Genomic DNA, 281,230 nt, shown 5'->3' on the forward strand with positions numbered 1-281,230 from the left:
CTCGCCTCGCTTCGCAGAGCCCAACCAAGCCGAACCGCGCCGCTCCCCTTCAGCAGAAGAGGGCCGAGCTGGGCGGCGGAGCGGCCGCCCGCTGCCGCGGGAGGTGGGCGGTGCGCGGGGTGGGGGGGCGGCGGTTTCGGGGCCCCGGCATGGTCCGGGGGCGGGAGCGCCGCCGCCGCCCGGCCCCCTGAAGAGGAGCGGTGGGGCTGGCGACCGGCCCGGCTCCGCGGGAGAGGGGTCTGGCTTTCCTCCGGGCGCCCCGGGGCGAGGGGTGGGCGGCCATGTCCGGAGCCGTGAAGTTCAACGGGTACCTGAAGGTGCGGATCGGGGAGGCGGTGGGCCTGCAGCCCACCCGCTGGTCCCTCCGGCACTCGCTCTTCCGCAAGGGCTACCAGCTCCTGGACCCTTATGTCACCGTCAGCGTGGACCAGGTACGGGTTGGGCAGACCAGCACCAAGCAGAAGACCAACAAACCCACCTACAACGAGGAGTTCTCCACCACGGTTACCGACGGCCACCAGATTGAGCTGTCCGTCTTCCACGACACCCCCATCGGCTACGATGACTTCGTGGCCAACTGCACCCTACACTTCCAGGACCTCTTGCGCTCCGCCGGCCCCAGCGACAGCTTCGAGGGCTGGGTAAGTAGCCATCTCGAGGAGAAGCTGGAACCCTGCTCCTCTCCGAATGAATGAAGGCGCTGGAAGGGTGCTTTGCAGAACCAGGGCTTGTCCTTGCACGCCTGCGCCGCGGATGCGCGCGGCCTGGCCCCTGTGTTGGCGTGTACACAGGTGTACCTTCGTGCGTCTGCTTGTGCTCTGTGCTTTAAATTTGCTTAGAATTCTACTCAGGCTGCTTCCTCAGCTGATGCATTTTGGGACCCTGAGAACAAAAAGTCTCAGCTGTCATAGCTTGGGGGTTGAGACCCTGGAGCTGAGGGCTGTGAAGTCTCTCGTAGCGGAGAAAAGAATTGGAATACATAACCAGGAGAGTACACCTGCAGGCTCACACCGTCATGTGCCTTCCCTCTTCTTAACGCACAGAGACCTGCTTGGAAATGTGGGTCCCCGGGGTGGGATGTGTTTCTGCTCAGATTACACAATTGTTTGATGTGTGCATGTGAATTTCTTAGACTTTTTAACCGAATGGCAGGACTAGTCTTGCGTCTGTTATATACACCACTGAGCTAGTTGAACACAGTTTCACTCACAGCTAATTTTAGGTTATTTCCATGTAGATGTTGCTTGCATCCGGCCCAGAGAACCTCATTTATGTTTTAGTCCTAATGGTAAGTGAAAGGAATAGTACAGGCTCTACAGTTGTGCCTTTGCTTCCAGTACTGTGAAGGAGGAGGAAGTGACTGCATTGATCCAGACAGTAGTTTGCTTGTAAATGTTAGGTTAAAAAAGAAAAAAAGCAACAAAAAAGAAAAAGAAGGCATTTCCTCTGGGTAGAGAAGGTGCAGAAGAGCTTAGAATTTCCGAGGTTAAGATAGGCATTAGCTTTTTGAGGCCAGGAAGTTCAGCACGCGTGGTCAGGTAACCACCACAATAAACCCAGGCGTGGAGGAAAGAGAGCTGACACTGTAGAGAACAGATAGGCATCTCGATCGTATCGCTGGGGAGAACGCTGGTGCTTTCTGTTCTCAGCTGGTGTCTGTGACAGAGGTGTGATGCTGCATCTCCGGGGTGATTGCAGGGAAAGACCAGTTGAAGGATTGATTAATAGGTGTATAGTGGTACTTTTTTTTTTTTTTTGTTCTTCTTATGGTGCACTTGAGTACCTTATGGATAGGCTTGAGTTTCATGCACTAAAGGTAATCTGTCTCAGGTAGTCACTGATGTGATTTTGTGTCTGGCAGAGGGATCCAAGCTTGCCTTGAACGGCTTAGCTCAGGTATTGCTCCTGACAGCACGGCCAGAGCTGAGTTCATGGGGGTTTGCTCGGTGGGCGCGTACCCAGCTTCCCAGACTGGTTGTGCTGCTGGAGAGAAACTGCTCCTGGCGCTTGTGCTAAACCAGTTTTAAATACAGAACAGACCCCTGTGTGCCAGGGCAAAGGAGTGAGCTCAGGATAGAGAGCTTTGGGTTTGAGGATTTTCTTCACATTTCATTTGCTGGGAGTGTTTCCTCTTTGCTGCTGAGAGAGGCCCTGGTCAGGACTGCTCTGCTGCAGAGGTGGTGGCCTTATTTACATTACCAAAATATCTGTAATAATACTCCCTCCGGTGTGGATGTGTGCATGTCCAGGGTTCCTTTCATTTCATCCATCTTGCAGTGCTGATTTTTAGGACAGGTGCAGTCTGTGGCCTGAAATGCTTGTTTGGTCTTTGGTGAGGGAAGTTTTTAATCCCTGCTGGGTAGGCACGTGTTTTATGAACTCCTGTACCTGTGAGGTGATGGGGGCAATGGGGTGGGAAATCAGTGAGTTTTTTAACAACACTGATGTAAACTGGACATGTAGACAGAGGCTAAAAGCTGCTGCTCTCCTTTTCAGTTGATGTCTAAAAATGACAACTGGGGTGGATTTAGTGGGGAGTGAGCAAGCGTTTGTCTTCTGTTCCCTTTCTCCTCTCTGCTTCCTTTTGACTTGCTTCGTTAGCCTCTCACATAGCGTGCAGCCAGGATCACATGATGACAGGGAACAGCATCTTGCCCTGATAATTTAATATGTCTTGATAAATCCAGCAAGGCTGTCACGGGGTTTTCTGTAATGAGAAGGATAGGAAATGCTGGTTTGTACTAACCCAAGGTCCGTGAACTGCTGGCACGATACAAGACACTACACAGGATTTGTAGATGATTTGCAACACCTCCACTCTGAAATCCTTCATAGGGCCCTTTTTCCATCCCCGAAGCAAGACCATACGTAGGCAAAGAAGGAGTGAATGGAGTTAGGGGAAAATTGGTGAATCCTCAGAGTTTAATCTGGTTTACACTTACTTGGCTGTGCACAATTTTTCATTTTGATTTGAAATAGAATTTTTACTTTTGCTTTTACTCTTGCTTTTCAGAGACAAGGACAAGAATGTATTGATTAACTCCAAATGCTCCTTGGGTTGGTTAGAGCCAAGCAGGGCATGGCAGCTGGCTGCCTCTGCTCCCCGAGCTCCCCTCCGGAGAGCCGAGCTGCTGGGGTTACCCGGGACAGTCCCTTCACGCTGCCCTGAAAGTTTCAGTGGGAGCTCTCAGGCTCATGCTGCTCTGTTTATAAATGTGGATTTTCTCCTGCTGAAAAAAAAAAGAGAAGAAAAGTGATTAGTTGTAACATTGATCGCCACTTAGTGTGAGAACTGTAGGAAGTGCCCGCAAGAGGCAAGTAGGAGCAGCTGGTGTGTAAGCATTGGTGCTTCCCAGATGACTTGCAGGAACATCGCTGCAATTATGACCCCGAACACTTATGCAGATGATTAAGTGTATGGACATGAACTGTCTCATCAGTAATGCTTGTACACCTGAGTCATCCCACTGGCTACTGGGACAGAGTTCTCTGTTCGCGGTTTACCTTAAAATCCATGTTCCAGAGACTCTTCCAAACTGACCCTTTTTCTTCTAACCATTTTCATTGTTTTCTGAAGTCTTTCTAGTAAACACATTAGCATGACCTGGATATTTTTTAATTTGCCTATTAGTTGTTAAACACATTTGACTAATTTTACACAAATCAAATCTGTAAGAGCTGAACTTCAGGATCCTTCTCTCTGTTTCCCATTTCTTATATTTACCTGTCAAGCTGCAGAGCAGTCGTTTTTATTAATATTGTCAATTAAATGCCATCTTGCCTTCAGCATGCTTGAATGTCATTAAAACCAGGAGCAATCTCTCTGGTACGGTGTTCTTTCTGGTAGGCATTTCCCTGTGTGGGTGTGAAATTGTGCAAACCTGAATGGTAGCATTTTACACAGGTGCGCATGACCCTGCCAGGTGCAACGCAGCAGAGAGTTAAGCCGTCTGCTGTCCGAAAGCCGTTCTGTTCTGATTTACATCAGGGTTGAAACTTGTTTTTTAAAGCATTTAGTTTTGCATCAGCGTGCGCTAAGATCTTTTTACTCGGCATATGCATCTTTAAAAGGTGGTGTCTCCTCTGTAACTGCCTCTGAGTGCAGTATCAAAAGCAGTCGTGTGTCAGCGAAACAACACAAATAATTTGGAGTACTGAGTTGTAACTTAAAGGGGAGATGTTTGCAATACACAGGATTATTCCTCTGAGTTTTATGTAGTAGCTGAAGTAATTTTTAGGCTTGGGGAAACACTATTTACAGATACTGAGTTGCATCATTACTAGGGGATTATTTAATTATGATTGTAAAAATTGTTCGTCCCTGGGTAGAGAAGTTGTAGTTTCTAGGACTTTAACAAGGAGTTAAAATTCAACCTTGATCTTGGAGTAGCAAGTTATCGGAGTATACTGAAGGAAATAAGATAACAGATGGACTATAAGATTAATGAGCCAATCGCAGCTTCCTGATGAGTTTGTTACCATTTGCTCATGTGTGCAGGAAGAGATTAAGACAAATAATTCTCATGCATTCCTTAACTTGAGCTCTTTTGCCTGTATCCTTTCGTATGATTTTTTTTTTCTTTCTTAAGGCAAAGAGGATTGTGTTTTACCCATGTTCATGTGCAATTGTGTTTGTTGAACGTTGAAATGAAGAGTTAAAGGAGAATGCAACCCTTCCCCAGTGCATCGTGACCTTGGCAGAGAGCCAGGGTGCTGCAGGTCCAACACGGTGCGGTTGCTTCTTGTTTTGGCTCCCGCTTCGCTGCAGAGCGTTCTCCAGGTGGGCAAAGCTTGCGTCGGGAAGCCCAAAATACCTCAGAGCTGTTGACAAAGGGTTTTTGCGATGCAGTATTCTATGTCTGCATCAGCCTGTGTCCACCTGTACAGATGGACCGCAGCTTGTAGAGCAGGAATAAATGATGTCTCCTTCCAGAGCAGGCTGAGATGAGGAGCAATAACCATCTGTCCCTACGATTTCTGTTTCCATGCATGTGACAACCATGTATGTAGTGCAGATCTCTGATCTGTGTGAAAGTCATGCTGCACATTAAATGCACACTGGGCTTGAGTAAACTAAGCTCCTTCCCTCTTTCTTGCTAAGTTTTAAGTTGTTTCTGGAAGTATTATTACTGATATGCAGTTATTACATTGAATGGGAATAGTGGAGAGAAACACGCATTGCAGAAGGTAGGATGGTTTTTGAAAGCTACCAGAATTTTGGCTTCTGTTTCTTTCCTTTAGCATACAATTGTCCATTGGCCCTCCAAACAAACCCTTCAAAATGCCAGGAGAGTCCTGTGCATCAGGGCTACCCAAGAGTGCCCTGCTGCCTAAAACAAAGGCTGTAATAAATAAAAGAAAAAATGTTGCTATTTGTCAAGTATTAAATAATCCCGAGGTGCGTGATTCTAATAGCAGCTTTACTGATCAAGGCAGGTGAGAAAGCCTAGAGCTGATGGTGTCACAAACAGCTGCACACCTCCTGCCCTGGTTCAGCACCAGAAGTTGAGCTAGTTGGGAGTCTTATTTCTTGCTCGTCCACAAGCTCCTCCCCAGTAAACAGCCTGTCTGGCAACTGTGAACATCCTTGCAGAACATAGGCATTTTGCTTGAGAGTGTCCTAGGCTGGAAAGGTTTGGTCAAAGCATGAGAAGAGCCAGCTTCCAGCAGTCAGAGCCGCTGGGATGCCAGCACGGTACTGCAGGACTGGAGTTTGTGCCTTGGCTTCGAACTGGGTACAGCGGGATATGAGTTTAGCTGTCCTTTACGCAGCTGAATGCCTGGTCCTGCTGCAGTACCGGCTTTCTAGTGTGTTCCTTAGTCTGTATTTCCACAGCTGTGTCTTGAGAACTGTTGCTTTGATGCTGTTGGAGTTGGGAAGGGCTCTGGGAATGCCAGAGAGGTGTGCAGGAGGGGAACATGCTTTCCCACCCCATGCAGTTTGGCTGGCATGGGCTGTGCAAGTATCACCATGTTGCTTTCCCTGGCTGAGGTGAAAACCTGAGGTGAAAATTCAACCCAACCCCCCCTGAGAAGTACCCAGACCCTCTGGCTCCATGGTGTGGTGGGCATGTAGGTTTCCAGCTGGAGTCTGGATCGCTCCCTGTGCAGTTGGCTTGTGAGCCCAGGCTCCCTTTGCCTGCCAGCCCACGCACCGGTGCTTCGGCTCTCTGGCTTGGTAGCAATTTCTCGACGTCGGGTGGAGCGGGAGGCTGGGAGAGGCCCCGGCTCAAAGAGTCACACAAGATTTTCTGGAGTTGTTTGTGGAAGCCCTTGCTAATGTGGTTGCTGAGGTGCGGGGTTGGCTTTGGGTTAGATTTCTGTTTCTGCCGCTGCTGGTTGCTCAGCGGGTGGTGTTGCTGCTGAATTGTCTGCAAGCCCCAGTGAGAGGGAGCGGGCCAGGGGCTCATGCCCCTGTCTCCCTCAGCAGCGTTCGTCATGGCAGAAGCATCTCCTGAGGGTGTTTGCAGACCTGTGCGACCAGCCCTGGGGTTGCACTTTTCAGAGGGGCTGTGTGTGGAGGAGGAGGAGGGGCAGCGGGGTGACAGCAGCGCGGGTGAGCCCAGCGCCCCAGGAAGCTCCATCCCCAGCCCTGCTCTCTGCACGGCCTCGCCTTGCTCTCTTCACATCTTAAATTTAGCTTTTCCCACAAGTTTTTCTGTAAAAATGCGTTTCAGCCAGGCTCTCCGAGGCTTTCCGTTTGGAGTATTTTCTGAGTAATGATTTGCTTTCTGGCCATTTTGGGCTTATAGGCAATAAACCCCGCAGAAAAGATTGTCTAGGGGGCTGTTTCAGCTATGGAAATGCCATTAGAAAGTCTGCTGATTTACAGTGTAATTTGATATGAAAGCATATCCCTTACTGAAGGGAATAAGACTCCTACCCTTTCTTTGCAAACTATTAAAGCTCCTTTGATCTTTAAGGCTTGATTGTAGCTATTGTGCTTCGCTAATACAATCAAGAAATCCGGGACCTTTTGTGTAACCATGGAGAAAAAGACGAACAGAAGAGCTGTCAAGTGAAATGAGCGCTGGCAGCTTTTCTAAAGGATTCTGGATCAGGCATCGCGCCTGCTTGCCTCCCAAATCTCAGCCGATTTCGGCACGCCGTTAATACACGTCAAACCACGCTGCAGACTTAATTTCTTCTGGAGACAGCGAGCAATCTTTGTTCTGATTGCTTATTCCACCCCAACATTTTTTGTAGGGCCATGGAGTGAACCAGGCTGGAGTCCTAGATAACCAACCTGGCCGTTATGTCCCGGCGGAGCTCACATGGCGGTTGTTCCTCTCCCGAGCCGTGCCCTCGGTTCTGCTGGTACAAGAAGCCCTGGCTGGTTGCAGGGGAAAAGTTCTCTTTATAATTATATCAAAGATAGCAAATGTATGTCTGAAAACTAAGCGCATCCTGAAGCGTCCAATTAATGTTGCTAAGCCAGACAAACTACTTACATTTCTGCAATGCCAATGACATTTTTTTTTTATTCTTTGACATCATGAGATGTTCTTGTTGCTCGGGCAAGTCAATCACTGAGGAAGCCATCCTGCTTTATTTTGAAAGCCAGCACCATGAACAGATGCAAGCTGAATTTTGTTGTGTTAGCGCGATGCTGTGCGAGAGCAAGCGTTCCTCAGCAATTCTGGCACTGCCGATATTCAGCACTAAAATCTTGGTGTCTGTGCTGAGGTGATGGAAAAAATTGCTTTTTCACTGCCTGTGCGAGGCCTTGTGTGCCCTTGTGCCCTTGTTATGCTAGACCAGAGGCATCTAATCGATGACCAGATCTATCCTACGGGCCTGACAGAGCAGTTTTACCAGCTCCCGGCTTTGGTCTTTCCTGAGGCTCCTCAGATGTGGGGCAGGGGGCAAGCTGCAGGCAGAAGAGTCACTCTGGTGTCCGCCAGCTTGTTTTCGGTCGCTCTTTTCCTTGTGGGACCCACTGCATCTCCAGAAAGCCGCGTGCTCTTTAGCCCAGGGGTGATCCATGTCCTGATGGAGGGATGCAGCTGTCAAGACAAGAGGTGCATCAGCGACACACAGGGGATGCCTGCGTCTTGTCTGTGTGAGAGATGGATGTTGGATCCAGGGCTGTCTCCTCTGAGTGCCACCTCACAAACCAGTGACCCCAACCTGGGAAGGCTGGTGGCCCTGGCACTGTGGGACTTCAGGTCTGGGACATGATTTCAGCTTGTCCACTGGCCCTCCTTGGCACGGGATGGGAATTTCTGCGCTCCATGATGGAGCGTAGACCTGTCCTTTGGGTCGACCGCTCCTGAGAGCATGCCGCTCTGACTATAGTTACACACAAGCTTTGCCAATACAAAAAAATGTTGGCAGGGGAGGAGGGAGAGGAGTGTGAACCTGTAGATGACATTGTTAAAGACTTTTTCTTGGTGTTCACCTGCCAAGTTGTGTAAGTATTGAATTTTGTGAGTAAGTTGATTGTATTTGTGTCAGTGATAGAGTGGCAGCTCTCCAGGCTCCTTCCAGGAGAGGTCTTCTTGCTGCTGAACAGACAGGAGGTGAAGTACTGGAGCAGAAACAAAAGTTGGGCAGCTTTGGTAGCTGACTTTGGCTTGTGAGATGGGAGACAGGTTTTTTTTGTTGTTTTTGTTTGTTTGTTTGTTTTGGTTTTTTGTTTTTGTTTTGTTTTGTTTTTGTTTGGTTTTTTTTAACTTTTTATTTCCATACAGATATTTCTGTCAAAAGGAGGAGAGGCAGAAAATATATCAATGCACGGCATATTTCTAAATGTGTGATTTTGTATGTGAGTATTGCATGTCTGCAGTGCGTTTTAAAAAAAATAAATTGATAAAATCATTTGCAGCATGAAATCACTTGACAGATCAGCAGCACCCTGTAACCTCTCAGATGGAGGCAAGTGAGGGAGAGGATGTGAGAAGCAGACTGCGTATCTGTGCTGTCCCAGGACATGTCACCTAATAGTAAGAATTACACTGACAGATCAGTCTGACAACGTGCATCTAGGGGCTGAGGAGAGGTTTGAGATGGTGGTTCCACATCTGAATGCTGAGGTGTTTTTCCTGCCTGCATCTCACATGTTTAGTGTCAGCCATCCTCAGAGGCAGGATTTTTGACTTGTCGGCTGGTCTGGTTTGGTCTGAAAGAGCAGCTCATACTTTCCTACAGCACTTCTGGTTTCCAGCCCTCTCTCTGGCCTGCACTGTGGTTTCTGTTTTTCCTTTCCTTGTTTCTTTTTTTTTTTTTTTTGTAGGTCTTCATCATTAGTCTCCATTTTAGCATAGTACCATGTTTTGTGTTTTGTTTTGTTTTTTTTTTTTCTCTTGAGTAAATTTAAATTTGCTCTGTTATGTAAGCAAGACATCACTTGTAAATAAAAGTCTTCATATACATCTCCACTTGCTTTTGTATCTTAAACCTCCTGTGGTAGCAATGGGGTCTGAGTTTGGGAATCCTTTTATTGCTTTTGGGTAGAAAATATTTGCTGTCATTCACAGTTTTATGGATGCTGTGGCAGGTTCAAGCAGGGACCAGTCATAACTGCGCTGAGCGCTGTAGGTTATGAGTCAGAGAGAGACGTGCGCTGTCAGAAAGATCACTTAGGGTTGTGTCAGTTCGCTGGAGCTGGCTGGCTCTACGGTCTGGGTAGGAGAGAGGGTGACAGTTTTACTATGACAGTAAAAACCATCATGGGATGTCTGTACTCCTAAGTGCTTTTGTCTGATAAAGTAGTTGTAAATAAACGCTGTCTCTGCTAGCGCTGGAGCTGGCTTGTCTACGTGTGAGTTTGTTTCTCAAAGAGAGAGTGATTCTCTCCTCCTAGACTGGTCAGCGTGCTCACCCTGTACCAAATGTATTCAATTCTGGGCTACCTTCCTTCAGTGTAATGAAGGTTGTCTAGATCAAGACCAACTAATGAAAGACTAGCTTTTGCTGTTTGAATTCCTACTTTGTCCTGCATTTATTTTCCTTTGTAAACAAGGCCATATAGCTTGTTGTTTTTTTTTTTTTTTTTTGTCAGGATTGAAGAGCAGAGGAGAAATACGTTGCTCTAAGTGGTGAAATCTGGGGACTGATTTACTGAATGTTTTCTTCTATCTTGTGTCCTTTAATTATTTTTAAATTTAAATTCTTTCAGTCTGAAGAAGAGAGGGAGAAACCTTTCATGCAGGGTAACCTTCCATCACGTATAAGTTCCGGCACACTCCATGAGAAGCTGCTCTCCGTACCTTTCTGGCATCTATTTTTAATGACATCGATGTGAAAGTTTTCTTCCTTCTTTTTTACCTGTTTTAAAATGTCACTCTATAAAAAGTTTGCCTGTGTCTTCTGTGAGATTGGAGCAGAATAGGAGCCCAGTGCTTGCCTCTGCTCCTCCTTGCCAGGTTTATGTCGGTGGAGTCCCAGTGGCACCAAAGGAGATATGCTGCCAGCTTTGCACTGGTCTAATTCGGAGAAGGACTGGACACGTTTCTTTCCCCCTTCTTGCATGCAACAAGGGTTTATAATGATGGCTGGGTTGTACATTATTTATTGAGCACAGCGAGTGCTCATTGAGCTCTGAGAAAGGGGAAGGAATTGGCTTCCGTGCAATGGGTTTATTATCTAGGTCAGTCACAGTCTGAGGCATCTAACATTAATATATTCAATGAAAATTTATTCTGTAAGGCAGTTTGCTTCTGAGCCTGGAAGAGAATATAGCCACATGAAGAAAATATTCCTGTGCGGTCCAAATCCATGGTGGAATTTCTTGTCAAAGCTACTTGGTTGGAGCACACTATTTGATACAAAAGCTACAGTGGTGTCAAACGTGTAGGGTGATTCTCCGTCTCCTCATAGGGCTTCATGGGAGTATTTAATCCGTTTGCAAGATGGAGCCCCACATCTATCCCTTCATAATCTGTTTACTTAAGAACAGTAAAAAGTCCAGTGTAGAAGCTTTGGGTGCTCCCACAAGATTGGCTTGTGAGGGAGGGTGACTTTTTGGCAATTGTTGGAAATGACTTTGCAGTCAGTTTCCTTTCTTAGAAGTTTCAGCCTCTTGTTTCTGCAAGGAACTCATGATGTGGCAGCTTACAGACCTACGCTAAGAAAAAAATGCTGATTTATTAAGTCTTCCTTAACTTACTGGGTCGTAGTTGTGGTGGTTTAGTAGCTGCTATATGAGCAACTAAGCTGTTCTCAGTTTGGGGAGAGAACTGGGTAGAAACCCGGCTGTGCTAGAAAAAGCCATCTTTCTCTCAGAAATTAACCCCTATTGTAATAACCCCTTTGGTACTTCATGATAGTAACTTGTTTTGACCACATTTGGAAATAATTAGCTCAAGTAACATTTACCCTGTGTTGCTGATAAAGATGATGGACTTTTTCTCCATCTTCTTGATTCTAGGAAGGAACATGTTTCACTTCCTTTTGTAAAATCTTGCTGGATGGTTTTTGGCATGAGCCTAGGAGAGCATCAACTCCATTGTGCTCGTGTCCAAGACAGGAGCACATTCTAGAGCTGCAGTAGGGAGCCCAGACAGCAGGGCCTTATTCTTTCATTTTGAGGGACAAGAGGGATATGGTGCAGACAAAAGAAAAGGGCAGCAATGTTACAGAAGCATATATGGTTTCTATTGCATGTTCCAGATTTCCATAGGTTGAGGCTGAAATTCCTAGCTCTAGCTGAAGGACAGCGGGACCCCCACGTTTACAGTTGTGGTGCTGTCTCTGCAGGACTCGCTGTATCCAAATCCTTAGGCCTTATCATAATCTTGGAGTGACAGTGTTGAAATGGAGAGCAAACTCTTGGACTTTGGAGTGTCTGGCAGGCTCAAGAATAAAGCATGGAAAGTTCAGGCTACACTGCACATCCTCACAGAATGGTTTGCAGCCCCCTGTAGGCAAAATACGTTCACGTGCTGATATGGATGAAACCCTTATCATTTGGGTGAATGCTTACAAAGTCCTCTGGACTAGGAAATGGATTTTGAGTTTAACCATGGTGGAGCATGTTTTCAGCAAGCTTGTGACTTGTGAGCTCTGGTAGTCTGTACAGGGCATATCTAGGAGGACACCCGGCAGGGTTTTGTCCTCCCCTGCCCCACGGGCCGTCACTGTGCAGCGGGAGAGGTGGACCGCTTCCTGCTCACGTCTCTGCTTCTCACCTACCCCGTTTCACAGCCGAGCTTGCGAAATAAAACATCAGTCAAAGGCGAAATGAGTGAGCGCGGTGGGCTGTCAGCTGTGGTTTTGGAGCTGTGCGAAAGCAGCGTCCATTCCGCTGCTTTTGCGGAGGAGTGGTGACGGCCGGAAGAAAGCAGGGGGAAGCTTTGGGGGAGCTGGGGACAGCAATCTCCTTTTGATCAAAGCTTAATACTGAGATGGCTTTTCCCTTTGTTTCCCATCTACTTAAGAACTTATTTAATGATTTACCAGTTCATAATCATCCCTATGCTCTTCCCAGCAGTTACAACCATTGGACATGTACAAAACCCTGCTCTGATGGTACCTAAGCTCCACCAAAGGGATGTTGGAACCCATGTCTTTCAGCTTGCCTTGGGTGAGCAGTTGCTGCATGTGGCTGCACATCCACAGGAGCGCAGGATGTTACTGCCCACGGTGTAGGAATGCCTGTAAACGCGTGCGTGTCATGGGGCAGACGGGACACAACGCACACCCATTTCAGTTCTCGCGTAGCTCTTTGTGTAACGAGGAGAAATCTCTTTGACTGGTTGTGTTCCCTCTGGTTACCATTTTGTTGGGTAAAACCCTTAGAATTAAGAACTTCAGAACTCTAGAATTTTAGGAGAACTTTGGAGTGGAGAATTGAAGCTATATCCAAAATCATTGGGTGGTTCATTTTAGGATTACACTCTTCTGATTTTGTCAAAAGCCAAATTGTAGGGTCTGGCTGGATTTTGTCAAAAAGAAGCAATGATCATTTGAGTCGTCACATGTTTTGACTTATGTAGATGTGATCTCGGAAGGTTTCTGATGTGTCCTTGCAAGTTTGTCATTTCCCTTTGTCATAGAGAAAGGAGCGTTTGTGATTAACACGAGGTCAGTGGATTTATTTCTATATATGAATAAGCTTACTGCCGAGAGACTTGCCTCAGCAATGGATATGCAGTACTCATTGTTTTTAAGCAATACCACTTCTTATTTTAGCAACACTTTGGAAGCGCCTGTTCCTGTTTTGGACATGAACTTTAGATGAGAAAAGAGTAACTGTGGCTTACTGGTTTTGAAGAACCTTCGGTGCCCCTGTGCTTGCCTCCTGAAAGACTGTTCTGAAAAAATCTTCCTGACCTCGGAAAAGCTCATCAACATTTTCTCAGTGTAGGTTTTGTGGTTCATTTCTAGGTTAACTAAACAGTCTCCTCATGTTAATAGACCTGGGCATATGAAATTTTATTTGCAGAGAAATGTGGATTTGTTTTTTTTTTTAAATTACGTCAGCTGCACAAAACCACTCTTTATCTATGCCTGGTAATTTTTTTTCACTGTCAACGATGATGAGAACAGGATTTTTTTTTTTCTTTTACATATATATAATTTTTAGCCAGTAAATGGGTAGTTGCAAAATTCTGTACACCTATAGTATTTATTGTTACTCCATCTCTGACAACATTAAGCAACCGTTTCCAGAGGAACGATGCTCTTTACAATAGACAACTGTTGTGGCTTGCTCCAAAGCCACAGCCAGAACTTGTAGGTGTTCGAAGAGCACTAAATCTTTCCATTCCTCGCTGTGAATTTTCCAGTGGGTTATTACTTGTTCAGACTTTCTATCTCAGTATCCGAAACCACCCCAGTGGTTCGTATTACTGTGTGTGGTCATGTCCCAGGAGGCTTTCAAGTGCTGCTGGGCTGCAAGAGGTTTAGTGCAGCAGCGGTAAGGATCTAGTCGGCAGCTCCGGTGCAGCTAGTTTGGCATCTGACTTTTCTGTAATCGTATCTGGGGCTCTTTCCATATTATGTATAATAGGAGTTGAACAGCGTTGGGTGTTTTATTATCTCTCTTTGGGGACTGCGTTTGTCATGGTTCACATCACTGGACATACGACAGTTATTAGAGGGACTGTATCTCTTTCATTTTCTTCCCCCCAAGGTCGTTACTGAGCGTCCTGCTCGTACGGAGGAGCGGAACTGTTTGACTGGCTTCTCAGCTTTGTGTTACAGGGCTCGGTAAACCTTAAAGAAGGGAAGTTATTTGATTTTTATTTTTGAAAGAAGATAAATGCTGTCCGAGGGATTTCTGTCCTCAGCTGGTGAAAGCTGTCTGGTTTAGGTTATAAGACTAAAATTGATGTGACTTTTCCTGGAGTGAATAAAATTTTGCTTTGGGAATTAAGGTAGTGTGTCCCCCCTCAGCAAGGGCTGTTTGTCAACGGGAAGAGGAGCATAAGGTCCACATTAGCAGTGCCACCCAGGTAGGGAATTTATACTTTTAAAGATATTAGCTAGTGGGCTGGAGTGAAAAGCATATGTGTTTGTAATATAAAGCACATGCAACGCTGGCTATGGCACAGATAAAATGAGAGGCATTCCATTCACAAAGAAACTACATATTTATTAAAGAGGGAGCATGACAGCAGGTATCCTAAATGTGATGGCCTTGTAAAAGAGCCTGTCCTAGGATTGCCACGTGCTTGGACTTGCAGTCATCTCCAGCAAAAGCCGTATTTGAAGAGAAGAACGTTTATCTGTAGCTTTTCAGGTGAGGTTGAGCTTCGGATGGGAAATGTGGTCAGCATCAGGTTGTGTTCTTGATTGACGTGTGAGCAAAACCACCCCAACCACGTTCTGACCTTTTTCTCTACAGACCCTTTCTGGATTCTCCCCCTCTTTTTAATCCAAGGTACATTTTGGTCACATTGGTTGAGAAGTGCTTCCTCATCTTGAAACCACGCTTTGGAAGGGGAAAAATAAATATTAAAAAGGGGAAATACATGATGGCATGGTGTTGGTAGATGCCAGCAAGCCGCCTGTCAGCTTGCTGTTGCACGCAAACCCCAGGAGTGTCTCCTCCTTCAGAGGGAGGCAGATGGCTGGGTCATCTGAACAGCATATCCCAGTGACACGGCACCTCGTCACCCGTCCAGTGGCCTGGAGGAGGCTGGAGGCCGATGCTTTTCAGTTCCCTCCCGTCTCGGCTCAATTGCTGGAGTCACAGCTATGACTTTATGGTCACAAGCCTGTAGTGAGATCATCTCTCTCAAGAGGTAGATGAGGAAAACTGTAATCACAGACTTGGTGGGACTAAAAATTGCTTGGTCCTGGACGGTCTGTCTCGTATTGCAGTGCTTGGCTTAAGGGTTTCAGGACTTTTTTTTTTTTTTTCCCCCTAATCCTTTCTGTACTAATACACAACCCAAAGTCCTTCACTATGAAGAACCTCCCCTATGCACCCTTCTTTTAGCTGCTGTTTTACAGAAATATTTTTATTGTACTCTTTCCTCCTCCCTCCCACAAAAAAAAACCCCAAACTCCAAACAGAAAAACAAACCCACAAACAAAAACCGCTGTACAGATAGGATATGATCTAACTTGGCAAAGCAAATGTTGGCAATGGCATGTCCTTTCTGGGTGTTGTCAGCCGTGTACTAGATCCCAACCTACATTCTTTTTCCTGCATGAAGGCTTGACTGCGACTCCCAGGGCTGGACCTTGTGGGATTAGAGCGCAGACGTGAGCGGTAACATCTGGACACCAGGAGCAAGCATCATACCTTCAGGAATGCTGGGGAAGTGCATGCCTTGGCACTCCTTTTTTTGTACCTTTAGAAACATCTAATTTGCCATGCGACCAGAAACTGCTACTGCTTTTACATGATGTTCTGGGATGTGCGTACCAGGGATGTTAAACAATCCCATAAGCTGTTGGCAGGGAATGGGACAGGGGTTAGTGTGCGGGCTGAAGTACTTTTAAACTTCCTCTCCATCTTTCCCTGTGTCCCAAGCAAGTTCTCTCCTGTGCGACACCGCTCATGTTTCATAGTTTGCTTTCCATCCTTCCATCTCGAATAATTAGACAGATCATCTCGCAACATGGAGTGTGAGAGGAGAGGTTGTGGATTAATACTGGCTGGATAGGAATGTTGGTCCTTAATAGCTTCAGTGTTAAGAAACTGCCAGGTGAGGAAGTGAGAGGAGGAAGAAAGAAGTAGCTGTGATTTATTCAAGAGCTGGAAAGAATGGTCAGAGCAATAGGTGCTTAGGCTTCTCCATGGTGTTACAGCCCATGCCAGGATCTGAGTTTTGAAGGTTGCTGGAATTAATCCCTCCTTTTTGTATCCTCACTAAGGATGAGTGATGCAGTTAAGGCTTTAACTGGGGATATCCGTGACGGGAGCTGTAGTTCTAAAGACTGGCATGCCACTGAGACGTGTAATTTGAAATCTTACGTTTTGTTAGAAATATTGCTGATAACTTTGTTTTGCACATAAATTAATTTATTGTGATACTGACAGAGGTGGTGGTGGTGTGCACGCTGCCATACACGTAGTGCAAGGCTTTATGGTCACTGAGAAGAATGACGGGTTCTGCTGCAGTGCAGCGATTGACTCTTGCGACGCCTGGGCTGCTGTGCACGCATTGATTTCATGGGCTCTGGAGAGTCTTCCTTGCGGCCTTTCAAGGCTGTACGCCTGCTGTGCCGTGTGCTAGGTTGGGCTTTTGAAGACCACAGGCACTGTTCTAGCTCTGCTCATGCCGTCCCCATAGGTTGCTTTCCTTGTCTATAAAATTGATGGTGTAAGGTTTCCTCAGCACCCCAAGGGGCTTTGTGGTCTTTGGTTGAAAAGGTGGAGATGTCGATGATCTCATAGATGCAGCTCCTTTCCTACGTCACATTGCCTTCAGGAGAGATACAGCAACACCGCTGTAGGAATGCGATACCAGGGTTGCGACAAAGGGGTGGCAGCCTGTGTGGGAAGCTTCCCTGGGTGAAAGCAAGCACTGTGGGCCTACCTGGCGAGGAGGTTCCCTTAGCCCTACCATCCACATTTTGGGGTTCCAGCTATCCCAAGTGTAGTGCTTACAGCAGCTCTGGAAGCCGGTGTGAGATAGGTGATCGATGATCAGGACAGATAGCTGTTGGCCCCTCATGCAGCAAACAAAACATTTGCCAACCGAACAGCATAGCGTTGGGTACTGCAAGGCCCTCTGTGAAGTACAGATCTTTTTGACACTTGTGTTGAAGGGAAGAAGAGAGTAGGTGCCTGCAAGTCGAGTCCTCTGCAGAGTTTTTAGTTTACGCTTGAATCTCTGTATCACAGAACTCCAGGTTCCTGCTGTAAAGCTGCAGGCATCGAGATGCTTATTGCATCTCACTCCAGGATCCTTGTTTTTATCTTACAGCACCCTTAGTAGTGATCAAGCACCACAAATAGCTGGAGTCTTCCAGCAGATTGCCCTTTGCTATACCACCAGGGCTTAACTTTTTACCTGTTATTTAAAAAATGGGATTTGGCTCTTCAGAAGTGAGTCTCTGTCGGAAACGGTTGGAGTAGCAGCAAGTTGTGACCTTTCCCCTTTCTACCTGGGGTGGTGAGAAATTTGATGGATTATATCTGGAGGACTAATGGATTTTAACGGTTTGTGATCTCATCAGCTGTGGCCTGGTTTTAGAAAGAACAAAGAGCTATTGGACAAAAATGGAAAAGCAGCAGTAGACCAAATGAATTATGTGTATTAGGAAGATATTTTAGAAACAGCGACACACCTCATGGAGACTCGAATGAGAAGAATCTCACAGAAGTTTAAGATTATGCAGTAAAATCTATGAATAGCAAGAAAATATTTTCCAGCACTGAATGCTGGAGAGCGATGGAAGAATGTAAATGAGCAAGGTGCTGGGGAGACAACTGCAGAGGGGTTCTTTGCAGAGTATTGCAGCTGGTGTAGGGGTCCACAGTTCTTTGGGTTGGATGTTTAGCAGTCCACAATTCCTTAGGTTGGATCCCTGAACAGGGCATCGAGGGCCCTGTCTGGCCTTGTACAACCCAGTGAATTTCCCCAAATTACACAGCGCTCTCCTGCTGTAGCTGTGTGGTGAGGATCCTTGGGCGACCAGCACAGAACCTCAGACCATGATGTAGACTTTGCTGCTTAATGTAACGTCATGAATTATTCATAAGCCTGCCTAGATTTGTTAATAAGGTTAATTAAAACTGCAGGTGAATGCCATGCCTTGGAAGACTTCTCTTCAAGACCAAGAATATCGTTATTTTGTCTCTGCCCAAGCTTTTTGCTTATTCTCTATTTCCATCTGGTGCCTGTTCTGTTCCTCTCTGGGTGAAACCCAGGTCTCTGGTGTGCACTGGCTGGTGGGGGTGAGCTGCCCTGGGCTCGCTCCCTTGCTAGCCTTCACCTGCCCTTTCCTTCTTGGGGGACGTTGCATCACGGCTAAGCTCAGCTAGGTGTTTTACCTGGAGGAAGCTCCGCTCACCGACTCATTGCTGTGGCCCTTAGAGCGTTTCCAAGTGGGAAGTGCCACTGACTGCACTGCCTGGCACCCATCAGTGATTTCTTTCTTTATTACTGTAAACAGCAAAACTGGCACAGCTTCCTGGTTTTTCTGCCAAGTTATCTTGAGTTAATATATTGTGATGGAAAAGATATTTGTTGATCATCTCCAGAACCTGCAGCCAGAAAATGGCATTTCCTGCATTGTGTACTCGATGAGAGACCTGGAACGTGAGCTGTCAGCATCGTCCCTTCGCAACTCGTGTGTCCAGAGTGTAATAGCTACAGTGGTGTCCCAGGGCTCTACAGCTGTTGAAAGATTCTTGTTTTGTTGGTAATAACTAGTTGTTGAGGTTTGTTGACCTGTTTTACTGTTTGCTGAATGGAAATATAAGGTTTGTTTGTCAAAGCTCCTAAGTCCTCTCAAAAGCAGAAACCCTGTCCCACTTTCAGCTTCTCTTACCTGCAATTGCACATATAGGTGTTTGCAGGCAGATTTCCGTATGTTGCATATGCAAAGCCGATAGCCTGGTACCAGCTACCGAATGTGTGCACGGGCATCTTTGCTGCGGTCAAGTGTTCAGATAGCTGAAAATGAAGCCCTGCGTTTGCCATCCTTTAATTTAGCGGTTCTGCATTTATGTCAGTATCTGCCTGTTGGGAAATGAAGGTAGTCTGTGATTTTCCTGCCATCCCTTAAAAGAGGGGAAAAAAAAAAAAGCTGTAGGAGGAAGGCAAGAGGATTTGGGAGGAAAATCCGGTGATGGACTGGACATGGTGGTGTTTGGCATGGTGTTACAAAGCAACACGTATGTTTTATAATTTGTGTGTAGAGCTAAAGCTCTGCTTGTATGTGCATGTGGTAGGGAAAGGCAAATGCGCCCTGCCCACGCGACTTGGGTTTCACACGGGCTGTGGTCGTACAGGCTGTGGGAGGGAGTGGGGGAGGCAGCACGGAAGTGGTGTCCTGCCCCTGCTCTCTGCAGCCAGCTGGGTTGCAGAGGCTGTTTGGGGAGGCACAGAGCGGCCTTGGTGCTCTGCCTGACGTCTCCCCTGCCCGCCACGTGCAGTCACCAGAGCAAATGAAATGGTGCTGTTTGTCAGCCAGGTGGGAAAGCGGAGCAGAGTCTCTTGTGACTTAAAATCACGGAATGGTTTGGGTTAGAAGGGACCTTAAAGATCTAGTTCCACCCCCTGCCCTGGAGGTCTTCCACCAGACCAGGTGACTCAAAGCCCTGTCCAACCTGGCCTTGAACACTTCCAGGGATGGGGCATCCACCACCTTTCTGGGCAACCTGTTCCAGTGCCTCACTGCCCTCACAGTAAAGAATTTCCTCCTTATATCTAATCTGAATCTACCCTCTTCCAGTTTAAAGCCATTACCCCTTGTCCTGTCACTACATGCCCTTGTCAAAAGTCCCTCTCCAGTTTTCTTATCAGCCCCCTTCAGGTACTGGAAGGCCACTATAAGGTCTCCCCAGGGCCTTCTCTTCTCCAGGATGAGCAGCCCCAACTCTCTCAGCCTGTCCTTATAAGAGAGGTGCTCCAGCCCTCTGATCATCTTCGTGGACTCCTCTGGACTTGCTCGAATAGGTGCATGTCCTTCTTATATTGGGGGCCCCAGGTGCAGGTCTCACCAGAGCGGAGCAGAGGGGCAGAATCACTTCCCTCAACCTGCTGGCCACGCTCCTCTTGATGCAGCCCAGGATACGGTTGGCTTCTGGGCTGCAAGCGCACATTGTCAGCTCATGTTGAGCTTCTCATCCACCAGCACTCCCAAGTCCTTCTCGTCAGGGCTGCTCTCGATCCATTCCCCGCCCAGCCTGTATCTGTGCTTGGTATTGCCCCAGCCCATGTGCAGGACCTTGCACTTGGCCTGGTTGAACTTCATGAGGTTGGCACGGGCCCACCTCTCCAGCCTGTCAAGGTCCCTCTGGATGGCATCCCTCCCTTCCAGCATGTCGACGGCACCACACAGCTTGGTTTCATTGGCGAACTTGCTGAGGGTGCACTCTATCCCACTGTCCATGTCACCGACAAAGATGTTGAACAGGGCCGAGCCCAGCACGGACCCCTGAGGGACGCCACTCATCACCGGTCTCTTCTTGGACATTGAGCTGTTGACCCCCACTCTCTGAGTGCAGCCATCCAGCCAGTTCCTTACCCACCGCGTGGTCTGCCCATCAAACCCATGTCTCTCTAGTTTAGAGAGAAGGATGTCATGCGGGACAGTGTCAAATGCCATGCACAAGTCCAGGAGACTTGGTGTCTCCTGGCTATGAGGTTGGTTCAGAGCAGGCTTTTTGCCACCTTACTCCTCTCTGTTCCCCGAGGCTTTGCCCTAAAGGGGAGACTTTGGCCTTCCAGGGCTGTATGTCCCAGTAGTGTTGCTTCACCAGCATACCTCGTCTCGCTGCACGTTTGCTCTCCGGCAGTGGTGGCTCGCTGCAGGACAGTGAGCTGCACACCACAGCGTGACTGCGTCCCAGCGGTTGCAGAGCTGCCTGCGGTAAGCTCAGGCTGTGCACACCGCTTCGAGAGCTGCTGGCAGCAGTGTGTGAGACCTCCCTCCTGCCCTGACCCATGGGCCTGGCTGGGGAGGGTTGACAACAAACCGCCCTGCTGAATCGAGAGGGGAAGGCTTGTGGGAGGGAGTTTCAGCACCTGCTTTGCTCTTGTGGTCAGATTGGCTGAGCTGTCCCACGCTTGGCGTGTTCTGTGCCCTCAGAAATTGGACGCTCGCTGCTAGAGTCTGCTGATCTTTCATGTTTTCTTCTCGCCCTGTTTACCACCCTTGTCATTTCTAGCCCTGCACTTGTCTTGGGACAGCGAGTTGTCAATGTGCACTTGCAGCCCAGAAAGTTAACCACATCCTGGGCTACATCAAGAGGAGCGTAGCCAGCAGGTCAAGGGAGGGGATTCTGCCCCTCTGCCCTGGTGAGACCCCACCTGCAGCATTGCATCCACTTCTGGAGCCCCCACAGAAGAAGGACATGGACCAGTTGGAGCGAGTCCAGAGGAGGCCGTGAAGATGATCAGAGGGCTGGAGCACCTCTCCTATGAAGACAGGCTGAGAGCGTTGGGGCTGCTCATCCTGGAGAAGAGAAGGCTCCGGGGAGACCTTATAGTGGCCTTCCAGTACCTAACGGGGGTTTGTAAGAAAGATGAGAACAAACTTTTTAGCAGGGCCATTAGCAATAGGATAAGGGGCATTGGTTTTAAACGAAAAGAGGGTAGATTCAGACTGGACTTAGGAAAAAAAATTTTTACCCTGAGGCTGGTGGAACACTGGCACAGGTTGCCCAGAGAGGTGGTGGATGCCTCATCCCTGGAAACATTCCAGGCCAGGTTGGCCGGGGCTCTGAGCAACCTGATCTGGTTGGAGATGTCCCTGGTCCTTGCAGGGGGGCTGGACTGGATGCCCTTGGAAGATCCCTTCCAACCATTCTGTGATTCTCTGTGGCAGACTCCAGTGTGTGCATGCAACTGTTAGCCTCCCCTCATCCCTCATTTCATTTTGAGTTTGACTTACATTTTTGAAGGAACAGGTTGTTGCTCAGCAGTGGTACTGTTCAAGTCAGTGCCCAGTCTTTGAGAAACTTCCGTGCTGTGGGACAGATAGACAGGCAATTGAATTTCCTCCCACCTGCCACGTACCTCAGGGAAAAGAAAAACAGCTACTCCAAGAGAGTAGTTGTTTTTCTTTTAAAATTTAGGGAGAACAAAAATATAATAGTCCCCGAAGCAATTGTTTGTGTCTCTCTCTTTTTAACCTTATAACGCTACACTTTTTTTCAAATACGCTAAAGAGCAGCCACTGCAATTATTTCTCTTACATCATTTATTGTTTTAGAGGTGGGATTTCTCAAAAGCAATATAAGTTTGTGCAGCTCCAGTAGGAGAAGGCTTTGGTTCAGGCTTTTGAAAATTTTCTTTTTTTTTTAAGATTTGAGACTTCCTTTTCAATCTGTATTTTATTTGTAGCCCTTCAAGCAGGTTTTCTTGGCAGGAATTTTCACGGGATAGATAAATCTTGTCGCAGCCCTTGCGCTTCCTACATGAGCAAATCTCCTGTTGACGCGGGTGATCTCTTGGATGAAACCAGACTAAAATTGATTAAAGACTCCAGCATTGGCCAAGAGACATTACTTATACATGATTGTTCATGGCTGGTGCACAGCTTATAATTATGCAGCTTGACTGAAAACAAAAGTAATATTTTAAACAGCTGTCCTGGAACAAAAAATTAGAATGACAATATTACAGTAATAGCTGGAATAACTGGTTGTAGGAGTTGGGGGAGAGACTAATTTTCCACCCATTTGTGGGTTTACTTCCCAAGTGTTAAACACATAGCAGCAATAGCTGTTGGAAAGGTTTCTTTTTCCCCCTGAAACTCTGACAGTTACCGTCACTTGCAGGAGGCAGAAGTTTTGAGCCTTCGTCCCCTACCCAGGGATGGCCAGGCTGACCCCCAAGGGACCAGGTATCATCTCTGGGTCTAATTGTGTGTCTACTGCAGCTGGAATCAGTAAGCTGCAAGGGCTTCGATGCTTTGTGAATTCAGCTTGGTGCATGGACCTACCAACTAGAGGTGAGATAGGCACTCTGTCACCCTGTGCCCGCTCTTTGTTTTGAGACCTGGCATCAAAATTAAATCTTGGTGGCAGCAGATTCAAATCTTGAGTGGAACAAGAGCAGAGGTCACTGCTGTTCACCAGATGTCATCTCCTTGGGCCTCCCGTGCACAGAGCTTGCCATGGGTCATTGAGAAACTGTCCACATCTGACCGTGGCACCTGTGGTGGAAATTACTGCCCTAAGCACTTGCCAGCCCTTGCAGGAATGAGAAGGTGCTTGGCACCCCAGTTGGTTTTCTTTTTTTAGGCAAACTGACTTGAATCTTAAAGATTGCATGCTGTGCGTTTGTAGGAAAAGTACTTTAATCTGTTGGTCTGGAAATGCAAAATCCGCTTTCTACTAGAAAGCCCCAAGGATTTTTCCAAGGTGCTTGACGTGATAGACAGGTGTCTGTCAGCCTGGAAACGTACAGGAGGGACTGATGAATCCAGACGTTCTGTATTTGGCTGAGAAAGTTGCTACTTGACCAGTCCAACAAAGACATGCTCAGGTGGAGGTGCTACCTTATTAAAATACAGAAAGATCTGGCATTCCGTAAGCATGATCTGTTGGGAGCTTAAACAAGAAAAATTGAAAGAAATAACTAGAGGCATGTGAAACACCAGCTTTAGCCTAACCCAGACTTTCAGCTCTTTCGACTGAACGGAGCCTTGGGATTTGCCTCTGCAAATGACTGGTTATATATGCAGTTCTGTTAATTAAATTTAAAAATTGTGTAGGAAGTCAAAAGATATAGCTACTTGTTTAATTAAGATAATTAAGTCCCCAGGTAGCTTTTATATTTGCTTTATTTGCTGCAAGTGTCTGGCTTGTTCTGTTTTTGAAGCCACGTCAGCATTGCCATGGCTTAGAGAAGGGTTGTACTTCTAGGATGGTTGCTAATTGTGCCTGTAGGGAAGAAAGGACGGAGCAGCAATGGGAGAAAGGATGTTCTGGGCTCCAGGGTAAATGCAGTCGTCTTTTGTGTCTGATCCAAAGACAATAAAAAGATTCCCACTGATTTCAGTGTGCTTCAGATCAGTCTTCCCAGGCTGGGCTATCTGTTTTGGAGAAGGGAGGGAAAAAATATTCTGATCTCGTGTTGGCAAGAATTAGCGTTCGTGCCAGATGCAGCTTGGACGATATCTCTTCATCTTGGAGGTCCATCTTGTCCACCTTGTCTCCGTTTTGGAGAGCGAGCGACTCGCAGGCAGGCAGCCACCCACCCTTTGGATCTCCGTGGCGAGTTTTTCACAGAGGCACGGCAGGCTCTCGCAGAGACCGACTGACTATACCTGCTCTTCAAGTTCAGTGGATGCTTCAGCTGGGTGTTGATACGTTGCCTGAGAGATTACCCTCCTTCTGAATTTGTTTTCCAAACCTCTTCCATTGATGAATCATGCGCGACCAGTTTTTATTATACGTGTGAAGGTGTATGATTAAGGAGTCCTGTTTCAGTCTGCCCGCATCTGTTCGCTCTTGAACTGGGTGGTTTTTTTTTCCTGTTTTTTTATTTTATTTTTTTTTTTTTTTGTAATGCAGAAAAAGGGGAGTAAATAACACCTGCATAGTTGTTGGGAGCAACGTTAGTACAGTCCTTTTCTGAAGAAGGCGTGTGAGATGGTTGACTGGGGCCCCTCCTTGTGGGAAACCGATCCCTTGCAGCTCCCTTTGAAGTCACGCGGAGCTGCGCGATCTCAGCAAGTTCAGGCATGGGGCACCGTGTGAGTGGTTTGAATTAGGAGCGGAGTCCTCCTCGGTCCTGCGTTTAGCCTCGCTGCCAAAGTGTTGTGTCTCACAATGGAAGCGTAATGAAACCGCGGCTGAACTCATCAGTCCTTACCTGCTCGTTTCCAGCTTGCTTGCCAAAATCCTCCAGCGCTTGTTTTTTCTTGGGTACGTCTGTGAGGTTCAACAGAAGTTAAAGTGTCTACTTAGCTCTGGGCCAAAATCCTGTAGGGTTCTTACAGATACAGAGCGGGTTCCTGAGCTCCAATGGCTGATCTTACCCACCCTTCATGCTACGGAGGAATGTGCCGTCTTCCATTCCCTTGAACTTGAAGAGGGCGGCCATTAAAGGCTTTACTGCCCTGATAAGCACACTTCCTTCTCCTGGTTAGCTAAAACTTGGCCAAGTTACCTCTAGATCAGCCCAAGAGTCGATGTTTTTCCTCGTTGTTCTCTGGGGGACCAGGATAAGGATGAAAGCAATGGGAGAGGGCAGGGTGATTACAGTTTACGGATGCGTGCCAACGGTGTGATGCTGTGCCACGTGGGCTGTTCATCGCGCCGCATGCCACCAGTGTAGTGTGATTTATTTGGAGATCAGTAGCATTTGCAATATCGTGCGTGCATAAAAATTCAGACTTCTTTATTTCTCCCAGTACAGCAGGACTTTCCCATTGCAGTGTATCTCCTGCTCTGATACTAAACCTTGCAGGCAGTATTCTGCTCTTCCCTAAAAGAAGTTATCCTGTACCAAGTAGATCTTGGCATTAGGAAACTTTTCTCTGTACTTATTACTCTTTGAATATGGTCAAATGTGTACGGATGGTTACATTCCTTTATCACTTATCTCCTGTATCATGGTATAGGAGCTCCTCTGTAGGCATCCCCTTTAGCCTCCCCTGAAGGCATCTGCGCTGCCTTCAAGCTGTTGGGTTTCTCTGAGCTTCTCCTGCTTTCTTTGAAAAAGACCAGCATCAGCTGCATTGTTGACCCAAACTGATTGCATGGTTTACTTTGGACTTTAATAATTCTGTCAAGAATAGTACTGTGGCCCCTGCTTCTCTGTAAAATCATGGTTTTTTGCCTTTAAGCAGCCACGGTTAATGCTGGGAAGAAGAGAACTGAGAAGCAAAACTTGGCGCAAGCGTGGCACTTGTCTTACAGCCGCTGTGCTGTTGTAAGGCTGGATCCCAAGAGTGTTCGCTGATGCTGGGAGGTACCGACATCGCTGGCACCTTGCTGGCACGCAGTCAGGGCCTGGGCCACCAGCCAGCCGTCGCTAGATAGGGTTATCCCTTCCATGGCTGGAGGGCCAGTCCTTTGGCAGCTGCTTCCTTTTGAAGTGCTCAAATCTTATTAAATAACAGAGCGTAGTGAGAAGTCCTCTCAGTCTGTGAAAGTAGGTGGTAGTGATAGATATTCTTAACTACTGAAGAGATTGAACAAGGGCTGATATAGGAGTTCCTCCTTTTGGGTACCACACTCCTCATTTGTAGGCGTCTGGTTTTGGATGGTTATGGGCCTATTTCTACGTGCCCAGATGTGGCTGCAGTTGCTTGCTGGGTCGGTAAAGCCATCCTGGAGCATGTGTGATTTCTGTAGCTGCAATGCAGAGCATGCAGGCAGTCATGGTGGTGTAAAGCAGGGGTAGGAACATGGGGAACCGTGCTGCAAGGATGGCTGAGGTTGGCCTCGAGGCCCGAGCTTAGCCAGCTGCTTGCCGTGCAGCTTGTGAGCATCCGTCTGGCTGTGTGGGCACCATGGGCTGTGGTCCAGCAAGTACGAGGAGCTCACAGGAGTTCCCTCCACGTTGTGTAACCGTGGAATGGGAGGTCCATGCGATGGCGAAATGAAGCGCGTCCCGTCAGGTGGGTGTTGCTGTCTGAGAGCTGCTCGGTCGTCTGATCTCGGGCAGGCTCATGAGGGGGCAGGTGTGCGGTCAGATGCTTTCCTTTCAGTTTTCTAGGTCAGAGATGATTTTCTGTTTCAGGTACTTTCAGCATATCTGGGAGTAGATCTCAGATACTGCATTGGCTGCTACTTAGCTGGTCATATTTCATCTTGAAAGGAGATTATAGCAGGTCCAAAAGCTGGACTTTTATCAGTGCTCTATTAATTTGAATTACTTAGTTTCATTGTATCTTATCTTTTGTTGTTGTTTTTGCTGTCAATTTAAGACCAGAGAGACTATTAAGACTGGTTTAATCTCTTGTACAAGACAAGATTTCACCGTTGGTCCTGTATCCAGCGGCATGCCGATGTGTTGCTGCAGCTGCAGATGTTCTGGTTCTGCAGCTCCTGGCATGCTGGGCCTTCAGTCCTCATTTTGGAGTCTTTCAGCTGTAATACATCGTTAGATTGTATTGATGTGTGCCGTGGAAAGATCTTGAGGGTAGCTAGATCTTCTTCGGAGATGAGTGCAGCAGGTTAGCCAGTATAGGGTCTTTACTGGTTTGTAATCTGGTCTTTAATCTTTGAGTCTGGAGAAAAGAGAGATGGTTTCATAACTCTTGTAAATCTTCTATTACTTTCAAAATTATTTTGTTTCTGTTTTGTGAGACTGAGCTACCCTGGGCAGGGCAATCCCATTTGCAGTGATGTAGAGCAAGGTGCATCACGGAGTTCGGACCAATTTTTGTTTGTGCCCTGTGTGGAAGGTGGATGGTGCTTTTGTTGTGTCTCCTGGTCTCGTCTCAGCTGCCTGTGTCTTGACAAACCTTTGCTTTTAAGAATAAACAAGGAGTGCAGGATTTGCTCCATGTCCAACTGGAGACCATATGTGTTAGAGGAAGGGAGGAAAGGATCTTTGTGAAGGTGAAAGCAGGAATCTGATGTATGGCTGCCCATGGAGACTGGCAGAAAATGATATGAACTGAAGAATGATTTTGGAAGCCAAAGTAAGAAAGAATTTCCCCATAAAATCTGAAATATTGATATTCCATAAAACAATTTGTGTAATTGCATATGTGTATATATATTATAGGTATTATATATTTTGGAAGAACCATTTCTTACAAAGCTGTATGTCTCCCCAGTGAACTGAAGTTGGTGCACGGTGTCGCTGGAGCTGAAGTTTATTTGGAGAATGTCTTCTATATTAATGGAGACAGAGGGTTGTTCAAACACAACTTCCTAAAGCCACCGTAGAAAGCAGCCCAAGCAAACATGAAAATTAGTATTGAGTCTAAGCTAAATATTTAATTTAAATTTTCCCTGTGAGATTGGTGGGTTTTTTTTTTTTTAAGTGGAAAATATAGTGTCCATAAAATCAACATTTGATAGGATTTTCCCAAGTAGTTCTGGCTTCACTGTTTTGTATCCTGCCTTCCTCCCCTGCTTGCAGCTGTGCAGACACCTTCTGTCCATTTGTAGCGTGGCTGTTTGGCTCCTCCCTGAGATACATAGGGTTCAACTTTCTCTTTTACCTGTATCTTACTGTTATTCCCTTAAAAGGACCGGTTGGTGCCTGGCAGGGTACCAGGACACGCAGGCAAACGTTGTCTGGATTAGCGGTGGTCCCTACGCCACTGCGAAAGAGCCTGGGCTCGTCCTCCTTGCTTGCAGGACCGGGAAATATTTTCCTACTTGGCAGCGCGTGCTGAGGTGTGTTAAATTCCGGGCACCTCCGTGACGAAACTTGGCATTGCTGACGTAGAAGATTTGCTTCTGTTTCTGCCAGAAATGGTGGCTGTACGAGAGCAGAGAGGGTTTGAACGATCACGTTTTGTCATTCCTCCGGAGAGCTCTATTCTCAGAGTCTTTGTTCTGCACGGATTATCGATACCCATGAGGTGTGAAGCTCCTCTTTGCTAATTTTAACTTTGCAATTTTGGAGTGTATGGGGAGGGGTGCCTTTCTTTTTTTAAAGTGAGATTTCTGTGTGACAGCCTGACTTGAACTTCAAAAATCACAGCTAAGAATCGCTGCTAAAAACTAGCTGATGAGCAAAAAACCCAAAAGCAAGACCTTAATTAAAAATGTAACTAAAAATGAAAAAGCTACTAACCGAAAAATAAATACCTTATTTCAGGGACAGGTTGGTCTACACTGGGAGTGAATCCCTGATCCCTACAATTGTATTCTACATCTGTGTCTAATGTAGATTAAATGACAGCAGATCCTTAGGTAACAGTTTCCTATTTTCTATGTTTTAAGGCCAAAAGGTGATTTATGTAAGACATTAGAGTTTACCCCAGCACTGAATCTATTTTGAGAGACTGACACAATTTCAATGGGATAAGAAATAATAAGGAGAAAATATGCATATAATTCATCCAACAGATGCACATGGATCTTTTCAGAGATTTCTGCGTGTTTAATGTTGCTGTATTTTTATTTATTTATTTTTTTCCTCCCCCCTTGAATCTTTATTTCCTCTAGCAAGGTTGAGATTGTTCAACATTCAAGGCTCCATAAAAAATAAGGAACTTGATTCCTTCTTTTTCCTGGAAGTGCTGAACAATTTGAGCCATGGATACTTGATTTTTTTTTTTTTTTTTTATAACATCAAGGGTGTGCATGACAATATATATATATAGATCTTCAAATGTTGTCAAATGTTGGCAGCATTTATCATGCAAAATCCTGCCTTGAAAAACAATCTTCTAATGTTTCCTTTACTTTTTCAGGTGGATTTGGAGCCAGAAGGCAAAGTGTTTGTCGTCATAACTCTTACAGGCAACTTCACAGAAGGTAGGGGAATTATTTTGGCTTGTTTCCATTAAGGGCTGGACTCTGGTGTTTATTCTTGCCATCAGTTCCCAAGCAGTACATAAGGGAATGGTGTTATTCACGTGGCCACGTGCTGTTGCATGCCAGCGATTTCTGGAGCGATGGGGGAAATCTGGAAGGGGCCGTTCGTAACGGCTCACGCTGTGCGTGCCCTCTGCTCTGCTCCTGCTCTGATCCCAGACCCGCAGAGCCGATGCGTGCTTGATCTGGTTTATCAGTCTGATATTGTCCTTCAAACAGATTGTTTTTGTCACTTGTTCTTTTCACCTGGGTGCCTCTTGAAGGGCAAGCTGAGGAGGATGTAGAGCATGTTTAAAATAGAACATGTTTAAAACATCTGGGTGATTTTTTTTTCATAATGATTCCCTTTTACTTCACGTGCATTTCTGTTTCCCAAGTTTGCCTTGCACAGGGAACTTAGAAGTTTTTTAGTGGACAGCTGCCCTGAAAAAGTATGCAGGTGGATTTTTTTTTTTCTGTAACCATCTTCTGTAGTGTGATGTTTTTAATTTCCCTGTTGTTTACTGTGATACCAGCTGTAAGCATGGATGTCAGCTCTGCTAGAGGAACCCAGGAAATCTGGGATGGGGCTCAGGAAAAAGTTATTTTCTTCAGACATACACTATGGTTCATATTTGTTTTAGCTGTGGCCTCCAGCTGCATTTGTTGGGGGATGTTTTTTTGTACAGAAGCCAAGAATTGAGGCAAGATCTGCTCCACTGTCCGTTACCTGCAGCCTGGGGGAGCTGGATTTTTTTTTTTTTTTTTTTTTTTTTTTTTTACTGCTTTCTCTCATTCTGCCCCAGAAACTGATTGCTTGCCATGAAGGCTGTGGCTGTGGCACAGGCAGCTCACCCTGCTGTGCTCTGTCTTGGGCGCGGGGACGATGCAGGCTGGAGGGGTGCTTGCTTCAAGGGTTACAGGGAAACTCTGCTCTCCTGCCTAGCAGTTCCCCTAGCTCACACGCTGTGCTCGTTGCCCAGGCCAGTCAATACCCTGGCTTTGTTTTTCAAATACAGTTTTGAATACAAGCTTGTGCTTTACTTGGATGCTTTTGGGGAGCTGTCTTGCTCTTGCTGAGCCAGCAGCCTGATGTGTGCTGGGTCCCAGGCAGCTGCTCGATGGAGAGCTGCTCGTCAGAGGAGTTGGTGAAGCTTTTGGTTTCCTTTGGGTGATTTACAACCCAGGGCTGCTCTGCTGCTGGCAGGGTAGCTGTGGCCTTTTAAAGCGTTACAGCCCAATCCAGTGTGTAATCAGCTGAGCCACACCTGAGGGCCCAGCAAGGGATGGTAGGGAGATGATGTCCTCCTCCTCTGCAGCATCCCCAGCCCCATTGCGTGGAAGCAGTGGCACGGTTTGCAGACGTCCTTCCCTGTGTGCAGCTAGGAACCACGGGCAGGGTGTAATCCTGCTTGCAGGAGGTATGTTAGGAGGGAGACAGGAACAGAAAGCCTGGCTGGCTTTAACTCCTAAGGAAATGTATGTTCTTGGAGAGATGGAGAAGATGAGGAGTGTCAAGCCCTGGGACTGCAGCAGGGCAAACAGGACCAGAATTCACTTTTCTTGTGAAGTTCCCTTTTGCATGCAAAGCTGAGCAGGCCACATAGCGTCACTAAAACTTCCAGTTCTTTATCTGTCAAGTAAGAGTACATGTTTTTCTCTGCTCAGATGCCAACTTTGGGATCTGGGAAGTGCTTTTGTATTTATCTATGTGTAAAATGTTAACAGATCATTTTGCAAGTCCAGAGGTCATGGCTTTTAGGCAGCAATAAGAGTGAAAAGAACATTAGAAATTGACTTTAATTGACTATGGTACAGCTGATGATGGAGAGAATGTTGTATTGAGATCAAGAAACTAGAGGGCTGTTACTGACCAACGTGCCAGTTTGTATCCACAGGCAAGTGTGCCACGCTTGGCCGTTTGAGCAAGCTGGCTTAGTGGCAGGGGGTTGGAACTAGATAATCTTTAAGGTCCATTCCAACCCAAAGCATTCTATGATTCTTTAAGCGGGGTTGAGCAGGAATGGTGGGCTTGACCGTAAATCCAAAGCATTGTTCAGACTCATGCTGGTGGCTAAGCATTAAGCCATGCTGCTAACAAGGTCTCGAAGATGAGAGATGGAGAACTCAAATGTTTGTACCACTACTGCTTTCCGAGGAAAATGGGAAATGTTGGAAATAGTTTACTTCCCTTTCCTTTGTCGTTATTGAGGATGTGTGGACTTAGAGAACCAGAAGATCAAAGATGGCTCTTGGGGTTTTTCTTGACTGGTTAGTCCCATGTGTGATCACATTTAGAGTTTCCAAAAATAGATGCAATCCAGGGCAAGCCTGAGTGCAAATACTGACTTCTCCCAATGGCTGGATAGTGGAGGCATCGGTTAGGGAGGGGTTTCCTTCTGAAAATCGGTGAAGTCTCTTCTGTAACATCATGTTTTATTCTATTTTTCTCTCTCTTTTTTTTTTTTTTTTTTCTGGAAATGTGGAGACTCAGAATTGTAGTTGAAGTTTAAGATTTTAGAAAGAAGTCTGAGAATAAGTCAAAACTTGAAAGCACAAAAAGTGTTTGCCCTAATGTGAAGGGCAGCTGCTGCCACATCCTCCCTGCTAGTTATGGCTGACATGGCAGAGACTGCTCAAAGGCTCTGTGTGTCCATGGGTACACAGAAACCCAACTGTCCAGGTTAGTCGTTTGCATCAAACCCCATCAGGGTGGAGTTTCAAGCAAGATGATATTTAGGACTTTTGCTCATTTTCTTGTGACTTATAAATGGTTAAATGTGTAACTCTGGTGTGTTTCCTGTTCTGAAAAGGATCCAGCAACAGTGATGTGATGCTGCAAAAAAGGCTAGACTCCAGCAGGTAAAAAGAGCAATGTGGCAGTGTCTGTAGACTGATTATTTGAGACACCAACATGTTTTTTTAGCAGCTCTTGCATCACCGCTTTCGGTAGACCCTGGGGACAGGAGGATAACGTAATGGAGTCAGTCCAAACTGCGGGGAGCATCTTCCTTTGAAAAGCCTCTGAGAGCTCCACTGAGCAGAGGTTGGAGGGTCAGTGCCTACTGCTCGTCCTCATGCTGTCAACACGTGATTCATCTCAGAGCGGTTTTTGGCCAAGCTAGCTGTTTTGTTTATGGAAGTAGCCAAATTCACAGGGTCTCAGCCATCATTGTTTAACTCCTGTAAAGTGAAAGCCCAAAAAGCGGCTAAAGACCAGGGGGAAGGGAGGGGAGGGAAAAGGGAAATAAACCCCAAAACCCAAGCAAACAAATAAGCCTGAGATGTTAGGTTCACCTGAGACTGCATTATTGTGTTGTCCTAGAAAGCTTACCCAAAATAGTCAGTCCTGTGGTGTTGGCAGCGTGTACTTTCTTTAGCTTCAGTACTAATGGTTTTTTTTTGTTTGTTTGATCAAAAGTTCTTTTGACCAGAAGTTCAATTTGGTTCTTACCTGCGGTGCGGATGGGGGAGGAGGATGGCACTCCTGTGAGAGGCACAGCATGTCTGACAGAAGCATTTGTGGACCATCAGGATAAGGGCAGTATAGAAAACATGCAGCTGGAGAGAGGTTGGTCCTTTGTAGGTTCCTACATGGTTCTTCTGTCCATCAGTGTTAACCGGCTGTTTTGAGGCAGGGAGTTATGCCTGTTTCATGTGGTAAAAATAAATGTAATTTTTCAGGAAGAGAAAGGAATGGAGCAATAGGAAGCGAGGAAGGTCTAGCAAAATTATCCCTGCCTATCTTTATTTTCTCTGCTGGATGTATTTGTTGCTGTGCTAAGCTGTATCTGATTATATTAACTCCCCTCATTCAGCGGACATTTCCTGTGTAAAGCGACCGGTGCAAAATTAAAATGAAAATCTCCTTACCTCGGGAGATTACTGCCACAAGCATGATCAGGTCTCTGCTAGTGCCACTGGGTCCCAGCGGCCCCGGCACCCGGCTGGGGTGGAGGGAAGCACCCTCTCCTCCAGCTGTCTCCCTCACTGACCCAAGAGCTGTTTCACTCCAGGCTGGTTTATAGAGAAGGTGAGGTCTGACTTCTGCCTGACAGTCTTCAGGCATTGCTTGGGGATTGATTTTCCCCCACCACCTCCCTCTGTCAAAGGATATTATTTAGTCTTTCCTGGTTTTTGGTTTTTTTTTTTTTATTTAACCCCACCTGATAAGACTTGTTCAAAGGAAAATTTCTGCTTTATTGCTCTCTAAAATAGGTAGTGCTGCGTGGGGTGTAAAGTTCTCTAATGTTGTTCCTCTTCTTCTCCTGACCTTGGTCGTAACCATTTCCAGATAGGCGGCTTCTGAATAGGGTCTTGTTCCTCACCGCTCCTGGAAGACACCGTGGACTGGGGCTGTTGCGGTTCCCCAGTGCGATGTGCCCGAGTATCGTTTCTCTGTGCTCTGCCAGGGTGTCACCTGGGTCCCCTGGCTCTGGTTGAAGGTGACCTGGTGCCTCGGAGGAGGCTCTGTCTTTGGGGCTTGTGTTGTTCATAGCAAGTGACTCGGATGCTGTGGGGGTGCCCCATCGGGTGTTGCAGAGTTGGTGTCAACGGCACAGATTCAGACCTGCTCTCCACTGCTTGTCTCGCTCTGCTGCTGAGTACGGTTTCAGCTGTGAAAGGGCCATGGATTACTTTCTTCTTGGGCAGGGGGTGATTGATTTGAAATAAAAAGCCTGGCAGTGAGTGTGGGTGAACTACTGTTGTTGGTGCTCCTGGACACCTGTGAGGAGTTAGTGGAGCTCCTCAAGAGCAGGTGATGGTGCATGGGTCACAGTGTTTTGCTACCAAGAGGTGTGTGCCTGAAGGACGGCGTGAACCTCCCTCCATTGCAGCACTGGAATCCCAGAGCAGAGTCCCCTTGCAGCTTTGCCGGCAAGGTGTGTTGCTCTGCCCTCACTTTGTCGCCTCTCTTGTTATTAGCTCTTTTAATTTTGAGCAAAGCTGATGACATTAATAAAAATTAATTATTTGACTGAATTAATGAATGGAGCAAGCCCTGTAGAAAATAAAGTGCTTCTATTTTAGTGCCTCAACTCTTGGCTTTTTTTTTTTTCTTTTTTTACTTTGTCACTCAAAGTGATCATTCTGGTTTGAAGTTCAATTTTAATTTCATCGTTGTGAGGTAAGTAATGGTTGTTTCTTTTCTTTCAGTGTCAGGAAAGGCAAAGACAAATTTGAGTTCTGGGCAAGAAATAGAACAACGAGAATATTGAAAAGCCAAGTTACTTGGAAGAGCAGATATAGCACCCGTTACTAAATATTTAATGTTGGTAGGCTTTGCAGCAGCAAAGCCTGAACCTGCCTCTAGAGCAGGAAACGCTTCTTTAGTTTGCAGCTGTCACATCATGTATTTGGGATGGTTTGTCCTCGGGCACCTCTTAGGCTTTTGCTGTAATTTTTCTTATAACACCTTTTTCTAACATGAAGTGGTTTTTATCTGAAGAAGTAGCATTTCCTCAGATGGGCATCAGTAAAGATCTGCAGCCTTAATGTCTCAAATGGTATCTAGACATTCTGCTAAGCAGGTCCTGACTTTGTACTGTAATGCAGCTCCTCAGCCCCACAAAACCTCTGCTTACAGATACGTTTTTAGGCTCTTGCACAAGAGGGGGGAAAAAAGATGTTTACTGGTCCTCTGTAAACTGCAATAATGACTGTTTTCAGCCTGTTTTTTATACTTAAGGGAATAATTGTTGGAAACTAGGAACCAGGAATGAAAAATGCCCTGTTCTCATCCCCTGCCTAGTTGGGCCACTCTTCTGTTTTGGATTACTAGCCCAAGTGGAATTTTGAGGCATGTAGTAGACACCATCCAGAGAACCTCCTGATCTAAATAGGCAATATCAGTGCAGGATAAGATAATGTTTTACTGTCTTTGGTTCACAGTCTGAGAGATGGAAGTCTTTTAATGTCTAGACCAAAGTCTTATGTGGCAGAGGGCAGCAGGAGACATGTTTTTTTATACCTGTATTTTTTTTTTCCAGTGCCTGCACACTTATCACGTATGTGCATGCTGCAGGCAAGGGATTTCCAGATGGAAATAGGTCAGAACAATGTCAAGTCCCATGGGGGAGAAAATACACCTTAAGTGCATGCTGGAGAAGATTGAGCTCTTGCAGGGACCGGGAATGTCATCTACAGATGCTGTGCATCTCTGTGTGGGAGGCAGGTGAACTTCAGTGGATCCCCAGCCTTGCTGGAAGGTGCTAGTTGGACTGAAAAGTAAAGGCAATTCCAGAGGCTGATCTTGAAGTCCTGAGCAGGTATTCCTCTCCTGGAGGTCAGCTCTGCGAACCTGCACCCCAAGGGAGATGTGTCAGCCAAGCCAGTGGGAACAAGAGCAGCTCTATCCTTGTCATGAAGCCTCCGTGAGTTACGCACAAGGATGTCAAAGCTTCTCAGCAATGCTGAAGATCTCAGGAGAGAATTTCAAAGTCAGAGAGACTGTTAAGAATCTCTTGGAGGCCCTTTTCACAGGGAGGAGCCCTTGGGCGTTTTGAGAAATGTCCTTTGGGCTACGAGTTGCCATTAGGAGAAGGGGCTGTGCTGCATTTTTCTGAGCACTGCCTTTCCCTTGCCCTGCTCAAGCTGGGATGAGAAGGGGTCACTGTAATGAGAGACAGGCCAGCCTTGGAGGATAGACAAAGTGGGGGAACTTGAGGATAATGACTAATTATTACTATTTATGATGGGAGGATAGCGTTGGCAATTTTTTTAAAAAGTGAAGCCTTCAAAATTTACATTTTGCATTTCGCATTTGCACCCTGATGCTCTTGTATCTCGCATGTGACTCTCGTCCATTAAAAAAAAAAAAGAAAGAAAAGACAAGTTGGGTAAATTCTCACAGGAAAAAGGGATTTCAACAGGGGAAAACAAACAAACAAACAGAACTGTTTATTCCTGATTGCTGGAAGATCTAGGCCCTGGGAAATGAAGTGGTTTGCTCAGTGTTATGGTGGGACTCTAATGCAGGAGGACTCTCATGCAGCACCCCAGCCCACTGCGTATCCACAAGACCACCTTTATTTCTTGGAAAATGATCCGTTTGAGCTACACAGCTATTGCAGTATGCCTGATATTGAGAGGTTTTTGGCAGTAATTGGTGCCTTACCAAGATTTGCCAACTGCTTAGATATCCAGACGCCGTAAAAATGCAACAAACAGTAATATCAGGGTTAACTTTCCTTCCTCAGTGGGCTCTGTTTTGTCTGGGCTCTGAAACCTGGGTATAAATATGCAAGCTTGCAATCTGCTCTGGGATTTCAGTGTTCCTGGCTGTAATGAGGAACAGAGATTTTTGCATTATTTTAATGTGATTCCTGGAAGAAGTGACGGCGGTTCCCAGAGGAGCTTAAATCTATCTACTCGACCTTGGAGGACAGCGCTGCGCTGGAGTGAGTGTTTGTGCTACAGCAAAGCAGGATGGCAAATGGGGGCTGGAAGCAGAGCACGAAGCTGCTGGAGGTTGGGGCGGTGATCCTGGGGCCAGGGATGACGACAGCAGCCTTGTCCCCAGATGCTGCACCCTGTGCTGGAGGATGCTGTTTCATGGCCATCAGCTGAGGGCACCTGGATGATGCTGTGGACCAGGATGAAGGGGGGTGCCCCATGCACCAGCACACCTCATGACTGTGCCTAAATTTCCCTAGACCACAGTTTGCGAGATATCTGGCTGATGAAATTGGTGAATGGCTGTCCAAATCCCCAGTAGTTCACCTAGGGTCATCCTGTAAATCTGTAGCAGAAACTGGAGGAAAAAAAAACTACAATAAAATCACACTTTTTTTTCTTTTTTCTTTTCTTTTTTTCTTTTTTTTTTTTTTCTTTTTTTTTTTTTTTTTCTTTTAGCTTTACCTCCACTGACTACTAAATTAGGTTGTGGCCTGTTTAATGTCCAGGTCTGTCAACTCTGGCTGTCAGAGGAGACTCCTAATTTAGGTGATAGCACCACAGGTAAGGGTTTTCCTTGTGTCTGGGTGTCTGGCAGCCCAGTCTGTCAAGCATCCAGAAGTCCCTGTCACCTGGGCAGTGACAGTGACTCCCTGTATGAGGCAGTGCTGGACTCTGCGTGAGCAGATTTGCTGGGCCTGTCAGCATGAGAGGATGTGCAAGGTAAAAAGATGCTGTTGTGCCACAGTGCTTAATTACATCAATTTACCTGGTATTAGTGCATCCCTAGTGTTTGTGGGGGGCAAGGTTCCCTCTGGCCCTGCCGACGCAAGGAGGACCAGCAGCATCGATCTGCTGCGTGTTGTGGATGCCATGGCAGTTGATTCCTGCACCTCACTGGAGCAGGGCAAGATCTTGCTAACAGTCAAGTGGAATGGGGTCTTCAGGCTTAGGAGAGCTGGCGCGGAGCTGTAGGAAGCAGAGCTCATCTTCTAGGGGCACTTTCAGAGGCCAATTACTCATGCTCACAATTTATACACCCCTGTTTTGGGTTGTTCCTGAGTGTGCCTGGCATAAAATGCCAAGTTTCCTGCGCTTCAGTGCCAACTGAAAAAAATTGTTTTTATTTTCTGGAGTGCTTCAACTGAAATGATTTAGTTGTTTTCCAGAATTAGATGTAGAATCAAAATACAGCTTTGAGCAAAGAGATCCTGGTGTTTTGCCAGGATGACCTCAAGCTTGGCAGAGGAGAAGGTGGGAACGATGAGAACCTCTCCTGTCTCCATTTGCTTTCTGCTGTCTTTGGGAAGATCTACCCATTTATGATCTTCTGGGAGAAACTGCAAGATTGGCGTGGCTTTGAGAGCTGTGGACACCACCTGCGCTCAAGCAGGTTTCCACCTCAGTGGCTGTTCCTCCTGGCAGTGCCGACTCTCCTGGTAGTTGCAGGTTCGGGACTGAGGCGGTTTCATAGTTTGAGGGTGAATCTGCCTGTCTAAGAAGGATGCTCTTAGGTTTCCCTTGGGCTGGCCTCGTGCGGGGCCAGTTCTGCGCTGGCTGACTGGACTGGGAAGCTAAGCAAATCTGGAGCAGGAGTGTGGGTTGAGTTTGGGTCGGATCCATCTTCTGGTTTCACTCAGAGCTGGCCCAAGGTGCTGTGGGTGGGGCAGAAGGGGGATCCCCAGCGGTGGCACAGAGGAGGGATGTGTGCTGGGACATGGGGCAAGGACAGTGAATGGTGGAAACGCTGGGAAAAGTTACTTGTAAGAGGAACAGAGCTGTAAGAGTCTGGAAGAAGGACAGAGGAGAAGTATAAGGAGAGATGGAAGGAAGTAGGAGGCTGAGGCGTGGTGATGGGGGGGGTGTGGGCAGGAGCCGTAAGGAAGAAGCAGCTAAAGAAGCTCAAAGGGTTAAAGAAGGTGGGAAGGGGAGAATAGGGACAGATGGATGGTGGACGAGCTGCAGAGGATGAGGAAAGGCTGCAGCAGAAGAGTTCTGACCAGCAAAGCTCATTTCTTGCCTGGAATCTGGAACCGAGTTTTTAATCCCAAAATCTCAGCTCTTTTCTGCCGTCTAGCTGTCAAACTTGTGGAGCAAGTGCGTGTGTCTGTTGCTGGTACTGGATCTGTGCAGCAGAGCTCAGTCCTTTCTGTGAAGTGTGCCCCTGTCAGTGCTGTCCTCTCCCAGGAGCTGTGTGTTTGAGACCACAGCCATGCTGGTGAACCAGGACCGTGGAGGGGAAAGGCTGCTCCGGTTCCACTGGATGAACTTATTTCCAGTGCCAGTTTCTGTTTAGAAAACTTAGGAAATCCTCTTAGAAGCAAAAAAGTGAAGGATATCACTAATGTTAGAAAATGGAACTCTCAAAAGTCAGGAAATGCTGAATTTTTGTGTGTAAAATTTGTGCTTCCTATATGTTCATGATACAGACTTGCAGATCAGCAGGAACAACAGCAGAAAGAGGTTTCTTCTCCAGCCTGCCCAGCTGAGAGTACTTAAGTGGTGTGTGAGGAAACTGGGGCCTCAGTCTGGTCCTACGCACGTTTTCACTTGTATTGCATCTGATCCTGTATTTCACCTGTGAATGTGGGGTAAAGTGAGAAGAACAAATCCTTCAGAGAGAGGCTCCGGTGTTGCACCCAAGAGTGCTGATGGCAACTTGCCCATGAGAACCATCTCACATCTTGGCTGTAGAGGCATCCTATGGTCCTCCAGCGGGCATGGAGAGCCGAGTCCAGCAGCACGCATGGCTTCGGCGTGCAGACGGCACAGTGACGTCTGACTGATTTTTCCCCCAGGTTGCTTTCGTGCCCCACATCGTGCCAACACAATTTGTGGGGTGCATGGCAAACCAGACTTGGGAATGGATCCTGCTGGGAAATGACTGTGGAAAGGAGTGCTGGAAGGAAGGCAGGGTGCCATATGGGATGGAGAACTGCTTAAGTCTGTGTCAGGGCTGTTGTGACCATCAAGCTGCAAGCTGGCTTTCATCTCCTGTCATTTGAGCCTAAACAAATTCTCTCCCCATGTGTTCCTTCCCCATTGAGGGACTGGGAAAGAAGATGAGAGGAGGTGCAGATTTTAGGTGTCTCTCACAAGCTATTGGAGAAAGTGACTTTCTTCCCATTCACCCACCTCTGCTTGTTCGTTCATTGAGAGGAATGAGATGGAAAAGCCTGTGGGGAGGCAGAATCCATACTTATTACTGCTACTCTTACACCTAATGGAAAGTGCTGGTGGACGAGAAGCTCAACATGAGCTGGCAATGTGCACTTGCAGCCCAGAAAGCCAACCACATCCTGGGCTGCATCAAAAGGAGCGTGGCCAGCAGGTTGAGGGAGGGAATTCTGCCTCTCTACTCCGCTCTTGTGAGACCCCCCCTGCAGTACTGTGTTCAGCTCTGGAGCCCCCAACACAAGAAGGACATGGACCACCTGGAGAAGGTCCAGAGGAGGCCACGAAGATGATCAGAGGGCTGGAGCACCTCTCTTGTGAGGACAGGCTGAGAGATTTGGGGCTGTTTATCCTGGAGAAGAGAAGGCTCCGGGGAGACCTTATAGCCGCCTTCCAGTACCTAAAGGAGGCCTACAGGAAAGACGGGGAGAAACTATTTAGCAGGGTCTGTTGTGATAGGATGAGGGGTAATGGTTTTAAAATAGAGAGAGGCAGATTCAGATTTGGTATAAGGAAGAAATTTTTTACGCTGAGGGTGGTGGAACACTGGCACAGGTTGCCCAGAGAGGTGGTGGATGCCCCATCCCTGGAAACATTCCAGGCCAGGTTGGATGGAGCTCTGAGCAACCTGATCTGGTTGGAGATGTCCCTGCTCCTTGCAGGGCGGTTGGACTGGATGCCCTTTAAAGGTCCCTTCCCATCCAAACCATTCTATGATTCTATTCTATGATTTGTGAGAATAAAATTGGTTGGCAGCACTTGTGGCCATTACGGAGCTGGTGAAACTGCCAGGGTCCTTCCCTCTCTCTGCGTATAAAGAAGTCCTGAGCCAAGGCAAGCAACACCTTCTCCATGTGGCACCCAGCATTTTTAAAGCTGTATTTGTATGGATTTGGGCCATCTGCTTTTGAAATTTCAGAAATGGAGAAATATGTACTGCAGCGTGAAAACCCTGTTGGGGAGGAGATGGGAAGGGGGGTGGATCAGGTCTGGCTGTGTTAGCTGCATGGGAAGCTGTCGGGGACAGCTGTGGTTTCTGAACACGCCGCTCCTCCTGGCCTACAGCCCTTGGGAAATCCCTCTGGGAAGTAAGAATGATCTGCTGGCACTAGGAGGGGCGCGATGCGGAGCAGTAATGGTCCATGCCGTCTGCGTAAGCGCTTTAGGACAGGCTGTGCAGTGAAGCCAGGAGCGATTGCTAGCCGGAGCACCCAGTATTTCCTTGCCGTGTTACCAAGGTGGCGACTGTCTTGATGAGAAAAGGTGCTGCTTTTTGGCAGGTATCTTCATAGTAGCAATAGGCTTGGAATACAAGAGGCTGATTTTTTTTTTTTTTTTTTTCGGCAGATGCTTTGCTGCAGCAGTGTATTGCTCAGCTCATGGTGTGTGGGAATCTGCGTGGGAGAGTGACATGGTAAACAAGCTGCTTTTTAAGGCTGTTGCAATTAGAGAACTTATTAGCAAGCTGCCACTTGGAAATCTCAAGAGTGCTGGGAATTGGCTCTGTAGTCAGAGCTGAGTCTGCGGCCGGACTGTTCAGGTTGGGTCTGTGCAACTGTTGGGTGACCAGTCAACCAGGAGAATCCAGGTGGTGCAGGGAGGTGATTCAGGTGTTGGTCATCCTCCCAGGTGAACGCAAGGCTGGTGCACCTCCAGGGACTGGGGAAAGGCTGAGGCATCGCAGGACAGCAGTCGGAGGCAGCTGGAAAAGGGGAGTTGGTTAACTTGTCCTACTTTATTAGCTCTCCCAATTAATTTTTTTTCCTGACTAAATTCCAGTTGTGCTTTGGGTTGCAATTTGCTTTCCCACTGAGAGCTGCAGTGCCCCGGTGAGGAAGGCTTGAGGTTTCATCCTAGGGATGGCTGCTGTGCTGAGGAATGTGGTTGCCATTTGTGGAATTGCTGCTGTGTGTCCTTCTGGATACAAGCTGCTCGATAGTCCCATTTCAACCAGCTTTCTGTTAATCCTGGTTTCTTTGTGCGTTTTGTCTCGTGTTACATAAAGAATATTTTCCTGGTGCTCCTTCTTTGAGGCATGTTAAGCCCATGTCTCTGTGAAAGTTGCACTGCTTAAACGTGAAGGCATGAATTTTAAGCAGATTTAGCTGATCGTAAAACCTTGTGGGGACACTCTGGTTTTAATACCAAAGCGGACGATTTTAATTCTGAAGCTGGCCACATAGCCCCAAAGAATGATGTCCCCAAAACATCTACTTAAAAATAGCTTTAAACTGCATCTGGTTAAAAATAGGTTTAACTGGGAGCTCGTGCTTCCCTGTGTGGGTAGGGCCTCCTAATAGCACGTTGTGATGCCTCTACGGAGCCGCCTCCGAGCGTGTGAGTTGCTGGTGGTTACAACACGCGTGAGCCCCAGGGCGTCGGGAGCAGGGGAGGGTTCGAGATCTCCCTGCTGTTTGTCCAGCCTGCCAGTTCTGCTTTTCTCAAGGATTTTGCACAAGTCCTGGTAGCTTTGACGTATAAATGCTGTCAGTCCATTACTGCTACTTCTGCTCTGTGGCCGGCGTAGTTTGAAATTTTCTAAAACTTGCAGTGCGAAGGGCTTCTGGCGCATGAATTAATCATGGAAAAGATCAAAGTTGCTTTGTTAGTTTTATTTTCCTGTTTTTAATGAATAATGTATTTACATGGTTTCCTTCCCTAATAAATCACATCTCAACGTTTTTCTCTTGAGTTTAATAGGTGGGAAGGACTAACAGGAGGTTTTACAATGGAAATTCACTTGCTTAAGCACAAGGAAATAATAATGGTTGTAACTGGTGAGGGGAGGAGGGAGAGGAATCAGTTTGTTAAGGCTTTAGTAAGCAATACAGTAAGAAGTACGAGGTACTGGTATCACTTGCACATCTTACAGTAGGGAGGAAGATTGTCCCCATCTTATGATAAAATTGAGACTGCAAGCAGATGTGCCTTTCTGCCTGAAGCTGAGGAGGGGAGGCCGTTACTACTGCCAGTTTCTCACTGTTTGTGTGGGTCTACTTACATTTTTAATAATATGGGCTTTCTTTTTTTACTTTGTTGCCTGCTCATACCTTGGGTCAATATGACAGGATGGGGTTATGGAGTGGTTGCAGACGGAGTCGTGCTGGCAGATCTGAGACGGTAGGGAGGGGACTCCATCATGAGGAGGGAGCAGTGGGGCTGGAGTCTCTTTTGGACCTCTGCTGCTGCAGGAAGACTGTGTTAACTACAACCAGAGGGAAGCACGTATCTGTCATCTCACTGGATATGACCTGGCTCATTTATCTTGCTTTTCCGAACGTCATGGGTACTGTGTGCCTCCTGCTGGGTACAGGGACGGATATGAGCTGGCTTTCCAGTTACAGTGCCTGTCTGAGGCTCCGAAGGGCTCAGCTCAGTGCTCAGGTTTCTGGTGTCTCCCCCAAGTCCCTCCTCTGATTTAAAATGAAATCCTTCTCTCCTGGCATCTCCTCTGTGTGCAAGTTGAGACAGTTCTCCCCTATTATCACTCTAGCCTGGTGTCTCTCTCAAAACAGAAGTATCACGAGGTTACAGTCTCCAAGTTAATGCAAAAACTTGCAGAGATGGAATGATAAAATGGAGTGCAGGTAAAATTATTCTTGCCTTTGGCAGAGAAGCAAGTACAGGGTGAAAAATGAGGCTGTCCCCTTCCTCCTCTCTGTGGCTGTGAAGAGAAGGGAGAGGGAAGTGGCTGACCCCTTCAAACATGTCCCCCCTTGGCAGCCGGCAGCTTTTCTGCAGCCTGTGGCCTGGAAAGCACAAATGGGCTGGCACGCAAGGGTCTCTTTGAGAATCTGGTCTCTTACAGCAAGGGGTTGCTCACGTTCGCTGAAATCTTTTCTTACCCTCAGTATCCCCTTTGCTCGGTGCATTGTTACTCACTGCAGAAATGAATGGAAAGGCTTCTCCATTCATATTTTTCAGCCTTGCGCAACGTGCTACAGTGCCTTGCTGTCAGCATCCACAAGCAGACGTCTGAAAAAATTTTCCCAGAAATAGCTTGCAAAAGCAGATGTGGAGAATATTTTTTGAGCTGCCCTGTGCATGTCTGAAAACCTGTGTGGCAATCATGATTAAAAGTCTATGCAAAATAACTGTGTGGTATTCATAACTGGTCCGCAGACTTGGAGTGGCAGCGGAATACTTGTTTTAAGAGTTTCTCAAGGCGCCTTCTTCCTCCTCTCTCATGTTGTCACAGACCTTATGCAAACAGATAAAAAGCAGCTATTCCTCCATCAGCCCCAGCGCTGGGCTGTACCCTCTGCCTCGCAGCCCTCTCCCTTCCTGCGCCTGTGGGCGGCTCCCAGCAGCCAGCTACTGGTCACTCCAGCTCTGCGGAGCTGTCCTGTTGTCCTGGCATTGCTATATCCAAGTGCAAAAGACTGTGAGTGAAACAAACTGAACGCTCCCCAAAAAGGTCCTGGACGCTGGTTCTTCATTGGTGAGGTGAATGGTGAGGTTAGCGGTGATGGATGGAGCAGAGCTGCAGCCGGTAAGCAGGGGAAACGTGGAGATACATCCTCTCAGCTTTGCTGTCTCACCTACCGGTGCCACCAGAGCTTCGGTGTCACTGTGTAATTCTAGAAATAAGGCTGTGATGGGCTTTGGAGCAATAGCTTGGCACTGTCACGCACACTCGTATTGTTGTGTGAACTTCATTGATCCCGGTATCGCTGCTGCTGCACCAAAACATCATTGTTCAGCCTCAGTACTCAAATGCTGCTAATCACAGAGAGCGGAGGTGAATTTACGTCCTAGACCTGGCAGGAAAGCAAGGAAGATGGAGCTGTCCTACTTCAGCACTTGGATGAGAAACAGAGACCTTGCCTCGAGTGCGAAGTTCTGTGTGATTTCATGCAGGAATGATTACATGTTTTTGCATTTCCAAGGCTGCTTATAATGCTATTTCATACTCATGAGTGAGAACTTTTTTTTTTTTTGAGTCAGAGCATCCTTGTTCCTGTTCCATTGATGGGTTGGCATCTTAAAACCCATTAATGTGGGTTTTCTGTCAAGTCCTAGCAGAAGATGACCTAGTCCTGCCAGCACTAGCTAACTCTCTCTGTGGTCTTCAAACAAAACGTTACCCAGTTTCAGAGGGAAAAACAGCAACTGGATCAAATGTATGCCCCAGCCTGTGTTTGATGTGCCACATGTTTGCTTTGCAATGAGCCTCTCCTGGGATTTGAACCAATCTGGTTTTGTGCCAGCCTGGCAAAAGCAGGAGAAGGATAGAAACTTGGACGGTTGTGAAGTGGAGGAGAAAAGCCCCTGTGGTTAACACGGTCTCTGTGGATGTGGCTGTTTTCCAGCTGGCTGGTTCACGCGCCCAAGTAGCTTTTGAGTGGAACCGAAGAGAAAACTTTGCAGTAGTTAGGAAAGGAAAGGTTTTGACTCTTGAGCACTAATGCTAGGGAAGCAGAACGGTCAGCAATGGAAATACCTCTTTGTGTTATAGCCTTTAAATCCTTTTCCCTTTCCAGTCAGGCTCTCAGCCTCTTCTTCAACACGCTGTTGTGTTTGTCATGTTGTAATCAGTAATGCTTCCTGTGGTTTGGACCATCCACGGGATTATGATGGTAACACTCCTGGTTAGAAGATACCAAGCCTTGGTAAGGTATTTTTGTCATAAGATATGTGTTTTCTGGCTTGGAAAAGAAACATCTCGGTTCATTTTGGTTTAGCCTCTGTTTATATTGAGTAGATGTGAGGAAGCCCTCTGTTGGGTAAATATTGAGAGGACACCTCCATACCGATGGCTAGAAGGGGCGCGTGTGTGTGTGTGTGTATTCATTCCCCATCGTTTACTTGATTTGTTTTTTGTATTATTTTCCTAGAGCACCCGTTACAACTCACTGTAAGGCCATGGACTAGCTGAGAGTTAGGTTGATCTGAAATGGTTGTTCAGTGCTGCGGTGCTTGCGAGAGGTCTGTCAAGCCACTGTCTTGCTTTTTACAGCCTAATAAGTTCAGAGGCTGGTCTCTGTTCTGCGCTTGTGTGTGACTCAGGGCAACGGGATCTCGCGTGCAGTGCTCCCAGGGGAGCATAGGAAAATGTGTATACTGTTAATGCTGCTAATAAAAAAAGGCTTAATTAAGTTTTAATCTATTAGCATTGTTGCTTTAAGGCTTTTTACATTGCTTTTTTGAATACCTTTATTTCTTTAAAAAAAAATATCTCATCGACGTGTGTGGGAGTATAACACTAGAAATGGTCATGTATGGGGATGTACCAGAACAACCATTGCACTCAACGCTGTTGAGGTTACACCTTGAATACTGTGCTCAGTTTTGGGCCCCTCACTCCAAGAACGACATTGAGTTGCTGGAGCATTTCCAGAGAAGGGCAACAAAGCTGGTGAAGGGTCTGGAGCACAGGTCTTATAAGGAGTGGCTGAGGGAACTGGGGTTGTTTAGTGTGGAAAAGAGGAGGCTGAGAGGAGACCTTGTTGCTCTCTACAACTACCTGAAAGGAGGAGCTGATGAGGTGGGTGTTGGTCTCTTTTCCCAGGTAACAAGTGATAGGATGAAAGGAAACAGCCTCAAGTTGCACCAGGAGGGATTAGATCAGATATTAGGACAAATTTCTTCACTGGAGGGGTTATCAAGCATTGGAACAGGCCACCCAGGGAAGTGGTTGAGGCAGCATGCCTGGAGGTGTTTAAATGATGTGTAGACGTGGCGCTTAGGGACATGGTTGGAGTTGGCAGTGTTGGGTTTACAGTTGGACTGGTGAACTTAAGGGTCTTTGCAAACCTAAATGATTCTGTGGTTCTACAACCTTTGCCGTGCTGGTGTTGTAGCAGCAGTTGATAGCACAGCAGTGAGATTGATTTCCAATAGGTGAGACCTCACAGGCTTTGATTACTTGGGTCAAACAGTTACACACGCAACACTTTATCCTGCAGCTCTTCCTCGTCTCTTACTGCTGTAGTTATGCCAGCACTGTAAGGAATTAACTGCAATTACCCTCTGGAATAAAAAAATGAGGGGCTGGGAAGGGCAGGGCCAGGTAAGTTGAGGGTGCAAGGAGGGCAGCGTGCCGAGGCTGCTGAATGGGCGAGCGGTGTGCTGGTGCAGGCGATGTCCTGAGATGACTTGGTGGGTTATTTATTCTCCTCTCCCTCCACGTGCATAATTTTCATTGCCGTAAACATGTGTTAGGCATGAGTGGTGAGGAAGAAAGGAGAAGAGGCTTTTTAATATTTAACTTTGTAGTTACTTTTGCACATATTCTCTTAAACTGGTAAATGCGAGTGCGTGAACCTAAAGGGCGTCAGCTGATGGGCTTTTAATGGAGCAGCTGGTATGAAGCACGCTGGTAGCTGGATTGCTGCTTTAGGTGATTTACTTATGTGCTCACCACCCACTCACAAAGCCTGCTCTTCCCTTTCCGTGCCTTGGAAGTTTTCCTGTATGTGCTGAACATCAAGAGAAGTCACTTTGCCAGTTGAGGTTTTTGGGTCTGGTCCAGGAAAACACTTACTTGTATGCTTAAAACTAGATCAAGGAGATGTTCTCTTGAATTTAAAGATGGGCAAATTCTATAATACTACAAGGGTTTGTTTTTTTTTTTTCTTCTAATTCTCACGTGAAGCTGCATGAGGCTTGGGCTCAGTGAAGGAACTGGGTCTTGATCTTTCTCTTTCGGGGAAGAGGTATGAACTGGTTGACCTCTTCAAGTTATAGTAAGTAACAAAGCTGCTGAACTTGTGCAATGATGACTGAATGTTTGGAAGGGATATTAAACCTCTGCACATCAGCTCTCACTTCTGGAGATCAAAATGACATCTCGTGTGTGGGAAAGAGGGAAATTATCTCCCAGCTGCAGGGCTCCTCCATCATGTGTTTCTGGTTGCCCACTGACGCAGGCAGGATGCTGAGCTAGGTGGACCAATGTTCTGATTTAGTCTGGCAATTCCTGTGGTCCCTGGAGTTCTGTTGACTTCATAAGAATGAAACACGTGTTCCGGCTCTTCCCTGGAAAGGCAGGCTCTTCTGCACCAGTCTCTCTGCCCAGCTGCTCGAAGCTCTGCAGTGAGGAAAGCAGGTTTCTGTTAAGTACTTGGATCAGCCCTACCACATCCTTTTTTTGTGTTTTAATGGGAAAATCCTAATTTATAGCATACGCCTCCATTTTAAAAATAAATGTAAGCCGTCTTAAAATCAAGCCGTGCTCCGTGTCGCAGTTCCGCCATCGGATAGGAGATTTCCAGTAGTGCCTGTGGAGGGGGGACGCATGCACAAATGGCTGGGAGAACACAGCAGAAAAAAAAAAAAAAAAGCCCTTGAGCTTCATGGCTGGCTTTGCTTCTAAACCTGCGTGGCGAGAGTACAGAGAGGAATACGTCGTGCGGCTTGCGGCCTTTTGAAGTGGCTGGGTTCAGTACTGATGGCTTCCCTTATCTCAGCTCCTAAAAAGAGGACTGGGAAATACGCTTGTGATGTGGGACTCTTGCATTTCAAGCCTTGATCAGGTTGACAGCTTTTTCCTTTTTTTTTTTTTTTTTTCCCCCTCCCCAGTGGTTAATCAACAAAGCTAGTTGAAAGCAGGGAGATGCTCTTCCCTCTTTTTATGGGTAAATGAAGTGGTAGGGTAACAGCTGTGTTTGGGTGCTGCTGCTGATCCACTGCTCTGGGACAATCAGATGGGTGGGAAGTTTACAGACCTCCTGTCCCTTCCTGTGTCGTTATATCTGTGCAGAGGGGTTGGCAATAGCTGGTGTTCATCTTTCATCCAGTTCATGCTCAAAACAAGACTCCTGAGTCCATACGTTGGTGCACAATCACCTCTAGCAGACTCCAGTGTGCGTCCCCAAAATGTATGTGGTGGGGGGGCCTTTCCTTTGCAAAGCAACTAACTTAAAATTGCGAATTTCATTTCTTTCTTCTGAGGCGAGTGCGCCCCAGATGAGGCTTTGATCTGGGAAGTTCAGCTGAGCCTGACCTGGGCTGTGTGAGGATCCCACAGACCAGCTGGCTGTGATTTGCAAGTCAGATGGCTGGTGCTGTATGGGAAGGGCTTTCTTGATCTAGAGCTCAGTTCTGCCTTTTAAAAGTGACTTGTTTTGTGTAGATTGAGCTTTGTTAGGAAGTTGTTATATGGCTGAACTAAACCTGGTTTAAAAAAAAAAATAAGTGAAGTTTGGGGATAGTTCAGATCTGAATGCCAGCAGTTTGTGGGTCCTTGCTTAAAATATTATCTGTCCTTTGGAAAATGAGCCCTTTAAAGAAAGCTGAGAGTGGCGCATATCAGACAAGTAACACTCCTGGAAAAATTTGGCTGTGCCTTTTTATCCAGCACAGGAAGCAAAACCGCTACAGATGGCGATGCTGAGGTGTAGCATGAGAGGTGGATAAACGCCGTTCACTGAGCGGGCATCGCTTTGGCTTGGCATGTGGGACACTGCCCGGCGGGGCTGGTCAGTTGGTTGCAGACAGTCATGTTTTCGGGAGTTATTGCCCGAAAAAGCTGTAAGTTATAATAACTCGTCAGCCTTGAGCTTCTGGTCTGTTTACAGCTTGTGAATTAGTCGGTTAATGACATGTCTCAACACGGGAGAGGAGCGAGAGGAAGATGGGAAGAGGCAGTTATTGCTAGATGAAGAATGTAATTTTGAGCTAAAGGGGCTGTTGCAATGAACTTCCACTGTTGCCCATCCCAGATGCTTTCCTTGTTCTAGAGTGTGGTCCTCCAACATCTAAACCAGGGATGTCATCGTGGCCTTTGAAAGCATTTTGTGCTATAGCAAAACCAGCAATAATAACTGCATGGTCATTTAAATGTTGGGTTTTTTTCTTTTTTCCTCTGCACAGGGACCCTCCAGAGGGATCGAGTTTTTAAGAACCTCACTCGGAAACGCCAGCGGGCGATGCGAAGGAGAGTGCATCAGGTGAATGGGCACAAATTCATGGCTACCTACCTGCGACAGCCTACGTACTGCTCACACTGCAGGGAGTTCATCTGGTAAGAACGGCTTGAATGCAGTAGTGTGGAGCTTCCTATCCCTTTGCGTTTTGGGGACTGACATGCCACCCCCAATGCTGAATCAGTCACCCAGCACTTTATCAAGGGTCACCGATGTGACTCCCTCTGCCCATCACATTTAGCAGGCTGTATTTGTGCTGCAAACTGGAGTCTACTGCAGAGGGGCCAGAGGTGATGCGTATCTTGGATGCTGGAAGCAAACTGGGAGGGTGTGGGGATGAGGCGGTATTCTTCGCTTGCGAGCGTGGATGTTATTTCAAGGGGGGGAAAAAGTAACCCAAGCAATTTGAAGAAAGACCTCAGATATTAACTTGAGCGGAGCTTTGAGATTATGCCGAGAAAAAACAGTTGCTTGAAAGACTAGAGAAAATTCCTGAGAACAGAGGAGACGTCAGAGGTGCGAAGTGTGGGGTGAAATATGTGGGGGAGTAGGCAGAGCAGAGAAAAACTTAGATATGTCTCAAAAGAGCATGGAGTGGGAGAGATAATAACAGGGTGTGGGCTGCTGGGATCGGTCTAATAAGTGTGGTGTATGTTGTAATAAAGTGAAGTATTTCAGAAACTAGAGTGAGGGGGAATATGGGGAATAACATGCATGTTGACAGCCTGCCTATGGCTGCTGTGGAGCTTTGCTACGCTCTCACACCCGGCTGCTAAATTGCACCATTATTGCTGGGCAGTTTTGCCCTGGGGATCTGGTCATTAGGTATCCTCTTGCATTTTGGCGCTCTCTTCTGTAAATGATCTGCAAGAAGACTGGCTTTCTGATGTTAAATTATGTTCCTGTTTTGTTTTGAACAGGGGTGTGTTTGGGAAGCAGGGATACCAGTGCCAAGGTAAGGTGCTCTGTTCCTGCGTGGTGTGTGTTTAGGATGTGCTGGTTTGGGAGCGCTTTCCCGTGCTGCTGGGACATCCTGTGGTTACAAGCTTCTCTGAAGTCGCCACTCCTCTTCCTCCCCAGCCAGCCAGAACTGTGCATTTGAGCAACTGTTAAGCTGACGGCTTGCATGCATGCAGGAGCAACCACCTGCGTTCATGCAAACACCTAGGGGTCCAGTTGCTGTGTTTCACCCGCAGTTTTCCTCCTGTGTAGATCCACACAGTTGCTGAGTACATGCAACACCCAGCTAGGCTGGGGACATCCAGGGTCCCTTCAGGACAGCGTTCAGCTGGCACTGGGACACAAAGTACCCTACTGCAATGGCCACCCTCTTCCTTTCTCTCCCTATGAAGTTCAACAAAGTGAAATTCGGGATGTGACTTCAAAGGGCAGCCTTGTGGGCTGGCGCAGCGCTTTTGTCTGAACGTGTGTTTTTGGCTGAATGGTTGTATGTGGTGATTGTTTGTGCTTAATTATTGTCCTGCCTTTCCCCTTTTCTGTGGTAAGATGACAGAATTACTTGCTTCACAAGTGCATGGTCATTCAGTAGAGATTTCTAACGCAGCCTGTGTCTTGTGCAATGTGCTAGGGCACTGGTGTCCTCATATGAAAGGAAGCTGCATGTAAACAAAATTGATATCTTGCATAAAATTTCTGGGTGAAAGTGAATGTTATTGACAGCTCTTCGTGAGCGTGAGCTTAAGTCAGGAACAAAGAATAGCATGGGACTCAGCAACGTATCTGCAGCTTGCAGGTCCCATGACAAACATCTCCTTACGTACACAGCAGCTGCGGCCCTTGGTGGTGTCTGCAGTGCACGCTGGGTTATGGAGTGGAGGAATCCAAGGTCATTCCAGCCAAGCCAGCTTCAGACCTGGAGAGGACCCAACTCTGCCTTAAGGCTGATTAGCCCTCTTGATGGGGCATAGCTAATTAGCCCAGACACAGCACCGTTCTGCTGCAGTTATCCAGCTCTCCAAATCCTCATTGCACGGAGCCTCAGTGACAAACTGACCCGGGCAGGACTCACTTGGGTACCCAATGTGAGCAGCACTATGACACGGAGTTGTAGGGATGGCTTTTGATGTCTCAGACCTGTGTTCTTTAATATTGTTTATGTTGTGTGAAATGCTTTCCACCAAATAATTTCAACAGTAATTTTTCAGTTCATTTTTTAAGTTACACTGTTATTTCTGTGGGCATCACCTGTATTTTATATAAGCAGCTGGTTTTCAGGCCCTATGAAAGATCCAGTGCAGAATTTCCGTTGCGATGAGCTGGAGATACATCTCCAGATCTGTTACAAGATTTTGGAAATTCCAAGCCACCGATTATTTTTCACATCTTTACTGTGTCCTGATGATATAGCGGAGCCTTAAAGAACCTGACTGATGGGTTGATGCGTTCTGAGTCTTTCAACAGCTCTTTTCAGCGTGCCCTTCTTATTTCCTAGTATGCACCTGTGTTGTACACAAGCGCTGCCATCATCTAATTGTTACAGCTTGCACCTGCCAAAACAATACTAACAAGAACGATCTCAAGGTAAAGTCATGTTGATTATTTTGGGTCATCGTAATTTGTGAATCCTGAGGTTTTCTGGGTTGCTGGGAGTTGTCCTAAAATAGAATTTACTCTGTATTATCTTTGTTCATAGATTTTAAAGTAAGGAAGAGTGATAGGAGCATGCACAAAGGCTATGAAATATCATCTGGTTGTTCTTCTGTTAATTCCAGTAACTAATTGGTCTAGTACATAGTTTAGGAAGGCATGGTGTCTTCATCAGAAGACATCAAGAAATAGTGAATCTACTGTTTTTCTTGGTAATTTTCTTTCATGATTAACTGTGTTGTCATCAAAATTTGGTGCCCAGTTCTTAGTGTGGATTTCTCTGGCTTTGAAATCTAATCACTGGTCTTTGTTATGCCTCTTTTTTTTTTTTTTTTTTCCTCTGGTAATTTGAAGTGCCCGTTTAGTCATTGCTCCGCGCCTTTACTCTATGAAACATTATGTTGTAATGATGAACTTTTGCATAACTTGTGTTTCTGAAGGTTTTCTTTCTTGATGGTTTTGGCTGTATTTGACAGGAGTAACATCCCCACCTAAAACTGCCCTGCACATTGCCTATGTCATTTCTATAACTGGAAATTGTTTTGTAACTGTTTGAGGAAAATTATGCTGAAATATTTTTAACTGGGAGGTAGCTCTGTATTGTGTGCCGTGCACAAACCTTCCTTCCACTGCAGATAAGCAGTTGCCCTTGCTCATTATTTCTTGCCTCCAAACTACTGAGCTAGGCTTCTTCAAATGACCCCTTGCCAAACCAGATGAAAATAAGTTAAAATGCCTAAGGGTAAAGTGCAAGTTAAATGGTGAGTCTCCTCACCCCTCTTTTAGTATTATGAAGGGCTTATAACGCGTCTAAGTTACTTTAAAAGAAGACAAAGAAGCTGCTCACTTCAAACTCCTTGTTTCAGTCACTCCACTCACTTTTTTTTTTTTGTAAGTTATGGGCTACCGGTCCAGGATCCTCATGTTGAGACACAAAATGGGAATTAATGAAGAGGTTCAGTGGGGGTGGGTTTCTTCAGCTGATCTAACGTTTCCTGAGGTATCTTTGAGATCTGCATGATTCACAGTTGGAAAAGAACAAGGTTAAAAAGGGAATGAGAACAAGTGATAAAGCGAAATGTGGGCCTGAAATGAAAGATTGCTAATAACAAGGAGGGTGAGAGGACGAATGAGGATTTGAGGAGGAGCTGGGAAAACCATTGTGTATTAAATTTAATAAATCAACAGTTGGACCTAAAGTTACATGTTCGCACATAGTATGCAAGTTAATAGTTTGAAAAATGGTTAGTTACAGAATGCTGTAGCTAACACAATTTGTAGGTGGCACTTCAGTGTGATAGGTTTGTGATGAGGTAATCCACACTTCTAATTCTGACTTGATTTTAAGAATCTAAAATTGGCTAGGCAGCCTTTTTTTAAAAATCTGCTTTGTCAGGTAATCCAGCCTGACTGGCAAGGAAACCAGAGCAGGTGTGCAGCAGGTGAGGTTGGTCACCCAGTGTCCACATGTAGTAAACCTCAGTGAGGGGATGGACTGGGACATTTTCGGAGTTGGAATTACTTTCACAGTTTTGCACTTAAATGTGTGTATGTAAATGAACATCTGTTTATATATATAATGTATTTGAATTTTAAATCTGTGCTTTTCTTTTGGTGCCTCAGGTGACTGAACAGAGGTTTGGAATCAACATTCCTCATAAGTTCAATGTCCACAACTACAAAGTCCCGACCTTCTGTGACCACTGCGGTTCCTTGCTCTGGGGAATCATGCGACAGGGCCTACAGTGTAAAAGTGAGCAGCTTCTTACTGTGGCCTTTTCACAAAATACATGTATTTTTAGACTCTTGATGCACTGTGTAGGCTTGATTTGTGCAACCTTCAACAGAAAGCTGAGCAATGAATATTCATCTTTGCAAGAGTTAACAAAAACGCTGACCTACTTTTTAATGTCAGGCTTCCAGAAGGACTCTACTTTGCAGTTTCAGCACAGCTTTGTTTAACTGACATTGCTGAAAATATTCTTGAGTATCGCTGCTTTCTACATTCATTTTCGCATTTACCTGGAAGCTTTTCCTCAGCTGATGAGATCAGGCAATGAAAAGGCATCTGAGGGGGGGAAAAAAAAGGTCATTGCTTTAGGTTGACTGCCCTCTCTGTCACACTGTTAATTGATGACAAAGCGTGTCCTGGTGTTATGTTTTTGTTTCAGTGATCCAGACTCTAAAATCCTATGGGTAACATTGCCATTTGCCTTCCTCTCCCACAAGAGGGTGTGTGTGAGAGCAAGAAAGATTTTAGTTTCCTACTGAACAATACGTCTTTAAAATTAGACACCTGCAAATGCAGGGGAAGTTTGTTGTGAATTCGGTGGCATTATAAATCCTAATTTTACCTGCAGGCATAGCTGCAGTGGTATTTATATACCTGACAAACACGTGCTTATGAATAGCTTCAGGCAATGCAGCATCCTGCTTGGAGTGTTTAGTGTATATTCCTGATTTTTGAGAGTTTATTCTCTTGTGAGAGTCCTAATTTTGTTTCTACTGAAATCAGTGGCAAAAATCCCTTTAGTTTAAAACACAGGGTAGATCCAGATGGGTATATTACCTGAGGCAGAACTGTTAAATTATTTCTAAGCAATAAATCCCTCCAAGTTATTTTTATTATCCCTTTGTTTTTACTTTCCATCCCTATCATTATGCCTGTCAGTCTGTAAAATGAACGTCCACATCCGATGCCAAGGAAACGTTGCACCGAACTGTGGGGTGAACGCAGCAGAGCTCGCTAAAACCTTGGCCTGCATGGGTCTGCAACCAGGAAGCATTTCGCCAAATTCGGTGAGTCGTCTTCTTTTTTTTCTTTTCTTCCTCCTCTATTTAAAACATTTATAACTGAGTCTTTATATGGGTTCAGAAGAAATCAGAGACTTCAGTTATAGGGGATGGCGTTAGTAGTGGACTGCATGAGTTGACTGCTACTGTCTGTGGCTTTCGGCAAGGACTTCACCTGGAAAATGGATGTCTTATATCCAGGTTTACCCTGACAGAAGCTGTAGTCTATAAGGAGACTATAGGATTCGTTGTCTGCTTATGTTTCACAGTGCTGTGACTCCATTGACTCTTCTATCTTTGGCATGAATGAGAGGAGAGTAAGACCCCAAACTAATTAATGGTCAATATAATTCATGCCATAACTTTTTTTACCTTTCCCACAAGCACAAATGTACTGTCTGCATATGTGACTTGGAATAGAAGAGCTCGGCAAGAGGCCTAGATTCTCTTCCCCACTTTGTCACTGTTTTTCTGAGTGATTTCGGGGAAAGTGTTTCACACTTCACTATAGTTTCCCCAACTAAAATCTGTGGTCCTGTCAACACAACATCATCTCTGGTCTTTGCTGTCCAAGCCAGGGTCCTTGTGAGCTTGTTGTCAGGGTTGGGACATACATGTACGGTTTTTGCTTGCTAGTACTTCAGGCATCCTAAAAATCCAGCTGTTGTATATTTGAGTCTGTTCAGAGAGTCTAGAACACATTGTAAGAGCTTGAGTGAAAATGGAAATCAGAAATGTCATTTGATAACAAGCTTCCATCACATTTCCTTTGCTAGCGGTTTTGAAAAGTGAGTTTGCTTGAAACCACAATAACCCATAATAAAATGTTGGTCTATTTATTTTTATTTGACCAAAAAGAAAATATCAAAACCCAAAACATACTTATCAGACCTGGTAAATCATGTCATACAGTTAGTCAGCTATGTGAGTTGGCCACATGATACTCTATCAGCCCAGCCTGCTCATTAGGCTGTGCTGCCCCTTTCAATTTCAGTTGGTTTGTAGCGAATGAGGCTTTCTTACCTTCACTTTTCATGCTGTTATCCTGGGAGTTGCAGGGAAACTCAAGTCTTACACTCCCTTCTCAATTCTCTAAAAATTAGCAGTTGTTAGCACTCATTTTTTTGCATAATCTGCACATCAAAAGGAGATGAAACCAGGAAAATAAAAATCTGTGCTTGGTGTTTAACTATCTCTCCTTGTTATTTGTGAGCTAAAGGCTCTACACAAGTGTTGAGACTGTGCTGTGAGCTTAAATCTGTTGGGAGTTTTGCTGGGAGTTGTCCTGAATGCTCTTGGTTCTTTGCCCAAGGCTGGGGTTGCCATTTCTGAGGCAGCGAGACGTCTTCTGTGCAGGCAGAATTTTGCTTTACACCGAAGTAGTCACAAGGTGGAGCTCAAGAAATCTGTATGACTTTGTTCAGGCTAATAGTTAAACTGAGTAAAAGGACTCGTGCTTTGTATGTGTGCTCATACCTGGAGAGCTGTGAACAGGGGGCGCTGGAGGTTGACTTGATTTTCGTATACCGCAAAAACAGAAGCTCTAGAAATGTGTGCTAGTACTGGTACCATTCCTGAAAATGCAGACACCTCACTGCTGGTGTGGGAATGAACAGCCTTCCGTCACATTTACAGCAGTGGAGGAAGCCAGCAGCCCAGCTGTGGGAAAGAAAAATATTTTGAAGTTTGGGTCCCACTGAACTGGGCTTTGAGTAAGAGTCTTAAAATTGGGTAGAAACCTAAGAGATACAGGTGACATCTGCTCGGGTTGTAGATCTCACCAGCACTTTGCATATTGCAGAAATTATGCAGTTCTCCTCACTCTGATGTTAGATAGGAGACTTGAACTTCCACACTCACTGTCTTATTTTTTCTGGGGAGTGAGGATGAAGAGAGGCAAGCTTGTCTCTGGGATCTGCTGGGCAATGGGTTTACAACTGAAATTGTCCAGGTCAGGAAGCAGTGTTGATATCTCAGCACAGCTCTGCGCAGTGCTGAGGTTGGCTGGTCACCCCTAACAGCTATGGGGGGTGGTGGTACCAATGGGCCGTACAGTGCAGCTGAACAGGTCCTAAATGCCCGGGTTGGTAGGTTGACTGCCTGTGTACACCTCTGAGGGAAAAGTATGATTTCTATGCTAGCTGATACTTATTTACTTTCCTCCACAGAAACTGGTTTCAAGATCTACTTTGAGACATCAGGGAAAAGGCAGCCTGAAAGACAGCAACAACGTTAGTGAAAGTTCCGCTAGCAAACTTGGGATCAAAGACTTAACCTTCCTTCGTGTACTGGGAAAGGGCAGTTTTGGAAAGGTGAGGGTTATTCGTGGCTCTTTCAGGGAAAACCACATTCCTTATGTAGGAAGCTCCAAGGTAGATGAAGTTATTTCATAATGTGGCACAGAGGCTGTCCCAGTGCAGTATGCTTTGTGCAACAAGGTTGGTTACAGAGAGCAGGGAGAAAAGGGAAGAGAAAGCAAGCTGACAGCAAAGTGAAGAATTAGGTATCACAAAAAAAAAAAAATAAAAAAGCTCCCAACCAAAGGAACAGCTTGATGCCAGGGCCTAAACTAGAAGTTGCCAGTGTGTGCATTAGCTCTCATTTGGGCAGCATTTCTTGGAGCATCTAAAGACTTTTCCTTTAAAGGAAACAAGGCAGTAGTTTCAAATTCAGTTCAGTGGGGGTTTCATTTCTCTACTTTGCCACAAAGGCGATGTGAAATGGCACATTTGGATTTAATAAATGAGGATAGAAGTGGGATGGATGGCACTGCTCAGGGAGTTTGCCCTGGCATGGTGGATGAGCTTTGACCAGCTAAGCCCCCACCAGACATCGGAGCAATGTGTGTGGGCATTTCTAGCCAGAGAAGCCTGCTGCAGGCAGTAGCATGTGTGTCATCAGTTGCACACTGTTGCCCATACTAACAGGTTGACTCACTTGCATCCACAAGCCTGGTCATGAGATAACTGACCTTTCTAGTGTGAGAAGGTGCAAAAAGCTCTATGTTGCTCATAAAGACTAAGGGCCCAGCCCTTGCGATTCACCCTCCCCTTTGATTTAGGTGATGCTTGCCAAGATGAAAGAGAGTGGGCAGCTCTATGCAGTGAAGGTATTGAAGAAGGACGTCATTCTCCAAGATGACGATGTTGAATGCACCATGACCGAGAAACGCATCCTTTCCTTGGCAAGGAACCATCCATTCCTCACCAAGCTCTACTGTTGCTTCCAGACTCCTGTAAGTATAGCCCAGGCAGTGGACAGCCTTCCTCCTGACACTGGCTGGCATCTTCAGGGCAAAGAGACTCTCCTGTGTATTTGATCCCTGACCTGTTATAACTGTACACCTTAGGTCCAGGAGAAACCCCTCTGCTCAAGAGTGAACAGAACACTCCGCTATATTTCATCTCTAACATCTGCTAGGCATTTGGGCATTTGGCAAACACAATCCTGGCTTATTCTAGGCTCCCTAACAAAATGGTAATAACAGGGAAGACTTCCCTAGAAACACCTCTGTGCTTTGAATGTTTCCAAATGCATATGCACAGATGTCTACAGACCTGTAGTGTCCTCTGGTGGTTGTGGGATCTCTGTTGTTGGTAGCTCTGCTTTCTTGCTGCCCGAATTTTAACAGGACTCTATTTGCATTGAATTATCTGCAAATTGTACTTGGAAGCAGGTGTAGCCTCCTGTATCTACCAACCACTGTGTACTGCTCAGAACTGAATGAAAGATCCTTCTGGCGTTACTGGAAAGGATCTTACTGACATGGATGGACTCTGAATCAGATCCATATGCAGTTGATATTTCTTCTGGTGTAGATAAAACAAATGACAGTGTTGCTGCCACTTGTGGTATGTATACCTCAGTGGAGGACTGCACATGTGCTGCCTGGCCAGTTTAGAACCCCCTCTGGTGTGTGCATGTGGGTGGGAGCTCACTGGTGACATGGGTGGTGGAGTGAAGAAGGGCTGTGATGGAGGCGATGGCCACAGCCATGTCCCAGCAAGGTAAGTTTGGGAGTCCCTGAGCTAAGCTGTTATTATGACCAAAGCATTTTCTGCAGTGTAGTTCTTCCAAACTGCCTGGGCTCCTTTCCAGTTGCTTTTTGTCCATTGCTAAATGGTAATAGAGCTTATTTTCCTCTTAGAGGAGGCAGGAGAAACTTGCGCTTTTAATTGTGGCTTCACTCCTCCTACATAAACACAAAATACTTTTGGGAAAAAAAAAAAAAAGGAAAGGAAAAAAAAAGCAGACAAATGCATCCTGCCACCCACCTGTTTGTCTTCTCATTGGGGTGATGCAACAGGCAGCTATGGAGTTTGAGTTGTGTTCGTTTAGGGTGGAGCCCTTGGGTAGATTCATGTAATAGAAATGAGATGGTTTGGTTTTTTTATATATATATATACAGCTTCTGTGTTTCACAGAGCACTTGTGCTGTATAGCAGAAACAAAACCCCAAAACTTAAAGCTCACTATTGTCATGAATAACCAAGGAAACTCCTCTTTTATTTCATAATATGAAGGCACAGGACCCAAATTTGAATGGCTTTCCTGCAGTTCTTTTGTAAAATAGCAGAAATGTCAAGTAACAATGTGTGCTGTTTGAGGTCAGATGTGGGATAGCAGTGGCTTTTGCCACTCGTTGCTATGCTCTTTGCTTTGGCTTTGCTTACTGAATTGCAGTGTAGATGTGAAAACAGCAAGTGTGATCCTGGGCTGTGTGGAACATTTCCCATGAACTTAGGGAAGATTTAAGGTCGCTGTGCTCGTACCATCCATCATGTTAAAAAAAAAAAAAAAATGAATGCAACCTGCTATGGGTGCAGACAAGGTCTTCTGGGCTGATGAAGGAATTGCAGAGTCTTTTGCAAAGGGGAGAAAAAGGGTAGAACTCAGCCTGTTTAGACTAGCAAATTGAAAGCAAAAAGGGGACCTGATTGATGTCTGCAGATGTCGAACGCTGAGGAGGAAAACAAAGCTGTCAAGATGCTGGCTAAGATTAAATGAATCTAGACTGGCCATAGATACAGTTAGACTGGAAATGAAAAGGAGGTTGCTAAACAGTAGAGCAGCCTGCAACAGGAATTTCTGGACCAGCCTGTCGTCAGAGGAGCAGAGGGAAGAACCCCTCAGCCCTGGCTGCCCTGAATGCAGGGCTGGTCAGTCTCTGATAGGGCGCCAAGGGTGTGGTGCTTGTCATAGCAGGACCCTACTATTTCCAGTCTTTCCCAGATTCCTCTTTTCCTCAAATTCCACTTTGCTTCATTACCTGGGTTGTCAGTAACAGAAAACCACTTCCCTCCAATAACAAACAAAACCAAAAAGGGAAGCGTATACAAAAAGTAGCTTTTGGACTAACGTGGTTCATCGCGTCTTTTGCCCATGTTCTGTACTCAGTGACGCCCGCTTCAATCCAGAATAACCAGATTTAAATTGCTTATAAAAACATAATTAAATCCTTTTGCTATAGTAGAGAAATTATTACAACAGCAGGGTGTTAATTGGACAGAGTCCCTACAGGAGGGCTTAACCAGGCTGATACAGTGCTTAAGGTTTCTTCTTGTTCCTTTACATGGCATCAAGTTATCCCCTCCATTAACATGAACTTGGCAGGAAAGAATATATATATATATAAAAAGAGTAACCACTTATTCAAAATGTCGGCCTGCAGCCGTATTTTAAAATGTTGCTTGTGCTTGGAGTTGGGGGCAGGGTTACACAAAACAACACGTAGTTTCCCATGCAATTACATGAAAACCACATCACACATATCACACTTACAGCCCAAGCTCTGAAAATGTATTAACAGTTCGTGTTATAAAATACGAAGCATGACTCCAGTCTGCCACCAAGATCCTGAATAAATAATGACCTACTGGGCTTGCTTTTAAGAATTTTTCAGGAACTAGCCATTTTGAGGCTTCTTACCATTTCTCAAAGCAAAGTCAGAGCCTCATCCTATAAGATGCATCAAGACAGGCTGGGACTAACTGGTAGGGTAGCGGCCTAGCTGGAAGGTACCCGGGGCTTACGGTAGGTGCCAAGTTCAGTGTGAGCCAGGAGCGCAGTCTCATTGCACATAAGTTAAATTAGGTACTGGGCTGCTCCAGGAGCTCAGGGGAAGTCATTATCCCCTCCTCTTGGCACTGGTGAGGCTGCACCTAGAATAGGGATGTCCAGTTATGCCCTGCAGCTCCCAGTTCAAGAGAAAATTGTGGAAACTGGAAAGGAAGGACCTTGGAAGTGTCTGAAATGCTGCAGTAGTCTGAGAACAGAGTGCTCAAAGGGTTTGAGGGTTTGGCTGGATCTCGAGCCTTTTGAATTCTGACTCTCATATAATATTCAACCCAAACCAGCAAACTCTTCTCGTGACTTACGCAGCCTAGGGCTGACTTAAACAGCCTGGGACATGTCTGTGCTGCACAGTGTCATGTCATGGAGCGCTGGTAATCGAGCATTAGCTCAGCTGGCATAAGGACCAGAAACAGAAATGCATTGCCTGAGTTCATCTATTTTGCTGCTACTTTTGCTCATCTGTTTCAGAGCTAGCTGAGGTTTTTCTGCGCTTACGTTAGCCGCTGAATGGTTTTCAGAAAGGTTTTCTGTTCTCTTGTGCTCTGTATGGTCATAATTTAGTGTCTGAGGTGCAGCATGGGCGATACCTGCCAGCATGAGCTGCTGTATTTGCTCAGGGTGAGCTGAGGCTGCCTGACCTCCACACAGCCTCCTTGCTCCGTCACGGAGAAATACTGCAGCCACTAGATGGTAGGAGCTGCAAGGGTTGTCTCTGCCTGCTGCAGGTCACAGTTTTCAGAGCCTGAAGAGGAAATATTAGCTGCACAGCAGGCTGGCAGGGGCTGGACATGGCCCTCTGTGTGGCTGGCACTGGGCTGGGCAGTTTTAGACTTGTACCTCCAGATTCCTTTCCTGTGAAAGGCAAGGAAGGAGTCCTGCTGCTCCCTTGGAGGGGCAGCAGTTTAACTCCTGCTCCATCTGTGTGAAGTCTTCCTTGCTCACACATCTCTGTTTTTTTTATTTTATTTTTTTTAATTGGGAACTTTCCACCTCACCAAAGCCATTTACCTCTGCTTTTTCTAGGGCCTTAGATCATCCTTTAGTGTCAGCGAGGATTATGCTCATGCTGTGGTAATCTATGAGTTGCTGACAGGTGCTGGGGCTGACCTGTGGATCATTGTGGATCCTGCGTTAGGGGTCACAAGCACCAAAAAAATGCTCCTTTCCATTTACCTGCCGCTGGTGTCATCCAGCGCCTCAACCATACTGTCCTAGAATGAGTGAAAGAGGCTGTATGTGTAAATAGCTAGGTCAGTAATTTAATCCTGAGGAATGCGGATCCTGGAATGTTTTAATTAAAAAGAGTTTGCAGTAAGTAGGTCCTGTCTTCTCTGGGGCTTAGGAACCATCCTTCTTGCACAGGTGGTTTGCTTTTAAAGCCTTTTGTCTCCGCTCGTATGCATGAGAATGAAAAGGGCTGGGGGAGATCAGCTTCCCATGCAAATAGTGTCAAATAGCTTCAGGGTTTTATGTTTATTGCCCTTATCCCTTTTCTCCTGACCGCAGGGTGCTTCCAGGGGACTGTCCTCCAGGCGATGCTGTTTCCAGCACTGTCCCTGCTAGCCGGATCGTTATATGGATTTGCTCTCCGTGTGGCTCTGCTGACAGTTGCTGAGGCACAGAGCCTGCCCCTGTCATTCCAAAAATAGTGAGACACGAGAACTTGGCAGAGGAACGTGATTTTCTATAACGAGCGTCCTTCCAGGATAATAGCTAGCAGGGGTGCTATTGAAGCCGGTAGGGACTGGCCCGGGGACTCCAGGGCAGCTAATCATTGAACTGGTCCCATTTTACGAGGGCAGCCTGCTGTCCGGCACGCAGCTTTCCACCCCATTTACCAGCTGTGGGCTGATGTCATGCTCTTGACATGGAAGGGGGGGAAGGTTTCTCTGTGTCTCTGCTGGCTCTTGGGGCACTCAAGCAGTTCTCCCAGCGTCAGTGTAGGCATCATGTTGAGGATCACCCAGGTATTTAGAAAAACGAGCTTGTATTTCACCTCCTAGAAGTGTTAGAGCTAATCTGGAGCCTTTGACGGGGGCATAATCTTCAAGTGAGGACTCACCAGCCACGAGCAAAAGTGGTGGGACTGAGCAATGGCAGCTGGCTGGCTAGGTCTAGGCGCCCTTGTATGACCTTGGAGTCATGGTCCCTCCGGGGAAGCCCTTGGTCATGGTCCTTCCAGGAAATCTCTAGCATCAGCCTGGTCGTCCACCAGCCACCCCACTGTCACCAGATGGGTGTAGAGCGCAGAGCAGCCCTGGGGCAGAGCCCAGCACGGTGAAGATGAGGAAGGCTGGAAAGGCAGCAGTGCCTTCCCAGGGCTCTGGTTAGACGAACGAGCATCCTGACACAGGCCTTGGAGTGTGCTGGTGGGCGGTAAGGAAGTGGTGAGGCCTCTTTGATGTTCTCTTTGAAAGGTGCTGAGAGGGAGCCCTTTGGGAGCAGAGAGGACAGCTTTGATCATCTCCCAGACTCTAAACCCCCAGCCTTCCCTGTCTGGCATGTTGAGGAGGCACGACTCAATATATACACGCACCCGACAGCCAAGTGCACTTCTTGCACGCCTTTCTGCAAGCATTGAGCATTTTCCCCTTGTTTTTGAGCACTGAGACAGTTGCTAGCCCCAAGCCACTGTGCTGGAAAACCAGCGCATGCTTCAGTTTTGTTGCTGCCAGCCAAAATCAAGAGACGATGGTGACGGGGACATCCTGTTCATAGGCCTGATGTTTTCCAAAAGGCTTGGTAGAGCCTTGCATGCCTTGTGGCTGTGAACACAGGCAAGAAAGGGAGGCACTCCGCTGGGGCCTTGCTGTAGAGTCCTGCCAAAGTCAGGCTTGAAGGAGCTTGAGTTGTGCTTTACCAGGGGCTCTGGGGCAGCAAGATAGGTTTGGGGTTTTTTGGGTTTTTTTTGCGGGGGCTGTTGAACAGGGAGGTACAGGGGAATTTCCTCTCTCCACCTTTGCTCTCCAGTCTGGTGGGCATGTGTGCTATGATGCCCTCACGTTGGCTTTGTGACCATGGGAGAGGCAGTCAGTTCTGCCTTTCTCTGGCTCCTGTCCTGTCTAGCATCGAATAAAGGCAGACTGGTCAAAACTCTGTCTTTCTGAGGTTTTACAGTGTTCACATCCACCAAAAACCCATGACATCTTTGCTGGCATGCTGGCCCAAGTTGCTGGTAAACCAGATGTGTGAGGCCTCCAAAGCTCAGTCTGAAAGGCTCGGCTTTCTCTGACGTGCACAGTAACACATTGTGGTGGTCTCTTCAATGCAAGAACATACAAGGTTGGGTTGGTTTTTTTTTGTAGGCAGAGTGGTTTTGCTTGCAGAAGATGAAACAGTATCAGACCGACGCTTCTGGTTTTATCTGTGAACTAGGCTGCATGCTGAGCTGACGTGAGCTGAAGTGAAAATACAAACTGAAGGGTTAGCTGCCGCCATCCTGTTGTAGGCCCTGAGTGTAACTTTCCCACCTCTCGTTGTTGAGGGACTTTGGATGCTTGCATTTTTATGAAGCTGAGAAAATGCCAATCTCCATCTGCAGTAGCTGATGAGAGAGATTGTAACTGTTAGACAAAACTACCAGGCTTCATGCAAAGGCAGCTGAAGTTATGCTTGAAATTAAGCTGAAGCATGCTGTTGGTTATGGTTAGCCACAGTATTTGAAATTAGTCATTTTCTTTGGACCTAAAGTCGAGGAAGGTGTGGCATAAAAATGTGTCCAGGGGGAACCAAGTCACAAGCAGCCTGAGCGAGCAGGTGCCAGTCTGTATTGAGGAGGAGGGGAAAAAAAAAAAGGGCAATTGAATCTCAGAGAAGAGGTAACTAGCTGCGGTACGACCTAGTGGTGCTTTAGGTTTCAGACTCTTTGAATCCATATTGCTTTCCAGGCAATGTTTAAGGTGAGAGGATGGCTCCACAAAGCCCTGGTAGCAAGCTGTTTCCATGTGGCCTTCGGGTGTTTCAGCACTCTTAATTTTCCTGAAGACCTTTGGCCGAGCTTGTAGAGGTCTCTAGCCTTCCCCAGCACAGTCTGAGGCCAGCAGATATTGCAGAGTTCAGGATTTTTAAAAACAGGCCAGAGCTGTCTCAAGCTGGTCGCTCTAAACTGGAAACAGCAATTCCAGTAGCTTTTTTCCTGAGCTGAGGGCTGTAAAAAGAGTATGATCGTTACAGAGCTGCTCTCTTCTGAGACACAATGATAGCAGCAGCCAGCTGAGGGGTGCAGATGTCCTATAAATCTTTGATTAATGGGTGATGTCTATAGCTTGATACATTCTGGTTCCTTATTCTTCAATTTATTCCCCTCCAGGTTCAGCAAGCCTTTTGGTTTTTGATCTTTTAGGTGAAAAGGAGTGCTTATATAGTTTTCTATGCCATTTTAAAAGGTCCGGAGGGGAGGATTTAATTTTATTTCTTCTTTCAGTTTGTTTTGTATTTTTTTTGTTATTTTGTTTTAACGGTGGCCAAACAGGCTTCTTTTTTTTTTTTTTTTTTTTAATTGAGATTACACAGATATTTCTTGTGTATGATTTAATTGTTTGACCTGGTACCTGAGGTTTGAGGTTTGGTGGTTTTTTTGGTTTGTTTTTTTTTTTTTTTCCCTCCTGGTTGAGTTTTTTGTTTTGTTTCTAGTGGAACAGGTACAAATGAAAAAGAGTGATTAAAATCATCCTTTTGTGTGTGTATGTTGAGTGAAAATTTCTGGTCATAAGATGAGCTAATAATATCATCCTGCTCTGAATTAGACCACCTTGAGGGGAAGGGATGAGGAGGAAGGACGCGCGTATGGTTCACTCGCATATCCCAAAGGATGCGTTGTTCCAGAGAAATGACTGAATTTGTGTTTTACAATAACTGTCCAGCCCGTGGGCTTGAAATTTCAGCCATGCAGTTTAAAAAACAGGGACAGAAATTTGGAGGGTGTAGTTAGAGTCGTGATTTTTTTTTTTTTTTTTTTTTTTTTTTTTTTTCTTTCCCTGTGGGACAGGTGGGAACCCACAACTCTATCAGCTCGCCCTGGGTTGCGGTTGTCGTTGTTCAGCTCTTCTGGAATGAGCTCAGCATTAATACTGTGCTGTGCACACATGCGCGCAGGAGGCAGGCTTTACCCCAAGGGACCCTGCAGAGTTTATTCATGCAAATGCCAAGAGCCAATTTATTATTCTCTAGGCGATGTTTATGTGCCTTGCCGCCACGGCGTAGGAAAGCCCGCATTGTGCCCACTATCAGCAGCCTCAGACTGCTCGGTTGTAAGCGATAACTGGTGATAACTGCCCCGTTCCAGTATCTGTGACAGTGACGCTGGTGGCTCTTTGTTAAAGAAGCTAAAAATTAACCTGGTGAGAGGAAGTGACCTGCGCTTCTCAGAAGTGTGCTCACCAGCTGCCCAGCCTCGAGGAGACGCCACAGGCACCTTAGCCCCTTTCTGAGTTTGCGTAATTTTCACTGCACCTCCTTCTAGCAAAAAAAACAACCCGAAACCAAGCGGAAGAAAGAAACCTTCCCTTTCTCAGCCTTTCAGATGGGCACACTGTGATCTCACCGGTCTCTGTAGCCCCAGGGCTGCATGTGCTCTCTGGCCCGCTTCCATGGCTTGATTTCTTCTAGGCAGAAGTGGTTCCTGAGGCTGGCCTGTACTTCTGCTGTCGCTGGGGCAGAGAGGTAAAACGGCTAACAGAGCACCAAAAATCAGCCAGCAGATGGCTGGAAAACCTGCCACCTTTCTGCTGCCTCCTTGTTCATCTGGGATCTTGGGCCACGGTGGCCAACGGAGTGGCCACAGGTGCCATGGCAGTCACGGCCGCGGCCGTGTGTAAGAAGCGTCACTAATGTGTACAAATAATTCTGGCTGAGCAAGCATAGTGTGGAGTATTTATTTTCCTCTGCTTAATGTAGTTATTCTGATTTGAAATCAAAGGACCAAATCTTCACCTAGCATAAGTCATTGTCTTGCTCCCTCGCAGTCAGGTGAGTGTGGCTCTGACACTGTCCGGAAATTTGGGGCTGAGCTCGTTAAATCCGCTTCAGCTCTTGTGCGCATGTGTGTATGTGTGCAAAGGTTGTTTTGGCAATTCCCTCTTGGTGAGCCCATTCTTACGACACCTGTGATCCTCTCTGGTTTGGAAACGCTGCCATGATAACCCCTGTGAGCAGCTGGCCCTCCTGTAAACCTGGGAGCAGCAGGCAGCTTGCGAGGATGCGATGCTGCCCTGTCAAAGGGCCGGGCATGGAGGGGAGGCATTTCGGCCCAGAGCAGCGTGGTTCATGGTTGTGTTACCCCTATGAAGATAAATATTGAGAAACAAACCTGTTTATTATTCCTCCTCCGGGTCCTGTGCTTTGGCATGACTTGACCCAGATACGGACGGCTGCTCGCACTGCTGCGGGAGTTGGACATGTGGCTTTCCGAAGCCGGGTACGGAGACAGCACGGTTTATTTGCTCGCTCCCAGCAAGCCCTGAGGCAGATTGCTTTGTGTGGGTGTTGTGGACCACGAAGGGAGAACGGGAACATTGGGAGTGCTGAGGGAGCCTGCCAGCTCTTGTAATTATCTTGTAATAATTTGCTTGCAAGCTCTCTAAGCCCTGCTACTCTTTTTGGAAACAATAAACTTTCACTGGGAAGCGGTGACACAGCTGCCTCTGTATGGAGATAATTTTGAAAGCCTGCCTTCTGCTCTGCAAGCATAAACTGCCAAAAAAGTGGAAAAATGAGTGTTTTCTTGGGGAAACCCTTTGGCTTCCGTGAACTCAGATGGAGCCCAAAGCTGATTTTCTAAGGAGTTGTGCGCATGAGTTGTTTCCAGAAAGATGAAATGCAAACTTAGCAGCATTCCTGAGCCAGGCCGATTTTTTTAGGGGAAAAATTGGACCCTTGCTCTAAACTGTGTTTAGCCAGGTCTTCATGTCCTCCAGATTCTGCCTTATAGGGCAGCTGTCAGCTAAAGAGAAGGCTTCGGTGAAATTACTGCTGAGATGTGTCCTTGGTCGGGCATCTCAGCCCCTGGTCCTGCAGAGGAATCAGCGTGGGCAGGAGCAGCATCTAGGAGAGCTCTGCTGAGATGGGGATGTGCAGAGCTTGTCCAGGCCTGTTCCTGGTGGCTCTGGAGGCTGGAGAGGCCCCGTTGGCATTTTCCAGTGGGTCTTCTGAAACTCCACTAATGTCTCTCTCAAGAGAAGTCCCCTCTCGCATCCATGCTGCCCTTGGCACAGCAGCTCTTGCAGGCTGGCAGGCAGAGAAGGCAGCTTTGCTGTTATCTGCTTCCATATCTGCACATAGGAAACGCTTGTCTTTTCCCATCTACTCCCTCCACGCTGCCTGAACCGGGGCGGTGGTGCTGCCCTGTCCCATTTACTTAAGGTGAAAGCCTGTGATCGGAGGTGAGGCTCTCACCCTAGCTCTCACCCTAGCTCTCACCCTGTCTTCAGAGGTCTTTGGTCTTCTGTGGGTTGTATGTGGTCATCAGCTATGACTCTTATCTAGAAGGGGGTGGAAGTTAACTGCCTTCTCTGGGCATGGGGAGGGAAAGGATACTCTTTTAATGAAATCTGGATTTTTATTTTTTTTTCCCCCCTCTGGTGATGAAGGAGTTCAAAAGAGCTTTACTGTAGCCCTTTGTCCTCACCAGCTCTGAAGTGATGTTTGAGTTGGATTTCAGTGGGTGCCTGTGTTTGCAAGGGGCAGTAACCAGTATGTGAATTGTCCCACCCAGTGGCTTTTGCAGTCAGGGACTCTCTTCAAGCCCCACCTAAAGACAAAACCCCGCTAAGACAACAAACAAATAATGCAAGTGTATGTAATTTTTATCAAACCCTGTCCTGAGGACATAGTATGTGCTTCCAACAGCCTCTGCCCTCCTAACAGGTGAAGAAATAGGGATGGAAAACTGAAATTTAAACAAATAAGTTTTATAAACCCCAACAAACAGTTCTCTTGCACTGAAATTGGCAGGGCTAATCTCTAAATGTAGGCCAGCTTTGAAATGAGCCCACCTGATCTCACAGAGTTTATTTGTTTCCCACAAGTGTTTCTTTAATTTACAGTAACAATTGCTCTGTGGCTTTACTTTATTCATCTCGATCCCAGTCCAGAAATGCTGCAATGTGATTTCCTCATGTGGCTGCCGCTGCTGTGAAGGCTTTTGCGTCACCGTTTCCTGTTGACTCAAATGCTCTTTTCTTACTTTTGCCGACGTCAAATGGAGATAGCAGATCAGAGAAGACTTCTGAGCAATGCAAAATAGAGAAACAGGAATGCAAGGATTTCAGCATTAAGCCCTGTCAAGAAACACTCGGGCTTTCAGCTCCTCCCAGTTCTTGCTGGTAGTCCCCAACAAAGGAGGCACATAACTCTAAGTCAGGGAAAATTGGCAAGCATCTCAACTGTCTGCTGGTTTAAGATTTCCTTTTCCTGACCCCTTTTTCAGCTATTTATCCCTCTTATTCTGCCCGCTGCAAAGTGTCTTTTTTTTTTTTTTTTTTTTTGTAAGATACCACTATTTCTTTTACTTCTCAGTGATTCCTGGGAGAGTGGTTGGTCTTTGCAGTTTGGTAAGCTGATGGCCTTGCTTCAGAATAAAAGTGGAAGACCTTGCTTGGCTCTTAGATCCTGGTCCCCAAAGGGTGGTCATTAGTGCTGATCCTTCTGATAATTATTGCCAGGTCTGTAGCAGCTGATGCACAAATAAGTTGTAATGATGCACAAATAAGTTGTAATTACCCATCTTGCTCTTCTCTTCTGCAACACCATGGGATTTCAAAGTGTTAGGAAACTGGACAGATAATTAGCTGGACATCTTAAAAAAAAAAAAAAAAAAAAAAAGATAGTCCAAAGTTCTGTTAGGCCTAGATGGGAGAGGTTCAGTAATTAAATAATCCATATTTATGCTTGACCTGTGAAGTGAGACCATGGGGATGAGGCATTAGCTGTTACCCTTGTGAGCACCGTAGAACTCATGCAGTGACGCTTGCTCAGGTTTGCAGTTAGTCTGAACCAAGAGCAGTTTGTAACAAAAAGCTGCCAGTTCGATGACAGTAGTGATGTGGATTTTAAAACTGCTGTTTCTGTGCTCACCTGAGCATTTGAGAAAGAAGAGGTAGTATCTTCCTTCAAGCATCATAGTACAGACAGGTACATCCGGAAGTCTGAGATGGGCTGTAGAGTTTTGCACTGGAAAAGCAGGATGTGTATGTTTTAAGATGGGAAGAGTTAACTTTGTTTCCCTGAAGCTCACCTTTAAGGAAGGAGTATAAAATAGATGCGTGTTCACCTAACTGTATGCATGTTTATACAGGCATATCTATTACTTACATAAGTAAACACACACATAGCCCTCGTCAGGTTGCTGGTAAACTAAATTACTTCCTGTTGGAGATCTGGCAAGAGGGATTTCTTTTTTAAGCACAGACTTGAAGAGATGCCTGGACAAGCTTGACTAGATAAGCACGTGTCATGTGGAGAGATCAGTGAGGAAGGAGGCAGGAAAGAATAACAAGGTGATGTAAAAGCTGGCCTGGCTGGCAAGGCAAAGGCGATATCTACGCTGTAGCTGGAGGAAGGGCTGCTGAACAGGTAGGCACGGCATAGCCAGACTCAGCTTAACCAACTGGAGTGAAGATGTGGCATTAGAGGTCGAGGTCTGACTTGGGCTGAAGGTTGCTGGTGGGTTTGCACAGTTTGTGCTGCTCTGGCTTAGACCGCTGCTGTAGATGAGCCAGCTTGGGTGTTTTCAGCAGCCCTATAATAAAGGCAGAGTGGAACAATGAAGTATTGTTGTTTATATGGACTGGAGATAGCACTTAACACGTAGCCTTGGTGCTACATGCTGTAGTATTGTGAGATTGCTGGCAACACATCCATCTCAGCTTCTGGAAGGAGCTCAGAAGGAGCTGTTGAGCAGAGCCCAGGATGGTGATGAGAAGCAAGCTGTCCTCATCTGTCACGAGCCGGATGCTTTCCTGCTCATATCCAGAGAGAAATGAAAGGATTCCTGGTTGCTTTTCTTCTGCTGGGTGCATCTCAAGATGTTAATACCAGTAGTCATTTCCAGCTGGCTGGCTGCCAGAAAGTGGAGCATAACAATGCTTATCCTCTTAAACTTAGAGAGGTTTAAAACTAGCTTCTAGATAAATAATGTCGGACCTGGGAAGGGGTGGTGGGGAAAGAAGGTCAAATAGTACCATTTAAAGGCTGACCGGTCTCAACTGAATTGTATGCCTGCTTTCCAGTCTGCTTGTTCCTGATATTCAGAGTAAAACTGAAACAATCAGTACTGAATGCCCTGAAACAGTTGCTAGGGGAAATTTTTGAACCAGACTGCAGCAATTCTAGGGTTTAGTTTTGTGACAAATCACCGTGTGTCCCTTCCTCTCACAATTAAGCGAGCACCCCTTTTGCGTGCACTAAACCCTTATCCAGACTGTTGAGCATGCAGCTTAAGGAAGTGTGTCCCTGTCTGTAGACATCTGCAAAAGCCAGAACAAAGCCAAAAAGGAAACCTCAGAGACCAGCAGCTGTGGTTAAAGACCTGAACTTTATCAAACATGTTGCTTTTCTGCCCAACAGAAACCTTGGTCTGTATGTCACCTTTATCAGTTCCTTCATCAGCCAGAGGTCTCTACAGGTTAATCAGAGGAAAGCTCAAATCTGAGGGGCTGAAAAGCAGCTGCCATGCAAGCGCATGACAGGAAATCCCATTCTGGAAAACAATGCACATTCCCCAGAAATAGTGTTGAGATACCCTGGAGGCAACGTTGTCGTGGGCTGTCGTGGTGAAGCTGCGGTCTGTGAGCAGTCTGGTTATGCACATCATGTTATGGAGCATCTTCCCCCAGAGATCTGAGGTGTTCCCTAGGGAGCAAGTGACTTTTTACAGATTTCTCACTCAACTCAGAGCATGCTGTTAAAGGACTATCATCCTCTGCTGATTCAGGCTAAGGACAGGTCGGGAAACCCAACGGGAACTGGTTAGTGATGAGCACACACCTACTGATATGCCCAAGCCACATGTGAACAGGAATTCATTTCATGACTGGGGGCAAAATTTTTGGGAGGAGTGCAGGGCAAGGAGGTATTAATGGATCTTCCTGGTATTGACTTAATCTTTCTGAAAAAATCAGGTTTTTTTTTTTTTCCCCCGAATATCTCATGGGTACTCAATCTGTTTTTGTTTGGGAGATAATAGTTTTACTTAGAATTTGCTAAGCCTGTCAGAGGATATGATTAATGCTGTTCATATCTGTTGTGTTTGCGTGTGTGAAGGATCGTCTGTTCTTTGTGATGGAGTTCGTAAATGGCGGGGACTTGATGTTCCATATTCAGAAGTCGCGTCGCTTCGATGAAGATCGGGCCCGATTCTATGCTGCAGAAATTATTTCAGCCCTTATGTTTCTCCATGAAAGAGGCATCATTTATCGGTGAGCTCTGCATTCATTCCTTCTCTTTGTCTGAACCCTATGGCTGAGATGATAGCTTGAGTTTTCTGCTTGAATAAATAACTGTCACTTGCTGCCTACCAGGAACAAGTCAGCTGGGATAACAGTACCTCCACTTTCCCCCTGCACATTGTCTAAGGTGCTCCCACTTCCAGGAGGGAGTGAAATTTCTGGCTCCAGTATTGACTACAGGGAGGGTCGTCCTATGATGTGTGTGCAAGCATGTAGGAAAACAGGTTTTCCTTCTGAGGCACAAGGGCTGGAGTTTGCCTTGGTGTCAAGTCATGTAACTGGTTTATATCAGCCCCAGAACTGCCCCTGGTCTGCACCTCAGGTGCCTGCGTGGCTGCTGGGCGTTAGCTGCTGATTGACAGGAGCCTCCACAGTGCTGCTCTGGGCCTGTCTTGCCACTGTAGAGCACGTCAAACTGATGACAAAGGGAGAGGCATGAAGCGAAACCTTCCTAGATTTTCTAGGAGGTAAATACAAGGAGCAGTTGCTTTTGCCACTCTTTGCCTTGTTATTTAAAGGCTAATATGTGCTGGTTACACCCAAGCCTCTTTGTTTCCCTCTATTAGCTACGAGCCTGTGTTTAAACCCTATCTATTTGACAGACCTGTGCAGCGCCACTCAGCTCAGCCATTAAAAGTCTTTTTATTCCTGCCATGATCCCACTGCAGGTGCTTTTCCCTTCCTGTCCATGTCTGGCGTTTTTGTGTTTGCAACAGGATCGGAGCATCATTGCCTCCCAGCGTCAGCCTCCGCTCCCAGGTCTCAAGGCTGTTTTCAGGAAGCTGTTTCCCATGTGCAGTTTGGTTATATTTGTTCCCTTCTGTACTGCCAAAGGGCTCCACTGTCAGCTCAAGGATCAAGGCATGGACCAGTCAGCATGGGTCAAGCAGCCATTCTGCTTTGCAGAGGCCTCCCTGACCACGATGACCATTCAACAAGCATCTTCCCACGTGAGCCAGAGGCAGAGCAAGACCTCCCTAGGGTGGAACAAGACAGCCAGAGCAGGGAGATGTCAGCACTGAGACAGTCTGGTTATATAGAAAGGTTTCTTTCTGACATGCTTTACAGAACATTCTCTTGCCCAGAGCACTGGGAAAGAGGAACAGTCAGTGTTTTTCTTTGGATGCTGTTACCGGCAAAGCATACGTATTTGGGTATTGTCTGCTGTAGCCCTGCTCAGTCTCACTTGTGGCATGTCAGCACTGCAAGGAATAATGTCAGCTCTCTCTTTTTGCTGCTGGGTTACACTTGTACAGTTGGGACCCACACCTGAGTCCAGGATGGGACCGGTTTTACTCCCAGTCAGGCTCTGTTGTACCATTTCAGACTATGGGTTGGGCCAAGTGCCATTTGGTTAAACTTTGCATTGTTTCACCCAGGCAGTGCAGTCCTGTGTTCAGTAGTGTGTTGTCCCGTATCAGATAAACCCTGATTTGAACACACTAAAACCAGAATGGCTGAGGGTGAAAGTGGCCAGAGGGCCAGGGGCTGTGTGGGGAAAACTTTCCTATCTGATGGTGAGATGATAGGATAAAACAAGTAAAAGCAATGTCTCTTTTTCTTCCTAGCTTGAGCTCCAGTAACAAACAGATGGTCAGGTGAGGACAGAGAATATTAAATTATTTTTAAGTATGAAATCATATGATATATGTGGCAGAGTGAAATAGAGAAGGAGTGTTATTTTAATATTCTCCAGGTCCTGAGAGTATGAAAATTACTAGTGATATATATCGTATGTATTCAGCTTCTAAAGCACTGTGATTGTCTGCACGGAATAGCAAATCTACTTACTCTACAACTGGATTTCAGTCTAATTCTTCCCTTGTGAATAATGCCAGCCGCTGAAGAGAGACCCTGCCAGATAATTACGCAAATGACATTATCCTTAAAATAGTGACATCCAGTAGTTATTGTCAATCATTCAGCAGCAAAACTGTGTCTGTGCATAATGTAATGCCACTGTGCTTACAGCTTGTCGTGTCCCCCGGCCTGCTGCCTGTCACAGGGCAGGAGTAATCGATCCTTCTGCGTTTTGACACTCTTCAAGTGCTGCCGTAATTCATGATGGAAACTGGAAGAGTAATTGAAAAGCTCCTTGAACAGCTGCACAGGCTTTGATCTTGTTGAGAAACTGGTTGAGCTGTGGAGTCAGGTAGCTTCAGCTGCACGGGGCAGATTTGCAGGGGAATGACTTGTTTTTTTTAAAATTAGTCGAGGTGACTCCGTTCTGGAGGATGTAAGAGGAGAGAGCTGCTGGCTGTGGCTGTGCTGAGCTGAGGTTGCTTCTGTTGGGTCACGAACACCGGGCTCTAGGAGGGAGTCTGCAGGATGGAAGGAGATACTCAGAAGGGAATCACTGCACTTGTGTAAGACCGTTTGGAGATTTTACGATTAGAGTGTGAGTGCTTGCTTAGGAAGCTGGGAGTAAGGGGGAGAGATGCCAGGAAAAGCCTGACCAGAAAGTGTTTTGCCACAAGCTGTTCAGTGTGCTGCTTCCTTCTGGATTCCTAGGATCAATTGAGTAAGAGAGTGGCTGGCCTCAAATGCCCTGGGTTGATTGGTTTTCGTCTGGGCTAAACTAAAACATAATAATACTGCATTTTTCCTTGCCCCCTTCAAGATTAAGCAGTTCAGGAGAGAATCTGCATTTACCGACACAATGGGCATTCTTCTGGTAAGTCAAGTTGCTTTTGCCACAAGTGCTGCCAAAAGCTGGGTCTTCTCTCTTTGGAAATACCAGAGAGGCTTGAGAGCCACCACTGGAAGTTCTTTGAGAAACAGCTGAAATGTGTCACTTTGGTCTGGAGTGACAATGCTGGTAATGGCTAAAATCAAGTGTTTATTGATTCTTTTTCCGGCTGCGTATACATAATTTGAAATAGTCATAGTGCAGTATTTCTACAATCGCTGCTGTGAGTCCATGAGAATGGGGTTCCTGAGGCAGATGGTATATTTTGGTTATGTGTGACTTTCTGATATCAAAACCAGGCTTGCTGCTGGATTGGTGCTCTCACAGGATAGTTTTCATGACGCAACTGAAATTTTCAGTAAGTTTGCTTCTCACTTTGACGAAAGTCTGCTTTCTGTTACTAAGCCCTGGCCAGAACAGAAGTCACGTGAACGTACATGTGGGTATTTTAAAAGAGAGGTTTCAGTTTCACAGCTTTTTTTTTATTATTATTATTTATTTTTCATTTGCAACATTGCAAAGGGAGATACGGCTTTCTGGCCTTATCAAGGAAACATCTCTAACTTGCCTAAGCTGAGGTTTAGCTGTCAACTCAGCAGTGCCTATTTATAGTTGCTTCCTGAAAAAAATGCCGACAAGTACAGTGTGGTTCCTTATCCCATCATACAGAGAGTAGGACTAGAATGAATCCAGCCTTGAAAGCAAGCTTTTCAACATGTCACATCATAGTATATTGTGCACCCGCAGAGGAGTAGGACAAGGACATCTTTTGGATCAGCCCCCCCTGTATGTTGCCTTGAAAAAGTTAGGTGATAATCAAAGCTGTTGTAAATAAAAATCTTTGCTCAGAGGGCGGTATTCTTGCACTGCTACTTTCCTTAAGCTTTATAAGGGAAAATAGTGTGCTGGGTCTTGTTGCAGGCGGGTAGGTTGGTTTATGATTTTTGTCTAGAGCCTGTATGTGCTATTTTTCTTGAGGCAGCTCTTCCTGACTTTCACTTTCCAGTTCAGCAGTTCCCAGGAAAGGGGAAGCATGTTTTGGTTTCTGTGCATGCTGGGAACAAAACAAATCAGCATGCACATCTGAGCAGTATTGGATTGCACAGTGGCTTACTCAATGGATGTGAGCTAGTCCGCTTGTAGTCTTCTAAAAAGCAAAGAGGTAGTAGATGATTATATGGGTTTATTTTAAAAGTAGGACTTTTTCTTCCATGTAGCATTACTGTAAGAATGGCTGGTCTGCGCTGCTGCCCTCAAATTCAAACCTTTGCATAGGTGGATGTACAGCTTTGCTAGTGGTTGGGTCTACTTGCCAAGGTCACCTACATGGCATCCCTCAATAGAGACATTTATCTGCATAATGAAGTCAAATGCAAATTTTTTCTTAAACTTTGTTGTTGAGGGGGGCAGGGTGGCAGAGGAGGAGGTCTAGGGGTTTACTCTGCACACTTTTTATGTTTCAGAAGGATAACGGCCTTTTTACAGGCAACATGGAGCAATCAACCCAACCTAATGGCATGGTCTTGATTTTTATGACAAACCTTCTTTCTCTCCCCCTGCAAATGTGTCTCACTGGTAGGACGCGTGGGCTGAGATAGCCACTTTTCAGAACATGTCCCAGCTACCTGCAGAGGTGATATGGCATGCAGTACAGTGGCAGATAAATTGTTAAGGGCATAGGTAGTGTAGCATGTAGGTAATATAGCTGATTGAGAGCCAGGTGAGCTGAAAGACTGAGCTAGAGAGCTTGGGAGAAGGACTCGTTGGCTGGCCAAAGAACCTTGGTTTTATCCTGAGGGCTCATGCTAGTTAACTTGTTCCACTGCCTTTTGTGTCTGTATTGATTTTTCTAATGCAACTGGCCCTTTCAGAGATGCTCGGCGTCTGCTTGTGCTCCCTCTCACCTCTGAAAGTGGGACGGTGTGCACAAAGTCCCCGTGCTCTGATGTGGCACCAGCCACTGAGATAAAAGGTGGCAAACTATTAAGTAGGTCCCGTAACTTGACTGTATTTAAGAGGATGCGTGGTCCCTTTAGAAGGCAAAAGATAATTATGCAGGTATCCAGATGAGAACATGGCCTTACCTTGGGGCTGAACACTAGCTCTTGAGGAAAACATGATGGGCTTATTAACAGCAAGTGTTTACTTTTCTGCGTGTTATCTGAAGGCGTCACCTTTATGTGTGTGGTGCTCTTGTATGACAGGGAAAAGCTCTGCCTTCTCTGGGATCTGGAAAGATTGCTGGATACTGGCCAGGTCTCTGAAATCATCACCTTTCCTTAGGGTAGGAGACCCCTCAGGTCTGTGGCTGTGTGTCTCGGGACTGTTGGCTTTTATAGGGAATGAGTTTTTTGCAACAGGTTAATTCCCGACCAGTTCAAACAGTAAGTCTGTGACACGTGGAGGAAGGTTTACATAAACCTTTTACAGAGACCAGTTTTGCTGGAAAGAGTCTTACTAACTGAAACAACACTAAAGTTTCTTTCAGAAAAATCAATTAAAAATCACATGCTGAAAACAGAAGCTGAATGCCTTTCCTAATTACACTGAGCCACTGTTAACAGAGCAGCTCTTTTGCGTGTGCTGCTTGCCTTTTCCATGGGTCAGAACATGGTAGGCATGGGATCCCTCCTCTTCTCTCTCTGTTGGTTTTTTGGGGTTTGGTTTTTTTTTTTTTTTTTTTTTGGCAACTGGTGATTTTGTTTATTCTCATCTCATGCCCTTTTTCACATCTGAAACCAGATCTTGTTTCCCCTGAAGTCAAGGGGCTTTCCCCAGGGAGGTAAATTAGCAGTTGGGCTGGATCTGTGACTGATACCAGCAGTGCCCTGCCGGGCAAACTGGCTGGGGGGCTCTCCAGGGATTATCCTTGGTTTGCTTAGGTGCTATGCGTGGCTTTGTTTTCTTAGCAAATAAAGATAAGTCTTTTGTTTTAAAATAAGGTGGTTTTAAGCTTTTCTGAAAGTTCTTGCTTGACTGTGCTACAGCAGATGCATCTGTAGGTAGGCTTTGCTGGATTTGATGCCTCACGCTTCCCCCCCCCGCCCAGTTTGACTACATGCAGGCCGAGGCGTGGTGTTTGCATCCAAGAGGAAAGGGTGGGAAACAGCTCAGCCAGCACCAAAACGGGACTGAGTCTCTGCTCCATGGAGCACCATAACTTCAGCTGTGGGGTCTGGTCCCTATCGCTTCAACACCTCAGTTCAGGAGAGCTCCTAGACTTGGCGCTTTCCTGGATTGGCACCCTGAAGGCGAGAGTAAGCAGGACAAAATAAAGGACATGCTGTGTTCTGAGAAGAGCGGAAAGAATGATATATAAGCTGATTTTACGGTGAATAAGTGAAGCAAATCAGCTAAAAGCTGCAAATTGGCACAGAATAGCATACCAACAGCCCTGTCCCTACAACAACTGCTTAGTGCAGAAGAGAAATTTTCATGCTGGCGTCCCTGGAAGTGCTTCATTCAGCTTTAGAAAATATAAAGGAATGTCTCTCGGGGTCAGGAGTGTAGTAGTGTCTGTGGCTATCTTATCTGACAGTCAACAGCTCGTGTAGACTGATTTGTGCTTCTAGACAGTGCATCTTCCACATTGTTTTCCACTCAAATGCGGTTGTAGCACGCTTGCAAGCTGGGCTCTTTTACAGCCTCTGGCATGCAGTGTTTAAAGGGTTGTTTCTCTGCACTTGATCAAATGGAAAGTGCAGAGAAAAAAAACCCAGCCTCTCACGTTTCCATGTCATGTTTAATCAGTCACCGTGCAGGACAGTTTAGTCCTGATTTACAGTTATGCTTACGAAGAGCTGTCCTGTTTTGAGATCCACATATCAGATCTCTGTGCCCCATTGACTCCACTGTATATAGTCTGTGAACTTTAATGCAACTTTCCACATGACTAAGGACTACTGAATAGCCTACAGAAGTTATTGGCTCTGCTGCTGTCTACTTTTCCTTTATGGATATTTAAAGGGATTGGTTTGAAACCTGCAAACCCTGCACATAATGAGTCTGTATAAATCATTAAAAACCAAAGCTCGAAGGGGCCTCAAGAGTTTGTCTGGTCCATCCACCTGCCCCAAGGCTGGATAACCTCTACCTAAAGGCAGGTCCCTCCTACTTTCACTGTTCTCCTTTGGTGTAGTTGTTATATTTGCATATAATAATTTGTGTATTACGGTGTTACAGGCATGGACTCTCATTTACCGAACGTTTGAAATGAGAGCTTGGTGTTAGCTGGGAGTTCTGGCACTGGGGCGATAAAAATAAGCAGCACTGCTCACCCGTGGAGGGGATAAGTGATTAGACAGGACTTCTGTTCTGCCATTCTTTTGGTGACTGATACATCCTTATGGAGGTATTTCGCAATTAAAAAGCATGACAATGCAATTTAAGAAATAGCTACATCTGACAATTACAGCCAAGTTCTTAAAGAAAGGAGCCCAGAATTAGACTCAGTCTTTAAGTCTCAGAGTGCCTGGGAATATTTACATTAGAACTTCTGAAACTAAGAAACTTTTCTATAAAAAGACCGTTTTTTCTATGTTTCCTGCCCTCTTCATTCTTTTTTAAAGGTGTGAAGGTCATAAGAAGGAGAAAAAAATGAAAATTGAAATAATTTTTAAGATGTTATGTAAAATTTATTTTTAAAAACAGCCCCTAAGTATTTGTGCTACCTTGTTTGCCAGAACTGCTCATCTGGCTTTTAACATGTTCCCTGATATCAAGGGCATTCAGGCCTATGATTTTAAGGGCCAAATTTTGATAACTTTTGCTCTGAGATCTCCAGAATTGCCCAGCGTTAATCCAGTCATTTTGTTGATCTTTGTACCCACCTTGAATTGGGGAAGCTTTCAGTATTAATGTCAGAGAATATGAGCCCTCAGTTAGCATTAGGGAGGCTGATACCTATAGCCGAGGAAAAGGTCTCTGTCCACCTTAATAAATGTTTTGTACAATTTTTTAAGACAGAGATTATGCCAACAAAATGCTGTTGCATCTGCTCCCTCTGACTTGCTGAAACGGAAGATTTCTCGCAACGTGACGTGTTGCAGCGAGCGAAGCTGCTCTGTATGTAAGGGAGACGATGAGAAAGTCTGTGTTGTTGACATACTTGGCCTGCAGCAACTTCGGTAGCTATCCGGGGAGAATTTGACTTATTCTTCTCGCTGTAGCAAGATCAGCACCTGATGTTTCCTCTGTCAATAATCTCAATATTTAGAATTTGTTCTTTAAGCCAGTGAGTGTGTAGGTACTCCGGTTTCATGCAAACAGAGGGATTTTGTAAAGTCACCCAGCAACTCCTAACACCAATGATGCAGCTGAAACACCTCATCTTTAGATTCTGGTTCAAAGTAATCAGCTGCCTGTAACAATGAATAATCTAAATATAATAACAGTAATAAATAATAATAAAAAAATCTAAAGATAATAACACAGTAGAAAATTTCAACAATTACACGGTAACACTGCAGTAATACTTGTCTGGTTTACAATTCAAAATTTCTGTGGGAGAAAATTCCATGTTCTGCCGGCGGTACCTTGGGCAGGAGGGTGGGCACAGCTCTGCCCTTCGCGTGCCAGCCGAGCTGGTGCTGGGGCTTGCAGTGAGCCGCTGGTGCGAGCCAGGGTGCAGGTTGTGAAGCCGGTTCCCATGGAGCGAGGGGAAAGCGTTACTCATCATTTGGCCTCTGAGTCATAACACCTTTGCTGTTAATAGGATGGAGAACCTCCCCTTTTATGAGGCTGTGCCTAAAGGCACAATTTAGGCTCCGAATTGTATTACCCGATTATTATTCCACTAAAGCAGGTGGCGGTATTCCAGCTGACGACAATGGAAATGGGAGCAAGCCTTCAAGTCTCAACCATGTACAAGGTGTGATATATTCAAACCCACAGAGATCCTCCACAGCGCTGAGCTGATTTCTTCTGAATCAATTAAAGTTTCACAAGTGCAATTTATTATTAACAGCTAGAGCTGCTTTCACAAATCTCTTGGCAGCGTAGTAGAGAAGTGCTCATGAATCAGGAAAACTACTTCCAGCTAGGAGAGCTTATTTACTAACTAGACGTCTAATCCAGGCATACTGCTGTGGAAAAGTCCATCCAATGTTTTCATCTGAACCATTTCTGATCTATGCTGTTTTGGGGAAGGCAGCAGCGACATGGTGCCTTGTCAAAGTGGGTCATGGCTGCTTTGTTTATTGTGCTGGAAAAGGAAGGGGGCTGGAAGAGGGGACAGGGAGGGGGGGATATAAGGAAAAGCAGGGTTAGCTGCACAAGGTAATAGGGAGAAATTATTCCATGTGATTCCATGTGATTATTCCAAGTGATCCCTTCAAACTCTTCATGGGCTTTCAAATAAGCCTGCGTGTGCTCCTGTAGCGAGGCTGCAGCACGTTTCGGCACGCAGGCTCTGTGGCACCCACCCATGTTAGAGTCCGAGTTGGTGTGACATTTAGCATGCAGGCTTCGGGTTTTCTCTTCCCTTCTCTGGATCTGATTACGTTGCTTTTGACATTTACCTGGGTATAAAAATGTAGCAAGGTCCTGTGTCTGTGCTGACTTGTGGCTAAAAGCTGAATTAGTGTGCTTTGTATTTCTATTTGTCAGTATATCGTGACCATAAGTTGAGGAATTGTATACTTATCTATATTTTGGGGATTTTGACACAATCTTATAATCTTATTTAGCCTTTCCCATTGCCTGCACCATCTCTTTAATTTTTCCTCTTCCTTTATAACCGTTCTTCCTAGCTGAAGCTCCCCATTTCAGTACTTTTCATATCACTAGATCAAAACCCGGTGCCCAAATAGCAGCTTTACAGCCAGAATTTCTACCTTCAGCCACTGTTGAGCACAGAAGGGAGCAAAAATCTTGGCAGCTTGCTCCTGCTCCTTGCTTCTCTGCCCAGCCTTGATAAATGAGAAAGCCAAGGAGCTGCTCTGACTATTGCCAGCTGGCCAAGCTCCCAAACAGACAGCCCACCCACTGCGAAGGTCAGAGCACAGCACTGCCCAGCCACCGTACCCTTGCATCAGCACGGAGCATGAGCTGGTCCTGCTGGTCCTGCTCCGGCTGGGGTCTCTTTGGGGCCAGGGCCAACCCCTGTGGGTGGCTTACAGCTCTTGGTCTCCTTTGTGCTCCTTGGGATGCAGCAAGCCAGCAAAGCTTCAGCCAGTCCAACTGACGCCTTGAACTGCAGAGTTAATTTGGAAATTGTGATGTCCAATCGATGGAAGCAAGTCTGCTGGTGGTGGGTTTGAGATGGGACTAGTGTAACTCATTCCTGAAATCATGATTCTTTTTTGTCCCTACACAAAGAGGAAATGCCCAAATAAGCCTTTATTGCACTGTATCTGTTAGAGATAGCTTTTATCTGTGACTGAGCCACATGAAACATATTTTCTGTCTGCTTTCAGAAGGGCAATACTAACCTGTGCTTCTTGTTGGAAGTCATGATGTTTTGGAACGGAGTCAGAGAAAAGTGAGGCTGATTTTTGAACCTCTGAAGCCACAAGACGTCTGCAGCTCAAGTGGGCTGAAGTCTGATTAATGAGTGGAGAGTTACTGTGTTGCACGTCCCCCTATGCTCTTTTGATCTAGCAGAATTGCACTGCTCGCTCAAATTGGTGACTGCCCTGACGGGGATAGCCCCAGGGGGAAACACAGGTATTTTGTGTGATAAAACTAATGGAAAACTGTCTCGCAGCCTGCCCTGTTTACTGCACCTCATCATCTCCAGTCACAGCTGCCTTTGGGGTCCTTCAGGACTGATAGCTTTCCCCAAACTACAGAGCAGTCAGGAGAAGTGTCTGCCAGAGCTGTTGGATGCTGCTTCCCAGCATCAGCCAGTGGCATCTCTGGATCCCCACTGGCCTGGAGGCAAGATGGCAATTTCCAGCTATTGCCATGAACCAGTAAGCCAACATTGGACTTGTGAAACGTGTGAAAGGGAGGGAATGTTAAGTAATGATTTCTGGAGGCCTAGCTGTTACCCCTGCATGACTTAAATGTGGCATGGAGTATCAGATATCTCCATGTTCTGTCATGTTTAGGACAGGTTGATTGAAGTTATTGTTTGACTGACTGAAAGCCTTCTCTACTTTCTCTTCACTTTCTTACAACCAGACTTGTGCTGAAATTCTTCGCCTCTTCTCCAGGGGAGCTCCTAATATTTCCAAGTCTTTGCTCTACTTGAGTCTTCCTTGAGAGCTTGCTGTAGTTTGGGGTGGTTCAGGATGTTCTCCTGTTCGCTGAGGAATACATGCAGTTAGAAGATGGCTGTTCTTCAGTAGAGTTTTTTTATAAACGTGAGCACGTAATTCCCATAGGCTCCTCATCCCTAATTCCCTGAAGCCCACAGTGATGAGTACGTAAGGATGCCTGTAACCACTGGGTATAGGACAGGCACTGCTCGCTCGCAGGCTTTTCCTTAGCCTGTGTTGGCAGGGCCATTCACAACATTGGCCAAGTAAGCGGCTGCGTCCCAGGCACTGTTATGTAAGGGAGGATTTCAGCATTAATTACGTGTCTTGGCGTTAGGTTTCATCCTGTCTCTCTGGACACCAGAAGTAGTCTCAGAAGTTTCAACGTGGCTTCTGCAAGCAAAACAAACAAACTTTATTTTGCAGGCTTTGGGCTCTACTGCTTTCTCCTGGAGCATCCGCTCTTTTGGGACATTTTCCCTTTGTTCCCCTGCCACTGAGAAGGGACAGCGGTTTTTCTGGAGCCGCTGCCAAGCATAGCTAGGATGCTGAAGTATTTGAGCTGCGGGAAGGCTGGCACTTCCAGTCAGGCGGATTAAAAAGGAAAACTTAATGTTTCCCTTTGCTTTCAGCCACCTTCCTCATTCTGAAGGGACAGAGGAGGGAGATAGACGAATGGACCCGATGCCCTTTGCCAGCAGGGCTGTAGAGGTTGTCTGAGGCAGAAGCGTGTGCTGGGCAGGAGGTGTCTGTGTGGATCATGTTCTCACCCTAATGGCTTTCCTCCCCCCATCCTCCTGCAACTGAAGTCATTAATGCTCTTTAAGCCAGGATGGAAACAAACCCAAACAACAGTCTACAAAATAATTCGGTCACTCCAGACTGGGGTTTTTTTTTTCTCCAGCGAAGCAATTAGTCTCCTGTCATCCCATTTTTAGCCAGACTGGAAACAATCGGCCGGACAATAGCGATTCCTCTCCTGGCAGGGCAGTCACCGGATCCGCTCCGTGATGGGAAAGGTGAGGCGCCTTCCCTTGCCTGTCTCTGGGGGAAGAATCTCCCTAAGGAAATTCCTGTGGGCCTCGATGAAGGTCCTGGTTTTGTGAAGCCCCTCCCTGTGAGTCACAGCCTCTGGCTCCTCTGCCTGTCCTCTGTATGGGTTTAGTTTTCTCTCAGCCCGCTGCAGGGTTAACCCTTCTGTGGTTTCGCCCAGGCGCTCTCCTGCGTAGACGGCCTGTCCCACTCGCTGGCTGATGATGTAGGTTGTGGGTGCCAGAAAGTCATGAAGTCATCTGTGGTTTATACCAACAACAGGCCAGTGTAGGACTTACATGGGGTGGGCGGGAGAAGATTTTTCCAGTCATGCTCATCTGGGTGGTATTTGATCCTAGGAATGGCTCGGCCTGTGTAAGGGGACGGTGTGGCAGAGCAGGGGACTGCGTGGTGCGAGCAAATGGAGTTTGGGTGCTGTAGGGAGGATGAGGGCCAGCTGAAGTCCCGTGGTAGCACCGCAGAGAGCCATGATGCCGCTTGGCCGGTTACCTGGGAAATCTCTCAGTTCCTATAACTGCTCATGGCACGAGTAACGTAAAGTGCTGACCTCTGCCAAAGCGAAGGCTGCAGCTGTGCAATGTGTAGGACCTTCCTCTTGCTGCTCAGGCTGGTTGTAGCACGTGGGGAAGCACTGGGTTTCCCTGCTGTCACTGCATGTCCCTGCTGCCCCGAAAAGCACGGATGAGACAAGGCATGAACGAACAGGTTCAGGTAGGAATGCGGTGTGGCCGTGTTCCTGGAGGAGAAGGCTTAAATCACCAGAAAGAGAGGCCTTGCTCTCTTTAGCTTAAAAAAAGCAGCCCTGCTGGTACCTTAGTGGCTGGGTGGTGCTAAACCCAAATGTTTTCCTTTAAAGATGCAGGAGGAAGCTAAGCCTGAATCCACGTTCTGTCTCATTTCTGCGCACAAGGTGAAAGCCACAGGGTTGTTAGTCAGGTGCCGGAAAAAGCTCCAGCTGCCCAGGGCAACCAAGGACAAAGAGAAGCTCTGCTTGCTGGGCTGCTGGGTTTAGCAGCAAGTCACCGCACATTTGAGTAATGTGTCACCAGTGCCGGAGCTCTGACGTCTGTGGTATGAAGGTGCCATGTGGACACCAGAGCCATTGGGCTGTGGAGCACTTTGCCTTGAGATAGAAAGCTGGGATAGAGAAGCATTTGGCAAAGAAGTCTGCCATACAGGCTCATCTGGAAAGTGTTTCTGCCTGATTGTTGAAGCTTGGATTAGCTCTGGAGCAGAGCCTGCCTCATCCAAACATCAGAGGGACGTCAGCTGCACCCGCTCCGTGTCTGGGCAGAGCTGCTCTGGGAGCATGCTTTGGTTGCTGTGGGGGAATGAAAGGCTGTTGATAAGGATTGTCTTCCTGTTGGGTGTCTTCTGGTTTGAATCATTCCAGCCATGGTGAAGGTTGCTGGCGGTGCCAGGAGTGACAGCAAGTGCTTGATCTGGGAGCAGAGGACCATGCCTGAGGGTTGAGTTCCAGATAGCAGGGGTGGCTGTGGAGACACAGGCACGCACGGTGGAAATGCAGAGATTCAAAACCAGTAGCACAAAATTAAGGAATTGGCTGGAGAGGTAGCAAGCTGAGTTTCCATTCGTATCACTGTGGTGCTTCCCAAGTTACCACAGGGACAATGTGAGGTGGGAAGTGAAAGTAACCCTGTGTTTAAAAGTTGATTCCCAATGCACATGGACATAATCTTGATGTGAAAGTGGCCGCTGTCATGGTGTGATTGCTTTCCTGTTACAGTCTAGCAGAAAGTACGCTGCAGCACCATCTCCCGCGCAGTGTTCTCTGCTCTCACAACCCTACTGTGAAATCATTTGTCATGCAAAATCATGAAGAGGTTTGCAAACCATTTGTAAAGTAAAGCACTGTGGAGTCTGCTTGAGAGCAGAAATGGAGGACAGGTAAACCACACGTATATGGTGTCCCCAAAGTGCAGAGAGGACACCGGGCATCTATTGCTCCTTGTCTGCGTAGCCTATCTAGAACAGTTCCAGGAATTCATTAGCTTTAATGTATCTTTTGTGGGTGATGCATTTCAGCATGTTAAAATTAAAATAATTCACTTATTGTTCCTTTTTCTCAGGACAATAAAGATTTGTTCTGCTTCCCCTGAGCCACTATGGTCTTCCATTAGTCCTGAATCAATTATTTATTCATGGGGAGAGTGTCTGAAAACAGCAGTCCGGTCTAAGAGTAGTGGCACTTGACTGTGTAGATAAGTTTGAAGTACTTTTAGACTGAACCCACTGAACTTGTCAATAACATTAAGAACTGCTTTCCTGCCACAAAATAAAAATATAGCCTTGTAGGGGGGGTGTGCTAAACTTTGATGAGGACATCAGCTAAAAACCAATGCACTCTAGATGTCAACTGAGTGTACCTTTAGCAAGCAGAGACAAGGAGTGTTTCGAAAAACATCTTACTTTCATGTTGACTAATCTTTGTATTGTGATAGAAAATGTGTATTGTTGTGCAATTCTGGCCTGTGTAAACATGGGAGGTTTAGAAACAAAATCTTTAATTTTGAGTTTTGATCTGGTGTGGTGTCATCACACCTCTCAGCAAAAACTTCTGTCTGGTTTTCCTGTTGTTTCTTGTCTCCGTAGATTAGAAATAAGTTTCAGTGAGGGTTTGTGGTGTCTTTTTCCTGCAGAAAGGGATTTATAATTAAGAAAGTCAAGCCTATAGTCAAGGCCTGCATAAGTGAGAGGGACCTGACAGCTTCAGATCTTCTGCAGTTAAAACAGTAAATAAATCTGAGTCCTGTAGTCTGTGGTGTTGGACTGAAAAAGGGTGAGTTAAGAACAGTTGTTGGATGTACCTTCCAGTAAGCAAGGTGTCCTGGTCCTGGAAAGAAGAGTGAACACATGGAGTCACAGCATGAATTGACTCTGAATCAGCCGCCTGAAAGGCACATGCTACTCGTGGGTAACACCCTCAAATTTCCATCTTAGCTGGAGCTTGCCGCGTGCTGAAGTTAGTCGTTATTCCTGTTCCTATCCTGAAAATGCCCCTTGTGCTTCTCTTACACAAAGTTCCCAGTTCCCCCCTGGAGTTGATACTCTGTGTATTGGGTGATGAAAGGAAACAGGCACTGATTCCTCATGTTGCAAGGATGTGACTGTAGATGCCCATGGAAGGACTGGCTTGTTTACTGGGGGAAGGACTCTAATATTTGGGCTGGAAAGCAATCTTTTAGTGTGGTGCCAAAGAAAGCCAAGTCATGCCAGGAGGCATTTTCCCAGAGACGCAGACACATGGTACGGCTGGGTATCCTCTTCCATGGTCCCACGTTGCAGAGGCCAAAGTGTCCTGCTGCAGGCTGGGGAGATGCTAGTTGGGTTGCAGTGAATCTCAGGCAGGGACTTGACAGATCTGTGGGCTGAAAACTGAAGAGATGAGCAGTGTAAAGACAGACCTTCCTTATTCAGGTCCCATTTCTATACTTTTTCTAGATGGGGTCAGTTGAGAAAGGGCTTATTTTCATTTTCTGATTCATTTGTTTCATAGTTTACTGGAACAAGGGAGTCGGTAGCTTTTTGTGCGTGGTAGCCATGTCAGCTGAGCATTGATTGACTCCTGCTCTGAGTTACTTCTGCTTTGCTTGCCATCAGACAACCAGCTAAGGCACCTAATTTGGGAACTTTGGTAGCCTTGTTGGCTGATGAGTCAAAATTTAGGGGGGCTGGACTGCCTTGGGAAAGCACTTGTCTCCCTCTGCTAGCTGGAGAGGGAACTCTGACCAAAGCGACTTGTGTGTTAAGTAGCCAATGTGACATGGGGACAATACCAGCCAGCATTGCTCATGGGCAATTTGGGGTCTGTTTGCTCCCTCTGTAGCATTTGGGGTGGCACACAAGATCTAGTCTGTCCCTGTTAGCCTGGCACAAAGCTCAGTGTCACCAGTTCCTGCACGCAGGCAGCTTGGGAGAAGTCCCCAGAACTGGGAATGGGGTTGCAGAGAGCTCGGCATGCCCAACCAGGAAACTCACCTGGCTCTGCCCTGCTTATCCAGGATACCTGGGCTTCACACAGCCCTGGGTGAGTCACCTGCAATGAGTGAATAGCAACAGTAATCCACGTAAAATGAGAAACGAAATCTTGGGATAATGAACCCGTTTGCTAGGCTCCTACAAGACCTCTTCCATCACATTTCGCTGCTTCTCTTTAAGTGATTGTTGTGGCGAAAAGCAGGGAGATCAGAGCAGTCAGGAAAGTGCTTTGGTTGCCCACAGGTTTGCTGGAGTCTTAGAAAAAAATAAGAGAATCAATGACATCAGTGATGGTCTCAGTTTCTTAAGAAACAGCTCTCAAGGCAGCATCTCCTAGGAAATGTATTTAAAGTTTGTTCCAAGGAAAGCTAGGCTGTACCCGCTCCTGCACAGTACTGGGATGCCTGTTTCGTGCCCACACAGCACTGAGGCTGCTCTTTTGCTGTGTGCTTAAAAATCCAGCGCAGACGGTGAGATTTTCAAAAGCATCCGTGCTGCCCCAGTGCTACCTCTTCAAAAATTAATGGTGAATTTGGCAGTGGAAATCTACAGGCTAAGGCAAAGTGCTTTTAAAAATCCCATCTAAAAATGCAGAATACTTTTGCCTTCAGCTCTTTTCATTCCGGCGTAGAAAGGAGATTAGCGCCTAGAGCCTTAGCTGTATAAATCTAGATCTGTACGTCGGAGTCTTAATAAGGTTAAGTCATTTTTTTTTTTTATTCTGAGGGCCTAATCCAAAATCAGCTGAACTTGACGGGACTTTTTTCCACTGATTTCCTTGGATTCAGGATCAGGCTCAGAGTAAAGTGGGTCTTACCCAAATCAGATAAATGTGGGGAAGTCTGCCTGACTTGACATACAGGTTCAGTGCAGGGGTGTCTTCCTCCCCGCAAAGCCCTGCTGGCATTACCAGTGCTAGCACAGGTTTGTTTGCTGCCCAAGCCGTTGCCAGGGGCAGTCTGCACACCTGATCATGATGGATAGGGCCACCTTTATTTTATTTTATGTTTTCTTTGATATTTCCTGGAGTGAAACATTCCTCCTAGGACTCTGAGTGTGGGGAGGGTGGATTTCATGGCAGCTGTGATATTGGCAGGAAGAGTGCAGGAGGGTGGCTCTGGTGTGAGAGCCGCTGATTCCCCCAGGGCAGGCTTAGTGGCATGAAGTGGTGAAATGGGGACCTGTCATTCTGTGCTGGTGGAAAGAGGAGTCTTTTCAGCAACGCAGTACAACCCTGATCCTACCAGGGCAGCTTGGAGCTGGGACAGGGCCCTCGAGCAGCTCTGCGGTGGGCCATGGGCAGTTGGTGATGGTGAAGCTTGGGTAGCTTTCACTCCATCTTGAAGCATTGAGACCATGTGGTACTGCGGGCACAAGCCTGATTTTGTTTTAATTTCTGTATCAGGCTTCAAATCAATGTTGGTCTATTTTTGTCAAGGTGACATAACAGGCTTATGCTTTTTAACCTCTCTTGGCACGATCAGCCATAAGTCCATACCCGATTCCTGTTCGTGCATTTGGGTCTCAAATCTGTTGTATGCCTCCTCTGAAGACTACAGGCAAGGGGACTCACAGAAAGAAGCATTGTGGCTTGAGGTTTTTGGTTTTTTTTTCTTCTCTTTCCCTCTTTTTCTGGCAAGGGTAAAATAGGAGCTCTGTTGGGAGCAGTTCAGCCAGTGATGTTTCAGGGCCAGCAAATTCCAGTGTTGCTGCCCAGCGGGACCGAGGAGTCTATCACAGGACTAGGCTGGCGGCTCATCCGGAGAGGGAGCGCGTGGCCTGCATACCAAGAGCTGGACACGAAGCCTTTTTCTGTCCACCTCTCCCCTTCCCGGAGTAAATGGGAGGACCTTTGCTCTGGGATTCAGGGAAATACCTCAAGTGTAACTCCTTTTTCCTAACTAGACTCCCACATGAAAGTGCAGCAGATAATATATATATTATATGTACATATATATAAAAAAGTGTGGACATATAAATATATATGGATTGCGCCATCTTTGGGATTACTCCAACGTGGCAATCTCCAGCGCGTCTGTGTTTCAGCAGTAATGGCTCCGGCTCTCGGCTGCCCCATTTCACAAGAGTCTCTCTTTGCCCTTGTAAAGCTGCCTTTGGAAGCTATCATTAGCTCTCGTACAGCTGCCGCGCGTGTAGTGAAGGGGAAGCTTGTAGGTGTGCCTGACCCTGAAGGGACACGGAGGACCCATGGGGTCCCACTGGATCTGTACGACTCCAGTTCAGACCCACTGACATGGTGGAAGCTTTGTGATTATCTGTTGTGGTATGCCAAGGGTTTTTTTAGTCTGTGCCTGTGTACTTTAGCTACCACTCTAATTTAACTGGGGAATGAATCATGCTTGTTCATCTCAATAGCAATGAAATCATGTTGGTAATTGTGTTAGCTTCCACAGACGCTTTTCTGAAGTGCCCAGAGGGAGGGGAGGTGGGGTTGCTGGCGCTTCCAACCGTCAGAGAGGTCTTAGATCCTGGCTAATGCCAACTCCTTTGCCGTAAGAGAAGTCAATGCCTTGGGCACCACTTCATCTCCAGAGTGGCAGCCAGGAGAGCACCGGGAGGGGACCATTGCTCTGATGTGGTCTGGGGAACCAGCTTCCAGAGAGAGCCCGCCAGCAGGAAGGGGTCACGCAGATGGGGAGTTAGCAGCACCAGGTTCCAGCCCATCTCTGCCAAAAAACCCATAGTGCTGCCTTAACCTGGGCAATGGCTTGCAGAAACTTGTTCTTATGCTTGGAGGGCTGCTTGACTTTAAGATTAAAATGAAATAACAGAGTGCTTCTGGATACAACTGCTTGCCAATCAGGGTTTAGTCTGAAGCCCAAGCAGCAGAGCAAGAATGTGTTTTAAAGCTTTATCAGACGTATCCCTGCGAGTGCGTGAGACTGATACAAGTGCCTTGGGACACACTGAAGAGCACAGGTGCAGGTGGGTGTGAGGGCCTCCCTCTGTCTTGCACAAATTCAAACACCCACCTTGCCCTCCAGAGCGGTCCTTGGCCGTGTGCTCTGGTGTGAGTTTTCAGAGAAGCTGAGCCGTGCGTTCTGGCGTTGTGTCTGACCCCGGACACGAGTCCATATTGCATCACTCTATAACATCCTGGTATCTGCAAGAGAGGTGGAGCCTGCTTTGGAGGCTGCGTGGCCGTAATCCATCATGCCTTTATCCTAACACAGGGGTGTAGAACACTTCAAAAGGTTTGTGCTCTGCATGCCAGTGTGGGTGGGTTAGGTGAAGCAGAGAAGAGCTGTGAGGCTCTGTTATATTCTGCCACGTTCCCCCTCCGCAGCATTCTGTGGAGTCTGTAGGATGTGCTGTGGTGGGATGAGGCCATAAAATCCCCAAGAATGGTGCTGAACTCCTGGCTGGAGAACTGCTCAGGTACTGAGATACCTGCGGGATCAACGTTCTCCATGATCCTCCTCTTCCTCCTGTGGCCGCATAAAGCAGCGGGCAAGGACAGGTGGCTGTCTCCTGTTCTATGGCCTAGCAATGGGAGTTAATTTTCAGTGGAGTGTCACTCACACATGCCGCTTATCCTGGGTCTGAGTTGGATCCTTGAATCATGATGTCACATTTGTGCTTTTGCTTTGTTTCTGAGAAATGCAGAAGTTCAGTCTGGAGCCGTGCTGGCTGTATTTACAGTCTCTAAACACTTAAGCGTGGTCAGCTTTTGAAAACAACTTCTGGCTGTTAGGACAGTGGAGAAGGGCACCTTGCTATGTTTCATTCCTACTTTCTGGTAATTATAATTACAAATACCTGGGGAGATCATCCTTCATTTCTGTCCCATTACATTGCACTGCAGATTGCAGTACACCTGCTGCAGACATGCTGGGGGTCTGAACAGGTTTGCACCTCAGAAGTTGATTGGCAACTAGAAGGAACATTTTTCTTTACCCAAGAGAAGGTTTTTCAAGGAAAAGAAAGGAGTTGAAGTTATGTTTTGCAGTCATTGCACTGTATATTGATGTTACGTTATGCAGTGCCTGGAAAGGCAGAGCGCATGGACTAAGTCCCACAGGGTTTAGGGATTGCGCTGGGAAGCTGAGGGCGCATAAAGCAACACTTTCCACCTCAGCACATCAGCCCCAAGCGCTGGTGTAAGTCTGGTTACTACACGCTGGTTATACGCTGTGTAACAGCGCTGAGCCTTGCCTCTGGTTCTTTGCTCAGTTCTGTGCCCAGGAGGGTGCCCTCTGTAAGCTCCAGCTGTCCTCATTTTCCCCTTTTAAAGTACAGCAGGAGTTAGAGCAAGCCTCCAAAGCTGGAAGGGAACTACAGCTCGTCCTCTTATTTGGCAGCAAAACTCAGGATTTCAAACTCGTTTTCTCCAGCTCGGTGCAGCTTGAGATTTTTCTGCTCTCTGCTTTGTAGCTCCCTTTTTCAAAGGCCAGTAACCTGTTTTTTTCACTTGTGATTTCAATATTCCCTGCTACCATAAAGATGTGGTAGCAGCTCAGCCTGCGTTTTTGTGTCTGAGCTCTGGTAGAATGTATTGCAGGTGTCATCTTTAGCCTGTATTTACTGCTGCCTCCCGACACTCAGCTTTAGCGCTGCGTAGGAAATTTGCTTAACTCTTCCTTGATGCTGTGAGAATGTGAGTTCCTGGTTTTAAAACCTACCTTGACTATAAAAATAAATAGTGCTTGGTTGTTATTAGAAAAATGCGGGAGATGTGAACCATTTTCTGAGAAGGAATTTTTAAGGGAATTCTTTACAACCCAAGACACATGGGACTGGAAATAGCCCTAATTCCCCAAGTGGTGTGAAATCTTGGGAACAAAACATGGAGGTCCCTAATCCAAAGCCAGTGGGAATGGAATGGTGAAAATAATTATTTGGTTTGAGTCTCCAAAATTTGGTGTAGAAAGAAAGATAGAAAATGGTTTCAGATTTTGTGGACCCAAAGTATTTGTTAGAGCTTTTTAAAGCAACATTTTTTTTTCTTTTTGCAGCTCAAGAGAGTGTTGGTTTCAAGTAAAATAAAATATTTTGGTTTCAATGTTATTAATGTATGCAAAGGAAAATGGGAAAAACATTAGCTTCACATGAGTATTTAGGGCTTTACATAAAACCGAGACCTCCATCTGTTCTTCTCCTTATTTAATGAAAATATTGGTTTAAATCTGTTGTCCACTGGAGCAAGGCCTCCAATTTGAAAAATCCTACCTCTTTCATAAGTATCTTACCAACTGTGCTATTCTGCAGGTTGTGTGTCTTTTGTTCTCCTCTACTGAAGTTGCTTCATTTTGCAAAAAAAATAATTAAAATTTCACTAGAGCAGGAATTGAAAACATGTATTGCTTTGGTTACCAGAGCAGGCAATAGAAACACATTTTTCTCCATCATGATGGAGATTTCCATATTTCTGTGAAGTGAAATGACTTCAGCAGAAGAGGTGGAGAAAAATCAAAGTCTACTCCCTGCTTGCAAAGCAGGTTTGAGTGCACATTTGCTCACCCCAAGGTGTTTCCAAAAGAGTGTCTGAATGGCCTTGCGTGCTGAAGACTTAAAAAAGCAAAATTCTTCCCTTTCAGAAATGCCAGAGCTACTCCTGTAGCTAATTCCATGTTTGGGGATTTTATTTTTAATTGTGTATGTATTTTTTTGTTTGTTTTAACATTTGGCTGGAGTATTACAGTAGTCACATCTATGTTTATGGCTAACAAACGGCATGATTTGCATTGAGTTGGGAACAGCAGGCTTTTATGAGCTTTAAACTGGACTTTTGGAATTACCAAACCTGGGATAACCTCGAAACTGGAAGCTACTTTCTGTCCCCACTGCTCCTGCAAAGAAGATCCTTACTACGTGTGCAGCCCTTACAACACAGGGTGGTGAGAGCAAAAGAGGAAAAAAACCCCATACCTCATCCTTTCAAATATAGTTTCTGCGTCACAAGTGAGATGATCTGAGCAGAGTGAGCGGCAGGTACGTGTATAACACCTATGCACTGGCGAAACTCCCTGGTGCAGGGAAATAGCGCTTGAAAAATGCTTCAGAAAAGGACTGGATCATCTGCAGTTGTAATTTTGGAGGTTTTTTTACGAATGTTAAACTCAAGCGGCAGATGTATAAAGAACACCTCTTCCAGCAAGTGACGCTGAAGTAGCTCATCTTGTCATTTCTTCTGGGTCTAGACTAAACCAGGGCCGTTAAGCCGATGTGGTGTAGCTGCCTGCAAGGACAAAGGCTGCCTTTCTGAGTTGGGATGAATCCTGTTTTCCAGTGGATGTTTGCCAGTGAAAGGCAGAACCTCAGCAGGACCTTAGAAATGCAGCCCTCAGAAAACCTCTCTGCCGTTATTGCTTCATCGAACTGCTAAAAATATTGCATGGAAAATGCAAGTATTAAGGAAATGAGGTAGATTTGGGCTTTCTGAGCTGGATGACTTCCAGTTTCATCAGCTTCCCGGAATCCTTACTGCAAAAATGAAGAGCTCCTTGTAAATCTCAGAAACCTGTCAGTGTTTTTCCTCTCATGTGGCTGTGCTGGTTCACAAGGTACAACGCGCAGGGAGACCTGTCAGCATTGAGCAGCGAGCGTAGAGCTTACAACTGCTGGGCTCACTTGAGAGAAATGCTTAAACATGAGACCAAACCACAGCTTTCCCAAAGAATTATCTCACAAGGAAGCCAGAGAGAGCAGGCTCCGGAGGAGCCGCGTGGCTGACCCTGCCACTGTGCTGGCCTGTGAGACATGTTCCAAGAGGGACACATGGGGCCGTCTTCTGTGGCCTTGCTGAGTGAAGAGCTTTGAGAAGTCTTACTTGGTCATGGAAGGTTCTTCTCTAAAATGGTCTGCACGTAGCCAGAGTACCTGAGCAAACAAGAGCAGATTAATGTCATGTTACATGTTATGTGAAAATAGAAAATGCAAGTTTTGGATTTCACATTGCTGGAAAGAGGTCAGGAGAAGCTGGTGTCCCAGCTGCAGGAGGAGACAGCAGGCATTTAATGTGCAATGTAGAGAAGCCAAAGGGCTGGAGATTTGCCTTGTGTGGTTAAAACTGTACTCACTCAGCGAGAGGCAGACGGTTTAAATCTAATGGCAGTTACATATATAGAGGCTCTCTGGGAGGACGCAAGCACAGAGTGCTCTTGCACCTGCAGAAGGTCCTGCCATCTTGATGATGAGCATGGTGCATTGTACAGCTAGCAGAGATTTTGGGCTTTCTGCAGCATGCCTTGTGGGGCAGAGGCTGAGAAGAGGCAGAGTACCTGGAGATCTGGTCTGCAGAGCTGGTCCTGCCTTGTAGCTGCATCTTGCCTCTGCTCCTCAGGCTCTCCATGAGGGACTCTGAGCAGCCTCATCTGCTTGGAGGTGTCCCTGTTCCTTGCAGGGGGATTGGACTGGATGGCCATAAAAGGTCTCTTCCAGCCCTAATGATTCTGTGACTATTACTGACTCACTCAGTCAATGTATATGACTGCATTTCTGACGGCTCGAATATAAGGAAGGTGTATTTTGAGGTATTTCCAAAGCATGCCAGGACATGGCGGATGTTTTGGGGAATGAGGGGAGGTTTGGAAGGGGGATCTCCAAGCAGGTTCACCAAAATTCCCCTTCCAGTCGCACCTTTAGGGGAAGATCCCAACAGTCAGGCCTGCCCCGGACTGAAAAGGCGTTTGCTGCATTTAAAACTGAGCCAAGAATAAACTGCGCATTTCAACCACATCATTGCAGATTCCTGGAAACAAGGCCTGCCTTCATGCTTGGAGGGCTTCCCGGCTCTGCCAGGAACCACAGGGAAGAGCAACAGGAGCTTTGGCTGTAAACTGCTGCTGAAAGTGTACTGTCATGGGTGAGCACGTACAATACCTCTCACTGTGCTCGCCTAAAGTCTTTCCAGGACGAGCCTTTGCCCACATGTCTTAGCAGCCATTTTCGATTCTCAGAAGAGGAAAAATGAATGTCTTCTGCTGAGCATCCCACCTAGAGCAAACTGTGCAGCACAGGATAGGCATTGGCACTGTCCTTGGGATCCAAATTTCACTCACCACCAGATAGCTGGTGGGCCTGCTGGGAAGGGCAGCATCCTTACAGAGGCCTTTTTGCTGGCTTGTGTTGCCATGCTGTGTTAAGTTGAAGAGAGAGGATGTGTGATCTTGTGATTAAAATCTGGAGCTGGAATTCAGGAAGCTGGTTTTCAGTCTTGGCTCTGGGGTACATAAGCAAATTTCTTAGCATCTGCCCCTTGTGTTCCCATCTGTTCGAAAGAGGCTAATAATACTTTTTCTCATCTCCTTAGGACAGCATGTGGCTCTGATTGTCTAGCACAATGTGTCATTGATCTTTCCACTGCAAAGGTGAAGTTGAGGGAGAGCTGTCTCAAGCTGTGGAGGCTTTCAGTAGTGGTGTGGGCTGTGGAAATGCCAGTGCACAACAGAGCAATCGACCACCTGATTTTCACTTTAAGATTGCAGATGGAGGATGAACAGAATCAAGCTGGATTCAGATTTCAGCTCACCCATAGGTTTTCATATTGATATGGAGATGCCACCACCTATGTTGCCACCCTACCCATTGCTCCCCCTTCCCAGGGAAACAAATGTCCAACCAGAGGGCAAAATGGATCAAGTTCCAGCATGGATTTCATAAAGGGGCTCTGAGACCCTCTAGTGTATTTAGTTATTTGATCCTTATCTGGGCATCTGAATGACTTTGAAAGTGGCTTTGTCTAGGCCTACAAGGTGTCCTCCGTCTCAGTAAAATGGCGATGGTAACACTTCCCTGCCTCAGAGCTTGGCCCAATACCTGAGACGGTTCAAAAAATGAACTGTGACCTGCTTGTACTACATGGAGCTCCCATTGTAGCTCTTTTCCTCCATCTGTGGTGGTGCCTAGAGCTCATCTGGCAGCTGAAAAGCAGAGGTGCTACAAGCTGGTATGTATTTTTAGGAAGGCATTGCCTAAGTCTGCAGATGACCCTGTGCTTTCTGGCCATGTTCCTGATGGCAGTGCTGACTGTGGGCTATTCCCTGAGGCAATCTCAAGGTCAGGCAAGCTGATAAGCTTTGTTAGGGCTCTTATCCTTTTGGCAGCTCTGCTTTTGATGAGGAGCTCCCAGGCTGTTAGAGGTGACGTATTGGAAAATGTGCCTTTCTGCAACTTGTACGGTATGGCGTTTGGCTGCAGGTCTCTTGTGACAGTGACAAAGAGGTCCCCACCCCAATAAGCGCTATGGGGCTCATTCAGTTCTTTACATTAGCGCTGTCCTGCTGGGATCGACACACCTGGGAGGACTTTGAGACTTTGCCTTACAATGAAGACGCATTGCGCTGGCTGCTCACGTGGTGTGGTGTCGGCAGGGAGTTTCTTTTCTTCTCAGCTTGGCTAACGTTGCACGTGGGGTCTATCAGTCAGGTTGGCCTCGATACAGGGAAGTCTGCGACTTAACCCCCCACACCTCAAGAGAAGAGGGAATCTGCTCCCCCTCTGAAGAGGCCTCACACACCTCCCCGGCTTCAGCTGCCGGCTCCCGGAGCGGTGCTTTTCTGAATGAGAGCACATCCCGTGCGGTGTGTTTTGCTGCGTCGTAACATCGTTACGCAATTTGACAGCTCTGGCAACCTCTGCTCCAGTGAGTCCCAGAGCTAAATGAGCAGGAGCTCTGCCAGCCAGGCTTGTGGTGTGTTTGGAAAGCCATGTGGGCGAACTCCTACAGCACCTGCCTGTATTAAATGCAGTTCTGCAGAATGATGTTTGTTCCTTCCTCCCTTTTGTAAGAGATGAAGCAAAAGAAAACCCCTCCTACATGACTTCTGTTTATTTTTTTAGGATGATGAGGCTTGTCCAGTTTACAGGTTAAGCTTCTGAGGCCTGGGACGCTGCCTCCATTTGTGCTGAGGCTGCTCCAAGCACCTGGTGACTCGGTGAACATTTCTCATTGCAGGGACTTGAAGCTGGACAACGTGCTACTGGACTACGAGGGTCACTGCAAGCTGGCAGACTTTGGAATGTGCAAAGAGGGTATTCACGATGGCATTACCACAGCAACCTTCTGTGGTACACCAGACTACATCGCTCCGGAGGTATAAGAAACCTTTCTTTGGCCAGGAAAACTTGGTCACAATCTGAAAAGCGTAGGAGCAGCAAGCGTACTCTCCAGTGACTTTAGCTACACCTTATTTGTCTGCCAGGTGCAAGGTTTCCTCCTAGGTGCATGGTTGTATTATCAGTCCCTTGTGCAAGCAAGGCATGAGTAAATCTTCAGTCTGCTGTAGGCATCAAGATAAGCCTATATTTTTCATTAGCAAACATGAGGTGAAAAATGGAGGCAAAGCTGCAAAAGTCTTGGGAAGCACATACAGATACTGGTCCAGTTTGATTTGGAAGGAGATTGAATTCTGCCTCATCTCCCAGTTCCTTTTTATGCTCACTCTCCTTCCCTGTCATTCTCCAATCTCGCTACAAAATTAGTAAACACCTCTTTAAGGAACAGCTGCCCTCCAGGTGCTGACAGATGTTCTGACAGGGTTTCAGATCCATCTTCAACACAACCGAATTTTTGTCTGTGGTTGGTGTTTGTGCCCTTCTCGCACACTCATGCTCCTTCCCCTCTCCAGCTGAAAGCCTTGCCGTTGGGGCCGGGTAAGTGTTTCCTGCCCAGAGGCAAGGGAGAGGTGGTGTCATCCCACACACATGGCTGCTCTGCTGCTTCTGAGGCTCAGCCAGTTTTGCTGAAGTGCCCCTTCTCCTCTTGCTAAGCCTTAGCATCGTTTCTAAGGCCTTGTTTCCAGGAGACCGTGTGAGCAGCTAAGCTAGTTCAGCGCTTGCTGAGTGTATCTGATGTACCTTTGTTCTGATCTGGGGGGTTCCCAGCTTGAGATCTCCTATATGTTTCTGGTCATACAGTCAGCCTAGCAGAGAGCACTGTTAGGATATAGTGAGAACTTCTGCGTTAATGTTTCCACATCCTTTTTCCTCCCCAGCCCAGTTTAAGAAACTGGAGGGTTCATACTTCTCTCCCATCTCTTCTTCAGATCCTGCAGGAGATGCTGTATGGCCCTGATGTAGACTGGTGGGCCATGGGTGTGCTGCTGTATGAGATGCTGTGCGGCCACGCGCCCTTTGAGGCAGAGAACGAGGACGACCTCTTCGAGGCCATTCTGAATGACGAAGTTGTCTACCCAACGTGGCTCCAGCAGGACGCAGTGGCAATCCTCAAAGCAGTGAGTTCCTTCGGACGTTTGTGTGCTTTCTATCCTGGCTTTCTTCAGCCTAAGTCTAGCAAAAGAAAACAGAGCTGGGGTATGGGCGCTCAGAAATCGCGGTTACTCTGACCCTGATCCTTTTCTTATCTTGGATTGAAAGGTAAACAAAAAAAAAAATAATCCTGCCACACTTAGGTGTGTTTGCATAGTTATGTCCTTTATACGGTTCAGCAGCCAACTTGGCAAGCAAAGTGTGTGCCTGTCTGTATGTCTGGGCATTCCCCTGCTGACTTAATGATTTACAGCATATGGTCGTCTTCCAGAACAGAAGCTGCAGGTATGCACACTGTTTAATCAGTAGTGACCGTATGCTTTCCATGCAACTGGAGTGGCAAAGAAGTGAAGTCTCCATGATAATCCTTCCTTCTGACTGTTGGTAATATCCGCCTTCCCCCAGGGATTGCCGTCTATATACATACAATGACAGGTTTTTGAGTTTTGTGTGTTTGGGACAAAAAAAAAGTGGCTGTACAGCAAACAGTTTGAGGACAGCTGTTGCTGGGCACACTTAGCTGTTGTTCTTCCATGTGTTCCTGAATTTTCCCAGGAGCTGTCTTATCCATGTGCCTCGCATCTTTGCCTGTGACATGAGAATGAAGCTTTTTAAGATTTTGGGCTGTGCGTATACAAACAGTGCCCAGTGCACTGGAACTCTCTGGCTTTACTGTAATGAATCAGAAGATGATTAAATGACAAGGGTGTTAACCTAGGAATCAGGAGATGTAACTTGGCTCTTCTGCTACTGACTTCTTCCTGCCCCTGAGCAAATCACTTAACATCTCTAAGCACCCTTTGGAGAAAGGAGGATCAGAGTATTTCTTTTCCTTGCAAAAGGACTGTGAACAAAGATGCATTTAAGACTGGATACTACTAACTATTGGGTAATAGAGGGCCAAAGAAATAGTTGGATAAGATAGTAATTTATGATAACTTGTGGAGCACTGACTCAAAGAAATGGGTTCATGAATGATGGGACCATTTAAAGGAAAGAGGAGAGTTTGTTTTCATCAGATCTTTAGCAGCCAGAATCTGGAAGTTTTCTGCTGAAAGGTTTCTGTTGGATATGAACTGAGCAATTACTTTCTGTAGCTGAAAAGGCATCTCATAAATTCCACAGAAATCAACTAAGAATAAAACCCACTTCTTGAGGAGGCAAAGGGTTGTGCTTTGAAATCACAGGTTGTGCTCGGGAGGGATCATTTGTCGTGCTGAAGGCCCTTTTGGGTTTTGGAAATAACCTGCAGCGTATTTAAAATAAAAAATGTGAAGTTCAAACTTACTGCAGCTTCTGGAGCAGCATTCATGTTGTTGGGTTGGGACTCTTGAGTGCCTGAGCCAATTCCTCTTCTGCAGTGACAGGCAATGGCAGAGTGGATTTGTTGCGGGTATCTTGCGTAAGTATGAGATCGAGGTAAAATGTGGTCAGATAGATGCTCATCCTAACAGGAATTTCAGGGTGTAATAGAATATTATTTGTGTTTTAGCCTCTTGATGAAATGCTTATTTTCCTAATTCTGATAGGAACCTCGTAGAAACTGCAAGCTGCAGTCACACCAGGCTGCCCGTGTTCAGAGCCCAGCTTTTAACAGCAGGTGATTAACAGGCAAGCAGCGTGATGAGAAGCACTGGAGAAAGGGCCAGAATTGAGGAGGGAGATAAGAATTTAAATAGAGATCGACTGGCTGGTTACTTGCTTGAAAAAGGTCTCTTCTCCAGCCACTCTGCTTGTCTGCTCTATCATGTTACTGGTGATACCCAAATGAAAACAAAATTGCCTCTCTAAATGCACACGCTTTGCTCAAGAGAAGCATTACGCTGTCAAGAGATGTCTGTTTTGGGGAAAAGGCTGAAATTCAGGGCATTAATCAGGAGCCTTGTGATTAACTAGTGGGAAGTTGCCACTGAAATTTTTACTGGACCTTCAGTTCTTCAATGTTTCTGTTCCCTGGGTGGCTGCTACCTGGAGGTGACTTTTGCATTTTTACAGAACTGAAGATAGTTGGGTACAGCCTGAATTTCTGCAACCTCATAGCAGCTGCTTTTGAGTTCAAGAGTTGTTCACTAGAAAAACTCCTCATTTCCTCTTCCCTTTCATAGGCTGAGCTTTTAGAGGCATCAGAGCATGGTGGCTTTAACGGGAAGGAAACGTCCTGTCATGAGATTGTCTGGGGCTCTAGATTAAAATAGATAAACCCCACACACTTTGATTTCTTTTGAATGATAACAAATGTGGTCACTGCTGAGTTATATTTGCAGTGTACTGATAACGTTTAGTCGGTATTTTTAGTTGTCAGTATAACACAGAGTGGTGAACCTGGCTTTTTTGTTCCTTTGTGGCTATTTTATGAAGCCAGACAGTTGATTTTCTAGCTGCTAAACATGTAATTTTTTTTTTCCTCACAGACTTCTGATGCTAATGTTATTTCTCTCAGATAAAACATTATTACTACTGTGTTTATCTCCAATAAGTGAGCTTGAACTCACTGATTTACAGCTGTGACAGTGCCTTCTAACCCATGATATTAAGAGCTCTGAAAAATCAGAGCACTCTACTACTGCAGGGACATAAATGATTATAAGTAATTACATGGCATGGGAAGCCTATGGAAGACCAGGGAATTAAGCCAGGGGTCTCTTGTATTGCAGGATAAGGTCTTAATATGTATTGCAGGATAAGGTCTTAATAGCCTTAATAACTGGATTATCCCCTCACTAAAGTTCTGGCCTCTAACCTTGAACAGGACTAGTGAGAATTCGCTTAGTCTTGAGTGGTGCAAAGCTCTGAAAGGAGAATCAAATTCTTCTGCCAGGAAGATACAATTAGATCTAGGTGCTTAGAGATGCTCTACAAATGGATATATCTAGGTTTAGAAAGCACTTGATCCGTTTGTCTTCATGAAGAGCTTCATTATAAACAAGGATAATATGTTTTAGGACGCATTTCATGAATGCTGCTGTTTTGTTTTGCTTTCCTTTAACATAATTGTGCTTCACCAATTTCCCCCTATCAGAAACCATCTGATTTCTGAAGGTTACATCCTGTTTGTCTTTGCAGTTTCCTGATAATGATCAAAATACGTCCTTAGGACCTCATTTAGGTCACTGGGTGTTCCTGGCATGTTTTTGATACTAAGGAAAACAAAAAGCAATCTCAATGCCCTGAGACCTTGTTTAGAATTGAAAGCAGAAACATTTGTGCTCTTAAAAAATAACTTTTTATCTATTTCCCTTTTTAATGTGGTTTTTTTTTTTTTTTTGTCCTTGATATTTTCCCTCAAGAGCTGGGGAAAGAGTAAGACAGAGCTAACTCAGTGTAGATCAGCAGAATTTTGGTGGAGTGAATACCAGAGGAAGGAAGTAGAAAATCTCACTCGTGTACCGTGCCCTGTCTGAGCGTGTCACTGGGGAATTTAGGTATTGATGGTTCAGGTCAGGCGAAGAGGACTCAAACTGAGGTCTCCCCTGCTTGTGTGAGCAAGTCAAACCAGGCATGGATTTGCTTGTGGGAGTAAAAAAAATGCAGAAAAGGATGCTGCTGGATGGATTCAGACCGCTTCAGCTCATTCTAAATTTAAGTTTTGCTTTGATTTTGATTCCCCAAAAAAAGTTTTCTCCATAGCCCTACTTGAATGCAGTCATAAGGAGTTTATGCCAGAGGGGCTATGGAGTCTGTGTCTGTAAAAGAAATTCTTTCAAATACTCTTTGCTGTCAGCTGACAGAGTAGTCACCAGTGTCTGATGATGAAGAGACTCTGAAAGAGAAACTTTGTGAGCTTGCAGAGACTGCCGCACCATATCTTTTAAGGTGAGAGTGCAGCTGGAGTTTGCTTTGTTACAGCATGTTGATGTTCTGAATTTGTAGATTGTCACTAGCAAAAAGCGCTTGAGCAAAGAGAGTGGCTTTCCAGGCAGCCAGAGGCTTTTTGGAATTCAGCTGAGCGAACTGCAAAATGAAATACAATCCTCTTGTTTCCCATAAGCAGGGTGGTATTTTGGCAGCGCGTTTCACTCACTTCATGTATGGCTTTCTCAAATGCAATCCCATCACGCTGTCTTGCTGACAGTCAGGCTTAGTTGGAGGGGAGAACGAAGCGACACAGTGAAAATCAGGGCTCAAAAGTCTGTGGCGTAATGGGAAGCAAATTCAGAGGTAAAGCTGCAGGGATTTTCCTTTCCAAGTCTGGTTTCAGATGAGGAGAGAAGGACTAAACCTATTGAGTTGCTCGATGGACTGATGATCTGAAGTAGCAACAGCTGGCCCAAAGGCCTGGAAACTTGGATGAGCAATTGCAGCTCAGGTATTTTCACTCTCAGAGGTAGGTAACAGCAGGGGCTAGAAAGCAGTGTCTCCTCAGGGAGGTGTTGGCATTGCTCTGCCTGCTGCACCCCAGATTTCTGAACTCCTGTCACACAGGAGTGTGGAGCTGAGTCTGTGGAAGCTGATGGTGTCTCTTGGCATATTTGTGCCAACCTCCAAGCTTAATGTGAGCTTTAAAAATCTTCTGGCCCAGCTGAAATGCTCCTTCCAAAAGCAAGGCTTGGGCAGCCTTGCCTGTAGCTGTATATTTTGGGGATACAAGCGAGACTAAAGCCTGTTCTCCCTCCAAATGGTTAAAAACATGCATTTCGAAGAAAACACTACTGGAGTTAAGAGACTGGGCAAAAATGGTTATGTCCCCCTCCAAGTGGTTTTCGCGTGAAAAATAAACACCAGGCAAGAAAAGAGGAAGGTGCAGAGGAAATTGGCTGTGGTTTTAGCAGCTTGCACTCCCGCCCAGCACAGGTGGGACAGCACGGAGGAATCCAAATGCCGGCGGATTAGTGCAAAGAGTGAGAGGGATTGGAAGGTGAGGGAGTTCAGCTGAGAGCAAACATGACCCGTATCTCGGAGAAAAATGACGTCAGCAATACAGTGCCAAGGATGCAAAAGAAAAACTCAAAGTTAATCTGTTTTCCTAGAGAACAATAACTTGGAAGTGATGCTGACTCGAAAGGCAAATACTCTGGTTTAGTGAACTTTCTGCTGCTTCGTGTCACTGAGTTCCCTTCCCCCCTCCCTGGTGCTTTCTCCACCCCGACAACACCACTGAAGTCTAACACACACACCCCGCCACCTCCCCAACCTCCTTTAGACTTTGCTCTTGCAGACTTGCTTAAAATCCCCTTTGCTCTGCCACGTTAACATCAAGGGGCTATTGTGTCTGGGAATTAGTGCTTCAAACTCAGCCGCGGCAATAAATGATGCTCTGTGGGTCAGCAGGAGCCAGGTCCTGCTCTGGTGACCTGTGCTTCACGGACGGAGCGCAAGGTGAGGGAGTTGGGATTTCCTTCCCAGCTTCTGCGAGCGGGCAGCAGGGAGCTTGCCTGGCTCTTGGGAGCAGCGGGAGGAGGATTGATTAAATGTGCCACAGTTTAAATCCAACCCCTTTGCCTCCAGACAGCCCTGCAGCCTGATTAAGAAGTCAGAAAAGCCCTGATTTAGGAAGAAAAAGCCTCTTCTCTCATTCCTGTGAGCCCATGTCACAGACTAAAACCCAGAAACTAGGGATTTTCAGTTAGTTCCGTAGGTTTTTTGATTTTTTTTTTTTTTTTGTACACACACAGCAATATTCAATACTGAGGTCTCGTCAGCCGAGTAACTTACTCCTCTTTGCTGGGAGGCAGCACACACGGGTTTTTCTGGAGAGCAAGAAAAGGGCTCAGGAATGTCACAGTGCAGAGGGCAATCAGCCACTTTATCTTCAGCGGGAGAGAGGTATGAGGGCCCTTCCGCAACGCCTTGGCCAATTTTCATCTTGTTCATTAAAAAAGCCACTCCAAACTTTTTACAGAAGTTTGTCATTCCTTTGCTGCCCAGAAGAGCGAATATGAAGCCGCTGTAGGTCCCTCAGTCGCTCAGGTGACCATCAGGCACGAGAGGCTTCCCCATAAGGTACTGCAATGAGTAGTGTATTGCTCCACCAGCAATTTATCTTGTGTTGACGGGGGGAAGCCTGTGGATATTATCTCAAAATGTGGCCCCAGTTCAAACAAGAGGTTAAGTTAGAGGGCACCAAAGGTGAATTGTAGAAATGCTTTCTGTATCCATATGCATACATAGTGAATAATTTAGGTAGCATTTAGGAAAGTGTGTGTATGTTAGGGTTTTCTTCTTCCCTAAATTTGCAGGTGATACTAGATGAGGAAAAACTAAATTTGAAGTTTACTCTCCTCCACCCCTCCCTCTGGTGAAAAGAAGCAGCGTTTCCCATCATTTCTCAGGAATTCTAAGTGATGGCTGCTAATGAGAGATAAATTTGATTATTATGTTTGTTTGTGTGAGATAAAGCCAGGACCTGCTGGGGAGTACAGGGTTTGGGAGGTTATTTCTTGCCATTCCAAAGAAATTTTGAGGAACTTCTAATATCCTGCGTGGTCAGAGGACAAGGCAGTGCAGTCAGGCTGGATGTAGGATAACGTCCCCAGCAAAGCCCTTGGAGACTTGGGCTGAGAAGAAAGAAGATTGGAGAGATACAGAAAAGAAGTTTCCCTAGGGCGCTCCACCCAAGCCCAGCTGAAGGAGAAAAAGCAAAGTGAACACTGAGCTGTGCTGCAGGAGGAGTAAACTACCCATCCTAAAGGGATGCCACCACGATTGCTCAAACCCTTGGTGAGGACCCCTTTTGCATGTGCTGTGGCTTATTTTCAGAAAGGCTTTCTGGATGGTGAGCACTCCGTGCTGAACCAGACTGGCCCCGCCGCTGCGAGCAACTTGAAAATGCCATGAATGAGAGGAGGCAGAGGGCCAGAGTTTTCACAGCAGAAAGGCTTAGAGGCAGATTTTTTAAGATAATCAAAGCAAACAGTTTGTGGTGACAGAGGAGTGGAGGGGAGAGGCTGGTTTTGGACTATTGGCAAGGATGTCTAAGTTCAGGAGAGATGTGGATGGTCCAAGGGTGAGGTCTTCTGAACTGTTCTTTGGAGAAATTTATTCTTTTCATGTGCTGCACTTGTTCAGGGTTCAACATCCCTGGATACTGGGAGGTCAGAACTAACTCTCATCAGCTCTGGTACTGCAGTAGGTGTCTGCATCCTCCCTGCACGCTACAGCAAGCAACCCATGAGTCAAAATACCCAGGCTGTGCTTTGCTTGGCACATCCAAGTGCAATGTGTATGTGGCTCCTGCTGCCTTTGTGCCTTTTCCCTAAGTCCTGGGTGGTCAGTTTGGCTGCCATGTGAGCTGAACCAAACCCCCGTGTTTGTGCTCCCCGGTCCTCTCCTGAACGCTTACAAGGTGTGAAACAAGGATGCTGGTGGTGCAAGGTTGCCTACGTTTCCTTTACGTCACTCTGCCCAAGGCCCGTGTCTCTCCTTTGGACTTTCCTCTTATAGATCCAGGCCAGGTTCTTTCTTTCCAACAGACAGAAAAAGGCAGATAATCTGTTTCAGATGCAGGGCTGGAACAGCCAGAATGAGCTTGTTTCTGAATGAACCATATGCTGGGAGTATTTCTTAGACAAAGATTAAAAGGAAAAGGAACAACACAATGGTGGCCCACTGAAATCAAAGAGGGAACTAGATGAGCTCACTGCTTTATCCTCAGAGCTGAGGAGCCTAACAAAGGCAGATATTAAAAATGCCTTCAAATATGCCAATAAATTATTCTCCTTGGCATCTCCTCAGGCTTGGCAGGCTCCATAAATCCTCTTGCACAGTTTGATTAAGCTTTGGCTGTCAGAGTCAGGCCAATATTTGAATTTCTCTGTGAAACTCTATGCCGGATCTGTGTAAATGTTTTCTTTTTCTTTATTTTTTGTTTTAGAAATGCTTTCATCTTGCATTTCCTGGTTGGCTCCAGAGCCTCTGTGGCAAAAGCAGGACTTGGGAGCCTGTCTTTTCCCAAGTGAGAAGGAGTTCTGCAGTTTTAAATGATCTCTGATTTAGACCATTTTTGCCATAAACATCCACTGGGGTGAAGTGACAAGGCTGTGCTCCACCACAGATTGCCTTCTTACCTCTTTTGCCCGAGCTTGCATATCCTTCTCTGTAACATGCTGCCTCTTAGTCTTTGCCTCCTAATTCCCAAACAGCAAACAGCTTTCCCCAGTGATTTTAATCTCTTCTGTTGCTTGATCGCATCCCTTTCTGGAGCGCTCCTGTTACCCACAGTAAGAGTCCCATACTTCTGAATATTTCACTGTGAAAGAAGACTAAAGCCATGTCTATATTGCTTGCCAAGGCCAAATTAATCTTGAAGTAGTCATTAGGTCTTTTACCTTTCCCTTTCCAATAGGCTGAAATTAGCTTCTTGTTTAAGTCAGCAGTGTGCAGGCTCAGATTTGCTTTGCAACAAAAGCTCCTAACCCTGCCTATTGTAATCCCAGGTGTGACTCATCTTCCTCTTTCCTGCCAGAGATGGGGGAAAAAAAGTGAAGGAGCATTCATTGTGCTGACTCAGTCTTCCCCGTATTCTTTTTTCCTAGATGCTCGGGAAGAAGTGATTGCCGTGGCCAAGCCCCAAACTTGTGGCCTGGGCTCACTTCTCAGCTCTGCTGCAGATAAACAGCACCATTATAGATGCTCAAAGGCATTTTGGTGAAGTCCATTTAGATCTAATCTTGGGGAATGGTCCAAGGATTCCCTTGAGAACCTGGGTCCGACCTGGAGGTGGGAATGGTTGCTGAATGCTGGGACCAGCTCTTGCTGTGCAGCCCCCAGTGGAGTGGGCCAGTCCATCTAACTGGGAGGTGTCAGCACTGTCTGAGCTATTCAGGGCTGTAGGTCTTACTCGTCCTTCCAGCTTTGACCTTTCTGACCTGTTGTGTCTTTTCAGAAACTTTAAAATTAAAAGAATCGAAATATAACTGAGACCACAAAAAAAACCTCCTTTGAAGTATTTTCCTGTGATTTTTTTTTTTTTCTTAATTGGCCTTTACAGGTTTGTCTGGGGCACTTCAGTCCCCTTTGTACTTGACCCTATGTAAACAGGCCACCCAGGGTTGTGTAGTAGATTCCCAGGTCCTCCTGACAAGACTGTCAGCGAAGGATTAATTGTTTTCCTGTGCAACCCCAGGGAGATTTTACCATTGCTTAGAATGAGAGTGGGATCATGCACCCAGTCTGTTAATAAGTGTGATGCTCATTCTCCCTCCACGTTTGTGTTACTCTGATTGATGTATTGATTTAGCAATTGACCTGCATATGCCCGTGTTGATTCTATAGTCCAACTGGGGTAACTGAAAAACAGCAGCCAGAGGTTGATGCTGTCTGAGCAGCCCGTGCAGCCGATGACCCACGTGGGAAATGGAGTTGACTCATCAGTTTTGAAAACACAGACTTCTGGACTAAAACCTATGTTAAATATTCCATATATCTAATGACTAAAGTTAATTTCTGTTTATTGTTATTTATTACAGGACTAGCAAAGGCAGAAGTGTCAAAAAGGACTAGCTGTCATCAAGGTCAATACGCATTTGATAATTGTGGCTTTTTCATTCTGCATTAGTGTTGATGAGCTATTTCTTGATAAGTGGGGAGAGGCAGGGAAACAGGCAGATTTCAGCACAGCAAGGAAGTTTGTAGCTATTGGATGACATTTTAATTCCCATATTTTGGGCCAAGTGATAGTCAGCAAAGTTACATCAGTTTACACTGCCAGGAATTTGGAGCCACTTGTCCCACAAGTGAGTTGCTCCATCTACCTTGGTTTATTTTGCTGGTCTCTCTTGCTCAGCACTGTTTGCAATGCAGTTAATCCTTCTTCTTCTCTCGAGCTTTCATTGGGCAGCATTAAGCAGCCATTTCTGCACTGGGGGAAGTGAGATCAAATTTATCTGTTTAATGTCCCTGGCACTGATGTTTTGTCCTTCTTGCCTGCAGCTAGCACATTGGACATGTGACTGCTGTCGTGCTTAGTGTTACAGTCTTCTGGCTTTTAGGAGCAGGGCTGAAGACTGGGTTTTACCTCCCTTCCCATTCCTTTTCTATCTGGGAAAAGAAATAATTGAGATCTCCCACTCTCTCTTCCTCCCATCCTTCCTTAAAATGCTTTCAGGGCAGTCTTGTACTTGTGAGCCCTGGTGCTGTGCTCACTGGACCTTCTCTGGTCTGCAGGATTTCACCTGCCCACACTTTTGTGTAGCCAGAACCCCAGCATGGGGGTAGAATGGATGGGTCATCTTCTGGTTCAGCACCACAATGAGTTGTGCTGGTGTATGCATTGCGACTTCTAGCAATCGATCCTGCACTGGGTTTGGATTAGGAAGCCGAAATACCACATGGCCTCTAATGGATGCAGTCAAAGCAAATCCCCAGTGTAAAATGGAGGCAGCACTCGTGAGAGCCACAGTGACTCCAAGTCCTGTTCTCAGCAGCACAGTCTTCACTGAGGGTCAGCAGGACTCGGGCTTCTGAGTGCCTGGCTCTCATCTGCAGCCGAATTGCTGCCTTTTAAGTTGCCAGGCACCAGCTGAGCTGCCGTAAGTGCGAGGACTTCCATGGGAGAGCTCTCCGACCACCCTGCTCTCAGGGCTGTTGAGTCTTCACCTGAAAACTCTTCAATAGGGCCTGTTGTGCCAGGACAAGGGGTAATGATTTCAAAATAGAGGGAGGTAGATTTAGATTAGATATTAGAAAAAAATTTTTTACCGTGAGGGTAGTAGAACACTGGCACAGGTTGCCCAGAGAGGTGGTGGATGCCCCATCCCTGGAAACATTCAAGGCCAGGCTGGACGGGGCTCTGAGCAACCTGATCTGGTTGGAGATGTCCCTGCTCCTTGCAGGGGGGTTGGACTAGATGGGCTTTAAATGTCCCTTCCAACCCAAACCATTCTGTGATTCTATGAAATCAGGCTCCCTTGGTGCCTGTAACCCACTCGTGTGTCTGAGCCCTGGATCACTCTTGTATGGGGAAGCAAGGCACGCTTGCCAGCATCACCCCAGCAGGACTGTGGTGGAAGGTGATGGGAGCCTTGCCCAAGAGAGCAAAAGACAAGACTGGCTCAGAATGAGCAGCTTTTTTATTTAAAAAAAAAAAAAAAGGTAAGAAAGAAAAAAAAACCGTCTCTCTGCTATGCTAATGCCTCCTGGCTTCCCGTCATTAAAAATAATTCAGACATTAACAGACGGAGCCATAGAGCCATCTTTCTTCTCTTTGTTTAGGGGTGGATGAAGGCTAATGAAACCCAAACTGCCGGTTTGTTTGCCTTACGTAATGGGCGGCCAAACTGTTTCCAGCAACTGCAGCGTTCACTGGAGAGGTTCATGGAGGGAAGCCTTAATTAGAGTAATTGCTCTATTTATATAACGATTCCCTTTTGTCTGAGATCAAATAGATCTTTGAGAAATCTTATTTCCTTTTGAGTTAATTTCTGCCCTGTTAGTTTAGCTCATGAATCTTAATGAAGATGAGTGTGTTGAGTATCTCCCCATCTCCCCGCTCTCCCTCATTACTAGAAGGGAGACTGGGGGGCATTAATCTCCTGCTCTGCTGCTGCTTTTCACTTCGGTAGCAACATGAGAGAAACACGAACAGGCAGGAAACGTTAATACCGTGAACAGGGAAATCTTGCTTGCCTTCAATGGTTTGGGCTTGACTGTTGTATGGATGCAATCCTGAATCGGGGTCCTCTGAGGCATGTGGTGTGACAGAGAGGAGGTAGGACTGAGGGTCTGCCATCCGATCATGACATCAAGCCTTGGGCTCCTGGCAAAATAAAGGGATTAATTTCTCTGGGTCTCCGTTCCCCGCCTGTAAGATGGGGGAGAGCCTCCGTCTCTGCTGTGCACTTGCATTTGAAAGATGAGCTGCTCAGGGGCACAGGCTTTCTCTTCCAACGTAAATGTACCCTGCCCAGGCCAACAGAGTCCTGATGGGAGCTGGTGTGTTTGAAACTTTTTTTTAATATGAGAAATAATGATTCTTTCTCATCTAGATGGCTGTCAATGTGAAGGGAATGGTTGAGCAGAAAGTTATATTCCTCTTCCTGAAGTGCATTGCTTCTGTGAAGGGGTCTGGGCTTGTTTGTGTTTTCCTAGAATGTGATGCAATTTCACATAATTTAGTCACTGTGATATTACTCGCAAAATTAATTATCCTGATGCAGATAGCACATACACGAGTTATGTAAAAACCCATCAGGAATTTCAGCACTGAGAAAGGGAACTTCTAAATTCAAGGAAATTAATGCTTGGAAACATCTGTTTTGCGCACGCACCCCTTCACCGGCTTCCAGGCCGTTAGAGTGATTTGCAGACTCAGCCTCTTGAGACAGAAGTCGCAAGGCTGCCTGTGAGCAGCACCAGTACAGCCTTGCTCAGCAGGCTGGGCAACGTTGAGCCCTTCCCAGCGTGGTCCGAGCCGTGTCGTGGGTGAAGGGGAGGACCGGCATGGGTCCCCTGCGCTCCCTCACCTGCTTGCAGGCTGAGCTCTCAGGGCGGACACAGATTTTTCCCAGTGGTTGGCACTGCTACATCTGCATTTTTTCCTTGTAACTTCACGGGCCCTCTGTAGACTAATCTCCAGCTTTGAATTTCTTGTCATGGCTTGCTGCGTTTTCTTTCAGTAAATGTTTTCAAATGATTTTGTGAAGTCATGTTTTTGGCTCATTCCAGCTGCTGGTTTTGGCTGCGGTGCTGCTGAGAGGGTTAGCTGAGGTCAGCGAGAGCCTCGCCGGAGTTTGCTGCTCGGCAGACTGGTGTAGCCCAAAGAGACCCAGTCTGTGGGTGCTCCCAAGGGGCTCTTTACACTGGGAGTGGGATAATTCCCCATGGTTCAATGAGATCAAAGAGCAATGGCTTGATGGCTTGGTTCAAGTTTGATAGTCTTGCTGTTGGTTTTGCTGGGAGGGATCTTGGATTTGGGTGATTACATGTTTCTTTTTGCTCAGGAACATCTCTGGTTTGCCTTGTTACTGTTACTGGCAATCTTCTTTCTCTGTTTCTTTGCTGAGCTCTGTGTGCTAGAGGTTGAGATCCATGCTGGATGATGAATTATCATGCAAAATTAGAGACACTCAACAAACACTCAGAAATGACATTTTGCCATGAAAAACTTTCTGCTGAACATCTTCTCTCATCGCCTGCAAAAACATTGGAGGGTTGTACTCGGAAGGACACGCAGGGCTATCCAATCTGAGAGGCAAGAGTCCGACTCTGACCTTCCCATGGATGCCAGGAGCAGCCAGCGCTTTGTAAGACATTTTCCAGCTGTTTCTGAACGCAGCCAAAGGGATCAGGTGAAAGATGAGCTGCACTTCTGAAAACCTTTCCCCTGTGCAGCCTGCATGTGTGCAGAGGGCAGTGTCTGTGTGCTCTGGGCGTTCAGCTTTACCCCTCCCGCTGCAGAATTGCCTCTTATGTGGTCAGAGATACGGGTATGGGCTCAGAAATTCCAAGTTGTTTGTTTGGTTTGCTAGAAGTGCCGTCAGATAGCAGAGGCAGCATGAGACAAGCCATGAGATGCTACCCTGCGGCAGCAGAGAAATGTCAATGCTGCCTAAGGCAAAGAGAGAGAAAAAGAGAAGGGTTCATGGGCTTTTGAGCCTTTGAGAGGTCATTGTAGTCTTTTGGTTTTTTTCTCACGTACTAGACAACACAAACTGAAACTTCAACCATTTTGTTGTTAGTGCAGTAATTTCTGGTGAATTCAAATAGTGCTTCAGAGGGTCAGTTACTCATTTTAGTGGAAAATTTCTTCAGAAATTACATCCTTTAATTTTATATACCTCTTACAGTAAGGCAGGTAACTCTGTTCCAGTGCAAAGCATCAGTATTGTCTCTGTTGGAGTCACAGTTTGCACACCTGCTTTTCAGCCCAGTTGTGAAATAAAGACTGGAGCCACTTCCCAGCGAAAACACCCCACCTTCACCAGGCTGTGACAGACCAGATGTTTCCAAAATTCACCAGGAGATTTTACACAAGAGAAGAGCAGCAATGGCCAATCTCTCATTTTTCTGTCGTAGCCCGAAGGTGTGGAGACGTGTGTACTTCCACAGGGACGCTGCAGCTGCCCAGAATACAGGAACATATTTCATGTACTGCATGATTATGTCTAAAAAAAAAAAAAAAACATTTCAGTGCACAAATGTAATTGAGAGGTCTCAGCACAGCATACACTATGTTTATCAGGGATATAAGTTAACGATGCAAGACCTGTCCTTTGGAATGGTATCCCCCCTTTTGTTGGAGCAGGTCTGTATGAGTTTGCCATGAAAGGGAAGCCTCTTCACGCTGTGTTGATGTTCTTCTTAGAGTACGTGACTTACATTCACTTTCAAGATCCTGCTAGCCTGTGTTAGGAGTTTGCAGTATCTGGGAAACAAGCTTAGAGAAACCTGTCCAGGGTGGTTTACGGTGCTGGTGGAGCACTCCAGCCCTTGGTACCCTTGTCCTTCAAAGCTCTGTTTTTACAGAGCAAGAAGGCCACCAGCGCCTGACAGCTGGGCAAGGTGCTGTTTGATCGGGTGTCCCATGGGTCAGCTCACTCCTGTCAGAGGCAAGGATTAATTCAGAGGGGTTTTGTGGCAGCCTGCCATCCCTCTCAGAAGCCAGCTGGGGGGATGTGTTCCAGCAGTGGGTGAATTTGAAGCCTTTGGTCTCTTCCTGCCTCCTTTAGACACCAGACATGGGGTAGATGGTGCCTAGAGTTACCCAACTGATGTTTCTCAATCTGCAGTTCCAATGCACAAATCGGAGCTAGCCAGTTGAATTTGAACAGTCATTTTGCTTTGGATGTTATGGTTTGCTTTTTCAGAGCCCACAACAGCCCACCTCAAGGGATGTGCCATGGCTAATCCTCATTGTCCTACCAAAAAGGGTGGTTTAAGCAGCCAGGAATGCATTTACGTTGGCTCTCAGTTTGTTGCATCGGATGCCTTCACTTGGTGCAATGTTGGCATCATGTGGAATAAAGCAAGCAAATAGGAATGTAAACACACTTTTGTATCCCAGGGCTCTCAACTGGTCTGGGAATGGGCGGACCAGTTTAGCTTTTGGTCTTATATGGTTGAGCATGAATGGGAATCCAAGCAAAGCAAGTTACCAGCTCTTTTCAGACATTATTTGCTTTCGTGATTTTTTTATTTTTCCTCTCCACATTTAGCAGAAGCTTTGTGGTGTAGTGGAGGCGGCAGTAGGTCAGCAGCCAGAAGACATGGGACTTATTCCCAGCTCTTCTCTCCTCTTTGTCTTGTCTCTTTGGACTGTTTTGGTCTACGCTTCTCGTAGCACCAGTGAGCTCTGATCTTGTTTGAGCTTTCTAGGTGTTCCAGCAATGCAAATAAGAGCTAGTGAGGTGCAGATATCCACCTGAGGGGACAAAGGAGCTGGGCAGGGAGTTTCTAGAGAAAGACAGGGCTGCCAGGAGATTTCTGGCCTGTTTTGCTAACCAAAGAAGTTTAGTTCAAGGCTTGCAAAGGCTTGTCTGAACCAGGTCTCTGAGAGCTTTTGGCTTGACCCATTTCTGGTTTGGAAACCAAGCTGTTGTCTGAGGATCAGTATCCCACAGAAATTTTGGGGCAGAGTCTCTTGGGAAACAAATTGTGTTTGGGTTCTGCTTGTAGAAAGGGAGAAAAACAGGTTGAAAGGGTTGGGGAAACAAAGAAGTTGTGCATGACCCTGGAAATGTTGCATAACTGAGGGTTGAAGAGTCTGGAGAAGCATGGGAAGATCCCAGCTGCGGAAAGCCACCTTGGCTTTGCTCCTGTCCTGGTGACTGCTCTTAAAATCCGGATGCACTTAGCAGCTCTTTCTGCTGATGTTTTAGGGTGGGATGGTGGAAAACAGTTCTGTAGGGAATCCCATAGCAGCATATGTCCTCAAAGGGCTCAGGAGGTCAGGCTGGAGCTGAGGTTTTTGTGCTGATATCGGCGGAGTCTGGGGTCATGCAAGGTCTCTCCGCTGTAGATACCCCATCTACTTTGGCTCATAAGCCCTCTCATGGGTATTGGGGAGACTTCTAAAATAAATCTGGCAGTCATCTTTCTTCTCCCTGTCATGTCTCTAGGTAGGGAATGACTAGACCTTTTATCCACTTGTCCTAGGAGAATTTGTACCTTCTGAAAAGCTCCTACAGTGAGAATGAAGTTGGTCTCCTGCTGCACCTCCCCTTCTTTTCATTTCCCCATTGCCAAGATGCAGCAGACTTGGTCATTCCTGAAACAGTGACCGATTGTCTGGTTTGGCTGGTTCAGCTATTTGCTAAACATAATGCTCTTTCATCTTCGAGGAAATCGTCTGGACACCTCCACCAGAGTGGAGCTCGCTTTATGCTGCCGTTTCTATAGGCAAATAAAAGCAGCTATTTTCCCAGTTTAAACATAACCCGATTTCTCTATGAATTAGAAATATTTGAGGGCAGGGGAAAGATTGGTTTTTACTGAATTTTTAAGAACTATAGTCCTAAATTAACAAGCCAACTCACTCTTTTCCTGCCTGAGGAAAGGATTCCCCTCCTCCTTCAATATTTCCCTTCCCCCTAAGAAATAACGACAGTGCTCACACTTCATCATTCTTGTCGGGACCCGAAGGGCACCGCCAGGGCCCTCCCGTGCCGTTTGCGTGATGTACGGCTTTTTTTCATTGCTCCCTGGGAAATGAGGACACTTTGGCTGAAGTCTGAGATTTCTTTTCACTGGTAGCAGAGTAAAAATGTTACAAACAGAAATCCTCTTTCAGAGCTTCACCATCAAGAGAGGAGACAGTCATCTGTCCGCTTTCATCTGCTTAGGGTTTTGGGAGCTGTAAAAGCCAGTGCCTTGCTCATTTTACTGTGTTTCCTGAGATGACAGGAAGGAAAGCGTAGGCTTCTGGCTGCGCTTCAGCAGGCTGAGGTTCAGGAAAAAGACACAGCTCAGAACTGACTCCAGTCCAAAGCCCGGCTGGCTGGTGAGCAGCGTTTGAGAGCAAGCTTGTATTTCTGAGAAATTAATACAGAATAATCAGTAAATAATCACCAAAACCACTGTGCAACATTTATCATGTTGCAAATGATGCAATTCTTTCTATATTGTGATAGCTAAGGATTTGACCAAAAGAAAAGGGACCAAGGAGAAATACAGCCCAACTCCTTCCTCTAGAGAATGAGTCAAGTTCCTTGCATGCGGTTCCAGTACAATGAAATTGAGAAGTCTGGCCAGCAACTGAGTTCAGCAGGAAAGCTGAGGACAAACTTTTGTGCAACTGCTAATAGGTCCCCCTGCCGTGACCCTGCCGGATGGGAGGAAACAAACAGCCCTTTTTGTTTTGCAGTTCATGACGAAGAACCCCAACATGCGGCTGGGCAGCTCGGGGCTAGGCGGTGAAAGCGCAATTCTGCGGCACGCCTACTTCAAAGATCTGGACTGGGACCTGCTGAACCAGCGTCAGATGGAGCCACCGTTCAGGCCCCGAATTGTACGTGGGAAGAAGGGATGGGGGAAAGGGATCATGTTTTTTTTTCTCTTCTGGGCTCTATCAGCAGATTTATTCCCATGAGACAGGAAAGGAGGTGGAGAAAGGGCAACCTTGACACAAAAGCTCTGGCCTGAGAGCCAGGAGATGAGATCTTTGGTCTTGTCTTGGCTGCTGTTTGGCCACCTGGTGTGGTGCAGGTCGCTTTTTCCCTTCATGCTGGATTTTCAAACCCAACTCAGCCAAAAGAAGCAGGTTTGTAAAAGCAACTGCAGCAGATTAGTCACCTAACTACCCTTTGCCTCGCCCCAAATATAAAACAGGGTAAGTAATCCTCATTCTGACCACTCCACCTACCTTTTCAGGACTGGGCTGTCTTTCTTTTGTCTCTCTCTGTCTGTACAGCACCCAGCACAGGGTTCCCTGCTCAGGCGCTGTCAGGTCAGTGGTTCAAATGGCAGACAGGCTGCAGAGGACAAAGTGCTGCCCCTTTTCCCAGTGGTGCTACACAGCCCAAAGGATGCTCTCCATGGAGAGCCTTTCCAAGGCATCTCTACAGCTTCCTTGCTGTTAAAGTTATCACCTGGAGTGGCTTTGTCTGGTGCTGTGGTCACTCTGCAAACTCATAGTGGCAGTGGTCAACCCAGACCTGCTCCATGAAGCTCACTGAGTGTGGGATCAGGCACTCAGAGTCGCTGTGGCAGCTCAAGATCAGGGCCTTGAGTTGTTTCTCGACCAGAATCAAAGACCTCATAAGTCCACCATGAGCTGGACAGGATCTGGGAACATTAGACTTTAATGTCAATAAAACATCTTGTTCTGGATGTAGGAAAAGCACACGCCTTGTCAAAATGTGCCACAAACCCCGTTTGTGTGTGTGCATTGTAAACAGTCCCACTTTGTGGCACGCAGCGAGGAATCCAGCACCTGGAGGCAAGCCATTCGTCTTCCCACGGCCCAGTAATTCATTATTGTGCAAGTTTAATGGCTCGCACATAGAGGAGTGTACGCCCCCCCCCAAAACCCAGCAGAGACGCTCTGCAGATAAGGAGGGACTGTGTGGAGTCAGCTAATTGGAAACATGGCTGATAGCTGCTTCAAATGGCTGGGTCTGTGCTGACACTCGAGGAAAGGAACTGATTTATGTGCCCTGCCCTGCCACGTCTGAGGCAACCCCTCAGAGGTGGTGTCAAGTTAAATCAGAGAGGGGTTTGCCTGTCAGGAGCCTGCAGAGGCTCTGAAAGGCTTTGCAGTGTGAGAAGCTCTGTGGGGGCACTCACTCCAATCCCAGATAAAGCTTTCAGTAAGCTCAGCCCGGGTTACGGAGGGGATGGTTCATTGCACTGAAGACCAGGATAAAGATGCATAGCGAGGATGAAGCAGATGATACGTACTTTTGACATCTCTTTCCTTTGTCTTTTCCATTTGACAGAAATCCAAAGATGACGTGAGCAACTTTGATCCAGATTTCATAAAAGAGGAGCCCATTCTGACTCCCATTGAAGAAGGAATTCTTCCGATGATAAACCAAGATGAATTCAGAAACTTTTCATTCACAAGCCCAGAACTGCAGCAATAGCTACGGCTCTGGGGAAGGGCTGCTGAGAGGACTGGGGGGAAATTAAATTAAAACCAAGTTTACCAGAAATTTCATTCTCAAGGAGTAACAGTGCACTGACTTTACGTGATACAGCAGGACCACTGTCAACGTTACCTTAATGTGAAATCGAAACCTTCCTGTGTTTGTAGGATTTGTGCAGCTCTTGGATCAAATATTGACGGGGTGGAGCAGACACGATATTGTAAATAGCTGATGCAGACAGAGAATTGAATGCTGAGCTAGATGGCTCAGCCTGGATGTCACTGCTTGCAGTGGATTCGAGGAGTCGGCGTGAGCATGAAACAAGTGTCTTGCAGCTCTGAGCCAAACAGACTTGTTACAATTCTGATTGTTTGCAAGACTATTTTGAGGAGTCCCAACACGGTCCGGCGTTTTGGAGTTGTGATCCAGCATCCCATGGCCTGACTGAACCAGGTGTTCTACTGACTTTACCTGTTTCTGCAGTATTTATTTCTTTCCGAAGGACAAATGGCTCTCTTTGCCACTGTTTGGGTTTTCATGTGAAATATTTCATTGTGCTGACTGGCAGAAGGGGAAAAAAAAAAAACAAATTCCCGTGCCCCGCACAGATTCTTCCAAAGCAAAGGGAAGTCACGTGCTCGTAGTGTTTTACTGTTTGTGCGATATGAAAAGTTTTAGTGTTTGCATTCTGTGAAATGCCTTTTTACATCATGCATCTTCAATGCTCCTTTCTTTGCCTCCCAGCTGTTTTCAACTATAACGTAACTTGTAAAACCTTACTGTTTATTTAGGCCCATTCTATTTAATTATGCTATACAGAGCCCCTTTTGTGGGTTTAGTGCCTCATTAAAATTTTGATCCAAAGTGGTAGCGCTTAAATTATTTATAGCGTTATTGCGATGGGAGCCGCAGAGCTGGCAAATTGCTTGAAAGCAGGGTTGTTGACCAACAGGTAACACAAAAGGATGACTTTCTCCCATGAGAATGATAAACCTTATCTGAGAAACAAGGTGACTTGGTCTGGTTGGCATTTAAGGGCTTATTATTCACAGGGCACTTCTTATCAGTTGCAGCCTCAAGCCTCTGCCAGAGGCCGACAGACAATTTTTCAGTGCAGTTTTTAGAAACCAGACACTCTAGGAGATGGTTCTGTGCTGTCCCCGCTCTTCTGGAAGTTGCAGGATTTTTCTGTGGCCCCATGGCACACCGTTGCACTCCTTGCTGGGCTAGCCTTTTCCTTGGGCAGATGTGAATTACTGGGGAAGGTGAGGGATTTCAAACCTTGTGCAAAGCTGGTCATGTTTGTATAGTGTTGGTCACATGCTTTAACTTGAGAGAAGGATGAGGTATGGCAGAGAGGAACGCTTCTGCACAGACCTTGCACCACTGCAACAGTGAAGGTCATGTAGGGGAGCATAAGCTCCTTCGACAGGTGCAAGCCCTGTTGCAGCACAGGCCCACCAGTATGTATGTGCTCACCTGCTGAGAGACCGAGTTAGAAATAAGCAATCAAAGCTGAGATTTACATACCAGTGTTACCCTTTCCCACCCAAGCCCTCTCTACTTCACTGACTCCCTTTTACTTCTACCCCTAAATATCTGCTGAACTGTTTGACAGCAGTTCAGTTACTCTTGGACTCTTCTTGCCTTTGTGCGTGTGTATTATACCAGTTCTCCTTCTTCCTTTCTTTCCTCCATTTCCTCTTTCACATAAGCACAGCTTCATCCTCTGGTCTGCCTCCCTTCCATTGGCGTCTTCTGGCCACATCGCAGCCAGCCAGCCTCTCTTTTCTTTGCTGGTCTATAGATACTCAGTTTCTTCAAAGTGGGGCAAGAGAGGACGAAAGACAGGTTGAGTAATGTAAGTAGAAGAAGGAAGAGCAGATATCCAGAAAAATGATCCAAGAACCAGTCGTGCAGGCTGACTTGAATTGCTTTCCCATCTAGGAAGAAATGGTACAGGGATGATTGCATTTGCATGAGGGGGCCACTGTGCATCTTATTCACCTGTGAATTAAGCGTAGTGTTCACCTGTCTGGTGCAGGAGTGACCCTGGGCAACTCCTCACTCAGTTTCCCAGCGTTACGACTGCAGCCATGTTGACTTGGCAAGGGGTGAGTGCAGCTAAGCTGGACACCAGGAGGAGAGCACCGAAACTTCCTATGAATTTTGCGTTGACAGCTTTTTGACTCTCCCACTGTTGAGGATTATGAATGATCTCTCCTTCCTTGGAGATCAGTGCAGGAGAACAGTAAGTGATATACTTTTTTTTTTTGCCAGCATGTTTGTGTCATCCTAGGGTTTCATTGGTTGTGTTATTTCTTGGGCTCTGGAGACCTTCTGGACTGATTCCTGCTGGAGAAGGTTGTGCCATAGTGTTGCCTTCCCCATCTCATCTCCATGGCCCAGGATCCAAGCAGCTTTGCTTACACCACTGGCAGTATGAAGAATGTGGAATATTCACGTTTGGAGACTTTTATTGGTGCAGCAATACCCACCAATCTGTGTCCTGAAAGTTCGGGGAATGGAAACTAAGACATCTTTATAGGTGCTGTTAGAATTTTTGTGAACTGTGAATCAGAAAACTTGTAGATCACTGGAAGATGAAAAATGGTGTCAAAGGACACCCTGGGAAACAGGAAAAGCTCCTGCCTTGGCCAGCCAGTACCTGCTTTGCCCAGGGCTTGTTGGCTTGATGGGGCAGGGATCAAACAATAGACTCATAGAATACCAGGTTGGAAGGGACCTCAAGGATCATCTGGTCCAACCTTTCTTGGCAAAAGCACAGTCTAGACAAGATGGCCCAGCACCCTGTGTAGCTGAATCTTAAAAGTGTCCAGTGTTGGGGAATCAACCACTTCCCTGGGGAGATTATCCCAATGGCTGATTGTTCTCATTGTGAAAAATTTTCCTCTTGTGTCCAGTTGGAATGTCCCCAGGAGTATCTTGTACCCATTACTCCTAATCTTTTCCATGTGACTCCTTGTAAACAGAGAGTCTCCATCTTCTTTGTAGCTACTCTTTAAATAGTGGAACACAGTGATAAGGTCTCCCCTAAGCCTTCTTTTCTCAAGGCTGAACATACCCAGTTCTCTCAGCCTTTCCTCATGTGGCAGGCTTCCCAGTCCTTTGATCATCTTTGTGCCCCTTCTCTGGACCCTCTCCAGCCTGTCCATGTCTTTTTTGTATAACAGAGACCAAAACTGAACAGTGTTCCAGGTGTGGCCTGACAAGCGGTGAGTAGAATGGGATAATGACTTCTTTCGCTCTGCTGGTGATGCCCTTGTTGATGCAGCCCAGTATCCTGTTGGCTTTCTTTGCCACAGCAGCACACTGTTCACTCATATTGAGCTTGTGGTCCACCAGGACCCCCAGGTCCTTTCCCAGCCTGTGCTGCACTCCTGCATTATATTTTCCCAGGTGCAAGACCTTAACCTTGTCCTTGAACTTCATAAGGTTCTTGTTAGTCCACTCTTCCAGCATATACAAGACCTCCTGCAGGGTGGCTCTCCCTTGTGAAGTGTCCACTTCCCCGGTTGGTTTGGTATGATCAGCAAACTTCATCAGGGTACGCTTCATCCCATCATCCAGATCACTTATGAAAATATTAAACAGCATTGGGCCCCATATCGATCCCAACCTTGTGACAGGTTGCCAGGTTGAAAAGGAGCGATTGACCACCACCCTCTGGGTGCAGCCTGTCAGCCTGTTCCCCACCCACCACGCAGACCACTTGTCTAGACTGTAGCACATCAGTTTCTCTAGGAGGAGGCTGTTGGAAACCATAGCGAAAGCCTTGGAGAAATCCAGGTAGACCATGTCCACCAGTAGCCCGCCATCAACTGAGCAGGTTCCGTTGTCATAGAAGGTGATCAGGTTTGTCAAATATCAAAGGGAGGTTCTTCCCCAGCTTCACTTCTCCTTGATTTCAAGTGGCATCAGGGTCACTCTGCCCTACCATCACCCTTGCTGGAAAGTGCATGTGTAGACTCGTGCTTGGACTAGAAGCCTAATTTTCTGCTATAAAGCTATTTCCTTGATTTTCGTAATTTCACCTGGATCTTGCTTCATAATTTAGGGCAGCAGCTCTTCCCCTCCATTGCCTGCCTGGAACACACATTTCTACATAATGATTTCAGCCACTCGAGTCAGCAGATCCTGAGTCAGCGACATTTGGCCGAGGTCCCTGAACTCTACCATACTTTTTACAAGGCACTGCCATTTCGATTGTCTTCCCTCCAGACTCTGTTGGCAGCATGGATGAAGATCAGCTCATTTGCAAGTATCTATGCGATATGTTTGCTCTTGAAAAAGCTGAATTAGTGTTTACTCTGCCATTGAATATGTAAAGAAATATTGATCTTTTTTAAAAAAAAACAAAGCAGGGATACAAGAAAAGAAAGTGTTTTTCCATGAGCTAGCCTGCCAGCTCTTTTGGCTTCATTGCTTGCCTAAGTGGATGCAAGATGATTTTAGTCTATTAATTTAGTCCTGGCTTTAGGAGTATATTAAGCTGGCAGCCACAGGTTTGTAAAGTTTAAAGCATAAAATGCTTGTATTTGCTCCAGTGCGAAATCTGGCAATAGAGCAAATTATAATTAGTTCCCTTTGCACTGCTTTTAGTGCTTGCATGAAAAGGGAAGGTCCCTTTGATGTCTCTAAATTTGTGTTCTGTGCAATCCTTTCATTTTCAAAGAGGTTCATGAAATTTAGCTATAAAATTTAGTGGCCTACGTCTCATTCAAGGCCTTTGAAAGTTGAGGGTGAGAAGCAGATGGTGTAGAATGAATAGATGAAAATTATCTCGCATCTACTTGGGCTGGCTCTGCTGCCAGAAACATCATTTTTAATACCACTGCTTGATAGGCAATGGAAAAAAAATCTCACAGACTCCAAGTGCCTAAGGGATTTTAATGTAAAAAATGCAATTCTGACTGCTGGATGAAGAGGCTTTGAATGCATTCTCAAAGACTGGCACAGGTTCCTTACTCCTTGTGAAGTCCTAAATGGTTTGCAACAGTATTTTCCCTTGAAGCTGTGTGCTCCTCCTGCCGAAGTTGCTGTTTCTCCAGTTGGATATGAGAGAGGCTCCGGTGGCTGTGGTATGAGGACTTGATTAGCGATACCCAGAGCCAGGAGAAATGAAGAGGAAAACGTGTTTGGAATCATCTGCTCTGTCCCCTGGCCAGAAAGGAAAGAGCCGTTCGCTGCTGCCTGCTCTCTGTTGGTTTGCTCAGCTATTCGAGTGTGTGGTCAGGAGGTTTCTGCTCCTCTCCGGGGAGACCATTTCACAGCTTTTACAGCTCTTGCTGCTAAGTAAATTTCCTGATATTTGGAAATGACGTGAACGAGATGAAAATCTGTCTTATCATGCCGTTAGGATTCTCACTGGAAGCTGCAAGTCAGGATTTTGTATTACTAAATATGTACGGGGCTGCCAAACCGGAGCATTCAGAAATGATGACTCAGGTTGTCTGAAAATCATGGCTCACTCAGAAATCAAGAGCTTTCTGAAATAACGAATGTCAAAGTATTTTTCTTTTTTTTTTTTTTTTAACATCTGGATTATGAATACTTTGGATTCTGACTTGCACTTCTTCCCCACATCAATAGGAGCTGGAATGTTGTGTAATTATAATTTTTTTTTAGATGAAAGCTGGAGTCCATGAATTGATGTGAAGCCAGGCATTGGAGCTTGGAGGAAAATGCCAAACACCAAGATAAAACTGTGAGAACAGAGGGCATGAGTTTTATGTATTTTTCCATCTCTTCCTATTCTTTATGTGTAGTCCCCACAGTGTGGTCCATTGCCTCCCTGTCTCACAACCCACATAACAGGACATGCAGCGTACAGGAGGCACAGGAGTGAAGAACGAGAAGAGGAAGGCTGGGGAAGGCATTTACATGCTGTATAGTCGCTGTGCGTAGGGCCTGTTCAGCAGCATTTCTGAACTTGTGCATCAGTCCTTGCACAAGCCTATCACCTGTTGCCTTCTGCAGCCCGTTCCCCGCCTGCCCCGCTGCCTGTCCTGCCTTCCCTTGGGCACAGCGCTCTGCATCGCCCCTTGGGCCCTCATCGGATGGAAGCGTCCTGCTGATGGAGCCAAGCTTGTAGGAAGGTCAAAAAGTGTGGAAGAACAAGAAGTAGTGTTGGTGCTTGACTACCTGGGTGTCTTCTGGTCCTGAACAATGTGATGGGGACTTTGGTACAGCCAGGGTCCCACTGATGTCCATATATGACTGGCAGCTGTGGGAGAAGATCAGGCCAGGCTATCTCCCCTCTCACACCTTGTATTAGAAGCTAGAAAAGAGAGGGGACAGGAGGGTGTCCTTGAAGAAGTGGGGTCACAACTCTGGGTTGTGACCGAGAGGGTGGAGTATATTTTGTAAATGCCTCAGGACACTTGCAGGTGACTAGTGGAGACATGTGAGAAAGTTGCCCTTTCATCTCTGCTCCCGTCCACACCAGGGAAAGCAGATGCTTTTGCCTCGGTGAGAGCGGTTGGATTGAGGATACTTGGGGACCACAGGTCTCAGGGATAGTGGGAGTTAGAAGGTGCTGTGGCAAAAGGCTGCTGGGCAGAATTGCTGAGGAACATCCCCAAACCCTTTCATCCCAGGAAGGAAGCTTGAAACAAGCTTGGGTCAGACAGAGACAGAGGCTTGATCGCGTGGGCTCCCGCTGGTAACATGTCAGTGTGAAGGTTTCAGCCCTGACATGGTTTTAACTTGCCTGTGGTGTCAGCTCTCCTGCTCCAGCTCTGAGCTCCCACGGCTGCTGTTGGCAACAGGTCTTATAAAAGTGGGGTTGAGAGATTTTAGCAGTGAGTTCAGGATTGCTCAAAACTAGTGACTCAGTTCCTCCAGTGCTTCCTTCCCCCCTCCTTCAAATGAGAGGTTTATTCATCACCTGGTTTCTCATTTCCAAACGTTTAACAGGGACTGGGGTCAGAGCCTCAGTTTTTCTACAACAGTGAGAACTAAAACTGTGTTTCTTCTTAAATGAAACCTCTTTCACCTTCATCTCACTTGGTTCCAGGAACAAGATCTCAAGATCAACACCACCACTGTAGCCACTGCATATGCCAAGATAGACGAACATTGAAGAGCTGTCAATAAGCCCTTTTTGCAGATGAGCCAAGGTGTGCTGTGGTTGGGCTGGGAGTGAGAGGCAGTTTTATGTTATCTTCATCTTATCTGCCTCTAGACTCAGATGGGAAGCAGTTCCAGGCCTCCCAGTCATTACAGGCCTGTCTACTCACCAGAAATACCTTCTGCACAGGAGTCTTGCTTTCTTTTCCCAAATGCAGTCTAGAAGAAACAGGGTATTCAAAGCTTTTATTAACGGAGTTTGGTGCTAACCACAGATTTCTTTTGTTCTGAGACACAGGGTCTCAGTTCACCCCAAGATCTGGGTTGTTGGGTTTGCAAGTGCCAGTGGGACTCTGGCCGATGTCTCCAGTATCTTCTGGAATGTTGGCGTCTTCCAAACTTGGAATGAAGGCAGCACCGTCGATAGCGCAAACCTTCTGACTTAAAGCAGGAGGGCAGTGTTACGGGTGAGTAAGTATTTCACCTAGAGCTGAGTCACCATTATTTTTAAGCTCTGTGAACACACTCTGAGGCTTGAGCTCAAGTATTGTTATCTGATAGACATATCTCAACATGTTGCACTCCTTGGGGCAACCTTTCTGTTTGCCACTTCTCAGGCCCTTTGTTCTTGCACATCGCTAACCCCTTCTCCAAGGGGAAAGCTCGGTGGTGGTTTTGTTTGGCTGGGTGCTTCTGCCACTTCCCTGGACGGTGGAGAAAACCTGCCTCCAACTGCCTAGGGAGACTGGTCAAGTAAGCCGTATGTCACACTATAATGTTCCCTTTCGAATGCTCGTCTCAGTAGCTTAAAACTCAGTTTTAAGCAAGTGTGGCCTTTAAACCTGTTCAGCTAGGCCTGGACTTCAGCAAAATCCTTCCACTTGTGGGAACCTTCATCACCAAGTTTCACTGGGGCTCCCTGCAGACCCACGAAAATTGCCACGTAGAGCCTGCGTCTAAATTACACCCTAGCAACTGAAGGCTGTCTTTTGTTTTTGCTCCTAATGAGCAAGAATTTTCCGCTGCCAGCTTGGGATGCCTTCTCTAATCTGTTACCCTGACTCCTTTAATTTTCCTTGCACTGCAACAATTTAGCATGGCCCCGGGTCTCCTGCCCATGGCAGGCATTTCCCTCACGCTCGCAGAGGGGAGCTCTGCTGGTGCCGATCTGGTGAAGATGTTGTAATCCAAAATGGAGCTGTCTCTCAGCTCTTTTGGTGAAGCCCGGTAATTTGTCTGAGATGGAAAATCCCCAAACTGCAATCAGGGCTCGGGACACTTAAGTGGAAAATGACAAAATTGTAACATGGCTCATCTCCTCGTGGTGAGTTATGCTGTGTCTACATATAGACCTAACAGCATTGGTCTGGACCAGCCAGCGCGACCGTAAAGGTATCTGGGCCTTTGTTTCGGCTCTGTAGCCTCTATATTGGGTTAGACATAGAGGAAGCGAAGCACCCATGGCCATGCTGACAACAGAGGTTTGTCAGACATGAGTGATCCTCGGTTCCTCTGAAAGCGTCTTGGGCAAAAAGCCAGTGACCTCCTCTTCTCTCCCATTTAGCCAGGCCCAGGCAGAGGGGCTGGGAGGGATGGATGGATGCTCTGTCCTCCCACTGGGAAGGGACATGCCTCCCGGGTTAGAGGGAGGCCTCCACGGAGCCTGTTGGGGGTGGCCAAATTTTGAAGGTGACCTCATGTAGGTGTCTCTTGGTTTTGGTGGCGCATGAGTGTATCCCAGGGACTCCTAAACACTAACAAATGGCTTAGGAGGCCCCAGCAGCAACTGGAGTTCAACACTGGGCAGCTGGCCCACAGCATCCCGCTTTGGAGACTGCTTCCTAGGCAGAGACAAGGCGTGAGCAAGGAGATGCCTGCAGCTACCCAGACCTGGAGTGAAAGCCTAAATGTAGCAAGCGTATTAGTGCTTAGCTGGGCTAGAAGATGCACATGAGGTCACTCAGGGACTTTGCCTTAGTCCTCCACCCACCCGTGTCCTCAGGCTGGGGCCGTGGCGAGCAGCTCCTAGGGGAGCGGAGCCTGCCTGGTGTGCAGGACCTTGCAGCTGGGCATGCCGGCCGCAGGAGAAGGCACGCTGTACAGCTGGTCTCTGGAATCAGGAAACTTATTTTAGACGGCATCTAAATGAGCGTCCTCCTTGACAATCAGCCATTGAAGCCTGAGCTGCTCTTCGTGCCAAGACCCTCCCCTGCCGCTCGCTCCCGGCCTTTCCCGCTGGGCACTGGTGTCCATGAGCCAGTCGTTTACAGGGCAGTGACCACAAGCAGCAAGAGCCCCGCGCCGATGTAGGGTCATCAGGCAGAGATCGCACAGGCAACACCTACGTTTCTATATCTCGGTGTCCACGTGGAAGCAGGATTCTGCAGCTTATTTTTATTATCGTTGTGAAGTGAATCTGGCAGCTTTCTGAGATAGGATACGAGATAAGCCTGCAACAAACCCAAGCAGACAAGTAATTTTCTTTTAATTGCTGTTGTAGGGCAGTAGAAATGAAAAACCATGTGTCCAAGGGTATACACGCCCTCATCCCCTGATTAGATACATATAATGAGATGGAAAGCTAATCTATCATATTTAGAATCAGTCAATTAGAGGGTTAGGGCTAGAGATGCATTTAGCTTTAGCATTAGGGAGATATTTAAACCACATGCTGTACTTAGTCATTACCATGCTAAGTGATAGTAGATGCAGGTCACCCTATATATGGGCCATAGTAATCAGCTTGCAGTATTACTAATTAAGCCTTTTCACCTTTGGGCTCCCTTCCATGCCACCACGCATGAAATGGGCCATTGAGGTCTGTTTATTGTGGAGCGGAGAGCGATTTGGCTTCCTACCTCAGCCTCTGCCGTGCGGAGAGAGTTGTAAGCGATCAATCAGCTCTGTTTATTGGGTATTTTGCTCCTTGGTCACCAGCAAAATCAGCGGTGCCAGATGCCAGCCAGACACTGGTAGCCCTTCGCTCGCCCTGCTGCCTGGCGTTATTTGAAGCCCCACGGACCATTGGTGAATAAACCATGCCGAAGTGAGCACAGCTCCAGCATCTCCTTCCTGGCAATCATCGCTCTCGTTTTCGGAGGAAGTCAATGAAAGCTGCAGATGCTGTAGTTACTCTGGAAAGCGGCTTATGCGATTAAGTGGAAGGTCAAAAATAGAAAAGCCCTCAAAGGAAGGCCTAAAAAATTGTGGGTGTGATACAGCGATGCCCAACGATGGCTTGGATGCCTCCCTCCGCACCCCGTGAGATGCAGCTGGGCACCCTGAGGTCCTCAGCTGGCTCTGGTACCAGCCCGTTCACCACAAGAGTTCATGGACTCCCTCGGGGCAAAAGCTTTTGATTTTATTTTTTTATGAGCAAGGTTGGTGTCTGCTCTTAAAACTCTGCTGTGTCAGGCTGGGGGACACAGGCCACCCCACTGCAGGTGGCCAGGAGAACAGAGAGCTTTGCAATGCCTCCCAGCCCAGGAGAAAGGCAGCGGGTGGCCGTGGAGAAGGATGCTCTTCTGCCCAAGGGGAGCGACGTTTTTGGAGCAACTTCTTCTCTCTCACAGTATTGCCGAAGCATTCCCGGGCAGCACCCAAGCTCCACTTCGCTGAGAAACAACTGCCCTGCCCTTAAACCTTCACCTCTCCATCCTTTCCTCAGAGGCTAATTGCTCCACTTCTGCCTTCATTTCTGGTCTTCCAGGAATCTGGGCAAAATCATCTCACTTGCAATATGTAAAGTTGAATATGTGCCCGTAACAACCCTTTCCAGGAACTTGAAAACCCATCAGCCCCGTCCCTCTGGGCAAGTGTTTGCAAGCAGGCAGGAGCTGGCATGGAGGTCTTGGAGGAGGGTGCTCCCTCTCTGTCTCAGGAGAACACCAGGAACTGGTGCTCCTCATGAGGAACTGGGAAAGTTCTTGGCTTTGGCATGACCTGGGACCGGGAAACGATTCAAAACATTGAGTATTTTCAAGGGCATGGGGCAAGCATCACCCCAGCTGCTCTTGGCCATTTGGGGCTGGCTGGTGAAGTTTCCCCAGGGGAAGCTGCCAGGTTTGGGGCTGGTGAGGACCTGCCCCAGGGAGGTGCAGCGAGGATGATGCAATGGGCCGCGGCTGTTGCACTGCCAAGGAGCCCGGGCAGCCAGTTGGGGCTGGGATGTGGGCAGAGAAACTGGCTGTGGTGGCCAGAGCCGGCACTGGGCGGTCTTGGGGTGATGCGCAGTGCGGCAGCAGCTCTTCACCGGGCTCTGGGAGAGCTGTTGACTTTCTTGCAGGTCTCCGGTGTTTTGCTACCTGTCTTCCCATGGGCAAGGGACTCTATAGATGGAAGACAAACATTTTGTGTTTTCCCCATGTGCTGACCAGTGTGCTGGTTCAGGTTCCCAGACTTGCACCATGTCCCACTCACTGCCCTCCTCCTTCGCTGGCAAAGCCATTGAAGGTGGCTGAGGAGGTGCGGTGGGGTGGGAAGCGCGGTGCTGGAGCAGCAGTCATGAACACCATCTGCAAAACAGCGCCGTACATCACCAGCTGCAGGAATGCCGTTGGTGGTGGCTGCCGTAACCCAGATGATACTTGATTTGTGCTGACAGGGAAGCTCAAACGGTCAGGCAACAGCGAGGCCATGCATTTTTGTCCCATGAGCTGTTCTCTCCGTGGGGTTAAAATCCTTTGCTTGATCTTTTCCCTCTACTTCTTAGCCAGTGACCACAGGTCTTGGAGGGACTTTCCATCTCCCGCTAATCTGGGTAGCAGGTCGGGTCCAGCTGCACTCCCAGGTTGGTCAATCCCCAGACAAGTCTCTGCAAATCCACATTAAGTCATGCCAGCCCGTAGACATGCCTCGTCGGTACCTGCATGATCTTTGTATTGTCTCGTTTATCCTCCTCCCTCTCCTTTTGTGTTTTTGTCCATCTGCGATCCTCTGGTGTCACTTCACCTCCTGTTTGGGGAGGAGCACAGCTGTACCAAGGAGAAAGTATAAATGTGAGCTCTGGAAAGTTGATTTTATCACTCTTTGAGCCTGTGTTTTGTTTTGGAGGTGTTGTTTGTTGTTCATTTACGCAGCTTGCTGAGCTACCCCTGTGCTCAGTCGTGAAGCTGCTGGAAATAAGCACAGCTCTGGGTGGGGATGTGCCCACTGCGGGTCCATGTCGTGTGAGCAGGGTGTTGCCACGGTTTTGAAATGTCAGCTTTGGTGATGGCCTCTCTCAGCGCCATGGTGGGGCTGCAGATGCTGACCTTTTCCCATGAAAGGAGATCGATGCTCAGCACAGGGCGTTTTTCCCACTCCTCCCTGGGCTGCTCCGGCAGAGCAGCTTTCAGCCCCGTTGCAGGCACAGCCCAGCCCTGCCGCAGCACCTCTCCCTGAGCTCTGCCAGCCGTCCGCGCTGGCACAATGGCTGGGAAGGGTGCAGAACGCATGAAAAGACCTGTGCCGTCAAGGAGCCTCCTCCACCTTGTCATGGTGTGTGCATGCATATGACCCATCACCATTTTCTTGTGGTCATTTTGTCTCTTTTTTCTTCCCCCTGAACTTTACTGGTTTTCTGTAGGCACCAGAGGTGTCCCACCGGCCTTCCTCCAAGCCATGACCCACCTGCGATAGCCAAGAGCAGAGGAAAGTGTAGGAGTCCTGCACATCAGAGACCCCCAGACCACATCTGTCTCTGCTGGTAAAGATGGAGATTTCTTTGCCAGCTGGGTATTGTGAAACAACGGCCGTGCGGTGAGCGAGAGGGTGGAGCCAGCAGGAAGCATGTGTGTGTTTTATATATGGGGTTAGAGCCTGGATTTTCAGAAGTAAGCTTTGGGTCATGATTTCAGGAGGTGCTGGGGTTGGGTTGGCTTTTTCCCCTGTTTGCTTTTTTCCAGTGCAGCTCTAGGTCTCATTCAAGAGGTCTGAATTTCTGGAGGGGGGTACTTAGCTTGGGCTCCAAGCCTGTATTCCTGGTGATGGCGATGGAAAGCCCACCTGTGACCCAAAGCACTGTCAGCTTTTCAAAGCCTGAGCCTAGCAAAACCCTGTGTGGAGCATTATGTGACACCTCCCAGTGCCTCCCCAGGGAAGAGAGCAAGAGAGCCCTCACCTCGCTACCTCCTGCGGGGATTTGGGGGGAATAAAAAGGCAATAGCCATGCTAGGTACCAACCCCATCGCCAAGCCCCGAGCCGGCAGCAACGTGAGCATCATCATGGGGACCGCACCTCAGCGCTGTGAAATGAGGGCTAAAGGCAGCTCTGCCCCGTGTGAGCAAATAATGAGGGCTGTCAGCACATTTAGATGCCACTTGGCCATTCATCCCTGTTAGAAGGCTTGGCTAGGAGGGGATTGCATTTCTTGCAGCATCCCTAGGTGCAGTAACGTGGGTTGCCAGCGGTGTTTTTGTACCGGGACATGCGGCAAACAACCTGGCTGTTTGTCCTGGCCTCCTGTCTGCCGGCCGGTGCCAAGCACTTCCACCATCCCTGCGGGACAGAGGCCCGCGCTCTCCGCAGGAGGAGGCATCTTTTCAGCTGAAGGAAGCCAGGCCAGTTTTTGGGGGTCCCCACTGCAGGAGGTCAGCCGGTGCCGTGGCAATGGGGGGAGCTGCCTGCTCGCTGCGTTTGCTGCTTCGCTTCCTCCGAAGCTGTTGTGCCGTCGCAGCCAGCAAGGCAAACATTGCCAGAAGTATTCTGTACTCCTTCCTCAATCAGCTGCTGCTGAATCACTCAGTATTTGTTCTGATTACAGGGCCCTTCTTATCAGAGCTTTTTACTACTTCCCCCCTTTACTCCATTTCCCCCCTTCCCGGCACACCACCGCTCATCTCCTGACCCACTGGGCGTTTCCCAGCTCTGTTTGCGAACGGCCGGGGTTTCCGTCCCGGCCCTGATAGCCAGGCAGGTTCGGCATCCCTGCCACCTTCCCGAGGGATGTGTCAGAGCTGACCAAGGGCTCTGCCTCACCATCCCAGGGGGATTTAGCCACAGCACCCAGCCCCTGCTTTGCAGATCCAGATTACAAGTGCAAAACGCGACTTATCCCAACGGCATCACCTTGCCGATGGGGGAGGCTGGCAGCCAAGCGATGGCTGCCCACCGAGGAGCCGGTGCCTTCGGCAGCACGGTGGGCAGGCGGCGAGGCAGCGAGGGCTCGGGTGAAATCCGGCTTCCAGCATAAGTCACAGCCCTCTGCGCCCGCTGGGTCAGCCCGGCCTCTTCAACACCCCCGTCACCTTGGACCGGCAAATCAGTTCCTGCCGTTCTGGAACAACTAGAATTGCCCAAGAAGCCAAGGGTGGGTTCAGACAGGAGACCACAGAATACACAGTTTCTCCCCTGTTAAATTTCTCCTGGGACATCTGTGCCCTCCGCAGCGTCCCGGGTGCCCCCGCAGCATGCTCTGCTAACAAAACGTGCCTGGGGTGTGAGCTGAGAGCATCCCGGAGGCTCAGCCCACTCAGAAATGGGCCCAGACTTGCAATAGTGAACTAATTAAAGAAAATATTGAACAAGGAAAGGTGAACCCAGGCCAGCAACAGGGCATGAGCATCCCTCACATCTCAGGGCTTTTCTTCATTTTTATCTCGGTTTTATTTGGATTTTTCTTTTTTTTCCCCTCAGAAGTCAGCTGTCTGTGTGCCGTGCTGGCTTCCATCTGGATGAATCCGGCTTTTCTTACTGCTGTCCCACCTTCCTATCTCCTGGAGCTAGAGAGCGGTTGAGACATGGTATTCATGTGCATCTGCATGTCGTATACGGAGCCATTCTCTGTTCATCTCAAACACGCTTTGATCAGAAAAGTAATAACTTGCTGGCATGAATTCCTTTACAAATTTTGCTTTTGTGGAGGGAAGCTCCTTGGCTTGAACTTTTCCTTCCTGACAGAAACAAGTTATATCTGATGAACTAACCTTGCTGCATTTGCTCCCAAAGCAGTAATTGACTCTTCAAGCAGCAGCGTAACAACTTACCATCCCCACAGCGTCGTCAGCCGGGAGGATAACGCGGGGTGCGAGCGAGGGGGCTGCTATCTGCTCTGCACCGTCTGGCATGCCTTTCCTCTTCTCAGAATATTTTAGGGCACATAAACTAGTGGGGAAATGTTTTTCTTCGTGTGAGGAAATTCAAGTCACCACAGGACCAAATTTATCCCACGGAGTAGCTGCTAACAGCTCCCAGTAGATCCAGTGGAAAATAGTCGTAACCCAGCAAAATTCCACTTTGGCCCATACAGCTGCGGAGCTGGAAAACACTTGGATGTTTCCCTGCACAAAGCTCCTGTGAAGGCTTCCTGCAGCCTTGACTCCACGCCAGCCCAGCCTCCACGGCCGCCCGAGCCCAGCCAGCACTTCCCAAAGTAAATCCTGTCGAAACCTCCCCGGTTTCTCTGGTTTGTGTTTTGTGCGGCACTCTGGTGTGAAAATATTGATTCTGGACTTTAAAGCAGCTGCTTTGTGTATTCGACCAATTCAACAGTACCAAGGTTTGGCCTGAGCTCTCCTTGTCTGGTTCCTTTTTTATCTTTTTAATGCAGCCCTAAAAGCGCAACTCTTACTGACATTAGGAGGAGCCAAATGTAACAATGATGCAGCATAAATCCTATAGCCAGACAATATTGTCCGTCTCAGCTACAGGCCGCTTTTTTTTTTTTTTTTGCTTTAACCCTCTGGATTGTATTTAAAATGGAAAATTTTTAAAGGCCATTTCAGGAGAGTTTTAAGCATTTATGCGCAAACAGGGAAAAGTCAGGCTGAGGTGTTTGCTGATTGAAAAAAATACAAAAACCCCAGGAGCGTTTGCAGCACCATGGTGTTTCTATAGCCAAGCTGGGAGGTGCTGAGCTCCACTCAAAGCAGAGCCGATCACGCTCCCCGATGCTGAAGGAGCTGTGCCCCAGGCCGGGACCCTGCTGCGCCCCGGGTGTCGATGCACCGCTGCTGCGCCTGCAGCCAACGGCGAGGGATTTGGTACAGCGGCTTCAAATCCACACGGCTAAATTCTTGTTAGTGGGTGCGAATTTACAGGCTGTGAGCACCGGCATCTCTCTCTAGCGAGGCATAACTCATCTCGTGGCAGGGGTTGCAGCTCCAGCTCCAGCTCTTGCTTTGTTTTCTTCCAGGATCATTGCAAAGGGTACATCCAGGACTGAGGTATTTTTAATATTCTTATTACATCTGCTAATAACTTGAAGAAATGAAACTCAAAGCATGCTGGTCACTTGCAGTTTCTGCAAGAGCGAAGCTTTCCACGGGGCTGAAGCTACAATGGTTTGTTCCAAGGAGCTGAAGTGCATCCCTCACTCACCGTTCACTAGGCTTCAATTAAAACTCTTCCTTTCGGTTAACACTGGCTCAGCTCATGCCTGTGCCTGCTCCGACTGCGATTCGGGTGGGAGCAGCATTTGGAGGTGGTCTGGCCCCATCACCTGCACCCCCTACTCCTCACCCCAGCGCTGCCTCCTGCCAAGCAGCCCTGAAAGGGACTCTGGTGACGAAATGTTTCGGCAAAGCTTCAGATGGTCCACCTGCAGCTCCACAGCCCTGCAGCAAAGAGATATGTGCACCAAAAAGCACTTTACCCTCAATCAGTGGGGTGAGTGCCATGCTGAGCTAAAGATTTAGCCCTTGGATGAGGCTACATCAACAATACATTTCCTTTAACTTGGAAGTGGTTTGGCATCTCTGAATCAAAACCTTTCCAGAACTTTGTCCCACTTGAAACTGGGCACGTTGTGTAAATCTTCATAGCAACTGGGTGCCTCTGCTGAACCATGGGCATCTCCCACCATTGCATCTCCCACCGTTGCTCTGTACAGGTAAGGAAGACACATGGCACAAGGGCAGATGAAGACCCAGTGTATGTTATCTCTTCCAGCTCCCCATGTGCCATAATAGCATGTATCAACCCATAATTTTGCAGCCGGCCTGGAGGACAAGGCGTCCGCAGCGCCTGCCACGGGGGCCGGCTGCGGGCTGAACGTGACCTCTCCTCCGGGAGAGCAGGAAGGCAGCCTGACCTGCCCCGACAGCTCTGTGCCCGCGTGATGCTGGAGGAAAAAAGCATTGTCCCTTGCCACCTGCAGCCTGCTCTTATCTCCACTTGCCAGCATCCTGTCCCCTTTCGTGGTCCAAGTCTTTTTAAAAGGCCAGAAGGCAAAGCAGGAGGATGAAGGGTGGAGGATTTCCTCCTGGGCATGTCTTGGTGCTGCTGTATGTTGACCATCTGAGTGAGGCTGTTTTAGGGACAAAGCAGACAAAGCCAGCGGTAAAGGGATGACTCCTTTCGGTGACGTGGCCACGTATGCCTGGGCCCAGCAAGGGGCACTGGGGATGTTTCTGCTGCCATCGACGGGGTTCATGGGGATGTGCTGGAGCCAGGGCTGGTGCAGGGGCTGTGCCAGTTGCCCTCATCAGTTCTAAACTGGTGAAATCCAAAAACATAGAATCATAGAATGGTTTCGGTTGGAAGGGACCTTTAAAGCCCATCCAGTCCAACCCCCCTGCAAGGAGCGGGGGCATCTCCAACCAGATCAGGTTGCTCAGAGCCCCATCCAACCTGGCCTTGAATGTTTCTAGGGATGGGGCATCTACTACATTCTCAATAGCATCCCCATTTCCAGCTCTGCAGGACAGCAGGACCGAGGAGGAACGGAAGGCAGACAGCAGGCTTCCCACTGAGCCCAGCAGCAGCTTTATGGAGAAGCTGGTGGGTCTCATGAGGCTGCACTCCACATCTGCATTTGAGGCAGCAGGAGGGAAGAAGATCTGGCTTTCTCTTTCCAGCCTCCCGGGTCTCTCACAGAGCTGGAAAACACTGAGAAGAAAGCATAGGGAGAAGGAAGGAAAATCTTGTACAAGTGAGACACACGACATGGCCTCTGAAGCTGGGAGCTGTTGTCTCGGTCTGCTGGGAAGCTGCTGCCACAGTGGGACCAGGGCCAGTGCATGGCAGGCAGTGGTGTCCTCAGAAGCATCACAGGACAGACTGCTTACTCTCTCCAGCTCGTCTTAAAAGGTGAGGAGCTGATAGGAACCTGCCTAGCAGGGCTCTTCACAGGCAACAGGACGGTGTGCTGTGGGCCATTTGGGGTGGGTGTCACACCCCGTTCAGCTCACACAGGGGCCAGGGGGGAGAGCTGGAGTTCAGATAACGAGATAAGACCAAAGCAAGATCAGCTGAGAAAACTAGCCTGGCTTTCCACTGCTGCCAGTCCCAGCAAAAGCTGGAGACGGAGCAGTCCCGGCTCAGACAAAACGGCTCGCTGGGCTTTGTCGCCAGCCTTTGTCTGCCCGTGGGTGGTTTTCCGCAAGGCTGGTTCCCCGGCTCCCTGTAAAGCCGTGAAAAACTTTCATATCGCAGCAAACCACGAAGGGGTGAGCCAAGAACCAGAGCTCACAGGTCACCTGAACTCCACTTAAAGCAAAGGTGAGGGTTGTTCCTTTCATCGCGGGGGGATTTACCCTCCCAGGGGCCACATGAAATACCCTAAAGTGGTGAAGGGGAGAAAAATCTTCAAGTTTAAGAGCTTCTGGAGAAATCCCAGGGGCTCCAGGCTACTTGCTCAAGACAGAGGAGTAGGAGTGTTTGAAGCTGTTTGTGCCCTGTCTGTGTTCCTGCTGGGTGTCTTCCTTACGACATTTGGTGAAAGAAACTCAGAAGCTTGTTGAGGCTGCCAGTCTATCCCAGCAGTTTATTTTTATCGGAGGTAGCTTGTGACAGCGCAGTGGTGTTGCAACACCACAGTTCTTGTTTGTGCTTCCCTTGTACTTTGGTACTGGATTAAGTGAAGGCTCCTGACAGCGGCTCATTGTGCTAAAGAAACGCAGAGATGTTGCAAGAGACAGTTCCCTCCCAAGGAGGCAGCATCTAAGAGAAAGGACCTGCAAAAGCAGAAAGAAGAAGGTGGAGTTGGCCTCGTATGCAGCCTGCTGCAAAGTGATGCTGCCATGGACCCAGGTCCAGCCCCATAGACCCACGGTGGCACAAGACATCTGCCCCAACCCCACGTTCCCCAGCAGCACCACATGCTGCCCAAGCGACCTGCGGACCTTCTCCTTTGAGGGGATGGTGATGCGAGGCTCCCGCTGTGGGCTACGCCTCCTTCCAGCCTCCCTGTTTCTTGCAACCACTGAAGGCTTGCACAACTGCTGAGCGTGAACCACACCTCTGAAATAGTTCTTCTAACCCCAGTGATGTTGCTGCAACCGTACGAAGTGACGGCGAGGGCAGCCAACCCAGGACCAGAGAGGAGACAAAGATGACCTCTGAGGGCCAAAAGGACATCTAACCCGACAACTCCTCGCTGTAACTAAACCTGGCCGCAAAAAGCAGGCTCACAGTTCAACTTCTTACCTGGTGTAAGAGATGAAACATCAAAGGTGTAAGGATCTGGCCTCCTTGGTTACTCTGCCTTCACTTGCACGTACGTGCTTTGTGCCCATGTAAGTCCATTAAGTTCTGCCCAGGGTAATCCAGAGCAGAACGAGGTACCCGATCTGCCTCTTTTTAGGCAACACAACCTGAGATTATAGCTGTGCTAGCTCTGTACGCCCCGCTGTAAATCCCTGTGCCTGGGTTCCCTCTCTCCTCCTCAAGTTTTACAGGATGCCAACAGCTTTCTGCTTGTTTTATGATTCCGTGGCAGTTGCTTGACACATCGATACAAGAATTAATTAATCTTGGCTACAGGGCAGGCAGCAGCTCAGGCAGGCCAAGAGCAAGCAAGGTCAGGATTTCAGCAGCAGCCCATTTAGAGAACTTGCTGGGGCTCAAGCAGAGCAGCCTTGTCTCTCCAATTTTTTATTTGGATCGCTGCTCGCTTGCCTTCTTTGCAAGTTCTGTCCTGTTGAGAGGCCGATGTAAAGCCAAACGCAGAAGTCTATGGCAGATGACTCTGCTCCTTGCGGGGAGCGGGGATTAGGGCAGGGGCAGCGTTTGTCTCACAAACATACAGTCCCTACAAAACAATTATTGACTTAAAATTCCTTTGCTGATGTCCCAACTTTCATTTGATGATGGTAAAAGGTCAGAGGGAAAATTAGAGCTTTTTTGCCCTAATCCCTTTAAGTGCTAAATTCATGGAAAGCTATTGAACCAACAATTTAGATTAAGGCAGTAGCTTCAGATGATGGAGAACCTCTGATCCTCAAAGGATGCCTGAATGAAATGCAGCTTTTCAGAATGAGATTGGAATTGCCCCTGGCCTCCTGTTACAAAGATCCTCCCCATTGGCTCAGTAAGTGAGTAATCCCAGGCTACCATGCTCATTGCCGTGCTGGGCTCTGCGGCGTGCCCTTAAATCACAGCGCAAGACTCAGAGTGGTAACAATAAATACAGGGGAAAAGAAAGATCTATGTCAGACTGGCTCCAAATTAATCTGTTGCCCAAACAAATCATTGCTGCTACCAGTGAATGGCATTTATCAAGTCAGTGCTGCTCCTTTCAGTCCTTGGTAGGGCTGAAATATCCTTTTTTTTTTCTTTTTCTCCTCCCTGTCTAGCCTTTTTCCAACCTTTCTCTGGATCTTTAGGGTGCAGAGGGAGGATGCCCTGATGGAAAGGAGGGATGCGCTCCCTCCGCGGAGAGGAGCCCAGCGAGCATGGCTGGGTGACAGAGGCAAAGGCCATCCTAGGAGAGGGCTGGCGGGCGGCGCGGGTCCTTTCTCCCCTGGTCCCCGATCCCAGCCCCAGCTCCAGCTGGATGCCCTGGGCTCCAGCAGGCAACAGTCCAACAGACTGCGAGATGGCAGATAGGATCTTTTACAGTTTAGCTGGTTTTCAGCCAGCTCGTTTCCTTGGTGCCTCTGTTGATAGAAGGGCTTTTGCTGCACATACAGGCTTTAGCAAAGACAAAAATTGTCGCCCTTTTTTAATAGGAGAATTGACAGATATGACACCATCAGCAAAAATATATTTTCTGTGTATGGCTCCGGGTAGGAAAAGAGCCCATCCCTGGAGCTATGCTTGGTGAGCAAGGGGAGGTCCTGGGGACAGGAGCCTTGCCCCCGAGGGAGATGCCTGGCTGTACCCCTAAAAACAGAGCACCCCTAAAAGGGCTGAGCTGACACATCCCATTAGCTTTCCGGAGAGGAGCCTGTGCTGCTGGCCTGCAGGCAGGGCCACCTCTGCCCACCCGGCTGGAGCAGAAGGCACTGGGATGGAGAGGTGGCTTCTCCTCCAAAGCTCTGCTGAGGAATGGAGAGGAGCCCATGCAAAGAGAAAACTGTCCTGAACTTCCACACCGAGCCCGAGGGGCGATGACGAGGAGTGTGGGGTTTTCTACGGCAAAGCCCCCATAAACTGATGGTTTTACTGCTATTCCCATGTGAGATGGCCCTTTGTAATGTAAAGCACAACAGTTAGCTGTGCTGGTGCAGCAGAAAAATCCTCTTGCTAGCAGCAGCAACAGGTTAAATTCTCACGTACCGCTCTTGCATGGCAGTTTCAGCTCTATCCCGAGTCCCTTGGCTTCAATTTTCCTTTTTTTTTTTTTTAGTTTTACATTTTCCTAGGAAATTTCTTGCTCTGAGAACAGTTCTGAGAAACATGTTTTCCATGACTGGTTCCTTCAGAAATGTTATTACTGGCCTGGGATAATTCTTATACAATAAGATTAAGTTTCTCTTGCTGGAAAATTCAGACACTACACATTTTTAATATCAAAACCCAAACATGTAATAACAAGTAGTATCCTAAGAACTTACGCAATCTGTCATTGGTAGTCTTTCATGGGAAAATGCTTCGTTCCAGTGTGTGTGTGTCTATTTTTAAGGAAACTAATGGCAAATGGGGTGAAAGGAAAAGCACACAGGATAATTACAAACCCTCACTTATCAACCTGCTTCTAACCGTTCTTTGGAGTGGTAGGTAAACATGCAAAACACCGAACCGCTCTGTATTTTTATGCAGCTTTGAAGTGTGAGTTCCAAAGAAATTTTAACTCGCATCGCTTCAGCATTTTCATAACTTAGTAGTGCCGGTTCCTTTGAATGGCAGCCACCATTTGGCTTTCAGAAAGAAGTCCAAAACAGACAACCTAGATGGAGATACCATGTCCTTAACCAAGGGAAGAGATGGGTGAAGGAGGGAGCTGTCGAAGTCTTGACAGGCAAGTCCCACCTCAGTCTTCCTCATGCACTGCAGGATATTACCACCATGCAACCTCCGGTGATCCATGGTGGCATCTTCCAAGCACAAACACGTTCTGGGTTTGCAGAAGGAGCACCGAGGTCCTTGAGGTTTTTCAGAGGTGACTTTTCAGGGATGCTGTAGTTGGGGTGCTCTTCCTGCTTGAGCCAAGCGCGTGCATTTCACTCTCCTCCACTTTTTTTTGTGCCTGCAGCAGAGAATCTTGTATAAATCTCCAGAGCGGTGTGGCAATGAGAGGTGCTGGGTGTTGACACTGGGGAGCCTCTGCCATCGGCAGATGCAGGTGTTGGCAAGTGCAGGCGGGCTTCTAAAAATATCCCGCATGCTTTATTCTTGTTTCAAAGGCCATTAAGTATTTCTATGAGAGTCTTTTTCATCTTCAGCATGGAGAACTGCCTAATACTCCCACACATCCTTTATAATCCCCCAGATCTCTTCCAAATGGGAATATCTGGGCTGCAAATCTGTGCAACAAACCCTTCAGTGCTGCGCCAAGTACTACGGGCAACGAACCTGAATTTCTTCTCATTTCAGCTGTCCTTACAACTTTATAATTCTACCGAGCGCAGGCTGTGGGTTTACTTGATGTATCTGTAAGGAGCGCAATCAAATCCAATTACTTTTCACACAAGCATAATTCACGCACGCGACTTTTCAAAGCAGAATATTTAAGTCTGCTTCATAAACAGCACTGGAGTGTTGTGCCTCACCTGTAAACGTCTCACTAAACCCAACTTAGAACCACGCAAAGGCAGGAGAGACCAAGGGCCAGCCTTACATCCAACAGCACGGTGCTTTTCTCTTGCTCTGGATCTGCCACTGCGTTTCCAGCGTGTGCACTCCGCGATTCCTAGCAGGCCAGGTGTTTTAGTCATCCTAATGTGTTTGCTTAGGCACCGACATTAGTGTCAAAAGCACTTAATGCAAAGGAAACTTCCCAGGAGCGCGCCGGTCGCTGCCAGAGCAATCAGTCTTGTGCTGGGTGCGTATACGCTGTGCGGTGTTTACTACTGCGGGCTGGATAATGAACGGCCCACAAATTCTGAGTGTAACGCCGGGGTCTGCTGCTCACCAGGCCAGCTGTGAAAAAGCTGCTGTGCCCCACATCAGGTGCCCGTGGGTCCTCCCGCGCTCCCCTCAGCCTCTGACGACAACAGATCTGAGCCGGGGATAGAAATATTTATTCTTGGCTGATGTTATCTCGTTTTGAACTGATGATTCCAAGCGATACAGTGGCACTCCCCCATCCTGGACTCCGCTCATGACAACTCACGTTTCCCATCAGGCTAATTAGGGCCAGATCATTGTGGGTGAGCTCCTGGCGAGGTGTCTGACCCCTTTCCCAGCTCCTGGCCAACGCTCTGCCTGGCTGCCTGGGGGCTGGCCGGCCGTTCCTCCTATGCCACCAGCTCTTTTTCAGTGCAAGCAGCTTGCTTTGGAAGTATGGCTTTAAACCAGGCTCGGCTGAGCCGAGCTTTGGCTTTTGGGGCGGAGGATTCAGCCAAGAGCCTTCGCTTGTGACCCCATCTTTTAGCAAGCAACTGCAAAGCTCTGTCTGTGGGCTCTCCTACAGGCAAATGAAGAGAGAGCTGGCTCTCTCACTGCTTCATGATTTGTTTGCTGCTTTGATTATTATTTTTATTTCAAGTTTCTGTGTCTTTGATGTAAAGGAAACAGTTATGAGGAGTTTGAGCTGAGTTGTGGAGGTGAAGAAGTAATTGGAGATTACATTTAAATCTGCTGCCAGAGTTTTGAAGGCAACTCTTGGAGTGATTTTCGTTTTCTAGTCTCTTCTTTCCCCTTTGTAGCAGAAAATGAGCTTTCTGGGGATTCCCGGCCATCGCATCTTGCCGGAGATGGGTGAACCCTCTCTGTGTCCAGCCGGTACCTATGGGGAGGTGACGCTTCGCTGCCGTTCACCCTCCACAGATCGGCTCTGCCGACGGCGCCCGCAGCCTTCCTACTGTGCCTGCTCCCTTCCCCGGGGACAAATACTCATTAGCTGTAAAAAGGAAAACACAATAATCATAATAATAAAAAAAAAATCCTCCTTTGCTGTAGCTCAAGTGATTTTTTTTCTATGGATTCCAGTGCCAAACCCTTACACCTGGAAATATCCAGAGCTAATTCATCTCTACAGATGCCAGAGTCACCTTAATAGCAGCTGAATCAAAAATACGCTTCCCTTCCCCGCTTTGTACCTACAGGTGCTGCGTATGGGCCTTTCAGAGCCCGGCCATGACCGGCTCCGACTCGCAGGGCGCAGTCCCGGTTTCCCTGAAGACAGAAGGCAGAGGATCCCACGCCTGCGCGGGAGCTTTCCGGGAGCTTTCCGGAGGGAGCGGGGAAGCGGCGAGGCTGGTTTGCTCTTCCCACATGCCAATTTACTGTAACGCGAGGCAAGTCACCTCATAAGCTATCATCAAAGTGGTGGTGTTTATTCCAGGGGATTTTTGGAGTGGATTTGCCTACGGCTGGTGCCTGAGCTGGAGAGGCCATTAATTAGAGCAAACGATATTGACTTTCAGCCTCTTTTGAGAAACTGAGGAGTCTTTTTAAAAAGACAGATCGTCCAAGGGGCCTCGTGCCAGTCTCCTCGCCGTGCCAGGAGGGTCCGAGCCGGCCTCCTCATCCCATCCCGGGCTGCTCCTCCTCCGCTAACCAGGATTTAACATCCCCGCTACAAATCCATAGTTTCAGGACCGGGGGAACTGACTTTCATTCCACGTGTATATCCGGGAGAGAGGGGGAACATCACGTACAATTGCAATGTGAATATTGCAAATACCTTTTCAATCCCAAATCCTAGAATTCTTCATCCCATGGAGAAGGATGCCCGGGTTGTAGTCAGTGGTTTTACACCACCAAGGAGCAGAATTTGGAGTCTTTGGGTGCAGAGAAGGTTTCTGCAGCGGCCGCGTCCCTGTCACCGTGTGCTTCGGCAGCTGAAACGCGGAGCTCCTCCCAGGGCATGCCAGCAGCTTTCCTGGCACGGTGCAATTCCCTGGACCCTTGGCGTTTTGCAGCCCTTAGCAAAGGTTTCTTGCTCAGGGCTTTGTTAGCATTTGACGTTTTAAAAACACTAAGCAGACACTGCTCTCCTAATCTGCCAGCCTTGCAAAGAAGCAGACATGTAATCCTTCACGGGCATTAAATTTAATAGCAATAAAGTATGTTTAAGAATTACCCTGTCAAATGTCTGCCTAAGCACAGGAACATATTCTTAATTTAAACTTCTTCAGAAATCTATTTCCAGTTGTTACTGCCTGTGAAAGCCTCCACTGCATGTGTGGGAGTGAAGATGAGAAAAAGTCAACAACAGGCGGTCCCAGATCACTCTTTTCTGGACACCTGTGGGAGAAAGAATTCCCTGTAATATACAACTATGTGTGCATGTACTTCTGTACCACTGCTTTTTCATATGTAACAGCCAACGTAGATGTGTATTTGGGGGCACCCCTGCGCATCAGGAAAAGCCCCAAGGTGCACGATACATATTCAAGTCAGCTGGAGGAATTTTGGGGGGGTGGGAGGGAGGTGTGCTGGGGGCTGGGAGAGGGAGGAGGTGGGAGCCCTGCCACAGGCAGGATCAGCCAGCTCTGGGTGAGCATCCCTACGGAGGGGTGAATAAGGAATGGGGAGCACATCCCTGAGGAGGAGAGCGGCAAGGAGAAGTCCCCAAGCCTCTCATTTTGGATCTCTGAACGTGGGGGCAAGCAGCTTGGTTTCCCAGCTGAAAAGCAGGTTTCTCAGCTGAGTGAACAGTTGAGTTAACTACCTAATTTAACAATAATTTTAGCAAGTGATTAAAAGCTTTAACTCAGCCTCTACTATTGGCACAAAACGGATGAAAGGTCTTTTTCTGATACTCGGTCCCCCAGTGCCGTGGCTGGGAGCCGCGATGCGGGCAGGGGAGTGAGGTGGTGGTACCCAAGGTACAGCTCACGGCAGAGGAGGGTACTGCAAAAAAAAAAAAGTTTTTGTGGAACTTCAGGTAGAGAAAAAAAGAGGAAAAACCCAGCTACACTAGCCGTGAGCTATGTAGCAGGATGTGATGGGCAAAACGCAGAATGGTTGTTCAGATGCTGAGTGACTTTTCTCCGAGAAGCAATTCCCATCCTCCTCCCACCAGCTGTGACACAGGGCATGGGCAGTCAGGAGCGGAGAAGCGTTTCAGAGGTGAGAGCAGCTGAAATCCAGCTCACCTAGAGCCTGTCGCTTCCTGTCAGGACGTCACACAAACAAATCCTACCTGACACGACTGCCCTCTCTCCACCTCCGCTCGCCAGCCCGCCTTGCAGCCAGGCAAACACAGGGCTTTGCTGTGGTTTACATAAAAACTTTTTCCATCTCACAAAATGAACCCTGTGGTATCGCCCAGACCCATCTAGCAGTCAGCACAGGAACTGCCTCAGACCACAGGCTGATTAAGGAGCCTTTAAATAGTTTCCGCCAGCGATACGATAAAGCGCTGACTCTCAAGATGAAGAAACCTGGAGAAAGGTGACAGGGTTTGCCAGGCCAACACCCTCCCCTTTCCTCTCCTTCCACCAGCTATCAGCAGCTGCCTTCCCAGGAAAGCCGCTTAACGCCGAGGCAGCGCTGGAAGATGCTCCTTCCCTATCAAGTGTCCGGATCATCCCACCCACGGGCTCTGGATGCTGCAGAGGGGACCGCTGGCAGCGCAGGGCCGACCCGTTTGGGGTCAGAGGCACCTCAGCTGGGTTTGCTCAGCGCCACAGCCCAGCCCCTTCATCTCAACAGGGTTTATTGGCACCCAACCTGCGCCCAGCGAAGGAGGTGGGAAATCCTCCCCCCTGGGCTGAAGTAGTGGGGCCAGGCTCAGCACTGAAATGAGGTTTGGTTTGATCCTGCTCAGAAGAAGGCAGGAGGAGCCCGAGCCAGCGCAGCCCCCCTTGCTCGTAACCTCAGATGACCCTGTGTAAAAAGGCCAAGCACCAAAGCTCTGCCGGCCACAGGGATCTGTAGCTGCTGGCAGCGTTCCCCGAACCGACCCACATAAAATTCCTCCCCAAAGTGTCTGGGGTCCCAGCGAGGAGTTTTCACTCCCGAGGGCAGGGCACTGGATGTATACCGAGTCTTTTGCTATAAAGTGAGACTTTTTGGGGACAAATCTTTGTAGGATTTGCAGGTCTCTCGTCATCATTCAGGCATGTGCTGGAAAATCGTCACCTAGATAACGATGCTGGGTCCTTTTTAAACAACACAGGTATTGTATTGCATACATAACGTACATACTCCATGCGTTTAATCTATACAGTTTGACATCAGCTAAAACCTGTGAGATAAACATCTTTTGAATGGAGAATTTGAGCTGAATTCCACCATGGATAAGCAGACTGAAAAGTCCCCTAAACTTGTTTTTTACAGGGTTGGAAATGTGTGATAAAAGGCACACACTTCTGTGGCTGAGTCACCCCTTGCAAACAGAATGTCACATTAAAGTCTGCCTAGAAACATCGTCCCTCAGAGCAGCCAGCCTTGACCCTTTCAGACAGCATATGAAAATGTTTTATGTATATATATATATATATATGAAAATAGCAAACGAAAATAGCAAATTAAAATATATGTTTTAGTGGCTTTTCATACTGTCTGACCAGCTGCCAGAAGCTGCTTAGGAGCTGCCTTCCTCTTGAGGCAAGAACGCGAACAGGAATTTGAATTATGTCCTCAATTTCCTCTTAAAAGGCAAAATCGACTTTTTAAGAAATTAGAGAGGTCAGCTGATCAGGGACTATTTGTGATGGATGCTATGTATCTGCTGACTGACGAAGGCTGTAAATCTGCAGTTCACCGGATGGAGCGACGCTGATTTACGCGGACTGAGGATTGGGACCGTCAGGTTTAGGTTCTGCAGGGTCTGTTTCAAATGAGGTAATGGTTTCAAAATGGAGGTAGATTTAGATTAGATATTAGGAAAACATTTTTTACAACAAGGGTGGTGGAACACGGGCACAGGTTGCCCAGAGAGGTGGCGGAAGCTCTCATCCCTGGAAACATTCAAGGCCAGGCTGGCTGGGGCTCTGAGCAACCTGATCTGGTTGGAGATGTCCCTGCTCCTTGCAGGGCGGTTGGACTGGATGGCCTTTAAAGTCCCTTCCAACCCAAACCATTCTATGATTCTATGATTCTGTGTTAGACAGTGTGACTTTTGACTCCTAGTCATGTCCCAGAGAGTGGGGGAGAGGAAAAACTCACCCGAGCGAAGGTGGCTGCTCACCTCCATGTCTGCGGCAGCACAATATTGACCTCTTAATTTCCTACTGATTAAACTGTAGGAAAACAAAATCTGCTTTGCCTGGAGCAATTTGGCTTCTGTTCAAAAGCTTTCTCGTCAAAATGAAATATCATTTGCTGTGAAGCCATTAGCAGAAGGATAAATGTAGTTATAAAAGCAGCTATTTGTAAAACCCAAGTGGGTTTCATCAGGATTGTCTAGTTAGAGGGTTTGATCAGAGTTAGTGGGTTTGTTCAGCTGCTCATCCTGCAGATACAGAAGCGTTTTCTTTGCTACTATCTCTCTTGGCTTGTCTAAGGATGAGCTGCTTGGGGTGGGGCTGGCAGGACCCTCCAGTCTGACACCAGTGTCCCCGAGCCCAGAGGTGCGGTTGGTGGCATCTCGTTGGGAAGCACAAGAAATGGTGGTGAAGCCTCTCAAACACCCATGTGCCGTCAGCAGCAGGGCTTCAGGCTGGGTAACGAAGCACTAGCAAAAGCAGCAACCTATATAATCCCATATAATGCCCAGTAAACAGCAGGTTTAAGCCTGGGAAGTAGCCACAAGAGGGAGATGTCATTGGATGTACCAAATCTATGTCTTTAATAGGCAGAAATATCGAGGAATTGAATATTAATTCAGAGATCACCAGAAGCCCAGGAAGACATTTCACTGCAGGAGCCTGCAGTCTTGGAGTGACCAAGCCCTTGTGCTGAATTTAGGAATTATATTTACAATGCTAAAATATTCATGGTGATTTTTTTCCCTAAAATCTCTTTAGTCCTAATGAAAAAAATATATTTTCTTGAATACTGCCTAAATTATGTTAATAATTTGGAATGAAAGGAGGGAAAACGTCGACTCCCCCCAAAACCCGACAGAATGAGGAGTGCAATTTTCATTTCAAGTTGATTTAAAATAAAATTTTGATCAGTGAACCAAAAAAAAAAATATCCCTCATTCAGACAGCACAGCCATAATTATCTCACCCTTAAGGGCAGACTGACCGAGTGATGCTGAAGCATTTTGGAGCGTGTTACGGAGATGGCTTGAATCTGCTTTCCGCAGCCTGTGCTTTGGGTTTAAACAAAATGTTTCCTGAAAGCTCTCAGTCTATCACCTTTCCCCTGCCTGAGAGCCACGTCTACTAAAAATAAACCTTCTTATTTCTCCTCTCCCTCTTTTTCCCCCGTCCCCTACAAACTCAGACTGTAACATTGAGAGCTCTGTGGGGCTGAAGATTTCGGAAGCATAGCCAGCGCTATGGATGCTCCCTTTAAAATCACCTCTATGCCCTTTAAATCATCTGACTCTGGACTGGCATTGTAACAATGGGGACAAAACAGCCTTTTTTTTTTTTTTTTCTCCTCTTAGTGTTGCTTCTGTTACGTAACTGTTAATACAGTATCTGGCTCACCCGGCCTGTCGGTCTTTGGGGCTTTCAGACCTATTTACACACAAACAGACTAACATCCATCTGAAAGTCATCCTGGGCACGGAGAAGTGATCCTTTTGCCTCCCTAAAATAACAATCCTTTTTTTTTTTCTTTTGCAGGGCACTGAATAACTGTTTGGCAAAGCGAGTGCCAGGTTGGTGCTTAGGTTAATCTGCTTAGATCGACTAACACAGTTGTGCAAGAGTAGAAAATACCCAGTCAAGTAAATTACATCATCCAGGGAAAAGCTATTCTAAAGAAAGCACACTTTATAAGCCTGAGTAAAACCCTACTTGGTTAAACATTTATATTTACATATATTTACAAGCAGCAGTAGAAGCTAATTTCTTTCCTTGTTAAAAAAAAAAAAAAAAAAGAAAAGGGGCTCTTTGAAGTTTTGGCTAACAGAAAAGCATCTGACTAAATTAATCACTGGCCAAGATCCAGAATGAATTAAAAACCCATTATAATTTTTCTCACATTAGTAGTACCAAGTAGGTAAAGCCCTCAGTCCAGAAGAGAGGAGGCCAAGGTGTGGCATAGCATTGTGTATAAAAAATGGCAAGTCCCTGGCTAAAATTGGGTCTGTCTTTGAAATGTTGCACTGCTTCTACTTCAGATCATCTTTGTAACAACTTCCATCACTGATGATTCATTAAAATCTGTTATTCTCTCTGCAGTCTTAAATATGAGAGGAAAAATATTGAACTTTGAGGGGATGAGGGGATTTAGAGGCCATAACCATGTCTGGATTTAAACGCTTAACTCCTGCTGACTTATTTTTTACAGTTCCATTCAGAAATATTTTCAGTGGAAGATCTGTCGATGGGGAGACCTGAAAACAACTGACGGTGCAGCGCCTGGCTGTGAGCAGCTCTCAGGTTCAGTTTGCTGGGTTGGTCCCCTGAAAGCATTCACCAGAGGAACCATTCAGATTTTAGCAGGATGAAAGATGGGGCCGAAATGGAAGGTTTTGTCTTGCAACAGGGCCTGAGCTGTTGCTGTCATCCCCGGTCGCAGCGCAGAGGTGAGCTCTCAATCACAGCATCCCACTCAGGTGTGCCCTGGGGAATGACAACCCAGTGGCCATGTACAACAATGGCATTTTTTCCAAAAAAAAAAGAGGAAAAAAATGCCACCACGAATGTGTGGAAGGGTAGCAAGTGGGTGCTGGAGACAGCCCAGATGTCGGGGTCTCCGTTACGTTCGCTGGAGCAGAGCTCGTTCCAGCCCACACACACCCCTTGCTGGCAAACCCCAGCGTAAGAATGCAGCGCGCAGGAACGAAGCGGTGGCTGTGCAACCACAGCTCCACGCAACACACAGCCGGGTCCACGGGGGTCAAGCTCTGTGCACAGATCCCTGAACACAGCAGTGTCCCTCTGTTTTGGTTTTGCTTTTGTAGAAAGTACTGAGTCATACCAGGAGCTCTGCTTCGGGTTCCTGAGGTTTTCCTGAAAGCTCTCCTCTAGCAAAGCTCCCTGCCGCGGCTGGAGCCTTAGATTACACTTTGGGCCCAAATATGCAAGTGTGTCACATGGGGAATTCCCACAGAATGGAATAAAAGTATGTGATGTGGTTGCACTCAGATAATTTTTAAACTTGGTGGCTTTTTTTTAGCCTTGTTTGAACTTTGGCTTGATAGAAAATTAGATTTGCGTTCAAATTTTTCTTTCTTTCTTTTCTTCCTCCCAAATTCATCTAATCAAGCTCCCTTCAGTTTTAAGAACACCTAGATACTCCATTTATATTATTTTTTGTTTGGAATGACCTTTGCTTGCTACCTTTCTATTCCACCTCTTTTCATCCTCCTTTTCTGTAGTCTTCATTCATTTAGCTTAAACTCACAGGAAATAAGAGCAGCCACGTTCATTACCAAAAAAAAGGATAAAATCTCTGCAATTGTAATTGAGCCTTTTAGGATTTTATCTGCCTGATCGTGTTAGCGGATGGACTATTAAGCTAATGTGAATTTTAAAGCTAGGTATTATATATTATATATTGGCTTCTACAGGGTACGCACGTGACCAGCCGGGAGCTGGATGGATGATTCATCATTATAAGACTTAAAATTGCTCAAGAGTTGAACAGCATTCTTCGCACCGATTGCCCTGCCCTGGCCTGCTTCTCTCCAGCTCTCCTCTAGCCCCTCCTTCCCGCTTATTCACCAGTTTGCTCTCCCAGGCGCTCTCAGGTTTAACTTCATAGCAGTGCTGCAGATAGAACCACATCTACCCAGCGTGTGAATACAACCGCACGCGTGTCTTTGCAGGGTGACGGTCACGGTATCATGTACATATTATTATGTGCATTACATGGAGTCCTTCTGTTCGTAAGAATGAGGAAAGTCCTTAATAAGCGTTATTACTGTTATTAGTATTTAGTGAGTCTTGTCACTGGCATAAGAGTTCCTTTGTAAGTGTACATTAAATGCATCTTTAAAACCCTCAGTCTATTTTTTTCTGTGCTACAAATGAGCTGATAAATGATTGCAGCCTGTTGGGATTATAATATGAATTGACATTTAAAAAAAAAAAAAAAAGTTCCAGCTCCATCTGTTTGGGTTACATAATTTGTGATCTCAAGCAATCTCGGAGGCAGGATTTTCTGCACAAATAGTACAATTTCCAGTAAGGAGATTAAGGCTTCTTTCCTGGGAAAGGAAGAAATTACCAGAAAAACTGTTGTTTCAATGAACACAAATAAATCATGTTCCAAAGTATACGGGAAGACAAATCTATGTCATTGAGTCCCCCTGCCCCAGATGCTCCCTCCCCACTTGTCACAGAGAGGAGAATTTTGCCACAAAATGCCATTCATGTTTTAAAAAGTTATGAAATGCAGTCAGCTACATTTTCTGTGTATGTTAACCCTTTTAAAAATCAGTGCTGCTATAATATTGTACATTTTTATGGTATTAATCCCAGTTGCCCTTTTTTTAATATCCTGTGGCTTTCCGTAAGTGCTGGACTTCAGTAAATCCACTCATTGGGAAGCATAGGATAGATTCCACAAGTACAAACAAGCTACTCTGCAGCAGCCTGGCAGCAGATACCGCTGCGAGTGATGGAGAGAAAAACTCTCCCCCAGCAGCTGACAGCGTCGTGTCCACGCTCTGGAAAAACACATGAGTTTTTAAGTTAAAAAAAAAACCCCAAAAAAAAAAACCAACACTTGTGTGTGTGTGTGTGTGTGAAGGAGGAGAAAACTCCATGTTTGGCCTACTTCTGCAGACAGATGGGCAAGTGTTTCTGCAGACAGACTGTTACCACACGTCACATCCTCCAGCGGCAAAAGCTCCCATGAAAAGGCTGCTCGCAGAAAGCGTTTATTAAAGCAAGCCGCACGGCCGGCTTTCCTGACGGCAGCCACGGCAGCGCTGCTCCAAAACCAGCAGTGCACGGAGAGCGGCTCCGGATACCTGCCCCGAGGAAAATTCTCGTTTCTGGAGAGGAAAAACGGGTGGAGCCCACCCGGGAAAGCCCCATGTCGTGCATCCTGGGGAGCTGATCTCCCAGTCCCACACAGAGCCTGAGCAGGGCGGCTGCGCTTCCCTCGACCAGGCTGCGAGCTTTCCCTGGCTTTCTCCAGTGCTCCCCCATTTCTGCCCCTTATTTATTTGCCATTGCCTGCTGCAGCTCTCATGTCCCCCCAGACCCCACTAGGTTGTGATGGGAGTTTCTCATTTTTTCTATCTAGGGTAACACTCTGGTACGGACCGTGCCACTGCTCCACAGCAGATCCCTCCATCCTCTCCCTGGTCTCTTCTCCTCAGAAAGCCGAGCGAGTCTGGTATGTGGTTAACAGGAAATGTTGTGCTGGTAGCTCCCATTTTATTGTTTATGCATTGCCATCCCTCTGCTGAAACCACTTCATGCCTGAGTCATGTACTTACCACCCCTGTGCTCTCCAGCCATCTCCATCCTTTTACCCATCCCTTGTGTGGTTTAGGAGCTCGGGGACCCCCAGGGACAGCTCAGCAGGATGCCGTGGCAAAGCCTCCCTCTTCTGACGCTCATCACTTCATTTTTCCACCAAAACCGCGTGTAAACAAGCGAGGAGGCCCTCAGCCTGCTCTCACACAAGTCGCCAGGACTTTAAAATAACTCTTTATCTCTTAATTTCACCACAGGGGCAATGAACTTGGCCACGCTGATATGCAGAAGAAATGGAGCAGAAAGGGGGACCGGGTTGCTTGGAAGCTCGTGCAGGCGTTGGTGAGCTGAGTCAAACTCAACGCACTTGGGAGAACTTCTGGCCCAGCCAAATGGAGAAGTAAGTAGTTACTGGGGCAGGAGGGAACGGGGATGGTCACCTAAACCTGGCCCTGTTTGACACCGCGCGCCCCACAGAGGCTGCAGTTGCTTCGTAAAGGTCAAAACTGTGTTATAACGGGACGTGAACTCTGACGTCCTTTCAGAGTGACTGATCGATGTTCCTGGCGCGGGAAAGCGGGCAGCGATGAGGCAGAGTCCCTGCCACGGCCAGGCCTGGCAGCACCATGTGGCTTGCCAGCGCGTTTCTAATATGGAGTTGCTAATGTATTTAGGCTTTAATTGCTATTTAGCAATGAGGCGCTTGGGAGGAGTCGCCCGGGCAGGAGAGATTAGAGAGGGCGAACAGAAGAAGAGATACTAATCGATGAGATCGACTTTCTCTGGTCAGCTGCGTTAGCTAACTCCAGGAAATTACATTTTCCTCATACCCCTCCTATGAGCCTGCCAGAGCTTGGCCTGATTTCACCGACACCCAGCACTTCAAAGCCGGCCACATCCAATCTCAGGAGGCGTTCCTGCGTCTGACGGAGGCCGTAGCCCCGCGACCAGCAACTGCCTCTGCTTAGCAGCATTTTTTAGGTGAGCATGCACACGCACCAATTTAAGGACTTGCGCCGAGATGTTTTATTTAAAAAAAAAATAAACTGATCGTGCTGTCTCAGACGCGACAGACAGAACTTTACTACTCTTTCCACAGGGCTGCAGCAGCAATTTCTTTACTGTCGTATGCAGCAGGACGCTCACACATGCTACAGAAACTCTGAGGTCATGCGGAAACTTTTCAAAGGAATGAGGGCTCCTGGACATGAGATAACTGTGTTTTGCAAAATAAACATTGCTTCTGGGTAGTTTTCAGCTCGTTTAAGTCATTTTCAGGCCATTTGTTAAGAGGAGTTTGCTTTGCGGGGGGGAAAAATAATAAAAGTTGTATGATGCAAGCTACTTGTCTTTTCTTGATGGGGTAAAAACATGTGAGGGACTTTTTGTCTGTAAAACATCCCTGCCAGGAAGATCAGTGGTTGCCACACAAACCTGTGAATTTGGAAACTTGGGATGTATCCCTGAGAAGCTGACTGGCTGCCTACGTGATCCCAAAGAAGTCAATGGACTGGCAACGAGCTGACCTTTGGGTTGAGCCAAGCCTGCTTGTTCGCAGTTTGAGGGAGGAGGGGGTGTTTGCTGTTGGGTTTTATTATTGTGGCTATGTCTCTGTGTCTCAGATTTTCCACTGAGAAGCCACAGGGTTGGAACAGCCTGCCTGTCCCTGCCTTTCCGGCAGCCTGGTGCACCCATGGGCACCTCGCGTGGGCTCTCCTCTGCGTGTGCCTGCGGGGAAGCAAGATCACGCCAAGATGCAATGTAAGAGGCATTGCTCCATCAGCGAGGCAGGCTGTAGAGCAGCCTGAGATGTGCGGAGATGTTTCTTTCTGCCTAACTTGACCATTTTCAGGCCTTTTTGTGTCTGCCTGAGCCTTAGGGATGCTTGGTGGATGGGTGAGGGTCCGGTGCTCCGGACATGTCAGACTGAGTGCCAGGAGAGCCGGGCACGCATTCCTGCCCAATAAATGTTAGAGTGATCCATACGCCTCTAACAGCTACTGAGATCCTTTGGCTTGTGAATTGCTAGCCCACTTCACCTCGATGATGTCTCCTATGAATCTTGGTACCTAACGACTGATTTTAATTTGTTTGCAAGCTTAAATCAATTGCAAAAATGTTCCTGTTACACCAGAATGGATTCTTCCCTCTCCAGAAACCATGCTCTACTCTGGCAATTAGATTTCTTTTCCTGCTGCTTTGGGAGAAGATGGCTTAGTGTTCAGCTGCTGGTCCTATCAATAATCCACGAGCTGCTGTACTCAGGCCTACGCTTGCTTTTACCTCGGGGAGATTGCGGGCAGTTCTGTCTCCTCTGTTTTGTGTAACCGTTCTAGTCATATAAATGAGTGGTACTGATACTATTGACATACTCCTCTTGCATTGTTGGTTTTTTTTTTTTTAATAAAGGCAGCAGCCTTGAAATAGTAATGAAATGTAACTGGTTTCTGACCTTGCTGTCTAGTTTTTTTGGTGAGGTATTTTGTTGATGATGAACTGAGAGCTTCTCAACTGCCTAAGATTAAAATTACATCCATGAACTAACATTTTTCCTCCTTTCCAAGACAATAGGAAAAATAAAATTTGATTTGCTTATGTATATCTCTCTCTGTTGGGTGCCTGGATACCTATATATACTAAAGGCTTGCACTGAGCAAAAGCTGGCAGCATAAACTAATTTTCGTTTGGTTCTGAAAATGGTGAGGTCTGTGGTCATTTTTATCTACATCCAGTTCCTACAAGATCTTTGTTTCCCACGCTCATGAGTTGCCTCTTATATTGATAAACATTTTCATTACCTCACACGCGATCTCAGATAGCAAAGAGAGGTTTGATGCACCAACTTTGTCATTATGGTTCTGAATTTTGCTTACTCAGTTCCTTGGCAAACTCCTTCCATCCTATGTTGACATCTTTTGACACATGAACACAGGGTTTTCCTGGTCTCTGAAAAGCTGTGCGTACTTTCCCTTACCATAACCTGCCAGATTTGCCAAATTATTCATTACCAGTATAGAAATGCCCCCAGCCCATTCTATGCCTCAACTTCATTTTTATTTTATTTTTTTTTTTATTTTCCCACCTGCCAAAGTGCCCTGACAAGCCAGCACTGGTGGTCCTTGTTTCACCACCCCACACTTCACCCTTCTTACACGCTACTGCATGTCCCGCTAAAGTCCTTGGGAATGAAGAGTGAACCAAGAAACAGCTGGAAAGCAATCAAAGGGGACGTCAGTCTCTGTTACCACTGGCCACGGTGGGTAGGACTGAGCAGAACACACAGGGCAGAGTGCTCAGATGCTGCTTTGTGGTCAAACACCCTAGGGCTCTTCAGTCACTGCCTTTCCTCAGCTCTTACTTGGCCTTTGTCTTCCAAGGGGAGTTGTTGTAGTTCTGCTGGAAAGTACCTATGATCCCATTCCTAAGTGGAGAACTCAGTCTCCGTTCCAAAGGACAGATCCACAAACTATGTATGTATCTAAGTCCAACTGATTTTTATCTCAGTTGCCGGAATATCTTTGCGTATCTGGACCTAAGTGTTTTGTCTGTGGTCATGCAGGAAGTCTATGGTAAACAGAGAAGTGAAAACACAACACAAGATGAAGCTGGAACTACTTCTGCCATTCTTCCCTTCACGGGGATCTTTTGGGGGCAGGAGAAGATCTCAATTTGCAGTGAATAACAGCAGTATTTTGCCTCTGTGTTTTGGTATTTGGCATTAAAATAACCTGTATCACCGCTGCGAATGCTGCTTATCGATTAGCCTCTCGTAAACGGGAGAGCTCACTTCAGCTGGCATCGCCATGGCTGAAAGCCAATACTGCAATTGATCATTTAATTAACTGGAAGAAAATTAAAGGAACTGTGATCTGTGTCTCAGCTCTGCTGTTATCAAGTTGGCAAAGTGCTTATTTCTGCCTAGAGCAACGATCTGTTCCTTGACCCTGGAATTTAGAAGCACTGGTTTAGGCATCCCCCCTCACCTACCCACCTGGCTTTCTACAAGGCAGGAAGCGACGCGACCTGATCCATCCTTCATCCGCTCGTGGATCCCAGACTCTGGCGTACCCGACACCTCTCACAGCTGGCTGGATCAGCTAAACTTACATCTTCTCACCACAGCTGCAAAGGCTGTGGTTCTAGCTTAAAAGGTGGAAAAAATGAGTCTGGAAGAGGCATGGATGTACTATAAAAGTCATTTTTTTTAGAGGCTGAAATGAGAACATGGGAGCTCTTGAGTTTACTTGAAGACCAACATTTCCTTAAAGGGACTGCAACACTGATTTTCATTTTGCTAATTCAAATAAGTAAGAGAACAGCGTGTTCAAGAGAAATTACTGGTCCTGAAAATACGGTGAGCTCTTAAAGCTTTGACTTAAACAAGCAACCTAAGTGGTCTGTGAACACAGAGAGGAAAAAAAAGATATAAGAAGCCATTGTTTTAATCATTGTGTTGCCATATCAAGAGAAGAAAGACAGCTGCTCCTAACTTGTCTTTGCATGCCTAGGTAATACATTAATTACCTCATTCCCCCATAAATGCCTACAGACCTCCGAAAGGCGTGTTAAAACTGACAGAGTCATTAAAGCTTGCGCGGCATTTTCTAATGTGTTGCGGGAAAACAAACAAACAAACAAATAAAACCTCAATCCTTTTGTGTTTTAGCTAGATCCAAGTTGGGGAAATGTAAAGCAGAAACGCTTAAGAAACTGGATCTTTGGAAAGAAAGCGTGTTTCAGTGCCAAAACAGGAAGAAACTAGAATTTGAAACCGTTCTCAGTTTTGGATCAGGTAAAATAGTTTGGTCCCCTTTACATTTTAATTACATGTGAAGCCCGTTTGATTTAATATTTCGATTAATTTCCAAGTCTTTCTTGTTCTGTGTGAGAAACTTGCGGTCCAGGCTGTAAAATAACAAAGAGCTTGGTAGGAGAGACGAAAAGCATTTAAAAAAAAAAAAAAAAAAGGGGGAAAAGAAACAAGAAACCTCTTTCAGAATGTTCCTGCAGATCATAACTATCTGTGGGAGTCAGAAATCTGCATGAAATGGAAACCACGTCTCCTTCTGAGAAACACATATTCCCTCTGCTCTCGGTTATAACTTATGCAAAGGCTGTCGCACAGTTATGCTGCGTCTGCCGGCTGCTCGTCTGGTTCCCCTTGCGCGTACTCAAAGCGTTTCACTTGTGTTTATAGTACCTTCAAAAGGGAAGCTGGGCAAAGAAGAAAGTAAAACTAGCCTGGTAAGTATGAGGTGTTATGGGCTGATTGGCATATTGGGAGTGTCTTGCTGGCTCCAGAGATGTAGGTTAAAAACACTTTGTTGGTCACAAGAAAAACCAGCCGGTGCCCTGCTTACCGGTGTGACGACAGACCGTGCTGCCCTGGTCGCCGCGAGAAAGTTGTGTTTGGGGTGTGTGAGCAGAGGCAAGGGGGAGGAAGGGGAAGGGCTTGTGTGTCTGTCCTACACAGTGAGACGGATGGCCATGAAAACAGCGCTTGTGCTCTCAAGAGTACTCAGCACCGAGACGAGGAGCGCCAAACCCGCTGCTTCGGCATTCCTGCCCCCTCCAAATGCTGAGGGGGGAAAACTTGTGCCCAAACCTCTGTTTTGCCTGATTTGGAGTGAAGATTTAAACCCAGCTCTCCATGTCCCCAGGTTCCTCTTTGTAAACAGCAGTTTAGGGGCTAAAGCGAAATAGCTCCCAGGGGAAAGAAGTGAGGCTTCGCCCATGTGGGTAGCAAACTCTGGTCGGAGCTGGACAGGACAGAGATTGAACAAGCATCTCTGACCTCCAAGAGAGTGCTTTACCCCCTTTTTCAGTGTTCCCATTGTGGTTTTGTCAGTCGCTCCCTCCTCAGCTGGTTTCTGAGGCTCCTTCTTAGGTCCCCAAATCTCCCAGTGCACACTGGAGAGCCGGACTCCACGACTGGCACGCAGTGAGCTCCTCCACTCAGCACTGTGGCGAAGGATTGCAGCACTGAAATCCAAAAGCCTTTCTCTAAGAGATCTGTGTAGAGTCCCACAGGAAGCCTGGAAACAAACCTTGGCTCCCCAAGCCTTCGTTCAGGGCTTTGACCACAAACCTGTCTTTTCTGCAAGGACAATTTTAAAATTCCATCCTACTTTTTGTCCACATCAGGAAAACCACCGTACAACTGGCAATATCTGCTCAGGAGTGGCCCGGGGTTGGCAGGATGCAGCCGACTGGTGAAGCTGTACAGCGTAGCCTGCTGAGCGCCTGCTTACTTTATGCTTTCATCTGGTAAATTCCTTTCATGGGTAGAAAATCCTTCCCCTAAATCTAATTACACTGAATTGGATGTAGTGCTTTCATTATACTGCAGAATTTGTTACCCACACTGGTGTACGTTTCTGTGCAGAAATCACAGTCAAGAGAGTATTTCCAAATGCCTCAATGTGCACTGAGTCAAGGAGGCTTTAAGAGATGGTCAGAGTTAAAAAAATGTGGATTGTGCAAATGCAAAAAGAAAAATAAAGAAGGTCCTGGCACAAGAAGGAGAGGAGAAGCTCTAAGGTTAGCAAAGGCCAGTGGGAATAACAGTTGCCAAAGAGAGATTGTGTCTCCTATCACGTACTCCGGTTTCAGACAATATTTTATATTTGAGAAACAGCAGCATTAGGCTTTGACTAGCAATGGCTTAGTTTGAATTTGATTCAAATTCCAATTCACTTTTCTATTGTGAACTGAGCTGACCGCCAGAGATCTCAGGTTTTTGCACTGTTACGCACAACGAGTCGTAGTAACGAGCGTTAGATCCACAGCTCTGCACAGCCTCAGAGACCTCGTGGCACTTCTCTTCCAAGTAAATGCTTGCAGAGGGGTGCTGCGGATCAGGGAGGTTTTCTAGTCACACATATCCATAGTGTGTGCCCTCCCTCACAGCAGTGTGCCTGTTTGCTGAATCACTGAATAGTAATTCCCCAAATGTAAGGGGCTGCGCCACGAAGCGAAAGCCCGGGAGAGCCAGCGCTGCGGGTGGGTCGTTGCAGTGACGTGCCATGTGATGTGAGCTGCCAGCTCAAGGGAGATAAATGGAGGGAGTCCTTACTTCTCTTTAACATCCTCTACCTGGTAAGTCCATGCTCAGGAGTGGTAAGTATTCTTCAGAAGGAAGACGTCTGAGAAAACGAAGCCCCTGATCTTCTTCCCACCAAAGCCAGCAGAAGTTTTGCCAATCGTTATTGACGGGGATGCTTAACAGGCACAGAGCCCATCATGGTGAGATTTGATCCATCAGCAGACAGACCTGAAGCCGCAGACAGGACCATATCTCACATCTTCATGCTGATTTGTTCTGCTGCTGAACCCCTGCCACTGTCGTGGCACCAAGCCGTTTGCTGACTCATCAGTTTGTGCATTTGCCCTAATTAGTCATATGCAAACAGTATTTTATTCAGGAAGTTCTCTTAACGTAAGTTGGAGTATGAACTTAGCACAGCAATAAAGGTCAAGGAAAGTGACTAAGGCATTATGCACTGTAATAAGTTTCTGTTATCAGCCACTGCAAAGCGGGAAAGAAAAAGTACATGCAGAATTTTAGGGGAGTGATGCAAAAATTTAATACGGGGGAGAATGTGGGAGGGGGGAGTGTTTGCTTAACATCTCTCTAGAGCTGCTATAGTATGAAATGCTTAATTGCTGAACAAGTTTCCACTAACATCCTCCTGAAACACGGTTCTTTTTTGATGCAGTATTCTTTATTATGAGCTTGGGGGAAGCATGTTTGGCATGAGAGAAATGTGTCTAGTAAGGAGACCACAACACTTACTCACAGCTCCTCAGCCAGTTCATGCTGGAAAGTCTGACATCTTTGAACAATTAACTTGAGCAGTGTTAGTAATCTGTATACCGAGATTCTTCTGCAGTGTCTTTTACCCAGGGATTGCTAACGCATCTCGAGCCTTTGTTCCTGAACGATTTAAAACGAACAGAACCTCACAAGAGAATTTTCAACAAGGGAAATGTTTTGATGTATTGCACGGTATGTGATTTTGGATAATGGTAACAAAGATGACAAGCAGATCCCAAGATGTAAATGCTTATGGGCACCGAAGTGGTCATTCAAAGGAGTGATAGCTGTTGGAGTGAAAATAAGAGCCTACTGGGTGGGACAAGTTGGGTTCTGTAGCGTTACAGCTAGGCAGTCCCCAGTCTGGACCGCATCAGTGCTACTTGGTCTTTAAAGGGAGTGTGAGCACTGAGATTGTGCAAAAGAGGCTTTCACTTCTGAGTCTGGCCGGCTCACCAGGAACCAGTTCACCCTCACACTCAGATTAGAGAAGGTGCAACGGCTGCTCCGAGTTGCACCAGCCTCCTCTAAGGCACGGGAAGTACCTCCGGTAGCACTGCTTCGCTACCGAAACTCCCCCGACGCGTTCCCCGTGGCAGGGGCTCTGATGGGGAAGGTGGCACTGAGCTGGGTGTCAGTTCTGCACTTGCAGAGAGATCCCCCCATTTCACCGTGGAAATTCCTTAGGGGCTGTTATGATGACTCGGTCACTGTACTAAAACAGTGCATGGTTGCCATGAACAAGTGACTTCATTTTGAAAGATGAAGTTGCCCATGAGCTCTTGTGCGGGGCTTGTTGGTATTTACGCAAGAGACCTGAGTTTGAGTCTTGCTTTGATTATTTCTCTTCTCGAGGCTCCAGTGAGCACAGAACAACAGAAAGATCAGTAGTCCACAGCCACACTGCCATGGGCTATCATGTTGTCACATCTCATCAGCTAAGTAAAGCTGGGCTTTGTCAGCGTTTGGATGAGGAACCTTACAGGAATAAAAGGAATCTATAGCACCTGTGCCTCTTCTGTCTACCAGACTGCTGTGGGCAGAAGCGAGTCATTTCATACAGAAACTCCTTCTGATTTCTATTAAACGTCACGGTCACTGCTTTTTCTTCAAAATAACTTAAAAAAAAAAAAAAGGCACAAAACGCCCATGGTTGTATGCAAAACCAAGTTCTCGTTACCTGGAAGTTCAGAACCCAGTGCAGAAGTGTTAGGAAGGTGCAGGACTGAAATGACACCACTTCGCCCTGCAGGTGTTTCTTACAACATCACATGCGCACACAGTAGCGCAAGGATGTTACTTACGCCTGTCAAAGCTGCTTTTTTTTGAAGGTATCATTACCTCTGAGCTGCAAACTGAGTAGTCTCATAAGGTTCAGCTCCATACGATCACTTAAAGTCCTTGTTAGAGGAAGTCTGCAAGACGGAAAGGAACCTCGGAGCTTTGTGGAGGCCCTGCACCTGGAGCTGTACCTTTCCACAGCACTCAGACATGCGTGGCTAAGACTACCTAGCTAAGGCCACTGTGGAGCCTTTCATTTGAAATGTGTGGGTTTTTCCCCAAATTTCCTCTCTGTGCCCTCACAGCTGTGGCCTGGCTCCAGATCTGAGGGGCTGCTCATGATCATCAGTCCAGCTCTGGAGTCTCCAACATAAGAAGGACATGGACCCTTTGGAGAGGGTCCAGAGGAGGCCACAGAGATGGTCAGAGGGCTGGAGCACCTCTCCTGTGAGGACAGGCTGAGAGAGTTGGGGCTGTTCAGCCTGGAGAAGAGGAGGCTCCGGGGAGACCTGATAGCGGCCTCCCAGTGCCCAAAGGGGGCCTGCAGGAAAGATGGGGAGAAATTCTTTAGCAGGGCCTGTTGTGACAGGACGAGGGGTAATGGTTTTAAAACAGAAGGAGGTAGATTCAGACTGGACATAAAGAAAAAAAAATTTTACCCTGAGGGTGGTGGAGCACTGGCACAGGTTGCCCAGAGAGGTGGTGGATGCCCCATCCCTGGAAACATTGAAGGCCAGGTTGGCCGGGGCTCTGAGCAACCTGATCTGGTTGGAGATGTCCCTGCTCCTTGCAGGGGGGTTGGACTGGATGGCCTTTAAAGGTCCCTTCTAACCTAAACCATTCTGTGATTCTATCTGCGTGGCCGTGTCTATGCCAGGCCTGCCGGTCAGGCCTGGGCCAGCACGGGCCCTGTCCCCTGGACAGCCGCTCGGTTACGAGCCTCCAGGGCCGGCCAAGGTCTGTAGGAGACCCCGGAGCCCTCAGGTGAGCGGTGCCCCAGGCCGTGCCTGTAGTGGGTGCGCGGGGCCGCCGGGCTCGTCCCGGCCCCGGCCCAGGCCTCAGCCCCGCACCCTCGGCCCACGCGCGGAGGGCACCCCGCCCCCGCCTGCTCTCTGGCGCCCCCCAGCGGCCGCGGGTGGCTGCCCCCAGGGGCAGTGCGGGGCAACGGCGCCGCGGCCGTGCCGGTCCTAGCGCCGCCCGCCCGCGGTCCTTTTTTATTTTTTTTTTGAAGCCGTAAAACTTGCTGGAAACGCGGGAACTGTGCGCCTTACCCTCCCGCCCGCCCGCCCGCCGCTGCCCTTTCCCTGTACTGGGAGGTTCTGAACTCTTTTAACTGGAAATGTTCCGCTCTTAGGGCTACGAAGCCTTTGATAAAAGAGATAGTTCCTTACAAAAAAAAAAAAAAAAAACCAACAAAAAAATACGCAATATGCCCATAAACGCGCCGGCGGGCTCTCGGGGGCGGCGGTTTGATTTTTGGCGGTATTTGAGGACCCGCACCGGCGGTGCTTGGCGTGAAACCCAAGGACCCCCGGCTCGGGTGAGCCCCACGCTCCACCCGCCGCTGGCCGGTGGTTGCAGGGGCCGTTCCGGTGCCGGTCCCGCCGGTCCCGCCCCGCACACAGCGCCACACGTGAGGCGCCGGCCCCCTCCCAGCTGAGCGCTCAGCTGACCCCGCCGCCCGAGGGGCCGGGCCGCGCCGCCGCTCCTCACTGGCGCAGCGCGGGGTCCGGGCCGGCCGCGCCCGCCCCCCTTCCTCGTCCTCCTCCTCCTCCTCGCCCAGCCCCGCACCGCCCACCGCCGCCGCTGCGCCCTTCGCCGCCCGCACCTCCCCGCAGCCTGCCCCGATGCTCTGAGCCCGCGCGGTCCCAGACCCGGCCCCTTTCCCGGCCCCGCCGCCATCTCCCCGCGCCGGCCATTGGGAGCCGCCCGCCTCGCATCCAAGGAGCCGGCGGGAAGAGAAACCAGCCCGCCGCCATGGAGAGCCCCGACAAGAAGAGGTACCCGACGGCCGCGGCCTCCCCCCGCTGCCCGCCCGCCGGGCCGGGGCTCGGCCCGCGCCGGCACCGCGCTGCCCGCCCCCCGCTCGGCTCTTCCCCCTCCCTCAGGGCTGCCGGCGCCGTTCCCCGGACCCCCCGCCGCCCGTCGCTTTGTTCCCGCCGCCCCCTTTCCGTCCTCCGTCCCCCTCTTTCCCTCCCCGCGCTCCCCCAGCCCGCGGAGCACTTCGCTCTCTCATTCCTCCTCCTCTTCCCCGCCGTCCACGTCGCCATTTTGTTGGCGGGGACGGCGGGGGGAGCGAGCCGGCGCGGAGAGCGGGGGGTTGCTCCGTGTGGTGCGGCGGGAGCTGTCCCGCCGGGCCGGCCCGGCGTTCGGGTCCGCGGGTGGGAGCGCCTGGCGTGTTTTCTGCCCGTGGGGCTTGCGTGGGCCCCGCGCCCTCGGCCGTGGCGCCCAGGCGGCCTGCGCGGGGGAAGCGAGGCAGGCGGGCCGGGCGAGGGGCTGCCGGCGGGGCCCGGGGGTGTCGGCGAGAGGCGTGAGGGGAGCCCGGGGGTGGGGAGGAAGCTGGGGGCTGCCTCTGCTTCTGAAAACGAGTGGGTGTGAGTGGGCTGTGCTTTATTGCAGGCGCCCACCGAGCCTGTGGTGGTCAGGTTTTGTGCAGAAAAAAGGGCCGTTTGGGAATGTGGAAATATTAAGCTTAAAAAAACCCCAACCAACCAAAAAAAAAAAAACCAAACCAAAAAACACCTAAACCCGCGGGAGAGGATGGCGGTTGGACAATGTGAGTTGAGGAGTATGAATAATTCACCCAGGATTGTTAGGTCAAATTAGGAGAGAGAAATAAAAGCCTTAAAAGCCTTTGTTCCATGGTGAAGTTGGGGACTTTGAGTATTTGGGTGACCAGATTTCTGCGTTGGTGCCCCACCGGCGCGCTTTGCGGAGGGATTAATTGCCGTAATCGCCATCTGCAGAAGACGCCGTTTGTTTATATAGATAGCGATACCTTTTTTTTTTTTTTTCCTTAAGATGGATTTTCTCTGCTCTTGTATCAAAGGATCATCTGAGTAGGTTAAACGTAGTAAGTATTAAAGCGTGTGAGTCCTGTTGGAAGGCAGGCTGGCTGGGTTTTAAAATGGATGGTGAGCTTTGTGCTGGGCTTGTGAACAGGGAGCGCTTCACCTCTAGGACGGTCTCATCTCGGTGATAATTTGGAGTTGTTGCGGCCATACAAGGGCTGGGGTCGGGGAGAAGCAGGTTTTAGTCTGAGAAATCCGTACAGTGAGGCACCTGGGGGTGGCACTGATGCTGTAACCTTTGTTTTTTCTGCTGAAAGCTCATGGCTATTGAGAAGCCTGGGAGAAAATGTTGCAACAGAAATTACTATTCTGTGCTTTGCTCTGCTGCCCTAATTTAGAGGCAGATCTAGAAAGGGGGTTTGAGACTTGAGTTATTCTCTGCTGGTTTTTGTTTGGTTAGTTGTTTTTGGTTTTTTTTTTTTTTAATTTTAATTTTTCCCTTGAGCATTTGTGTGGGTTTGGTTTTTTGGTTGTGTGTTTTTCTTTTTTTTTTTTTTTTTTTTTTTTGTTCTGTTCTGTTTAGTTTCTTACCATTCTGTCCCACAAGGGTACTTTTTTTTGCAATTTCCTTATCCTGGATGTAATCTGCTTTCTTCAGAATGTAAGAATCTGTATGCAAAGCTTATCCTTCCTTCCTAAAGGCAAGGCTTAAGAAAGAGAATTTGTTGTTTTCTGTAGACTGAGTTCAAAGTTGGGAATGTTTCTGATAAAACAGTGAGGAATATTGAGATTACTTCTGTTGTTAGGTGCATTTTAATCGAAAACATAAAGCTCTATCTATGGTATGCTCGTCCTGGTGGGTGTGAATGCACAGTTGAGCAAAGATGGCTAAGCAAAAAAGGAAGGATATGAGCTCACAAGAGAACTTATTGAAAATATCAAGCGTTTCTCAAGAACCTGGGTTATTTTAGAAGGGTTTAGGTTTGACTGTGTCGTAGTTTAGCCTCGGTTGGGGCCGTAGCCCCCCACTCCCCTAAATAAAACCAGAACAGACTGTGTCCATATTCAGAATGTTTGTAAGGGAGAAGACTTTCCAGTCCTGTTCTTGAATGATAAAACTTTTGGCTGATTGGACCTATAGTGCACCTCAATCTTGGCATCTATTAAGATCCTTTTATTCCTTGTCCCTCTCGGTGCTTGTATTTGGATAGTGTTTAGCTCTTGATAGTTAAAGTGAACCTTGTTTGCTTAATTATGTACTGTGAGATGCAGATATTATGGAATTTGGCAAACGTTTGTCTCAGTCTTACATAAGTGAAATTTAGTCGTAAATTTCCACTGGAAGCGTGGGTTCATTTACTGATGTGTTGAGTCCATTCTTTGATGTAGTTATGAGCATCTCGTATATATACAGGGGTCAAGATTCTGTAAGAAACCAAGTATCAGCAACACGGTTTGGAGTTGAGTTATGTGGGTTTTTGCTGTTCTTCGGTAATTGTATCGTTTCCATGTGCTCCTGGGTTCTCCATGTGCCACAAGGAGCGAGTTTATCTCCATGCAGAGTGGGTAAAACAGTGTTGTTGGGGCTTTGTCTGCTTTTTGACTTTGATTTGATTCACATCTAAAGCTTTTCTTGAGAAGTATGCTGATTTTTCTCAGTATTCTTTTAACAAAGTCTTGTATGCAGATGGCTGATGCTATGAAAAGGTTTTTTTCCCAGGCCTGTGGTGTGACGCTTCACTATTAGCAGAGTAATTCTTGCACCATTTTAAGTAAATGAGCGATTTGGGGTTACTGGTTACTTTGGTAGTGGCTTGCAGTTGGTAGATAGACTAGAAAAATGAGTCTTGGGTTGTTTTAAGTCCTTACTTATAGCATAAAATATGGGGTTTTAAATGATTTTGGCCTTAAAAATGAGAAGTGGAAAGATTTTTAAAAAGTGATTTCTTGAGTGCTCAGTCCGAGTCTCAAGATGGTATAAATCAGTGGAATGTAACATCCTGACTTGAGCGACTTGCAGGAAAACTTCAGTTTCTCAGAGTTGAGAATTGAAACTGAACATCTAGTATCCAAGAGGATGACTTAAAAGACCAGGGTTTTTGCTGCTGGATCTCTGCCACTGAGGTCCAGCTCCAGAATTGTTTGAGAAGCCTGGGTCCTGTGCCACTGACCATGAGGGACAGTGGCTACTGCTGTTCTTAAACCTGTGTGAGGTCTTTAGGATTGTATGTGCCATTGCTTTTTGTCTGTTATTTTCTTTCAATGCTGGTGGAACTGAGCCACCATTACTAGAGTCGAAGGTGAACACAAAAACCTTTTGTGTATGCTCTAACTGTACCTCCCTATGTGTTGTAAGAAGAGGAGAAATCTTTCAGTAAATCTCCTGTAGAGTCTCTCTGCAGGTACGGGGAGGGCAGAGTGGTTTCTGGCTTACAGAAATGGTGTTTTTACTGCTTCATGGATTGTTTGCCTTGCCATAGGGGTTACTTGGTGGTAGTGCTTGTGTTGTCTTTTCTTTACCATTTCCTCAAACATGTAACAGTTTTTTAAATTCCTTCAATAAAAGTGATCAGAAAATCCTTTCAGTGCCCACTAAAGGTGAAGGCAACAGTGCAGTGCTACCACCCTTCCTCCTTGTTATCAAGGCACTGAAAATGAAGGAAGAATAGCTGTGGAGGATTTGCCTACTGCAGATATTTTCCATAATTTTGCACTGTTGGTGCTTTGATTTCCTTTTATCAGTGAAGATCTGGCTGTTTGGCAGGATGTTGATGGAAGCAGCAGGAGGGTTTTCTGGGTTTTGTTTACAGTCGTGGTTGCTTTGCCCTTTTAAAACAGTGTCTCTGGTCTGCAGTCAGGGTCTTTTGGTTGGCGTTCCTGAAATACCAACAACCAGTCCTTACTTAGCAGAGAGGTCTAGTGTAGATGTGATCAGATGGTCCGTGTTGCCAGGTCCTCTGTAACAGGGTGATGGGATGGTAACAGGTTTTTACTTCAAGTACATTGAAGGTTTTTAGCAACTCTTCCTTCTGTATAAATGCTGTCCCCTTCTGATGTCTCTGGAGGCACATCCTGCACCATTTTGAGGGGGGCAGGAACAAATGTAGCTGCTTACTGTTATCGGCAACTTAAGTCTGGCAATTAAGTCAACTATTGGTTTAAAGGTGGTGGTGTGAAGTGCATAATCTGTCTCCCTCCCTCATTTAATTGCCATCCCCATTTTCTGGTTGGTTTCTCTTTTATCAGAAATCTCAATTTAGGCCTCATTTAGGTTAGGCTGCGATCTTGCTGAAGTATGTCCTTTGTAAGCATTGAGAAGCTGAGAAACACAGTTGCATACTCTGCTTCTACTGCCACCAGAAGAGAGGCCAGAGAAGACCATCCTGCTATCATGTGTAAGACTTCAGGCAGTGGTGTGACAGCATGCGTTTACTTACAGGCTCTTGCTTCCTCCTCTGCAAGTTGTGAAAGCAACCATAGACCTTTGTTCCTCCCTATCCTTGAACTGCAATGCGTGGAGTTTATAAGGCTGTTTCCAGGACTCTGATTGCTGATGATGAAGTGGAGAAAAAAATGCAGTCAGTAAATATTAATAACACTAGAAAATGTCAGCAGTGTAAGCCCAAACCCTTCTGAAGTTCTTAAAGAGCGCACACGTTCATTTTGGTGTGCTTCTGACCTGAAAGCCTTGAAGACTCTTGCTGAGCCTAGGTAACACAATGGATTAAATTCTTGAGTGTGTTCATGTTGTTCAATAGTAATATTGCGCCACTTTATGTTATAAGGCTGGATTTCAGGTAGGCTCGCGGGAGATTTTGGTATTAAAGGGGGACATTGAATGTCAAAGAACACTGATTTTTGAGTGGTTGGTGTGTTTGGTGGGGTATTTTTTTTGGTGCTGCAGAAGAGTATTTGGCAGTATTAGCTCAATTTATTCTTGAAGAGCTTGGTGTTACGATATGCCAACAAAATAATTCTTACATGATTGTAGAGTATGCATTGTTAAGTAAACCCAGGGGGGAAGTACCACATGGTTCAGTGGCAGTATACGAGAGCGTCTAGATTTTCCTGATGATACTGCTTTTTCAAAGGAGATGCAAATACTGATCCAATTACAATATGCGTTCTTTAAAAAACAAACAGCTTCAAAACAAAAACAAATCTCACAGGAACCTTAGCAAGAAGGCACAGTAACCCATTTCTAGCTAGCAGATGTCCAAAAGGAAGGAATGTTCCAGATTACAAGTCATCAGCTCAAATGCTGCTTTTATCTTCACATACAGTTACATAGGCAGGTGTTTACGTGCCTCAGAAAAACCACCTAGGTAATGCATGGAAAGAACTTGGACCTTAATCATCTTTTCATGTTATAACAGCCCCTTCTCTTTTGAATTTGAGAAAGTTTGAGCATTTTGAGCCTCTGTTGAGAAACCTCCTTTGTATTAGAGCAGGCGGAAGAGCATGCAGGAGGATCTGTTTTCCACTGATCTGCTCCAAAATGGGAGATGCTTAGGAGTTTTATGACATTTGGAACTACAAAAATAGCCCAGGAGAGAAGGTAAGCCTTTGTACTTTAAGGACTGAAAATCCAGGAAAGATACAGGTTTCCAAATTACTATTGGATATGAAATCTATTAAGGTTTTCCTCTGCTGAGATCTCTGCTATTTAGCTTAGAGTAAAAGTCTGAAAATTAAGTCCTGAAATTATTAGAAACATGAAATCAAGTGAATACATGCTAGCATATGTATTTTTTTTTAAATACAGTTTATGTACGTGATGAACACTTTAGTGTTCTTTGATGTGGAGCCATAGCCTCAGTTGATGTAAATTAGCGCAGGTTCATTGAAGCTACGCCTGTTCATACCAGCCTGGGGGTCTGGGCCAACATCTCGGAGTAAGTGCATTGATAAAGAGGAGTTTCACTGTGTGAATAATCTGTCACTTCTTTCTGTTGAAGCCTGTTAATACTAGGACTTGTACAAAAATGTGTTGGTTTTCTTGGTTGGGTTTTTTTTGGTTGCTTTTTTTTATTTTTTTTAACAAACCACCGAGATACTTTTTGTAGTAAGACAGTTGAAATGGCTCTGCTGGCACTGAAGAACTGGTGCTTCAAGACGATCCATGAGTAGTTCCTTAAAGATATCGAGTATATAATAAACTTTGTGTGTGTTAGGAGAGGCACTGGGCAGCTTCTGTTTAATGTGGTGTGGTGTGAATGAAGGCTTGTGAAGTGTTCTGAGGAAAAATGTTACAACAAATCTTGTAACTCGTATTCAAATAGAGCCAGAAATTCAAGTGAAGAATTGAGGAAACTGAATCAGCAGCACTGAACTGTGCTATTACATTTACAACAGTGGAAGGTTTTACCAAGTAACTTTATTAAATAAATTTTCAACTCAGTTTGTAATAATCCTGGAAGTGTTTCCTGAAAAAGATGAACCATTTTCGTTACCAGAATGAGTTGTTTCACTGTCAATCTGAAACCAAAACCAGATTGGTATTATGAAAATTCTTACATTTCAAGAAGCAAAAGAATTTGAGGCCAACACTCCTGTTTTTGCTGCTTACAAGTGAGAATAGTAAATGTTACGCTAGAGAGGGTCACTAGAGGCTTCTCTCACGTTTGCCCCGTGCTCGCACCCATTGGAAGAAATGGGAATATGCTCCAAGGAACAGAAGACTTGCAGTTTTTATATTTGATTTGACCACTTCAGCCTTTACTAGCTAAGCTGAAGAAATGAGAGGCTCTACGTGATTTAGCTGGTGATGGGAGTTTTCAGTGCCCAGTCCTTCAGAAAGGACTTTTTCCTTGCACCCTGTTGAGTCTGCTGGATGTTGCGCTGACATTGCTGTAGGCTTTTTGTCCCAGCTATTGTTGTAAGTGGTGTTCTTGACTGCTTAGGTGATCTGTTTATTCTTTATTCATAGAATAAAAAATATTCAAAGAATAAAAAATAAAATTTTATATCTCTTACTTCTGTTTTGGTTTTGTTCTTAAAACCTTTGATCATGAAATACCCTGTTAACTGAAATCAGTTGAGGAACGCGAGGTGAAGGGATGAGAACTTGAATGGAAGCAGTGAAGGAAAACATCCAGCCTACGGTCTGGAAAACCTGAGTGAAATGACATAAAATAAATGATATTTTAAAGCCACAATATAGACTAAAATTAGTTACTTTATCAAGAGTCTGTATCTGAAGATAGATCAGTTCGTAGCTAAACCGTTGTTAACTGAGAGCCTGACAGATATCTCGGGGATATGTTTTTAATCTCTTTTTGTGAGTCTCGTAGAAGTAAAAGCAGGAGGGTTGAAGGGAGAGGAGCACTCAGTGGCTATTTCTGTCGAGCCCATGTCCAGAGATCTCTTTTTGAATAGCTATGTTTTTTCTGTAATAATAAACACAATTTAACTACCCTGTATCTTTCATCCTGAAGGGCAGAGCACAGCTAATTAAAAGAAAAGAAAAAAAAAAAAAAAGCTCATTCTATGAAATAGCCAAAAGACCTAGTTGGGGAAAAAAAATATAATTAGAATTTTCTTACAACCAACCACTGTATGCCATGTGGTTATTTTAAAACAGTAAATTACTATGCAAAGTTAAAGTATCAGTGGGTTACATTGTGTAGTAAGACACAGCAGAATCACTTCACCACGTTCTGAATTAGAAATGCTAATTTTGGAAGCTTTTACCTTCTTACTCACACTTTCTAAGCGGGGAAGTAGTTGGGGTTTCAGGTCAGTTCAAGGCCAAATCCAGGCGACAGATAATCTTGGCAGTGTGGTCCTGTACGGGCTTCAGGAGTTTCAGACTCTGCTGCCAGCTCTTACGTGCTATAATTTACCTGTCTGTAAAATGGTTGTTTATATAGACCTCATGGTTTTGATAGTAAGGCTTGACTTTGTAAGTTAACACGTAGCTCGGTGGAGTCTCTTCTCAGCGCCTCTCCCTGCTATCGTTTTGCAGACGGCAGTGGGTTTCAGTGTTCACTCAAAGTTTCTGCTGCTGTAGCTAATTCAGTCTGAATTGCTTGCTCACTCTCTTAATTCGTTAGGGTTTTTTCCGTTAGGGTTGTGTGTTTTTTTTTTGTGGTAGTCAAGTTATGGAAAATGCCTGTAACTACCCTTGTGTAAAGAAAATGGTTTAAATTGCTATGTTAGAAGGTAAAATACTAATGAATGAATTGTAATAGTTTACGTACAGAGGTGTTGTCTCTGCTTGGATATTGCGCTAGTTTCGCACTTAAAGCTCTTTAAAATCTTTCTTACTGTATGCAAGGAATTTCTGATTTATTTTCCTGAGTTGGATTACTAGGCTGTAATGTTCATTAATTTGTAATGAGCAAGACTTTCTTCTAGAAAATCACATGCTTGTGATTGCACATGAGATTCGGGTGCAGGTTGTTTTTGTTTGGCATTTTTCTCACAAGAACTTTCTACACAGACTATGAAATAAGGAGAATTGGCAAGTAAAATTGGCCATAATAACAAAAGCAATAATACTTAACAAGAAAATCATGTCAAAGCAGGAAGAGCAAAGCTATAACCCGGAGCTCATTGTGAGCTGGTAGCTGAGAGACGCTATACGCTGTAACGTCGTTGTAGAAGGAAGGAGCACCCCTCCTAACTGATTTGGAAAAAGTAAAATCTATGGAGAATTTGCAAATGTGTCACAGTTCCTGGAAAGCTTGCCTATTCAACTGAAAATTCAGACTTTGCAATAAGCGTTTGAGAGTGCAGTCAGAAATGCCTTTTCCCTCACCGCCGGGAGGAGTGTTTGGATACCAAAAATGAGTAGCCCCATAAGCCGGCTCATGAGATGAAGCTGATCCTCTCACCGTCTTCCTCTCCACCCTGTTGCCTGGCTTTTGTCGTGTTTAAACAGCAAAGATTGGGGCTCCCTTGCAAGACCAAGCGTAGCGGACCCAGTTGCTCTTACTCTTAGCTTGCAACCTATTTTAGCATTTCCCTGCTGAGCGATGAACAGTCCGTGCTGCTGCGTCTGGGGCAGTGGGCTGCTGCCTCTCAGCTGCTGGTCAGGCCAGACTGTGCTGCTGTTGGGCTGGGGCGTGAGAGGGAGTGCGGCTTTTGCGGCTGCCTCCGACTCTGAGCGATCTTCTGTCTGGGTCCGTCTCGTCCGACCTGATAGTGTTAATGCTACAGCTCTGTTGCCTCAGGTTGAAGTAGATCAACTTAAATTAAAAAGTATTTTTAAGGGGATAAGGAGGCTAATTGGCATTTTCTCTGTTTTTGCCAGGTGGAGATGAGGGGGCTTTTTTTTTGGGTGGTTTGTTGGTTTTTGTTTTTTTTGTGTGTGTGGGGGGTTTGTTGTTGTTTGTTTTTTTTTTTTAAGAATACTTGCATCATTAACTCACCATATATTTAAATAACTAGATTTGAGTTGTGTTCTCTTACATTATAAACCCATTTTTTGTACAAAGTAGTCTTTAGGAAGGTTGAGTTACACTGTTTTAGTTTCTCTGTGGTAAGTGCTGGGCTTGCCTGCGACTTCTTTCCATGGAAGAATAATTTAGTAAGTATTGAGGCTCCCAGCTCTGGACAAAATAAAGATCTAACAAACCATGAGGAAAAACAAATGACTGCATTTTCAGCACAGTTAAAAGTGTGGAGCTCTGTTGTAATACACTTTTCAGCATCTGCGTATTTTAAGTGAGCTTGTCTCTAGCTGGTATTTTGTCGGCTGAGGTGTGCTACTGTGCTGTAGGCAAGAGGGGTCAGCATGGATGTGCCTAGGGTTGAGCTCTTCAGATAGTCCTCATGAACACAGCCAGTTACACTGGTGTAACGATGGCTGTGTTGGTGTTCTGCTGGGCTATGGCTGCAAACCGTAGGAAGGAATTGCATCTCCCATACAGCTGTGCTGGCAGAAGCAGCTATTTTGGGCTAGGCAGGAAAAGATGACCAAGTTTCGTACCAACTGCAGGAATGAAATCAACCGTAAAAGCTAAATACAAAGCCATTTACAGGTCTACTTTCTAAGTTCTGATACCATCACGATGACATACAGTATTAATGTATTCTTGTATTGTAATAGCCCCCCTCTTTTTTTTTTGTCTTTGTGACTCCATTTCTAAGCCAGATATTTTCCATACTAGTTTCACAGTTCTCGGGAGAGGTTATATTTAACATGGAAGTGCTGTGTATGAAATCTTGTACTGGCAAATGATGGGAATTAACGTCGGAACTGAAAACTAGTTAAAGTTCAGTAATGAGATGTTACCAGATTTGAGGCACGTTATTAATTTGGATTACATTGCTTCCACATGGTGTAGTTCTGTGAAACTGTTTAAGAACAGATACCGTGGTAAATACAAAGCCGTTTGATAGCAAGAAACCATTCTAAAGAGAAAAATGTGAATTGCTATCAGAAGATGATTATAATTTTTTTAAAATGTGCTCAAAACCAAAATTAATACGTGCACAATAGCTGTTTTACATAGGAATTGAAAACAGCTATAGAGAAAAATCTAACTGATTTGAGAAACAAAGTTAGAATGAGAGAACGGATAGAAAATAGATAACAGCACTAAAGAAACATAGAGAGGAAAAAAATGAAGTAATAATTACTTGTGTTAATATCATACTGTGTACACAATGTAAAATTTTCCTTGACACTGGGTGATGATTTAAGAAACTAGGAGACAAAGTTGACATGTCACTTATTTTAAGATCTGTCCATTTTTAATCTCGTTAGTAATTTTTAATAGAAATTTATCAGTTACTGATGGCATTTTCCAGGGTTCTTTTTGGTCTTAGTTACTGGTGGTAAATAAGGAGGAACATGTCAGGTTTCAATGTGACTGGTGGTTAGTTATATGCTTGAGGGGGTGAAAACTGTGGGCTGTATTTGGAAGATTGGATGGAGGATCACTTGTGGAAATATGCAGTGGTGTGTGGAGGGGTCTGTGGGATGGTATGGGGGGAAAAATACATTGTTTGAGAGACGCTCTGGCCCATAATTCCAGGAGTTGCACGTTCGAGTAGAGAGGCTGTGTTACCACCTGTAACTGGTGCACATGGGATTGCTGCTGGTGTGCTTTGTTCTGAAGGCTGTTGGACCAATTCTTGCTTGCTGTAAAACTTTATTTATATTCACCTTGCCATATATTGAAGCCTTTTTGATTTGAGGCCGTGAGTTGGGAGCCTTGGGTAGTACCCTTCAGCTGAGCTATCGGTTCAGCTGCAGTCAATCCTAGTGGTGAAATGTCTTTTTGCTCTGGGTCTCTGCCTCTGATATTTTTCAGAACTCAGATGTGTATTCAGCTATTGCATGTGAACACCTTTTAGACATAAAATATGCTAGGTATTGGGTTTGAAATTGTTAGGGAAACACTGCTCTCTGTGAGCTGCAGTGCATAACTTGCTTTGGATTGCCATCTGCTTCTGTATTCTGGTGGGAGAAATACAAAATGGAAATGAATGTCTGGCACTGAAATTGTGCAGGAAACATCATACCTGCAAATGCCTGCAATTTCCTGTCTAGCACCGGCATTTCTGATATTTTCACTGCACGTATAAGGCACTCTTCAGCTGAGATTATTGTGCAAGGCTGATAGCAGAAGGTTGTAATACAGCTCTTCAGTTTGGGGTTTATTTTAAATGGAGCTTGGGTTCCTATTGTGTCTGCAGAATGGTATTTCTGTTGTAAAGACCATGAGTTTTACACGTGGACACTTCTGAAAATCTCTCTTAAATTATATGACTGCATTAAATTGATTTTTAAACTGATGCCAGTTGCCATCTCTCTGTTTAAAGTCCTCTTCCTTGAGCTCCTTTTTTTTTTTTTTTCCTTCCCCTTGTTGAGTGAGAGTTCACTTAAGAAATAAATTTTCTTTATAGGAATTCAGTGTCCTCTAATTGACTACATACAAATTTGTGGGCAGGTGCACACAGTGATTGTGTACTTTTTCACTTACTTTGTGCAAGTGGAAGTAACAAAGCTTAGAGTAGTTGCAACAGTAAAGGATTTCTTTTTTGGCTTTTTTTTTTTTATTATTATTTGGTGGCATCTCATGTTTAGGCAACTCTGACTTCACTTGGTAATTAACCCTCATTTGTGAAAGACCTTTTCCCTGTTAATTTGATCCATTAAAGAAATGCTCTTTGAAGCTGGTAGTTAATCTTCCTATTTAAATGGCTGGGTTTTACTCAGATTGGTTACAGCTTCGATTTAAACAGCAGCTAAAAATAGCAAACTTGTGCTGTACAGTTTAAATATCTATCTATAGTAGTAGCCTTTCTAGAAAGGAAATACCTAGCAAGAAGGAGAGGGGCTGCGCCGCGCGGACAGCAGCACTTGGCACCAACGTTGCGCTTTTCCTTGAGTTTTGACCATCACAAAGTCAGGCAGCGCTCCAGCAAGCAGCAGTTGATTCTCTTACTCCGGGATTAATTTTTAACGTAAGTGCTATGAGCTTGATTTGAGCAGCGTTTCAGTTGGTAATTAATAATTCACTGATTGCGAAGTTTTGACTGTTTATGGTTGAAGTCTGCTGCTAAGCATGCTAAACCCCCGGCAAAAATCTAGAAACTAGACAAAATACTTTGAAGAACATTAGGCTTTGAGAAAGAAAACACAAGGGAAAGGGCTGAAGTCGCAACTTGTGAAGTTAGCACGTATTTTCATCTCTTGCATTGTCCTTCTCTACATGCCCTTTGTGATTCACAAAAGCCTGATGAACTTGCAGGCTTGAAGCGCACAGCATTATTGCCAAAGCACGGGGGTTTTAACTTAAAAGTGTCTGAAAAGTGTCTGCAGTTGGAAAGGAAGCCGTGACAAAACTGCAGGCATGGAGGCAGATGGAAAGCAATTCCTTCCAGTAATTCTCCCTTGAGTTTCCATTGTAGGAGGAACCTTCTGCAGGTGAAGGGATCTTGAATGAGTAGCTAACAAAGGAAAATCAGAGGTATAAAGGTGAATCTCTCTAAGGCAGCATAATTACTTGCTTTACCTTTGTCATTGAAATCTGTGGTCCAAGAAAGAAGACAAAGACAATCTAGATTTTTTTTTTTGACCTTCACACTCAATTTTCCACCAAGAGAAAAAGTACTTTAGGCCTATCTTCAGTGAGAAATGTTTAATCAATCAGGTTATATAGCTAAAATATTTTTTTCAGTATTGTTAAAGCTTTGTCAGACTTATCATAATGGCTGTTTCCAGATATACCTGTACGTCAGGAGCCTCGAGCTTCTCAGACCAAGATATCCATGACTAGTGCAGGAACATCTGTTGTCACAGGGAAATGAAATGTGAAGAAATCTGCAAGATGGGAAATATTATCAGATATTTCAGGCTACCCTTCTGAGGAACATGAGCTTATATTCACAGAAACAGAGAACCATTTTATGTCCAGGATTTTTTACTGCTGTAATACCCGTAAGTTAGTTTTCAGAGATCTTCGTTACTATTATGTTGATTTATTAATGTTTCTCACTACATAGAAATAGTATTTCTGTGATCTAGCAGCCTGATTCTGCCACCAAAGAAGAAAACATAATCCTATTCTTAGCTCTTACAAAACTTACGATTCTGAAATTCAAGCTCCTAGTGCTTCCTTCTGCTGGCAGTGGCAGGAGGTAGGAGGAGAGGATGGTGGGGCTGGGGATGGATGGAGGTGCCATACAGTTTTATGAAGTTGGAAAAAATGAAGGTAATCGTAGAAGAGATTCTTATGTCTTCCTTTGTCTTTATCACAGTTTATTAAACTTCTTTCATGTTTCAAGGCATTCGCACTTCCAATGTCAGTCTTAATAGTATTGTCGCTTGCATGTTTCTGCACAAACTAAGCAGGTTTTTGGCAGTTGTGGGTAGTAGCACATCAGGTAAAGGACAGAAAACAGTTCTTTTGGGTATGTGTTTGGATACTTAACGTTGAATCTGGTTTGTTATTTACTAGTCAGTATCAGCTCGTTAGTTGCTTTCCTCTGATTTGTGGTACATCTCACAAGATGTGTACTGATTAAAAAGTGCTTTTGCACAGACCTGCAGACTTAGCAACGTGAATTTGGCAGTGGTAGTACGTGACTTGTATGTGTAGTGAAATTTGAAAAAAGTAATTGCTAAACCGTTGGTAGTAAATAATGCAGTGGTTTATTTTCTGTGTTTTTCAACTAGTGACACTTAACCTCTTTATGACAACATTAAAAGATATGCAACTGAATTATAAAAGCAGTGTTTATAGACATATGTTTGTCTTACAACTTGCATGAAAGTCAATGGAAAAAGGGGATCCTACAGATCAATGCAACTTCCTTTTGTATCTCAGGTGTATGCAAAGTGAAGACAGGGTGCTTTCAGGAGACATAAATGTATAAAAAGAAAAATGGACAAGAATACTGTGTGCTTTTATATTGTCCACTTAAAAGCACATTTAACTGCAGTGACATAATTTCCTTGGGGACCACGGCAGCATTGAGTTCTTGTTCAGATGTAAGAAAAATATGGAACTCCTGTCTCAAAATGCTTAGTTCAAAACTCATGTGACAGATGTGTGAGACAAACATGAACTGGTGTGGGTACTGTGCAAAGGAGAATGATCTGCGTTACCAGCTGACGGAGAGTCTTGGTTGTTTCGGTGCTTGCTCTTTGTGAGTTGTCCTTTACTTTACGCGTCCCACCAGAGGCGAGTCTTACAGAGGCAATGGAAGGAGAATGAGGCAACTTCTTTACAACTGGAGTTTTCCAGTATAGGAGAGACTGTGGAAGGGGCTACAATGGAGAAGAGCTGGGAAAGGGACTTTTTGGACTACTTGAAAAGCAGTATGCTTCATGCTGTATTAATATCCTTGCTTATCTGACCCATTAGGTGAGCTTTGTAAAGATGGTAAAAAGGGAGGAACTTGGAGAGTGTACATGATACTACTGGAGCATGGAGCTGGAAATAACTTACACTGTAGTATTTTGAGTGGACTTAAGGGGTTAGTAAAGAGGAAGGAAACAGGATTTGGAGACTAGAGAGGCAGCAGTCGAGGTGTGAGATAAGCACTTCAGGAACAGTTCTGTGTACGTAGATGTCTGTTTGAAGAACTGATCTTGTTGGAAGACTCTATGGTTTGAATTTAGTTCTGGCAGAGCCCAAATGCAGCAGAACTCTATACATAGAATTACATTTACACTTTTAAACTGAGGTTTTGAATTATTCAACTTTGATAAGGGGTTAATTAGCTACTGGGCAGCTTAGTTTCGAATTTAACTTGCACGGAGAACTGTTTCCTATATTAATCCCAAACTTTGTTTGTATAGGATTAGCTCAGAACGCAGAAAAGAGAAGTCAAGAGATGCAGCTCGTTGCCGAAGGAGCAAGGAATCGGAAGTATTCTATGAGCTTGCTCATCAGCTGCCCCTGCCCCACACCGTGAGCGCGCACCTGGACAAGGCATCCATCATGAGACTGACCATCAGCTACCTGCGCATGAGAAAGCTGCTAGATGCTGGTAAGTGAATAACGTAGCAGAATCTGGAAAAGGGTCTGGGAGTATATTGAGGAAGATGCTATTGTTAAAACCTATCAGCAGTTAAATTAATTGGTAGGCTTATTGGGTTTATGTATAAAAGCACAGAGGTTTAACCTCACTCTGATTTTCTGTGATTTGTGGTGCCATTCACTAGAGCTTGAAGAATTTAACTGATCACTTATCTAAGTGAATTATACTGGTTTTGAACAGTCCTGCAAGATTGACTCCTTGCAGACTGGTGCCAGAAGTCATTCCTGATGGTAAGTGAAGAATGGCTGATGTTTAATTAAACAAAAATGTGTGGCTGCTTGTAGGTGAGCTGGGGACAGAAGCCAAAATGGAGAAGGAACTGAACTGTTTCTACTTGAAAGCTCTTGATGGATTTGTCATGGTTCTGTCTGAAGATGGGGACATGATTTACATGTCTGAAAACGTGAACAAGTGTATGGGACTCACTCAGGTAAAACACTGACACTTCCTAAGACTGTTTCAAATCTGTAAAAGTTGTTACATTTCTGTATATGTAAAGTTAGACATCTGTATACCTCTTATTTTTTTGCAGTTTGAGTTGACGGGGCACAGTGTATTTGATTTCACACATCCATGTGACCATGAAGAGCTGAGAGAAATGCTTACGCACAGAAATGGTGAGAACAAAGAAAAAAAATCAATTTAATTTACTTATGGATAGTTCCTGTTGCCATTAGTACAGTTGGATATCTGCCAGAAAAAGTGTTGAGAGAACAAACCTTGCTTAAATCTCAAAATAAACCTTGTTCAAAGATACTAACAACAGAAATAACCAGAATGTTTTGGCAATATCTTAATTGTAGGAGAGATGAAACTTAGTACTCTTTAATCTAAAACTTGTTTTAGATAAATTGTCTAATTTATAGTCATTATTTTGCTAAATGACTAGAATGGAGTTATGGAGGGTTGAAAGAATTAGCATGCCTACAGGAATAAAACTAGAGGTAGGCTGAATGAGAATGATCTTAAGTGATTACTATAGAAGGATATGGCAAAGTTTTTGAATGAGTGCATTTGTCTTGTCCTGTAAATGGAAGCCCAGACCAACTTAAAAGCAAATGGTTTCTTCCAGAAATCTGTGGTGATATACTTAAGGACAAAAAAGATTCTATATTTAGGACACTGAGAAACTCGTAGTGGAAAACTTGGACAGCCCCCAAAAGGGCTTTGGGATTGATGCGTCTCTGCACCTTTTAATTGGTGCATGAAATTGGTATATTTTCACAGATCTCTGACTCTTTTCTCCATCCGAGGGAGCAGAACACCGTGTTCACATATTCTGTACACTTTTGAATTTAACAAATGCCCATGAGTTACTGCTTTTAAGTCTTCTAAAGGTTTGTTAATGACTATAAAGAGTTGGCAGCCTGAGCGCCTCCAAACAAACCTGCTTTACTTGGTTGTCAGTAGTCTAAAATCCGACCTCTCCAATTCCCGTTTCAGCAAACAAGGGTTATATGGACTCTGAATCTAGATAGTGATAAATTACCAAGCCTGACCTCCGCTTTCATGTAGCGCTGTAAATCAGAAGTTTTTTATGTTGTCACTCTATTTAATTCAGTGGAAGAGACCAGATAAGGTATCATAGCATTAAGAGCCCCAACTTTGATTTTGTAAGCGTTTTCTAAACTTGGCTGCCTTTAGTATTGAAGTCTTTCTAAAGCCAGGTTAGACTTCCCCCCACCCCGCCCTTTTGGAATCCAGCAATGCATCGGGGTGGGTGGGGAAATAACTTCACTAAAGCAGTGTTTAAAAAAAATGGTCTTGTTACAAAAGCTTATTCTTAAAAATGTCATATTATTGAGTTTCATGCGAACCAACTCTAGCATGTCTAAATTGACCAGACTGGAGTAAGATGTCTGGAAAGCATTATTACAAAATCTGTTTGGCCAACGAAGTTGGCAGACGAAAGTCTAAATTACAGTAATAATAGTACATTTTTATATTTATTAGAATTCCCAGGTTGCATTCTACTGCAGCTCTTACATCAGTGGAATTATTTTGGTTTTGAATTGAGTATTAAATACTCCCCTTTGGGATTGTACAGGTGCAGATGAATAAAAATGTGACTGGCAGAAGCTGGACTGTGTTCTGATCTTATGAAATTGCTTTTTAAAGCTTAAAGCTGTGATTTTAAAAATAATGTCCAATGCTGAATCGGACTTGAGAAAGTTGCTCCATCTTTTACAGTTGCTTCTTAAAGCAGAGCCTTAAGCATCAGGAGTTGGTAGCAATAACATTTTGTGATCTTTAGTGATTAATTTCTAGATTGGTTTAACTCTTTTAAAAACATCCTGAATTAAACAAGTTTTGGCTGCTTCTCCAAGCTCTGCTTCTCCCCACCCTTCAATTGAGGATGTTTTGATGGGGCATAAAGTAGGTTTGTCCTCGTTAGTCCTTGCCTCTGCTAGAAGCAACAGGCAAAGTAACATAGTGACTTTAATGTTTTCTAGTGAATTTTGTCAGCAAGCCACCATGAAGAATTCAATATTTACTATTGTCTGTGCAGGATGAGAGCAAATATTGTATAAACTTGTATTAGAAGTAAGCTTAGGTGTTCTAAACTTACGTGTGCCATGATTTGGTCCTCACTCCTTAGCATACCTCAGCAAACTTGCTCTCTTCCACCACTCCTTATCCTAGGTGCTTTCTTTCCTTCTTCCATGCATAGCAAGCTGCTTGCAGCTCTCCTGATTGGATCAGTTTGCATTTTCTTTGCCCAGAATAGCCTAGCTAAGTAATCGACTCGGAAAAATTCTCCCCTGTAAAGGCAGAAACTTAACATAAAACCTGCTGCTATCAAGTAAGGCTAAAAAATTAGCGCTGCTAATAGTAATTTGTATTAGGATTTCTTGACATCTTTTTTTTTTTTTTCCTCAAGAATGCTAAAAATGTGTTTAAAAACTTAGTCCTTGTTTATTCTAACATGCACGGAGGAAATACTCAGATGCATGTAAACAGCAGTTGTTAATTCTGAATTGAAAAACTTAAAATACTGCAGTCCTGAAGGACATACTTGATTTGAACCTTCCCACAGTGAGTTACCAATGCATTTCAATGGAAACCAACTCAACAGTACTCATTCTGCATGTGCTTTTCTTGTCCTCTGTCACAATTTTAAAATATATCAAATTTTCAATCAGTCTCTTTTTCTCCCCACAACTTTTTCCTGAAATCTGGGAATGTGGAGTTGGCTACAAATATGATACTGATCTTAAAACATTGAAACTTCAGTTTTTTGCCTACCTCACAGTAAAACTCATTCTGTAAAGTGTTCGTATCAGAAGTAGTTAACCTATCAGTCTTTTAAAATTTTTGAGGGGTCTTCCCCTAGTCTTAGACGTCTGTAACATGGTTGGGCTTTTTTAATGCCTTTGGAAGATGATCCGAGAGCTTAAGAATTGGTTTATTATTTGCTTTTGCTAGGTCCTGTGAAAAAGGGCAAAGAGCAAAACACGGAGCGCAGCTTTTTTCTCAGAATGAAGTGTACACTGACTAGCAGGGGAAGAACAGTGAATATAAAGTCTGCTACGTGGAAGGTAACTAATGCAAAGGAATATTTACGTAGTTTGGCAGCTTCCTCTTCAGATGTCATAACTCACTATATTTCAACATTTTTACTTCATGTAACGAGCATGAGTTTCACTAAGTACTTAACTATTTTAATGATTGTACTTCAATATGCTGAATTTTAGTGCTGAATACATCACGGAGGTAACTGAAACAATGTTTTAAAATTAGTTTTTTCAAAACTCTTCTACTGAATTCTTGATTTTAAATTAGAGGTCATTTACTTACTAGAAATTATAATTACTGAATATGTTTGCGTAAAGCCTTCTCCTCTGAGGAAAAAATACTTGACACCACTTATGCTGATACCTGATTTCTTTTGATTTGACACTGTAAATGTGACAGTTGAGGTCTTTCTGAAGGACTTCAATACCATTCTTTCTGAAGCTGCTGGCTATCCCTTTTGTAACAGTTGGAACAAAAAGAGCCCAGCCTGATAACTTTCTGCAGTGAATGCATTTTCTCCTCTGTACAAAACGTAACCTTTTATTGTATCAAGTGGTATTATGGCACACAATTCTATTTTATAACTTAAATGTAGTTATTCTGGATCAAACAACTTCTTTCTCCTTTGTTGCTGTCTGGGAACAATTTCTACTTCAGAATGGTTAAAAAGAAAAAAAAAACCACAAAATGCAAAACTTCTTGTCTCTTGAAGAATACATTTGAACTCCAACATCACTTCTGCAGAAGATCTAAAATGGAGGTTGCTACTATTACCATAACTTTCACATTGAAATAGTAAGATACTTTCTGCTGAGGCAATTGCTTATCAGTGTCATCATTAATGTAACTTTCAAAGAACAGTTCACAGAAATCAGACATGCGTAGCATTGCTTCAGCCAGCGCCCAAGAGGAAAGAATTGGCAGCCTGTGTACTCATCACAGTCTGCCTAGCGTGAGGAGGAGAACTGCTGCTCTCCTTCAGCTGTCCACCTGAGAGCACTCCTGCCTTTGTGGTTGCTATCACATCAAGGGGTTGGGAGGGGAAGGACTCAGCTGTGGGTGTGCTAATAGAAATACAATTGTGTTGTCTGACAAAGAACCTAGTCTCTTTTTAAAATGTTACTTTTCCATAGGTACTCCACTGCACTGGACACATTCGTGTATATGACACATGCGGAAATCAAACTCACTGTGGCTACAAAAAGCCTCCCATGACGTGTCTGGTGTTGATCTGTGAACCTATTCCTCATCCATCAAACATTGAGGTCCCCTTGGACAGTAAAACGTTCCTCAGTCGTCACAGTCTTGATATGAAATTTTCCTATTGTGATGAAAGGTAGTATATATTGTACTTAAAAAATTAATTTGGAGGGCTTGCAGGGTTGGTACATGTTGGCTAATGTTGGCCTTACGCATTTATGTAGTCTTACTCGTTAACTTGGTTCATCTGTGCAATGGAATTGCCACTGGGATGCTGTGGCTTTTACTAACTGATCAGGATGTTTTATTTAAAAGCCAGATTTTTAAATCTAAGGAGGGTGTAGGGTTATTACTCTGGAACAAATCCTTTGCCTGCAGTTAATTGCCTGTTCAAACTGATCTTTAGTGTAGTGGCAGCAATTAAATTGAAATGAGAAGATACTTCTGGACGCTGTAAAAACAGGAAGGATTTTAAGTTTGTCAAAATGGTAGTGCGTTTTGGTGCCTGAAAAGAGTGTGTGTGTGTAATACCTGTCAGGTGCATTTTACTGCTACCATTTCCCTCCTCTCCCTTCCTCAGGAGATCAGTGTCTGCTTTCTCTAGTCCAGAAAACCCCCCAAAATTCAGCTGTACTTTTAATGCAGTACATCTGCTGTTGAAAATGAGATTTAGTGTTCTGGTACAAACCATGGATGTAGTCAAATGTGTAAGACTGCTCTGGAAACTTAGCTTGACAGATTTGAAAAACAGAAGTGAAGGAAATAATTGGCCTGAGATTTTTTGTTATTTGGAGGGCTTTTTGTTTGGCTGGAGGTTTTTTTGTGGTTTTAATTGGGTATTATTTGTTACTACCTGTTTCCTTTTCTTTATAACAAAAGCTAACTTCTAATTAGTTGCTGCAGTTAGATGCAAAGAAATGTTAGCGCAGGTTATTTTCTCTCCTCTGCAGTAACTTCACCTTTCTAGGACTGATGGTGTCACATAAAAGGTACTTATTTGGTCACATTCTGCGTATAGAATAGGGCAAAATAAAAGCATTTCCGTGGCTAGCACTGCCCTCTGGAGGCTGAAGAAAATACTGTTTGTTTTTTTTTTTTTTAAGCTGACAGTGATTGACAGTGGAAGAATAAACCCGATTCCTAATTTTTTAGTTGCAGGTTTAAAACCTTGAAGCATGTCTTTGTTATTTTATTAAATTCTTATTTGTGTGTAAGCTGGATATTCTAGTCCATAAGTAGCTGGTCTACCTTTAAGCAAAAAAAAAAGTCTAGAAAGCAGGGATTTACTTAATCCTGTCTACCACAGGACATGATTTTACTTCTTGTTGAACATTTATAAATCCAATGCCTGCTGAAATTTCTCTTTTAAAGAAGCATAAAAAATTAGCAATTTATTTCAAAATGAAAACTCCCAGTCAACCAAAATTGCTGCTAATGTGTATGGAAGTGACTCTAAGGATCTTTCTAGATGTCCAGATGCTCTAGTACTTGTGCTAGTCCATGTCTGCTTTTACTTAGCAATTTCTTCCCTTGTTTTAAAGAATTACAGAGTTGATGGGGTATGAACCAGAGGAACTCCTGGGTCGCTCAATCTATGAGTACTACCATGCGCTGGATTCTGATCATCTGACCAAAACACACCATGACAGTAAGTGAAAAGATGTATTTAAAGCTCTCCAAGTACAAGAGATAAGATACAGCACCGGGGAAAGCAGCAGCAGAACAAGGGCTTTCTTTTAATTGCAGATAAAAATCTGCAGTGAATACTTATCTTAAACGGTTTTGGTTTTTTCTGCCTGTAATTAAAGCTGGTGTCCTTTCTGCCTTTAGTGTTCACAAAAGGGCAGGTGACAACAGGACAGTACAGAATGCTTGCCAAACAAGGTGGCTATGTCTGGGTTGAAACTCAAGCAACTGTTATATACAACACTAAGAATTCTCAACCACAGTGCATAGTGTGCGTGAACTATGTGTTGAGGTAAGCTGAGCGGACATCGTTATTCTTTGTCATCATTTCTGCTGAAGACAAAGTTAGATTCTGATGGCACTAAATCTTTTTTTTTTTTTTTTTTTTTTTCCTTTCAACTTGCTGAGAATGTGATCCCCTATTGAACACGTTATGATGTTACTATTTCCTACCAATTAGATTTTGCTTAGAATACTGCCAGTCTTAAGATTAGGAATTGTATTTGAAAACAAAGCTTTTTTGATCTAGTGATGCCAGTAGGAAGATCTCTGCAAATGAGTGTAGGGCCAGCCTCTTCTGTAGTGCTGCGATGGAAGTACTTGAGAATTTTTGTGCATTCTAGACAACTACCTAATCTTTGTCCACAGTCTGGAGCTGTTCATTTCACTAAGAACTTTTAGTCATGGAATCGGAGCAACAGTAATGGTGTCTTTCTTAATCTCATTTTTCTTTCTTAGAATTCCCTTTTTAATTGAAAGCTTCAACTGAAGGCAGACTTGTTGACTATTTTTCTGCAATTGTTTAATAGTCCTAAATTAATTTTTCAAAATGTTAGTGAATGTACCAGTATCGCTCTATCAACATACTGCATGTTCATTTAAAACAAAGAAAAGTGTTTTAGGAAATACTTAACTTTTTTTCTTTCTGTCAATGCTTTCAGAAAAGCATGTTTATTTTTGTTACTTTTTTTGATGGCACCACAATTAGTGTTTGCTTGGTCTGTTGTATTTGGTGAAAGAATGAGTAAGAAAAAAGGAATTCTTAAAGTTCCTGTCCTGGTAATTTTGTGGGGTATGTGATGTTTTGTGGGTTTTTGGTTTGTTGTTTTTGTTTGGGTTTTTTTGTTTGTTTTTTTTTTTTAAACTTACAAAACTGAATTTATTCCTTTTAGCTGTTCTTTAACAGTCATCTTCCTCTCTGTCTGACAGTGGAATTGTCCAGAAGGATCTGATTTTTTCACTTGGACAAACTGAGTGTATGCTGAAACCAGTGGAGTCTCCTGATATAAAAATAACCAAAATATTCAGCAAAGATGACCTGGATGATACAAACAACCTATTTGAAAAACTTAAACAGGAACCAGATGCTTTAACTGTGCTGGCCCCAGCTGCTGGAGACACAATTATCTCTCTAGATTTCAGCAGTAATGGTGGGTGCGCGTTTAAATTAGAGAGTATGCTTATTAGTAAAGTTAGTATTTTACAGTAAATTTCAGAAAACAACCTCCCAGTATCACTTACCTAGTGCTATTTTAGCAGCTGTTTAGATTTAATGAGGTCCGTAGACAGGCACAGTATTGTTACTTAGGTTGATGGTTTCTTTTAATTTTTATAGAGTCTGATGAACAACAATGTGATGAAGTTCCTTTGTATAACGATGTAATGCTCCCCTCATCCAGTGAGAAATTGCAGAATATAAATATGGCAATGTCCCCACTACCTGCCTCTGAAACTACAAAGCCACTCCGTAGCAATGCTGATCCTGCACTCAATAGAGAAGTTGTATCAAAGCTGGAGCCAAACACAGAGCCACTCGAACTTTCTTTTACCATGCCTCAGGTGCAAGAGCAACCAACCAGCCCTTCTGATGCAAGTACCAGCCAAAGTTCACCTGAGGTTAGTTACAGAATTTGGATACGCTGTCATTAAAATGTATGTGCTGCTGGGGCTTGTGGAGCAAATCTGGTTAAGGATGCAGCCAAGACAGGAACTGAAAATTATTTTGATGTTGTGACTTAAGCTCATGCTGTGATTGGTGGGAAAAGATAAATTTGCATACTGAGAATGATCTTTTCATTAAAGTGAGTCTTGCAAATGAATGCAGTACCATCTGATAGAAACAAGAACTTGGGATTGATTTTCCTAGAAGAGAATCATTCAGAGACAACTTCTCTAAACAGCAAATTAGTTGTAATAAGTTGCTGTGGAGGCTACTGCCAGGTTCCACCTAATTGTGTGCTTCCCAAGCAGGGTAAAATTGAATGTGTACTGATAAATGTGTTTTCCTTTCCTGTTTTAGTTTTGTGCAACTATAGCTTGGAAATAGTTTTTTACATTAGAACACTTTTTCAGGGAATCTGTAGATACAATGCAAAATTATGTCACGACAGAAACTAAAAACTGTGCTCAAAATGTTTTCACAGCCCAGTAGTCCCAACAACTACTGCTTTGATGTGGATAACGATATGGCTAATGAATTCAAACTGGAATTAGTGGAGAAACTCTTTGCAATAGATACAGAAGCAAAAAATCCGTTCTCTACTCAGGTAATATACATTAACTTAAAATTCTGTATTATCTTAATACTTATTCTCCTTCCTCTTTTATGTAATACTTCTAATAAAATAAATTGCAAAAAAAATACTGTAAGGATTTGGTAAAAGGAAAAGCCTAAATGAAGCCATGAAGTTGCAGCTGAGATGTTCTTACATATTTATAATTTTTACCTCTCATCTTTTCCAGGAAAGTGATCTAGATTTGGAGATGTTGGCTCCTTATATCCCAATGGATGACGACTTCCAGTTGCGATCCTTTGATCAGCTATCTCCGCTGGAAAGCAGTTCTTCCGGCTCTCAAAACGCAGCCACCATTACCATATTTCAGCAGACTCAGACACCATCAAGTACTGCTGATGAAATAAAACCAGCGACAGAACGTGTGGATGATGCAAAGACGCTAATTGTTCCTTCATCTCCTGTCCATGTCATCAATGAAACGAGTAGTGCCCCAGCGTCACCTTACAGTGGGAACAGGAGTCGAACTGCATCTCCAATCAGAGCAGGAAAAGGAACGTTGGATCAGACGGAAAAATCTTGTCCGGGAGCGCCCAGTTTGCTAACAGTTACTCTGAATAAAAGGTATTTTAAAAGTCAAGCCCTAGTATCTGTTCAAGAAATTAGATGTAACACATTTTTGAACACTGCAACTGTTGTATGTTGTCTTCAGCATTCTACTTCAAAGTAGAAATTGATATGTTTAAATTTGGACATTTCAAACAAGCTTTTTTTGATATAGTGAGCTTCCCTGAAGTTAATTTTACAGTAGCTTTTACATAAACATCTTTGTAATAGGCAGCTACTGCATGCAAACCATGTTCATCATTTTGTTCTGCCTTGTATCTGACACGCGGCCTTTTTAAAAAAATGCAGTAGGCAATTTACAAGTAGTTATACCCACACAGTATTTTGTCCACTTCATTATGAGGTAAGAGGCGACTGCAGTCTGTGTGCTACATGTATCGCTTTTAAAGCAAGCCGTATTTCATAATGGTGGACTGTGGCGTTTGTAGCAGATAGTTATCATGACAGAAAATCTCACAAAGTCAAACATCAGACCTTCAGTACATAGAAGCTTTATCTGTATATAAAAATATTCAGAGTAGATTTTTCCTCACCCTTCCCTCCCTTCTTTCTGTTGGAAGTGAATTGCTGAACTTTTATGCTTTGTTTTTTTTTTTTTTTCTGCAAAGATTTTAAAATTTTTGTTATAACCATTCTGAGCTTCACAGCAAGATTAAAAGCTAACATTTGCTATGCTCATAGACAATGATTGTTGAAATGATTCAATTATGAAAGAAAAGTAGTATAGTTCATAAGTGCAGTTCTGTGATATTGTATGTAAGTGTCCACAAAAGAAGAATGGCTTGAGGATAGTAGAAACGTCTTAACAGCCTGAATCAATTTTTCTTAGATCTACTGCAATGGATGAAGAACTAAATCCAAAGATGCTAGCTTTGCATAATGCTCAGAGAAAACGAAAAATGGAACATGATGGTTCACTTTTTCAGGCAGTTGGAATTGTGAGTTTTATTTTACCATTTTAAAATATTCACTTTTAACTTTGCAATTTCTGAAATGAGGCATCAGTGCAGACTCCTGAGTTTAGCTGTTGGTATGGAGTGGAATCTTGGCATCAGGGATAATTGCTCGATAGTGAAAATCCCACATATATGCAGATACTCTGATTTTAATTCTCTTTTACTTACTGCCAGCTGTTTAAAAGTGCCCTCTATACTCAAGCACACTTCTTGATTAGGTAGAAGATGCTTTTTTGTGAACATGTGTGTTCTTCAGTAGAGTATGCACAAATGTAAGACATCACATTTAAATTTATAATTGCCATATTTATTTCACTTTTGAATTCAAACTCAGTTTTCATATTTGTCAGTGCTGGATATAGTGTTGCTTCTTTCTATGCTTTCATTTTTCCATTTAGTCTGAGATTCCTTTATTTGATCAGATAGCAAGACCATCTGAACCAGAAGAGAATAGAATTCATATAACCTTGCAAACATATATTACTACCACTTTCATTTCATGCACACTCTCTCTAGTGTTAGTGTGTGTGTGACTTTTGAGTACCTCATCATCCTCTGTCTTACCTAAAAAGTTTCTTTCGAATAGCTATTCTTAGATTTGTGTCACTTACTTGGGGCTATCCAGCTTGTTATTTTCTGGAAGGGTATTTTGTCTCCATGATCTTTGTCGCTTACTGTCAGTTTTTAATATTTTGAAGTGCTGAGCTTTGTTATTACATACTGTTATCTCTCTTCTTGCCTTCATTGCAAATTCTCACTTCTCTAAAGTTTTTGCACAGATAATTCTACAGCAATGTGGCCTTTGAGATTCTCTTTCTCTAGTGGTCCATCTCCTAGGTGTAGTCATCCATCGTGTCTTACAGCGCAGGATTATTTTTCTTCTGAAGTATCAATTATTCCTGTATTAGCATTCTAGTTTGTGCATGAGACAATCACTGTATACTGTCTTTATCACGGCTCTCCTCTAGAAGAGCTGAGAAAGCTTTTATATGTCCTTTTTTTTTTCTATGAGACAAGCAGACTTGATTTTTTTTTTTTTAAATAATGATCATACTTACATTTTTGTTTTCATTTGCTAAAAGCTTTACACTTTCATGCATGTTGTTCTGTTGCTTCTAGTAGCCCTGTAAGAATTCACAGCTCTGCCAGAAATGTTATTGCCTTTCATTGCCTCTTTCTCTTGAGATAGTGCTATAGCTGTCATGGTGTTGCTGATAAAATATTCAAAATAGCATGGGATGTCATTAAATACACAGAACACAAGTGGTTCTGTATTAACTGCTGTAATAATGTTCAGGCTTCTATGCTTAGTGCCTTTTTAATGCCTTTAGATTCAAACTTCATCCTTTGCTAAATGTTTTTCTTTTTTTCTGTACCTGACAAAAGTGTTACAAATATTTTGATGGTTTCTGCACAGTCAGAAGCTGAATTTTCCATGTAGCTGGGTCTTACTGACATTATTTCAAGCAAGTGCTTTTGTTAGCTTCTTTCTCTACAATGGATTTCTGAGAGGAAGAACTAGGCCTTGCACACTCACAGAAGAAAAATGATGTTAAATCCAGGATTATAATACATGGTGTTCTGGGATTGGGCAAAAATTTCCCATAACTTCTTAGCTGTAAGGAAGCAGGACTTATTTTGCAAAGAGTAAAAATGAGTGAAGACAAAAGTAAAATACTGCTTTAGTTTTCTAGAAAACATGAGAATTAGCCAAGGGCAAGATGTGTTATAGGAGGATTATGAAATAATGATCTGAATCAATAAAATCAAAAAGATACAAGCTATACCTTTCTTGGTAGGAAGGGCTGTATTGCATTCACAGTTAGGAAAAAAAAAAAAAGGCAACAACAATGTAGGTGACTGACCTTACTATGAAATACAGCTTCCAAGCCCAAATTGTTTAAGCATTAACTACTATTATACAACTGTCCTTTTGACTTGCATGGATGTTTTATAACTTGAAAACATATTTCTTTACTATTTCAAGTGTTCAGGATAACGGCAGCGTTCTGAAATACCTTTTCCTCTTTTTTTTTTTCAGTAGTTAGCGCTACTAACAAGACAAAACTTTGCGGATTCAACTACTTTTGCTAGCAAACTCAATACTAAGATGGCATTTTTTCCCTTCCATTCCGTCTGCTTCAGTGGCAGCTTCTTCTTACTTATCCTAATTATACGAAGCCTTCAAAAGCTTTCTAATCTCTCTATCTTCTATGCTGCTGTCAAAACAATATGCTAAGGAGCCATATCTGCAATAGAATGGCTTAGGACTGCATTCCCCACAAGACTTGGGTCAGATGGCTTGGTGGCAGTAACTGGAGTGCAAGCAGAATGTACCTCTTTAAATTTAGAACCTAGTGAGGTTCCTGAATCTCCTGTCTACGCTATTAATCTCAGTGCAGAAAACCATTAGAGACTTCAGTGAAAACCTGATGCTTACTCACACAAGAGCAGTGATAATTAAATGGGTGTGTATGTGTACATGCTAATCTTGAGCATGGTAACTGGTGATAACCAGGATTTAGTAATTGTTTTCTGTAAGGGAAGTAAGATCTTGAAATCTGATTCAGTTTTCTTTTAAATAATTTTCAAGGCCAGTGTACTTGGAAATACATTTCTCCCTAAGTTCTGAATGAAATCCACTTTAAATTGTAACAATGCCCACATTAGTAATTAGTGACAGGAGTTGTTAGTTTGAAGAGGGACGTGGAGGGCTAGAATGATACAGTGTTCAATAAGATGATTTATTTTATTTCTTTCTAGGGATGTTTATTCCAGCAGACAGGTGACCGTGGAGGAAATGCATCACTTGCTTGGAAACGTGTAAAGGGATGCAAAACAAATGGCCATAATGGAGTGGAGCAAAAGACAATCATTCTACTATCAACTGGTCAGTATCTTCTTTTAATGTGCAGAGGGGAGTGGAGGGGGGCTGTGTGAAAGAACTGAGTGACAAAAACATACCCAAACTTACCTCCCCTGTGAACAACTCTGGAGGAAGTGTGAAGCATGGTGAATAAAGTGCACTTTTTTCCTTCCCCTCCCTCTGTAGACATAGCAAGTAAACTTCTAGGGCAGTCGATGGATGAAAGTGGACTACCCCAACTCACGAGTTACGATTGCGAAGTAAATGCTCCCATACAAGGCAACAGAAACCTGCTACAGGGTGAAGAACTGCTCAGAGCTCTGGATCAAGTTAACTGAGCTTTCACAATACTTGTTCCTTTTTTGGACACTGGTGAATCATCACCTAAAGCAGTCTATTTATATTTTCTATATCTGATTTTAGAAGCCTGGCTACAGTACTGCACTAATTCAGTTAGTTCAGTTTTGATCCCCTTTCTACTTATTTTGACAGTCTTTTTAATATGTTCTTTATGTAACAGTAACTCAAACTATAGTGCATTTTTAAAATTCTTTGGTACATACACTTTTAAGTCCATTACATTTAAACCACACTTGCAATAGCAGCTTTGAAATATGCACCTGATCTAAAAAATGTATTTATTTTTTTTGGCTGGGGAGTTGGTCACCAAAACTTAACATTAGTAAAAAGTCAATGCAGGAAAAACTGGCAATACTTCCATCGTGCTCTTCATAGGTAGTTGGAAGACTTGTGCTCTCTTACTCTTTATGTTGAAATTATAAATGGTTTGGGTTGGAAGGGACCTTTAAAGATCATCTAGATACAGCCCCACTGCCATGACCAGGGATATCTTCCACCAGACCAGGTCGCTCAAAGCCCCGTCCAGCCTGGCCTTGAACACTTCCAGGGATGGGGCATCCTCAGCTTCTCTGGGCAACCTGTTCCAGTGCCTCACCACCCTCATAGTGAACAATTTCTTCCTTCTCTCTAATCAAATCCTACTCTCTTCCAGTTTAAAGCCATTACCCCTTGTCCTGTCACTACATGCCCTTGTCAAAAGTCCCTCCTCAGTTTTCTTGTAAGGCCCCCTTTAGGTACTGGAAGGCTGCTACAAGGTCTCCCCGGAGCCTTCTCTTCTCCAGGCAGAACAGCCCCAACTCTCTCAGCCTGTCCTCATAGGAGAGGTGCTCCAGCCCACTGATCGTCTTTGTGGCCTCCTCTGGACTCACTCTAAAAAATAAGTTTTTTATTTTAGTAGGTTTTGTAAGAAACAACAATGCTTTGCAGCAGTGCATTGTAGCCACAATCGCACAATATATTTTCTTAAAAAATACCAGCAGTTCCTCATGCAATATATTCTGCATTTATAAAAACTAGTTTTTAAGAAGAATCTTCTTTTGTTTGCCTATGAAATCATGTTTAAACCTGGATTATGTCATTATTTTAGTCACATTGTAATATAAATTGTTCTTAAATGCTGTCGTATGCTTTTTACTTAAATGAGTGTGGTTAGTCAAAGGAAAGGCTTTATCTGGAAAGGGCTAGCAGCATTTTATTTGGATACGTTCTCAATTTAGAGAGAGTTTGATGTTCTTAAAGTAGTCACTTTGCCAGCTTAAAAAAAAAAAAAAATCCCTGCCTGTAGTTGTTGAAGTTAATGCTAATATTGTGTATGATCTTAAATCTAAATGTTCAGCTTACCCTGTGTGGTATAGGTGATATTTCAAGCAGATTTTAAAACATCTTGCATTGTTAGCAAAGTTTTATCTAGTACATCATTGAGTTGCTCAATATTTTGATGTTTTGGTTTTATGCACCTTGTTGCTATTAACATCCATATGTTTTCATGTAGATTTCAATAACTTGAATATATTTAGAAGCCTTTTTATTTAGAGATATATAGTTGTCACAAACATCTTATTTTCCTATATCTACTGTACAAAACCTCCATTCACTCATTCTTTTGCTCTTTGTGGTTGGATCTAACACTAACTGTATTGTTTTCTTACATCAATAAACTATATGTGGACCAGGCCCCCTTGGGGAGTGTGTTATCTGAGAGAAATGAGATAATTTATATTTTTGTTAGTGGTTATTGTTCATCCGTGTTCCCTTTTTAACTTAGAGTTGATTGGAAATCACTGCTTCCTTCTTTTGATTGTAACATCTCCACATTAATTATTTGAGCCTATTCAGTACTGAAGTCTCCTAGACAGTGTTGTACTACTGCTCGCCAAAGATGTTAAATTTTTAAATCTGTTATCACACCAGTTAGCAAACTTGAAAGTGAGGAGAGAGCACATTTGTGTTACTTTAGAGTGGAAAGATTTTTCCTTATGAACAGCTTACAGGTTTGTTTCTGGAAGCTTTATCAAGGTAACACTGGAAGGCAGGAAAATGTAAAATTCACAGGAATGATCAAGTAAAGATGGTTTCTATCACAAAACTGCATGATTAAAAAATTAAGCTGGTACTTGATGATAAAACTTGTTCTACATTCTTGTGTTATTGACTTAGTAACTTCGACTAGGTGACATCTCTCATTTTGCTGTCATAAAACACGATGCTACTGATACAACCTCGTAATGTGTAAATATGGTCAAGATATTCTGTGCATTCATCAAAATATTTTTTAAAAAAACTTATCTCAATGTAAGAAATCAAATGTAGAGTGTTGTAATAATTACTTTGGATTTATTTTGGAAACTGGTTTCATGAGACTCTTGAGTCTTTTGAAATCAATATAATGGTACATAAGTGTAACCTGTTTCTAAAGTTACTGTTTCACTGAAACAAGCACTTTTCAGTCTGACACAACTGTATTAAACTAAATGGAGATTATTAGCTACCCACCCACAAAACGAAAAAAGCTAAGGTACTGGTAGCAGAAGATGGTTGCATACTTCTTAAAGCTTGTGTAGAAGTTGTACAAAGAGAAGAGAAAGCGTGTAGGTGCACCAAGCTAGAGTTGAAGCTTTGTGCAGAGAACATTTTGAATATAAGCACTTGCTACTGAATAGTAAAAGATTTCTAATGCAGCCTTTTACATCTGCAAAGCTTAAAAAGTTCTCTGGATAAAAGCAGCAGAGCTACTGCATACCTGCTGTGGGAGGTTTCTTGGATGGCATTCTTTCCACAGCATCTCTTTGCCTGTCAGCGGTTAAAAGGTTTGATAGTGAAGTTGCTAAAGGCTGTGGTGAAGCACCAGCTGTTAGGGGCATCCCTTATGCTTAGCTCTGCTTGGATTGACATGATGCTTCTGTGAGACAGCGAGGAAGTCTTGCAGACATGTGAAAGGTACCAGTGGGTTCTGCTTTTCTTACTGCCTTGGCAAGCTTTGAGCTGGCCTGGTGGCTTATTTCTTTTCATCTCCCAAGAGAAATGTCATACCTTCCTGCTTAAGGTTGTTCTGCCACTCCCCCAACCTTATTTTGGAGGAGCCTGACCTGTTTGGATCTGTCAGTTCCTCTTCAGTGTACGTTAAGAGGGCAGTAAATTTTCATAGAGAAAAATCCATGTTAAAAAGAGGAAGAAAAGTGAGCTAGAGACACTGAAGAATAAGAATAGGAAAGCAGCAGTAATTGCTGTGGTCTTAAGAGCTTTGCCAAGTGCAGATGTATTTTCACAACATCTAGCAGTACAGCTTTTAGCTGCTTTGTTGGAGGGGAAGGGCAGGGGGTTGTTTTGTTTTTCCCTTCAGACTCTAGGAATACACAGTCTGATTCTAAACCTACTTTGGAGGACAAGTTCTAAAATAATTACTTTAAATATATTCTTAGTGATTTTGAATAATTTATTTGCTGACTTGCTACCTTTTAAAATGTTGAGGCACTACATGAGAGCATTTATCCTTTGTGAGTAGCAAAGAATAAATGGTAGGTAGAGACAGTGTTTCTTTCTGCATATGAAACATGCTAGGTTATCTGGAAAGGATAAACTGAGGAGAATAACAAAGCTTCCAGGAGGTTATCATGATTGCAGCAGTAGTTGAGCCATGCCTTCTTCATGGCATAGCACAATTGTTATTTTTACATATGAATTCTAATTGATGTTTTTATCAACAACAGTGATGGTTTTGTTAAAAGGTAAAGGAATTTTTAAACTAGTATTTATGATGACATGATCCATTCCTTTACCTGAAAGCAGTTATGATCAACTACAGCTGTACCTCCCAAAAAGTCACTTAAATCTGCTGTCCAGTAACTTGATCTCAGGTGTAATATATTGAGTAAACTACGGTAGCCTAGAGTCCAAAGTACATTCCTTCCTCCCAGGTAGTGTACGTTGATCTTTGAAAACCTTTGGGTGAAGTGGAAACAATTTACTATTAAGTTTCCTTTCCACACAATAAACACGCCCTAAGTAATTATTGAATTAAAGAATCACAGATAAAGGCCAGAAAGAACAAGTAAAACTTTACACATAACCCTGGTGGCAGCTGAAAGACCTCAAAGCTTATTTTGGATGAATTGATCAGCTCTGCTTCCAATGAAATACAACTGTAACCTGTAATCATTGGAGGTTTTTTATTCCTAAACTACTGCATATTTAATAGTATTTTTTCATCATTTAAAAAGCTGTTTAATTAAACAGCTAAACAACGGTAACTAAAAACAGAAATGGAGGCTGTTTCACCAGTTATCTATTGGCAAGCTTTTTCTACTGTTACACTGCTGAACCACCCCTTTCCTTTGAACGGTGCTGTGGAAGTCCCGAGTACCCGACCAGTGTGACCCAGGCCCTAGCTGGACATGCCCGAGGCCAACCAGCTGCTACTGAACAGAACACACATCTCACTCAAATGTCACTGCACTTACGCACATTATCCAAACTGTAATTGTCCAGCATGAAAATAAACATTCCACAGGTCAGGAGTACTTTGTAGGAAGACCATTTTCATAGGAATTCACGTGAGTTGGGTGTCCAGCTTTCATTAAAAGTACCATCAGCAATCAGGCACTTGACTCCCTGGAAAGCTCCACTCTGGAGAACTGGGATTTTTGATCCAAATTCTAAAAATGAGTTGTAATTTTCTTTCTGCTTCCCTGTTTACCTTGAGCAAGGCTAATCAAGCTACCAAAAAGTTAAAAGAGTTTGCTACTGGATTTATACAGTATGGTAGATTTTGTGAATAATAGCAGTATTCTCTCATGAAGAAGTGGTATATTTTAATGGAATTCTGTTTTTTGGAACCAAGTACAACGTATTGCAATTGATATTCCTCTTGAAACATTTTGACATACTTGTGACTGTATTTCTTTTTGATTGTGTAACGGTATAAAATTCAATAAAAGAGGGTTTGTTTCTAATTTGTGACATCTGTGATCTTTCTGTTCATCCCTTATCCCTGTTCTAAAAGACTGAGATGGCAAAACTTTTTAAAGTGAACTAAATAACCACTACCCAGCATAACTAAAACTCCTCGCATGTTTGAGGTTTGACTAAAGTCACAACTAAAGTCAGAAACTTTGACAGTAGGCATGCATGTGGTCTATTTGCCAACAGCATTTATAAATTCTGTCCTGCCCTTACAACTGAACCCTGTTCACCTTAGACATAATTGTTATCCCACCTGAATTAAGGAGACCACATGCATGAACAAAAGAGGTTAAGCATACAATTTAACAAGTCAGACACTGGGAACTGTGTAGGCTTTCCTGTGAGAAAAGAGGAGCGAGCAACAGCTGCGGAGCCAGAGGGACAGAGAACATCTATGATTTGAGGAAGCACATCAAGAACACCCTTAGTAACAAAACAGAAACTAGTCTGGATCCAAGATGACGTCTCCAGGTGATTTCAGTTGCTCTGCATACACGCAAATAATTTGGCAAGAACTTGTGACTCTTGTTAAATCAATACCACTTCCTATTGCACAGATGAAAAATCTTGTGCAACATTTTGCTTTGTTGAGAAGTCTGGAAGCAGAAGGCATGTGCTGTCACAGTAGAATATGATCTTGTTATTTAGTGCTAGTGATACTTTTGTAGATACAGAAGTTTGAATACACTATTTAATAAAATACACCCACGATTTATATTCTTAAAAATCCATGAAAACATGATATTATGATATTTTCATGTTTTCAATTTGAAAAAGGTGTTCTAATACAATCATACGAGGTATTAAAAAAAAAAAGTGGTCTTGTGCCATGTGCAACTGGAAAAACCCCTTGTTATTTTTATCTGTGCAGGATAAATGGCTTCTTAACTTGCAACTTATAAGCTAGGAATTAATAGGGCAAACAGGACTTAATCCTTTTGTTTAGGAGTTAAATAAGAATACAAAGAAGATACAGTAACCAGCACACTCTTCCTTACATCATGCAATTATTTAAGTGGTTTTTTTTTTTAGTTTGGAAGGCAGTCTATTAAGAATTAAAATGTACTGATGAAAAATCTGACAGAGCACTATACACACAATTTATAAAGAGTATTAATTAGCCTAAAAACTGACACTGTATTTCATTGTATATACCACAGAAGGGGAATTCTATAAAGAGATCCTGTTGCTTTTTTTTATTCCTCTGCATTTTCATTCTTTAGACAAACTTTCTGCAAGGAAAAACTTAGTGCACATTAAAACACGGACACCACAGCCTCATCCTCACTACTTCTTACATCATCTTACCCAATGAAAGTGTCATGATATACAGCCCCATCTGCCTCAGAAAAAAAAAAAAATCCATCTAGCTTTTTTTAAAACACCATCTCAGAAATCACGACACTCACTGCACACTTAAAATACAAAAATCAGAAAACACACTCAAACTTTACAAATTCTGCATCGTTCCAGAGCCGAGCTCCTCTGCTCCATTTAAACGAAGGGATAACTCCTGCAACTAACTAGGAGTCGGGCTCTAAATAATGACAAACTTGCTCCGTGACGTGTCAATTATTAACTCGCTTGTATCTGGAATCCGTAAGTCCAGTGTGAGGGGAGAGTACATTACAACTGTTTTCCCAGCAGCATTGGCATTCTGTTTCAAAATCAGTGCAATCTCTTGAGGACAGGTGCACGTACTGGATGAACGGGGTCATTGCCCTATGTCTCTGAACATGAACCCAAACGGTAGAGGAAAATGTCTTTTCAGATAAATAAATTTTAAAAAGCCAAACCAAACGCAGCAGGTGCAGCTCTCCCTCTGCAGCTGCTAAAACCTGCCCAGTTCACGTGTAACAGCTCGGCTAATGGTTCTGTTCCTGTAATCAATAGAAGGGGAAATCAGTGGTGCTTAAACGCAACAGCTGTTCAGCTGATGGCCAAGGAGCGACCTTTGGATCAATTAGTCGATGCTAATGGCGAATGGGAGAACATCACAGTAGCAGAAGCAGCAGAATCTAAACTTCATTCTACAGTACGTGATTGTTTTTAAAAGCAAAACGTGAATCTTTAACCTGACCGCGGTGCGAAACTCCTGCGGGTTTAAACGTCCTCCCAAAGGCATCGCACAACCAGCCCATCGTATTCGCTGCGTGTTCTTCACGCATTTTTTCATCCGTTAAGGTTGCCCAGGGCAAAGCCAAGCTCCCCCAAGCCCAGCTCGCAGCCCCCCCCACCCCATCTGTCCCCCCAGGGATGCAGAAGCATCCAGGCGCTCTCCCACCCCGCTCCCCAGCGCAGGTGCTGCCGCCGCTGCCCAGCTCCGCTCCCGCAAAACCGCAGCCCGTCCACGGCCAAACCCTTGCCCGCCGAGGCTATTCCGTCCAATTCCGGGATCGGAGCCCCATTCCCTAAAACCCCTCCTGGGAATTGCCAGTAGGTTGCAGGGCTTCTCGGGGAAGACAGCACCCAAAAAGCGGCTCCCCCGTTAAACGCCTTGCGACCGCCCCGAGCCGGCGCCGGCCGCTCGCCCGCCTCCCCCGGTGCCGCAGGTCCGTACTCACTCGGGGCTCGCCCTCGCTCCGGTGCTCCCCGTCCCCAGCCGCCTCGGCAGCCGCTCGCCCCTACGTGCGCCGGGCGGGAGAGGCCCCCGCCGCCCAGCGAGGCCGCGCCCACCCACCACTACGTGCGGTTCGGCAGCCGCGGCCCCCTCCCCTCCCCTCCCGCCTACGTGTGCCCGGGCATGCGGGGAGCGGGCGGCCGCCGGGTGATCCGCTGCCCGCCGCGATCGCTCGGGCGGAAACGCGGCTTCCAGCAGCGCTGGGGCGGGGGGGGGGGGGGGGGCTGAACCTGCCCCGGGCGGCGGAGAGGCCGGTAGAAGCCCATCGCGGGGCGCGTCTGGCCGGGAGCGTGGCGGCCCGTCACGTCCACATGGCAGCCGCGGCACTGCCGAGCCCCTCTCCCTCCCCGTTCCCCTCAGAAGGCCCCGCCGCTGCTGGGTCTACAGAGCCGGAGAAGTCGCTGCGGAGAATGGAGGGGGGGTGTGCTTTTGCGGGGACCGAGGCGGGGAACGCCGAAGCCCCAAAGCTCCTGGGGGCATCGCTCCTTCCCGCCCAAACCTCCTCCTCTCCCCGAGGCTGCGCTTAGCCCAAGGGGTCTCTGTGCCCGCGGACCAGGCTCGGCCTCCGCGGGGCGGGCAGACAGAGCCGCGCTCCCGTGCCGCCGCGGCCTCGCCTCACCCCGCCCCGGGCCGGCCGAGCCGCTCCCCCGCACAGAGCAGCCCAAGCTGCACCTCCCGGCGACGGGGAGCGCGCATGCGCGGGAACGCCGCGCAGGCGCCTCGGGGCGGGGGAGGGCGCGGAGCGGCGGCGGGATGTGCTCGGTGGCCGGGCTGCAGGCCGACTGCGAGGAGCTGCTCGGCGCCTTCCAGGAGGCCGACACCGTCCGCTTCGAGCGCTTCACCGAGCTGTGGCGGGAGCGCCGCTTCCACACCGTCTTCTAGTGAGTGAGGAGCCCCGGCAGGCCTGCCCCGCCGCCAGCCGCCCTTGGCGGCAGCGGCTGCAAAGGCAGAGGGCCCGGCCGCCCCTTTGCCCGGTCCCCGCCTCGAGGAGCCGGTCTTCCCCCTCCCAAAGCCTGCAGGTCCCCGCTGCCGCCCCTCGGTAGTGCGGGGAACCTTAGAGGGGGGTGCCGGTGGGCCGTGTTTCCCTTCAGGCATGGCGTTTGTGAAAGGTTTGCGTGGCCGGTGTGCAGGTAAACGCAGTGAAGCACCGGTGCCTGTGTAGGTTATTAGTTCGCTTTATTTTGTGCGTTAGTAGCGCATGTGATTTAAACACTGATGCTTCAGGGAGTTTGATGCAATGCTCATGATATGAGATTAAAAATATGATTGTAGAGTATTTCATTTTTCGCTTTACGTCTAATTTAATACAAGGAATTGCATGCAGTGTTTTGTGAGAGCCTAAGGTCTGGCTAAATTTGAACACTTCCCAGAACTTTAGCCCTGTGGTAATATGTTTTAAAGTACCTAAAGCTTGTTCCTGCATTATGGATTTTCTAAAGCTTATACTTTCATAATTACTTGCTTTAACATGCTTCCTTTTCTTTAGTGGCAAAATAAGAGCTTTGGAGAGGAACAAGCTCACAAAGAAGACTTTAGAACTGGCACAACAATACTTCTTGCCCCCGTATGCTTTCCAGATTCGAGTTGGTGCTCTGTACCTTTTGTATGGGCTCTATAATACACAGCTTTGCCAACCAAAACAAAAGGTAATTATGCTTGAGGTTTTATTCTCAGCAGATACTAGATGTGAGATGTATGGTACTTTGTCATCATAAATGGGTAAGGCATTTACTCTCGCTTTCTTAAAATAAAAATATTTAGAACCAGATGGTCCCTTTGGAAAAGGTAGCCTTTCAAATGCCTTGGGGTTTGAGAACTTATGTGATGGTGACTAAAGTATTGTTTATGCCTCCTAAATTGTAGATGTGGTCTCAGAAATCTTATTTGCTGAATAGGAAGCTCTTCTCTGTTCAAAAATGAAAAGAACTAGCTTTCAAAATAGGAACAGAGAATGTGCTCATCCGCTGTAGGGTGAACTCCATTACAGCCCCAGTGATTCCTTAGAATTTCAACAGAATGAAGACTGGCTGAATTATTTCCAGTTCCTGTTGACCTAAAGTGAAATTGGTGAATAGGTTGAAAAGGTGAATGGCTGAATGACATGCCTCCTTGCTGCTTTTGGGACAGGGATCCAGTATATAAAGGAGTTGGAAACTCAGTGTAGGAAGTGGTTTACTTGGAATCTGTGTGATGTATGTTGTGTGCATATGCACAATTGAGTCCAAATTCCTTAAATAATAAACTGAAGTTTAAGTAGTCTACAATGATGCCATTATGTCTCATATCTGTACCTTTTATGGAGATGAATTTAGGCAATTTTAAAACCCCTGCTCTATAGCAGCTGTTAGAGAGTGCAGGAGTTATCCAAGAAGCTAACTTACGCAGAGAGAAAATGAGGCGGGCAGAGTAGATGTGAGAGCAGTGACAGCAAGAAATAAGGGAGAGAGACTTTATGAGCATTTCACTGGCAGCAAATCATGGTACGAGTATTGTTTCCTAATCATCTAGTGAATGGCAGCCTCCGAGGTGGATATTGTTTTTCAGACATCTCAGAGTGTGAAGAATGAACTTTTTCAAATGTCAGAAAGGACTTGTGTTCCATGTCGCTGTCAAACCAAGCTGCAGTGGGAGTATTTCACACAACAGTGTAATAAGCTGATCTGCATGCAATTTTGGTAGAAATAACAAACATTACAGTAGGATCCTTTCTGCAGTTCTGTGATCATGTGACATGCTACACCCTAGACATCCCAGTATTGTGTGTAGGATAACATGATTACAATAGTCAGCTGAATTCATTTTTATTTGGTGGAATATGCAGGCGGGTATGACAATATACAACTGTTTTGTTGCAGATCAGAATCGCGCTCAAGGATTGGCCTGAAATCCAGAGATTTCAACAGGATCTGATAGACTCCCAGCATTATGACGCAGCATACATCTTTAGGACACTGCGACTTGCCAGAGCATTCCATTTCACAGCAATGCCAAAGCTAGTGAGTTCCTACATTTATGATTTGCCATTTTTAATAAAATACCTTCAACTTTCAATGGCTGACAATTCAAAAGCACTCATGTAGTTAGTTTACCTTTGAGGCTGTATTGAAATGTAGTGTATCTAGCTTTATGTAGCTAGGTATGCGACATAAAGCTTCGAAGATGTTTGAATGTAGCATGCCTCTCACCTGAAAATATTTTTTCAGTATCTAATGGTCTTACTAGGTTTGAGATGTCTTATTGTTTGTGGAAATGAGTCTGGGTACTGGATTAAATTCTTGCCTATGGAATAATAACGTGCTGACTCTGAGAACTTGACAGCAAAGCTGCGTGCTATTGTCGATGAGATAGTTTTATGCCTTTCAGCATTTCTTGATAGTTGGATATTCAGTAAGAATTTTCAAGAGAAGGTGCCATTTTAAGTTTGCTTTTAGGTTACCAAGCATTGTCTCTTGCTTTAGCTAAACTACCGAACTAAGAAGAAGATTCAGGAAAACGAATCTAAAGAAGAGTTTAAGGACCCAAGTAGCAGAGTAAACAGCCTCATCACTAACGATGTATTGGAGGTATAGTAACTTTTAAACTACAGATTAACCACTTGGGTTTTTTTTTTCTGTTGTTGTTGTTGTTTTTCTTTTTCTTCTTCTGTTGTCCAAGAGCTATAACTTATCTAATTAGCACAGTCTTGTCCTTCTGAAGTTTTCTTAGGGAATGCAAACTACGGTAATAGTCTGTGCCAGCAATTTTACAGAGCACTTGGAAACACAGAATCATAGAATGGTTTGGGTTGGAAGGGACCTTTAAAGGTAATCTATTCCAACCCCCCTGCAAGGCGCAGGGACATCTCCAACCAGATCAGGTTGCTCAGAGCCTCATCCAGCCTGGCCTTGAAGGTCATCTCATCGGGTCCCGTGGACTTGTGCACCTTCAGGTTCCTTAGATGTTCCCAAACCTGCTCTTCCGCTACAGTTCTTCATTTTCCCAGTCCCTGCTTTTGCCTTCCACAACTTGGGTGACATGGCTATGGCATTTATTTTGACATGACGTTTATTTTGGAAGAATTATGGTACCTTTTTCAATGCTGAAATATGCTCTAATGTTTTGTGGTTTTGCCTCAGTAAGATGTAAAAGGAGAAGGGTATAAATGGTTAACTATCACTTAGGCAGAGGAAAATGGACAATGGTGAGGGGAAGCATGTTTGTTTTGATATGTCTGCAGATTGCAACTGGAGGTTTGATATTTGTGGTAATATGAATTTACTTCTCTGCAAGTTTATAACCTTCTCTAACCTTTTAAAACTTCATTTTGTTTAATATGTAATGCATTTTATTAAAAATGGAGTAATACAAGCTGGGTATAGGTTCTTATATTAATCATAGAATTTGGGTTGGAAGTGACCTTTAAAGGTCATCTAGTCCAATCTCGGATAAAATTGCTCATTATGACTCAGTAACAGATCTTTGTTTACAGGTTTTTCCAGTTACTGCTAGGGAATATGTATCGTCAGTAAGGCTGACTACAGTGGTACAAAAATCAGTAATCTGTGAAATGGCAGGGTAAGAAGACCTGCTTCCTCAAAAGGAGAAAGTAAAATGTATTCTCTGAAGAGATGAAAATAGGCCACCATATCAGAATGAGATCTCTCTGAACACTGATGCTGAGTATCACTGAGACTTCCTTCTTAGTTTAAGTAATGCAAAATACTTTTTCTTCTTTGCTTATTTGGTGGATTGATGGCACAGTGCTAGGTAGCAGTATTGCTAGGCTCCCTAAAACTGAACTGATCTGAACAGAATCTGTTTCTAACACTCCTGCTAGTTCCATGGTCTCCTTACAGTGGTTTATATAACTCTAATTTTATTAATTGAGGACTAATGTTACTTTACTGCTGGAATTATTTTTTTTTTTCCTCTGAAAATAGTATGTTTTTTATTTTAGGAACTAATGAATATTCATGACCACTATCAGAAAATGAAATGTGTCATTTCAGCTGACAAATCCCAGCCAGACAAGGCACTGAGCTTGATAAAAGATGAATTTGTAGTTACTCTTAAAGACATAACTTTAGAACATCAGCAATGGCAGCAGAACAGAATGGTAGGTAATATCAGTTACTGTGGCAACTTAACAGATTGTGTGAACATGTAGTAACTGTCCTTCTTAGTGTAATTAGCTCTGAACATACTTTGTAAATCTCAGACTTAAGTAGAAAGAATTGTAACACTGAAGACATGGAATGAGTAAAACCTTGGGCAGAGTTATGGTATGAGCGGGGAGGACGTGAACTTGTATGTGGTACTGCTTCTATGTAACATAAGTGATTGCTGAGAGGTAAGCCCTGGAAGATGTGACTTATGGACAGCATTAGAATGACCATATGAAATACCTCTGTAATATTTATTCTTAGAATCATAGAATCATTATGGTTGGAAAAGACCTCTAAGATCATCAAGTCCAACCGTCAAGATAACACCACCATGCCTACTAAGCCATGTCCTGGAGTGCCACGTCTACATGTTCTTTGAACATCTCCAGGGACGGTGACTTCACCACTTCCCTGGGCGGCCTGTTCCAGTGCTTGACCACTCTTTCAGTAAAGAAATTTTTGCTAATATCCAACCTAAACTTCCCCTGACACAACTTGAGGCCATTTCCTCTCATCCTCCCGCTTGATACCTGGGAAAAGAGACCGACACCCACCTCACTACAGCCTCCTTTCAGGTAGTTGTAGAGAGCAATGAGGTCTCCCCTCAGCCTCCTCTTCTCCAGACTAAACAACCCCAGTTCCCTCACCTGCTCCTTATTATGCAGATGTGCATAATCTCCTTGTGCTCCAGACCCCACACCAGCTTTGTTGCCCTTCTCTGGATGGGCTCCAGTAACTCAGATGTCTTTCTCATACTGAGGGGCCCAAAACTGAACACAGTATTCGAGGTGTGGCCTCACCAGTGCTGAATACAGGGGGACAATCACTTTCCTACTTCTGCTGGCCACACTGTTCCTGATACAAGCCAGGATTCTGTTGGCCTTCTTGGCCACCTGGGCACACTGCTGGCTCATGTTCAGCCAGCTGTCTGCCAGCACCGTCAGGTCTTTTTCTGCTGGGCAGCTTTCCAGCTGCTCTTCCCCAAGCCTGTAGCGTTGCATGAAGTGGTTGTTGTGACCCAATTTCAGGACCCATACAGTTCGGTCTGTTGAACCTCGTACAGTTCACCTTAGCCCATCAGTCAAGCCTGTCCAGGTCTCTCTGCAGAACCTTCCTACCCTTGAGCAGATCGACGCTTCCAACCCAGTTTGGTGTCTTCTGCAAACTTACTGAGGGAGTAATGCTCTTGGATCAAGGAGAGGCCATAGTGCAAGATCAATGCAGAAAACTGGCATATGTGTAAATATTTGTTTTGTTTTTCACAGTTCTTGGATTTTAGTTGCCTTGTATATGATAGACATTTTTTTTTTTCAGAAATTATTCCTAAATGCTAAAGAAACTAATGAAGTATCAAACAAAAAGGAAGAAGAGGCTTCACTAGGATCAGAGGTGAGAAAAATGAACTATTTTGCTACATTGCACAGGCCAAATCTGTTAGTTTTTTACTTTAGATCACAGGCTAAGCAGTGTATGTCAAGGCTTGATAGTGTCAAGGGAATAGGTAGTGGGGCTGCTTGTTTTTTATCTGTTTTTGTTGTTAAATCAGTTGTTTTCTGTTAAGCTCTGATAGCTCTTATATGCTCATAATAAAAATTCTCCTTCAGGTAAGGAGGGGAAAGAGCTGTATTTTCTTGGCCAGACCCCCTTATGGTTCCTCCTGGAGTTTCAACTAAATGCAATATCCATTTTTTTTTTTTTTTAAAATTATCTCATGTTGTACTTATCTGCTTATATCAACTTCGAATTTCAGTAAGATGTGAAGTTTCAAATTTGATTTTTGTCTCTTGGGCTCTGTAACAGTGAAGGCAACCAAAATTATGGCCTGCCTTTTTAATGGAATTTGAACTGTTTTTTTTTCTTTAAGTAACAGTTTGGCAGCGTTCTCATTATATAGAACTAATGCTAGTTAAAGAATTACAGCTGTAGTGAGATATTGCTCAAGTGAATGTCTGATGTGATACTTCATTTCAATACTGCTATAGTAGAATATGAAGACTTCCTGACCGATCTCTTTTTGTTTCTTTGCAGGGTTCTGAAAGAGCAAATGCATTGGCTAGAATCAAATACAGGTCTTACTCTGCAGTTGTTGAGGTAGGTATAGAATTTTATGATAACTGATGTACTTCTTTTTAAAGAACAATTTTAAGTACCAGTTTAATGTAAATGCTTTTTCAGAAAGGAATGAGTTAAAATTGCACTCTCTAATTCAACCTTTAAATACTCTAGTTTTTTTAACACATAGGGGAAACCTGAAGCTCTTATTATTCTTGTTAGATTTATGGAAACAGTGCAGATATGGTCTATGCTTGGGAGATTTTAATTTACAAGGTATCTTTTAATGTCTATGCTCCATTTTAATAGATGGAATAAAAATACTTGTGAGTTTAATTGCTCGAATTCCTTGAAGCTTAGGCATTGAAATCTCTGAAGAAGCTTGTGAAAATGGAACTCGTGTGTTTGAAGTCATTTGGAAGTTCTTGAAAACATTGTTTCAATAACTGTCACTTTAAAAATATTGTTGATTTTACTTTATTTGTAGCAGGCCTATGAGCAACATCGCAACTTTCCTTTTTTATTAAAATCTCTTACTGAAAAATGTATTATTAAATGAAACAGAGCTCTGGAATGTACAACAGTGAATATGCAGTGATATTGTTTTCTAGGCACTTAAGCAAAATATGAAATAAGGAAACACTATGGTGCAGCGGTTCTCGGAAGTGTTCCTTTTGTTGCACGTAGCAGTGTGGTGTAGGTTGATACCAACAGAGAATGGTTTGAAAATAAATGACTGTTTCATTACCTGAATCTCAAATGATACACACATTAAATCTTAGAAGAGTGTTGTCCTGTTAAAACTGAAGAATAGTAACTAGTGGGAATTCTCCCTACCTCCCCTTCCATCCCTTCTCCACCCTGGCAGGGAGGTTGGTGCTCTGGTCCTTGCTGACTTGTGAAGTACTGGGTGACATACAGTAATGTCTGGCTGTAGAAGTTCAGCTTTTTTGTATCATTCATATGTATGTTTGGGTTCTAGGCTTCCAAATCCAGAAGACATCGTCAAGTAAAATTAGAATCTTCTGAATCAGGATCGCATTCTGGGAAATCTCCAAGCGGGAGTAAAAAAAACAGTAGGAGACCACAGCCAGCAAGGAGAAGAGACTCTTTGGAAATTGAAGGTATTTCTCTGTTGCATACATGAACGTGTGATTATTGTATTGTAACAGTTTTACATTTGTTTCATTTATAGGTAAACAACTTTTTGCTTCTTGACAGGAGGATGTTTTATGTAACTGACTTGTTTTTTGTGGTTCTGTTCTGTAATTCTGTTTTATTTCTCCTGAGCATTACCATTTTAGCTAGGAATAAAAACAATTTTAAGGAGCAAGCTTTTAAAACAGGTACAGGGTACTTATGTCCAGTCTTTGGGACCTTTTTTCTTGCTTTGAAATGCACCCTGCAAGGAAATGCTTTTAACTGCTTGTACTTGATATGGTTTTGGTTTTTCTGTACTGATATAACAAGCATTGGTATGTCCCTCTATGCACTCAGTGAAGGCCCTTGCTTAACATAGTCAGAAGACCTCAAATTTTGAGAAGCAATATTATGGAATATTAAATACAAATGCCTGTGATCTCCCCTTAAATGCTGTGCAGAGGATAGAATTTTGTGGGTGTCAAGAAAGGCTGCCTACAGAGCGAAAATGCCTATAGAGAGAATAAGTTCCAAACTCTGCTTTCTTACTTGTTTAGCTTTTGCTAGAAAAATGTTACTGAGAAAATTCATCCCTCTTCAGAGGCAGTGTTGGCTTTGCTTTAAAACAGTAGATGAAGTGTTGAAGAGGAATAAGGGCATTTTGAGTTATCTCTGGAGGGGGCTGGTCATTAATATGCTTTAAACTTGTGGTGTTAATTACTTGTTATTGCTGGTTTCTTTAGTAAGACATATGAAGGTACTGTGAAATGTGTGTGATTCTCTACAGCCTTTGACTAGAAAGTCATGAGAGCAGCAAGTGAACAATCTTTTAACTGCTGGACCTGAGATACAGAAGGAAAAAAGAAGTTGACATTTTTTCCTAAAAATCTATCTGCAGGTGAAATGGAAGTGGCAAAGGAAACTGTTACTCGACATATTGGGATGCCTGTAATCACAGAAGAGAACTCGGATGAAGAAGGTACAATGACTGAAATTCTAACAAACCAGTGACTTGTTTTATAGTAGCTCTCTACTGTGCTGTATTTTTCTGAAAGTAAAGCTGATATTTTGGACCATGTGTTGCTGCCTTGTAAAAGCTAGATTAGTCTTCAGCCTGTAAATTGTTGCATGAAAATTGAAGCTTTGATTTGAGTCTTTGTTACAAGTACACACCTGGTGGCAAAATCCTGCGAGCTGTGTTTTGCTACATAGATTTCATTATAGTGTGTTCAGACTTAAAACTGGTCAAGTTAAAAGGAGACTCACTCTTCTGTAATGCAAATCTGACTTGAAGAGTTCCACTGTGTAAGGAAAAGTGGGGGTTTTTTGGGTCATTCTCCCACTTACGTAAGATACCTGTTCCAGTCACTCTGGTTACTTATGTAACCTGCACTCGATGTCGGAATGGTCCTTGCTGCCTTCACCTTTGTGGAAGTGAGGGAACAGAAGTTTCCCCTCAAGCCTTAGTTTCAGCTGGTCAATGCTTCCAGGATGGTAAAGCAGATTTCTTAAAGGTGATGGTGGAGTTGCTCTTAAGAAGCATCAAATGCACGTAGTACAAATTGAGATGTTAGGTGATCTTGAACTGCTTGGCAGCTCAGAAGCTTCAGGGTCTGTTCTCAGTATTGCTCGAGGAGAACTTAAGCACCATGGGATAGACACTGTACAAAGAAAAATGCATCCTTTTTATCTTAAGGTACCTTATTTAGCCGTTCTCTGGGAAGAGACCAGGATATTGCTTTGCTGCCATGTCTCAAACACTGGTAGTGTTCCTGAGAGAGGAGCTGGCCAGCTAAAGGCATGATTTCCACTGCCACTTCCAGTTAGTCTAAGACTATGATGGGTCTTCCCTACATAGTGGAAGGCAGACTTGATAGACCAGAGGTACTGGTTCTTAACCTGAAAGAGGAGGATTTAATTAGGTTACTTTAAAGGGGGAGCAAAGGGTTAAGTACGACTTCTGAAAAGCTTTAATGACATAGATGAGTGTGAGGAGTATATCTTTTGGAGTTAAGTTATAATCCAAAATTGTACGTAATGGAAGGATATTTCCTACAAGGGAGCATAATAACTATTAAAATACATTTGTAGTGAGGTAGCACATTTGTATGTGCTCTTTTTTAAAGCAAAACAGCATCTTGTAGTACTGCAATGAGATGACATTCTCTAATCACCTTAGTTGTAGATAATGTGAATCCATTTAATGGTCAGATTGAAGGCACAATGGTGCATTTAATATTGTACTTTACTACTTTTCCTTCAAGTTGTTGTGGACAAAAAGTTTCTTTCTAAATCAGGAACACTCTCCATATCTCAGAACTTGCCAGCAAATTCTTAAGCATTGAAAATACCCATAAGCAATCTCTTCAAGTATTTTGCGCTTAATTTTGTGAATATTCCATTTGTCAAATTCTCAATGAACTCTTAAAGGTGTTCACGAGGAGCAGAAAGCTCTCAAGATTGAATAAGTACAGTATGTTGTTCATCAATGGAATGTTAATTGATATTTTGAATGATAGTGTGCTATAAAATCTAGAATTTTTTTTTTAAATTTAAAACCATGGGGAGAGGGCTTGGAAGGGGATCTCAAGAGCTCATCTCATTCATTTCCTTTGCTGTGCAGAATTAATGCTACTTTAATCGTTCCCATGAGGGAAGATAGATTGAAAAGCTTATCAGAAAAATCTCTGTTTCCTTTCAGAAGTATCTCTCCCCAAGAAGAAAAGAAGATGTTAGAGGATCCAGCTGGGGAAGCACCAGTGTGAATTTTAATGACAAAATGTCAGATGTGACACAAAGTGCTTGTTCTGGATGTCTTCGAATGTGCAACAGGAACTGTCTTGGACCAGAACTACAGGTGACACTGGAATACTGGTCGTGACTGGTATTCCTTAGCTGTCTCATGGTAGAGCACATGGTGTCCTTGATTCACCTGCTGAATGTCTCTTGTAGGAGATAAAGTTGCTGTGCACTGTTTGAGATAGAAAGAGAAGGTGGTGGCTTGTTGTATTTAGTTTGTACAATGTGAGTTACCACTTGGAATTCATGTTGGTATGCAAACATGTTTTTAGCTATTGAATAGCTTGTGAAATATTTGCTTGTATGAGACATGTTTGGAAACATTTATCTCTGAACATAAGATTACTGACTGTTGAAAATTAGTGCAATAAATTTATTTTTCACAGTTTACTTGCTCCATTTTGTAGTGTGCAATTTCAGCAGTGTTTATCATGGTTTGATCCCACAGGTGTGGGAAAGGAACTTGGTGATAAGCCTTTTGTTGTACTCTGTCTCCAGCAGATCTGGTATTATTGGATATTTGAATGAAGAAATATCACGTGCATTTGTTAATTCTCCAGATGACCCTAAGCTGTACAAGGACAGGACTGGAATTCAAAAAAATCATTGTAAATTGGAGAGGGGATGTGGAAGATGTGGGTGTGGAAATAAACGTGAGGCTCAGGAGGAAATGATTGCTAGGCAACAGTACTGCAGCAAGAGTAAACAGACTGGGAATTGGAAGCTGGTGTATTTTCTGTAAACAATAACAAGCATTAGAATTCATGTCATTCAGCCCTTTAAGGCTATAGCCTTAAATAACTCCTGACCCTGACAATTCAAGAAGAATGTGGATAGTTACTCTCCTTGGTATTTTCTCCAGTTGATCATAGCTGTACTATCAAGAAAGGCCAAAGGAGTGAGATGTCCTCTCCTACAAGAAGAAATACAAAATAGAAATTTGTAAGATTTTGAATGTGAAAGGCCTAAACTGAGCGAATTAGTTTGGTATTATGACTGTCAAAGGCCAAAGGAGTTGAAGTGCCCTTACCAAGAAGAAGAAACACTAAGTGGAAATAGAAATGATTTGACTGAAATGGGTCTGTATTAAATGCATTAGTTTGTCAGGAGGAATGGGCCTAAGCGACAAACAGGTTGGACACTGGAAAAACTAATAAGCACTAGTGTTGCACTCACAACCTTGTTAATGGGAAAAGAGGAAAAACTTTATCATAAAGCCAAAACCTTACTGTGTCATAACAGAACATTCAGTTGTTCAGTTTACCAGCACAAACTCATTCTGCCTCTATATATTTCTGCTCCTTATTTTTCTTGAGGAGGTACAAGAGACAGAGAGACCTCTTAAGGAAATTTAACTAGAATTTTGGTGAACGTTTTCAGCTCATCTTAATGTAGTCAGGATCCTGTTGGTAATACTGCATTTGTCAGTTCCAGCTGTGGGTGTGGGTATGCAGGCTGACAGAGAAGCTTTCTGGTATCCTCACGTTGCAGGGGATGGATAGCAGTATAGGTGTAATAGGGAGCAGTTTGGAAATGAGGCGCAGTGGAGTACTTGAATCTCTTTTTGGGAAACCCCTTGGATGGCTAAGAAAGATACGGATGAGAGGGAGAGTTCTTGCTAGCAGATACTGGGAATACAGCTTCAAATTCATTATTTCTTTTGAGTTCTTGGCTTAGGAAGTTGATTAAGGCTGAAATTTACAACCCTCTTCTGCTGTTCCCAGGCGCTGAGGATAAGCTAGGTCTTCCAGCTGCATGGTACTGGGTTCTTCCCTTGAAGGGAAGCTTGAAAGAGATTTCTCTTTTTCCATTTCCCCCTGGCTTGCAGGTATCTTTCTCAAGGAAGCTAGATTAAACACAGCTGCAAAAACTAATTTTTCACTTTCTTGACAGGCTGTTTTCAGCTAAATTATTATTATTCCCTGTATATATGGCATAAGTTTATTTTAACATATTTAAGGAATATGTTTAATACCGTTTGCTGCAGTGTCACTTTTTCATAACATGACCATCTTGTTTGCTCCTTGTATGTTTGAACCATCCCAAGAGCTGAGTAGGAGAATTTTTCAGTATTCAATGACATGAGTCTTGCTCCACACACTTCTGAAAATGACTTGCAAATCAACATCAGAAGATGGGTGCATTCAACTAGCAGTTATTTTAATATTGTAATTAATTTGCTTATAAAGTTACATAGATGTAAAATGGAAGTTACGCTTAAGGATAGACTTAGAACTGCTGACTAGATGCAGTGGTAATATTTCAAAACAGTAATCCTGAGAATTTAGAGGCAGCTGTAAGCAAAGTTTCATAATGCTGGTGTAATCTTTCTTTTTAAACAAAAATTCCCTTGCTGCAGTCTGATGGGCAATTACAGGCTTTTAAAAACAGGAGAGGGACTTCCTAAAATGCTTCATTGAAGCAAGCAGCTGTCATTTAAAAAAAAAACAGTCCACCCCCCTGACAACAGTAAATCTAAACTTCCAGGAATGTTGTTTTCTAGTATTGAACTTCTCTCCTGGTGGTAGCCTCAGCTAATACAGTAGTCAAAGGCTGCAAGGAAACTTCATCTCTGTAACGTCGGTCTAACTTCCAACTGGCCTGATGGATAGGAATGATGCAACGTGACGGCATGTTTCTGGATGTTGTTATAGTTTTTGTAAATAAATTAGAGAAATAGGGTTTGGCTGAAACTTCTCCAAGATGATTATACCACCGACTGAAGAATTACATTCATACAATAGTAATCACTGGGTTTTTGGCAAAGCTAAACAATCCTCAAAGTGGAGGTTTGAACTAGTGCTATGCAATGTTTACAAGTATAATGTGGGTGATGAAAAGCAGAATAAACTCGAAACACTTATAGGTGACATCAGCTTAGAAGCTGTTTAAGTGGAAGACATTTTCCAATATATTTATATATTCTTATAATGAGAGAAATCAACAAGGTCTAATGAAGTAACGGTAGGTGCAAAAGGACAGATAAAATGCAAATACCGTCTTGGGAATGCGTGTGTAAGCAGCTGTTCTCATCTGGAGGTTTTTGCAGCCCTCAGACCAGAGGTGGATCAGCAGTATGGGGGTGATGTGAAAAGTTCCGAATGCCATGGATGGCAGCGGTGATCTGTGTTGTGTACAGTTTGGGGAGTATGTAGACATCACCTCTAGAATAATTAAAGAATCCTAAAAAAGGGGGCAACAAAAAGAAACGGGCTGCAGGAGAGTTTAGTCTGGAAAAGAAAGGATTTGACAGTGGACGGTCTTCACAGCTTTGTAATAATGTGTTTACGCAAATAGTGAATAATTGTTCTCAGTGTTCACTGAGGCAGAGCTATACAATTTTACAGCAACATGAATTTAGTTAATAAGAGGTTTTTGCAGTTAAATAAACAATTTGTCCGTATAACAGCAGAGTCACTTTTACTGTAGGAGTTCAAAACAGTGTTGGAAAAACAGTCATGGCTGGCTGGGGCAGACCTAATCCTGCTTTGGAGACAGGAGATGGGCTGGAGGATACCCTGAGGTTCCTTCTAGTCCTATGCTTAAATGTTTTACATAACAGGACCCTATGCAGAGAGCTTATATTCTCTCACCACACATACATAGCAAGTTCTTGAAATGACACATATTTTATCCCTTCTCACCTGGAATGTTTCATTTTCAAGCTCATGCTGAGTTGCCCATTCACATCTTACAAAGCTTGCTGTGTGGACCTGGCTTCCTCACCCCATTTTCATCTTTGTCCTCAAATCTCATTAAGCCTGGGAATGGGATACTTCCCTCCTCCATCTGTCTGCAACCCAACACTCGGAAACGGGACTGCAAGAACTTCGCGAGCTACAAGGGATTGAGAGATGTGCTAAAACTCTTGTCTTGCTCCTAGCACTTCAGGATTTGGGTCATTCTTCTCTGTGCTGCACCGTAGTTTGGCTGCAGTAGAAATGTGCAAAGCAAAACTATCTTGTGACAGCTTGAGCTTTCTGTGACAGACACCAAACTGCTTCCTCTTTAGCCGTAGAAACGGAAACCTGGATATGGAAAACACTGGGGGACATAAGGGCTGGCCATCAGCTCTTAAAGGGTGTCAGAGATGGGGAGTAACTTGTTCCTGCCCTGTCTCCGGAGTGGTTTTTGACACCGGGCTGCGTGTGACGATGTCCATCCAAGCGCGGGTGGACTTGGCTATGGTGTTTCACGCACGCTGCTGACTCGTCCTCGAGTCCTCAAGACTCGTGAAAAGAGTCGGCACCACGTTTTGGAAGACGGGGTGAAGCTGCTTACCCTCCCAGGCCGGATTTTTCCTGTGAAATTTCACGCAGCCCCACCCGCGCTGTGCACAACCCCCGCTGACGCACCTGTGCCGCCTTCCCCCCTTCCCCGCACCCGCCGCTGCCCCGGGGGCGGCACCGCCGCGGGGAGGAGGCAGCGCCGCTCCCTCCCGCAGCCCCCAGGGACCCCCCGCGCCGAGGCGGGGAGGCGCCGTGCGGGTCAGCGCTCCCCCGTTCCCGCTGCCGGCGGCGGCCTGGGCCGCCTCCCCGCCGGGGCTCCGCCGCCATCGGGCAGCGAGGGCGGGAGGCCGGGCCGCCGCGGCCATGGCGACGGACGGTGAGTGCGGGCGGCGGCCGGGGCGGCCTCCCCGGGGAGGGGGCTCAGGCCCGTGCCGCCGGCCGCGCCCGTTCTTGGCGGGCGCCGAGGGCGAGGGGCTTCCCCTCCGCCGGCCCGGGCTGACGGGAGCGGGGCGCTGAGGGCCAGGGGGAGCCGCGGGGGACGGGCACGGCGGGGTGGGATCGGGCCCCGCTCCGGCGGCCCTGCCCCTGGGGCCGGGGCGGGTGTGGGGTGCCCGTCCGGCTCGGTGAGGGAGGGTGTCCCCTCATCCCGCCGCGGGGCCCCACAGGAGGGGGGGTGGTGGGGGTGTGTGCTGCCTGTGCCCTCCACACGGGAAGGGATGGGCGGGTGGGTGCACACGGACACGAATTTTAGGGAGAATAAAGGAATAAGAAAAGCCTGCTTTAAAGATCCTAATGAAGAACAGGTGTTCTTGTAATTATGGGAGATTTCTTTGTGCCTGAGAGAGTTGTGTGTTCTGACCATGCTGTAGTAATTTCAGGGATGATTGCCTTCGGTTTTTGATTGATTAGGTTGTGGCCCGAAGGCGGGTACCACCCTGGCTGAGGTCTTGGCCGCGGTAGCGGTGCTGCTGCACAGAGAACAGTATTTCTCTTAATATTTCGGATCGCAGCACCGGCAACTTAAAACCTGAATTGATACTGTTAGCCACAGCCCTGACTGTGTCCTCCTGTGGAAACACCAACATCAGCGCTTACTGAAGACTGCTGGGTTGATCTTGCTGTACCTTTTGCCAGGTTGGGCGAAAATAATCAACGTGAGCCTTTAAGAGATGTCAGGATGGCACACAGCAGTTTATGAGCTCTCAGGAACAAAATCCTAGGCTTGAGCTTTTAAAAAAGATTAGACTTAACAAGAAGTCTAACTTCTCTCTTCTCGTCATTTGGTGATGTTCACTTGTGTTTGCTGTTTCTTGTTTTCTCTCGAGGCTGTGTCCCTAAGGAAGGGTCATCTCTGGCAAGGCCCAGGCTGATGTGATGTGGAGTCCTTCAGTGCTTGAAGGTGGCCTCTTCTTCTGGTAGTAGTCTCAGTCTTTGGGCTGAGGTAGTCAGTGGGTGACTGGTTAAGGTGCGGACACAGCTAAGCTCTTACCACCCCAACCCTGTGCTGTCGGTTTCGGGTGCACAGGGTGCTTGGATCATCCCTGTGGACAGGCTTGCCCAGCCTGGGATTGTAGCAGGGATGAGAAGAGCGCTGAATGAGATTTAATTTTGTAGGTTGTAGCTCTGAGATCAGACCTGGGCACCCAGACTGTTGGTGTTCTTTCTAGTGAAGGAGAATTCAAGGAATTTTTATCTAGAATTTTAACTTAGTCACAATATGCTGGTTTTTTTCTTTCAGTGTAAGTGTGAGGAGATTGAACAGCAGCAAACAGAACATTAACTTACAGCATCCTGAGTAACTGCTTAACTCCTCCTAAGCCTAATGAATACGAGGGATGCAATTCATAATGGAGTATGATCAGTGTGTTGATCGCTGCAATGGTGAAGTGTCGATAGAGGGATTTTTAAGTGTAAGAAAGCAGCCTGGAGACATATGCATCATCATAAGGTTCAGCTGCTGAAGCTTTGGTGTGGATCATCGTTTCCCGACTCGCTTTAAGTGAGCTTTGCTTGAGAAAGTTGGAAACATTTGTGTTTCGTTGATTGCTGTTCCTTGTGGTTCCTTCCACGTGTTGCTGTCCTGGGGCTGCCAGCGCCTCTCCCTGTTGCTGCAGTAAGACCCGAGCTAATAAACCCTGCTAAACTCATCTGACTTGGTCCAGAGCCATTGGAGGATCTTGCACTGCCTGTTGTCTGGTCTGCCAGTCCAGATCTGGTAAACTTACTTCTTTCTGCCCTGCTCTGTATCTCAGCCTTAGTCATGGTGTCTTGTAGAGCTAAGATACTTGCTCTAGGGTGTCCCGCTTTCAAGGCTGTGTGTGTGCTTTGTGTTCTTTGAGTTACTTGGTGGCTTGCAATATCCAATCTTGGTAAGCACATTTAACAGTTAATTCTTCATCTGTTTGAAAATTACTAAATGTTTTGATTGGGAAATAAAAACCTGAAGTAAAAAAGACCAGAGGGAAGCCTAATACTAAAATTAATAAGCTGGCATTCCTTGGACTTGTATTAAATTAATTACTTGTATTAAATTAATTACTTGTATTAAATTCCACTCAGATATAAACTATGATTTTTATTGAAGTGGGCAAATCTGGATTTTTCTGTTTATCTTTATATCCACAGAGATCTTAGCAGATGCCAGCTCTGCCCATACTTGCGTGGAGCAGTGGCACCATCGGCAGAACTGGGGAGCTTTGGTAAGAGCAAGGGCATCCTGATAGCTCAGGTAGTGTCAACTTCTGTCCTTGTACCAGAGCTCCTCCTCAGAGAAGGGAATAACAGCCAGAGGGTCTGTCTTCCTCTGTGATCTTGGGCTGCCAGAAGAGGTGGTGGTGATGACTTTGAGGTGATCAGAGATAAGTGTTACAGCAGTCTGCTCTGATTTTTATTGTTAAATAATTCATTGTTGCTGCTGGCTGAAGGATCAGAAGTGAGGAAGTTTGATGGCTTCAACCCAGTTGGAAATGAGTGCAGCTTGGATACAGTTCAGGTCAGTGCTAAAGAGAACTATGGATCGTTTGGACACACTTCTAATGGTACTAAAGGCGCAGGAGTAGGCTGTCCCCGTGTGCTGAAAGATGAGCTGGTGGGGAAGAAGACGGGCCTGGCTGAACAGAGCTTTGGCTGGAACTCGAGCAGAAAAAAAAAGGAGAGCTTATGACCTTTGGAAGAAGAGGCAGGCAACTCAGGCGGACTACAAGGATGTTGTGAGGTTATGCAGGGAGAAAATTAGAAGAAGAATCTCCTTCCTTTATTGGATGCGAGGGGATACATAGTGACAAAGGATGAGGAAAAGGCTGAGGTACTTAATGCCTTGTTTTCCTCAGTCTTTAAAGTTAAGACCAGTTGTTCTCGGGGTACCCAGTCCCCTGAGCTGGAAGAAATGGATGGGGGGCAGAGTGAAGCTCCTGTAATCCAAGGGGAAAGGGTTAGCGACCTGCTACGCTACTTAGGCACACACAGGTCTCTGGAGCCAGAGGGAGGTGGTGGAAGTGCTCACCAAACCACTTTGAATCATTTACCAGCAGTCCTGGTGAACTGAGGAGGTCCCAGCTGACTGGAGATTAGCGAATGTGATGCCCATCTACAAGAAGGGCTGGAAGGAGGATGCGGGGAACTACAGGCCTGTCAGTCTGACCTCAGTGCTGGGGAGGGTTATGGAGCAGATCATCTTGAGTGCCACCACATGGCACATACAGGACAACCAGGCGATCAGGCCCAGTCAGCATGGGTTTATGAAAGGCAGATTCTGCTTGACTAACCTGGTCTCCTTCAATGACTAGGTGACCTGCTTAGTGGATGAGGGAAAGGCTGTGGATGTTATCTACCTAGATTTTAGCAAAGCCTTTGACACCATTTCCCGCAGCATTCTCCTTGAGAAACTGGCTGCTCATGGCTTGGACGGGTGTACTCTTTGCTGAGTGAAAAACTGGCTGAATGGCCAGGCCCAAAGAGTTGTGGAGAATGGAGTTAAATCCAGCTGGTGGCTGGTCACAAGTGGTGTTCCCCAGGGCTCAGTGCTGGCACCTGTTCTGTTTAATATCTTTATTAATGATCTGGACGAGGGAATCGAGTCCACCCTCAGTGAGTCTGCAGATGACGGTAAGTTGAGTGGGATCTGCTTGAGGGTAGGAAGGCTCCTCAGAGAGACCTGGACAGGCTGGATCGATGGGCTGAGGTGAACCGTATGAGGTTCAACAAGGCCAAGTGCTGGGTCCTGCCTTTGGGTCACAACCACTTCATGCAACGCTACAGGCTTGGGGAAGAGCAGCTGGAAAACTGCCCAGCAGAAAAAGACCTGACGGTTCTGGTCAACAGCTGGCTGAATATGGGCCAGCAGTGTGCCCAGGTGGCCAAGGCAGCCAACAGTATCCTGGCTTGTATCAGGAACAGTGTGGCCAGCAGGAGTAGGGCAGTGATCATGCCCCTGTACTCGGCACTGGAGAGGCTGCACCTCGAACACTCTGCTCAGTTTTGGGCCCCTCACTCCAAGGAAAATGTTGAGTTGCTGGAGCCCATCCAAAGAAGAGCAGCAAAGCTGGTGTGGGGTCTGGAGAACAAGTCTGATGAGGAGCAGCTGAGGGAACTGGGGTTGTTTAGCCTGCAGGAGGGGAGGCTGAGGGGAGACCTCATTGCTCTCTTCAACTACCTGAAAGGAGGTTGTAGGGAGGTGGGTGTTGGTCTCCTTTCCCAGGTATCAAGCGGGAGGATGAGAGGAAATGGCCTCAAGTTGTGTCAGGGAAGGGTTAGATTGGAATTTAAGAAAAAAATTCTTCACCAAAAGCGTTATCAAGCACTGGAACAGGATGCCCAGGGAAGTGCTTGAGTCACCATGGCTGGAGGTGTTTAGTAGATGTGTAGACGTGGTGCTTAGGGACGTGGTTTAGGAATGGACTTGGCAGTGCTAGGTTAGTGGTTGGACTCGATTATCTTGAAATTCTTTTCCAGCCTGAATGATTTTATGATTCTATGGTATCCTCACAGTATTAAGTAGATTGTGTACATTTTAAATTTAAAAACCTCCCAAGAGAATATATTTAAAAGAGGGGATATATGTATGACTGTTCAGAGTAGTTTTTAGATACTGGAAATAATTTACTTTCATTTGAAGTTCATGCCATTGTATCTGGGGTTTGTTTTTCCTGGCTTGGGCTGTGTAGAGAAACCAGCAGTGTTACAGGGATGCCCGGGTTCCCTACCGCAGGTCTGTGGCATCGGGGTTTAACCACATTGCACATCAGCAGCCCCCTTCACTGCGTGGATGAGCGTGCTGGCTGTATCACACCCAAAGACAACTTCACCCTGCAAAAGGTCTGTTGGTCGTTTGAACAACCTCCGAATTGGACAGTCCTGTACCTATGTTTGTATCACTTCATGTATGTGGGTATCCCTGTGACGTAATGTAGCACTAATATTTATTAGTGCAGTCATACTCCCAGGCACAGTAGCTGAACCCTGAGTGCATTATTCCCCTTAAAGAAGATGCTAGGAAGGCGATGTGGGTCTGGTATGGCAATCCAGAGGGGGATACTCCTGTTCTCTTGGCTCGTAAGATCCTTGTTAATATGAAAATACAGGCAAGACCAGTAGATGCTTCTTTAAAGAAATAAGTGAGTAAACTGCCAACAACAGTCCGGACTCTTGTTGATTAGCTTCCCATGTCTTTCTGGATGGCATGAAGATGTGGGTCTTGAATTTTTGTGGTGATGCGAGGAGTTGGCATGCCTGACGTGCAGTCTGGGAAGATGCAATACGTGTTGTAGCTCGGCATTTCTCAGGTGCAGGTAAAGCTCCGGGTTGCGGCAAGGATGATCCCTCAGTACTGTGTTTTCTCGAGCATCGTAGCAGAGTGAGCTCTGTCTCCTGTAACGCGTGGTCCCGAGTCGCTCAGGAAGGAAGGAGCCTGGAGGAGTTGTTCTGACAGTGAGCCGTGGTGGTCGAGCTCTCTCGCCTCGGGCTGTGACTCAGCTGCCTGTGTGAGCCAGTTCCCCATGGAAATTACCTCCTGCACCGGTGTGCTTGACCCCCGGCTGTCAAATTGCTTGTGGCTGTGGAGGGCTTTCTTGAGCGCTGCCACACTGGTGCATGTGAAAAACCTGCTATTGGAAAATAGTTGGGGCTGTTAGTTTTGTTTTGTTTTTTTTAAATTATTTTTTTAATGTGTTACCTCTCTTGTTTCATTTTGATTTAAGCGTTGCTTAAATTCTTGCTGATAATAGACCTGCATCACATCTGGCTGTGTTGAAAGCAAATCTTGAAAAATGCCTGCTTTGTGGAAAATACTGATTGCAATTGTATGTTCTTTTCTAAATACCCGAAACCCAGTGACTTTTATAAAGAGCTTGTGTTTGTGCTGGTGGACCTGTCCCCATGAGAAAATATTCAAATACATAGGCAGACTTCAAAATAGCTTGCAGAATAAATTGGATAACATTTAAAATCTGTTTCCTTCCCGCTTTGATTCAAGCAGAGGGTGTTCTCCAGGGACGCTGCCTCTGGGGAGGGTATGTTTTGGGCATTATTATTCGCAAAGATAGGTAACATCATATGCCTCAGAGGAGAGGATGGGGAGCACTTCAGCTGAAGAACTGGGACGCAGTTGCAGGGGTGTAGGCAGTGTTCCTTCTTTGACAAAATGAAAGCTGAGAGGCCGCTGGGGTTGTAGACCCTAGAGCCAGGCTTTAAAAAAATATTTTTAGAGGTTTGAAGATACAAGTAGGTACCAAACCAACCATTTTTTAGCATGTAGGACACCTTCAGTCAAATCTGGCCCCAGAGCCTCACTGATAATGGCTGTAGCACTGGTTTGGTGTACTCAGGTCACTGTGAAATGGGTCCTGTTTGGTGCAGATGGGCAATTAAGGAGGAACTCTTGTGAGCGTGGTGGTGCATCTGTGGATGCGCTGAGGCCCCGTGCTGGAAGTACTGCAGCAGCGACAGTGCTGTGAGCTGTGTCAGGATTTGTGAAACGAAGTGCTGTGGCTTGCCTTTGCTCTAAGTAGTGATGCCAGCGCTTCCTGAGGGACCCATCTGCAGCAGTCTGTAAGGCTTATCGTGCGTTACTTTCTTGAAGTGTTCTTTTGGTTCCCGTGCACGCGGGAAACCAGTGTGTACCATCTGACTTGGTTAAGTCCTTCCATGGTGCTGCTCAGCTGTAGAGACTACTCTTATGTAAATAGTCATAATTATCAGGGGAGGTTATCTAAAAACATCAGGCAGCTTTATTTTGAAGAGCAGCATCTTCTGTGCCTTAGGCTGACGTCAGGATCAGTGGGGTTAAGTAGTCCTTAAGGAGACCTTGTGTCTTTCCATTTGTAGGAGCTATTGGTGATTGCTCTGATTGTACACTGAGAAAGTTTGATCAATTATTCAGCAAGGGCTTGAGTCTAATGCGTCTCGGGGCCAGGAAGGCACTAACTCTACGAACTGGTGTGGTTAGTTGCTATTCAGGCAATCAGACTTTGCACTGACTGTTCTTTATGTAGTTTTGAGATATTAATTCCCAATCAGAGGAGAATATAGTTGTCAATTGTTTGTTTGATATGTATGTACTCAACCTATTACAGTGGCTGTAAACAAATCCAATTAGACATGGTTTAATTAGTCGTGCGTACTATGTTAACTGTGCTATCTGGAATGGACTTCTTGGATATCTTCCTTTTTACGTGTGAGATAGACTGGTTTTGTCTGGAAGTATTAAATGAGTGGGTAAACAGTCATTTAAAATTACCAACAACAATGTTATACATCAGCAATGTGATCAGCTGCAGGACTTGGTTAAAGCAATGACCTTTGTGGCAGCCTTCTCAGTGGGTATGAGGAAGACAAGATGCCATTTGTGAAGTCCCAAGAAGAGCAGCTCACAGCAATCAAAATGACAAAGACCTGGAATAGAGTTGAAAGAGCATGGGTAGATTGCAGAATGCGTACCCATAGAGACATTGTACAAAAACCAGGTGTGAAACCCCAGAGCAAGTTCCGAGACAGGAAGATGTCCTGGTTTTGGGCCAAACGAAATTAGAAGCTGTGCTTTTAGCCGTGTTGAAGTTTCAGCTGGTTCACAAGATGTACAGCAAGAGCGCTGGAAAGGCATGGCAAGATCTAGTGAGGATGGAAAGATAAGCCTGGAGTGAAGGCAGAGCGGTGGGTCGTGAAAAAAAAGTAGAGGCCAAGACTGGAGGTAAGGTGGAAGGGAGAGAAAAAAAGAATAGGTCTGCTGGGAAGCACAGGGAGATGGGGAGTGTGTAGAGGAGGATGGGAGGATCACACAAAGGAATAGTTGGAGAAGTGCAAGGAGAGTTGCTGGATATGGTTTCAAGAGAGGATGTGATTCCAAGAACAAAGTGTATGATTGCATCAGACGCAACTGACAGGTTGAGGGGGACTAGACAGAGTGTTGGCTGAGGAGAAGGTATTGTGTATCTCACTGTGATAGAAAGAAAAGAGCTTTCTATAAGAATTTATTGCTCTTTGGTGTGGTACTTTCTCTTTTCCTAAGCATTAGTTCTTCTAGTGCGGGGGGGATTCTGCAGATAGAGGGCATTTGCACACTGCTGATTCCTGCTAGCATTGTGAATTTGGTCAGAAGAGAAGCATTTGAGCCATTGTTCAAAGGTAATTATTGAGATCTTGTGGTTGTCATCTGCAGCAAACAATTTCTAATAGTTTTTCTCTTTCTCAGTAGTTAATTTTGCTCTGAGAGAGACAAGGAAAGAGTGAATCTCGGGAGTGGCTGGTTGAGGCCACAAGCCCTGTCAGCAAACACAGACCTGGGAGGAGGTGGCTGTTCCTTGGCCAGGTACACGAAGGTCTGTGGCTGCCTTGCAGGCACTGCCTTTCTGCAGCATTTGCCTGGTTTGTTCACTGCAGGCTGTTCCAGCGTGTGCTGTTTAAACTGCCACAGGGAATTATTAATTAACTGCTGCACAGCCCTGGTTCACGGACAGGCGCGTGTGTGCCTCCCGTATTTGTGCGCTGGCCAGATGTGCACGGCTGGCCTGAGAAACAGGAAGGGGGCCAATGTCCATCGTGCTCTGCACTCTCACAGGGCTGGCCAAAAGGGATGACAGCATCCAGAGGGATTTTGCAGTGTTTGCTCTTTGCTGCTGTGTTTTGTGATTTCAGGTGGGATTGCAGTTCCTGATGCAAAGATCTCTGGAGCTTTGCAGGGCCTATGTTTTGCTAAGGTATGGTGACCCTTCCTTTTTCAAAAGCGTAACTGAGATACCTTACAGAATCATAGAATAGTTTGGGTTGGAAGGGACCTTTAAAGGCCATCCAGTCCAACCCTCTGCAAGGAGCAGGGACATCTCCAACCAGATCAGGTTGCTCAGAGCTTCATCCAACCTGGCCTTGAATGTTTCCAGGATGTGGTGTCTGTGTGTTGACTGCAAATACAATATATCTGGGAAAGTGTTATAATGTGGTTTCTCAAGTTCTGAGGTTTTAAATTGGAGAAAAGCGTGGGAAGGAGTGTGGAGGGGAAATAGGACAAATGCTGAGCTGAACAGAGGCCTTTGGAGAAAACAGAATCTTGCTTTTGCCAGCAAAGATCTCCTTCAGTGAAATTAGGGTGAGGGTCCTGCCTATAGACTGGAGTAAGATCTGTGTGGTTATAAATGTGATTTTCTGTAATATCTTTACATGCATCTCCAAAACAAGTAACTGTGTTGTTTAATGTTTGAGTTGCAGTAAACAACTGAAAAAAATCACTTGGCCTAGTTTCTGAGAATTATTTCGGAGGACTCGCAGTCATGAGACTTTCCATCCCCACGGACAGGACAAGCCTTAGAATTGGTGAGTGGGATTCCCTGGCAACACAAAACATCCCAGGAAAGTTCAAAAATACCCACATAGTAGATGCCTGGGGGAGATGTTAGTGCAGGACTTCTGTTTGAAGGAGGCTTGTCTTTCTATGACAAGCACTAGTTGGAATATTTGTGGCGCATATCAGAACTGTGGGTTAGAGTATCTGCATCTCAGGAGTTTCCAATTAATTTCTGAGATGTAGTGGTTTTCCTATATTGAGGCTGGTTTGTGGCTTTTTTTGTTTGTTTGTTTGTTCATTTTTGGGTGGATTTTTTGGTACTCTTCTGTACTGGAAAAAATGAGCCTAAAACTTTTTATCAGATAATGGCAGAGGGAGATGATATATTTTATGTTCCAGAGTGGGTATTTCTTCTCTCTTGTTTCCTAGTGACTCTTTGGAACCAACATTTTCTGTCAATAACTTTTGTTGGAAATACTTAAGAAGATTTGCTGTTTGAAGCCTGTTTTGCATAACATGCTATGGTTACGCTTTGTGCTTAAAAACTTTGAGTCAACCCTGAAGAACAATGCGATCACCATAAAAATCATGCACAAAACGTTTAATGTGTGGGAGGTTTTTGTCCTCTTCCTTGTTTTACAGCAGTTGAAATCCTCTGAGTTTCTTTCCAGAGGAGCAGATGAAAGGAAAGGCTTTTTTTTTTTCTTATTGCCACAGGGACTAGAAAGTTATTTCTTGTAGGATCTGAAATTCTCACCTCATCATTTGCTTCAGGATCCACATATTTAGGTAAAATACTTGTTATTGTTTGATGAAGGCTTGGACTTTAGTTGATGAAGTAGTGATAGTTGCACTTAAACAATCCTTTAAAAAAACATGTATGCTTCGTGAAGCATTGGTATAGTTATAAGTTATTTTATTTTCCAGTTGGAAAAATGATTTTAGAAGTCCTGTACCTTTGACACTGCAATTGTATTCATCAGCCCTCGTGTGGGTGATACAGCTGTGCGGGGAGCCCTGCTGAGAAATGCGTCCAGGCAGTTCTGTTGCTGCACTTCAAGGTAAATGCTTGTTAAGGTCTCATTGAAGCTGTAATAGATGAGATGTACAAATGCTCACAGCATTTTGTGGCAGTGCTTTGATTTTTGTTCTGCAGTTTGAATTACTGGGTTTACCTGCATCTCGGTGTAAAATTAATAAGCGTCCCCCCTTAACTTGGATTTGTATGGTTGTATGTGGTGTGTCATAGGCTTTTACGTGGAAGCAGAGTGCATTTCATGATGCTGAAGTCAGAAGACAGCCTGTAAACAAATTAAGGTGTTTTCCTGTTGCTGTAATTTCTGTTGGGAAGTTCTGCCATGTTCTTTAAGGCTGTCCATGATGAGGACTCTGACAGCCTGCGGGCTTTTCTGCGTATGCTGTTCATGATGCTGTGTATCAAGGGCTGTCAACCTGCCTGGCTCCAAGAGCCACATGCCAATGTGGCTGAGAACCATATCGTGTGCACCTAATGTAGTAAGGGCCACGTCGTGGGTGGGAAGATACAGTGATCCCACCGCTCAGTTTACAGAGTCTTGACTGTTTGTATCTGATGATCCGCTTGTTTTAGCCCAAATACTGGCAACCTCCCACCTTTTTCATTACCCAGGAACCCTATGGCTGGCCGTATGACCTGGACTGTCCAAAATGACAAAATGCTCTGAAATCACTGAAGAGTCATAATTTAGTAAAGGCTACCCTGAAGGAGGAGTCTTCAAACTCATGTTTGTACTGGCTACGCTGAAACAACTCAACACGTCCCAGTTTCGTGCTGCTCATGGATTTCCTCTTTGTTGCTGGGACATGCTGTAGTGTGTGCTGCGATGGTCAAGAGGGGAAGACAAGACAGGGGATGTGCTGTTCCCCGCCACTCTAAAAATTGGTTTAGGTGTGTCTGATATCCTTCAGACCCTGTAAGGAGGTCAAGGTGACAGCGTTGCCACATGCTCCAAAACCATGACCCAGGCCTCCCAAGCCTGTAAGCTAATGTTGAGAAATCAGTAGTTTCAAGTCTCAAAAAGAGCACACGTCCTGACTGACTCTTTGACCTTTAGTCTGCCTACTTCTGGTTTTCAGATATTTTTTTTCTGCAAACAGGTGAGCTAGAAACAAAAATATAAAACAAAGCTGAGTTTCTCTTTCATGATTACATGGTTCCACGTGTTACACAGTTAAAAAAAAACACCAAATAACTTAAATCTAATAGCAACTCTGGCAATAGCTCTGCAGCCCCCAGTGTAAGAAGGATGTGGACCTGCTGCAGTGAGTCCAGAGGAGGCCATGAAGATGATCAGAGAACTGGAGCACCTCTCCTGTGAGGACAGGCTGAGAGAGTTGGGGCTGTTCAGCCTGGAGAAGAGGAGGCTCCGGGGAGACCTGAGAGCGGCCTTCCAGTGCCTAAAGGGGGCCTGCAGGAAAGATGGGGAGAGACTGTTCAGCAGGGCCTGTTATACCAGGACAAGGGGTAATGGCTTCAAAATAGAGGGAGGTAGATTTAGATTGGATATTAGGAAAAAATTTTTTACAATGCGAGTTGTAGAACACTGGCACAGGTTGCCCAGAGAGGTGGTGGATGCCCCATCCCTGGAAACATTCCAGGCCAGGTTGGCCGGGGCTCTGAGCAACCTGATCTGGTTGGAGATGTCCCTGCTCCTTGCAGGGGGGTTGGACTAGATGGACTTTAAATGTCCCTTCCAACCCAAACCATTCTGTGATTCTATAATAGAGCTGCAGGTCCCCCTTTTCAGGGAAAAGGAGTAGATTAAAGGTTTCCCAGTAGACAATCTCATGGAGGGAGAAGTGATTCTTGTGAATATATGTGTTTTCAGTGCTTCCTCAGCAAGAACTGTGAAGCACTCCTAATCATGTATTTGCCCTTCCCCTCTTGACCATCGCAGCACACACTACAGCATGTCCCAGCAACAAAGAGGAAATCCATGAGCAGCACGAAACTGGGACGTGTTGAGTTGTTTCAGCGTAGCCAGTACAAACATGAGTTTGAAGACTCCTCCTTCAGGGTAGCCTTTACTAAATTATGACTCTTCAGTCCTCCTGTTCAGTTCTTTACTCTCCTCTGAACTTTCCCTTGTCTCTTGCCTGGCAGAGAATGGTGTCAGAGCTTCTGCTGTTGCCTTGGTGTTTTGTTCTCCATTGAGACCAGGGGAAGGAGAGCCGTGCAGAGCTGGCCCTTTGGGAAAGAGCACTTGCTCATATGAGCACTTGCTCATATGGTGCAACCACCGGAGCATGAGCAAGAAGTCAAGATTGCCTTGTGTCGGGTAACTCACTAATGCACAGTGGAGTTGTGCACCTTCGGCATTTCTCTTTGGTCCGTTGAGCATTTAAATGGAGCAGCTTCAGCAGGATGTACTGAGGGTTACTGTGCTCCAGGAGGACTCCGCAGGCAGCGTAGATGCTGGGGTTCAGATCCTTCTAGACAAACTTAGGACTTCCACTCAGGTCTGTCCTGTCTTGTAGCTGTAGCCATGCGACTGCTGGAGGAAAGGTGCTCCCCGCTTGATTTTGTATGGTGCTTCATCTCTTCCGTAATGCGATAAGCTCATCAGGAAACATAGGCAGAAGTTTCTGTGTTGTGGGTTAGGGGAAGGATTAGCTGTGAGGGAGTTCTGCTGATTTGGTTAATGCTGTTGCGGTTTCTGTGAGCTGGTGGGTGCCCCGGGAATTTTGGTGCAAAAAATGTCAGATCCCCGAGGATTAGGTGTCAACTGACTGATGGTTCTGAGGACTGCAGTTTTGAATTGAGTACCTAAAAATAGCAGTTGTGTGGGATTTTGTCACTGATTTCTTTTGAGAACCAACTCTTTTTTTTTTTTTTTTGGAGAACTTTTAACTTTGGGATTCTGTTGGCATTCAGCTCTGGTATGTAAATACTCATTCCCCGAATCTCACTCTTTTGCTCTCTAACCCCTGTGCCTCTCTGTGGCGTATACTGTGTAGATTCAGTTAATGGGATCACCGTAGGGTACGTGATGCATAGCAGGGTCAGAGCGTAAGGCCTAAACTGCACATGGCTAGCAATGTGTTTGTACTGCGATAGTCACAAGGTAGCAGCTGTCTTGCTCTCTCTTTTTATTTTTCTTTTTGAAATCCACTCCACTTGTTTTGTAATTACTTGAGCTCATCAAAAAGGTAAAAATAGCTTCTGTATTTAAAGAGAACAGATGGTTTTTCTAGTGGTTTTTCCTTAACATTGAATGAATTGTGGTTGAATCAGAAACTGCCAGGCCAGAAACTTATGTTTTCATTAGAGAAATGCTTGATTAGGTTAATTGGGTATGATTCAGTGTGATGTACATTTGGCCAACTTAAAAGCTTTCCAACTTTATCTTGGACGGAGGTAACAGTATCTCAGTGTTTGCAGTTTGCTTAGTGGTTTCCAAAAATAATTCCTAGGGAGTAGCAAAACATTGAAGGGACACTACTGAATTAGTGGAGGGAATATAATCTTTTGTAAAAAAAAAAAAAAAAAAAAAAAAAATCAAAACCACAGGACAAAAATCCCCCATTTTTTTAGAATGATGCAAACGGAATGTATACTTAAGTCATGTCCAGACATAAAACTGGTTTAATCCTGCTAATGTGGCATACACACCATGTTACGCAAGGTGTGTGGCTTCCCGAAGAGCACACACCTGTGTGTCATTGCGATGGCTATGAGACCAGAGGTGAGATTCAGTGTGTGGTAGGCACCTGAGCTCCCATTACAGTTCATGGAGATCTAGCTGGGACAGTCCATGAAGCCTGGAAAGCGATTTACCTCCCTTTGTAGAAGACTCATAGTGAGTGCTCAGGTGAGTGTCGCTCTGAGCTCCCCAGGCTGTTCTGAGTGGTGATCCACTGGCTGTGATGGGAGCCGGGATGCCTGGCGCACACCTACCTGCAGGAGACTGGGTTCTGGTGTCTTCATTTTGGACTGAGGTTCACCCTTGCTGTAACATCCCTGTGGCAGCTATGTGCTGTAGCTCCAAGGAGCTGGTGCTGGAAAGACAAAATGCAGCGTGTCCAGGTATCCCTGAGGACAGAGGGGCGGGAAAGAGGGTGCACATGAAGATTGGTAAGCCAAAAGGACATAACACTTTAAGAAGGACTAGGAAGCATTTAAAACACCAGGACATGTTTGGCCATTCATATCTTGTTCCTCACAGCAAGGTCTTTGCCATCATTACTAAACAGCAAACTCCTTTGCATTTCCATCTGAGAGGCTTCAGAAGAGTGAGCCGCGTTCAAATCCAAACCAAGAGAGAGCCAAGTTTCCCTGAGAAAACAGGAAAACTTCAGGGAACAACCCTAAAACCTCAACCTCATGACTCTTCGGATTTTTGCTGGAGAGTAAGGGATCATGATGTCTCCTGGAGACCTCAGCCTTCTTCCAGATGCTGGCATATAGCCAGAGAAACTCCTTCTAAGAGCCGTGTTCTGTGGCCCTGTCCTCTGTGCCTAGAAATGGCAAACACAAAGATGTTCCCACTGCTATCAAGCAGTTGGTCTGGGCAATGCCCAGGACCATCTTCTAGTGATGCTTCATTTCCCATGACTGCGTTAGACTTAATATAAACCCCAAGCTCTTTGAGAGGGGTCCTGACAGTCCTGGTTTTGTAGTTTGTAGCACATTGTTTGGCAGCTGGGCAGTCTTTCTTTTTTTTTTTGTTCTTTTTCCCCAGAGCTCCTTACTCCTGCTCTGTTTCTCCCATCTGGTTCATGAGGTTGAGACCTTCTCCAGAGCTGAACTCACTATTAGTTCTGTGATGCTGAGAAGGTCAGTGGGTCAGCTGATAATGGACAGCAGGAGGCTGGCTCAGCCATGTCACTGTGTTCTTTCAAGGGTACTTTGTGTGTGTGTACCTTCACACATGTATCTGTTACATATTTGAAATGAATCATCTCCCACAGCATTTGTGCAACTTGATGTGAACAGTGACAAATCAAACAAAATTAGTTTTGTCCTCATTTCATCTCCTTTTTGTTCCTCCTTTAGGCTCCAAGTGGTTTTTAGTTTGTAAGCCATCTTTTACTGGGAGCTTATCAGGAAATTCTGAAATCAGCTACAGCCTTTGAGCACTGTTCAAGCACAAAGAATATATTTGTGTATCTAGTAGGGGTGAAGCAAGAGGTCTGAAATGATTTGTCGAAGATGCTCTACAAATCTCAGTGCAGAAGGATGAAACATATCCAGACCATCTCCTGCTACACGGGCGATGCAGATTTGTGCACGTGTTTGTTAGGACGTGGTATCACTGGAGGATACTTGATGTAGTTGTGATTTGCGAGGGTTAAGGTGTGTTTTGTCATCTTCTTGCCAGCTTATGAATGGAAAAAAAATTGATGGTGGTTAGCTGCATGCAGATGGATATCTATAGTAGTGAGCTGTGTTGGGGAATCTTTCATTATGAATTTGAGAAAAAATGAACTTAAACTAATTTAAAATCAAAACGAAGCACTAATAGGAGCTATATCCATCTTTCTGTAGCACTGCACAGAGTTTGAACGCAGCAGATCTGAGTGCAGCGATTTTCCATCTTGGAAGGAGCCAGGTAGATTCTTTGTCCTGTGATCTCAGTTACAGGAATAGTTGTGGCTTTTGGGAAGGAAGCAAGTAATAAAAAATACAGTATTTGTTTTTACCTTTGTTAGCATCTTTATTTCTGTAGAATGTAGAGATACTGATATTGAAAGTCCTTCCTAAAATGCTACGCCTTATTTTATAGCTATGCCTTTCTAAGTAGAGGCAGCGGCGGGGGGGGAAGATATTGTCCAAAATAACACGGAGAACCACTTGAAGAGTGTGAATCTGAACTCTTGTCTTAATTATTGTCCGTGCTTCTTATTTGGTAGACAGCACTCCCCTCTGTGATACCTTTGAGCCAGTTCTGTAAGAATCTCTGTGTCTAGATGCTGGAGTGAGACACTGACAGAGACTCTAGAGGGCAGCCGCATCCCTGCGGTATGATTACTGCCAGGCATCTTACTCTGCGGGATGATTGCTTAAAATAGTCTAAAATAACATGGAATTAGGTGAAAGTTTTTGTTGTTATTATTTTACAGAAAGTTTTGATTAATTAAAATTTTTATACTAGGACTTGATCCTCTTTTTAGAGGAACTTTGAGCATTAGACTGGTTATACTCATGTTGAAAAGGTTTTAATCTCTTGAAAAAAACTTGTAGGATATTTGTGTATGATTTAAGGAAACAAACAAATCAAATCTCATCCTTTCTGTGCATCTAGCAAAATCCACAAAAGAACTACTTGTTTTCACATTGCTTTCCCCCTCTGGGACAGCCTCATAATGTAACATATCCTTTGACTGGCAGTGCTCTCTGTTTCCCTTGTAGAGAAATAAATCAATAAATCATCATGTCAGCAGAGCACAGCTTGAAGTGAAATTTCCCTGTACTGGAAGGTTTTGAATTAATTTTAGGTGAGAGCTCAGATGTACCATACACAGATGAGTACAGATAGCATTACAGGGCTGCGTTCAAAATGACAGGGTGTTGATTCAGTATGTCAAGCTGCTCTTAAGGATGTTGAGCCACAACCTAGAGGCTGCTTCTACTGTCAGAAGGAGTCTGTAGCTCTTTGCTACCCGATAAACAGTTTGTGTGCAGCTGGCTGATTATCTAATGAACATTTGGCCTGGATTTTTGCTTTATGAGAGAGTTCACATCTCCAGCCTGTGACCTTAAATGTCTCTGCAAAATGAACCAGAATCCTGATCTTGCAGCACACGAGACCTGCGGAGCTTGTCGTCCTCTGAGCACTTGCTTGCCAGGAGTTAAATTGGGGAATCACGCTCAGATGCCTCCACTTCTCTTTGGAAAGGTGCATGTGTGAACACGCTTGTCTCGAAGGATGTTTTGGAGGGCATGCATGACTTGCATGACCCTTTTCCCCTGATAGCTCTGAAGCAAAAAACAGGCACATACAGTGACATCTGCTATTTTAGAGCCATCAGCAAGGGTTGTAGCTTTGTCTTTGCTGTTCTTCTGGAGGTGCTATAGGCTGCCTTTCACGGCAGGCATGTGCAGCACCTGCACGCTGCTCACACCAGTGCACAGACTGGGGATGTGCACAGAGCCAGGGCATCATTGCAGTGATGGACACTTCAGTGATGGACACTGAGGAACTGGTGCCAGAATCCAACAGACAAGTGCTTGAGCAAGGATCATGCTACCAGCATTGCTCTGTAAGTCAGTGGATGATAGATTTCTGTTAACTTGCACAGTAGCAATGTTTCTTCTGAATTAACATTGACTGCTTTTCACAGCAGGAAAGAGAAGAGTATCCCAAATATTTACTCAGGGTGGATGCAAAAACCTGTGTGTGGACTCAGCATTAAATAACTGACTCTCCTTTGCCATACGTTGTTTCTGTTTAGGGACTCTTTCTTCCAATAATGCAATGAAATACAGCTGCTACCTTATATGTGTTATGGAAATTACATAGCATGCTTCCCTGTGCAAAGCCTTTTTAAGTCTCTTTGATACTTTTGAAATATGTATTTGTTTGTTTGTTTTCTATATAGAGTGCACCTTGTTCACCTGTGTGAATTATAGGTGATGATAGGAAAAGGAGAGCTGTCAATAATGAGACAGGAGCCGTGCAATGTCAACAGCGAGCAGGCCAGAGCAGAAGACACATCTCCAGCCACTGTATGATGTGGCTCAGGCCCTGAGCTCCTGACTGTGAAGTACAGGAGTGTCCTGCCCTACCTCTTGTAGGGATGATGCTGTAGTTGGGAAGGATGACTGCAGAGTGATGGTTGAACAGCACAGGATGGTTGAACATCCAAGGATGTGCTGTGCTGCAGAGAGCACAATGAAGGTACCTGTGCTTTGTCAGTGTACCTGCAACGTGATTGCATTTTTGTTTGATATGGTCTCTTCCAACCCACTGCAAATGCACCGCCTTCCTTCATTTTCTTCCCCTCAGATGTTGTCTTTGGCTTTCTCTGAGCCCAGCAGACTTTCTCCATTAGGTTTCCTTCTTTCAAATTCCTGAAGTCTGAAGTCAGGGGCAGATATTGCAACAGAGCGGGTATGCATCAGTCTGATTCCCCTTCTAGGAAGTGCAGAGTGTTCTTCAGGGCTGGCAGTGGTGTTGGTTTGTTCAGCTGACCAGGTGAACTGAACAAACTGTCTGTTGGACCACTCTGTTTTTCAGACCTTGAAATGTAGCGTTTGCAAGTTGGAGACTTATTGGTAGGAATCTTTTTGAATCTAGTTGACTACTGCATGATGAACATTGCATAGGTATTACATAGAGATTGCTGTTAATTTATGTTTGTGGAAATTAATTTCCTTATGTGTTTTCTAATTAACTAAGGCATGACTGTAAAGTGGATTAACAGAATGATGCCAAATCCCTGTGTACGCATTCTCCCTGTGAATGAAGGTTGTTATTTCCTCTATGGTTTAAAACTGAGCCACATGTACTGTCCTACTTGATTTAGATTAAAGAGTATGAAATCAGCTTAATTTTATACTGTTATTGTTCAAGACTGCTTTGATTTTTGAAGAAGAGAGATAGCCAAAGGGCTAGTGCCATTGAACTGATATGCTTCAAGTTCTTGTCTTTAGCCTTTCTTTTGTGTGCACGTCTCTCTGTTAGTGCCTTTAAAATAAGAGACCTCTTCTCTACTTCTACCCCCAGTATCTGTTTGGTGTTCTCATACCATTCCTTTGACTGCCTGATGCTCCAGGTGTTCAGAAGTTGATCAATAACATGGGGGGGGAAAACCCATTTTTTTCCTAAAAATGTCAAAGTGCAGTTGTCAATTTTTAAACACAGTGAGATTTTTATTGCCATTTTTTCCCATGTGATCTGGTCTCCGATTGATGTGGGGTGAACTTGGCTGAGTTCTGCCTGTTTTGACAACAAAAGATAAAAACCCCAACCCCTTCTAGTGAAAAGTTCCAAAACTTAACATAGATTTCGTATAAGCCGTTTGGCTATGAATGAATAGATCTCCTATGCAGTGCCTGAAACTTGTATCTACCAGTCACAAAAAGTTAATTGTCCTGCTAATGAGAGATACTTCTGCCTCACTCAGCTGGGTCAGTTGGGATCTTAGAGAATTAAGCAGGATGACTCCAGACCCTAAAGCTTATGCTGGTGTCACTGCTTTTGCAGTTCATGCCCTTGCAACCAGCAGAGAGGATGATGACCATTGGGTATTGAATATTCTCTCTTTATATACTCTCGTTAAAGGTGTGCTCATGACTCACAGGCTGCATCTGATGTAATCATCACAGCTCCCTGGCTTCACTGGAATTAGCCATCCACACTGGGAGATCTTACCAAGGTTTTAGAATGGAATTAAGTTCTCTTGAGGTAGTTGCGGAGGCTGTTCCTCACCTGCTGGGGCTGCAGGCGTGTGTCACAAAATCTGGACAAACACCTGAAATGGAAAGGGTAAGTGGACAGCAGTGCTAGGGAAGGAGCAGCATTCTCCTGCATGTTCTTGTTCAACAAGTTGTTCTTCAAGTACTGCAAATTATGAAAGGTGGGAAAAACCATGAATATTTTAATGCTGGGTGAAACACTTTCCTGTCTAATATGTGAGAAAGCAAGCATTAAGTCGTGTGATGGCGGGGCACATCCGTGTCTCAGTCATAGCATGACAAGAAACCTCCTTTTCATTGCTGAGCTGGTGACATGGGAGAAGGAGAGAGCGTGATGCTGAGGTTGGAAGACTGCACCTCCAGGGAGGTCCTTTGACCTGAGGGGGGGGGGGGGAGGGGGGGGTCCTTCCCAGGGAGCACAGACTCATCCGTGCTTTGCTAGGAAGGTGTGAATTGCTGCTGCTAGAAGAAGAAAGTGCAAGACAGGGGCCAGTGGATGAGTCATGAACATAAACCCCCAGAGACTTGACAGTTTTGCCAAGATAAAAGGGCTGGTTCCCGACTCATCCCGTGAACCTATCTCACCAGTAGCATGGAGTGGGAGAGCCATCCAAGCATGCTCTGTATTTTTGTGCCCGGTGTCCTGATTGCGTCCAGGAAGCATGCAGCATTATTCCAGAGAAGGAAACTGGGGTAGCCAAGCGAAAAGGGTTCATGGTGTGCTCTGGACAATTACTGTAATAGGACCTTGCAGGTCCTTCAATGTGTGTCTGCCCTGGAGTTTAAATATATTTGTTGCTAGCCCAGTGTGTACGAGTGGGAAAAGACAGAGGGACCAATGTGGCACACTGGCAGAGGGTGGATGCAGGGCCCATCGTTGAAGTTCTGACAAACACAGAGGGATAATGAAGTTTTCCAGACTGCCCCTGGGGCTGTGGAGGGAAGCTCGACTGCAGTGGTTAGAAGAAAGATCTGTCTGGTGAGCATTCTGCCTCTGACAGTGAGCAATGTCTGACTGGAGCACAGGAGCAGGACTGATGTGAGAACTGCTTCTGCTTTCATGATTTCTCCCAGCTTTAGTAATTTGCAGTTCAGGTACTCCCTGAGCTAGGGATGGCTGTCTCTGCTGCAAGTTCCCACCGCCTTGCTTCACCGGGTTGCAGAGATGCAGACTTCAGGCAGGCAAGGTCACACTGCTTTCCTGTAAATGGCAGGCATGTGCAAAGTGTAATGGATAATTCCATGATGTCAACGACCAAAAGCAAACGTCTCGCAGGGCGTAATTGGTTTTTCTATAGTGTCAAGAGCTTTTATGTGTTCAGCATAAATATCTTTGCATTGATTGGGAGAAGGAGATAAAAATCGATGATTTACAATGCAGAAGTGCTTAAAACATGACATTAAAATGACTCTGGAAGACTTAGCTCATAGGGGACATAGTAAATACTCAAGTGGTACAGGAAATGAAGAGACTCTTCCGAAGTCCTGGAACCAAGCAATAAATTTAATAGAGTCTGTGTTTCTCTGCCTAATGGATTTTAATACTGACTTTCCTTTTGTAGAATTACTCTTTTTTTCATTGTTTAGTTGAGGTTAATTTTTACTCTTTTTTTTTTTTTTTTTTTTTGTTTGGGTGTTTAGGAGCTGAGGCTAAAAGGAGACATTATTGTTTTGTGAGGGAACTCTCTAGCTTGAACAAAATGGGAACCAAATCTTGTTTTGGCTGGCTTTGTACCCTAACCAGCAGAAGGATGTCTTGACCCATGAGTTCTAAGGAGCACAGATAATCATAGAAAATAAAGCTGGAAGGGACCACACATCCATTCCCTTGCTCCACATCCAGAGGAACAATATCTAACTCACTCCTGACATGTTTTCTTGCTGCAATTTAAGTATTGTATCTAATAGATACAAAGATCAGACAATCCCCCTTCCATTCATAGTGATGTTTTTATGTTTCTCCCTTCCTCTAATCTTCCTTGTTTGAGCCTAAATGATCCCCCTTTTTTTCTATCTCCTCATGTGTCAAGTTTCCCACAACCTTTTTTTTTTATTATTATTTTTTTAACAGGTATTTAAAGTTTCTCTTTCTTTGTCCCCGTACATTAGCGAACACTAGGTGCATTATGCGGCAGTAGCTCTGAGGAAAGAGGAAGGACTTCGTGCCTCGTGCCTGGATGGGCGCAGCTCCGTACTGCCAAAGGCAAAGGTGACCGACCACACAGGATGTCCCTGTGTTAAAATTACACTTAAAAATTTTCAGTAAAATTCATGTAAAATTTTTCAGTGGCAGAGATCATTCCATGTCAGGCCAGGGGTGTCTTGCTAGAGCTCTGCCTCAGCTGAAGGCTTTTGCTGAGAAGAGCATTTGATTATCAGTACTGCCCCGAGACTAATGTGTTCACTTTACACAGAGTTCCCCAAAACTTTTGCAAGTATGATCATTTTGGGGCTCATCTGGATTTTTTTCATGATCCTTTCACTTCCATCTTCTTTTAATATGTGAGAGTTTGATTCCTGTATGGCTGGAGAATAAGATGCAATTGTAATGGTTTTTGCTGGAAATATTTATATACTATTTTTATATTAATCAGGAAAGTCCTAACTGCCTTTCATTGCTGGCAGTAACTTGTGTGATTAGCTATTCCCTGGAGAGGACGGATGCTCTGAGCTTCCTGAGGACATGCAGCCCCTTGTCTGAGAATCTCAGCTTGAGTTTGGATTTTAAAGTATAAGAAAAACCAACAACTTTGGGATGAAGGATCCTAGATTTGACCGGTGCAGGAGGCCTTGTGATGAAGTATGCGAGTGGATTGCTGGTCTGTTTAGCTGAAAGTCAGATGTTGTGGGCTTACATTTGTGTGGGGAGTACAAAGCAGGAGGTCCCTAACGTACTCTGCTGGCATTGTGCATCATTATTAGCAAAAGACAGTATAAAGCTTTGCTCTGTTCTTGAAATACCTATAAGTAACAGGGAAGAAAATAATCTGAAGGGAATTGTCAATGATCTCTCCAAGAATTTGCACAATGATTGCATGCGGCTACCTGCAGACACAAGGTAAAACATCATCTAGATCTAGTGTCTCTTTCCATCTTCCTCAAACCTACACTGGGGAAGGGAAAACCGTTTTCTCAGGACTTTTCTGCCTCTTCACCACACAGGTCTGGTTTGGCTTTGGCTGCCTACTTTAATTGCTGTTTATTGAAAAAGCTGTAAAAAGCCTGTGGAACAACCAATAAATCAGTAACATATACGGAAAAGTAAAAAAGCCTGTGTGTTTCCCAAAGTGACATCAGGACACAGGAGATGTGATCTTCTGACCTTTTTTCCCCAAAAGCTCTGAGGGAGCTCACATTTCTCTACCTGGATGTTGTCAGAATTGATGATTTGTGTCTCACCATCTCCCCAGCCGCAAGCTGCCTTTGAATCCAGTCCAGCCCAGCTCCTCTGCCAGGCAGACTGGTGTGGGTGGTGCTGACTGTACACTTCAGCACTGCCAGTAAACTGCTGCCCTCGGGTGAGGCCAGGAGTACTTTTATTGTTAAGTTTTTAAGGAACAAGTCAGTGCTGTGAACTGAAATAATTAATACTGCTTTGATCACAGAAGTATAGATTGCTTTGTGTATGGCTATACAAGTATGACAGAGTTTACAGCAAAGAGTGAAAGGTGTTAACGCTACCTCTTCATTAACCTCATCCTCCCCACTGGCATTTTGGCTATTATGTTCTGGTTTCTGTCCCTGCTGCCGGTGTTGATGTGTGGTCTGTGTTTTACCCCTTCCCCATTGTGCCTGCAAGCACCCTGAGCTGCCGTGGCCTGGTCCTGGTTGACATCTTGAAAGTGCTGATGCAATGCAAGTTATCTTTTTATCAAAATTGGATTTATTAAGATATTCACATTTGTTTTTGTCACAGAACTCCAGATAAATCAAGCAGGTCTGTCTGTGAGAAGGCAGGCTGCCTGCTCTGTGCCTGCAAAGGGCTTCGGCTTTTTGGCTGCTTGTTTCTCACTGAGGACTGCCTGTACTGTTGTGGGAGCTCAGGTTTCTGGATTACTCCTGCAGACAGGATGACTGGATTAGCTGTGGTGACTTATTTATACATGCAAAACCATGAAAGATGCAAGGTTGCCTTCTGTTTGGTTATTTGGCAAAAAATAATTCTGAGCAAAGAGTTGATGATGCCTTTTGTGAAGAGATCATCTGTTTTTCTCCCTCTTTAGTGCTGCTCCTTTTCCTGTGCCTTTCCCATTGCTCTCCTTAGCTCCTGGTTTGATGAAAAGTGATGGTGGATCACTGGGTGGAATAAATTTATGACTGTTCGAAGCACGGTTTAGATGGTCTGACCATGTGGTTGCCACTGGAGAAGTAAAATCAGGCAATAGTGACCTTGCACTGGATAAGCATCTGATGTGCCATGTGTTATCCCAGCCTGCTCTGTCCAGCCATTGCTGATCCACTTGGATTGCCAAATGCCAGCCATGAGTGTCTGTGCTGAGACCACCTGTTAATTACCACGTCAAGGGATGATCATACAAGACCATGGAGGAGATAGACAGGGTTGCAGGTATTACCTGAAAGCATCCAAACCTCACACTCTCTCTATTCCCATCCCAGCCAGTTCAAAACTGGGAAGGTGGTGGCTGTGCACACAGCTGCAAGGGCATATTGGCCGTTAGGAAAGCTGTAGGTGTGTGATGCAGCCGAGGGATGAGCAGACCTTCTGCCTACCGTCCAGGCACAGATCCTCAGCAGGAGGAGCGGGGTGGGCTCTGCAGCGCTCACGGCTGTGGGCAGGCTGCTCTGGGAAGGTGCAGAGCTGCTGACCCTTGTGCAAGGCTTGCTGGCGTTAGTGGAGTTGCTGTCCCGCCGCTTCCCCTTGGCAAGCCTGCCTGTGTTGTGGGAAGCAATTCATGTGTGCTCTGACCAGTAACCCAGGGTGTCACTGCTGCAGCCTGGGTGCCAGTGGGGAAATGTGCTTTTGGCTCTCCAGAGGGGAGTGAGAAGGGACATGGTGGTTCCCCCTCCTCTGCCCCACAAGGGAGCTGGAAGGTTTGTTCCTGGTGGATGCTTTGGCTGTTTTTGGGAGTGGTGCATTGTGTGCTTTGGGTTGGCTTGTGTGTGTTTGGGTTCCTCGGAAGAGAAGAAGAAATCCCTCTTTATCCTGTACTCCATTTTTATTCCTTCTTGCTGCTTACTCCTTCTGTCTTTTGCAAGCTGTGGGTGGCCAGGCTGGGACAAACCGCAAGCCCTGTAGTGCTTTCCCTTCTCCCTCTCCTGCATGCCCTTGGAAGAGCCCTAGAGAGGGCGGAACGCCGTGTGAGCACACAGCAGTGATGGGGAAACATCTGTTCAAGCCACAGAATAAGCAGAAGCAGTCATTTTTGCAAAGCTGCTGAGAGTTTGGGAGAATGGGAGTGACAGATGAGGACCTTGCTGTTCGAGTCCCGGTGCTGGACTGTGTGTGGTGGCACACATCAGGGTGTCTGGTGGCTGGGTGTCGCTGCCCCAGGCAGAGCAGCTCTGACGGCAGCAGGCAGGGCGGGCAGCAATCGCTGTCAGGGTGGCTCTCCTTGCAGACCCATTGGTGGGGAATGGGAGGAGGTAAGGAGAACCAGCATCTGCCCCAGTTGCCTGCTAGCACCTGCTGAGGGCAGAGGCAGTGCAGATGCTGCTGGTTGAGGGCATCTGCTTTGGAAGGGCACAGAGATCCCTGTCTGGAAGGCTTGGCTGGTTGAGGTTGGCAGAAGCCAAAGTTCCTACAGCATGGCCACCAAGTGGTGGTTCAAGCTGGCCCAGGATGCTGGAAACCACTTTCTAGCCTGGGCATGTCTCCATCTATATCCAATCTGTGCAGCAACCAGCAGTGCTAAAGAGCAGGGATGTGACTCTCCCTGGGCCTGTCTTGTAGAAGACCATATGGAAGCTGATGGCTCAACCTGACTGTGTCAGGAATCTAAAGAGAGAGGAAACAGGGCTCACACTTTTAAAGATAAAGGAGGGCGTGTGGCTGCCATTTCCTCAGCAACTGAAGCTGTTACAGTGTCATAGAATCATAGAGACATAGAATGGTTTGGGTTGGAAGGGACCTTTAAAGGTCATCCAGTCCAACCCCCCTGCAAGGAACAGGGACATCTCCAACCAGATCAGGTTGCTCAGAGCCCCATCCAACCTGGCCTTGAATGTTTGCAGGGATGGGGCATCCATCACCCTCACTGCAAAAAATTTCTTCCTTATGTCTAATCTAAATCTACCCTCTTTTAGTTTAAAATGATTACCCCCTGACTGCAACAGGCCCTGGTAAAAAGTTTGTCCCCATGTCGTAGTTCAGCCCCGATCAGGACCAGACTATGCAGTCTCTCTCTCACTCCTCCCACCCTCCGAGAGAATAGGGGGAGATAATATAAGGAAAACGGTTTGAGGTTTGAGGTTTGAGATAAGGACAGGGAGAGATCCTTGAAGTTACTGTTACGGGCAAAACAGACTCGACTTGGGGAAAACTATTCATTTATTACTACAAACAGCAGGATAATGAGACAGAGAACAAGATAACCTCCCTCCCACCCCTCCCTCTTCCCAGGCTTAACATTATCTCTACTACCTTCTCCCTGCCCTGAGCTGCACAGGTGGGAAGAGGGGATGGGGGTTGCGGTCAGTTCATCACACGTTGTTTTACGCCGCTGCTTCATGGTCGGGGGAAGAACTCCTCACATTCCTCCCCTGCTCTGTTGTGGGGTCCCACCCCTACGCCACAGTCCTTCGTGAAACTGCTCCGGCGTGGGTCATCTCCTCCACGGGGTGCAGACCCTCCAGAATGGCTGCCCCAGCGGGCCCTCCACGGGCCACAGCCGCCTTCAGGCATCCACCTCCCCCAGCGTGGGGTCCTCCACGGGCTCCAGGTGGATCTCTGCTCCTCCGTGGGCCTCCATGGGCTGCAGGGAGACAACCTGCTCCACCATGGTTGTCACCACAGGCTGCAGGGGAATCTTGGCCAGGAGCAGCATTACTGCTCCCCTTCCTTCTTCACTGACCTTGGCGTCTGCAGCCGTTCCTATCACAAGAAGAGTCTTCACAACAGGCTGGCAGACGCTTCTCAGAATCTCTTCACATCATCCATCTCATCTCCTCTACACTTCTTGCAGCCCGGCCGGGCCGAGTTGGGCCCAGTCGGCCGCCTGGCGAGAGGCCAGAGGGTGAGGCCTGCAAGGCCCATGAGGCCTGCGCCTCCCCCTCTGTGCCTCTGCCCCTGCTCTGTGAAGTTTCTGCTTTGAACTCTGATGAGAGTGTATTCCTGATGTATCCTTGGTTTTTTTTTTGTTTTTTAATTTTCATCACTCGCTCTTCTTTCTTGCCTATTCTTTTTTCATAATCCCCACTCCTATTTTATGTCCCCTCCTTATTTTCTCAGAAGTTAAGCACTGGAATTTTTCACTGCTGAACCCAAGCATTAATTCTGCTACAGTGCCTTTTTTAAATACCCTGGTAGCTGCTTAGTCCCAGATCTCTAGACATCTGTCTCATTCGCAGTACCTGATTTTGACGCTCTTTAACTCAGGTGCTTTGCAGGCAGAAACCCGTGGAAAGTGGGGGCACTCAGCACTTAAAAAAATGGAGTACCTTGTGTCTCAAGGTGGACAGACAGAAGTTAAAGTGCTTGTAAAGAACTTTTGGGAAATGTTTCATTCCTCTCTAATTATCTTCTTATGATTGGCAAGACTGGGGTAATTCTGCTATGGAAGGGAGCTGTGAACATAGTGAATTAGTTTGCCTGTTCAACAGGTGGTCATTTTTTGTCCTCTTGCAATTCAGAATGACAATCCACAGCGTTAAAACTCAGTGCATGTGTACTTGATATTAAACAAATTGGATAGCTCTGAGATTGTTTATTTCTTCCAGAGATACAAGGATGAATTGAACCAAAGTAGTTTGCAGCCCAGCGTGTTTGAGCTCAAGGCTGCTAATGACGCATCCTAGAAACACAGAGCATCATCAAGTCCTTTATACTTTGCTAATATTTTTCCTGCAGTAACATGAGAGCAATTATAGCTTGGAAGGATGGGAGCTGGAAGGCTGAAGGGGATGAAAAAATTCAAAGAGGAGAACAGGATTTCATGAAGTGAAGGCAGTGGTGTATGTGGGTGGGTGAGGGAGCAAGCATCTGTAAATAGTTGGTACTGACAGCTGCTTTTGAAATATATAGGAATTTGGAAAGAGAGAGAGCAGCTGCAAGTGTGTGTATATTTTATGGAGAGGGAAGGAAAGCAATGTGCAGCTTGTGAGGGAAGGAGCAAAAGAGCAGAGCTAGGCAGGAATCTGTGGAAGGAGTGAGAGAAAGTGGAGCACAGGCAGAGTGAAGCTGGGGAAGAGAGAGATTAATTCAGAGAGATTTTCAGGAATGGGTATAAACTATAGTGCAGCTAATGTAAAATTCACTGTCTTGCTAGTGACTGGCAAGGAGGAGAAAATTGTTGTTGCCGCCTGCCTTCCGTTCCAGCCTGTCCTCCCTCATCCTATTTTATCTTTTGATTTATAGTAATAAGAAGTTGCCCTTCTAAGTGCAGGTCATGAGACTCGGCTGAGGGATTAAAGCCAAGTCTCCGACCTCGGAGCGTATCGTAATGATTGTGAGCCATTGACTCATCCTCTGTATTGGCAGGTTGATGGATGTCTAACTAGGTTGTTAGTGGCATCTCGGTGTCACTGCCTGGATGTGCTTTTTGTGTTTAAACTCTGACTTGGAGAAACAAGTTCATTTCAGGCTCTTTGTGTTTCTCTCCTCCTCCTTTTCTCAGCTTTCACTTCTTTAAATGTAGACTTCTTTTGACAGATCATCTCCATGGTAACTAACAGGACCAGGCTGCCTACAGAAATTGTAGTAATAAAGTGGTTGGTTTTTACACATGATGAAAAGATGATGAAGCACAATGATAGGTGATAAAGACACAGGTAATTGCTCTAGAATAATATTGCTGCCAAGAAGATGACTGAACTCCCACACAGAAGATGAACAGATGGTGTATTTATTGAAATTCATAGGCTGCGAGAAGAAAAATGTAATTGATGGCTGTGTAGGTTTTGTTTCGGTTTACTATATACGGAGCAGAGCCGGGAGAACGGCGTGCCGGCAGATGGAGCCCGCATGCAGAGCCGCTGTGTTTTCTCACTGGAGCGCTGGCTTTTTGCTTGCGATCAGAATTCCAATCAGAGCCATAAAACCAGCAGAACCGCTAATTGCTCTGATGCATTTCGCGATTTTAGATCTGTCACATAGCCCTGTTTTATTTTAGAAAGGGTGTAACACTTCTGTAAGAACAGTGATGGTAAATTATACTAGCATACCGGGAACATTGAAGTAGAAAGTGGAGAAGCGAATACTTGCAGAACTCGGGCTCGGTACAGCTTTTCCAAGACCAAGTGTGCGTTTGTGTTAGTAAATGGCAGCTGAAGCTTGTTTGCTAAGCTGGTTGCTGGAGACTGTCTTCTGGTACAGCAGGCCTGTTGTGCAGAATCCACGGGAAGGCAAAGGCAGGGTGTTTTCCTCTGGTCACTCTCTCTGTGTTGTCAAGTATAAGATAAAACTGGTCAGTTTGATGTTGAGGCTCTTGTCAAAATGTTGTCTGCCTGTGTGTGGCACTGTTATGGATCTGGTCGGAATGGCTGTGTTACTGCTTTGTGGTGTGGTGCAGGGGTCCTGAGCGTGGAGTGACGTGGCATCCCCTGCCACAGGGCTCGGGGCCTTCATTTTCCCAAAAAGATTACTTCAGTGCTGCCAGAGGAACATAAATGTCCGTGGGAATCATTGAAAGGTCTTTCTCTGAGAGGTGTGAATAACCCTGCTTATGACAAGGACTGTCAGCTCTGGAGCGTAAAGATTTTTTTTCCCATGTGTAAGAAATGCTAACTGTTGAGAGAAGTACTGTTGGGAGGAACGGCTTGAGCTGAAGTGCTGGTGGCAGAGTGCTGCCTTCCCTGCGGCTCCTCTGTTCCCAGCAGCTTTAGCACCCCTGTTGTGTCTCTGCTAACTCCCATCATACTGTGATTTATTGGTGATAATGCCTGGGTGCTGTTTAGTACATCATATGATTCGCTTTTCCTCTGCAGTCTGGTGCTGCTTTATTGATTGTATAACTCATTTTCTCATCAAGCTTGGTAAGGAAACCACTTCCCACTTGGGTTTACATTTAGCTGCACCTACTCGCTTATTGACTACATTTGTAGGACTTGCATGCAAGGGCCTTTGAGAGAGCGTATAAATACAAGGAGAAACAGGTTCTTTGTCTCGCAACGGTAGTGTCAATGAGAATGAAAATAAATGTGTAGGTAGTACGGAAGAGACCCTCTCTCCAGGACACTTTGCCCTAGGGGAGAAACTAAAAGTGGTGGGTTCATTACTTGACAGTGTTTGTGTCAAATTCACCCTTCTTTTTATTTCTTCTCCCTGGATTGGCAAGGCCCCCACATCTTCTGTGGCACCTGAAAAATCTGATTTCCATGCAAATTGCTCCCGTTTAGGTTAAAACATTGCTGTCATTCTTTTTTTCAAACTTCTTTCCTTTTTTTTTCCTGCAGAAAAGTTACTAAAGTGATACTCCTTCTCCATACAAGATTAAACAGAATTGCGCTGGCAGTGGAAAGACATGCTTTTTTGGGACCTGTCAGCCAGCCAACAAGTGGAGCGTTAAGTTGGAGATGCCAGAGAGATGTACTATATTAATAAAAGAAAGGATAGGAAAGGAAAGGAAGGGCGTGAATCTGAGCACTGGAAGGAGACTGGCCTACCAGCTATATTTGAGCAGTTATTCAAGTGCATGAAGCATGGTTGGAGTCATATTAACCCAGCTTGGTGACTGTCATTGTGGTGATTGGTTCCTAACGAGCCTCCTGATTTATTTTGAGCACCACCCATGGCTAGATCTAGGCAGTTGAGAGACCCTGCAGACCTTGTTGAAAGAGCTGGCAGGGTCTGAGGGACCTAGGCAACCTGATGGGGTTCTCTGGAGAAGATGGTTTGGGGCATCCTTCAAAGGGTGAGCCTTGCGTGAGATAAAGGGCTGGATGTGTTAGCTTGAGCGTGGATTTGTCAGGTACCTGGTGACCTGGGTGCTGCCAGCTTCTCTCCATCGGGCTGGCTTTGTTTGCTGCCCCGCTGCTGGCCTCTTTTCTTTTTTTTTTCCCTCCGTTCCTGCTCTGCCCTTCACCGCTAATTGAGTGTTTCAGGCAAAGCTGGTCAAAACATTTTTATTCAAATATTTTTCTGGCAGCCAAGCTTGGCAGCATCAAATAAAAAGGTAAATAAAAAGATAGTGTCATTTTTCTGGGAGAAATTCTCGTTTTCAAAGTTGGAAGCTGAACTGTTGTCACCCAGTTGGAAGGGGACCTTTCCTACTGCTTTTTCCTTTTCTACTTTATCTTCTCTCCCTTCTTCCTTCCATCCCTGTTCCCCCTCCCCATTCTCATTTTCCCCCTACTTGGCTGTGTAAAAAAAACTGCTGGAAAGGTCAAGGGAATCTAAGCTGATCTGAAGATTTCTACTCTAAGTTGAGTGTTTTTCATTTAAAAAAAAAAAATTCAATCTTCCGTCCCTCCAAAAGTAATGGTTATTCTTGGACTGGTTTCTGCCTTAGATGGGCTAAGGCTTCTCTGGTTTCCTTGCCCATCAGGGCAGAGCTGGGCTGCTGCTCTGAGCAGTTGTTCCTAGACTTCTCCATCAGGCAGCAAAGCCCATCCGGGAAACTTACCCGTGTTTCTTGAGTATCCCACTGACTGCATGCAGGTGGCTGAGGCTGAAAGCAGGAAGCTGTTTTGCCATTGCTGGGGCGACGTTACCTGGCCAAGAGAACTGCCGCTCGTGAGTGTTTATCCTTGTGGCAGAGGAGACTCCAGGCTGGAGGAGATCATGGCCTGGTAGAAGATTCATTACCAGAGCAGTGATCATTCTGTGTGCTGCTTGGCATGAATTGAGAGCACCTCAGTAAAACGAGCACAAATAAAGATCAGGCTCCAGATTAAATCTTGCTCTAGTTTAGGGGAGAGCTTGGATTATGCAATATCCACAGTGCTTTTGTACAGTTGAGTTGCAGGACCAGGGGACTGGTATTGACCGGTGTGTACATAGCACACCAGTTGGGCTGGCGTGGTGCGCTAATTGCCAGGTCATTAGCAGTGTGAGCTAGCTTTCAGACACCATTTCTCCTGGGACTGCTGCCCCTGAGCTGAAAGCAAATGGTCAGAACGGTTTATTTGGCAGGTAAAGCTACTGGAGCAGATTGTTTGTTTGATCTACTGAGTGAAAGCTGCAAACCAAGCGGTTAATTTTTCATCTTTTGTTAACAGCTTGCAATCTTATGCGTTCAGATTATTTTTCAATTTTAAAATATTTTTTTAAAGTTAGGCAAAAAAAGCAATCTGTGGTGCACTACCAGAAGAATGGTTGTGCTGTGTCAAAGCAAAGATCCCTGATGCTGGCTGGTAGAAAGTAACTGGGGAGAATGTTTAAGAACATCTCTGCAGGTAACACTGGTGCAAAATTTGGCTTTCCTGCTCTAGGCCTGTCATCCTGAGCATTCCTTGCGCACCTTCATAATCTCTGACCCCACCGGCTCTCAGGAAGGTGTTCTATTTCTGCAACACTTGAAAAAGAGCTGTAATGAAATTTTTATGCTGTTAGGTTAGGAAGTTGCTTACCACAGTTGTTTTTTGGTCTGCCCTCCTGTGATTCCACATTTAACTTGCCAGAAGTTCATGGTCTTTTTTTTTTTCTTTCCTCCTCTGAACATGATATTCACATTCGTTTTCCCCTTTTTGTCTTTACTGCCAGTAATTGCCTTAACCTCCTGTTCAACCCCAAACAACAAATTGATTTTTTTTGTCCTTTTAAAGTGTTTTGAGTTGATGATACAAGTATCCTGTTGCTTTCATATAGTACCTGTACATGGTCTCCTGGAAGTATTTCCACCTTTCCAGCTATCTCTCTTTACTGCTGCACTGATTTTTACCTAAGTGTCCTTTTTTTTTTCAAATGCAACCTTATTGCTTAGATTTCTGTGGGCTTTTTTTTTTTTTCTTTTAGGGTGTTGAAGAATAGCTGTTCTTGTGTGTTGCTGGGGACTAGCTGCTTTTCTATTACAGGTTTTTAACTAGTTATTTGTAATGTCTAAAAATACAGTGTTTTCATCACCCTGTCAAGATAATTTCCCAGTCTGTGTGGGGTAACTGTAGTTTCAAATCATTCCTGTTTTTGGTCTACATACCCGGTCTCCTGTAGCCCTGTGGACAGTGTCACAATCTGGTAAGTTTTAAACTAATCTTAACCTGTGCTTTTTTTAACACATCACACCATTTCTCCACTGGCCTCACTTGCTCTGATGTTCTCCTGCTTCTCATATTCAGGGAGTTAACAGTTTCCTGCTGGGTTTTGTCTTCCCTTGAGCCTTATCTTGCTGTGTCCTGTCCCCTTTATGCGAGTCTCTCCATGGGGCTTGCCCTTTGGGAAGTGTGACAGCCTGGGGACCACGGTGGGTACAGCCCGTGTCTCTGCACTCTTCAGTACAGCGCTTTCTGTCTCTGAAGATGGGGAATTGCCTCATCTTGTAAGCAAGCTGTCCTTTATGGTAGGAAACGCCACTGCGCTGCTGTGTAAACCTAGAGTTTACATTGAGTACTCTGCGTGGTTTTGGCCCCCTCATTTCCAAAAAAATATAGCAGAACTGGAAGAGGCCCCACATAGGTGGCTAGGTCAACAGTGTGGACGTTCCTGGTACTGGGCATGACTCATGGACAAAGACTCATAAACCAGGAAAAGAGATGAACTTTGGGGGATCATCAGATATACAGATTTATGTGAGTAGTAGTGAGGGATGGTCAAGAAGTGCTTGTTCACTGCCTCACAAGGCCTGAGGGTTGTCAAAGGGAGGAACAGAAGGAGCTGGACCTTCATGCAGTGGGTGGTAGATCTGCAGAGATCTCTTCTGAAGGGTGTGTTGGGTGCAAAAAGTTTATCTGGGTTAAGTACCTGGAAGAAAAAAAAAACACATCAGGCTCTAAAAATCCTTAGAAATGAACGTGGTTGGGGGTGGGGAGGCTACTCAGGAGAAGGCACATGTAGGTGTCCTGCTTTTGCTCTTTCCTTGGCATCCAGTTATGGCTGTGGTTGGAGAGCAGGCTGCCCGTGGAAGAGGGGACCTTGCAGGGAAGAAAGGCTGCTGATACGTTCCCATCTTACATGGACCAGTTGGAGAAGGTACATGGACCAGTTGGAGAAGGTCCAGAGGAGGGCCACGAAGATGATAAAAGGGCTGGAGCACCTCTCTTATGAGGACAGGCTGAGAGAGTTGGGGCTGTTCAGCCTGGAGAAGAGGAGGCTCTGGGGAGACCTGATAGCAGTCTTCCAGTACCTCAAGGGGGCCTACAGGAAAGATGGGGAAAGGCTGTTTAGTAGGGCCTGTTGCGATAGGACGAGAGGTAATGGTTTTAAAATAGAGGGGGGTAGATTTAGATTAGAAATTAGGAAAAAATTTTTTACGATGCAGGTTATAGAACACTGGAACAGGTTGCCCAGAAAGGTGGTGGAGGCCCCATCTCTGGAAGCGTTCAAGGCCAGGCTGGATGAGGCTCTGAGCAACCTGACCTAGTCAGGAATGTCCCTGCTTCTTGCAGGGGGGTTGGACTAGATGACCTTTGAAGGTCCCTTCCAACCCTAACCATTCTATGATTCTATGATTCTATCTTGTGCTGGAATTTTTGCCATAGGTTTTGATTTACATCTCTGATCTCCACCAGACCTTCACCTAATTGAGTAGATTGACCCTGGCTCTTACACAGCAGGCAATTAATCAAAGACTGACTAATCAGCTCCCTCAATGGCTGGCACCTTACAGAAAAGCTGGGAATCACTTACGTGCTACCTCCACAAACCAGTTTTATGCTCTGAGATTTATAACCAGGTAACTCTATTGAATTCTGTGGATTTACTGTAAACTTTAATTATTATAAACTCTGAAATGCAATAAAAGGTACTTTATTTAGCTACCTTAAGTGGGAATTTAAAAACTAAGTTCTGTAGATGCTTTAACTAATTACGCTCAGGAGTTTTACCATACTATTAAAATTGAGCTGAAATCTGTCATATATCCCTGAAATTAAATACCCTGAAAACTGACTGGCTGAGCAATAGAGTCTAAACTTATTCTTTAGAGTTTAAAAGTAGTTTTATTCAAAGGTCTTAATTTTCATCTAAATCACTTCCTAAGTTAATGTTAAGGTTCTCATTTACCAAGCTGCAGTAGTTAATTATCACTCAGTGATGTTAACTGCCATCTATTAGGAGTTTTAAATTGAGGATGCACTGTGAAATAAGATAAAATTAAACAAAGCAGAATAAATGTGTACAAACACTTGGTCTTCCTGCGCAGCCAGGCTCATTTATGGTTGTGCCAGGGCTGAAGCAGAGGGCAGTGAAGGAATCCGGTTGGAGCCTGTGGCACTGTCCCGAGGGGAGGAAGCCACTGCTGACATGCTCATCAAGAACGACATGAGAGGTGATTTTTGGGTTTTTGGTTGTGTTTGGTTTGGTTCGGTTTTTTTGTGGGTTCCCTCCCCCCCAACCAGACCTATGTGTGAGCTCCTGGATGGTCCTCTGAGCCCCCTTTTCTGCAGGAAGGGGGTAAGTGGACTATACTTTGCTTGTTTGGTTGGTGCTGAGTTTTGCTATGATGCTCCAGAAAATCATGTCTGTTCCCTTTCTGGTAATAAATATTCAAATCTCTGATTTACCAGCATTAATATACTTAATTAAATAAACTAAACTGCCATGGGCAATTATGTAGGCTGTCTCTTAATTTACTACAACTCTCTTTTGTTTCACCTTCTCACCACTCCAGCACTCTGTAGCACTCTGAACGTCCTACACTGACTTTTTCTATTCCTTCCTGCAACTGATTGACAAGCAGAGCCCAGACACACTCATCTCTGCTGTGTTGTTTGTGGTGGTTGGTGCCTGTATTGTAAAGCTGCCTGCTCACTTGGCTTTCTCATAATGACTTTTTTGTCCTTTTTGTTACTTCTATGACCTAAAGCATGTTGCTGTCACTGAAAGCACAATCTTTTTTTGCCCTCCAGTCAAATCCTGGGCTGGATTACCTTTGCGTTGTCTTTACTGATGGTGAATCCCCCCTGTACGTTTTGCTTGCACTGTTAGTCTCATAGCTGTCTTTTCACTGTTTGATTTTCTTTGCTGGTGGGTAACTATATTGCATTCAAGTGGAGTTGCGCAGACTCTGGAAGCACAGTTGATCTGTTTCAAGTGTGGATTCCCTGCGTGTTCTGGGGCATGGATATTCCCCGATGCATTTGAGTTTCTCCTCAGAGGTACTGACAGTTTTTGAGAACCATTGTTTTGACATGGGTTGATAGAGGGGTTGGCAGCACAGCCCTGGTGTCCTCCTTTCCCCCACTTGCGGTGGGGCACTCAAGGCAGATCCCTGGCTGCCATTCACGAGCGCTGAGCGTGGACAGATGACGGGGCTTGTGCGTGTCAAGTACTGTGAAGGTTTTGTGATAACATTCCTGGTGTTTTGGACTCATTGGCTGTCTGCATTTGCTCATGCATCTCCAAATGGTTTTACTGTGTAACACGAGCAGCTGGTTCCTGTTCTTCAGCCTGATACTGCTGCTTATCAGTGTCACTGGGATTAGATTGTGGTGTTTGTACATGGCAAGTGTTTGAATTAGCTAAAGCTGCTCTGGAGGCATCTTCCTCTTATTTGGCAGTGTTCTCAATCACTGCACGTGTTGCTCTTTGCTGGTTTGTTGTGTTTGTTTTTTGTTTTTTTTTTTTCCTTCCTGGCGTATTTGGTTCTGTCTCCCACATCTCTGTCAAGATAGCTGTTTGGGTTGGTATTTTCCTCTCTGCCTCTCGTATCACTTTCCATGGTAGAGTGGTTGCTATTGCTTGTGTTCCAGGTCTTTTTATCTCTTCTGTTCAGCTACATTGCTTTAGCCTATGTGCTGACTTGGTATTTGCGTTCTTGCTTTGATTCCTTCCCTGGACAAACCCATTTCCTGCAGCTCTCTGCTTGCGTTTTGGGGAATTTAGATCTGCTCTTCTCTGTACTCTTGCTTGCAAGCTGGACTCTCGTAACTCACAAGCTCTCTATCCAGTTTGATGTTTCCAAAGTAGTATGTGGACTGAGTTGCAAGGTGAAGAATGTTGATCATCTGTTTCTTGATTTATGATCAAAACCTGCTGTTTATCTGGGGAATTCCAGCCTCTCTTCATCTCATCTGCAATTGTAATGGTTTTGGTTGTATTTCTGGCAGCACTCTCTTTCAATACTGGAATATTATTTAAAAGAAAAACCCAACCACCTTTAATTAGGAAAATAAAATCCTTGCTATTGATTTTCAGGTCTCTAAATAGACTTGAACCACCCCTGTGATCATAGACTTTTTCTTTGGAGATCCACTTCTTGTGGAGTTTGAGTTCACTTCTCTGCTTTGTTTCTAGGGGTTGATTCACCTGCCTGCTTGTCTTTGCTGGGCATCCCACTAGACTGAGTGCTGCTCCAGGCTTTCCTTCCCCCCACCTTCACTGCCACGGGAGAAGAAACGTGGGTTGCAACAGAGACCAGAGACCCTGGGGTTCCCCTGAAACTTCTGCAAATTTCTGTGAACTGGACCACTTAGATTCACTTCAGAGGCTATGAAATCAGTGGGAAACTTTTTCACTGGAATAAGTAAACCCTGGAGTCCAGGCTTGGGGTAGAATTCAGGACTGGATCTGAAAATCCATCTGTGAAGTGTGCAGGTACACAGGATTGTAGGAGCCAGGTCATCAAGCAGCACATACTGGAACAGCCATAGGGAAACTGTTTGATCAAATTACTGCTGACTTAATAATCCCAGCAGACACAATTTCTCTCTTTGCATACTTTGGCAAACCAGGTCATATTTCTCTACTACAGGCTTAGCGGGTATGTGGATTTTGTTGATATTTTGGACTATAGGTGAAGCTAACTTTTTTGTTTGTGGGTAGTGGCTTACAGTCTCATTTCAGTTAGTTTTCAGGTGGGCTTTCAGGTAAAACAAGGCCATGCATTTGGTCTAAGCCACTTCATAGAAATTTTTTTGAGGAAATGCCATGGAGTCCGGACGTGTTTAATCGAAACACTGCTTCTGCGAAGACAGTTTCCTCCTCTTGAGGTTGGGACCTTGTCATCTATACCTGTTAGCAAACAGCAGGTGAATGTGACTTAGGCAGAAATGAGTTGTGTAAATATTTCTGACTTCACGCGTATCTACCGCAGGCATCTTCCCCCCCAGCACAGTCTGCTGCTGTGCTCTGTTAGCCCAGAGGAGTGGAGCACTGGGCAGATGCTGGGCGAGTTCAGTGAGACATGCCGGAGATGTTTCATCTATGCATACCTTGGTAAGAGCGGTGAGAAGTGCACTGACCTGAAGCCTGTTTCATGAGGTTTTCCAGTTTTGGGGCTCTTGCTGGTGGAGTCCTGGGGTACTCCCTGGCTCCCTCCTCCTCCCAGGACTTGCAAAGCCTCCTTTCTCCCCTTCCCTCACCACTTGATAATGTGTCTGGGTCAGTGCAGGTGTCACCCTGTGGGGTGGCTTTGCCCATAGTGAGACAGATTAATTAATTAAAGGGAGAGATGACATTCCCTGGCTGGGAGGCGACTACCAGGCACACACTGGCCTAGTTTTTACTACTGGTTAGTTATGGGGTGATGTGCCTTGTTATCCACATCAGGGCAGGGAGGGATGGAATGACACTTGTCTCGTGCTCAGCATGGCACCTTGAAAAAGAAGAATTAGGAATCAATTTATGAGGGGTTCTCTCACAGGCACTTTAGCAAAGGGCTTTTGGTGGAGCTTTGAGGGAGAGAGCGTGGCTGGCGAGGCACTGGTTCCATGGTGGACACCTGAAAAGGATCTCGCTGCTCAGCCGAGCTGGAAGCACGTCACGTTGCTGGGGGAACCGGCCGTGCCGTGGCTCTCAGGTGAAAGGATGTTTGATCTTTAAAATAACGATGTAAAGGTTTACGTGAAATACATTGTCCGGGTTTTTAAAATATCGGCTTGACATTTAGCGGGACATAAAGGGAATATTTCTACAGTTTAGCTGGTGGTTGACAAATAATAACAAAAACTGGCTACATCTGAAAATGTATTTGGATTTCTGCCAGTTCTGCTCTAGCTCTTTCTCTAGCTCACAATGGTTCTGAAAAAAAAACCCAGACAAATGGCAGTGTTGAGTTGACAAGGAAGAGAGTTTATTCTCCTAACGTTATTGTGGCATTGTTTCTGGATTACTTTTTTCATTGCAACTTTCTAAATGATGGATTCAAGAGCAAAGTTTAGAGTAAGAACTTAGTGTGGGAGAGCAAGGAAAGCATCTGAGTGCACGGGAGTCAGAGTGGAGGCTTAAATGGGAAGGTCTCCCATTTTCCTCCGTAAATATGACAGTTCTGATGAATTCTGGATACATTTGAATAAAAGTGAATAAACATTGTAAACAGAGAATATTTTACGGTCTACAGTGAAAGTTACGAAGGGAAGAGTTCAAAATTAAGGAAATAGCAGAATAATCAATGGGAGGAAGTTTAGAGTAAACAACTTCTTTAATGCAATGCTAACTCAGTGGCAGGGATGGAGGCTGGTTTTGCTGGGCAAGCTGTGTTGACCCTGAGACCTTCCTCTTTCTTTGGCAACTCATTTCACTGCCTCCCGTCTGGAGCTGCTACTCGGACATTTATTTTCAGTCATGCAGCATTGGGACTAAGTGTACGTACAGGGAATGAGGCACCCGCAGACCTGTGTGCAGAACTTTCCTGGCCCCTTTCTCGAGGCCATCTCTGCAAATCTTCAAGGGATTAGTGCTCGCTGCTGAATTGGCAGGGAAATTTCTCAGTGGCTTAGCAGAAGAGGCAAGTCTCCTGGGCAATGAATGAAACTTGCTCAATCAGTTGGCTTCAGTGAGTAGTCTGACATAACTAGACTTTGTGTTTACCTTGTTGCTCTGCTGCGCCCTAGCATATTTTTAGCACAGCGCCACGGCTGCTGCCTCCTGCTCCGGGACCTCGTACGGCTGATCAGCATGATTGCTCAGCCATGCCTGATGTTGGCATCAGAGACAGGGGACAGGCTGTAAGCCTGGAAAAAGCCCTGCTAAAAGAGACAGTCCCCAACAGTGGCCTTTCACCAGGGCTCTGTCTATCCTGCACCTTTTGCCTGCAGCCATCACACAGCACAGAGAACCAGAAACCCTCTTCAGTTGCCCGATCCATGGGGAATCTGGTGCAGAGAGAGTCACGTAAGTCAAGGGGCTTGATGTCTGCTGAATAAGGACTTTTTTTTTCCCCCCCTCTTGAGCTCTTTCTAAATAGGTCTGTTTTGAAGATGCCAACCTGGACTGCTCTTCAGGGATCTGCCAGGCAGTAGCTTTTATAAACGAGATCATCAGAATGCCTTTTTTTGGGGGGGAGAAAAGAGAGTTGCATTAGGAACACCTGCAGAAAATTGCCTTAGGGAGCAGTTTACCTTAGGCAAGATACTGCTGATTGCTGATAAGAGCCAACTTACAAATTGCTGCAGGCAGTGGGGCCAGAAGCCCTTTTGGTGGTGAGCAGCCAGGTCTGCAAGCCCCTGCTGAGTGGAAAGCATCCTCCTCTCCTTCATTTTCTGTCCACCTTCCCCATGCTCTCTGATGTTTTGAGCATTGTGAGTAGCTGGGTTCAGATATGTAGTTTTATTTTACAGCCTTTGCGTGCTGTTTTTGAGAAGGACCAGCTATTCTAGAAGCTGGAAACAAAATTTTGCACTAATTAATAAATTGCTGGGAAGAGCTCTAATTTCACTGCAGAGAGACCTTTTGCAGGCAGACGGTGGGGATGGATTTGCCCTGAATGCTGGGGAAAAATAACCCTTCTTCTACTGGGAATGAGATCTATGTCCGAAATGCACATTCAAAGCAGCAGTTGTGTGGATATTGAAAACAGGATGTGATATCACAGTATCACAGAGCCTTCCTTAAAATATACATTAAGGTTAAAAAGAAAAAAGACCATATCTTGAAGTCCATTCTCTACTTTTTTTTTCTTTTTCTTTTTCCCCAGTGAAGTGTGACTTTATAAGAGACAGTCTCCAAGATGAAATCTCTGGAGAGATGGGTGTGTAGTAGGTGTATGACCTGGTATGCGTTAGGATCGGTGCTGTGCTTACACCTTTTGCTCTAAGAACAGGTTTAATCTCTGTGTATGCAACCCCATCAGCAAGCACAGAGCTGCTGGTGCAGCTTTGTTCTTCCAGCCTGAGAGCCCACAGCGATGGAGCAGGGCCCGGCCGGAGCGTAGGCAGAGCCGTTCAGGGAAGTGAGGGTTGACTGAGGCCTGGCAAGTGCAAGGGGTAGGCTGCTCCCTGGAGAGGAAACACTTTTGTTTTAGACTGAATGCCCACTGTGATCCTTACTTCGCTTTTTCACTGCAAATCTATGGGAATCCTGGATGGAAAAGATACATTTCTGAAGCAAATTCAAAATGATCAGGATGTGAATTTAAGCGGAGTATTAAATTATATCTCTGTACACGAGAAAAAAAATCACCTATGACTTCATGATAAATGAATGACAAATTTTTTTAGGCAAATTTTTCAGCAAGATAATTGTTTGAGTTATAGATCTAGCAGTCATAAGGTGAGAGCAGTGGGAAAGCTACAGGTAAGGCAGAAGTTTTTAAACAAACCCTGTCAGAAGCGGCGTAGGCTGCTTTATCTCTTGTTTCTCTGGCTAGCATTCCTTTGGTGGCTGTCACATGTTTACAAGCCAGCAGCCTTCCTTCTTCCTTGGGACATTAAACCAACAAGTACATACAGATTAAAGAGCAAGAGTACGAGCGCCACTCCCGGTTTTGAAACTCTGGACTGTGCTTCTCTTCAGCTTTGCCCGGCTTGTATGGACACCGCAGATCCCGAGGATTTAGGAACCTGTCCTAGGAAGAAAGCTTTGAAGTGTGTTATTTTTGAGAAGAGTGTTATTGGGAATTTTCATTGCTGGTTTGACTTGTTTTGCTGTTTTATGTCAGTGTGATGAGGTAAGTTTCATGTTTTGAATGATTTGTGGCTATTTCGTGGTGAGAAGGTAGCTTTCCTAGTTGTTACTTTGGTGACAATTACAGTTGGAAAATAAAATCCTGCATTACCAGTATTTGTTACTTTGGGTTTGCATGCTTCTTTGTTTTTTTTTTGGTTTTTTTTTTTTTGAAATACAAAGGACTTGGAAATTGCAAGTGATGAAAAAGGAGTTAGCGTTTTCTTCTGGTTTCTGCTTTGACACTGTGCTGTTTCCTGCTGTCATCTCAGATTTTACTGTAAAGCAGTAGTAAGACCATAATTCTAGATCCATAATGAGTAACACAAGTGCATAGTATTTGCATTCCATTTAAGCAGAGGGCACATCTGGTTGCTGTGCAAGGGAAGCCATGGATACTTGCAGGTATTTGTGACTGAGGTAGGTTAAAAAAAGGACCCGAATGTAGCATGGTGGCTGTGGGAGAAAACAACTGAAGAGATCCAAATAAAGTAGTCAGTAGACTCCTAGCTTGGCTCAATGTGTCTGAAAACATCAAAGGAACATGAGGCACTTTATTCTTGTGGTCCTTTATGTCAAGTGTTTTGCAGAATATCTGTGGGGATGTTCGCTCACGTAGGCTGAACTGGAGCATCAGAATTGCAGAAGCCCTTGAAATACGTGGAATCTATTTTAGTCTGCCTCCATTGCATCTATTTTGGCTAACAGTCACCTGTCTGCCTCCCCTCTTCTCACTCTTCTGGCTCTGAAGTGGCATGGCTCTCCATTTATCCCTGAGAATGGTCCGACGTCACAGCTTCTGCTTGAAAGAAACTTTGAGTGGATGCTATGAAACTTGTTAAGACAGATGAATCTTCTGAGACAGCGTTGTGGTCGCTTTCATCTGGAGGGGGCCCTTCTCCCAGGTTTTGTAGTGCTGGGATGCTGCCCTGCACGTTGCTTTTTCAAAGGAATTATGGAGGATGTCTTGCGTCATCAACATTTGTTTTCTCTGAGATCATTCCTGCTCCCCATTAGATTGGTGACAACTCTGCTTTTGATTTCCATGCTTTTGATTTTCCATGCCCTGTAGAGTCAGATATTTTGGGTGTAAGTCCCAGGGTCGATCTTTGATTCAGTTTGGCCAAAGTGAGTTTAAGTAAGGCTGAGGAGTGCCTGGCATAGAAAGGAGGTGTGATATAGGAAGGAATAAGGTGGGAAGGCACATGCAGGGAGCCAGCTATTCTCCTGGCTGTTAAAACCAGCCCTGGTTCCCTCTTCCTTACGCCTGTGGGAATTCATTGCCTTTCCCTTCTCATAGAGCCCTTATTTATGTGAGTGATGACTTCAGTTCACACCTTTCTCCATGCAGCCCTAGAAACAAGTTAAGTGGTTTATTATACTAATGTGGATAGAGGAATGTTCATGGTGACATGGTAGAATGTGGCAGTACTTGCTAAGCTCTTCACTCTGTTAACTACATGACTCTAGAAACCAGTGGCATTTTTTTTTTTCTCCAAGCATTTGTTTTAATGGCTTTTGTTATTCTTAGAACATATTTTCCCAGGGCGTAGGTCGCTTTATCAATACCGGAGGCCTAATATGAGACCTTCCACAATATGCTCTTTCTTTGAAACCACACCCTGCTTTATTGAGCAGCCTTCTTCCGCTTCAGGGCTCCCTTTTAAATACCAATAATTCCTCCATCCTGTTCCTCAAGAGCTGGAGCCTGAGCTTGGTAGGTAGTCCAGGTCCCAGGGAGCTGTGTGGTGGGGCAGTGTCTCCTGTGCAGGTGTCCTCCCTACCAGGACAAAAAACATCTGAGGGCCCTCTGCAGCAATTATGACAATACCATGAGTTAATCTGGCAGTAAACGACGTGTGTGGAATGAAACTCACTGTAGGGCCTGTGGCTTTTAGGTTCAGAGGGTGGTGGGTTACTGTCCTCTGAGATGCAGTAGAAAATGACCTGGAAGGGAAAGGAGAGCCTGAATGCTAGAATTGACTCTGCTGTTCCAACACCCCAATTCCCTTTGGCAATTCCGTGGAAGGGTCATTGTCAGAGCCATCTTAGGTGATGTAGTGCTCAGGATTGTTAGATGGTAATGAGTCGCTTCTCACAGACATGAATCTCATCACCACCAAACAGAATTTCTTGTCTCAGCAGCAGTGTGACTCTAGGAAATTCCTCTCCCATTTGCTGTTCATGCTTCTTTTTGTGGCCCCTGGGTTATGCTAAATGCCAGACTGCTCATCTGTTCTTCATGGCTGGGCTTAAATGCAGGGACCAGGAACCTTTAGTGAAGCTATAGAAAGGTTGGTCTTGTTTCTATTAAAAAAAAATAAAAATCAATTACTGGTTGTGCTTTAAAGGCTAAATTAGCTACCAAAGCTGCCCTTTTAGCATTACCAGTTAGATGTTTTAGAATAAAGCAGGTGTTCTGCGCTGCTGTTTGACAGGAGTCCCTGGTCTAGGAAGGTCAAGAGATACACGGTTGTCCCACGTTTTCTTTTTGGTCAGCAGTTTGCCACTGCTGTTACCCGCATGTGTTTAGTGGGAGCTGAAAAAGGGACAGAGTGGATTGAGAAGGATCAAAACGTGTCGCTCCAGGCCTGTAGGGAGTGTATGGTACCAATATGAGAAAATTTATTTTTCTTTCAAAGGTGAGGGGTTGAGACATGGATGCAGTGAGGGTCAGCGGGTAACTGGTCTCCTCACTGCCTGTCTGCCCTGCAGCCTGCCAGGCACGTGCTGAGTGCAGGCCTGGAGCTGCCGTGCAGATAGTGAGCGCGTCGTGGCCTCTTGCCGCCCTCTCGTCTCCTTCGGCAGCTGTCAGGAGATGTCCGTGGCCTACAAGGAGCCAAGAAGTCAAGGAGGAGCCAGGGCTGCGTAGGGACGGTGCCCTGCTTTCCTCAGGCACATGGCCTGCTCTCCGCAGATAGGAAATCGTCTAAGTATTAAGAGATTTGGTTTGATTAGCTGAAATCTCCTGTTGGCAGCACATTTCCAGTCCCTGGAGCAGTGGAGATCAGACGGGTTGCCAAGGCAACACACAGCCTTCAGCGAGAGGTTTACTGCTGCATCGTCCTTGGTCAATTGATGGAGTAGGGCTTATTTAGGTCTTTGGGGGGGGGGAAAAAAAAAGCTGCTGTCAAACCTTTTGCTGTGGTGAGTCACTCTGCCTTGGGTCAGATTGGTGGAACTAAGAACAAGGTTTTGTGGATGAGAAAAATAAGTACATGAGAGCATAAAGATCCCAATTAGATTCCTCTTTGAAGAGGTGAGAGCACTTCAGTTCTGAGTGAAGACAACTTATTCTTTGTTATTCCCCGAAACAAGAGAGAAACAGCAACTGAGGTCCTGCTTTCTCCTACCTCTCATCCCCTTTCCTCTCTTTCCCAATGTAAAATACTTATTTTTGTTTGCTAAAGGACTCTGTGCTCACTGTTGAATTCTTGAGCCACACCAGGGATCCTTCCAGTTTGACCTTCTGTTGCTGCTTCACTTGTTGCTGTCTGCTCCCTCCTCTGTTGCAGAAGCCTTGATAAATTCAGCTTATGTAAGTTTTCATTTCGTTACATTATTCCTCCGTTTGCACCACCTCAGAGATGAAAAGCTCGTCATGTCCCACTGTGAATGCCACTGCGGCAGTGGTGGTGTGCTGAAAGTTGTCGTGTCTCTCGTTGCCTGTTCCTTGATCTGGACTCAAAGTCAGGGACTGTGTTGGGACCTGGACATCTCTCACTGTGACTGTTCCCTGCTTTTACTGAGGCAAAAGGGTTGTGCCAGCGGCGTGCAGAGCTTTCTCTGAAATTTTGGAAGGAACCTGATGCAGTGTTCTCATATGTATGGTCAAGGAGGGAAATGCCATTGTGCTGAATGCCAGGCCTTGATTTGCTGAGTTAGTAAAGTTTATTTAAAGTAATTCTGTCAGTGATAGGGAAGACATGCTACAAGGCTAACAAGACCACACCTGGTGAGTTGAAGGTGTTATATGGGAGACACCAGAAGTACCCATTTTTTTTCTCTTACTATTGAGATAAATATGGATTGTGCTTAGCTGTAGATCCCTTATTAGCTCAGGAAGAAATTGTACGGGCAAGAATTATGAAGCAGTCAACGCATGATTTAACATGGGGAGCCAGGATGGCATTTTGTGAACATCCAGGTGCTTCTCTTCTCTTGTGAGTGTGTACCTCAGCTGATGTCGTGTAGCATGGGGAAAAGAGAAGGAATTTAAAAAGAAACCTAGACATTGCTTGCTGAGAGACAAATGCTGACCTTCTCTGTCATAAAACCAAGGCATGACCTTTGTAGGCAGCAATTTGTATGTGAGAGGGAACAGTTAAAAAAGGTGGAGGAGCCTTTAAAACTCTACATTGGCATCCTTACTTATTTACTGGTTTTGAGAGGATGGCAGTTGATAGATGTGTCACTGTGATGATGCACAGTTATCTTCTTTCTCTGTCCCAAAATACTGCATTAGTGATACCATGGCAACAAAGAAGTTGTCTTGAAGGAAAAGGAAAAAAGAAGCGTGACTTCAGTGTTCAAGAAACGTGGCAGACTGACAGCCCTGCTCTTCCCTTTCTACCAGTAAGGCAGTGGTAGTGTCAGCTCTGACAAAACGTATCCGATCATGAACTCTGTGTTGTACTGTGACTGAAAACAAGCCTGGGACATGATCAAAGACAAACCTACTACAGTGAGAGGGGGCTGAGAATCTTCTGAGAAAACGTGCTCTGTTGGACAATTAAATTCTGTTTGAATTGTAACTTTTTCTAAGAAATACATAATCTTGAAAAAATTTCTCAGATCGAAGTTATGTCCTTATTCAGGATGGACTTCCTCTGTGAGCAGAGTGTGGTGATGGGGAGAGAAACCAGCTGTCCCTTGCCACTGTGGCAGGTTTTCCGGAGGTCAGAGAGCCAGAGGACGTGTGGAAGGGGCAAGTTCAAGTCTCTGTCCTACTTAATTCAGACTTGTGTTTGAGTACAGGTCTCATCTCTAATGTGAGAGCCCTAGGCAGCAGGCTTTTAGGGACTAGCTTCTTGCTCTCATTTGATCTAATCCAGATTGTGTAGGTAGTTCTCACTACAGCCTTTTTCTTGCTTTCCTACACCTTAAGTGAAAGCTTTGACCACCAAGTTCGTCTCCTCCCTGTTTTGTGTGGTGCCTGTTTTTACAATGGGAATAGGTTCCAGCATGCAAAACTGAGAATTTGAGCATAGCTTGGTGATTAGGGTGAATAATGCGATGGAGAAGAAATGACAGAGCAAAGACTTGAGCATGAGGGTTTTTCATAGATTGTGGACTAGGAAAGTAATTTTCTGCCCAGTTCTAGTTTTTCTTCACTGGTCTGGAGAAGGACTGAGACAAACAGTTGTGAATGCTGCATTTTTCCCTTTGGTTATCTCAGCTGTTGGCCCAGCTCTGAGGGCAACCCTGGCAGGGGCCAGTGGTGGTACAGGAGGACCAAGGCCTGGATGGGTACCACAAGGTTCCTCATGCTGTCCCTGTTAAGCCTCTTCAGCCCTGACACGGAGGGAACCAGCTTTCAGTTCGTGAATGGCAATTGAAGTGCTGTGGTGCTCAAATTCTCGGTCTCCCTGGCCCTGTTAACTTCAACGAATTTTAAATACTGAACTGAATTGGAGCCTTTTCTAAGATTATTACCAAGATTGACAATTAGTCTCTGAATCACCCTTTAGAGGCCTGGTTTGTTACTTGTGTCACCTCTGTTAGACAGTGTGAATATTCCCCTGTCAGTTCGGACACGCTTCTGTTCCCTCATTTCATCCGTATTTGTGGTGTGTGTCTGTGTGTGTGCTTACAGATGGAGAAACGTCGTGAGAGCCAGGGCTCTTCTGGATGCAGAACATGAAGCATCATCATTTGCAAACGCCATGTACTTGCTGTAGACTTGAACTAGTGCTCCACGGTCATTTGGAACACATCCAGCAAAACTAGTACTTTGTCTTTTCTAATTGGAAAATGCCTTTTGATAAAGGCAGAATATTTCACAGAACTGTATCTGCTTGGTTGCAAACGTTGTCCGGAGCATTGCTCAAGGCCAGGGTGGGATTTCTGCTGCTGGGAAGACAGTGCTGGCACAGGGTCGTATATAGCAAGATATATGGGAGCCTTTGTAAGGTGGAAAATCTGGCCTCAGGGAAAGGCTTCTTGAACTTGGGCCTTCTCATTGCTGGGTTATGGCTCTCACAGGTGAGCTGCTGGATGCTCTGGTTTGTCCCTCCAGTGTTTATGTCTTGGTCACTTATCTATAGCAGGTTCTCAGTGAAGTCCAGACTGCGTCCTGAGAGCTCAAGTCTGGGTCTGCCCTTTCTGAACCTCAGTGAGCAGGTTGAAAAGAATCAGGTGTAACAGTGCTGGCCCTACTGCTGGCCCCAAGACGGGCTGCACAGTGAGACAAGCTCAGCCGTGGAGAGTAGAAGGTGTCCTCCTCTAGTTGTGCCCTCCTCTACCTGGGACATGGTACTGGGAAAAGGAAAATGTGGGTTTAAGGGAGAATTTATCGCAGGCCTTTCATTTCTTAGATGAGTGCCCTTGCTTAATGCCAGCACCTCCATATCCCCTGTTGTGCCTGCTGTGCCCGCCGTTGGACTCCGCGTTGCCGGAAGGCATTGGGTACTCTAGGTACTCTACTGGATTGTGTCCCTAAGAAGAATCAGGCTTTGGGGGAAGAAATGCCAGTACCATGGTTTTCAGGTGACTCGAGGTGACTGAGGAGATGCATGGAGGCCTGTGGCTGTCACTGTGGTGTCATCTGTAGGAAGCCGCTGTAGATTTGCGAGCCTCAGCCTTGGGGTGAGAAGTGAAGTATTTCTAGACACTGAAGTACCTGTGTAGATGGATGGGGGTTTTCGTGATTGTTCTTTTGGGCCTAGCTTTCAGTGTTTTGGGTTGTGTCTGTGCTGTGGCTCCCCTCCCATGGAGCAGTTGTGTAGCGTTTCCCTGTTTCACAGGGTTGCTGGGCGGATAAATGCATTCAAGCTTGCAGCATGTTTGGGTACTGGGGTTATGTGGGTCATAGAAGAAAGGGAGATGAAGTTGCTGTAGTGTCTCTGAGACCTTCAAGATTGCACGCCTGTGTCATATGCCTTAAGGGCAACTTAAATCTTCAAAGGTGACCTGCAAACACATCAGCAGCTATGAAGGACCCAATTTTCTACCCTTTGATCAGTAACATTTTACAGTCAAAGTTAATAGAAGTATAGTCAGGTCAAAAGTGTCTTTCAGTCCTTCATATTCCTTATGTAAAAGGACTGGAGAGCTTCCTCAGTCTTGCTATCTGTAAATCAACACATAAAAATAAAGCGTGTGAAACAGCCTAAATGCAGGGCAAATCCTCCTGCCTTGGGTGGGAATTTCACCCTTCTGCTGCAGCACTGAATGTGGTCTGATTGCATTTCTGATAATGTATTTGTGGATTACCTTGAGGAGAAGAGGAGGAGTTACACAACTGTTCCCTCACAGTGCTGTTAGGAAGGGTCGGGCTTTGTCTCCTTTGAAATAGATATCAGGAGAGAGCTGCAATCCTGTGAAAACACACATTTATTTCTGAAGTGTTTGTGTATTGTGTGTGTGGTGCACATGAATAGAATTGCCACCTGTCCGAGGCTGATAACCGTGATCTGGGGGGCAGTGGTCATGCGCTCCTTATTCTGGCAGTTTGCTGTATGAAGAATCAGCGCCTACGGCTTCTCTTGGTCTGAATTTATGAAATGCTGTGTGGAGTGAGTTGAGTGGCACTTTCTCCCATTAGTTATGCTATTCCTTTAGGAATCCACATAGGCAATATTTTCTTTTATAACCGTGACCTCAGCTCGTGGGTGTGTGAAGTGACAAGATCCCGATACCCACATGCTTTGGGCACTGAGTAGAGGATGTGACTGAGAAACCTTCTTGGTGCTTTCATTGCACCCAGCAGTGAACTCGTCCTTGCAGTGGGTCTGCTGGCATCGTTTCACCCCACAGAACTTCCCTTCGGGAGTTGCTGAGCCTCGCTAAGCACAAGGCTCGTTACAGACGGGCTCCTGTGCCTTGCTGCACTGTGACACTGCTGATAGGGATGAGGATATGTAGGTATGCAGGTAGGTGGAAACTTTCTAATACATCATAATAGTAATAATAATAACGTGCACTTCTACTGCCTTGCAGCTTTCGCTAGAACTTCTGCCCACGCATCAGCCTACTTGGTTCACAATGCAGTGTGCATGCTAGACAATTAGTGGTTGATAATGAAAAATGTCATGGGAACCAGCAGGAAAATCATAGCTTACTCCAAATATATAATGAAATGTAATTAGCACAGACAGTAAAACAGACAATTTATGGGTTTTTTTTTGTAATTAAAAAGTACCAGTAAACATTGCTTTTGCAGGAAGCTTGGTATCAAATGGAATTAAAGAACCATTGTCTGGAATAGGATTTTATGCAAAGTTTAACCCTTGCAAAGCTGAATGGAATAAGGTTTTATTAATTGCAGACTCTCCAAGGGAATCTCTTGTGGCACTTCTTCCATTCATTCACCTAGTTGTGGGCTGTCTGGAGAGGACAACTCTGCTATCCGAATTGCTCTGAAACCTGCGAGCCAGCTAGATTCAATGCGTGTAATGGTGTGGCCGATACCTCCCTCCTGCTCCTCCAAACAGACTCTCCCCTGAAGTAATCTCGAGGGGGAGATTGGAGCAGGAACAGCATTGTAATGTCTTGTGCTCCCTGTGTCCTCTGTCAGATGTCTGCTGTTGATCTCTCTTCCATCTCTGATTTCTGCTTTCCTAGCTTGGGGCCCTTCACGCTGCACCTCCTGTTTGTTCTTGAGCAGTGTACGCAAAGGAGGGCGTGCAGTTATGCAGGAGCGCAAACAGCGTTTCTTGACTTGCGCTCTCACTTGGGTCAACAGAATGCATGGATCCACTGCGACATTGCACAAAGGTATCTATGGCATTGATTTCTTAGCTTAAAAACGGGTGGGTGGGAGTGAGTCCTGGCTGAGTGGCCTGTTCATTTCCCAAAGCCAGCTCCTTCCCTGGACTTGGGTGCCCAGGGTGTGAGCCAGCAGTTGAACGCCTCACTACACCTCCTCTTCTTGCCTTCAGGTACAGTCTGTCATCTACTGCTGTAAGGCTGGATATTTTACTTGTGTGAGAAACTCTGACACACTCCAGTAGTGCTGTAACACAAGTGACGTGTCCATTTCTGCTGCTCTTGCTCCTCAGCACCCTCCCGGGCCCAGACATCCCATCACAAGCTGGAACAGAGCTTTACTCCTAGTCAGATTTACAATAATTTCCACGGCATAGTCTTAGCCTAGAATTTCAAGCCTGCAGAGAAAGCCCTTCAGCTGAGGGTTGCAAGGAGAGCTGGGCCACATGGTCAGGACTGTATGCAGGTGCAGCGTGATTTCCTCTTGATGATGGAGGAGCAGAGAGCCAGCGTGCCTCCCATCACAGAGGGATATGAGCTTCCAGCTGGAGCCAGGTGCACAGACTGTAATCTTTCTACCCACGTATGTGAGACAGTGCTCAGGTGCAAAATCACAGCCCTCCCTCAGAGATACTGTGGCACAAACCTCTAGTATCTGGCATGGATGACGTTGGGGAGAGAAGAAGAAACTTCTGCCTTGGGACAGGATGCAGAAGTTCCTTTGCCTTGTGCTGCAGAAGTCCCAGCCACCTCCTGGCAGTCGGGCAAGACCCTCTTTAGGAGAGGGACTCTGTGGTTTGCTGTGGGAGCCCTCAGTGGGAGTTCCTGCCAGAGCTGTGGTGGTCCTTCTGGGGATCCTCCTTTCCTCTTTGCTTAGTGCCTACAGTGAATGGAGGGGTGGTGCAGGAATCTCAGCCCTTGTTAGTAGCTGGCTGATAGTCTTTTCTGTTCAGGATGTATGGGGAGGAGTCTGTGCAGTCCCTTCCTACCTGTGCTCCCAAAACCTCTGTGTGGACACAGTTGTTAGTGTTTGGCTTTGAAAGCTTCCTCTTAGAAGCTACTGCTGGACCTTTTGTGAGCTCTGACAGGAGGTGCCTTTTACAACTCTGCCCCAAGGAGCAGGGGAAGCCTGAAGGGTTGTCCCAAGTCCTACGCCACTGGCCTACTTCTTTCTTGTTCCTCTGTAGCTGACCAGGAAACAAGAATAGATGAGCAATATAATGCTGTTGTGTCAGTCAGAGGTCCTTTAGAGCAAATGGATAGCAGCTGATAACTTGTCTCTGAACTTTCTTTCAGGATGCCTGGTCTAGTCAAGGATCTGCTTTCTCCTGTGGGATTTTGCAAGGTACCATGCAGGTCTGTTGGAGAAAGGGACGCTTTGAGGATTTCTGCAGCTGGGAGTTGTGTAGCATATTGGAGCATGTGTTGGCACAATTTGTGTTTAAAAATATTGATGGCTTGCACATGCACGCACACACACATTCTCGTGTGCTGAGATGTGGTGATCCCAGGTGTTTTATATGTAAGGTAGAGCATAATCCTTCTTCCTGCCTATAATATGCTCAAGAAAAGGAGGAGTCATGATGGGACCCAGACAGGCTGTCATGTGTATTCTGGGGTTATGGCTACTTTGATTTATACGCAGCTGGTTTGATTTACACTTGGCTCCAGAAGCCACTTAATGGTGACTTCAGCAGCTGAAAATAGCCAGAGGAGATGTATCACTCGGGCACTCTCACGTCCCCAGCCCTGCTCCCTGCGTTGAGGTGTGAGGGGAGGACAGGGCTGCTATGTGCCTGCCAAATTATCCAGGCAAGCTGTGGCACAAAACTTTCGTGCTGGCAGGGAGACCCACTGTCTTCACAGACCCTGCTTAGCACCAGCGTAGTACGAGGAGGATGTAGAAGTAATTGCCAGTGACTGTGCCCATGCAGAAGAGGGCGATGGAAAAGTAGACTTGATCTTCCTGTCATTTAAGCTACTGTAATTCAGTGCGTGTTTCTGTTCCTTCCTTAGGCTGGAGTGAGCAAGGTCAGAGTCACCTCCAGAGTTTCCCTAACCCATGTTCCCCTGGGTTCAGTCCCAAATAATCATCTCTTTTGTGTGTGGGCTGCTATGCATTTGTGATTTTTTTTTTTTTTTTTTTCCAATTGAGGCACTTTGGCTTGTGTTAACTTGGGGTTTTTTAATCCCCTAGATCACAGTCCTACTGTCCACTATCAAGACCATAACTGGAGACAGTGCAGCTCTTCTGGCCTAAGTCTTTCGCTGAGTCAAGTCTTGTAAACTCCCAGTGGGATGTTTCACAGGCAAGGCTGGCTCTGTTTGCATCCTTTCCTCCTGCTCATCTCATCTGTGAGCTGCGGCCTTGCAATCACAGGCATCCCTGGTGTGCCACTGATGCTGCTGATGTTTCATTTTTATAGGGTCTTTGACTCGAATAGAGCAACTGAACTTCGCCCCTTCCTGGTGAAGTAATTACCAGAATAACAAGCCGTTGTTTTTTGTTTTGTTTTGTTTTCAGATGGCACTTACAGTTTTTGACACGTGTGCCCTTGCCATCCACATTGGATGATGTATGTAGTGTTTGTCCCTTGCTTTGGCATTTTGATATGTGTGAGAGAGGTGAAATGGCTTTAAAAGCTTTCTGCTGGCGCCTGCGGTTTGTTGCAGACCCAGTGGTACAGGCAGAATGTGATAAATTGAAATAAGACCGTTTCTCTGCAGTTTGACATAGGGATGTTGATGTGTAGGACTAGGTCATCAGCTGGTGCAGAACCACTGTGCTCGTTACAAGTGGCCAAACCTGACACCAAGGGAGCTAAACAGAATTACCTGAGCTGTAGGCTGGTCTTTTGCAGCAAAGAATGGTAATTATGTCGTACAGTATTATACTTCTTACTTAAGGGTAAAGTAAGAGTTGAACAAGGAACATCGGCTGTACATTAACCTGGTTCTTAGTAAAGAACTGGGGGGTTGGACTGGATGACCTTTAAAGGTCCCTTCCAACCCTAACTATTCTATGATTCTAAATGTAATCAAGTTAGTGAGTACCATGATGGTGTAATCTGGCAGTTTTAGAGAAAATACACAAATTGCAAAGGAGATGTTGGGGCCTTTTGCCCCCGAGTTAAACTTCCCCGCAGCCTCCCCTGAGAATTTACCGCAAGCTGTGCAGAAACAGTTTATGACCGACTGTCCTTTCTTGGCTGGATCCTTGTTGCAGCAGAGATTCAGAGTGTGTCTCTTGAAGCCAGTGGGATTCTGCATTGATACGAAAGTTTATTAAAATCAGTTAGCGTCTTTCCTCTGTTGGAGTTCATCATGTAACAGAAATGAAGACCTTAATCAGAACCAAGTTTGGTGTGTAATGTACGCTGTTGTTGATGTCCTCAACGCGGATGTTGTATCCATTCAACCCAAGTCCAAGTTCTGTGGAATTTTGTTGCTGTTTCTTCTGTGGAGAGGATGGGGAAGCAGAGCCATGGATACAGATGTGGTTAAACCACATCTTTCTCTGGGCAGTTTTTCCTACTTGCGGTGATGTTTTCTTTCTGACTTTCTGTTCCTAGCTGTTCCTGAGACCATTGGGTTTTTGTCTGCAGTTGGAGTCTTCAGTATCCTCCCTGCCATCCTCTTTCACTTCATCAAGAAGAAGCTCTACTTTGAAAAGAGAGGTGGACTCCCATGCCTGGAACAACAAGGGAGAAGAAAACACAACAAAGAAAAGTCCAGAGTTCATGAGGGCCTTGGTAAGTATCACAGTGTTATTCCACCTTTGTTGTACAGAGTCTTCTTGAGGCTTTGATTGCTGGGAAGACAGAGATAGACCAATTTGCTGTGTCTCAAATTATTTGTGTGGAAAACAGCAGGGTTTCGGATAAGGCTATGGTAACCTTCAAAACTTGATCAAATGGATATGCAGTTGCTACCATAGTCCCATTATCTTTGTTGTATGGAGTAATTTCTTGAAAAATGGAGGGCAGCACTGAGGAAAAAGCACACTTCCCACTGTCTGTCTGTTGTGGGAGTGTTTTGTTAATCCAGTGAAGAGCAAAATGTGAGCAATTCTGAGTAACAACCCTGCCTTTCTGCTCACAAAGGATATGCCTGTCCTGGTTTTCTGGTAGTAGCTATTACACGCTCTTTCATGCATTTGTTCTTGTCTGGAAAAGTTATGTCTTGGGTAAACTTTTGAGTCCTGGAGTCAAAATAAATGGGAATTTTACTGTATTACAAAAATAACATTTTTATGTTTCTCGGCCGTCAAAAATCCATCCGTTTTGTTAATGGTGGTAACTGAGAACTTGGTCATTTCATCTTATATTGACTTGTAAATTTGCATGTCATGAGTCTATAATCATTGAAATAACCAGCCAAGAAGAGGCCTCAGAAGCCTCCTAATTAAAAGGTCTGCTTCTCAGTGGCTCAGTCTTAAAGCTAGTTGTAGAAGGGCACCATCACAAAGTGTGTGGAGCCCCTGGAGGTTTTTTTGTTGTACATTTTGTCTTGTACGTTGAGTTCAGCATGGCTGTTGCGAAGGGCATGATCTGGTCATACCTTAAGAGTCCAGGATTTATGGACAGTGAAAGGCTTGGAGGCCACATGCGATAGGAAGTCAGTGGGACTGACTGCTTCTTGCTAAATGCATTTGTGAGCCGGCAACAGGCACCAAAAAGTTGAAAGTACCAATGGTACTTGAAATTACTCCCACTCACCCCTCTCTTCATGAACGTCCTAACTTTAATGTTTCTAAACAAAGACTATGCTTTTTTTTTTAATAAGTTTCCTTTGTTGATATTATTTTTAAGTCTTTCTTCCCTTCTCTTTGCCTCCCATCAAGTGGTGTAAAAATGTGGCTTTTATTTCAGTGTTTAAGATGACACATCTCCCAGGAGTGTGTGGGTGTTGACATTCTATGGAGCTGTCACAGGCTATCATGTAAACATGTATTTGCAATGCTTTTTAAAATGTGAATTATTAATAAACAGGGTGGCTTGCTTTTTTTTGTGTTTCGTTCCTTCCAGATTTTGAAGGACAAAAAATTGCTTCCCAGCTGACACACTCGATGGCAATTTTCATTGCAGACTAAATCTTATGTGTCTGAGTAATAAACCTTTGAAAACATGGGTTTATAATGGAAACACTAATTCAACTTTAACTACAGCTGTGCCGTACAAGCAAAATACCACACACATTAATGAGGTGCTAAATCTGATATGGCAGAGGAGTGTGTTGTAATCATTAATTACAATGGAAGCTTAAAGTTGGAGCCTGCTTTTTTAGTTGAAACAAAATCAGCTTGTTGAGTTGGAGCTAAGAGCTATTTAAAAGTGTCGTCTCTAAATTTAGTTTAGATTTCACCGTAACGTTTTGATACTTGTAAGGCCAATATGGAATATGCGTGTAGGAAATGCTAATGCTTTTAAAGGACAGCAGCATGAGAGAGTAGATTAAACTCTGGGCTAACATAACGTGTCATATGGCGAATGTAGGAGCCTGGAGCCTGAGCTTGGGCTGGGACGCCAGGAGAGGCTGTTTCTAGCATGGTGAGGGAGCTCTCCCAAGAGGAGTGTTGACAAGCAAGGGTTTAATTCAAATTTGGAATCTGACATTGCTGGGTAGAAAGGAGCAGGATGGGAGCGTGTGTAACGTGTAACTTATTGGGTAGCATTTACTTTTCCTCCTCTCAACTTCTGGTGGGCTGTGTGTGTTACAAGGAGATCCTGCTTCTAAAGATTCTGCTGTTCTTTAGCATGTAACCCACTCATGATTGTTCTTCCCAGTTCTAGCTCGCAAATTGGGGAACTTTTTGCTTCTCCAAGTTTGAAATTAAGAGTGGTTAGAATGTATTTGTCTGCTATGACTATCAGCTTTATAACTGTCTAAATAGGAGAGAAAGCATTTTGCATTTCAGTCCCTCTGCCATGACTGTAACATCTGCAAGAGGATAAACCTCAGTTTGCAACAGCATGGATAAATGAAGGCTGTAGCCTGAGAAGGTGTGTATGGGTTCAGTGCATGAGATACTTCTCTTGTCCTTGGATCTAGTTGAATTTTGAATTATCTACCAATAAAAAAGAGAGTTAGTATAGAAACATAAGGAAATCTGTCTACTTTGCACTTTGCAGGTGCACAGGCTGACATTCAGAAAATGTACTGTAAAGCATCAAAGTCTTTTTTTTTGTTGTTGATTTTGCTTTTCTGTACAGAGCCTGACCTCAGGACAAGGTAAGTGACAGAATGCAATAGGTGTTTCCATTGTCACGGCTGTAGGCTACATCTGGCTGGTTTGTTCATAATTTAATTTTAATTGCACAGTTTGTGTCCTTGTGAAAGGACCAAGATAAGGGAAAGATCTTTGTGAAAATGAAGAATTAATTGAAAACCTTTCAGGAGATTCCAGGACAAAGCCTCTTAATTACTGGAACACAATGCATAACATTTTTGACACTGGAGGCTTTTGTAGATCCTGTTCTTGACTGCTTCATTGACCTTAGTGACAAGCCCATCTCTTGAGCAAGGATGTGCTGCCCCGACTGCCTCTCACTGAGTTGCAGGAGTCCATTCACTGTGGGGGCTGGAGCTCGTCCGGACGCAGTCAGCCTGTGTTTAGGATGGATTTGGCACGGCAAGGGGGAGCTCAGAGCAGGCTGCAAAGCTTGATAGAGAAGCTGGTAAACACATAAGCAAGAGGAGCGTTGCACAGAGTTGACTTCACGTACATCAGTCTTGCTTGGCTATGCCCAAACATGTGCAGAAGGAAGTGGTGGTGGCGTGAAGGAGTTCTGAGCTGACTGGAGTGATGCAGAACCTTGATGTAGGTCATGTACAGAATTCCTCAGTGAGGGAAAGATTAAACACCACATCTTTGACCTTAATGGAGTCAGTGGTTTCTCGCAGTGTTGGTGATCTTTCACGTGGTGGGGGAGTGTGTGTGGGGGTGAAATTTCCCCTTGGAGCATCCCCCCATGCAAAGAAGGAGGACCTTCCCTTGAACAGAGGCCTAACAGATGTTAGTGGGGTCTTGTGTGAGACTTTTTGATGCTGTGAGGGTTCGGTGTCCCTTCCTGTAGTGTGAATTTCAGGACAAGGAGGTGGTGATGGTGTTTATAGTGTTGCTGAGCCTTTTCCTTCAAATGTTTATGGATGAAATTAACTCTGCAGAAACATGTGACAGTGCTGAGCAAACCCTTGTGTAAAGAGCTGTATCTAACCATGTGCCTCAGTGCTGTGACTCAAAAAAAGAAAAGGGCCCTCTTTGTTCTGTACCGTAATCTTTTTATAATGATGTGGCCTGAGACTGGGAAAGAAATTGTAGTTTCCTGACTGCGCTTTATACAAAAATATTCCACTTGTACCTTGCCTTGAACACTTGTGATGTTAAGCATGTACTCCTGATATGTGAAATCAGCTTAAACATCATGAGGTTTGAAGGAACTTTTTTCCATTTTCCCCTTCTGTCTTATCAGCCTTGAGAGTGCTTTCGGTTCATGTTCTCAAGCTGTTATGCACAGCCACTGCTCTGGCCTCTGGGGCTAGCAGCACACTTAAAATAAACAACGGAGATGCAGTTCTTACATAAACCACTCATCTCCTGCAGCTGAGGCTTTAAGGAAAGCATCAACACCTCAAACACTCAACAAAGGCAGGAATGTTAGCTGCGCTGCCTGCGTGTTGGCCTTGCTTTGTCAGTGCAGCCCTGGGCCCAGCTGGGCGCTGGGGACCCATCACATGCAGCATGTGGGACCATCATATGCTACCAGAGCCTGAGCCTCGTGTTTAGAAACAAGTAACGTGGGTGAGCGTGACAGTACTAGTCTGGTGTGCGCAGTGGGCTGGCTTCCTCCAACAGCGTGGTAAGTTGTGGAAAGCACAGGAGTGTCCCCGAAAGAAATACGATTGTGGTTGGTCTTTGTAACCCTAGTGCTGAGTACCCGGTAGCTCGGTTGTCCTCGGCAAGGTGCAGGTTGAAAATGAGTCTGGGGTTATTCATATCACCAAGCTGACGTACGTAGCTCAGGCAGAGTGTTATGTTCCTTGACCGGCTGGTGGCAGGAGGGAGAGGAGCTCTTGAAAGGGAAATTTGTCAGTGCCCAAATGAAGCCACTCTTCTAAACTGCTTTTTCTCTCAATTGCTTCTACAGAGGCTCGTAGGAAGAGTGGCTGGACATGGGACAATGTGACTGTTGCCACTGATGCCTGCCCTAGATGTTAGAGAGCCTGGTTTGTAACAAGGCTGAATTATGTGAAGGATAAGACCAGCTGAGGCAGCAGTTCCTAAGTTGGTAGGGACAACTGCCTACTCAGATACGTGCCTCTGAATTCATTTAAATAATTTGAAACTAGGTCTGGTTCTCCCAGTGACCCGTCGGCCTCCCAGCATATCCGGTGGTTGACTGAACTGGTGGTTGACTTAGCAGAAGTGAAAGGAGATGGGATCTACGGACTTAGCCACGTGGGCACACAGAGATGGGTGATCATCCACTGCAGGTGCCGCTCAGGGCTGTGGTTCCCAAACAGCACTGTCTGCACTGCGCGATGGTGGTCCGTACACAGCAATTTCCATAGGCTGTGCGTGGGGGAAGAAGGAGTAACAGTAACTGGGTGACTCCTCAAAATGTTTCTAAAATATCTTCATTGTGTTAAACAGCTAGGCATGCTCTCCCACTGCTAATTTCCATGCGAGTAATTGCTCTGATTGACCCTGGCTTGTTCAGTCGCTGCAGGCTGGGTAGCGTGATTGCAGGCGAGGTGGAGACTCGGTCTGTTGGGTCTGCCCTACACAACAGCTTGGCAGCACAGGTGGGTGGGTTCGAGTGGCGGTGTAAATTGGTATTTCTCCAGCCTTTTGAACTTGTGATTTCCTTTTGGCTCTTCTGTCTTCATGCAAGCCAACGAACGACAGCAGCTCAATTACAGAATGTGCTGTAATTTTTGACTGCAGGTTTCTTCTTTCATTCCCCTAATCTGGAAATTACAGATGTTTCTCACTCCTTTATCTTGAAACAGCACAGTTGCCACTACTAACACCACATTTCTAATACTCCAGTGATCTGTGACTTTTTGTACCCTTTTTGTAACCCTCACTTTGAGAAATATAAATAATTCAAGTTATTCGTTGTTGCTTTTTGTACTACCGCTTGGCACAGAACTGTTAGTTTTTTTTCTGCCTGTGATGACAAGTGGTTCTTTAAATGCGAAGGACCGTATTTTGAGTTGGAGGATGCGACTGGCTTCAGTGGAGTGACTCTGGATTTAACACCAGTGCCGAGGCAGAATCTGGCTCTCCTGAGCAAGGATGTGCTGCCCTGATTGCCTCTCCTTCAGTTGCAGGAGCCCGTTCACTACAGGGGTTGGAGCTCATCCAGACACAGGTATATCCAGGCCAAATATTATGGTCATAGAATCACAGAATGGTTAGGGTTGGAAGGGACCTTCAAAGGTCATCTAGTCCAACCCCCCTGCGAGGAGCAGGGACATGCCTGACTAGATCAGGTTGCTCAGAGCCTCATCCAACCAGGCCTTGAACGTTTCAAGGAAGATGTTTCCATTTTTTCCCTCCTGAAAATTCCCTCCAGTTTTGCATTAATGTTTTTGTGGCAATAGTATCTATCTGTACTGTCACAGATTGCCTGTTTTGTGAGCACACAGGACATACATGAAACGAACACACTTCTGAGTTCAGGAGGGCTTGCAGTCTGAGCAAAACCAAGTGTGAAGTGGCGTAGGAAATCGCCATCAGCTCCATTGCTGGTGGAGTTTCTGAGCACAATGTTTGGATGCTGGTCTTCCAGGAGCATTTTTTTTTGCCTGAATTTGTCACCATATACTCTATATGCTGGAGAAACCTGGGTTTTTTTGAAAAAGGCTCCACAATTTTGAACGATTAATGTCACATTTGCATAATTCCTTTTTCTTCTGTTTCTTTTCTCTTCTCCCCATCCCACTGAAACTGTGAGGATCAGTAATTGTTGCCATTATTTTTGAAAAAAGGAGAGCATGCAACAAAGGAATGGAAAGGAAGGAGGAGACGCCATGGGGCTAAATACCCTGATCAAAACCACTTCTGTCATTTGAGTATCAATTTTTACAACTAATTTGGCACAGCATCACCAGTAACGAGCTGCCTGCAAAGACATGAGATGATTTGGGAGTGAGGAATAAGTCTGCAGGCTTCCTCTGCGTAGGCTAAGCCCCGTGCAGCAGGGTGCATTGCTGTCTGTCTGATCTCATCTTTTCACTTCACCCTTTTGGGGCTTGCAGGACCAATGCGTTGCAGCGGTGGGTTTATTGCCTTGTTGATTTGTAACCCATGAATGTTTCCAATGAGATGTGTGTGATTTGTTGGCATAAACCATTAGATGTTCCTTGAATGCCCTGGAGTTTCTGAGTCACCAGCTGAAAACCATTATTACAGCAGAGCACATAATCATTTGGAAAGTGCCTCTGTCTTCTTTTCTTCTTGCGTTAAGTTCAGCTACATAAATAGCATTTTTATAGCACGTAGGCCAAAAAGGTACCAAGATGTTCTGTATTTCTGTTTTGTTTTACCTTAGGGAAACTTGGTCAGCAGTGACGCTCACAGTTGATGTGAAGCTTGGGCACTGTCTGTGAACTTTCCTCGTAACGCTTCTGCAAGAGGCTCCAGTCAACAGCTTCAAGTGCACAGGCTGGTTTTGGCGCTGTGACAGTTTTAACTGGAAATACAGTTTCATCGTCACAGTGTTTGGTTATCCTTCACTGTGAGGATGGAAGGACTTCGCATGATTTCGGCAGCTACAGGAGGAGCCGAAGAGTCCAGATTGTTCCCAGAACTAGCACAGAGGATTTCTTGGCCCAGTGCTGTTGCTGTCTGCCTTCAGCAGAGTGCATCCCTAATCTCCTCTCTGCTGTTTTACATGTGTGCTAATTGGGCTCCAGTCCAAAAGGAGGATCAGGCTCATTATAGTTTTCAGTAGCTTAAAAAGACTTATTAAGTCATCTTACCTCCCCTCCAAGCGTTCCTTACTGAATTGTGCCTTGCCTTTTGCACAAAACCTTGGTGCTCTGGGCGTCAGCTTAGATTCACACCTTGTTTTAGGTCTTTCCTCCTGAGCTTGGAGCAGGGCTTCATGATGGGTCTGTAACACTGCCTTTCCTAGGTGTCCACACAAATAAAGCTCCTGACCGTGGATATGATCTGTGGCATGCCAGGTGGGCATGAAGGCCTGATGCTATCAATCATTGGTTATATTGATGTCTTAATTACAGTTTCTGAGAAGTGGGGAAGGCAGGAATCGTTCCTCTGATACATGCAGAAGTATCTAAACCGGTGACCCAGCACAGTGCTCAGTTTCAGTTGTGGACAGATGGATTCAGCTACTTGCCTGAACTGCTAAAAAAGCTTCTTGGTACAATTTTCTTGGCAGTGGCAAAAGAAGTGCATCTTTCTAAAAGGGTGATGTGACAAAGTTGTCTTCTGGTCTTTGGAAGCTGAGAGCTGATTTCCTCTTCATGTGTCTCTACACGGGACATTCTGTTCCCAGGCGGAGAGGGCAGGCTGTGAATTTCTTCCTCATCCAGTGTTTCAGAAATAAATTGTCACTTGAAAATTGTTCAGTTATTATATACTGGGATGCTGTTTTCAGCCTGTGGTCTACAAGGGAGGAGTTGGTAGAAAACTTTCGCAAGGGCCACACAAAAAGTGACTGAAGAAAAGGAAATCTGTGCCTACGCTCTACAGCAGCTTGAATAAGGGAAATCATTGTAAGACGTGCACATCTGATGGCAATTTTTTGGGAGCCTACGTATCAAGAAGATTGAAAGACACTTCGCTAATATTACAAACCTCTGCATTGTGGTAGTGTTTGAAATTCTGCTAATAGTCGTCTTTTTTTAGCTGTACAGTAATTGCACCTCTCAATGGGAACGCTACTCAGGAATAATGATCCTATCAAGACAAGGGGATATAGATTGTAGTAAAGGTTATGATGATTTCTGTGAGAGGCTTAACATTGATCCTTTTAGCTGTCTGATTTTCCAAGAGGAAAAAAAAAACAACCTAACTTTGAGTTAAGCAGGCAATTCAGTGTGAAAATTCTTGTGGTTAGTTTCAGAAGATGGAACTCTAAGTCAATTTGCTAAACTTTTTTTTTTTTTTCGCTCTCTCTCTCTCTTTTGATGAATGCTTTTAAAAAGAAATGGAGTTTTCTTTCCCACACATTTTAAATGCTGTTCTCAGTTCTTTTTTGTTTTGGTTTTTTTTTTTTCCCCTCTAATGCAAGTCAAAATTGTTAGAGAATTCAAAAGTAAAAATCTGTTGTGTTGAAAAGGCCATGTTGTGAAATACATCATAAACACCCCGTTAGAGCGGTGCCTGCTCCTGGGAACCAGCAAGCCTGTAACAGAGCTCGGCCCCCTTTGCTCCTCTGTTGATTTTGCAAAAATAGTGCCTGCCTAAACTTGTCTGCAGCTTGTTACACATTTTATCCATCTACTGCAAGGCAAAAACTAAGTGATTTATAATTCAGTTAACTCCAGTTGTTCGGCATATCACTGACTGTGGAGTATTTGGTAAGAGGGTGAGGATGGGAGGAAAAGCGAAGCGCAGGTTAAGCAGCATCAGGCACACTGGAGGTGGCTTTGCTTTTCTCTATAGGGGTTATGTAGGCGCTGGACTGCAAGTGGTACAGGTGTGTTGCAGGTGTTACTGCAAAGCGGTTCAGATTTTTTTTTTGCATGAAATACACTTCAGTGTCTATCCATTGTCTACAAACTGAAATCAAACCATTTGTGGAGGTTCTCCGGCTTTGATTCAGACAAATTTCTAGGTCTTGGGTAGAATTATGTGTGTGCATGTATCGTGTTTCCTCCCAGCCAACTTACAGCAAGATGATCGGGGCAACTGCTTGCTATGTGAAAGATCATAGAATCATAGAATTGTTTGGGTTGGAAGGGACCTTTAAAGGCCACCCGGTCCAACCCCCCTGCAAGGAGCAGGGACATCTCCAACCAGATCAGGTTGCTCAGAGCCCCGGCCAACCTGGCCTTCAAAGTTTCCAGGGATGAGGCATTTGCCACCTCTCTGGGCAACCTGTTCCAGTGTTCTACAACCCTCAGTGTAAAAAATATTTTCCTAATGTCTAATCTAAATCTATGTCCCTCTATTTTAAAAACATTACCCCTAGTCCTGTCACAACAGGTTCTACTGAAGAGTTTCTCCCCATTTTTCCTGTAGGCCCCCTTTAGGTACTGGAAGACCACAATAAGGCTCTCAGCTGTCCTCACAGGAGAGGTGCTCCAGCCCTCTGATCATCTTCGTGGCCTCCTCTGGACCCTCTCCAACAGGTCCATGTCCTTCTTATGTTGCGGGGTTCCAGAGCTGGATGTGGTACTCCAGGTGGCGTCCTCCGTTCAAGTCTTATCTGCCTCTTTGGATTGCCAGGTGACTACATTCAAGCCCTGCAGGTGACTGTAGGTCGCTGCTTTAATGCCATGACTAAAGTAAAATCTTGCCTTGAAAAACTCCTGCTGTCTTTATCGTTGTGATACCAGCCTCCCTAATGTGGGGTCTCTTGTGCAGGACCGCGATGTTTGCCGGAGCGGTGGTGCAGTCAGCTGGAGCATCGGGAGAAGTGGGATGGCTCTGCTGGACCAATTGGGTCTTAGCTCTGAAATCTAATAACAAAAGGAGCTAATTATTCCCTATGCAAATATCACAAGTCTATGTTCTGTTGATTTTTTAGAACAGAGCAGCGCTTCATTTTAGCACCCATGTGATTTGTCTACATTGGTGAGCTATCCCTCCTGGATTCTTGTATTCCTCTAAGGGCTGCTGCCGACACAGAGCCTTCCTCAGAAATCAGAGATTCATTTGCTGTTCCCTGTAAATGAGTGGCAAGTTAAAAATTCAGTATCCAGTACTTACCCACCCAAATTGATCTCCTTCCGTGAAGAGAAGGGAGAATCTCAGTTACAAGTGCCATCTCCTCCCAGTG

The 281,230-nt window shown here is 45.5% G+C and overlaps 3 protein-coding genes and 1 long non-coding RNA gene across 4 annotated transcripts; 3 read left to right on the top strand and 1 right to left on the bottom strand.

The window, feature by feature from the left end:
• The first annotated feature begins 223 nt into the window (after positions 1 to 223).
• On the top strand, positions 224 to 119,857 carry PRKCH (protein kinase C eta). The gene is made up of 14 exons (XM_086748192.1): positions 224 to 641; positions 29,410 to 29,473; positions 49,898 to 50,048; positions 50,871 to 50,905; positions 52,403 to 52,491; positions 54,181 to 54,310; positions 55,229 to 55,356; positions 57,519 to 57,662; positions 58,412 to 58,585; positions 72,685 to 72,839; positions 98,728 to 98,866; positions 99,818 to 100,006; positions 117,277 to 117,420; positions 118,850 to 119,857. Exons 1-14 carry the CDS (start codon positions 282 to 284, stop codon positions 118,994 to 118,996), a joined length of 2,049 nt encoding a protein of 682 aa, XP_086604318.1. The 5' UTR covers positions 224 to 281; the 3' UTR covers positions 118,997 to 119,857.
• Positions 119,858 to 163,666: 43,809 nt separating this feature from the next.
• Positions 163,667 to 194,796, top strand: HIF1A (hypoxia inducible factor 1 subunit alpha). Its single transcript, XM_086748435.1, has 15 exons — positions 163,667 to 163,882; positions 179,157 to 179,347; positions 179,683 to 179,828; positions 179,931 to 180,015; positions 182,825 to 182,937; positions 184,048 to 184,250; positions 185,656 to 185,762; positions 185,945 to 186,092; positions 187,010 to 187,230; positions 187,416 to 187,696; positions 188,224 to 188,346; positions 188,543 to 188,937; positions 189,770 to 189,878; positions 192,660 to 192,786; positions 192,949 to 194,796. The coding sequence occupies exons 1-15, from the start codon at positions 163,860 to 163,862 to the stop codon at positions 193,098 to 193,100; spliced, it is 2,424 nt and encodes an 807-aa protein (XP_086604561.1). The 5' UTR covers positions 163,667 to 163,859; the 3' UTR covers positions 193,101 to 194,796.
• LOC147600467 (uncharacterized) lies at positions 176,509 to 200,734 on the bottom strand. Its single transcript, XR_015258639.1, has 3 exons — positions 200,646 to 200,734; positions 177,081 to 177,173; positions 176,509 to 176,800 (listed from the first exon to the last, which is right to left on the bottom strand). It is a non-coding gene; the product is annotated as an uncharacterized LOC147600467 (long non-coding RNA).
• Positions 200,735 to 201,443: 709 nt separating this feature from the next.
• SNAPC1 (small nuclear RNA activating complex polypeptide 1) lies at positions 201,444 to 212,226 on the top strand. Its single transcript, XM_086749087.1, has 10 exons — positions 201,444 to 201,582; positions 202,188 to 202,347; positions 203,557 to 203,697; positions 204,160 to 204,264; positions 205,638 to 205,796; positions 207,160 to 207,234; positions 207,874 to 207,936; positions 208,880 to 209,021; positions 209,936 to 210,016; positions 211,739 to 212,226. The coding sequence occupies exons 1-10, from the start codon at positions 201,455 to 201,457 to the stop codon at positions 211,771 to 211,773; spliced, it is 1,089 nt and encodes a 362-aa protein (XP_086605213.1). The 5' UTR covers positions 201,444 to 201,454; the 3' UTR covers positions 211,774 to 212,226.
• The last annotated feature ends 69,004 nt before the right edge of the window (positions 212,227 to 281,230 follow it).

The sequence above is a fragment of the Chlamydotis macqueenii genome, chromosome 5 (assembly GCF_036417535.1).
Source record: "Chlamydotis macqueenii isolate bChlMac1 chromosome 5, bChlMac1.mat, whole genome shotgun sequence".
In the NCBI taxonomy this organism is placed as follows: Eukaryota; Metazoa; Chordata; class Aves; order Otidiformes; family Otididae; genus Chlamydotis; species Chlamydotis macqueenii.

Excerpts from the sequence above, each read along its gene's own strand:
- PRKCH (XM_086748192.1), top strand. The coding sequence starts at position 282 with ATGTCCGGAGCCGTGAAGTTCAACGGGTACCTGAAGGTGCGGATCGGG. Across the intron at positions 29,474-49,897 it reads TACAGGCAACTTCACAGAAG|GGACCCTCCAGAGGGATCGA; the intron begins GTAGGGGAATTA and ends TCCTCTGCACAG. Across the intron at positions 117,421-118,849 it reads CACCGTTCAGGCCCCGAATT|AAATCCAAAGATGACGTGAG; the intron begins GTACGTGGGAAG and ends TCCATTTGACAG.
- HIF1A (XM_086748435.1), top strand. The coding sequence starts at position 163,860 with ATGGAGAGCCCCGACAAGAAGAG. Across the intron at positions 180,016-182,824 it reads AATGCTTACGCACAGAAATG|GTCCTGTGAAAAAGGGCAAA; the intron begins GTGAGAACAAAG and ends TGCTTTTGCTAG. Across the intron at positions 185,763-185,944 it reads GACCAAAACACACCATGACA|TGTTCACAAAAGGGCAGGTG; the intron begins GTAAGTGAAAAG and ends TTCTGCCTTTAG.
- SNAPC1 (XM_086749087.1), top strand. The coding sequence starts at position 201,455 with ATGTGCTCGGTGGCCGGGCTGCAGGCCGACTGCGAGGAGCTGCTCGGC. Across the intron at positions 201,583-202,187 it reads CGCTTCCACACCGTCTTCTA|TGGCAAAATAAGAGCTTTGG; the intron begins GTGAGTGAGGAG and ends CCTTTTCTTTAG. Across the intron at positions 205,797-207,159 it reads AATGGCAGCAGAACAGAATG|AAATTATTCCTAAATGCTAA; the intron begins GTAGGTAATATC and ends TTTTTTTTTCAG.